The 207,825-nt window shown below is 63.0% G+C and overlaps 18 protein-coding genes across 36 annotated transcripts; 6 read left to right on the plus strand and 12 right to left on the minus strand.

Moving 5' to 3' along the window:
* The first annotated feature begins 370 nt into the window (after window positions 1-370).
* On the plus strand, window positions 371-2,273 carry WBP1 (WW domain binding protein 1). The gene is made up of 4 exons (XM_062632160.1): window positions 371-483; window positions 561-663; window positions 743-904; window positions 1,511-2,273. The coding sequence occupies exons 1-4, from the start codon at window positions 421-423 to the stop codon at window positions 2,071-2,073; spliced, it is 891 nt and encodes a 296-aa protein (XP_062488144.1). The 5' UTR covers window positions 371-420; the 3' UTR covers window positions 2,074-2,273.
* A 72-nt stretch (window positions 2,274-2,345) lies between these two features.
* Window positions 2,346-5,344, minus strand: MOGS (mannosyl-oligosaccharide glucosidase). The gene is made up of 4 exons (XM_062632159.1): window positions 5,144-5,344; window positions 4,850-5,070; window positions 4,208-4,401; window positions 2,346-4,136 (listed from the first exon to the last, which is right to left on the minus strand). The coding sequence occupies exons 1-4, from the start codon at window positions 5,175-5,177 to the stop codon at window positions 2,429-2,431; spliced, it is 2,157 nt and encodes a 718-aa protein (XP_062488143.1). The 5' UTR covers window positions 5,178-5,344; the 3' UTR covers window positions 2,346-2,428.
* A 664-nt stretch (window positions 5,345-6,008) lies between these two features.
* CCDC142 (coiled-coil domain containing 142) lies at window positions 6,009-19,658 on the minus strand. 2 transcript variants are annotated; one of them, XM_062632161.1, is made up of 11 exons: window positions 10,375-10,647; window positions 10,001-10,106; window positions 8,420-9,832; window positions 8,255-8,341; window positions 8,016-8,168; window positions 7,780-7,937; window positions 7,540-7,692; window positions 7,321-7,435; window positions 7,047-7,224; window positions 6,758-6,969; window positions 6,009-6,278 (listed from the first exon to the last, which is right to left on the minus strand). In XM_062632161.1, exons 1-11 carry the CDS (start codon window positions 10,420-10,422, stop codon window positions 6,031-6,033), a joined length of 2,871 nt encoding a protein of 956 aa, XP_062488145.1. In that variant the 5' UTR covers window positions 10,423-10,647; the 3' UTR covers window positions 6,009-6,030. The 2 variants fall into 2 exon arrangements, with proteins under 2 accessions (XP_062488145.1, XP_062488147.1); XM_062632163.1 differs by lacking the exons at window positions 10,001-10,106; window positions 10,375-10,647 and adding an exon at window positions 19,650-19,658 and having other exon boundaries at window positions 8,420-9,828.
* Window positions 10,630-15,364, plus strand: TTC31 (tetratricopeptide repeat domain 31). The gene is made up of 16 exons (XM_062632164.1): window positions 10,630-10,858; window positions 11,112-11,213; window positions 11,300-11,586; window positions 11,679-11,762; window positions 11,857-11,925; window positions 12,472-12,630; window positions 12,703-12,870; window positions 12,950-13,001; window positions 13,123-13,213; window positions 13,281-13,422; window positions 13,647-13,758; window positions 14,100-14,201; window positions 14,314-14,398; window positions 14,484-14,558; window positions 14,749-14,851; window positions 15,065-15,364. Exons 1-16 carry the CDS (start codon window positions 10,657-10,659, stop codon window positions 15,170-15,172), a joined length of 1,941 nt encoding a protein of 646 aa, XP_062488148.1. The 5' UTR covers window positions 10,630-10,656; the 3' UTR covers window positions 15,173-15,364.
* On the minus strand, window positions 16,513-20,279 carry LBX2 (ladybird homeobox 2). The gene is made up of 2 exons (XM_062632165.1): window positions 19,776-20,279; window positions 16,513-17,074 (listed from the first exon to the last, which is right to left on the minus strand). Exons 1-2 carry the CDS (start codon window positions 20,092-20,094, stop codon window positions 16,683-16,685), a joined length of 711 nt encoding a protein of 236 aa, XP_062488149.1. The 5' UTR covers window positions 20,095-20,279; the 3' UTR covers window positions 16,513-16,682.
* Window positions 20,280-30,851: 10,572 nt separating this feature from the next.
* Window positions 30,852-34,409, minus strand: PCGF1 (polycomb group ring finger 1). The gene is made up of 9 exons (XM_062632197.1): window positions 34,095-34,409; window positions 32,788-32,893; window positions 32,546-32,698; window positions 32,095-32,166; window positions 31,891-31,999; window positions 31,687-31,720; window positions 31,500-31,586; window positions 31,157-31,237; window positions 30,852-31,019 (listed from the first exon to the last, which is right to left on the minus strand). Exons 1-9 carry the CDS (start codon window positions 34,188-34,190, stop codon window positions 30,972-30,974), a joined length of 786 nt encoding a protein of 261 aa, XP_062488181.1. The 5' UTR covers window positions 34,191-34,409; the 3' UTR covers window positions 30,852-30,971.
* A 12,030-nt stretch (window positions 34,410-46,439) lies between these two features.
* LOC134170627 (alpha-internexin-like) lies at window positions 46,440-47,817 on the plus strand. Its single transcript, XM_062632168.1, has 3 exons — window positions 46,440-46,928; window positions 47,315-47,439; window positions 47,511-47,817. Exons 1-3 carry the CDS (start codon window positions 46,722-46,724, stop codon window positions 47,560-47,562), a joined length of 384 nt encoding a protein of 127 aa, XP_062488152.1. The 5' UTR covers window positions 46,440-46,721; the 3' UTR covers window positions 47,563-47,817.
* Window positions 47,818-48,568: 751 nt separating this feature from the next.
* On the minus strand, window positions 48,569-51,443 carry LOC134170626 (interleukin-12 subunit beta-like). Its single transcript, XM_062632167.1, has 7 exons — window positions 51,249-51,443; window positions 50,853-50,922; window positions 50,204-50,425; window positions 49,761-49,869; window positions 49,508-49,689; window positions 49,280-49,428; window positions 48,569-48,909 (listed from the first exon to the last, which is right to left on the minus strand). Exons 2-7 carry the CDS (start codon window positions 50,920-50,922, stop codon window positions 48,748-48,750), a joined length of 894 nt encoding a protein of 297 aa, XP_062488151.1. The 5' UTR covers window positions 51,249-51,443; the 3' UTR covers window positions 48,569-48,747.
* A 2,418-nt stretch (window positions 51,444-53,861) lies between these two features.
* DQX1 (DEAQ-box RNA dependent ATPase 1) lies at window positions 53,862-61,493 on the minus strand. Its single transcript, XM_062632166.1, has 12 exons — window positions 61,440-61,493; window positions 60,702-61,013; window positions 58,802-58,995; window positions 58,233-58,608; window positions 57,536-57,775; window positions 56,988-57,087; window positions 56,756-56,914; window positions 56,417-56,608; window positions 56,201-56,326; window positions 54,767-54,957; window positions 54,497-54,687; window positions 53,862-54,411 (listed from the first exon to the last, which is right to left on the minus strand). Exons 2-12 carry the CDS (start codon window positions 60,990-60,992, stop codon window positions 54,213-54,215), a joined length of 2,259 nt encoding a protein of 752 aa, XP_062488150.1. The 5' UTR covers window positions 60,993-61,013; window positions 61,440-61,493; the 3' UTR covers window positions 53,862-54,212.
* Window positions 61,494-63,503: 2,010 nt separating this feature from the next.
* On the plus strand, window positions 63,504-111,885 carry LOC134170628 (dedicator of cytokinesis protein 2-like). 2 transcript variants are annotated; one of them, XM_062632169.1, is made up of 52 exons: window positions 63,504-63,703; window positions 65,393-65,476; window positions 65,554-65,594; window positions 65,782-65,837; window positions 65,909-66,026; window positions 66,094-66,242; window positions 66,521-66,656; window positions 66,760-66,914; window positions 67,176-67,257; window positions 68,099-68,234; window positions 68,583-68,658; window positions 68,791-68,870; window positions 69,150-69,275; window positions 70,078-70,202; window positions 70,919-71,017; window positions 71,337-71,409; window positions 71,673-71,776; window positions 73,871-74,060; window positions 74,791-74,888; window positions 74,986-75,075; window positions 75,479-75,579; window positions 75,767-75,901; window positions 78,953-79,064; window positions 81,325-81,395; window positions 81,666-81,772; window positions 82,923-83,050; window positions 83,654-83,710; window positions 84,679-84,774; window positions 102,821-102,919; window positions 103,189-103,283; window positions 103,633-103,711; window positions 103,807-103,907; window positions 104,084-104,142; window positions 104,527-104,675; window positions 104,871-104,956; window positions 105,340-105,496; window positions 105,721-105,761; window positions 105,890-105,980; window positions 106,051-106,170; window positions 106,772-106,861; window positions 106,961-107,065; window positions 107,607-107,748; window positions 107,977-108,058; window positions 108,156-108,240; window positions 108,425-108,511; window positions 109,451-109,627; window positions 109,710-109,793; window positions 109,878-110,015; window positions 110,244-110,789; window positions 111,040-111,133; window positions 111,515-111,645; window positions 111,714-111,885. In XM_062632169.1, exons 1-52 carry the CDS (start codon window positions 63,661-63,663, stop codon window positions 111,801-111,803), a joined length of 5,796 nt encoding a protein of 1,931 aa, XP_062488153.1. In that variant the 5' UTR covers window positions 63,504-63,660; the 3' UTR covers window positions 111,804-111,885. The 2 variants fall into 2 exon arrangements, with proteins under 2 accessions (XP_062488153.1, XP_062488155.1); XM_062632171.1 differs by having other exon boundaries at window positions 65,930-66,026.
* LOC134170631 (uncharacterized) lies at window positions 86,035-100,920 on the minus strand. The gene is made up of 4 exons (XM_062632182.1): window positions 100,828-100,920; window positions 91,592-93,407; window positions 88,843-88,917; window positions 86,035-86,374 (listed from the first exon to the last, which is right to left on the minus strand). Exons 2-4 carry the CDS (start codon window positions 93,148-93,150, stop codon window positions 86,176-86,178), a joined length of 1,833 nt encoding a protein of 610 aa, XP_062488166.1. The 5' UTR covers window positions 93,151-93,407; window positions 100,828-100,920; the 3' UTR covers window positions 86,035-86,175.
* Window positions 111,886-112,704: 819 nt separating the features above from the next.
* LOC134170636 (BCL2/adenovirus E1B 19 kDa protein-interacting protein 3-like) lies at window positions 112,705-148,537 on the minus strand. 2 transcript variants are annotated; one of them, XM_062632196.1, is made up of 7 exons: window positions 148,523-148,537; window positions 114,519-114,556; window positions 113,899-114,025; window positions 113,689-113,818; window positions 113,501-113,595; window positions 113,277-113,426; window positions 112,705-113,059 (listed from the first exon to the last, which is right to left on the minus strand). In XM_062632196.1, exons 2-7 carry the CDS (start codon window positions 114,538-114,540, stop codon window positions 113,011-113,013), a joined length of 573 nt encoding a protein of 190 aa, XP_062488180.1. In that variant the 5' UTR covers window positions 114,541-114,556; window positions 148,523-148,537; the 3' UTR covers window positions 112,705-113,010. The 2 variants fall into 2 exon arrangements, with proteins under 2 accessions (XP_062488180.1, XP_062488179.1); XM_062632195.1 differs by lacking the exon at window positions 148,523-148,537 and having other exon boundaries at window positions 114,519-114,775.
* AUP1 (AUP1 lipid droplet regulating VLDL assembly factor) lies at window positions 114,920-124,165 on the minus strand. Of its 5 annotated transcripts, XM_062632190.1 has the most exons (12): window positions 124,007-124,165; window positions 123,651-123,788; window positions 123,047-123,197; window positions 121,989-122,176; window positions 121,835-121,907; window positions 119,178-119,251; window positions 118,374-118,440; window positions 117,755-117,860; window positions 117,317-117,460; window positions 116,990-117,153; window positions 116,709-116,797; window positions 114,920-115,025 (listed from the first exon to the last, which is right to left on the minus strand). In XM_062632190.1, the coding sequence occupies exons 1-12, from the start codon at window positions 124,054-124,056 to the stop codon at window positions 114,980-114,982; spliced, it is 1,290 nt and encodes a 429-aa protein (XP_062488174.1). In that variant the 5' UTR covers window positions 124,057-124,165; the 3' UTR covers window positions 114,920-114,979. The 5 variants fall into 5 exon arrangements, with proteins under 5 accessions (XP_062488174.1, XP_062488175.1, XP_062488177.1 ...); XM_062632191.1 differs by lacking the exon at window positions 121,835-121,907 and having other exon boundaries at window positions 119,183-119,251; XM_062632193.1 differs by lacking the exon at window positions 117,317-117,460.
* HTRA2 (HtrA serine peptidase 2) lies at window positions 124,397-130,711 on the plus strand. 2 transcript variants are annotated; one of them, XM_062632188.1, is made up of 8 exons: window positions 124,400-124,789; window positions 125,772-125,976; window positions 126,046-126,240; window positions 126,498-126,530; window positions 126,956-127,064; window positions 127,586-127,655; window positions 129,961-130,056; window positions 130,301-130,711. In XM_062632188.1, exons 1-8 carry the CDS (start codon window positions 124,434-124,436, stop codon window positions 130,464-130,466), a joined length of 1,230 nt encoding a protein of 409 aa, XP_062488172.1. In that variant the 5' UTR covers window positions 124,400-124,433; the 3' UTR covers window positions 130,467-130,711. The 2 variants fall into 2 exon arrangements, with proteins under 2 accessions (XP_062488171.1, XP_062488172.1); XM_062632187.1 differs by having other exon boundaries at window positions 124,397-124,789; window positions 125,772-126,240.
* LOXL3 (lysyl oxidase like 3) lies at window positions 132,378-149,244 on the minus strand. Of its 7 annotated transcripts, none has more exons than XM_062632175.1 (16): window positions 149,148-149,244; window positions 142,408-142,708; window positions 141,587-141,750; window positions 140,956-141,167; window positions 137,649-137,708; window positions 137,238-137,463; window positions 136,358-136,538; window positions 135,966-136,120; window positions 135,041-135,214; window positions 134,745-134,900; window positions 134,342-134,504; window positions 133,797-134,040; window positions 133,405-133,520; window positions 133,144-133,280; window positions 132,675-132,786; window positions 132,378-132,534 (listed from the first exon to the last, which is right to left on the minus strand). In XM_062632175.1, exons 2-16 carry the CDS (start codon window positions 142,694-142,696, stop codon window positions 132,461-132,463), a joined length of 2,463 nt encoding a protein of 820 aa, XP_062488159.1. In that variant the 5' UTR covers window positions 142,697-142,708; window positions 149,148-149,244; the 3' UTR covers window positions 132,378-132,460. The 7 variants fall into 7 exon arrangements, with proteins under 7 accessions (XP_062488159.1, XP_062488158.1, XP_062488162.1 ...); XM_062632174.1 differs by lacking the exon at window positions 149,148-149,244 and adding an exon at window positions 148,663-149,076; XM_062632178.1 differs by lacking the exons at window positions 135,041-135,214; window positions 149,148-149,244 and adding an exon at window positions 148,663-149,076.
* Window positions 149,245-149,503: 259 nt separating this feature from the next.
* LOC134170629 (protein O-GlcNAcase-like) lies at window positions 149,504-166,897 on the minus strand. 3 transcript variants are annotated; one of them, XR_009967328.1, is made up of 17 exons: window positions 161,798-162,321; window positions 159,423-159,520; window positions 158,808-158,938; window positions 158,344-158,515; window positions 157,934-158,032; window positions 157,344-157,628; window positions 156,936-157,064; window positions 154,768-156,122; window positions 154,524-154,698; window positions 154,263-154,319; window positions 153,343-153,428; window positions 153,012-153,116; window positions 151,356-151,447; window positions 150,803-150,995; window positions 150,560-150,731; window positions 150,003-150,243; window positions 149,504-149,903 (listed from the first exon to the last, which is right to left on the minus strand). XR_009967328.1 is itself a non-coding variant. In XM_062632173.1 (17 exons), exons 1-17 carry the CDS (start codon window positions 166,895-166,897, stop codon window positions 150,107-150,109), a joined length of 3,378 nt encoding a protein of 1,125 aa, XP_062488157.1. In that variant the 3' UTR covers window positions 149,504-150,106. The 3 variants fall into 3 exon arrangements, 2 of the variants coding, with proteins under 2 accessions (XP_062488157.1, XP_062488156.1); XM_062632173.1 differs by lacking the exon at window positions 161,798-162,321 and adding exons at window positions 163,568-163,619; window positions 166,858-166,897 and having other exon boundaries at window positions 149,504-150,243; XM_062632172.1 differs by having other exon boundaries at window positions 149,504-150,243.
* Window positions 166,898-168,625: 1,728 nt separating this feature from the next.
* DOK1 (docking protein 1) lies at window positions 168,626-175,338 on the plus strand. Its single transcript, XM_062632183.1, has 5 exons — window positions 168,626-168,758; window positions 169,138-169,431; window positions 171,899-172,010; window positions 172,159-172,331; window positions 173,906-175,338. Exons 1-5 carry the CDS (start codon window positions 168,696-168,698, stop codon window positions 174,989-174,991), a joined length of 1,728 nt encoding a protein of 575 aa, XP_062488167.1. The 5' UTR covers window positions 168,626-168,695; the 3' UTR covers window positions 174,992-175,338.
* A 3,660-nt stretch (window positions 175,339-178,998) lies between these two features.
* On the minus strand, window positions 178,999-203,751 carry M1AP (meiosis 1 associated protein). 3 transcript variants are annotated; one of them, XM_062632185.1, is made up of 10 exons: window positions 203,732-203,751; window positions 197,430-197,722; window positions 193,544-193,726; window positions 188,381-188,558; window positions 184,193-184,366; window positions 183,313-183,463; window positions 181,995-182,136; window positions 181,108-181,314; window positions 180,123-180,278; window positions 178,999-180,039 (listed from the first exon to the last, which is right to left on the minus strand). In XM_062632185.1, exons 2-10 carry the CDS (start codon window positions 197,676-197,678, stop codon window positions 179,899-179,901), a joined length of 1,581 nt encoding a protein of 526 aa, XP_062488169.1. In that variant the 5' UTR covers window positions 197,679-197,722; window positions 203,732-203,751; the 3' UTR covers window positions 178,999-179,898. The 3 variants fall into 3 exon arrangements, with proteins under 3 accessions (XP_062488169.1, XP_062488168.1, XP_062488170.1); XM_062632184.1 differs by lacking the exon at window positions 203,732-203,751 and adding an exon at window positions 198,261-198,474; XM_062632186.1 differs by lacking the exons at window positions 178,999-180,039; window positions 180,123-180,278; window positions 203,732-203,751 and adding exons at window positions 180,291-180,410; window positions 198,261-198,744.
* Between the last annotated feature and the right edge of the window lie 4,074 nt (window positions 203,752-207,825).

Below are 207,825 nucleotides of genomic sequence, written 5' to 3' on the forward strand. Positions count from 1 at the left end.
CCAGTGGGCGGGCCTGTTGGCGAGCCCCAGGGCTGCGCTCCTATTGGCCAGCTCGGTTGTCAGTTACGGCCGAGAGGCGGGGCTCCGCGCGCGGTTGGCGGCGGCGGCCGCCAATCCGGTCAGGGGGCGGGGCTCAGTCCCTTTGTCTCTGTTGTTGGGCGTGACTGTGGGGCAGACGGCTCCCGATTGGCGGAGGCAGGGCGGCGGCGGCGGCGCCGATTGGCTGAGGGCGGCGAGGCGGCGTCCGATTGGTCAGGGTGAGGCGGCTGCGGGCGGGTGCTCGGGCCCGGGCGCGATGGCGGCGGCGGAGGCTGCGGCCCGGGCGGCGGCGGCGGGCGCGATGGCGGCGGCGGGGGGGGGGCGGCGGCGGCGGCGGGCGGCGGGGGCCGGGGCCGGGCCCGGGGGCGGGCTGTGAGCGCCATGGAGCGGCCCGGCGGCGGCGCGGGGGGCTGGGCCGCGCTGCTGGGCCGGCAGCAGCCGCAGGTACCGCGGGGCGCGGCGGGGGGCCGGGGCCGGGGCCGGCGGCGGGGGCCGCCGTGACCGCGCGTCTGTGCCCGCAGGCGCGGGAGCACTGCCCGGGCGTGAACAACCGGCCCTACGTGTGCGAGAGCGGGCACTGCTGCGGGGAGAGCGGCTGCTGCACCTACTACTACGAGCTGTGGTGTGAGTGGGGGCCCGGAGCGGGGCTGGGGGGGGGGCCCGGGGCCCGGCTGACCCCGCTCCGCTCCGCTCCGCCCCGCAGGGTTCTGGTTGCTCTGGACCATCCTGATCCTGCTGAGCTGCTGCTGCGCCTACCGGCACCGCCGCGCCAAGCTGCGCCTGCAGCAGCAGCAGCGGCAGCGCGAGATCAACCTCATCGCCTACCACGGGGCCTGCAGCTACCCCGCCTCCATGATGGACCTCAGTGAGTGACGGGCACCGGCCCCGCAGCACCCCGGATCCTCCACCTGCAGCCCTCTCCCAGACCCCCACCCTCCGCTGCCTCCCTGCAGCCCCCCAGGTCCTCCTCCCTTGTCCTTCCCAATTCCCTGCATCCCCCCGATGCCCTTCTCAGACCTCTCCATCCCCTTTTGGTCCCCTCCATTGTGCCCCCCCAGCCCCCTGTATCCCATCCCACGTCATCCCTCATCCCTCCCCTTCAGCCCTTCCACATCCCCTCTGTGTTCCCCCACATCCACCCTGTGTTCACCCTGCACCCCCTCCACACCCCTTGTCCTTCCCTAGCCCCTCACATCCCTCTTGCATCCCCTCAGTGCACCACATTCTCCTCTCCCCCCATTCCTCCCATGTCCGACCCCAGCCTCCTGCATCCCAGTCCCCACCCCCCCACCTTCCCCTCTTGCATCTCCCCTATGTATCTCCACCAGTCCCCTGCATCCCCCCCTGTGTCCCCGCACCTCTGCCCCAGGGCCCCATTCCAGTTCCACCCCTCCCAGGATCGGTCCCAGCAGCACCCACACCCCGGGGAAGGCCCTGCCCTGACCGGAGCCTCCCCTCTTCCCCCACGCAGGGCTCTTGGCCTCCTTCAAGCTGCCGGCCTACGAGGAGGTCGCGCACGGCCCCAGGTCCCCGCCGCCGCCGTACAGCCCGGTGCTGGTGCCACGCAGCAGCAGCCTCAGCTCCGAGCGCTGCAGCAGCTGCTCCTGCGGCTCGAGCTGTGCCACGTCCCCCAGCAGCACGTCCCTGTCGGCGCCGGCCACAGACGCCACCAGCACCCCCAGTGACGATGCCGGCACCAGCAGCACCGGCACCGTGGGCAGCTGGGAGCCGCCGCAGCTCCACGGCCTCTTCTCCTCCACCACGGACTTGTGTGAGGCGTACGCACAGCCCTGCTCCGACATCGAGGAGGGCGAGGAGGAGGAAGGTGCCGCGCCATGGGACGAGGGCACTGGCACCAGTGGCACTGGGGAGCACTTCCGGCACCGGCGCCTTACTGGGGACTCCGGCATCGAGGTGGGACGGTGCCAGGAGGAGGAGGAAGAGGGTGAAGGCTCCCGTCTGCTGGGCAAGGGTGGCACCACCCCCCCGCCCCCCTGCAGTGATGGCCCCAGCTCCCCAGTGCTACCCATCTGAGCCTGCCCTGGTGCTGCCCCATGGCTCCCCCCGGCACAGGGCAGCGTTCCCGGGGTCTGGACTCTCCTGTGGAGCCCCCGGGGAGGGCCCTCGCCCCATCAGCCCCCCCCAGCACCCACTGAGCCCGAACTGCTGCCCATGGCGGGGGGGGGCCGGTCACGTCCGTACCATTGTGTCGCCATTAAAGAGGTGTGGCAGCACCGCAGCTGTACTGGGAGCACTGGCGAGGCACCACGGGCCGGTTGTGACCCCCAGGAGAGGCACAGACAGGCCACGAGGGGTGGAGGTTTATTGTGGGGGGCACCGCAGCCCCCCGGCACCTGAGACAAGGCAGAGCCGTGCCGTACCGGCAGCACTAATAGTCCTCGGCCATGGCCAGCACAACCAGCGCGGTCCAGCCGGCGAAGGGCCGGCAGCCCTGCCCGCGCCCGGAGCTGTCGCTGTAGTGCTCCCACAGGAAGCCGCTCTCCATGTGCTGCCGGTACACGTTGGTGATGAGGTTGTGGCGCAGCTCCCGGTACAGCTTCGCTGCGCGCTCCCGCTGCGGCCCCTCGGTGCTGGCGTAGCCGTGCAGCGCCCGCAGCGCCAGGTAGTTGATGTTGAGCCAGACGGAGCCGCGCCAGTATGGGGGGTCGTGCTGCGTGTTGCGCCGCAGGTAGAAGGTGCTGTCCCGCGCCAGCGAGCGCAGCCCGAAGGGCGACCAGAGCTGCCTCTCGCTGCGCATGGCGGCCAGCACCGCGGGCAGCCGTGGCGAGTCTGGCCGCAACAGCTGCAGCAGCAACGGGAACAGGCTCACGTAACCCAGGGCATCCACGAACCGCAGCCGCGGCGCCTCCCGCACCTCCCGTACGAGCTGCGGCGCCGCCGGGGGCTGCTCCGGGGCTGCGGGAGCCGGGGGCTGCCAGCGCAGGGCCACGGCCACGCTGTGGTTGCCGTAGTCGGCGAAGGCACCGAGCTCGGGCGCCCAGTGCAGCCGCTCCAGCAGCTCGTTGTCGCTGAGCGCCTCTGCCGTGGCATGGAACGGCTCCGCCGGCTCGCCCAGGCGGTCGGCAAGCGCCGCCAGCACGCGGGCGCCCAGCGCCATCCAGCAGCGCAGGTCCAGGTGCCGCTCGTGCGGGGACGGGTGCGAGGCGCGGGGGTAATCGTCCAGCCCCGACGCCAGCGTCTTGGGGTTGAGGAAGCGCTCGTGCTCGGTGTCGCGCCCGCGCCAGCGGAAGCTCAGCGGCTCCGGCCCGGCCTGCGTGCGGTTCAGCCACGCGTACCAGGCACGCAGGCGCGGGAAGAGGCGCTGCAGGAAGGGCCGCGGCGCCGCCGGCAGCAGCCGCTCCAGCGCCAGCAGCAGCGTCGGGGGGTTCGCGGTCTCACTGCGCTGCAGCACGAACTCGGGGGGCACCTTGGCCCGCGCCTCCTCCCCCAGGATCTGCTCCCGCGGGATCCAGCCCTCGGCGTTCATCAGGTCCAGCCAATGCGCCAGCACCTCGCGGCTCAGCGCCGGGTCCCAGCGCGCCACCAGCAGCTGGTGGAAGCCCTCGTCCCACAGGAAGCCGCGGGGGAAGAAGGAGCGGGAGGGGACGGCGGTGAAGAGCGCGGCCTCGGCGCCGGGCACCGCTCGCTCCCCGGGCGCCGCCTGCACCAGCGAGTGCCCGTGGAAGTATCCGATGCCACCCAGCACCTCGCTGAGCGCCGCCTGCGCAAAGCGCTGCTGCGGCGCCGTGAAGCCCTTCCCCGCCAGCCCGAAGGTGGCCTCGAAGCGCTGCTGGAACGCGGCCTCGTGCCGAGCCAGCGCCGCCGAGAAAGCGGCTCCTGCCAGGGGCGCTGGGGCCGGGGCCGCGCTGCCCGACTCGAACGTCACCTCCACGGCGGCCGGCGGCTCCAGCGTCACCTGGTGCAGCAGCACCCGCCCGCGGGGGGGGTCACCGGGGAGGCCCCCAGACGGGGACAGGGCGAAGAACCGGCGGCGCGGCCGCCCCGGGGTTGAGAACACGGAGCGGGGGCTGAGGCTGCTGCGCACCAGCTCCGTCAGACGGTGCAGCCCCGGGCTGGGCGCCTCCAGCCAGTTGTAACTGGGGATGGGAAGAGGCCGTCAGGGAGCGAGACACAAGGGGGGGGCAGGGGGGACGCGGCGGTGCTGTACCTGGCGTGTTTGGGGTCCTGGGAGCTCGGCACCGTGGGGCGCAGGAAGCTGAGGGTGAAGTGTCCCAGCTCCTCCGTTGTCCCTTTGACCGCAGCCAAACGTGTCCCGTTCTCCAGCTGCGGCTCCAGCGTGCCCTGACCGTCCGTGGCCACGTAGAAGAACAGGGAGAGGAGGGGAGGGGGGGTGGTTGTGTTCTGGGGGGGGGAGATGGGAATTGGGTTGGGAAGGAGCCTGGAAGTGCCGCAGGGACCCCTTCCACTGGAGCAGCTTGCTCCAAGCCCCTGTGTGCAACCTGGCCTTGAACACCGCCAGGGATGGGGCAGCCACAGCTGCTCTGGGCACCCTGTGCCAGCGCCTCAGCACCCTCCTAGGGAAGAGCTTCTGCCTAAGAGCTCAGCTCAGTCTCCCCTCTGGCAGGTTAAAGCCATTCCCCTTGGCCTGTCCCTCCAGGCCCTTGTCCCAAGCCCCTCTCCAGCTTTCCTGCAGCCCCTTCAGGCACTGGAGCTGCTCTCAGGTCTCCCCTTCAGGAGCCTTCTCTTCTCCAGGCTGCCCCAGCCCAACTCTCTCAGCCTGGCTCAGAGCAGAGCTGCTCCAGCCCTCGCAGCAGCTCCATGCTCTCGCAGTCCCCATCCCCATCCTCACCTCCATCTGCGCTGTCACCCTCCAGCTCCAGTCTCCTCCGTGCTCCCCTCCGGGCCTCTTCACGAACTCGGTTCTCAGCAGCACGGCCCCGTCTCTGATCTCCTGCACGCCGAAGCTCTCCCCGTCGTGCATCACCCACCCGTACCGCGAGAGCCCATCGCTCTCCTCGCACGTGTGCCGCAGGCCGCCGCCTCCCTCCTGCTGCTGCAGCCACATCAACCCTGCAATAACGGCGGGTCAGTGCCGCTACCCCGGCGGGCTCGGCCCGTCCGGCTCCCGCCGCCCTCCCGGTACCGGTAACGAGCGCCCTGGGGCTGCGCGTCTTCATGCCGAAGTACACGTTAGGCCGGTACGTGCCCCAGAACAGCCGCGGCGACCGGAGAGCCCCGGTGGAGCCGGGCGGCAGCGCGGGCGGGGCCGGGTGCGGGCTGACGAGGCGGGCGGCCGCGCTCCACCGGCCCCACTGGGCCGCAAACCACAGAGCGGCGGCGGCGGCCGCGACAGCCACGGCGGCCACGGCGAGCGCGGGGCGGCCCCGGCCCAGGCCCAGGCCCCGCCGTTGCTCTCGGGGCTCCCGCTCCCGCCGCGGGCCCCGCGGCCGCTCCCGCGCCCCGTCCCCGCCGCGCCGCCGCCGCTCGCCCGCCATGCTGCGGTCGCGCCGGGAGCGTCATCGCCGAGCGACGGGGACCGCAGTGGCGCCGCCTGGTGGGCGGGCGGATAAACAGCAGGCTAAGGCATCCAAAGCCCCCCACCGCGCACACCCCAGGCATGGAGCCGCTTTACCGCGTCCCCACCGCTGCCCCATGGATGGGGGGCTCTTGGGTACAAGGTTTCGGGGAGCACAAGCTCAGGAGCCCCCCAAGCCCCCACTGCGGGGGGGAGCAGTGGCCGGTAACAGCCCCCGGTCACTGCTTGAGCTGTCCGGTACCGCCCTCGCTCACAAGGTGCTTACGGCCCCTCCGGAGGATGAGGATGCAGAGGGGCAGCCCCCTCGGGTTGTTTGCACCCCCCCCATGGTGTCACCCGGTGCCCCCCTCCACCCTCCAGTGCTCCCCAGTACCACCGGCACCCCTGGATACTCCCTTGTGGTCCCCCGCTGCCCCCAGTACTCCCCAGACCCCCCCTCCTGTCCCGCCGCACCGGGCTCGGACGCAAGGCTCGGGTCTGGTCCCGCTCAGGGTTTATTGCCCGGAGGGGTCGCGGATGCAGGGCAGCCCCGGGACGCGCCACCGGCGAGCGCGGTGCAGCCGCAGCGCCAGCCACTGCTGCTGCCGGCCCGACAGGTAGGACTCGGGGACCCCGGGGCGCGCCGGCCCCGCGGCACCGGCAGGACACGGGGCGGGAGCCACCGGCACCGGAGCCTCCAGCGTGTCCAGGCCCTGCAGGATCCCCGCTGCCGGCTCCGGGGGGTGGGAGCCGTTGTCTGAGCCTGGAGGAGGATGAGGGGATGGAGCTGGGGGGTCCCCGGCACCACGCGCTCCATGGGACCAGCGCGGCCGGGACTGGGATGGACACAGCCCGTGGGGCAGCCAAGGGGAGAGGGACCCATCCCAATCCCCAGCCCATCCTTGTCCCCAACCTCATGTGCCCATCCCCATCCCTTCCCTAACTGCATCCCCTGTCCCCATCCTCATCCCCATCTGATCTCATCTCCTTCCCATCCTCATCCCTATCCCTGTCTCCATCCCATCCTCATCCCCATCCCCACCCTCGTCCCTATCCCATACCCATCCCCAATCTATCTCTATGTCCATCCTCATCTCCACCCATCCCATCCCCGTTCTGTTCCCATCCCCATTGCCATCTCATCCCATCCCCTTTGTAACCCCCATCCCCACCCCTGTCCCCATCCCATCTCCATCCCCATCCCTATCCCATCTCCATCCTTTTTCCCATCCCCAGACCCACAGCAGTGCCTGAGGCTGTTCCACGGCCGCGCTCCGGCTCTGGCCGCGGCTCCGGGCTGCTGCAGGAGGCACAGGATGGCTCCATCCATCTGCTGGAACACGCTCAGGGCCACCAGCTCCCGCCGGGTCTCCGGGGCCAGCCCGGAGCGCTCCGAGGCCACCAGCTCCCGCACCAGCTCGAAGTCCTGCCGGAGCTGCAGCGCTCCCTGCAGGCTGCGGCGCGGCGCGCTCAGCACGGTCCCGGGGCCGGCGGCACCCCCGGTAACCCCCCGGTGCCCCATAGCCTGTACCTGAAGCGGATGCGGTGCTCCAGGATGTGCTCCATCCAGGCTTCCAGGAAGGCCGTGGTGCCCCCGGCCATGGCGGGGGCCTGCGCGTCACGGGGCAGCAGCCGCGCTCCCTGCAGCACCTGCCCCAGCACTGCCTGCGCTGCTGCTGCTGCATATGCACTGGGGCAACTGGGCAGCTCTGGGGCACGGCAACAGCGTCAGGACTGCCTGTGCTGCTGTCTGCACCCTGTGCTGCTGCCTGCAGCCCCTGCCCGCAACGGGGCACCCAACGCACCGGCGCGCAGTGAGATCCTCCAGTGCTTGCCCCTGGGCATGGTCTGGTGGAAGATCTGCGCCGACATCCGCTTGCAGCCGGTGGAGAACATCTTCAGCACGTCCCCTGAGAAGAGCTGGGGCAGAGGAGTGGGAGGTGGGATGCGGTGGCCATAGCATGGCACGGAATGTCCATAGCACAGCACAGAATGGCCATGGTTCAGCTCCCAGAGGTGCATACCTGGATGCTGGTGGCCATGGAACGAATGCGCTGGCAGAGCTGGAGCTCCTGGTTGGACATCACAAGGAGGGGAAGCGGTGGGGAGACATCCCCAGGCTCCGGGAAGGTACCATTCACCAGCAGCACCAGTTTGTCTGTCTCCATCTTCAGCAGCTGGGACACAGGGGAGAGGTGTAGGAAGATGCCAGCCCCACAGCAGCCCCACAGCAGCCCCACAAGCCATCCCCAACCCCCAGGTACCTGCAGGTCCCCCTGGGTGACAAGCAGGAACTGGGGCAGAGCCCAGGCCGCCAGGTACCTGCAGGCTCTGCCGGTCAGCCAGGAGTGGGCAGCCTGCACCGTGGCCAGGCAGCAGCCCAGGACTTGCAGGCGCAGGCACGGGGGCCGGGGAGGAAGGTCTGGGGGGACAGAGGTGGGGATGAGCCGTGGGGCAGGACACCGCGGTGTCCCCGTCCCCCTCCCCGGACCCCACTGACCGGGCGGCGGGCGCAGGCAGCGCAGGGCCAGGGCCAGGGCCGGGTACAGCCGGTGCAGCAGCGTCGCTGTGCGGCTCCGCACAGGGCCCGACGCCGGCACCGCATCCCCGGAGCACTTGTCGGAGAGAGCCGAGCCCAGGGCGCAGGTGAAGTCTGCGGACACACGGGCGGTAGCCCCGTAGCTCCCATCCCGCCTCCCATTCCCGGTGCCTCACACCCCATTCCCGGGACCCCCGTACCTGTGTCCCAGCTCCGGAGCGCGCCGCGGCACAGCAAGCTCAGGCTGAGCCGCCCCAGCTCTTCCCGGCACTCCCGGGGCACAGGAGCTGCGGGGGGACCGGACGGGCTGTCAGGGCCACGAGGAGCAGCCCCCGGTACCGGCCCCCTCCGCCGCCCCCACGTACCGGCGCCGATGGCGCCGCTCAGCTCAAGCGCCGCCGCCGGCAGAGTCCCGCCGGGCAGCAGCTCCGCACCGTGCCCCAGCGCGGCGGCCGCGGCGTCCCAGAACAGCGGCCGGTACCGTGCGAGCAGGGCCTGGGCCGCCGGTACCGATGTCCAGCCGGCCCAGCCCGGCTCTTGGGGCTCCGGGGGCCCCGGTGCCGCCGCCGGTGGCTTCTCCTTGGGCACATGGAGGACGTGGTGCTGGAAGCTGCCGGATGAGGCCACCAGCACCCCCAGGAGGAGGCCCATGAGCTCCTCATCCTCCCTGCACAGCGCCCTCAGTGTCCCGGCCATGCCGGGCTGCTCCTCCCGGTCGCCCGGATCCGTGTCCGCCGCGGAACCGTGCTCCGGCAGCCAAGGCACCTCGGTGTCCTCCCAGCGCACAGGCTCATCCCCACCGGCACCGGCCCGCAGCTGTAGGAAGGGCCGGAGCCGCCCGGCCGCCAGCCAGCCCCGCTCAGCTGCCACAATCTGCAGCACCCGGGACGCTGGGAAGGCGCGGGATGCGGCTTCGGCAGCACCAGGACGGCCGGCGGTGCCGGTGGGAAGGCAGCCAGCGGCGCCCAGCTCCTGCTCTAGGTCACCCACGGCCCGGTTGTAGATGTCCAGGCCCTGGAAGAGGTCGGAGAGCAGCTCCGGGAGGGAAGCGGCGGCACTGCCGGTCCGGGCCAGTGCCCGCAGCCGCGCCTCGGCGAGGTGCTCAGCCAGGCTCAGCGCCTGCTGCGCCAGCAGCACCAGCGCCCGCCGCATGTGCGCCACGGCCTCGCCCCGGTGCAGCACCAGCGCCCGCAGCCACGGGTCCCCGCGCAGCCGCCGCCGCATCGCGCTCCAGTGCCCGGTGTGCACCCGCAGCTCCCGGCACAGCTCCCGCAGCGGCGGCCCCGAGTCCAGCTCCGGTACCGGCTCCTGCAGCAGCGCCAGCAGCCGGCGGAGGAAGCCGGACGCGGCCTGGAGCCGGCGGCTGTAGTCACGGGCGAGGCGGAGGAGGTGGCGCTGCCGCAGCAGCGCGTGCAGGGCCGCGCCGCGCTCGGCCACGCGCGGGTGCACCGGGTGGAACGAGAAGGCCGCGGCGGTGGTGACGGCGTCGGCGGTGTCGGCGTCGCAGGGCGGCGGCCGCACGTGGCCGTGGAAGGTCTCGGTGCGCGGATCCTCGCGGACGCAGAGGCAGCGGCGCAGCCCCGGGAAGCTCCGCTCCAACGGGGTCAGAAGCGCGGAGGCTTCTTCTTCATCCTCGTCCTCATCCTCGTCCTCGCTGCCGGGGCCGCGTCGCCGGGGCCGCGTCGGCAGCAGGCGCCGCAGGCCGGGGCTGACGCAGCCGCGCAGCATCGCCTCGGCCTTCCGCAGGGACCGGGACAGGGGCCCCCGGGAGCTGCTGCCTGCGGGGACCGGGGGTCCACACCTCGGTGCGGGGCAGCCCCCGCTGCGGTCACCCCGGCGAGACCCCCAGCCCCTCTCCCGGACGCTCTGGGGTGCCGCAGCCCTGCTCGCACCGCAGGGACACGTGCATTGCACCCGGCTGTGCCCGCCCCCGGCCCGGCCCTCACCTGGCTCTGGGGGTGCCCCGCGGGGATCCCCGTCCCCCGGCGCGGGCAGGGCCGGCAGCAGCAGCGGGACGAGGCCACCGGGGCCGGCGACATCGCGGACAGGGCCCTGCGGGAGCGCGGGCGGTCAGCGCCGGGAGGGGCGGGGCTAACGCCGAGGGGGGCGTGGCCTGAGAGCTGTTCCCGCCCCTCGCCGTTGGCAGCCGCGGAGTCTCCCCCGTGACCACGCCCCCCGCTAAGACCGCGCCCCCTCCGGGGCCGTTGCCAGGGAGACGCTAAACGCGGCTGGGGCCTGGCCCACGCACCGGGCCCGGGCCCCGCCGGTGCCCCCGGTGATGGGGCTGATCCCGGGGCTCCGCGCCCGCCCAGGGCCTCACCTGCGGGCAGGGCTCCGCGCCGCGCCGCTCACGGCCGCCGTCCTCCATGCTGAGCCATGGCCGGCGGCGGTGGGAGGAAAGCGGCTTAGGCCGCGCCCGCGCTAATCCGGAGGAACGGGCAGGGCTGACCCGGCGGGAGGTCAGCGCCGCGGGGCCGCTCCGGAGCAGCGGGACTCGGCCGGGAACCCGGCTCGAGGGGCGGCGGGGCCGGCGGGAGGGGCCGCGGAGCCGCGGCGCTGCTCGGTACGGGCCTCGCGGGCCGCCGTCCTGCCAGCACCCAGCATGGCGGCAGGGCAGCCCCAGGAGGCGCCGTGCCCTACTTCCGGTCCGCCCAGTGCCCCCCTTCCTGTCCTCCGCCAGCGGCGTGGGGCGATGCGGGAAGCGGGCGGGGAGCGGAGCCCGGGGCTTGGCCCCTCCGGGCGCGGGGCTGCCCCCGCCGCCTGCCCCTGGGGCTGCGCGCTCGGCCCCGGCGGCTGGAGCGGCGGTACGGGGGGGGGGGGTCAGCGGGGCCGGGGTGCGGCGGGGCCGGGGTGCGGCGGGGCCGGGGTGCGTCGGGGCCGGGGTGCCGCGGGGCCGGGGTGCGGCGGGGCCGGGGTCGCGCAGCGGCGGGAGCCGCACCACGGGGTTGGGGGCACGGGGAGGGGGAGGCTCCATCGCGGGAGGAGGAGCCCGCTGCGGCTCCACCCCCGCCGAGTTTCGGTTTCGGTTTACGTTACCCGCGGCTCCGCTCCCCGCAGCCCCGTTCTGCCCCTTCCACTGCCCGCCCGAGCGCCGGGCGCTGCCCGCGGACCTCAGCGCCATGGGCGACGGGACTGGGGCCTGGGACGCACTCGGCCGCGGTGAGTCGGGGGAGCCGCCGGTGCAGGCTGTTGGCGGTCCCGGTGCCCCAGAGCTGCCGCTGACGGCCCCGGTTCTGTCCGCGCAGGTCCCGGCTTCTGGTACTGCCCCGGGCGGCTGGAGGCGTCCAGCGAGGAGGAGGAGGATGAAGAGGAGGATGAGGGGTTGCAGTGGTCTTGGTCGTGGCCGTGGCCCGGTGCGGTTCCCACTGTGGTTCCCGTTGCGGTTCCCAGTGCTGATGGCGACCCCGGCTCCACCTTCTGCGGGCTCCGAAAAGCGTTTTTGGTCCAGGACCCGCTGCGGCCGCCCCCGAGCGCGCTGGAGGCGAAGCTGCCCTGGCTGCCGGCCCCGCAGGACCTCCGGCCCACGGCAGAGGTGAGGGAGCAGCCGGGGCCGCAGCCGGGAGCGGGGCGGGGGCAGCTCCCGGGGCGCTCGGGCACTGGTGGCTCCCGGTGTTTCCTCCCCAGGAAGCGGAGCGGAACGCGCAGGAGCTGGTGGCAGAGGAGGAGCGGGTAAAGAGGAAAGCAGAGAAGAAGAAGCTGAAGAAGAAGGTGGGTGCCCACCGAGGCTGGGCTGTGCTGGAGCGGGGGATCTGTGCCGCCCGGTCACGGCACAGTTATTCCCTGTGTGATTCCCTCTTTCCAGAAGCAGAAAGAGCGGAAGAAACGGGAGAAGCTGGGACAGGAGTCCCAAGCCAAGCAGAAGGCTGAGTCGGTGGGTGCTACGGGGCGCAGTGGGTGCTACGGGGCGCTGTGGGTGCTACGGGGCGCTGTGGGTGCTGCCGGGCGCTGTGGGTGCTACGGGGCACTGTGGGTGCTGCCGGGCGCTGTGGATGCTGCCTGGCGCTGTGGGTGCTGCCTGGCGCTGTGGGTGCTGCCTGGCGCTGTGGGTGCTGCCTGGCGCTGTGGGTGCTGCGGGGTGCTGTGGGTGCTGCGGGGTGCTGTGGGTGCTGCGGGGCGATGTGGGTGCTACGGGGCGCTGTGGGTGCTACGGGGCGCTGTGGGTGCTGCGGGGCGCTGTGGGTGCTGCGGGGTGCTGTGGGTGCTACGGGGCGCTGTGGGTGCTACGGGGCGCTGTGGGTGCTGCGGGGCGCTGTGGGTGCTGCCTGGCGCTGTGGGTGCTGCGGGGTGCTGTGGGTGCTGCGGGGTGCTGTGGGTGCTGCGGGGCGATGTGGGTGTTGCGGGGCGCTGTGGGTGCCTAAAGGTGGGTGCTGTGGAGGGAGGAATAGGCAGAGCCCCGCTGCCACCTCTCTCGTTGCAGACCCCCCCATCCCCGAGCAGCGCTGCAGGCACCAGGCACCCCCAGGGCGGCGATGCTGAGGAGGAAGAGGGGGCTTGGCTCGATCCCAGCCCCGGGGACAGCGCAGCCACCCCGGGAGAGGAGGGGGGAGACCGGGAGGCCCGAGCAGAGGAGATGGAGGTGAGGGCTCCTGTGGGGCTCCCCATGATGGCCCAGGGGCTGCGCCACAGCAGCCTGGGTTCTGCCCCATAGCTGGATCTGGGGCTCTGCCCTCCCCGCCGCTGCCCGCAGGAGGAGCTGGACCTGAGCTGCACGTTCGTGTTCAAAGCGCGGCAGAAAGCGGGTGTGCGGCTCCCGGCGCCCGGCAGGGAGAAGCCGCCCAGGACGGACCCTGAGCGGGGCAGGAGCGCACCGGGGAAGGTGAGTTGGGACCCGGGGGGGGGCCTGGGCAGGGGGGCGCTGCCTGTGCCATGGGCACCCAGCGCTGCCTCCCCCACAGGCCCCCGCGCCCCTGGACACCAGCGCCATGCAGCAGAGCCTGGTGCTCGCAGGTCAGTGCTGGGCTGTGCCCGGGGGCCCCTCCTGCCATGCCTGGGGACGGTGCAGCCGCGGTGTCCCCCTCCCCAGTGTGGCCCCCGGGGGGCTCGGCAGCGGCCGCTCTTGTCCCCACAGGCCAGGGCAACGCGGCGGCGCTGCGAGGCCGTTACCCCGAGGCGGTGCGGGCGTTCACGGCGGCGCTGCAGCTGAACCCCCGCGAGCACCGGTCAGTACCGGGGCCGGGAGCGGGGTCCCAGGGCCGGGCAGCCGTGACCCGAGCCCTGTCCCCGCAGGCTCCTCGGGAACCGCTCCTACTGCTACGAGAAGCTGCAGCGCTACGAGGAGGCGCTGGGGGACGCGGAGCGGGCGCTGGGGCTGCAGCCGCGCTGGGCCAAGGGCCTCTTCCGCAAGGGCAAGGCCCTGCGGGGGCTGCAGGTAACCAGGAGGGGCTGTGGAGTCCAGTGGGGCTGAATGGGGGCTGAAGGGTAGCAGTGGGGCTGGGTTGGGATGCTGCAGGGTGCCACGGGGATGGGTTGGGGGTATCAGTGGGGAGCCAAGGGGTGCCAGCAGGACCTGGCTGAGCGCCGTGTGGGGCAGCCATGGGGCAGGGGCCGGTGCAGGTAGTGGTGGCTCAGGCTCAGCACCTCTCCGTGTGCCAGCGCTACGCTGAGGCTGCCCAGACCTTTGAGGAGCTGCTGCGGCTGCACCACACCGGCACCAGCACTGACACTGATGCAGCTGCGCAGCTGGAGGCCTGCCGGGCCCTGCTGCAGGTGAGCACTGCACCCAGCACCCCCCAACAAAGCCCCGACCCCTAGCATTCCCCCCAGATCTTGTGCTCCTCAACCCACCCTTGGCACCCCCTATTCACCCCCATTCCCAGCGCCCCTAATGCACTCCCAGTACCACCCACCCCATCTGCAGCTCGCTCCCGCCCTAACCCCACCACCCCATCCTTGGACCCCCATGGTACCCTACAACCCATCCCCCAACCCATCCCTGTATCCCACCCCCCCAAACCCACCCCCAGCACCCTTCAGCCCACAGTCTCCCCTGGGCCCCCAGCTGAAGCCCCCCTGGCTCACACCCCGTGGTCTGACCTCCTCTCCCCTGGCAGCAGAGCAGCCTTGGGGGGGTTCCCACATCTCCTCCCTCCCCCATGTCCCCCCTGTCCCCGCTGGAGGCTGCGGAGCCGGCGCTGCCCCTCCGGTCTGGTAAGAGACCCCGGTTTGGTTCAAGGGGGGGGGGAGTGGCAAAGGGCCGTGGTCTCAGGTCTGGGGGGTCTCAGTGGGCCATTGGGGCTGGGTTTGACCCATGGTGTCACAGGGAGCAGCCACGACAAAGCCATGGGCATGAGTGGTTTCATCACCATCGGGAGCTCCAGGATCCAGGCCCAGTGCCAGCCCCCCAGGTACAGCAGAGAATGGGGGGCCCACAGCCCTGGGGCCTGGAACTGAGCCCCAAAGCCCCCCCAGTGACCAGCAGTGCCTCAGCAGGGGCTGCTTCCCGCTCTGGGTGGGCAACGTCACCCCCCGCATCAGCAGGAGCGTGTTGCAGCACTGCTTCGGACAGTGAGCATGGGGCCCCTGTGCCCCCCCCACACCTCCTGTGCTCCCCATGTGCCCCCCCAGACCCCCGTCCCTCTCCCTGTGTCCCCCCAGACCTCTTCTCCCCCCCCCGCCCTGACCCCTTGTGCACCCCCAGACTGGGGGTCCCCGATGCTTCCCTGCGGAGCTGGGGGTCCCTAACGCTGCCCTCCAGGTTCGGGGAGATTCAGTCCATCCGGATGCTGCCTGAGCGCCGCTGCGCCTTCCTCAACTACACCTGCAAGGAGGCGGCCGAAGCGGCCTTTGAGGCCATGAGGGTGAGCGGGGGGGGGGCCGCGACCCCCCCGAGGCTGTTGTGGGGCTGGGCAGGGGCTTGGCCCTACCCTGGGGGTGGTGTGACACTTCCCCCCCTTTCTCTTTACACCCCCCTTTTCATGCCTCTCCTTTTCCTGCACCTCCTTTGTTCTCCCCATTCCTATCCCCCCTTAATCTCCCCTTTTTTATCCTCCCCCCTTCTCATTCCCCCCCAGGACTCCCCGGTGGAAGGCACCCTCCTGGCCCTGCAGCTCAAGCACCCATCTCACGCCACCCCCCGCCCGCGCTGGTACCCACAGCCCTGCCCGGGGGAGCCCCTGTAACCGCCCCCCCCCCCCCCTCAGCTCCCGGTGCCTCCTGCCCGCACCCAGCCTGTGCCTTCTCCCCCCGCGGGCAGCAGGACCGGCCCCCCCGCCACCTCCCGGTACCGGGTGCAGCGGGAGGGGGGGCCGGTCCCCCCCGCCCCCCCCTCAGGGACTTGCCCCCTTTGGGGGTTTTAATAAACCCGAGCCCCAGCGTCGCGTCCGTCCCGGTACCGGGCCCGAGGGGGGGGGGGGGGGGGGGAGGGGATTTAATTACTATGCAAATGAGGCGCGGAGGGGCCGCAATTAATCACTCGTTAGAAGCACTGAAGAGCCGCGGCGGGAGGCGGCCGCGCCGTCAGCCGGAAAATTGGGAGCGGAGGGAAGCGGGCGGGGGGGGGGGGGGGGAGCCACCGAGGCCCCGGTGATGGGCACCAACCCCTCCAGGGATCATGGGGTCCACGGCCAGTGCTGGAGGTCAATGGGGACCTGTGGGGAGGGTGGCGGTTGGGAGGGGCACATGCAGCTATTGTGGGTGCTGTGGGGTAACAGCCCGGAGGCCACGGGGAGGGTGTATGGGGGGGACTCGGTGTCTCAGTGCTGGGGGGGGGGGGGGGAAGGTACTTGGGCAGGTTTAAGCGGGGACAGGGACGTGTTGTGCGGTGATGCAGGCAGGGGATGACATGGGAAAGGGAGGGGGGGTAGGATGGGACCCACGGCGATCTCTCCCCCACCCTCCCCCCGTCCCTGTCAGCCCCGTCCCGCTCCTGTCACATCAAACGCGCTCCCCCGGGACGTTCCCAGGCGTTTCTAGAGGCAGAATCTCATTTCTCGCCTCCCCCCGCGGGCGGCTGCGGTTTGACAATGGCAAAAAGGGGGGGGCTGGGGGGGATCGGGGGTGTTTAGGAGGGATTGGGGGGTCGCTGCCGCCATCCACCCACGGGGCTCCTGGGGGGGCTGCGGGCTGAAGCCGAGACGCGTGTCTGCCCCCACGTACCTCGGGTGCCTTCCCCCTCGCCCGTCCCCGCGGCCTCCGGGCTGCTCCCGCGCAGAGTGACGTCACCGCTCCGCTCGGTGACGTCACCGGGGCGGCATGGACTAGGAAATAGTGTCCCGGTGCCCCGCCCCAACCCGAGGGGACCCCGGTACTGGCGGTAACGGGGCCACGGGGATGGGCGCAACCGAGCCGGGGGGGGACGCCGGTGCCCGGTGTGTGTGTGTCCCCTCACCCCGGTTACGGGTATCCCCCGGTGTCCGCCCGAGCCCTTCCGCGCTCCTTAATAACGTGTGGCCTTTATTCCGATTGTTTATACCGGGGCCGTGTCCGTCCCGCCCCCCCCGAACCCCCCTCCCGCCGGTGCCCCCGGCACGGAGACCTCAGAAAATCAAATTAAAAAGAGAATTAAATGGAAGCAAATGAAAAACGGACCCAAAATTGCACCAAGTCCCGCCGGGACCGGGGGCTCGCTCAGTCTCGGTGCCGGCCCGGGACCCCCCCGGTGTGTGCGTGTGACCCCCCCCCGGTGCCGCTTCAGTCCCCCACGTCGATCTCCTCCTCCGAGAGCTCCGCGGGCGGTGGAGTGGGGCCGGTGCCCGGGGCGGCGGGGGGCAGCGGCGGGTCCGGGATGGCGGCGAGGTGCCGGAGGGCCGCGGGGGGCAGCGCCTGCAGCGAGGCCACGTCCGCCCGCAGCTCCTCCAGGTCCCGCTTGAGCTTGGCGCGGCGGTTCTGGAACCAGGTGATGACCTGGGCCGTGCTGAGCGCCAGCCGCGCCGCCAGCCGGTCCCGGTCCACCGGGGACAGGTACTTCTGCCGCAGGAACCGCTGCTCCAGCTCCCGCAGCTGCTGCGCCGTGAACGCCGTCCGCGACTTGCGACGTTTCTTGCAGGGAGGACGAGACCCCGGAACGGCCAAAGGCTCCCGACCTGCGGGGACAGCGGCACGGTACGGAACGGGAAGGGGAACGGGAACGGCTCCCGAGCTTCGGGTTCAGCGGGTGCGGAATAGAACGGGAACGGGTAGGGCAGCGGGAACGGCACGGCAGCGGGGACGCAGGACCAGCCCGGGAACGGCACAGTACCGACTCCATGCGGCACGGCATAGCGTGGCACCGGCACGGTACGGTACGGCACGGCCCGCCACCGGCAACCGTACCGGCACAAGCACCCGCACGGGCACTGGTGCGGAACAGGCACAGCACGGTACGGTACCGGTAACGGTACCGGCGTATGCAATGGCATCGGCTCCGGGACCGCACCAGCACGGTACGGTGCGGCACGGTACGGTAGTCTCATCGCCGATCTTGTCTCGGCTGTGAAGCGTCGAACCCGGTAAAACCGGCGTCTGCTCCGCCGTTCAAAACAAACCGATACCGGGCCCGCTGCCGGGAGCCGAGAACCGTTCGTCCCGTCCCACAGACCCCGGTCCTGCCGCAGCCGCCGTCGCTCCGTGTCCGGCCGGAGCTCCCGGGGCTCCAGCCCGGTTCCTCCCCCCTGCGGCTCGCCCCGACCCCGGCACCGGATCTGTGAGAGAGCCCGGGCTGCGGGGCCGGAACCGGCAACCGGGAAGAGCCGAGACCGGGAGCGGAGTCGTCAGCACGGATCCGCCCGTTCGGCGGTTTGCAGAAGCCCCGGGGCCGGTGGTTTTCGGCCGCCGCTCTCGGCACTGCCGAGCAGCAGCCCCGAGGCCCCGACCCGGGAGCTCCACTGCCGGTGGAGCAGAGGAGAAATCTCCGATGAGACGCGGATCCGGTGTCCATCCGCGGCATCTGTACCGGTTCCACACCGGCGGCAGGGTCCCGGTGCCTGTCGCCGTGCCGGTGCCGGGCCGTTATAGCCTCCCTAGTGCCGGCGGGACGATCAGCCGCCCGGTAACGTGGCTCCCGAGGCGCGGGCCAGTCTCTGCTTTCCCCATACCGGCTTCAGCTCCCTCCGCCGCGGCGGGGCCCCGGGTCCGCTCTGCCCGTGACCTGTCGGTGGGTCCCGGCCGTTACCGGAGGCCCGTGGTGTCTCGGCGGTGTCCGTGGGTCCGCCGGGGTGATGGGGTTTTGTGTGAGCTCTGATCCCTCCCGTTTTTGTCCATCGCTGCGAGAAGGTATTGGACGTTTTTCGCGTTCATCCCGCAGCCCCGCTCTGCCCGCGGGTAACGGGAGCACCGGAATGACGGGAACCTCGAGCTTTCTGTCTCTTCGTCCAATGGTCCCGGTTCACTACGGCGCCGTTAGCGGCGGCCGGGAAGGCTCCCTTCAAGGCCGCGCTCGGCCCCGCCGTGTCCCTCTGTCCGGGCGGTAACGGGAATTTACCTCCGCTCCCGGAGCCCGGCGCTGCCCGTTTCTCTTCGTCTGTCAGGCCGGTAACGGGTTTTATTTCGTTCCCCGCGGCCGTGTCCTTCTGTCCGTCCGATAACGGCTCTTTTCGTTCACTGCCGCGGCCCCGCTGCCCGGCCGTGTCCGCGCGTTCGTTCCGTAACGAGTTTTTTACCTTATTCCGCTGTCTCATTTCTCTCCGGTTTCCATCCGTGCTACGCCGTTTATTGCGTTCATTACCGGCCGCTGACCCGTGTCCGCCTGTCCGGCCGGTTAACGTTGCTTTGGTTTTCGTTAATCCCGGACCCCCGCTCTGCCCGTATCGGTAACTCCCGCAGCCCGGCAGCGGAGGGGAACTTCATTTTCGTTCACTCCCGGAGGGCGGCTCTGTCCGTGTCCGTCGGTCCGGCCGCGGGACGTCACTTTCGTTAATAACGGGAGCCCGGGTCCATCTGCCCCTGTCCGTCCGGCCCGGGGCGGGTGTGTTTTCGTTAACGGCGGGAGCCCCGCTGGGCCTGTCCGTGTGTCCGTTCTTCTTTGCGAGTTTTCGTTAATCTCGGTCTGCCCGTGTCCGTCTGCCCCTCCCGGTGAGGGGGGTTTCGTTATCGCTGGGGCTGCGCTCCTCCTCCCCGTGTCCGTTTGTCCCTTCGAGGGAGGGTTTGCAGCAGGATCCGTGGGCCGCTCGCCCGGTGGGGCCGATTCTTTCCCTCCGGCTCTTGCCGTACCCGGTGCCCCAAAGGAGGCGCCGACGGTGCCAAGCCGCCCGCGGTCAACGTCCGTGAGCGGGGAGCGGCCTCCTGCTCCCTTGGTAACGGGTTTCTGAGGACGGAGAGGCCCCGGATCCCACCGAGGGTCTGAGAAGTCACCGCCGGCGCCGATAACGGGGTTTTCGCTGACAACGGGCCTGATCCGCAGCTCTGCTCCTGCGCTCGGTCACGGTCACGGTCACGGCTCGGCGGGGCCGGAGGCCGCCGCTTTCCCCGGTGAAGCCCGACCGCCGCCGCAGGACCGATCCACCTCCCATTGCCGCCCCGGAGCCGGGCCAGTGCCCGCGGCCCCCGGTGAAGCTGCCGGGCCGGGTCCTGTCGGTCCATCCGCGACTCTGCGCTCCCGAACCGGGCCCTCGGCCGCGAGGTGCCCCGGGCGGTCTGCGGGCGAGCACCGGCCCCGTCCTGGGGTCTCTCTGCGGACAAAACTTCCCTGGCTCGGGGCGAGGAGGACCCCAGTTCCCCGGCACCTGCCCGGTCCCCGCGTCCGTCCCTGTCGTCGTCCCGTCCCGTCCCGTCCCCCCCCCCAGCCCCGATCTCCCCCGGTCCCGGTACCTTCCGCCGCCTGCAGCAGGCCCAGCTCCAGCCCCTGGAAGGTTTTGCTGGCGAGCTCCTCCAGCGCGCAGAGCGGCGAGGACGGGGCGATGCCGCCGCCGCGGGGCCCCGCAGCCTTCTCCGGGAGCCGGGCGGGGGTAGCGGCGGTCCCGGGGCCGGAGCCGGTACCGGGGGGGCTCCCGCCGCGGGGTCGCCCCAGGATGTCCTCGATGCCGAAGGGGGTCAGCGGCTTGTTGGAGCTGGCGGGCGGCGGGAGCTGGTCCAGGGCGCTCCGCCGGCAACCGTGGGGGGAACCGGCTGCCTCCCGCGCCGAGGTCATGGCGCGTCCCCTCTCCCGACTCAGCACCGCGCCCGCCTCATCCCGCCGCCGCCGTCCCGCAGCGGCCGCAGCCCGCCCCTTCGGCAGGGGCCCGGTAACGGCGGCGGGGAAGGCTCGGTCTCCCGTTACCGGGAGCCTCTCCGCTTATCCCCCACTCCCCTGCCAACCCCCGGTACCGGGAGCAGCTCCGCAACCCCCCCCCCCCGCCCACCACCACTCCCGGTCCCGCAGCCTTAAAGAGCGGGGGCCGGGGCGGCAAATTGGGCACCGGGAGGAGGAGGAGCCACGGACGGGGGATGAGATCGGGGGGGCACCGCTCCCGGGATGCCGCACCTCCCCCTTCCACAGCCATTTCCCACCCAAACGGGGGGGCTTGGGTGCGTTTTGCCCCCCCCCAAATTAAACCCTCAGCGGGGCTTTTACCGTCAGCACTAAATTTATTAGCTCCCCTGCTCTAAAATGCCCCATAAAAGCGCAGGGGCCGCCGCGTCTGGGAGTGATTAAAGCCGCTTAGGGTGGGTTTTGGGTTTCAGAGCGTGGCCGGGCCATAAATTCCCCCCCCTCCCCAATTCCCTACTGCCCCCAAATTCCCGGTACAAATAGCTCCGGGATCCCGAGTGCTCATAAAAAGGCTTGGGATGGCCGCACACGGAGGTGAGACGACACCGGGGTCGTGTTTTCCAGCGGGATGGGGACCGGGAGATGGCGAATCGCCCCCCGAAGGGAGCGATTCCGCGTCCCCCTGTCCCCATCCCGCTCAGTTCTCCCCAAGGGTCTGCTGCTGGGATGCTCCAGGCCTGCCAATGGGACACAGGGGTCAATGCGGTTAATGAGAGCAAATGAACCTGCGTACAATGGGGAGGGGGGGGGGATGGTGCTGGGTTGGGGGGGAGCAGGTGCAGGGGGACCCCCAGGAGGGATTTGGGGTCTTCTCATCTTGCTGACAAAGCAAAACGCGATCCCCGGGGCGGGGAATGTGAGTTCAGACAAATTCAAGCTTGAAATTTCCCAGCAGCCGGAGCAATTAAAAAGAAGCCGGGACGAGGAGGAGGTGGGTTGGGAAGGGGGGTGGGGGGGTGGGAAAGGGGACTCTGGCAGCTTGGGATCCGATTTGGGAGAAGGGTTGCAGGCTGCTCCCGGCCTGCGGCGGCTGCGCCGCTGCATCGCATGCGGCTTTTGTCCTCACCGGAGGGCCGGGGTGTGCCGCCATCTCCCGCTGCGTGACCGGGAATGGGGCATGTCCTAGGGCATGCAGAGGACCTACATGCCCCTAATCCTGGCCCCCAATCCCCCTGCTCATCACCCTGCCCATGGCCACTGCCAATTACCCTTCACCCTGCCCATACTCTGCCCTCACTTCCTGCCCATCACCGTGCCCATCACCCTGCCCTCAGGCCTGCTCCCGGCTCGCTGCCAGGCGGGTGAAGCGTCAGCTTCAGCTGACGGGAACACAGGACGGGAAAAGGCTTTTCACCCCACATCAGGGCGCGGGTGGAAACCAGCCCGAGCCCGCTGGATTCCTGCAGGAACAGCGGAGCTTCCTGCGGGGCAGAGCCCGGTGCTGGCCGGGCGCCCGCGGCCCGAGGGCACACAAATGGGCACCGCTGCTGGTGCGGCACCGGGGAACCGTGATCCCACTCCCACACCTCTGTATCGGGGCCGGGGCCGGCGGCTGCACCGGGGCTGAACCCAATGGAGCCCGTTCCCGGCAGCTGGGCCAGGCCCCGCACCCCGAGCACCCAGCACACACGGGCGTGTGCACGTGTGATGGGTGCGCGTTCACAAGTGTGGGTGCGCGGCTCTGTGCCCCTGTGTCCTGGTGGGTACGTGCACGAGGGCGGGTGCACCCGCGCCTGCTCCACCGCCCCTTCATACCGGTGTCTGGGGCTGCGCTGCCCCCCACCCCCGGACGCCCATCCCCACTCCAGTGGCACCCACAGCTCCCAGCACCGGGTGCTCCCGCTCGTGTGAACCCAGCACTGATGCTCGGGGGCCGCCCGCCGCAGCCGGTGCCGGTGCTGGTGCCGTGATACCGCGATGGGGGGTGTCCCGGAGCCCGGTGACACCCTCGGTTCCAGCGCCGCGCCTCCGCCCCTCATCCCTCATCCATAATGTAAGGGCTCCAGGCTCCAGGCGAGGCGATGCCGGTAACTCGATTAGGGACGCTCCCGGAGCCGCAGTTTGCACATGGAAATTGCTGGCAAATGAATTTTCCTTTAATAAGGGGGTGGCTGGTGCGGGATGGAGGCGGCGGAGCCGAGGCGAGCACCGGGAGCCGCCGCGTCACCGGGGACGGGACCCGGCCAATTATAGGCAATAAATCCCGACCCCGCTCACGGTGCCGGGGCCGCGGGTGGAACCGGGACTAACGGGATTACACCTACCCGGGGAGCGGGATTAATGTGCCGGGAGCCGCGGGATGCCGGGATCCCCCCGGGGCTGTCAGCAAAGCATCAATTCAGTAACACAGCGCCTGTGCCGTGGAGGGGTGGGATGGGATGAGGATAGGATAGGGATGGGCATGGGGATGGAATGGAATGGAGATGGGGATGGAATGGAGATGGGGATGGGAATGGAATGGAGATGGGGATGGAATGGAGATGGGGACGGGAATAGAATGGAGATGGAAATGGGGATGGAATGGAGATGGAGATGGGAATGGAATGGAGATGGAGATGGGGATGGAATGGAGATGGGGATATTGATGGGAAGGGGGATGGGATGGAGATGGTGATGGGGATGGAATGGAGATGGGGATGGGATGGGGTCAGATGTGGGAATGGGATTGGATGGGGATGGGATGGGGACAGGGACCAGTAGTACTGGGGTCTCACTACACACGGGGCCCGGCACACGTCTCCCACATGTGTGTGCAGGTGGGGTCCCACTCGTGTGCAACCCCCCCCAGCAGCCACCCCGGAGACGTGTGTGGGTGCACAGCCATGTTCAACCGTGCCCGGGGGGGGCTCATGGAGCACCCACAGGCCTGTGCGGGAACGCACACACCTCACACGTGTCCCACGTGTCTGTGCTGCACTGGGGCAGAGCTGGAGGGCTCAGGAGACCCCACCGGCCCCGGCCCCATCTGCCGCCCCCCAGGACCAGCCCCCCCCGGCCCGGGGCCTCCAGATGGGCAGGGGCCAAACTCCCACCAAATGGCCGGGGCTGGGGGGGCGGTTGTTGCATTTCAAAGCCTCCGGCTGGAGCAAACGCGCGGCCCCCCCGCGGGGCCGTCACCGGGCCCTGACCCCAGCGCGGTCCCGGAGCAGGCACGGGGACACCCCAGACCCTGCCTCATGGGGACCCTCCCGGTGCTGTCGGGTGCTCGCGGCTGTGGGGGTCTCGTCGATGGCAGCAGGTCGGGGCCGTGGGAGCCGTGGGAACCGTGGTGTGGGGCCGGTGCCCACTGCCGGGAGCTCGCTGGGCACCGGCGCCGTTCCCAGCCCCACGGCAGAGACAACCGGGACGGGGCGGCAGGAGGGCGCTGCTGGAGCCCCTTTCCGCTGTCACTGGGTGCACCCGGGGGGTCTGTCCATGGGCCTCAGCCCGTGTTCCCCCACCGCCCCATGGCCGTGGGGCGCGGGTGCCGGCGCTGTGGTGCGTCCATGCGGGTTCAACAGCGCTGGGGCACTGGGGCTCGGAGGGAAGCAGCTGCTTTGAGCTCGGAGGGACCACTGGGAGCACCGGAGCAACGGGGGGACAAGGGACCCCTCTCCAGAGGACACCGAAAGGCCAGGATGGGTCCTCCATGACACCAAGGGGGGATACCCCATGTGCGCCCCACAGCCCTCGCGATGCCCCACAGCCCTCCCAGTGGCCCATGGCCATTCCAATGACTCACAGCCACTGTGGTGCCCCATGGCCCTCCCAGAGCCCCACGGCCCTTGTGTGTCCCACAGCTGCCAAGTGTCCCACAGTCACCCCGGTGCACCAGAGCCATCCTGGTGCCCCAAGGCCCTCGTGTGCTCCCCAGCCCCTGCCGTGACGCAGCTCTTCAGGGGCTGCACTGGGCCAGGGGGCTCCGTCCTGGCACTTACGGGGCTGCAGAGGGTGAGACTCGGGGTCCATTGGGCTCAGTGGCAGCCCGGGGACACACACACACCCCACACACCCCCCTCCTGCCACCAAAGCGGGGGGGACGCGTCCGTCGCTGCTGGCGCTGCCGTGCGGATCGATGCTGGCGGGGGTCAGCGCTGCCATTAACCCCGCTCCGCCCCGGGGTTAATTAAAAAGAAACGTGCAATGAAACGTGGCGGCGGGGGGGGAACGGGGCACTGCGGGAGCTGTCACACGGGGGGACAGACGGTGGCACCCGTTCCATGGGGCTCAATGTGATGGGGACCCCTTCCACTGGAGCAGCTTGCTCCAAGCCCCTGTGTCCAACCTGGCCTTGAACACTGCCAGGGATGGGGCAGCCACAGCTTCTCTGGGCACCCTGTGCCAGCGCCTCAGCACCGCCATCACTCCATGCATGTGGGTACGGTGCCCGGGGCCGTCCTGGCATGGCGGTGGCCGTGTTGTGGGAGGAAGAGCGCCGTCGCAGAGGAAGCCCCATCCTTCCTCCTCCTCCCGGCCCAGCCCGGCTCTATTCTTAGCCCCGGTCTGTGCCGCATCCTCCCCACCCGGCCGCGCTCCAGCACCGCGCCCAGGGGACCTCGGAGACAGAGAGAGGAGACCCCATGGTAGCGCCTGATCCCACCCTGCAGCCACACCAGTAACACCAGACCAGTGCCACACCAGCTGCCCCACAGACCCCATGGCACGGTATAGGGCAACATGGCACGACATGGCACGGCATGGTGGTGGGGACCCTCCTGGCCATCCGCACCCAGTCCCAGCACTGCTTGGTGTCCCCCAGCCTGTCCCTGTCCCATGGTGCTGCTCAGGGGGGTCTCTGCCCACCCGGAATGGGCTGTGTGGAGGGAGATGGAGCCCCTGGGTTGGTGGTGAGGGCGACGGCACCCAGTTGGGAACAGGGACCCCGTGACGGCATCGCTCCCACCATAGGGATGCTGGGATCCCTCCTGCCCGTGCATCCCGGGATGTGTGTCCATGGGTCTGGGGAGCTGGGAATGGGGCGGGTTTGGGCACTGGGGTCCCCCCGGCGCGGCAGGGGCTGGGCAGGTTCCGCGGTGGCCGCAGGGGTGGGGGTAAACCCGGTGCAGCGGGGCTGTGGCAGGCACGGCGGGGTCAGCGCGGCACAGCCGCATTCCAGCTCCCGCAGCGATCCGGTTACCGGCCGCGGCCCCACGATTAATCTTCCCGGGTGCCCTTTGGAATTCGCCGCCCGGGGCCCCGCGGGGTGCAGGGATCGGGTGGGATGCGGGACAGCGGCCAGCCGGGCACGGGAATGGGATGATGGATGGGGACGGGTGAGATCCCCGTGGCACAGACACCAGCACATGAACTGGGGATGGGGACGGGGATGAGAATGGGATGGGACGGGGATGGGGATGGAGCCACCCCATGGTTCCCCCACCAGCCCCCCCCCTTTCCCCGTCGCTGCACCGGCAGATCCCGGGACCCGGCTGCATTCCGGTGGCCCGGGCACGGTGCCGCGGGTCCGGTGCTGCTGTGCCCGGGCCTCACGAGCTATGAGCCGCCAGACGGGGACGAGGCGTTTCAATAACGCTGCCATTGACTTAGTGACGGAGGGACGGGCAGAGGGGCATCCATCGCCCTTCCCGCTGGGAATGGAGCTCCAGGGACACGCCGGCTCCCATCCCTGGCTGCGGGTGCTGTCGGGTCCCAGCACACCCTGATTCCGGCACTGACGCCGGTACGATGGGAATGGCATTGGCACTGGCACAATGGGAATGGCATCGGCACTGGCACAATGGGAATGGCATCGGCACTGGCACAATGGGAATGGCATTGACGCCGGTACAATGGGAACGGCATCAATGCCAGCACGGCCGCTGCAGAGCCGGCCCCGGGTGTGCGAGGTGCAGCCGGGACCCCCGTGCTGGGGTTGAGCCCGGCGATGCCCTGGCAGGGCTGCAGGAGTCCGGCGTGGTCCCGCTGCTCTGTCCCAGCGGGGGGAGCACCGGCTGGGAGCGGGGACGCCGGCGGCGCGGCGGAGCGTGGGCCAGGAGCTCGTCCTGCCGGGCCCGGAGCCGGCTCCACCGGGAGCGAGCGCTTCCTGCGAGGAAGGTGGGACAAGGAGGGGAAGACAATAAACCCCAGGAAACGCTCGGAATAGCGAAGGTGGCCGATGTGCGGAGCCCGCGGCGGCGGGAGAGCAGCGGAAACGCACTGGGGACCGGGCAGGACCCTGCGGAGTCCAGCACCCATCTGGGGACCGGCCCCGGGATCCTTCTGACCCGGCAGGTCCCTGGTGATGGTCCGGCCGCTGCCCCTCACCGTGGCCGCGGGCGCCTCAGCCTCCAGCGCCGGTGATTTATGGCCGGGAAGCAGCGGCGCAGACGGGTCGAGCCATAAAACCGGGGCAGGAAATGGCCCGACTTCAAAGGCAGCAACAATAGGGGGGCTGGAGCACCCATCCCACGGCACCCACCCCATGGAACCCGCTCCACGGAACCCACCCCATGGTGGAGGCTCTGAGAGCACCCGACTCCTGCAACCCGTGCACCCCACATGTGCATTCCATGTGCACATCCCATGCGCACATCCCATGCACATCTCATGCACATCCTATGCACACATCTCATGCATATCCCATGCACACATCCCACGCACACATCCCATGCACATCTCATGCACATCCTATGCACACATCTCCTGCACATCTCATGCATATCCCATGCACACATCCCACGCACTCATCCCATGCACATCTCATGCACACCCTATGCACACATCTCATGCACATCTCATGCATATCCCATGCACACAGCCCACGCACACATCCCACGCACACATCCCATGCACACAGCCCATGCACACATCCCACGCACACATCCCACGCACACATCCCACGCACATATCCCACGCACACATCCCATGCACACATCTCATGTGCACATCCCACACACACATCCCATGCACATCCCACGCACACATCTCATGCGCACATCCCACACATGCATCCCATGCACATCCCATGCACACATCCCACGCACACATCCCACGTGCACATCCCATGCACACATCCCATGCACACATCCCACGCACACACCCCATGCACATCCCATGCACACATCCCATGCACACATCCCACGCACACATCCCACGCACACATCCCACGCACACACCCCATGCACATCCCATGCACACATCCCATGCACACATCCCATGCACACATCCCACACACACAACCCCATGCACATCCCACGCACACATCCCATTCACACATCCCATGCACATCCCATGCACACATCCCACGCACACATCCCATGCACACATCCCATGCACATCCCACGCACACATCCCACACATGCATCACATGCACATCCCACGCACACATCCCACGCACACATCCCACGCACACATCCCACACATGCATCACATGCACATCCCACGCACACATCCCACGCACACATCCCACACACACATCCCACGCACACATCACATGCACATCCCACGCACACATCCCACGCACACATCCCACACACACATCCCACGCACACATCACATGCACATCCCACGCACACATCCCACGCACACATCCCACGCACACATCCCATGCACACATCCCATGCGCATCCCATGCACATCTCATGCACACATCCCATGCACACATCCCATGCACACATCCCACGCACACATCCCATGCACACATCCCACGCACACATCCCATGCACACATCCCACGCACACATCCCATGCACATCCCACACACACATCCCACACATGCATCACATGCACATCCCACGCACATCCCACGCACACATCCCACGCACACATCCCATGCACACATCCCATGCACACATCCCATGCACACATCCCATGCACACATCCCACGCACACATCCCATGCACATCCCACACACACATCCCACACATGCATCACATGCACATCCCATGCACATCCCATGCACACATCCCACGCACACATCCCATGCACATCCCACGCACACATCCCACGCACACACCCCATGCACATCCCACGCACACATCCCATTCACACATCCCATGCACATCCCACGCACACATCCCATGCGCACCCCATGCACATCCTATGCCCACAGCCAGTGTCCATCCCCCTCCGCCGTGGTCCCAGGCGCGGTGCCGGGTGTTGCGCACGGGGGGGCGGGCTCCCGGTGGAGCATTCCCGGTGCCGGGCACACGCAGGAAGGCCGGGGGGGGACGGGGGCGGCCGCAGGCGCGCACACAAAGGGCCAGAGGAAACGCCGGCGGCCAAGATAAACCTGGGAGGGCTGGCGGGAGCCCTCCCGCCCCGCTCCCACGGCACCGGAGCCCCGCGCTCCCGTCCCGCGGGCAGGGGCAGGGCTGGGCGCTGGTGCCGAGGGCAGGGCCGGGTGCCAGGGCTGCTCCATCGCCAGCCTGGGCGCTCCCAGCTCTCCATGGGCCCCTGTCCCTGGCATGGGGAGCGCCGGGGGGATGCGGGGTCACTGCGCTCGCTGTGTCCGGCGCGGCTTTCCCAGGCTCCACTGGCCACGTCCCGCGGGACCGGACCATCCGCAGGAAGGTTGCCCCATTCCCACCGGTGCCAGCGCCGGTGCCCACATCCGCGGGAAGGCGGCAGGAAACCGGTGCCGGTGGCGCGGGGCCCGGTGGGTGCCGGGGGCTCGTCAGGCGCCGGCGGCGGTTGGAGACCGACAGCGGTGACAGGGACGAAATGGAGTCGGGATTTTCTCATTCGCCGCGTCCCGGCGCGCTCCGCCCGGGGCGATGTCCCCGCCGCGATGTGACAGCTCCTTCCCGCAACACCGCGTGTGCGGCGCCTCTGCCCCGGTGCGCAGCGGAGGCTGGAGCCCGGTGGGTGCCCCGGGGTGCCTGCGGCGGGGGAGGCCCCTCCAGCCCTGCCCCATGGCAGTGGCAGCTCCCGCTGTGCCGCTCCAAGACGCGGTGGTGCCGGGCAGTGGGGACCCCACAGAGGGGACCCCACAGTGGGACCCCCCCAGCCCCCGCGCTGCCCCGTCACCCCGGCAATGGGCTGTGAAGGGGGGGCAGGCGCCGGCCTCTCATTTGTCTCTGTCAGGAGCAGGCGGAAGCCGGTGCCACCGGAGCGTGTCAGAGACGAAGCAGCCGGGGGGGGCTCAGCACCGTCCTGCGGCCCCGTTCCCCCTTTGGCAAGGCCGGTGCCAGCACCGTGCCCCGTGCTCCCTGCACTGCCACAGCCTCAGCCTGCACCAGGACCCGGGACTGGGGGATGCGGCACCCCAAAGAGCATCCTGTACCCCTGTGCTCATTGTGCACCCTCTGAGACCACCCTGCAACCCCTAGACCATCCTGCACCGCCCAAGAGCATCCTGCACCCCCGAGAGCATCCTGAACCCCCCAAGAGCATCCTGCACTCCCTGGGCTCCTCCTGCCCCCCGGGGCACACCCTGTGAACCCGCTGCCCACGGCTGCCTGGGCCTCCTCCGCGCCCCCGGTTCCCCTCTGAACCCCCTATCTCCTCCCGCTCCCCCGCACCCGGGGGCTGCCCCCGGCCCCCCCGAGCCCGCCCCGTCGGGGGCTCATTTGCCAACGTCAGCCCCGCAGTTGGTTTGAATTAGGGGCCGGCGCTGATAAGTGACTGGGGCGCAGGGCTGGGGGGGCCCGGGGGGCTCCCGGCCCCGCTCCCGCTTCCTGCTCCGCCGTCTGGAACCGGCTGCCAGAGCCGCTGCTGAAAGACATGGGGGTGACGGCCCCCTCGTGACCCCCGCATCCTGACATCCTCCCTCCCTCCATCTCCCACTCCGTTCCTCCCTCCCTCCTTCCGTCCCTCCCTCCCTCCATCCATTCCTCCGGCTGTCCAGCAGCCTGGGAGCCCGCACTCCCACCCCGCAACCCCAGGGGCTCCGGTGGGTGCTTGGGACACACGGGGGGCCGATGCGTGCCGATGGGCGCCGAAGGGCCCCACACCCAGGGCTGCCTGGTGGGATCCAGCACTAGGAGCCAGCCCCCGGCCGTGGGGTGCTCATGGGGCTGAGGGGGGGTCACAGCGTCCCCTGCACCCCCTTCCCCGGGACCCCGGGTTTCCGCACGGAGCTTCGCGGGGCTCCGGGCGCGGTGAGGGATGGCCGACAGCTGGGGTAACCGGATCCGACACCGGCGGCACCGGCGCGGGGGTCCCGGGGTCAGCCCCGCTGCACGGCTCGTGTGTCCCCAAGCGAGGGGACCCGGAGGGGCACGGCCCTTGCAACCGGGGCTGGGGGACACGGAGGTGCTTCCCCCCCACACCGCCGGTGTCCCCCGTTCCCTGCTCCATGGCTCAGCCACTGGCACCGGCTCCGGGAGCGGGACCCGCCCCACACCGAGGGCCGGGGGGGGACCCCCACATCGGTCTTCCCCCCCCGGCAGCTGCTGCGGTCCAGCTGGTGCGGTGCTGGCCGCAATTAGCGGCTCACTGGGGACGCGCTGAGCAGCCGGGGGGGGGGCCGGGACCTGTAATGGGACCGTGATGGGGAGGATGTGCCTGCAGCGGGTGTGGGGAGAGGGGAGGGTCTGCACCCCCCGAGCCCCCAGAACAGCTCCCCCCCACTGCTGCATCTGCACCCCAGCACTCCCATAGTGCACCCCATGGCTCAGCAGCAGCTCCCAGAGGTGCGGGGAGGCTCAGCAGGGGTCCCTGCTGCCCCCCAAGAGTGGCCCCCCCGCTCCCCACCCCATCGGAGCAGGGACAAGGGGGGGATTTTTCACAGTTTTATTCCAAAAATAGACTCGAATGAGGGCTGTTAAATTAGGGGGTGCTGTGGGGTGCGGGGGGGGGTGCACAGGGGTGAGCAGCACGGGGCCGTGTCCCCAGCCCCTACCTCCTCTTGTCCTTGATGCTGTAGTGCAGCAGGAGGGGCGCGGGCTGCAAGGCAAAAAGGGGAGTTCAGGGGGGGCCTGAGGCGGGGGGTCCCAAGGACCCCCATGGACACGTCCCTGTCCCACCCCGCTGCTGCCGTGAGCGACGCTCGGCACCGATTCACGGAGCCCCCCCTCTCCCACCTTGCCGAACCAGTGCGAGAGCCAGAGCTGCTTCATGGTCATGTGGTCGGGCAGCGCCGTGTTCTCGAACAGGATCTGCACCTACGGACAGGGAGGCTGGGGGGGGCCGGACCCCCAAACCGCGACCCCCATCCAGGGCCCAGAACACCCGACCTGGAGCCCAGGATACCCCACCCGAAGAGCTGGGAGCGCCCCCCACAAGGCCCATGGCCCCCAACCTGGGACCCCCAACCCAGGCCTGGGGACCTCCACCCTGGGCTCTGAAACCTAAAAACCGGGACCCAAGACCACCAACCCTGTGCCCCCCCCCGGTCATGGCCCACCCCCCAGTGCCCGCACTCACGTGCTGTAGGGGCAGCCCCAGCCGGTGGCACAGGACCCTCCGCAGGTGCCGGATCTGTGCCCGCACCGAGCACCTCACGTACTTGTGCTGTGGGGCACGGTGGGGCTCAGTGGGGGGTGCTGAGGTCCCAGCCCCGCCCCGCCCCCCGGGGAGGAGGCACTGCTGTGGGGCTCAGCCCCCAACTCACCTGCAGCACGGCCTTGCTCTTGTCCTTGCTGGAGCTGCAGAGGAAGAGAAGAGGAGGGGGCTGCAGGGGGTACCCGGTGGCGGGGGTCAGTGGGACCCCTTCAGGACCCCCACCCCACCATGGCCATGGCCACAGCCGTTCCCGGTGCTGCCCCACTGCGGCCCCCCAGGGCCGTGCCCGGTGCTCCCCTCGGCGCCCCCTCACCTCTGCTTCTCCAGACAGAGCGAGACGTGCTCGTCGTACCGGAAGTAGTGCGCCCGCGAGTGGTCGAACGTGCTATAGGGCAGCCCCATGGGGTCGCCCCCCACCGGGTCTGGGGGCAGAGACGGGAGGGCCCGGGGTCAGCCCATGCCCGGTGCCCCCCCGTACCCTCAGTGCAGGGCTGGGACACCCGGTGCCCCCCCGTACCCTCAGTGCAGGGCTGGGACACCCGGTCCAGCCCCCGGGACTGGTAGAACTCCCGGATCCTCTTCTCTTCACCTGCAGGAGAGGCGGGCACTGTGCAGGGACCCCCGGCCCATGTTCCCCCCTACAGACTTGCCTGGGGGGGAGCCCAGAGGTCTCTCCACACCCTGGGGTTCTCTATGGGCCCCCCCCATGGGTTGGGAGCCCCATCACTGCTGTGGGGCAGGGCACAAGGTCCCACACTGTTTGCTGCGCCCCCCCCAACCCTTCCAGCCCCATCCCTGTCCCACCTACACCCCATTCCCACAGCACAATCCCCACTCCTCGTCCCCGCGCTCCCCACACAGCTCCAGGAGCCACCATGGCTGTGGCAGCAGCCGGTTGAAGCCCCCGACCCACAGACAGACCCCCTCCTGAGCCATCCTGTGCCCCCCGTGCCCCCCTCCTCACGCACTCTCCTGCAGGCCGGGCACCAGCTTGTAGACAATGTCCTGCATGACCCGGTCCAGCTTCAGGTTGAGCAGCGGCTGCGTCTCGTGGATCTTGGTGTTGCACATGGGGCAGTACTTGCTGGTCTGCAGGTACTTGACGATGCAGCTCTTGCAGACTGCGTGGGGGGCACGGGGCTCAGTGTGGCTCTGGGGGGCGTCAGTGGGGCACGGGGGGGGGCTGTCCTGTGGGGGACCCCTGACTCACACGTGTGCAGGCACTCGGTGATGGTCGTGGCGTCGATGAAGTACCCGGCGCAGAGGCAGCACACGATGTGCTCGTTCAGCTCCTTCATCTTCACCTTCACCTCCTCCTGCAGGGGCTGTCACTGTCACTAACCCCTGCTTGCCCCATAGAGCCCCTGCCTGCCCCACAGAGCCTGTTCCTGCTCCATGCTCAGTGGCAGCCCCCAGGCACATGGAACCATGGCAGCTCTCCCTAGTGCGGATGGGGGGACCCGCCGGGCTGCGGGGCAGCAGCCCCTGAGCTCAGCCTCACCCCATGCCCCAGCTCAGCCCTGGGCTCACCCCACGGCTCAGCCTCAGGACCCACAGTGGAGCTACCACCGCGATGGGACGGGGGGGCAGTGCTGGGGTGAACACCCGGGTGCAGCTCCCTGACCCACACAGCCGAGCCCCACTGAGTCCCATTGAGCTCCTGCTCAGCCCCACTGAACTCCTGCACAGCCCCACTGACCTCCTGCCCAGACCCACTGAACTCCTGCCCAGCCACACTGAGCTCCTGCCCAGACCCACTGAGCTCCTGCCCAGACCCACTGAACTCCTGCCCAGCCCCACTGAGCTCCTGCCCAGCCCCACTGAGCTCCTGCTCAGCCACACTGAGCTCCTGCCCAGCCCCACTGAACTCCTGCCCAGCCCCACTGAGCTCCTGCCCAGCCCCACTGAGCTCCTGCTCAGCCCCACTGAGCTCCTGCCCAGCCCCACTGAGCTCCTGCCCAGCCCCACTGAACTCCTGCGCAGCCCCACTGAGCTCCTGCCCAGACCCACTGAGCTCCTGCCCAGCCCCATTGAACTCCTGCCCAGCCCCACTGAGCTCCTGCGCAGCCCCACTGAGCTCCTGCCCAGCCCCACTGAGCTCCTGCTCAGCCCCACTGAGCTCCTGCCCAGCCCCACTGAGCTCCTGCCCAGCCCCACTGAACTCCTGCGCAGCCCCACTGAGCTCCTGCCCAGACCCACTAAACTCCTGCGCAGCCCCACTGAGCTCCTGCCCAGCCCCACTGAGCTCCTGCCCAGCCCCACTGAGCTCCTGCCCAGCCCCATTGAGCTCCTGCCCACCCCACAGCTCCCCACAGCGCAGACCCCACGGTCCCTCCAAGGCGGGGCTTCAACCACCTTGGCCCCGCCCCAGCTCCTCGCCCCGCCCCCGGCTCAGCGCATGCGCAGTGTGTCCTCACGGCGCCTGCGCGACCCCGCAGCCCCCGGCTGCCCCTCGCGCATGCGCGGCGCGGTGCCCCCGCTCCCGCCGCCCCGGTGCCCCCCGCCGCCGCCGCTCGCCTCGTTGCGGAGCGGGTCCATCTTGTAGACGGCTTGGAGCTGGTTCCGCAGCCGCATGGCGATCGCCATCGGGCCCCCCTGAGGAGGCGACGCCATCTTGGAGCGTCCCCTCCGCCCCCGCGAGCACTTCCGGGTTCTGCGCCGTGACAGCCGCGCTCGCCGCGGGGCACGCCGGGAGCTGCGCTCACATTAACACCCCCCCCACCCCGTGCTGGCCCCGGGGCACAGCGGGGGGAGCCTGCACCGGGGGCGGGCGGGGCACGAGCCCCGGGCAGGCCCCGGTAACCGAGACCCTGCTCCCGCTGCGGCGGAGGGGCAGCGCGCGTGTTCCCCCCCTCCTCCCGCCCCTGGCCAATAGGAGGGCGCGCTCTGTTGACAGACAGGAGCCTCCGCCAATCAGAGCCAAGCTGAAGGCCGTGGTGTGCGCGGGCCGCCGCCAGGGGGCGGCAAAGCACCTCGAGAGACGGGTGGGGGGCGCCGGGGGGTGCCGGGGGGTGCCGGGGGGTGCCGGGGGGTGCCGGGGTCCCCCCTGCGCTGCGGCCGTGACCCCCCCGCCCCCCCGTTCGGCCCCGGAGCCGTTCGGAACCGCGGGAGCCCCCCCCCGCCACAGTGCGGGGTCCCGGGGGTGCGGGCAGCTCCTCCCCCCCCCCCCGAGCAGGGCTGCGGGGGCACGAGGGGTAACAGGGGTGAGGGGGTGCGGGGTCCCCGACGAGGGGCTGGGGGTCCCCTGGGGTACCGGGATGCCGGGTCCCGGATGGGTATCGGGGTGGTGCTGGGATGCTGGATCCCGGCGGATCCCGGAGTACCGGGGTGCGGAGTGCAGGGGTACCGGGGAGCGCAGGGTGCCGCGGATAGCGGCGAATATCGGGATGCTGCGTACCGGGGGTACCGCCGGGTACCGGGATGCCGGTGCAGGGGGTGCCGGTTCCTGGGCGGTGCCGGGATGCGGGTCCCGGGGGAGCTCTGTGCGCGGGCGGCCGGGGCCTGGAGCCGCGCTAATGGGGTGATGGGATCAGGGCTCTGGAGGGGAAGCGCGGCCCCGCTAATGCAAAGCAGAAGCTGCTCGGGGCTGTAATGGCTCGTTACCGTTAACGGTTATTGCTCCAATCCCAGCGGCAAGTGCCGCCTGGGGAGACGGCGGGGCGGCGGCGGGGGGGAGCGGCCGCCGGCAGCCACCGGGGCGGGAGGGAGGGCTCTGCCTCCCGGGGGCTCCCCGGGACCCGCCGGGCACGTCCCCTCGCACCACCCTCCCACCGGCCGGGCTCTCATCCCCGGGACCCGGCCGTGCTCCCGTCACCGTGCGTGCGGGACCCGGGTGCCTCCGGGAACGGCGCCTGCGAGTGAACCGGCATCGGCCCCGGTACCGCCGTCAGCCCCGGGGATACCGAGAAGCCGCTGCGCATGCACCCCATGGTTTTGGTGCTCCTGATCCCGCTTTCGTTCCTGGTTCAAGCCCCCGTATCCCGGCCCCGTCACCTGAGCTCCTCCAGTCCCAGTCAGACCAGTGCACCCCCGGTCCAGCCGCCCAGTCCATGGCCCTGTGTGGTGCAGTTGGTACCGGCCGAGCCTCGGTGCCCCCCTGGTGCCAGCCCCCGTACCGCCCCTGCACCCACAGCCCCGGGGGTCCCACCGAGGGCAGCGCTCGGCCCCTCCCCGGTGCCGGGCCCCGCGGGCAGGGGCGGGTAGGACCGGCCCTCCCCGGTGTGACCGGGGCAACCCACCCGCCCCTCCGGTGCGGCCCCGCCGCGGGGTGAGGGCCGGGGCCGGTGACCCCGCGCCTGGGGCGGGCCCGGCCCCGCTTGTCCTGCCTGGAGCCGTTCCGGGGAGGGGCGGCGGGGTCACAGCAGGGCCAGCGGTCCCCGGGCACGGCGGCAGCCTCATTGCCAGCACCCCCACCAGTCCCGAGCACCGGCACCGGGCACCCAGCACTGGCACCCAGCCCTAGGTATCCAGCACCCTGCACCAGTACCGAGTACTGGGTGTCCAGCACCGGGCACCCAGCACTGGTACCGAGCATCCAGCACCAGCACCATACCGCTTTGGCCACTGGGAACAGTAAAGCACTGCACCGAGCACCAGCACTGCTCCATATCCATCACCAACACCCACCTGAGCTGGGCACCACCAGCACTGCACTGTATTGCCCACTGGTACCGGGATCAGCACCAGCAGCGCACCGTGCTGCCCGCCGAGCACCAGCGATCTCCTCACAGCCCCCTGCCCAGCCCCTGTGCAAACCCCATTGAGCACCCTCGTACCCGCAGCCGCGGGGCCCCTAGCGCTGTCACCCACAGGGACACCCCCAGGTGCTCCCCCCTTGTGCCCTCTCTCCGGCCAACGCCAGCGGTGCCGGAGCCCTCCCCGGAGCCGCAGCCGGTGCCCCGGGGCCCTGCTCCCCCCCCCAAGCCCCGGCCCTCGCCCGGCAGTGGCTCCATCTCCCCGTCAATAATTAATGCCGGAGCGGCCCCAGCTCCCACATTCGGCTCCATTTCCGCCCGCCGGGGCCTCCGCGGCCGCTGCCGGTAAACGCCAAACGGGGCCTTCCCGGCCAGAGCCTCACCGCGGCCCAGCGGGGCTGGGGCTGAGGCCGGGCGCGCTCAGAACAGCGGTGGGTGCAGGGCAGCGGGCAGAGACCGGGGGCCAGCAGCGGTGGCACGGAACCCCAAACCCCAGCCCGGGGTCCCGATGCCCCAGCGCGGTCACGCTGCACCGCGGCAGAGTCCAGACCCCGTCCCTGAAACCCTGCATCGGGAGCTACTGGAGCTGGGATCCCGTCCTGGTGTCCGCCGGCTGCAGTCCCAGCCCCACACTGGCCCCCCAAGCCAGGTCGCAGCTCCATGGGGGTGCAGGGCTGCGGGGCTGTGGTGACTGCTGCTGCAGTGCTGGTGAGGGCAGGGACTGCGGTGCACCGGGGGTGGTTATGGACTGAACTCCTGCCTAATGCACCCGAGCGCATTTGCAGAATCCAATTACCTGCCCTCGGCCTTTGATAACGAGGTTCTGAGGGACGGCTCCTGTCAACGGCCCCGCGGCAACGGCAGCCACGGCCACCGGCACCCAACAGCACGGGCAGCCCCGGATAGGACCCCCGGGGGAGGTGGGATGGGGATGGAGTACGGGAACGCGTGGTCACGGAGGCTGGAGGACAGGAGAGGATCCCGGGGTTCCTGCCCGTGGATCCGGTGCACAGGGGCCGGAGCTGCCCATCCCTGTCTGCAGCCAAAGGGGATCCATGGCCATGGATGCCCCCAGCTCGCAGAGCCCCCCCACCCGGAGCTCCATCTCCCACCCTCGTGGCCATGCCATCACCCCACTGAAGGCCTTGGGTGTCATTGGAGCTGCCCATGGGTGGCACCCACAGGGCTCACCACAACCTCCCTACATGGGCACCTCTGCCTGTACCCCCCTGCCCCCAGGCCAGCCGGGCTGGCGATGGGTTTGTGCGGGGCTCATACACACAAGGCAGGGGCTTCCCAGACCCCCTCAGGGGCAGCAGCTCGGGGCTGGTGTCACCTTGCAGCCACATGCGCGTCCCCATCGCAGCCAGCTCCTCCTCAACCGCCGATGGCCACCGGGCACCCGGCTGTGGTCCTGGAGGCCCATGGGCTGGCTGATGGGGCAGCATCTCATCATTCCAACCCATCCCAGCCCCATCCCAACCCATTCCAGCCCCATCCCACCCTCATCCCAGCCCATCCCAGCCCCATCGCGGTGGGTGCGGAACGAGCCCACCGGCTGGTGCCCACGTCACCCCACGCACCCGGCGGGTGCCGGCGCCCGCGGCGGGGGGCACCGGGAGCGTTTCATGCGGTTAAGAAGTGTCTGATTGAGGCAGGAGGCGCCAGCAGCTCCCCCGGGAGCCGCAAGCCAAGGACTGGAGGACCAAATGCAGGCCAAAGTAATCCAATCTGGGCCGGCTTCATCTAATTAGCCCAGAATTAACCCAGCAGCCGGAGAGGAGCTGACTGTCCCTACAGTTTGCCAGCGGGTTTGGGGGAAGCGGGAGGAAGAAGGGGACGTCCAGCGCTAATGAGATTACGGGGGGGTGGTGGTGATACGGGCGGGAGCGGGCGGCTCGGCAGCCTCTTGCCGGTGGGAACGTGGGGCCCTGCCAGGCCCCCGCCGCTCGGTGCCACTCGGTGCCGCGCAGGGGCCCGTGGCGATGGCTCCGTGCCCCGCGGGTACGGGGACACCGGCACGGCCGCACGCGGGGACGGGAAGCTCCGCAGCTGCGGTGGCAGCTCCAGGGGGCCGGTGCTGGGGGAGCGGCAGGAGCCCCGGCAGCTCCCGGGGTGGCTGCAGGGACAGGACCCCCACTGCGGACCCCGATGTACCCGCCCGTGGCCGCAGGCAGTGTTGTGGCCGACGCGTGGAGCTCTGTCCCCTCCTTTCGGCTCTGCCATGGGGGTTGTGTCCCCTGTGCCCCCCGGATCCGGCCCCACGGGCAGGAGGGTGACACAAACCAGGTCCCTGGGGCTGAGGGACGAGGAGTGGATTTATGCGGCTGCGCTGGGTGCTCCCAGTCCTCCCAGTCCTCTCCCTCCTGGGGGGAGGTAGGGGCAGGGACCTGCCCTGCCCCCCGCTCTGGGTACACGAGGGGCAGGGGTACTTGGGGGGCAAGAGAAGAGAGGGAAGGAGGAGGTGAGAACGGGGTTCCTGGAAGGGGGGACGCGCAGCACCAGCGCCCTCCCCTCGGGGCTCTCCCCGCCGTGTGCCCGGTGCCGGGGTCGCACCGTGGGTGGGGGGGCGTAGGGGTGAGCCCCCCCGGCACAGCCGGTGTGCGCAGGCAGGAGCCGTCACCTGCCCCCAATCCATCTCCCGGGAGCGGCAGCATTCCAGCCCCCGGGCACGGCAACATCTGCCTCTGCTCCGGGTTTAATTAACCCGCTGCCGCCTCCTCCCGGCGCCCGGAGCCTGGTCCCGCCCGGCCCCGGCGGGCGCTGGGGGCCTGGGCCAGCACCAGCACCGACAGCACCAGCACCGACAGCACCGAGAGCACCAGCAACGACAGCACCGCCAACACCACGAACACCAGCACCAGCACCAGCAGCAGCAGCAGCAGCACCACCGACAGCACCGCCAACACCACGAACACCAGCACCAGCACCAGCAGCAGCAGCACCAACAGCACCACCAACACCAGCACCAACACTAACACCGGTGGCGGAGCCGGCTGTACCCCAGGCCATTGTGAGCCCCTTCGCCGCCGCTCTCTCCAGCCGGGAATGCTGCAGCGGGAGCACGGGGCAGGTTTCTCCCGGCACCTGCTAAGCCAAGAGGAAGAAATGCCGGGAAGCTCCCGGGGCTCAGCCCCGGTCCCGGTGCCGTGGGCCTGGGTTCAGTTTCCCCATCCCTGGTGAGGCTCACGGGACCCGCACACATGGCTCGGGGCTCCCATGGGGGCAGCGGGGAGTGAAATGCCCCGGCATGGAAAAAGGCAGCTCCAAGCCTGGTACCGTGGGATGCCCGGTGGTACCGTGGGATGCCCAGTGATACGGTGGGATGTGGGCACGGCCAGCTCGGCACTGCACAAGCGTCAGGCAGAACAGCCTGGGCCTGGAGAGGCGAACGTGCATGTACATGTGTGTACATGTGTGTACACACGGGTGTTGTGTGTGCCAGCGCAGCTGTGCAGTGCCCTGGTGGATGTGTGTGCATGCACATGGACATCTGTGCAGTGCAGCGTGTCCATGTGAGCCACGCCATGCACATGTGTGTGCCAGAGCCGTGCCATGCACATGTGTGTGCCAGGGCTGTGCCATGCATATGTGTGCGCCAGGGCTGTGCCCCTCTGCAGGGAGTGTTCATGCCGGTGCTGCTGCAACCCCATGCCCGTATCCCCATGCCCCAGGGTCGGTCACCCCACACTGCAGCGGGTCTGGCTCACCCGGTGCCCCCGGTGCAGCAGCTGCAGCTCCCGGTGCCGCTGTGATTTACAGGCGCAGGCCCCGGTAATGTCATTTGCCCCAGACCGGTGGCGCCAGGGTGACCGGGAGCCCACCCCCCCCCGCCGCCCGCTGCCCCGGAGCTGTGACCCCCAGTCCAGGAACCGTCGGCTCCGACCCCCGGGGCCACCCTACAGGCCGGGCCCACGGCTCGCGGCACGGCTGTTGCGGTAGTCACTGTTACCGGGATCCGCAGCCAGGGCTGATCCCGTGCAGAGGGCAGGCGGTGGGGCCACAGCCGGGCCCGGTCCTGCAAGCCAGGTATGAGCTTCCCGATGTGGCCGGTTCGGGCTCCGCGCCCGGCGAGAACGGAGGGTCGAGGTACCGGGGTGCATCACCAGAGAACGGGGGGTCCGTGGGACACAGGGTCGGTGCTACCGGGAACGGCGGTTCCCGGGGAAACGGGATCTATGGCCCGGGAAGAAAAGGTCGGTGGGGCTGGGAAAGGTGGGTTCGTGGGAATCGGGGGCCGCGCTACCGGCAGCGGCGGGTGGGGGGGAAGAAGGATTTGTACTGCCTGACTCCGTGCCCCGGGAGCGACGGGTCGGGGGAACCAGAATCCGTGTTACCGGGGGAGCGGGACTCTACTACAGGGAACGGCGGGAGGGTCCGGGGCGTGGGAACGGCGGCTCGGGGCAAACCCGGGTCCGTGCGCCGGGAACGGCTGTGGAGGGGCTCGGTGGGATCGGGAGCCTGCGCGCCCCGGGAGCGGCGGGCGCGGTGCCGCTCCGTGCGCTCCGAGATCCCGGATAACGGCTCCGTGCTCTCGGGAGAACGCCTGGGGCCGGGCTGGGCTCCCGACGCCGCCGAATCCTCCCGGGGGCACGGAGAGGCTCCGCGCTGCTCCCGGTGCCGCGGCTGCAGCCTCTCCTCCGGGCTCCACGCCGCCCCCTTCGTTGTCCGGTGGCTGCTCCGGAGACTGGAACCGGCCGGAGCGCGGAGGGGCCGGGCCCGCCCTGGGGAACCGGGCGGTTCTCCGGGCGCTCGGGGCCCGACGGTCCCGTCCCGTCGGTCGCGGGACGACGGCGGAGCCGGTGCGCTAGCCCCGAGGGGCGGCGGCGGAGGGGGGCGCGGGCGGGGCGGCCCCCCCTTCCCCCCCCCCCCCCCGGGATGCGCGAGCCCCCGCCCCCCGGGGCCGCGGCTCCGCCAATCACGGGGCGCGGCCGCCAATCAGGGCGCGGGCGCTCGGGATTTTGGCAGGTCCCGATGGAGCGGGGCAGAAAAGCGCGCGCCGCCGGGCCCCTGCCCCGCACCCGGCCCCTGCCCCGGGCCCGCTCCGGCCGCCCCGAGCCCGTCGCCCCCCGCCGCCCCCCGGCCATGCCCGCGCCCCGCCGGCTCTGAGCGCGGCCGGGGCATGGAGGCGGCGGCGCTGGCGCGGGAGGGCGGCGGCCCGGGCCCCCCGCCCCACGAGCCCATCAGCTTCGGGATCGACCAGATCCTCGGTGGCCCCGAGCCCGCGGGCCCGGCCCGGGCGGCGGAGCCCGACTACGGGCTCTACGGCGGCGGTTACGGCCCCGCCTGCTCGCTCGGCTCCTACAACCTCAACATGAGCATGAACGTGAGCGTCAACGTGACCCCCGCGCCCGCCGCGCCGCCCGCCGGGGTCATCCGAGTCCCGGCGCACCGGCCCGCGCCCGCCCCGCCGCCCGCCGCGCCGCCGCCGGTGCCGGGGCTCTCGGGACTCACCTTCCCCTGGATGGAGACGACGCGGCGCATCGCCAAGGACCGGCTCTCAGGTGAGCGCGGCGGGCGGCGATCGACGGCTCCCGACGGCTCCGGCGGTTCCGTCGGCGCGGGGCTGGCACCGGCCGGGGTTCCCTTGCGCTCCGCGGTTCCCGCACCGCGGGGTCCTCGCCCCTCGCCCCTCCCCGCTCCACCGGGCGCCCCATGGGACGCGGCCACCGTCGAGCGAGCGGATCCCGGTGGCTCCGGGCGGACCCGTGAGGTCCCGCCGTGCGCCAGCCTCGGGCTCTGCTCCGTGTCCAGCCGCTTCCCCGGGCCCAGGGAGCACCCGGTGCCGACCCCGTCCTACGGCCACCGGGAGGCTGATAAGAGCCGGAGTGCGGGGGGAGGCTCCTCGGGTGTGGGTACCCGCTGTGGGGCCGCGGAGGGTCCCTGTGGGGCCACGGACACAGGACTTGGTGCTGGTGCTGTGGGAGAGGCTGGATTGGTGGGTGCCGGTGAGGCACTGGGGTGGTGGTGAAGGGGTCCCGGTGCTGCTGATGGGGCCAAGCACCCAGTGCTGGGGCAAGGGTGCTGGTTGGTGCACCCCAGAGGCGAAGGAGAGGGGTGCAGTTGTTGGGATGCTGTGGTTGGAGTGCTGTTGTTGGGATGCCGTGATTGGGATGCTATGGTTGGGGTGCTGCAGTTGGGGTGCCGCGGCTGGGGTGCCTCGGTTGAGGTGTCATAGTTAGCGTGCTGTAGTTGTTGTGCTGTGGTTGGGGTGCTGTGGATGTGGCACTGCAGTTGTGGCACTGTGGTTGGGTGCCCTGGTTGGGATGCTGTGGTCATGGTGCTGTGATTGTGGTGCCATTTCTGGGGGGCCATGGTTGGGGTGCTGTGTTTGGAGTGGTGTGGTTGAGCTGCTGTAGTTGGAGTGCTGTGTTTGGGGTGCTGTGGTTGGGGTTCTGTTGTTGGGGTGCCATGGATGGGGTGCTGTGGTTATGGTGCTGTGGATGCGGTGCTGGGGAGCCCTGGTGTGGCTCCTCTGGCTCATCCCAGCTCCTTCCCAAGATGGCGGCACTGCCACGTCCGCAGCGCACGGCTCCATGTGGGACGAGGCCGGGGCCGGGGGCTCTGGGGCTCTGCGAGGCAGGAGCCAGAGCCTGTGGGGGCCCAGCCCAGCCCCAGCAGAGCCGGTTCCCCCCCCGGCCCTCCCGTCATGGCGGCAGTGACGAGGCGCCAGCCCCGGCTCCCGCCTTGGCGCCGTGGTGGGTGGACGAGGCAGCCCCTCCCGGCGGCCATCACTCGGCACCGGGGCCATGGGGTGGGCCATGGGCTGCTCCCGGCGAGGGGCCCCCAGCCCCTCCGGCTGCACAGCTGCACCTGTGGGTACCGTGGCTGCCCCTGCACCGACGCTGCTGCTTGGAGCATCTCAGGGGGTGCCTGGGCTGCTGTGGGCTCTGCCCCATGTCCCTGTGCCGTGATGGGGACCCATGGTGCCCTCATGGCCCGGCCGTGTGCAGCCCTGCCCATGCGGCGCTGACACTGGCAAAGGCTTCGCCATGGGCTGCGGGAGCTGCAGGAGCTGGAGCTGTGCCACGCTCCCACCTTCCTCCACGATGCTTTCTTGTCCCTGTGCTCCCCGTGGCTCCGGTTGCAACCGGAGCTGGGATGCGGCACAATGGCCTCACCGGCTCACACCATGGCCGTGCGCACACAGCCCCTTCCCCCGGTAGCCGGCAGCTGGTGGTGTCCAGGACGGACACTGCCAGCACATGGCTGGAGACATCGGCCACCTCCTCCTGGCTTCTGGGGCCCTGACCCCTCACCAGCAGGGCTGGGCAGCTCTGGCAGCACCATGGAGTCTCCTCCCGGGCTGTGGCAGGGCTCAGCACCCCGGGAGGGTGGGTTTGTGCTGCCGGGAGCCACACCAGCCCCTCACCGGCTGTGGGATCAGGTCCCACTGGCCCCGGTGCCCTCCTGCCAGGCCAGGGCAGCGATCGCACACGGTCGTGGGATGGGGAGGGGTCCTCCCACCGCATCTGGAGCTGCTCCGAGCATCTCTGGGCCGGGGGGAGCCGGTGGGGACAACGCGGGTTCGCATCCACCCACTCCCTGCCCGGCAGCACCGGCGGCTCCCCCCGGAGCTCCCCATCCCCATGGCCCCGAGCATCCCCCCCACTGCCGGCTGCTTCCGCACCGGGGCCCCTCCCTCACGCCGCTTCCCCGCAGCCGCGCTGGCCCCGTTCGCCGCCACCCGCCGCATCGGGCACCCGTACCAGAACCGGACGCCGCCCAAGCGCAAGAAGCCGCGCACGTCCTTCAGCCGCGGGCAGATCTGCGAGCTGGAGAAGCGCTTCCACCGCCAGAAGTACCTGGCCTCGGCCGAGCGCGCCACCCTGGCCAAGGCCCTGAAGATGACGGACGCTCAGGTCAAGACCTGGTTCCAGAACCGGCGCACCAAGTGGAGGTAACGGGGACAGCACCGGGGCACCAAGGGGAGGTAACGGGGACGGCACCGGGGCACCAAGGGGAGGTAACGGGGACGGCACCGGGGCACCAAGGGGAGGTAACGGGGACGGCACCGGGGCACCAAGGGGAGGTAACGGGGATGGCACCGGAGCAGACGTTGCAGCCACCGTGAGCAGGAGGACGGGTCCCTATCCCTGCTGCATCCCCTGGGCATGGCTGAGGCACGGCCCTGCCAAGGGGAGATGGGGCTGTGGCAGGTGGCTGTGGGGTATTGATGCACAGTGGTGCCAAGGGAGGGATGGGCTGCACAGTAGAGGCTATGGGGCATTGCCACACTGGCACGCAGTGGTGCCGGCAGCAGGATGCACTGCAGTGGGAGGCTGTGTGGCATTACCACAGCAGCACACAGGGGTGCCGAGAGGAACAGGGCTGCAGGGCAGAGTACAGAACAGTGCTGAGGGAAGCTGGGCTGTGGGAGCAGTGGTGGCAGTGGTTGCAGCACTGGTTGCAGTGGTGGTTGTGGCAGTGATTGCGGTCTTGGTTGCAGCAGTGGCTGTGGCAGTGGTTGCAGTCGCGGTTGTGGCAGTGGTTGCAGTGGTGGTTGTGGCAGTGGTTGTGGTGGTGGTTGTGGCAGTGATTGCAGTGGTGGTCGCAGCAGTGGCTGTGGCAGTGGTTGCAGTGGCGGTTGTGGCAGTGGTTGCAGTGGTGGTTGTGGCAGTGGTTGTGGTGGCGGTTGTGGCAGTGATTGCAGTGGTGGTTGCAGCACCAGTTGCAGCAGTGGCTGTGGCAGCGGTTGGAGCACCGATTTCAGCACCGGGTGGCTGTGGCAGCGGTTGCAGTGGTGGTTGTGGCAGTGATTGCAGTGGCCGTTGTGGCAGTGTTTGCAGTGGCGGTTGTGGCAGTGATTGCAGTGGCAGTTGCAGCACCGGTCGCAACGGTGGCTGTGGCTGTGGTTGCAGCACCGGTTGCAGCACCGGGTGGCTGTGGCAGTGGTTGCAGTGCTGGTTGTGGCAGTGATTGCAGTGGCCGTTGCAGCACCGGTCACAACGGTGGCTATGGCAGTGGTTGCAGCACCGGTTGCAGTGGTGGCTGTGGCAGTGGTTGCAGCACCGGTTGCAGTGGTGGCTGTGGCAGTGCCGGATGTGCCATGTGTGCTGGCAGGAGGCAGACGGCGGAGGAGCGCGAGGCAGAGCGCCAGCAGGCCAACCGCCTGATGCTGCACCTCCAGCAAGAGGCCTTCCAGAAGAGCCTGAGCCAGCCGCTGCCCCAGGACCCGCTCTGCATGCACAACTCCTCCCTCTACGCCCTGCAGAACCTGCAGCCCTGGGCCGAGGACAACAAGGTGACGTCCGTCTCAGGGGTGGCCTCCGTGGTGTGAGGACCGGAGGTGGGAGCCAGGGGGCTGAGACTGGTGCCTCCAGCCTGCAGCAGGGATGGGGCTGCTGCTTGCGGACCCCCAACCATTGGCAACCCCAGCCCCACCATGGCCCCCCTGTAACCACCCCACAGCTCCGGTTGGGGAAGGTGCTGCTGTGGTTTGACTCAAGCCTGTCTGGATCCCCGTTGTGGGACCCCCTGGGGAACCCAGGGCTGGGCCCCCCACACCTCTGCAAGCCCCGAACCCCCCCCACCAGAGGCCCCTGTTCCTCGGGGGGTCCCACTCAGGACCTCCTGCCCACCCATCAGCAGCTCTCGTGCCTGGACCAGACTCAGCTCCCCCCAGGGTAGCTGCAGTCCCCATGCCACAGCGATTGGGACCCCCCCATTCTGAGTGCTGGGTCCCCCTCTGCCCTTGCCAGCAGCCGCAGTGGGTCTGTAGCACCTGCACACCTTTGCCTTATCCCGGTTGGAGTTTAGCATCTCTGGATGCTGAACCCGGGCCCATGGCCCCCAGCAGTGGGGCAGACTGATGGACAGGCCTGTGACCCCCGGGTGCTCCCGGTTCCCTGCACCCACCAGCTTGCAGCCCTGGGTCTGGACGTGCCCTCACAGCACCCTGCGATGGACTCGGGGCGGCCAAGGATCGCACCAGCCCCACTTTGGACCTCCTTCGCTCACCCCACACGGCCTGATTGTGGGGAGCCAGGGGCTCTGCTGGGGGCTACCCCCCCCTTCCTCCACCAAATAGCCCCCCCTTCCCCGGGGACCCCCTGAGTGTCACCCACCTTTACCAGGGACCCCCCCTGCCCTGTCCCCCCCCCCCCCAAAGTTTGTCCGGGAGCCCGCCCCCCGCCTGGGGTCAGCTCTTGGTTGATGATGGAGGGGAATGGGGGGGGGGGGGGGCTACAGCCATGACCTTGACCTTAAACTTGACCTTGCCCCCCCCTTACCCCTCGCCGCTGTCCATGGTGCTGCAGCCGCTGCACGGGGCGGGTGGGAGCCCCGGCGGGGGCTGCGAACGGGGGGCAGGCTCCTACCGCCCCCCCCATTGCTACCGGGAGGAGGCGGCCAACCGGAGCCGGTTGCCCCGGGATTGGCTGCGGGTCCGTGACGCGGCCCCGTTTTACCGGGGGTGGAACCGTTTCGGCGCCGCCGCAGAACCGCCGGGATGAGCGCGGCCGAAGGCTGCCCCCGGTACCGGCGGGGGGGCGGCGGGGAGGCGGTGCTGCGGGCCCGTGCTGAGGCCGCCGGTTACCGGAGGCTGCTGCGAGCCCGCGCGGCAGAGGTGGAAGCGCTGCGCGGGGCCGTGGGAGCGCTGCACCGGCGGCTGGAGGGGCTGCGGGACCGGCGGAGCGGGGAGGTCGCCAAGTACCAGGTATGGGGGGGACGGGGGGTGTTGGGGCGCGGGGCCTGGACACCGGAGGGCTGGGGGGGGGGGCGGAATGGGGCTGGGAGGGTACCAGTGGGGCAGAGACCGGGATGGGGCTGGGGAATCGCATGGAGGGGGGGTCGAGTGGGGCTGGGAGCGGGGTGCAGAGATCGGGTCGGGGCCTGGGGTCGGGCCGGGGTTTATGGGTCTGGCTGGGGAGGGGGCCCGGGTCCGGGGTCCCGAGGGGAGGGGGGGCGGGTCCGGGGGTCGAATTGGGGTCTGTGAGGCCGGGGGGGCCGGGACCGGGGGTCGTGTCGGGGTCCGGATCGTGTCGGGGTGCGGGGGGGGTCTCGGGCCGGGGTTCCCGGGCGCTGCTGACGGCTCCGATGCAGGAGCGGGTGGCGGAGCTGGAGCGGGAGATCAGCGAGGCGGAGGCGGAGATGCTCCGGTGCCTGCGGGAGTACCCGGCGCTGCTGCGGCTGCGGATGGCGCTGGAGGCCGAGATCGCCGCGTACCGGTACGCGGGGCGGGGGGGGATAGGGCGGTCGTGGGGGGCGCGGGGCTCAGCCCGGGCCTGTCTCTCTGCAGGGAGATGCTGGAGGGGGAAGAGCTGCGTCTGGGCGGGCTGGGGCCGCCGTGACCGGAGCCCGGGCCCCCGACCCCGGACTTCTGCACCTCAGGGTCCCCCGAGCCCCCACTCGCCCCTCGGGACCTCTCGGGACCCCCGCAGCCCCCGTTCTCCTCCTCCCCCGTGCCGCGGGATCCCTGGGCTCCCGTCCCTTGCCCTGGGCCCCCCAGCCCCCGCGGGGCCGCACATTCACCAGCCTCTCCGGAGCAGCAGCGGGGCTGGGGGGGCCCCGGCCCGTGTCAATAAAGCCCCGTGGCATCACCGGGAGCCGGCCCGTCTGTGAGGGGCCTGCACCCTGGGCACCCCCTGCACTGTTGGGGTCCGAGGGTGCTGCGGCCGTGTCCCATTGGGCTGCTCGGATGTGGGGTCTGACCCCGTCCCACCTGGCTGCAGCCCCTCACCCCGGGCTGGGCACCCCATGGGGTGAGTGGGCCTGTGCCCCAGTGGGAGCTGAGGGCCCCCCAGTGCTGGTAGTGGACCCTGACACACCCCACCATGGCCTCATCCTGTCCTAGCACCCTGCACTGGGACTGTCGCTCAGGCAGGGTCCGGCACCCCAGGACATGGGCATGGGGTCTGCCCCCCAAACGTGCCCTCTTGGTATAGGGCAGCACAGGCTGCCCCTAGGGCTGGGGACATGGCCCCACCCCAGCCCCTAGAAAGGATCTGGGGAGGTAGAAGGGGATGAGGTGTGGGGGAGTCCAGAGTGTCCATGTCCTCCAGCGGGACAAGGTTCTGGGGATCTTTTCTGGCCAGGGATGGGAATGGCCACCTACATGGCCTGGTACACGTGTGCACACGTGTGTTGCATGCCTGCTTTCAGCCATGGGTACTGACCCTATGGGCAAGCCCAGCACTGGTGGGAGCAGGAACCCTCCAGGAGCTGTGGGGCAGCGGGGGCCTGGCACAGGCCTGTGACCCCCATGGAGCAGGGGCCAGCCTGGGCACCTTGAGCACAGGAGCCCTGCTTGGGCCATGGTGCCGGGGCACCCAGCACCCCACACAGAGACCAACGGGGTTTGTGGTGGGAAAGCCAAGGCCAGTCTTTAATAGAGGCAGAAACCCTCTTCCAAGCGGCCAGGAGGTCGGTGATGGGTGCTGGTTGCTGCCACCCTGGGGTGCCCCCACGCCCCCGGGCACACGGAGGTGCAGTGGGGCAGAGGATGGGTGCGAGGTCTCGGGCTGCCCTCGGTGGGCTCAGAGTGCTCGCAGCCGGCGCTGCTGGGCTGCCCCGGTCCCGTGCCAGGGGCTCCAGGGGCTCCAGGCGGGGCTGGTGTAGGGGTCCCGGCAGCTGATGCGCACCCGCTGAGCACCGTCCCGCAGCCATGTCTCCTCCTCGCCCTCCACGTATTTGTCGGCCTGCGAGGGGTCAGGATGTGGCCCCGGCGCCCCGACACCAGGGTGGGGGACACCGGCACGTGCCCGGCCCCAGCGGTGCCACTGCCTGGTGTGGGCAGTGCTGGAGGGAGCAGAGGGGACAGCCGGGGGTGACAACTGATCACCCCAAGGAGAGGAGCAGAGCAGTGGGGAGGGGGCCGTTGCTGAGCCCCTGCAAGTCCCTGTTCCTAACGGCACCCCCGGGTGTAAGGAAGAGCCCAGGCTGCGGTGGGGATGGGCAGGGTGGGAACGGGTAGGACGGGACGGGGGCAGAATGGGCGCAGGAAAGCGAGGACACCGGGGGGCACACGCAGGGATGCGCTGGACAGGCCCCCCCCCCCCCCGCTGTTACCTGGGTGCCATTGGGGAGCTCGTACTGCAGCCGGTAGAGGAGGGCGAAGTAGGACCGGGGGAGCGGCCAGGAGGCCGGGGGGGCCCAGGCCAGGTGGAGATGCTCCCCGCGCCGCTGCACGGCCAGCTCCTGCGGTGGGTCGGGCCGCACTGCGGGCACAGCGGGGCTCAGCACCGGGTGCAGCCACCCCCGAGCCCCCTCCCAGTGCCCCCCCGTGGCCCTGCTCACCGATGTCGCGGATGAAGAAGTGGCTGGAGAAGCTGATGTAGGAGGTGTCCGAGAGCCCCTCCAGCTGCAGCCGCAGCGGGCGCAGCTCCTCGGCGAAGGGGCAGAAGAAGGGGTCCACGAAGCTGGCGTTGAAGCGGCCACGGCGGCGGGACGCGGGCACCCACTCGCCCAGGGAGCCGTCGCTGCAAGGGGGGAACGTGAGGCAGGGGAACAAAGGGGCCGTGGGGGTGGCTGGGGTCCCTGGGACACGCACCTGAGGGTGAGGCGGGCGCGGAACACGGCGGAGCGGGGACCGGCCCAGGAGCAGCAGAAGGAGCCGCGGTAGGACTCAGCCTGGCAGGACACGTTCATCCCCTCCTCGCCTGGCGGGGCCGAGGGGAAGCTCGGGCGCTGCATGGGGCCGGGAGCGCTGCCCGTGCCCCGCCCAGCACTCGCGATTCACGAGCATCTCCTGGTGCCCAGCCTGACCCCAGCTCCCTGCATCCCCCTGCCCCATAGCCCCCGTCACCCCATCGCCCCCATCGCCCCCATCACCCCATCGCCCTCATCACCCCATCATCCCCATCACCCTCATTGCCCTCATCACCCCATCGCTCTCATCACCCCATCACCCCCATCGCTCCCATCGCATTCATCACCCCATCACCCCATATTCCCCATCGCCCCCATCGTGCCCCCCAGCCCAGCCGCACGCACGGGTGCCGCTGACCACCACGTAGATGGAGTCCAGCAGCACACCCCCGGCCCAGCAGCTGTAGTTGCCCGCGGCCGGCAGGTCCAAGCCGAGGATCGTGAGGGTCCGACCCTCGGCCACCAGCTCAGCCATGGGCTCCGGCTCCCCGTTCTGCGTCCAGGTCACGCTCTGCTCTGCAGTGTTGCACTTCACCACCACGTCCCCATTCAGCTTCCCCACCCGAACTGGAGAGGAGAGGCAGAGCCTGGGCTCCGAGGAGGGCCCTGGTGGGGCAGCCCGTCCCCCACGCCACGATGGGGCTGGTGCCCCTTGTCCTGGCACACCGTGTCAGAGGTCCATCAAGGGCCATCCTTCTCCATGGTCCTCATTCTGTCCCATGACCCCATGTCCATCCCCCCCCGCTCCTGCACCCCACATCCATCCCCCGGCCCCATCACGGAGCTCCCACTCCCCAGACCTCCCGTGCCCCCCCTCTAACCCCCACACCAGAAGAGCTGCTCCGACCCAAGCTCGTGTTGCCCCACATCAGAGGGATGTGGAATGTGGGTTCTCCCTGCTCACTTCAGCTGTGTGGGTCCTGCACCACCACCCCACCCTACCCCCCGGTGCCTCCCTTCCGAGCCCCCCCCGTTCCGTCAGGGCAGGACTCACACTTTGGGGGGAAGGCGTTCAGGGAGTCCGCAGGAGCGAGGCACAGCACCAGCCCCACCAGCATCAGCATCTGCGGCGGGGAAGGAGGGAAGGGCAGCCCCATGCTGGGAGGGGCCAGCCGGACCGCAGGAGCCGGTGGAGCTGGGGTGCAGGCAGCAGGACCCCGCGGCCCCGGGCGAGTGGTGCAGTGTGGGACAGCCCCACTGATGGAACACCCCAACCCTTCCCACTGCAGCCCCACTGGGTGCCCCCAAGCAGCGGCTGCATTGTTCCACCCAGGCAGCACCTTCCCTGCTGCCCAAAAGCTTGGGCTGCAGCGGCAGAGCCTCCAGCACCTCCAGCATTACCGGTACCCCCGGTACCCCCAGCACCCCCAGCACCTCGCGCTGTTCTCACCTCTCCCGCGGCGTGCACTGCTCCGGGGTCTCAGCCTGGGCCGGGGGCACACGCGGCCGGTTTATAGGGAGCCAGGACCCCGCGGGGCTCCCCAAGGTGCGGCCAAACCGCAGCCCCGGTTCCCAGAAGAGGAGAAAACCCGCTCCGGGTGGAGCCGCTCCGGGGCCGCTCAGCCCCCAGCCCCCGGCAGGGACTCGCCGCTGGCGCCTGCCGGGGCATCGCGGGGCGTGAGGACGGGTCCGCACCGGCAGCCGCCGGGCGCGGGGACAGCGCTGGCACCGGGTTGGTGCCGGAGCCCCGGGTGGTCCCAGCTCGCACAGGGAACCCCAGGAGCGAGGGTTTGCCCATTGCCCTGTGCCGCATCCACAGCCCAGCCACGGCGGGAGCAGGGCCTGCAGTGTGCGGAAGGGGACACCGAGGTCCAGCAGCGCCTGTCCCGCGGGTCTGGTGCGGAGCAAGGCCCTGGCCGGTGGGGCTGTGATGGGTCCCCAAGGGCAGGAACCGGTCCTTGCAGGGGCTCGGGGTGTCTCACCCCTTCCCTCCCCTCCCACGGCTGCTCCGGTCGCATGGATTATCCCATGGGATGCTGTTCCAGGACAGGGATGTGGGGACAGAGGAAGTCACAGCCCGCAGCCTCCTCTTTCCTGTCCCCACAAGCCTTCTGCCTGCTCCTCCACACGGCTGAGGGATGGGATCTCCACTCCCCACGGCGGGGCACCGGGCACTGGCATGGGGCAAGGGGACGAGACAGCCCCAGTGCGGGGCAGGCACCCCCGGGCAGGGAGGTGTGAGCTGCTCCCGCTGCTCCCGGCCACTCCGGTTCTGTGGTTCCTAGAAGGCGAAGGGGAAGCTCGGGCTCGGAGGAGGCTGCAGGGGAAGGGGTGACCTTCGAGGCACTGCGGCAGGGACAGGGCCACGGAGCCTCCAGGCTCTTTCCATGGAACAGCAAAGTCCGATGTGTGGGCTGCGGGGAGGGAAGGGGGGGCAGGGGGGCTGTTGGGATGCAGCACCTATGGCAGTGGGGGAGTCCGATCCTGGGGCAGGGCTGGAACTCAGCACCCAGAGCACAGCGCTTGTGATGGGGTCCCAGCCCCCAGGCAGCAGCTCAGCCCTTGGCCCTGGACATGGGACCCAGGACAGGAATGGAACGCATGGAGTGCAGGCAGGCCAAGGGCAAGGTCCTGCTCCTGGGTCAGCACAACTCCCACATCGAATAGCCTGGGGGAGAAGGGATGGAGCAGCCTGAAGAGAAGGACCTGGGTGAGGAGGAGCTCGCCATGACCTGGCTTCAGTGAGTGTTTGAGCCCAGAACCCCCCCGTGTGCTGGGTGCACCCCCAGAGCATGAGCAGCAGCTCAGGGAGGGGATCCTGCCCCTCTGCTGTGGGATGGGGAGACCCCCCTGCAGTCCTGATCCAGGCACAAGAGGGACGTGGAGCTGGTGGAGTGAGTGCAGAGGAAGCTGCGGAGCTGCTGTGAGGGCTGGAGCAGCCCTGCCCTGGAGCCAGGCTGAGAGAGCCTGGAGAAGAGAAGGCTGCTGAAGGGGAGACCTCAGAGCAGCTCCAGTGCCTAAAGGGGCTGCAGGAAAGCTGGAGAGGGGCTTTGGACAAGGGCCTGTAGGGACAGGCCAAGGGGAATAGCTTTAACCTGCCAGAGGGGAGACTGAGATGAGCTCTTAGGCAGAAGCTCTTCCCTGTGAGGGTGCTGAGGCACTGGCACAGGGTGCCCAGAGAAGCTGTGGCTGCCCCATCCCTGGCAGTCCTCAAGGCCAGGTTGGACACAGGGGCTTGGAGCAAGCTGCTCCAGTGGAAGGGGTCCCTGCCCGTGGCAGGGGGTTGGAACTGGAGGAGCTTTAAGGTCCCTTCAACACGAGCCAGTCCAATTCAATGATTCTATGACTGCTGGAAAGCTGAAGGGGACCTCGGGAGTGACGTGGGCTCCTTGCTGTGGTGGAGCACCCTCAACTGATCCCAGGGAGCAGGAGCTGGATGCTCACACTGGATGTACACACTGGGTGCACACGTTGGATGCTCATACTGGATGCAGTCACTGGCTGCACATGCTGGATGCTCACACTGGATGCAGTCACTGGCTGCACACTCTGGATACTCACACTGGCTGCAGTCACTGGCTGCACACGCTGGATGCTCACACTGGATGCAGTCACTGGCTGCACACGCTGGATGCTCACACTGGATGCAGTCACTGGCTGCACACGCTGGATGCTCACACTGGATGCAGTCACTGGCTGCACACGCTGGATGCTCATACTGGATGCAGTCACTGGCTGCACATGCTGGATGCTCACACTGGATGCTCACACTGGCTGCACACACTGGCTGCACACTCTGGATGCACACTCTGGATGCAGCCACTGGCTGCGCTCACCGGATGCAGGCACAGGGGGCACCGCCCGCTCCCACCCACCCGCGGCCGCAGCTTCCCCTCCGTTTCTGCAGAAGAGCCTCGCCTGCGGCGGGGAAGCCCCGGGGCAAAGGCCAGGGCTGCCCTCGGCGAGTCAGCGGCCGCGGCGGAGGCGGCGGGCGCAGGGCGCGGGCGCTGCACGGGCAGAAAGCCCCGGCGCGGGCGGCGGGGATGGACGCGAGGCCGGCAGCAAAGGTCGCAGAACTTTATACAGGAGAGACCCACGAGCGGCCCCTGGCGCTGCTCCCCCGGCACGGGGGGCACGGGACGGCCTCAGCCCCACGGCAGCCCCCGGAGAACGCGGGCTGATGGAGTGGGGGGTTCCCTGCGCGACTCCTCGGGGCCGGCGCTCCCCGGCCTGGGCTCTGTCCCGGGGCCGGTCCCGGTGCCCGCGGTGCTGCTGCGGAAGCCGCAGCCCGGCCCGTGCCTCCCGGTGATGGATGGGGTCAGCACCGCGGCTTCCCTCCCGCCGGGAGCTCCCCGCTCCCCGGGGTCCCGGCCAAGCGCAGGCAGCCCCGACGCGGGGCTCCGGCGGCTGCGGCTCACTGCAGCACACACACCTCCTTGTCCTCATCCTCATCCTCATCCTCATCCCCGCCGCCGGGCGCTGCTCCCAGCGCTGTGGGCACCGTCGACGCGTCCTCCCCAGCCGCCACCTCCTCCCGCAGCGCCATGAGCAGGTCGCGGCTCTCGCTGGGCGGGAGGTTGCTCAGGTAGTATTGGGGTGCCAGCGCCACCAGCCTGCGGGACAGGGACAGGGAGTGACCCGGGGGTTCCCAGGGCTCCGCCGCGCTCCGGGGCCAGGCCCTCATCCCCCGGTGCTCACATTTGGGGCTGGATCTCCGAGACCACGCGCAGGCAGTTGTCCTGCGAGATGGTGAACTCGTGGTACAGCACCCACGGGGGCAGGCGCCGGGGGGGCTGCCGCAGCAGGTAGCAGCAGGCGGGGGGCAAGTGGGCCACGTGCTTGTGCGTCAGCATCACATAGTTGCCGGAGCCGTCGATGTCCCGGGCTACCTGCGGAGCGCATGGGATGGGAGCGGGGATGGAATGACCCTCCCCGTCCCGCAGCCGGACCCCACAGCCCCTGTCCCACCTTGAGGAAGTATCCGGAGATGAGGGCTCTCTGGATGTTGCACACATTGGCGTGGGTGCCGAAAGCAGGGGGGGACACGGGCAGCTCGATGCGCTGCATCACCTCCAGCAGCTCCGCACGCACGGTGCCGGCCAGCCGCAGTGCAGCCGCGTTCACCGCGTGCTTGCGGCACCAGCCCTCGTCCGCCTCATCTGCGGGACAGCACCGTGGGGACAGTGAGGACAGCACCACGGGGACAGCAGCATGGGGACAGCGAGGACAGCACCATGGGGACAGCACCGTGGGGACAGCGAGGACAGCACCACGGGGACAGCGAGGACAGCACCATGGGGACAGCACCGTGGGGACAGTGTGGACAGCACCATGGGGACAGCACCGTGGGGACAGCGAGGACAGCACCACGGGGACAGCGAGGACAGCACCATGGGGACAGCACCGTGGGGACAGTGTGGACAGCACCAGGGGGACAGCACCGTGGGGACAGTGTGGACAGCACCACGGGGACAGCAGCATGGGGACAGCACCGTGGGGACAGCGAGGACAGCACCATGGGGACAGCACCGTGGGGACAGCGAGGACAGCACCACGGGGACAGCAGCATGGGGACAGCGAGGACAGCACCATGAAGACAGCACCAATGGGGGCAGTGAGGACAGCACCGTGGGGACAGCACCAATGGGGACAGCGAGGACAGCACCATGAAGACAGCACCAATGGGGGCAGTGAGGACAGCACCGTGGGGACAGCACCAATGGGGGCAGCGAGGACAGCACCATGGGGACAGTGAGGACAGCACCATGGGGACAGCACCAATGGGGGCAGCGAGGACAGCACCATGGGGACAGCACCAATGGGGGCAGCGAGGACAGCACCATGGGGACAGCACCAATGGGGGCAGCGAGGACAGCACCATGGGGACAGCACCAATGGGGGCAGTGAGGACAGCACCATGGGGACAGCACCAATGGGGGCAGTGAGGACAGCACCATGGGGACAGCACCAATGGGGGCAGTGAGGACAGCACCATGGGGACAGCACCAATGGGGACAGTGAGGACAGCACCATGGGGACAGCACCGTGGGGACAGCACCAACAGGGGCAGCGAGGACAGCACTGGGGGGACAGGTTCAGCACCCTGAGGACATGGCTGGGCAAGAAGAGACCCCAGCAGGTGGCCTGGCTGGGCTGGGTGGTCCTGGGCCATGAAGCCAGGAACTGCAGCTCCCACAGGCTGCATCCCCTCAACGCAGAGGGGACAGTGACCAAGCAGAAAAGAGGGCCCTAGGCTGGGACCCTCCCGCAGCTGGGGTGGGCACTGGAGGGGTCACAAATGTGGCTGCAGGGCTTGGTCCCAGAAGGAGCAGGGGACTCAGGATACAAGGGTGAGCCAGGGACACAGGGGGGGAGCTGAGGACACCCCGGCGCCGCACTCACGCTGCTGGAAGGCATTGAAGATGTTGATGAGGGTGAAGTGGTCTCCGTCTGGGTGCAGCAGGGCCCGGCGGTGCATGGCCACGGCCTCCTCCATGTGTGTGGCAGGCGGCAGGAAGCAGGGGGAGGCTGGGACGGAGCAGAGGGAATGTCACCATGGGTCCCCAGCACCGCCCCGGTCAGCGCTGGCCTGGGGAGCTGCAGCCCCCCCCACGGTACCGGTGAGCATGGCGGCCAGGCTGACCATCTCCTCCACGCAGTCGAACTCGCAGGACGCGATGAGCGCCTTGGCCAGCTGAGGATCCAGTGGGAATTCCGACATGATGATCCCCACCTCCGACAGGTTCCCGTCGTCGTCCAGGGCGGCCAAATAATCCAGGTCCTCCAGTGCTTGCATCAGTGATTCGGGCGCTGCGGCGGGGTCGGCGGCTGCAGCACCAGGCAGCCCCCCCGACCTCCTCCTGCACCCACGGGACCCTCCGGCCCCTCGCCAGGACAAGCCGGGCTGCAGGCAGGGTCGTGGCCACGGCTCCGGCCCCCGCCAGCCCCGGGCAGTACCTGGCCGGTCAAGGAAGTCGCACTGGCCCATGTCGGCGATGTCCAGGCGCTTGAGCAGCAGCACGAGGCGGCTGAGGCTGGTCTCGCTGACGTGGGGCGCGGGGCTGGGCGGCAGCCGCTGCTCATAGAAGGACTCTGAGTAGAGGCGCAGGCAGGTGCCTGGGGAGAGGGGCCGTGAGCCTGCGCCGGCAGCGCCGGAGCCCCGCAGGTTTAGGTGCGGTTGAGGTCTCACCTGGGGGGCTGCCGGCAGCTCGCTCCATGCGGGACTGGGCCTGGCTCTTGCTGATGGGCCGCAGGACCTGGGACTCTGCCCGGATGCGCGGGTTGTAGACCTGCAGCACAGGAGAGGTGAGGAGGGACCTGCACAGAGGAGCCCCCCCTGCTCCCCAGCCCCTCCATCCTGTTGGTGCAGCCGCCAAGGCCTGGGGCAGGTCCTGTGCCCTGCACAGCATCCCCCAGCCTGGGTCTGCACTGAGCAGATGACCCAGACCAACGCTTCCATGCTGTTCCCTCCACAGAATCACCATGGCCTGTCCCCACCTGCCACCCCACCCCATCCCATCCCACCCACCCCATCCCACCCACCCCATCCCACCCCACCCCATCCCATCCCACCCCACCCCATCCCATCCCACCCCACCCCATCCCACCCCACCCACACCATCCCACCCCACCCCATCCCACCCCACCCCATCCCACCCCATCCCACCCACCCCATCACACCCCACCCCATCCCACCCCACCCCACCCCATCCCATCCCACCCCATCCCACTTCTCACGCTGCGCAGCTCCAGGCCGGTGTCGATGACGAAGCGGATGCCGCCCATGGAGAAGGAGGCCTCGGCCAGCCCGTGGCTGACGACGACACGGCGCTCGCGGCCGCCCTCCTCCAGCCCCTCGTAAAGCCTCTGCACGGCGCGGCCCACGCCGGGGTGCAGCGGCAGCACCAGCAGCGGGCCCAGCCCTGGGTGCAGCGCGGCCGCCTCGCCCCGCAGGGCACTGCAGGCCTCGGTGATCTCCTGTGATGGGGACAGAGCTGAGCAGGGCCCTGCACCTGCAGGGACCCTTCACAGCAGAGCCCAGCTCCTGCAGCTTAACCCCAGCAGCTCCTGGGTCCCTGGGGCTCCCCACACGCAGCTGAGGGGGGTCACAGAATCCCAGCATGGGTTGGGTTGAAGGGGCCTTAAAGCTCCTCCAGCTCCAACCCCTGCCACGGGCAGGGACCCCTTCCACTGGAGCAGCTTGCTCCAAGCCCCTGTGTCCAACCTGGCCTTGAACACTGCCAGGGATGGGGCAGCCACAGCTTCTCTGGGCACCCTGTGCCAGCGCCTCAGCACCCTCACAGGGAAGAGCTTCTGCCTAAGGGCTCAGCTCAGTCTCCTCTCTGACAGGTTAAAGCCATTCCCCTTGGCCTGTCCCCAGACCCTCCCCTGCCCCGTGTCACAGAGCACCCCCCGCATGCCATGGTGCCCCCACCTGCTCGCTGGCCATGAAGAGCAGGATGTGGCCAGGCTCCTGCCGCCTGTGGATGTCCAGCACTGCCTGGCAGGCAGCGGCGATGCGGCCGCGCGCCGGCGGGTCTCGGTACAGCAGCGCCGGGGGGTCCCCGTGCGCCGGCACCCGCACCACAGGGGGGTCCCCGCAGAAGGCGCGGAGCCGCTCCTCCATGGCCAGCGAGGTGACCACCACCACCTTGAGCGCGGGGCGCTGGCGCAGCACATCCTTGAGCAGCCCCAGCAGCACGTCCGTGGGCACCGTGCGCTCCTGCGCCTCGTCCAGCACCACCACCCCGTACTGCCGCAGCAGCGGGTCCGACGTCATCTCCCGCAGCAGCATCTCATCCGAGCAGTACCTGCCATGGGCCGCCCCGTCAGCGACACCCGGCACACACCGTGTCCCCCCCCACCAGCGGGAGCCCCCCCCCCCCAGCCACCGCCTCCCCCCCCGGAGCTCCCAACCAGGCCAGGCTGGATTAAGGGATTACCCTGCAGCCGGCGCTCAGCAGGATTAGAGCGTGGTGTAACCGGTGCCCCCGGGGCCGGTACCTGAGGATAGTCTCCGTGGTGCAGCAGTCCTCGTGGGGCACGCAGTAGCCCACCTCGTGGCCCAGGTTCAGGTCCATCTCGTCCGCCACGCGCAGGGAGAGGCTGAGGGCGGCCAGGCTGTGGGGCTGGGTGCAGGCCACCACCCCGTGGGCGAACTGCAGGGACAGGGCGTACTCTGCGCACCACTGCGGGATCTGCAGCGGGGAGGAAGCTGCTCAGGGACTGGGACAGCGCAGCCACGGCCCCAAGCACCGGGCTGCTCCTTTCCCATCCTCATCATGGAGCAGCGCCCGCCATGCTCCCAGCCTGGTTTGGGTTGAAGGGACCTTAAAGCTCCTCCAGCTCCAACCCCTGCCACGGGCAGGGACCCCTTCCACTGCAGCAGCTTGCTCCAAGCCCCTGTGTCCAACCTGGCCTTGAGCACTGCCAGGGATGGGGCAGCCACAGCTTCTCCAGGACACCCATTCCAGTACCTCACCCAGGGCAGTCCCCAGGGATCTGGCTGTTGGGGCCTTCCAGGAGCACCCAACAGTCCAGGCAGGACTTTCCCCTCTCTGTTATTGTCACTTCTGCACCCAACAACCTGCAAATGAGCCCCCAAACCTCCTCAACGCATGCCTGCAGCTTTCTGCCACCTTACAGCACGCAATAGCCCCGGCTCTCACATGAAGGACATGGGACAACAGCTCTGCCTCCACCTCCCCAGGGACAACAGGGCTGGGGGCTGCGTGTGGCCAAAGGCACCAGCTCAGCCAGAGCAGAGCCTCCAGGCCCTGTGTGACAGGACTCCAGAGGCATCTGGACAACGTCCTTCAGAACGTGCTTTACTTTGTGGTCAGTGGCAGGCAGTTGGACAAGGGCATGGGTGCAGGACCCACCATGCTCGGCTATAACCAGCATGGATGGAGCTGGAGTGGAGCAATGTGCCTGTCCTGGGCAGTGTCAGTGGCCAGCTCCAGGAGACTCAGACCCTGCAGCAGCTGCAGGTCTAGGGCAGGGGCTCGAGCATCCTCGTATGGGGCCAGAGGGATCACAAAGTGTCCCAGGAAACCCCACGTAAGGGATGGGGCAGGAAGCGCTCAGAAGCAGGCACTGCCCAAGCACCCTCCAGGTGGTGCAGGATGGTCCCAGGGCCATGTAGGTGTCTCCTGGCCATGATAAGGGGGAAGGGACCTGGCCTGTGCATCACCTCTTCCCGTTCTGGGTGGGAATACCATGTCTGAGGGGTGCTGGGGCACCAATATGGATGGAGCCGTGTCCCATGGGCTGCTCAGGGCACGGTGGCACAGCAGGGATGCCCCCAGGGCAGCTCAGCCCCGGGGCCAGCCCAGGCCAGGCCCCGCACAAAGGCTTTAGTCCTGAAATCTGGCACCCTGCGGTTGGCTGGTGCCAGGGGATCACACCCAAGGGAGGAGGTTTGGGCACAGGGCCCTGGAGCCAACACCCACAGCTCCGAGCCTGGTGGCTGCCACGCAGCACCCAGTGCGCACCCAGCCCCGCACCCAGCCCCGCGGCTCCGGCAGCTCCCAGCAGATCCCTCCCCTGGCCAAAGTCTGCCTGATGGCGTCTCCGACGCCGCGCCAGGGCTGTCAACAGAACCAGCTCCGGGAGCACCCCGGCCCTGCAGCTACATCCTGGTCCCGGTGCTGTGCCCTGCTCCCGGCTCGGGCCGAGGCTTTGCCTGGGGCCCCAGTGCCTGCCCTGGCACATCCTGGCACCGCCAGGCTCTGCAGCAGCCGCACACCGGGCTCACCGCGGGGCACGCTGCTGGGCACAGCACCTGTGGGGCCTCGCACCCCCCGTGCCCCCAAGCCAGATGATGCCATGGGGGAAGGAGCACGGGCAGAGCATCCCTGTGCCAGGGTCCCACCTCGCAGCACCACAACACGGCCCTGCTCACCTGGGTGCTCTTGCCGGTGCCAGGGGGCCCAGACACGAGGACGATGCCGCTGTTGCCTTCCAAGTGCTCCATGAAGCTGTACTTGGTGGTCCAGACGGGCAGGTCCCGGCGCTGCCGCAGCAGCTCGTAGTAGCGGGAGGAGAAGGGCAGCCCATCGTAGGGGTTCACCTCCAGGTCGCCACCGCAGCCCAGCGCCGGCTCCTCCTCCTCCTCCTCGTCCTCCTCCTTCTCCAGCGCGGGGCCGGGGCCGTTCCGCCGGGGCGCGGACCCCGGGGCCCCGTTGCCGGCCATGGCGAGGACACGGCGCCGAGGCTGCAGGGGTGGGGAGGTGGAGAGGGGCGGGGACGGGCCGGGGCTGATCCCCACTCGCCCGCGTCCCTCGGAGGAGCCCGGTGCTGCCCACCGGCCCCTTACACCGGGGGAACCTGCGGGGCACAGGGGACCCGGCAGGGCAGGCAGGGAACCCGGCTGGGGTGCGGGGACCAGGGGAACGCAGGTGGGGAACCGCGGCGGGCTCTGTACGGGGACCGGGCCGGGGCGCGGGGCAGCGCGGACCCCTCGGAGGCAGGCGGACAGAACGGCACGGGCCGGGCCGGGGGCACAGCGGTGAGGGACGGACCGGGCGGGGCACAGAGCACCGGGAGCGGACGGGTCGGGGCCGGGTGTCCCGGGTCGCCCCCCCCCGAACCGCGGCTCCGGTTCCGGTTCCGGTTCGGGCCTGTCCCGGCCACCGCTCACCTGTGCGCGCCACCGCCGCCTCGGGCCCAGCCGCGGGAGGCGGTCAGGTGACGGCGCCGCCGTCACGTGGCCCTGCCCGCGGCAGCCAATCAAAGCTCAGGGGCGGAGCCCAACTGCCGGTGGAGGCGCGTCGCGGTGTGTGTGTGATCGGGGTCACCGGAGGGACCCGATGCTGGTGCGATCTCTGCCGGAGCCCGCCCCGAGCCCGCCCCGAGCCCGCCCCGAGCCCTACCGCCAGGCGCGCTCTCCCGCCGCCGCCGTTCCTCCGCCGCGGGCCCGGAGCGCGGCCCGGCCCTGGCTGCGGTGCTCTCCTGGTGCCGCTCCGCGCATCCCGGTGCCTGTGCGGGGCCACCCGGTACCGGGCATCCCAGTGCCGGTCAGAGAGTGCCGGTCCGGTTATCCCAATTCCCGTGTTGGGCATCCCGCTGCCGGTCCGAGCGTCCTGGTGCCGGTGCTGTACAGCCGGTGCCGGGACCCACGCCCAGAGCGGGCGCTCTCCGCTCGCTGTGGCTCCCGGCGTGCGGCGGCGGGGCCAGCAGGTGGAGCTGCCAGACCGGCAACGGCCCGGCCCGGCCACGGAGCTCCCGCCGGCGCGGGGGCAGCTGGCAGAGACCGGGCGGTTCCTTGCGGGTCCCGAGACTTCGGCACCGGAAGCCGCTGGGAGGTGTCCAGGATCCCCGGCTGCCGGCGGGAAGGGATGCTCTGGGCCTGGCTGCCGTTACCGGTTACAGCTCCGCCCCGCTGCCTCTCGCACCGGCCCCAGCCGCAGCTCCCCATGTGCAAGGTCCTGTCCCTGGGTCAGGGCAATCAACAGCACAAACCCACGCGGGGGGATGAAGGGATGGAGCAGCCCTGAGGAGGAGGACTTGGGGGTGTTGGGTGAGGAGCAGCTCCCCATGACCCGGCTTCAGTGAGCGCTTGAGCCCAGACGCCCCCCCCATGTGCTGGGTGCAACCCCAGAGCGTGAGCAGCAGCTCAGGGAGGGGATCCTGCCCCTCTGCTGTGCTCTGGGGAGACCCCCCTGAAGTCCTGATCCAGCTCTGGGGCAGCAGCACAAGAGGGACGTGGAGCTGGTGGAGAGAGTGCAGAGGAAGCTGCGGAGCTGCTGCGAGGGCTGGAGGGGGCTCTGCTCTGGAGCCAGGCTGAGGAGCAGGCTCGGGCTGGGGGGGTCAGCAGGGGGAAGGAGCCTGGCGCTGCCTCAAGGCTCCGATGCAGATGGGAGAGCAGCAGCCAGGCCAGGGCAGGTCCTGGGGGCCGGGGCTCCTGAGGCCGTGCTGGGGGAGAGGGCCCGGCCAGCGCTGGTGCGGGGCGAGCATCCGGTCCCCGTGGCCGGCGGGTGCGCAGCCGGCGGGAGGAAGGAAGTGGCTGATGCTGAACCATTGCTTCACTCCCCATCCCGGTGCTGCCGAGAGCTCAGGGCTCACCGAGCCCTGGGTGCTGCCGTGCACCCCGCCAGCACTTGCACCGTTGAGCCCTGTGCACCGAGGGATGGGAGGGGACATCTTCGAGTGGAAAGGCTGAGGCCATGTCCCAGCAGTGGTCATCCGGAGCGGTGTGGTTGGAGAGGGACTTCTGACAGGGGCCTGGAGGGGCAGGACAAGGGGAATGGCTTTAACCTGCCCGAGGGGAGACTGAGATGAGCTCTTAGGCAGAAGCTCTTCCCTGTGAGGGTGCTGAGGCGCTGGCGCAGGGTGCCCAGAGAAGCCGTGGCTGCCCCATCCCTGGCAGTGTTCAAGGCCAGGTTGGACACAGGGGCTTGGAGCAAGCTGCTCTAGTGGAAGGGGTCCCTGCCCGTGGCAGGGGTTGGGGCTAGAGGAGCTTTAGGGTCCATTCCAACACAGTCTGCGATTCTATGGTCCAAGCCCAGAGATCCCTGTGCTTCCTGTCTGGAGCTGCTCTTGCTCCCTGCTCCAGCCCCGTGTCCTGCTCTGCCGGGCTCTGGCAGCAGTGCTCAGCTGCAGGGTCTCACGATGCAGCAGCATCACCCGAGGCCAGTAGCCCTATCACACCCCGCGGTCAGCCCCGGGGACCCATCAGAGCCCAGGCCCTGGGGGCTCCATCCCCATCACCCAGCATGGTCCGGGGGGGGCCCGGAGCCCCCCCTCTGTGCGCTGAGGAACCGGAGGTTTGCACAAGCCGGTGAGCCCCACGTGACCCGCGAGCAGCGCGGCGGCAGGAGGAACCCACGGCCGCCCCACGCCCGGTCTGCACGGCCCCGGCCATGGCCCCGTGGCTGCCCACCAAGGAGGAGAAGTACGGCGTGGGTGAGTCACGGCACCGCCGTGTCACGGCGTGGCTTGGCTTGAAGGGACCTTAAAGCTCCTCCGGCCCCAACCCCTGCCACGGGCAGGGACCCCCTCCCCTAGAGCAGCTTGCCCCAAGCCCCTGTGTCCAACCTGGCCTTGAACACTGCCAGGCATGGGGCAGCCACAGCTTCCCTGGGCTCCCCGGAGGGATGTGGGGCTGGGCGATGCTGACAGTGACCCCGTGGCCCCACAACCTTGGGCTAAGACACAGCGGGTGATGGTGGTTGTGCGATGGTGACCAGTGCCACGGTGCAGGAAGGGACCGTGTGCCCCTGATGCTGGGGCAAGAATGAACCCCGGGGCCACTGGGGGGCTGTAGAGTGGGTGATGGGGACCCAGGGCACGGGGCTGAGAAGGGTTGGTGATGGCAGCACCCATGTCCCTGGGGCAGGGCTGATGCTGAGTGGGATGGGGAGTTGTGGGGAGCTGTGGGGCTGGTGCTGGTTGGGATGGAAAGCTGTGAGGAGCGGTGAGGCTGTGGGGCTGAGCAGGGCTGGTGTTGGCTGGGATGGGGAGCTGTGGCGGGCTGTGGGGCTGAGCAGGGCTGGTGTTGGCTGCGATGGGGAGCTGCTGGGAGCTGTGGGGCTGAGCGGGGCTGGTGTTGGCTGGGATGGGGAGCTGCAGGGAGCTGTGGGGCTGAGAGAGACTGGGCAGAGCTGTGGGACAGGGGCTTGGCACGGGATCCCTGCAGAGCTCTGGGTTGGGCTCAGCCTGTTGAGGGGCAGAAGCCTCCACCCGAGCGGTGCTCATTGTGTTAAGGCAGTTGCTGGCACACGGATGAGCTGCTCTCAAGGCGGTGTCTGGGGCACCCCGGAGCCACCGCTATAACTTACCCCAGTCCTATGTGAGCACTCGCTCCCCGTGCCCCGCACCGGCCGTGGCAGCCCTGTTCCTGTTCCTGTTCCCGTTTCTGGCCGGGACCGTTCCCGTCCCCCGCCCCTGCGCCCTGCCCATGCTCTGCGGCAGCACCGGAGCCAGCGCTGAGCCCGCGGGGTCCTGGGCAGCGCTGGGGCTGGGTCCCTCTCGTGTCTGCTGGAATCCTGCCCTGGCTGGGCCTGGGGGTGGGAAGGGGCTGGGGCTGGTCCCCGTGAGCACGGCAGGGGGAGGGAGGGGGGGTCCCGTGGCACCTCAGGACTCCGGTGCTCCCGGTGCGCTGTGGCCAGCGCGGGGGTCCCGGCTCCGGGGGTGTCCCAGGATGAGCGGGCCTTGGCCGGGGCTGGGGGTGGGCACAGGGGGGTCGGGTACGGCCGCAGGGTCTGAGCCCGCGGTGCTGCGGCCAAGCCCGCGCTGGCTCCGCCAGGCAGAGCTGTCCCTGTTCCCCCCGCCAGGAAGAGCGGCAGCGCAAGCACAGAGCGGAGGGGGCAGCCCCGCTGCCCCGCTCCTGCTCCTGCTGTCCCTGTGCTGCAGGGACCAGGGTCCCTCCCACCCTGTTCCGTGCCTACCTGGGGGTCTCACCCCGTCTGTGTGGGGTTGGGACCCTGCACCATGTCTGGGGGCTGAGCGATGCTCACTGGGGTGGTGCTACCTCCCATGGGGGGGCTGCCCATGGGATGCCCCAAGGGACACTGTGCACAGGGCCTGGGGGGCTGCGCTGGTGATGGGCGTCCGAGTTGTGGCCCCCCATGGCTCCCTTCCCCTCCTCTGCAGCCGTGTGGAACTTCCCCCGCACGAGCGAGCATCACCTGGAGCTGCACATCGGGGAGACGGTGCACATCCTGCAGGCCTCCGAGGGTAAGGGGCTCCCCAACCCTGCCCCTGCCCTGTGCACCCTGAGCCTCGCTGACACCATCCCCTTCCCTCCCTGGCAGGCTGGTACCGCGGGTACTCGCTCAGGAACCGGGCTGCCTGGGTAGGTGAGGGCTGCTGGGGGGTGCAGGCACGGCGGTGTTTGTGGTGTCCCTGCTGGGGACACGCACCGGGCACCCTGTTGCATGGCCAGGCTGGGACCCTCTGTGGGAACTCCGGTCCTGGTGCAGGGAGCACCCACCGCAGCCCATCTACCACGGGGTGGGTGCTGATGGCTCTGGCTCCCCCAGGGCATCTTCCCGGCCTCGCTCATCCACCTGAAGGGTGCCGTGGTGGAGCGCAGGGGGTAGGTACCGGGCACGGGCACAGGCATGGCTGTGGGTGATGGTGCCCACCTCTGGTGCCGCAGGGCTGCAGGCTCCCTGTGCCCCTCCTTAGGGCAGAGGAGAGCGTGGTCCCCACCGAGATGCCCATGGTGCAGGAGATCACCACCACGCTGCGGGAGTGGGCCACCATCTGGAAGCAGCTCTATGTGGTGAGCAGCGGGGGGATGCGGGGCCTGGGGACACCAGGGCACAGGGGTGACGCGGGTGCTGCCACAGGCAGGGCAGATGGAGCGGTACGGTCGTGTGAGGCAGATGATGTGTGAGCTGATGGAGCGGCGCTCGCAGCTGCTCTCTGGGACGCTGCCCAAGGACGAGCTCCTGCAGCTCAAGAAGGAGGTGACCGGCAAGATCGACTACGGCAACAAGTGAGAGAGGGGATGGGGTGGAGGGGTACTGGGGTCACCCCTCTGCTGCAGTGTCCCCACTGCTCTGTGGTGGCCAGTGAGTGTGCTGGTGGCTGTGCAAGGCACCGAGCCAGAGGCTAGTGCCTGGTGCCACTGGTTCTTGTCCCCTTGCCATGGATCTGCTGCTCGTGGGGACCCATCACCCTCTGTCCTGCACCCTCATCCCCCGTGCCCGTGCATGGGCAGGCGGGTCCCGGTGGGATGCACAGACCCGTGTCCCCCCATCCCGTCCCCCGCAGGATCCTCGGGCTGGATCTGGTGGTGCGGGATGAGGATGAAAACATCCTGGACCCCGACAGGACCAGCGTCATCAGCCTGTTCCAGGCGCACAAGAAGGCTGCGCAGACCGTTACGCAGCGCATCCAGGAGGAGATGGTGAGCTTCTGGCACGCTGCCCCGCGCAGGGCTGTGCCATGGGGCCGTGCCGGGGGCTGTGCCATGGGGCTGTGCCGGGTGCTAACAGCGCGGTGTCCCGCAGAGCCCGCAGCAGAGCCCGCTGGGCTGCGGTGCGCGCCCGGCAGCGTCCCCCTGTCACAGCCTCTACCTCTGCGTGCGCAACTTCGTGTGCAGCATCGGGGAGGAGGCGCAGCTGCTGCTGGCGCTCTACGACCCGGTCCAGCAGCGCCTCGTCAGGTGGGACCCGGCCCCGGCACCCCGCGGGGTCCCCAGCCTGTGCCGAACCCCGGTACCGCTGGGGCAGCCGGTCCCTGTGTGTGGTGCGAGCTGGCAGGGCACGGGCACTGCCTTGCCGAAGGGCTCCAGCCCCTGTCGTGGTGTTTGCTCATGGGCTGGTGCTGGCAGCCTCATCCAGCACAGGAACACTGAGCCCCAGCTCTGCCGTCCCGGTGCCTGGTCCCCTCCATGGGCTCCTCACCCCATCACCTTCCCTCGCAGTGAGAACTATGTGATCCGCTGGGCCAGCACCGGGGTGCCCCAGGACATTGAGCTGCTCAACAACCTCAGGGTCATCTTCACGGTGAGTGCACTCCCCCGGTGCTGGTGCTGCTGCTGGTGCTGCATTCTGTACCATGCACAGGCCCCTTGAGGCTCCACTGCAGCCCACGTCCCCTGCGAGCAGCCGCATCCGTGCTGCTCTCTCTATGCTGCTCTTTTCTCCCATCGTATCTGCACAGACCCCACTCCTGGCACCAGGACGAGGCATTCACCATGAGGCTGCCCTTGCAGCCCCCCTGCCCGGTGGCAGGTTTCTGGGTGTCCTCGCCCCCATCCCCACTCCGTCCCTCTCCGCAGCAGCTCCTGTGCAGCAGGAGGTGCTGAGGCAGCATTTTCCCTGCTGCGGCAGCAGGGCTGGGCTGAGCTGACCCTTGTGAGGGCCGGGGAGGAGCCGTGGATACACAGAGGAGCCAGGAAGGTCTTTGCTAAGAGCAGCAGCAGCAGCAGGTCCAGCTCCCCCGGCTCTGCCGCCTCTGCCCCTGCTTGCTGCTGATGCCGTGACCCCATGTGCTGCAGCGTGACCCTGCCCCATGCTGCAGCCCCTTGGAAGGTTCTCACACAGGGCAGCACCCACAGGACCTGACCCCAATGGGTGCTGGAGCCCGTGGCCACCCCACCAAGCGGAGGGGTCATGTCAGACCTGCTCCCTCCCCAGGCACTGCCTGGCCCAGGGGTGCCCCATGAGGCTGTTGGTCTCCACCAACCCGTTGTCCCCATCCCTTGGGTTTGGGGTGATGCAGTGCACGGACACTGCACCCACTGGTTCATGCCCTGGGTACCCCACAGTCACCTGGTGCCACCCGAGGCACATCCCCACGTGGTGCTGCCCGAGCCAGGCTCACGCAGCCCCTTGTTCCCCGCAGGACCTGGGCAGTAAGGACCTGCAGCGGGAGAGGCTGCTCCTGGTGTGCCAGATCATCCGGGTGGGACGCATGGACCTGCGGGAGAGCCACGGCCGGAAGCTCAGCACCGGCCTCCGCCGCCCCTTCGGCATCTCAGGTGAGGGACTGGGAGAGCCCCAAAGCACTGCCCAACCCAGCACCCTCAGAACCCCCCTTGGCCACCCGGCTCCATGGGGCTCCCAAAGGGTGCTGAGCATTGGCACAGGCTGTCCGGGGCAGGGCTGCAGTCACCATCCCTGTTCACACACCGTGGAGACGAGGCCTCAGTACCATGGGTCAGGGGTGGCCGGTGCTGGTTGGACTGGATGAGCTTAAAGGTCTTTTCCACCCTGGCTGGTTCTATGATTCCACGGAACAACTGCCCCGGGTGCTGCTCCTGGGAGGGTTTTGCATAGAGGGTCACCCACGGCAGCCACCCGGTGCCAGCACCTCTGTGCCACTGCAGTGATGGACATCACGGACATCACCAGGGGGAAGAGCGAGAGCGACGAGGACAAGCAGCACTTCATCCCCGTGCACTTGTGAGTGCCGGGGCAGGGTCAGGGGCCCAGTGGGACTCAGGGTGCTCTGGGTGCTGGTGCCCAGCTGTGGGCAGCAGCGTGTGGGGCACCCGGTGGGGCCCTCCCCAGGTCACCCCTCCCCGATACCCACAGGGCCACTGCTGACAACGATTTTCTTCACAACATGATCAGGAAAGCGGTGGAGGGGAAGGACATCAACCACAAGGGACAAGGTAGAGCCCCCATGTCCCTTACGTCCCCAGTGTCCCCCATGGCCACGCTGCCGGCACAGGGATGCTGACATGGCAGCAGGCACGGGTGTGTGCTTTGGTGCTGGGTGCATCCGGGGCTCCGTGTGTGGATGGTCCAAGCCACTGGGATCCATCACTGGGATCCACCACCTCCCAGTGAGCTGAGGCTGAGCCAGGACCCCATGGGGCTGGTGACGGGGCACGGCTCGGGATGAGCCGGCCCAGGCCCTGGGGCTGATGTCCCCCCTCCGGCCTGCGCAGGGTTCTGGGTGTCGCTGAAGGTGCTGTGGGGGGACGTGGGCCACGTGCGGAAGCAGCACCCGCACCTCGTGGACTGCAGCACGGTGCTGGCGCGCAAGCTGGGCTACCCCGAGGTCATCATGCCAGGCAAGTGGCGGCGGGGGGACCCCGGGGGGGGCCTGGGGTCTCAGCCTGGGCTGTGGGGAGCCCCATTGCAGAGGGACCTGGCCGTGCTGCTGGGGCTGTGCCCCCGGAGCTGCTGGAGTTGCTGGTAACCGTTTGTGGCTTCTATTTGGAACCGAAGGGAAAGGGGGAGGTAATGATGTGGGGTTTGCACAGGGAAACAAATCCCTGTTAAGTACTCGTGTCCTTCGCTGCTCTGGGCTTCCAGCAGCTCCCCGGGGCTCTTTGCAACCCCTGATGTAAAGTTCCCAGCAAAAACATTCGCAGCCCTGCACTGTAGTAAAGAAACGGGATGCAAGTGGGAGAAAGCTCCTTGAGTTGTGCTTGGGGTTGGAGGGGTTTGGTTATGGGCAGGTGCCGTGAGCTGCTTCCAGTTAATGGGAGTCTGCCTGGAGGAGGGCAAGACAGGAGCCACATTTGGATGCTGGGGAGGGACCTTCATCAAGGACTTCAGTAACAGGACCAGGGGTGATGGGTTCAAACCGAAACAGGGGAAGTTCAGGTTGGAGATGGGAGGAAGCTCTCTGCTATGAGGGTGCTGAGGCGCTGGCACAGGGTGCCCAGAGAAGCCGTGGCTGCCCCATCCCTGGCAGTGCTCAAGGCCAGGTTGGACACAGGGGCTTGGAGCAAGCTGCTCCAGTGGAAGGGGTCCCTGCCCATGGCAGGGGTTAGAGCTGGAGGAGCTTTAAGGCCCCTTCAGCCCACCCCATGCTGTGATTCCTGTGTGATCCTGAGTTCCGCGTGGGTTTTGCTGTGGCTGCCCCAGGAGACGTCCGGAACGACATCTACGTGACACTGGTGCAGGGTGAGTTCGACAAGGGCAGCAAGAAGACACAGAAGAACGTGGAGGTGACGGTGTGCGTGTGCGACAAGGAGGGACACGTGCTGCAGGTACTGGCTGGAGCACCAGAGCTGTGCCCATGGCTCTGCCTCGGGCACGGCCAGCGGCCCTTGGTGTATTGGTGCCAGTGCTGGAGCCAGCACGGCCCGGCTGGAGCAGCCCCTTTGGTTACTGGGGCAGCCTCTCCGGTTACCGGAGCCCCTGTAGCTGCCCTTGAGAATAAAGCTCCGTGAAAGCAGTGGGAAGGGATAGACAGGAAATCCTCCTCCTGCCCACGGGGAGAGCCAGAGCCCGCGGCCACCCCGCAGCCCCCGGGGATGGGGTGTCCCAGCTCTCCATCGATGGGAGAGGCAGAGGCAGGAGGAAGGGATCTGGGGGGTTCAGGAGGCTGGGGGAGGCTCAGGCCCTGTTCCCTGCCCCAGGGCTGTTCATTGCCTGTTCTCTCCAGGCTGTTTGCCTTCCATTTCAAACATTATTCCCAGCTGGCCCCTGCAGGACAGGCTGTGGGCTGCTGAGGGTCCCATGGGTGGACCCACCTCCTTCTGCATCCCTGAAAATGCCCTTCCCAGGGCAGCGGAGGTGATGGGATGGGGAAGCCTTTTGCTGCCTTCTGAGCCTCTCTGGGATAGGACAGGGGAAGAATGTCCCTGTGCTGGCTGGTGGGGGGCGAAGGGGCAGCAGTGCTGGGGGGCTCAGGCAGGACTCTGAGATGTGAACAAGGGCTGGGGGGGACACCACGGCCTGACCATGCTCTGCCCCCCCGCAGAACATGATCTACCCCGGCGCAGGGGTCGGGCCGACCAGCGAGTACCGCTCTGTGGTCTACTACCAGCAGCGGCACCAGCGCTGGATGGAGACGGTGAAGGTCTGTCCTGGGGCCGGGGGCAGCAGGACCCGGCTGCTGCGGGGGGTCCCCATCAGGGGTGATTTTCAGGGTCCTCAGCTCAGGGAGCTGCTGCCGGTGTCCCGGGGACCCAGGGCCCCCACGCTGGGTGCTGCATCCCTGATGATGCTCCTGCACCGCCACTGCTCCCCATGGGCCTGTGGCCGTGCACCACCAGCCCTGCACAGCACTGGGGGCTGTTCAGCACCACTGGCTCAACAGGGAGCACGGGGTTCAGGTGGCAGTGAGGGATCTTGCCCAGCTGGGCAGCTCCTCACACAGGCTCCATCTCCTCTCCCAGATTGCTGTTCCCATTGAGGACGTCCACAAAACCCACCTGAGATTCACCTTCCGGCACCGCTCCTCCAGTGACTGTGAGTGTCCCCTTGCTTTGGGAATTCCTGCTTGAGCAAGGCCAGAGGAAGCCACGGAGCTGCTGTGAGAGCAGCTCCAGCGCCTGAAGGGGCTCCAGGAAACCTGGAGAGGGGCTTGGGACAAGGGCCTGTAGGGACTGGGCAAGGGGAATGGCTTTAACCTGCCAGAGGGGAGACTGAGATGAGCTCTTAGGCAGAAGCTCTTCCCTGCCCATGCGGTGCGTCCACCCTTGGGCTCCTCCTCACCCCATTCTATGTCCCAGCCAAGGACAAAAGCGAGCGGATCTTCTCCATGGCCTTCGTGAAGCTGGTACAAGCAGACGGCACCACACTGCACGATGGGGAGCACGACCTGATCCTGTACAAGGTACGGACACACACACAGGGACACAAATCCCCACTGATGTGGGGTTGCTGCAATGGGGCTGTGTCCAGGTCCCTGCTGGAGCCGCTGTGCTGCTGGCACATACCCGACATTCCCCAAAGGGTTCCCAGTCCTTCCCTGCCTCCCTCCCGCCCTTTCTGTCCTCGGCCGGGGCTCCTGCCGCGCTCCCTGCAGAGCCTCTGATCCCTTGGGAACGTCAGGTTCTGTTCAGAGAAAGGTAACATGGATGTAGGTGATGTGGGAGGGGACGTCCGCAGGCGGGTATCTGCTGCACATTGCCTGGCTTCACCAGCGGTGTTCCCTGAGGAACTGCTTGGGTATTCTGGGAGAGCAGAGGGAGAATGTGGGGAAGAAAAACTCAGCATTCGTTTGGAAAACACACTCTGATGCCAGAGCGTGAATGACCCCAGAAGCACTGCCCCCCCCCCCTTCCCAGCCTTGGTGTCCCCCTCCCTTGCCTTGGTGTTCCCCCATCCCGGACTGGGTCTGGGGAGTGGGAGGTCTGAGCTGGTCCCCACGACAAGGCTGAACTCAGAACTCACCGTGTGTGGCACCACCTCAGCCCCTCGCTGGCCGTGGGGCTCCGTCCTCCCCAGGACGGGCCCTTCCCTCCCCAGCCCCTCGCCTGCTCTGGTTTTAGCTCGGGTTTCTCTGCTGTTCCTGGTGATCCAGGTTAGACCCATCTCCCTCCTGAGCCCTGCATCTCCCTGGCGTGAGCAGATCTGTCCCATTGCTGAGCCCCAGCCAGCACTTCCACGAGTTTGATGGAGAAATTCTTCCTCTTCATCACAGCGTTTCCCTCTTGGCATCTTCCTTGCAGCCCCTTCAGGCACTGGGAGCGGCTCCAAGGTCTCCCCAGAGCCTTCTTTCCCCGGGCTCTCAGCCTGGCTCCGGAGCAGCTCAGCACGTGTGAAGCTGTTGTCCTGCCGCTCCTCTCTGCTCTTTCCGGGCCACCTCCCCGCGGTTCTTTAGGTGCTGCCCTGGCTGCAGACCCCGTCCCGTCCCCCCCGCTCCGCGCTGCCGCAGGAGCACCGGCCGCCGCCGGGACCGGCCGCTGCCGTCGGGGTCAGCCCCTGCTCCGCCGCCTCGGTGCTGTCCCGTGGGAGGGCTGGCGCTGCCCTCCGTGACCCGGCGCGTTCAGCAGCGCCCTCAGCCCGGAGCGGGGGAAGCTCCGTCCTCCCTCCCCGCGCTGGCTCCTGCTCTTCCCGGCACCTGCCGGGGCCTGGCCCCGGCGCCCGGAGCCGTTTCCGTGCCTTCAGCCCCTCGGAGCTCCCGATCTCGTTGCGGTCCGTAACGCGCCGGCTTGAGCCGCGCGGGGCTCCAGGAGCAGCCAGCAGCGAACAGCTCCGTGCTCGCCATGCAGGGAGAGCATTCCAGGGAGCATTCCAGAGGCAGGGCTCAGGCAGGGGCGGGGGATGCCCCGTTACCGAGCCGCAGGCGAGCGGGGCAGCAGCAGCCGGTCGGGGCCTCGGGCCATCCACACGTCCCCAGTGAGTCCTCCTGGGTGTGACTTCTTCTTAGTTCTTCAGCTGGAGAGCAGGGACACGAAGAGGTTGTTCTGCCGCCATGGAGAGACCCTGGCTGGCGCTGGTGGCAGGAGCATCCCACGTTGGGATGCTGCTGGTGATGCCGTGGGACCGGCTGGTGTCCAGCTGCGTGTCTGTCCCTGGGGCACGGCTCTGCCATGGGCTTCATTCCCGGCCCCAGGCTCCTCTGTGTCACCAGCTCTTCCTCCTGCCACTTCTTGTGCCCTCCCGGGATGCCACTGGCTGGGATGCAGCATTGCTCTGGTCAGTGGTCCCAGTGGACCATGGGCAGGGAACAGCTCTGTGGGATGCTCTGTTGAGGCTGATGTTGGGTGAGACCCTGTGCTGCCTGCACTGGGCTCTGCCACCCCTTGGGATGGCTCCCACATCCCATCCATGAGGATACCGTCAGTGGGAGCCACCGTTACACGTGTGGCTGTGCCGACCCCCTGCCCTTGTCCGCTCCGCACAGGGACATGACGTGGGGTCAGATCCCATCCCATGGGGCTCCTGTGGGGCTTCCCAGTGTGAGCCGTGCTCTGCCCTGCAGGGGGACAGCAGGAAGCTGGAAGATGCCAGCACGTACCTGGCCCTGCCCTCGGTGCGGAGCCCGTCTGAGCCCAGGCTCCTCTCCAGCTCCTCTTTCCGTGTGAGCAGTGGCACGTCCGGCCTGACCGTGTCTGCCCGGGACAGCTTCCAGATCTCCACAGTCATCTGCTCCACCAAACTGACCCAGAACGGTGAGTCCTGGGTTCGGGACTGCGCTTCCTGGCAGCCGGGAGCCGCCCTGGGATGCTCCCGTTGCACGTGGATGCTGGGAACACAGGCAAAGCTGGGGTGGAGAGCACTGAAGTACCAGCTGAAGTGGCTGGGGACACCCAGGTTTGCTGTGCTGCTCCAGCACGGCTCCTATGGGGTGCTGGGATGGGATGTGCTGCGCTGCAGCTCTGTGTCTCCATTGCTCCAGGCTGTAATTCAGAGGGTTTCTCATTTTCCTTTCCTCATTTTGGTGAGTTCTCTTTGGCTCCTTGGTCTCCCGAGGCCTCCTGCCTCAGCAGCACATCAGTTTTCCGAGGCAGAGGAATGGGAACATCAGGCTCCAGTGTTCCAGGCGTGCTCCTGCCTCAGGGCTGCAGCAGCCGCTGTGGGAAGCTGCAGCTCCTTGGCTGGATGCCCCATCCCTGGTAGTGTTCAAGGCCAGGTTGGACACAGGGGCTTGGAGCAAGCTGCTCCAGTGGAAGGTGTCCCTGCCCGTGGCAGGGGCTGGAGCTGGAGGGGCTTTAAGGTCCTTCCTAACACAAACCAGTCCAGGATTCCCCTGGCCTGGGGCAGCACCGCATCCCCTGGGATGGAGCCTCTCCCCATGTCTCTGGCTGCCCTTGGCACTGAAGGTGGCACTGGGAGCCGGGGGCCGGTCCATCCAGGTCTGGAGCAGGTGAAGCTGTGCTGATGCTCCCGTTCCTCCTGCAGTCAATCTCCTGGGGCTGCTCAAGTGGCGCTCCAAGCCCAGCCTCCTCTCCGAGAACCTCCAGAAGCTGATGTCCGTGGATGGAGGGGAGGTCATCAAGGTACAGCCGGGACCTTCCCCACTCCCCGTGCCGGGATCTGCCCTCCCACCTCCTCCCCTCCCTGCTCCTGTGCTCACAGCCCTCGGGTCTCGCACAGTTCCTGCAGGACACGCTGGATGCCTTGTTCTCCATCATGATGGAGCACTCGGACACGGATGTCTATGACACACTTGTCTTTGACGCACTGGTGAGTGGGACCTGCATCCCCCCGTGGGCTGAGTGTGGCTCTGACCCGCTGACAGTGCAGGATGGGCTTGGGTCAGACGGGCGGGTTTGTGATGGGATCACTGACCTGACCAGTGCTCAGAGCTGTGCATTGCCCCCGGCTCCACCGCAGTGCCCATAGAGCCCGGCTGAGCCAGCACGGGCAGGTCTGTGGCTCTGTGGGACTCTGTCCCTACAGGAGACAACCCCAGGAAGAGGTGTCCTGTGGCCGCTGGGCTCAGGCTCACTTTGGGCTTTCCACCTCGGAGCTCTGCCCATGCTGGCAGTGGGGGGCGGGCAGGGGCTGTGGTGCCCCCAGCAGCCCCTATGTGGGGTCATGTCCCAGCACCCTGCTGCTCCCCCCGAGCCGTGCCCCCTGCCCCCAGGTCTTCATCGTGGGGCTGGTGGCTGACAGGAAGTTCCAGCACTTCAACACCATCCTGGAGACCTACATCCGCCAGCACTTCAGTGCCACGCTCGCGTACAAGTGGGTACCCGGCGGCCGGGGCATGGGGATGGGGCAGCAGGGACAGGGAGGGATGGGGATGGGACAGGGAGAACGGGGAGGGATGGGGATGGAGGGTGGGGAGCACCGGTGGGAGCTGAGCCACGGCCCAGCGGCCATCCCAAAGGCTGCTTGGCTGAGCCCTGGCCACGCGTGTCCCGTCCCACAGGAAGCTGCTGTCGGTGCTGACGCAGTACGTGGAGAGGGTGAGCCGGGGCGAGCCCTGTGACCTGCTCCTGCGCACCTTCAAGGCCTTGGAGTACGTCTTCAAGTTCATTGTCCGCTCTCGGCACCTCTTTGCCCAGTAAGTGCTGGAGCCGCTTCCTCCAGTGCTGGAGCCGCTTCCCCTGGTGCTGGAGCCGCTTCCCCTGGTGCTGGAGCCGCTTCCCCCGGTGCTGGAGCCGCTTCCCCCGGTGCTGGAGCCGCTTCCCCCGGTGCTGGAGCCGCTTCCCCCGGTGCTGAAGCCGCTTCCCCCGGTGCTGGAGCCGCTTCCCCCGGTGCTGGAGCCGCTTCCCCCGGTGCTGGAGCCGCTTCCCCTGGTGCTGGAGCTGCTTCCCCCGGTGCTGGAGCCGCTTCCCCTGGTGCTGGAGCCGCTTCCCCCGGTGCTGGAGCCGCTTCCCCCTGTGCTGGAGCCGCTTCCCCCGGTGCTGGAGCCGCTTCCCCTGGTGCTGGTGCCGCTTCCTCCAGCGCTGGTGCTGCGTGTGCCTGAGCATCATCCCCTGGCAATGGGGCCTGCAGGGGAGGACAGGAGGGGTCTCGGGGTCCCTGTGCCATGGGAGCATCCCTGGTGCCTACCCCAGGCATGTGGGGAAGCCTGGGCAGCAACTGCCTTGTCCTGGCTCAGCACAAGCTCTGCAGGGGGTTGTGAAAGGGGCTTTGGACAAGGGCCTGTAGGGCCAGGCCAAGGGGAACGGCTTTAAGCTGCCCGAGGGGAGACTGAGCTGAGCTCTTAGGCAGAAGCTCTTCCCTGTGAGGGTGCTGAGGCCCTGGCACAGGGTGCCCAGAGAAGCCGTGGCTGCCCCATCCCTGGCAGTGCTCAAGGCCAGGTTGGACAGAGGGGCTTGGAGCAAGCTGCTCTAGTGGAAGGGGTCCCTGCCCATGGCAGGGTCAGAGCTGGAGGAGCTTTAAGCTCCCTGCAGTCCAAACTGGTCTGTGGTTCTGCTATAAGCAGTGTAAGGGGCTGGGAGCCTCGATAGGTCCTTGTCACTGAGAACAAGGTCACAGCTCGCTGCTGGTTTCACTTGTTCCCCGTGGGATGCGGTTCCTGTCTCAGTACGTGATGGCACAACAGGGCTGTGCCCTGCAGGAGGGGCTGAGCCAGGCCGTGCGCTGGGTTCACGCGCGACTGCCCTGTTACCAGAAGCCGCGAGTCACGTTCCTCTTTCATTCCCAGTATGCGGCACCGAAAGCCGAAGTGTCCCCATGGAGCAGTGGGAGGCGCGGGCTCTGCCCGTGGTCGGTGGGAGCAGGGGGGCTGCTCCTGCCCCCGGTCCTGAGCACCGCGCAGAGGGGCTGGGATGCGCTGTGGTCCCACCTGTGCTCTGTGCCCTGCTCATGGGGAGGAGCTGAGGAGGGTCCCGGCCACCCCAGGCCCCTCAGAGCCCCCTTTGCCCCTGCTGTCTCCCCCATCGCACTGGCAGGGGGGTGCAGCTCCTGCTTCCAGGTCTGACAGAGCCCCCTCCCATCACCCTCCTGCCCCATGCAGCCCCTCCCTGGGGGTCCCGCAGGGCCCGGCGGCTGCTCCAGGGCTCTGGGATGCTCCAGCACCCGATGGAGGGATCTCCCTCCTCGTCACACAGAGGAAATCTCCAGCTTGTAGAGCTGCCGGCACAGAAGGTGAATTGGATGGAGCAGCCAACCCTGTGAGTGCGTGCTGGCACAAAGCGCTCCCTGCAGACAGTCAGTGCTTTGATTCATCTTCCCTTTATCTTGGCGATCTCAACCGCAATAAGAGCTCCTCAGATCTTTTAAATGCTTTAAATGCTGCTACAATTTGTACGCATCTGCGATTGAAAGGAATTAGCTGTAATTACAGTAAGCTGCTGCAGATGCTGCGGCTCTGTTTCTGGATGCGCCGCTGGCAGCTCGAGCAGGATGAGGGTGATCGAAGGGAGCTCAGCTGGATCAGGACCTGAGCCCCGGCCTGGGGAAGGGGCTCCCTGGTTCGGGCAGGAGGTTCGGGAGCAGGGGATGCTGCGCTGCACCTCCAGGGACCAGGACCAGGGCAGGCGGGGACTGGTGGAGCCCCCATGCCCATCCCCACATCGGGACCTGTCCTGTGCGCCCCACGGTAACTCCGAGCCCCGCCATGGCTGGGGTAGGGATCTGCAGCTTGGTGACATGCAGTGACACGATCCCCGTTCACTGCTTCCTCCCTCCCAGTTCCTGCGGCCACTTCTGCTTCTGCTGCAGGCGGGGGGGTTTCCTGGAGGTGCTGTTACCCCAGAGTTCACCCCACACATGGGGGTACCCGCAGCCGCATCTCCCCCTCACCACCCTGGTCACTGCTCACTCCCTTGCTCAGCCCCTGTTCCTGCAGCCAAATCCCCCCACGGCTCCAGCACGGACCTGCTCATCCCCCCTCCTGTCCCAGTCCCCCCAAGTGCCCTGCGAGCGCTACCCCTTTGCCCCTGTCCTCCAGGCACCCACTTGTGCAGCCTGGACCCTGCGGCTGCTGAGTGTCCCCAATGACCTCCATGGGGATGTTACTGGGGTCCCCAACAGCTCCTGCCGTGGTCTGGGCTGCAGTGGGGTGTCCTTGGGTGCCACATTGACCCTTCTCTGGCAGAGCAGGTAAATGAGAGGAGGCCACAGAGCTGCTGTGAGGGCTGGAGCAGCTCTGCTCTGAGCCAGGCTGAGAGAGCTGAGCTGGGGCAGCCTGGAGAAGAGAAGGCTCCTGAAGGGGAGACCTGAGAGCCTTCGGGGGGGGAGGGCGCTGGCTCAAGGGCTGGGCCCATTTTCCTGATGGAATCCTCCAACTCACAGCATCCCCATGGCCTCCTCTGGCCTGGCGGCAGCAGCTCCACATCCCTCTTGTGCTGCTGCCCCAGAGCTGGAACTCTGGCACTTCAGGACTGTGAACAAGTCTATTTAAAACCTGAAGAGTCCACGAGTGCGTGTGAGGGGGGTACCTGCAGCAGCAGCCTTTGGTACAGGTCACTGTGCACATAAGTGCTGGTGCCCAGCAGTGCCAGTGCTGGGTCCTGCTGCTGAATGCAGATGTGGAAAGAGTCACCAAGGAGTGTGGCGAATGGGGATCAAAGGTGGTGCTGAGCAGAGCATCGCCTGTCGAGGTGCTCAGCCCCGTCACCACGGTCAGCACAAGCCTGTCCCCATGTGCCTCTGGCTGTTGCAGGCTCTACGAGGGGAAGGAGGCTGCCGAGTTCCAGCGCTCACTGCAGAGGTTCTTCCTGTCCCTGAACCAGCTGATGCAGTCCCCGCTGGAGGGCCCCACGCTGCTCTCCCAGGTACGGGTGCTGGGGGGCTCAGTGCTGGTGCGTGGTGGGTGGATGGTGCCGCAGCCATGGTGACACCGGCTGTGCCCATGCTGGGTGACACCGGCCATGCAGAGCCCCATGTGCAGGGTGCTGATGGGAGCTGCTGCGCCTGCAGGGTCCTGCCCCCCGCCCAGAGGGGAGACACCCCCCCCCCCAGAGGCCCCAGACCTCAAATCCACACTGTGCTGGTGCCTGGGGCTGTGCTGCGCTTCATCACAGCTCGGTGCTGCTGCTGAGCGCCTGGGAGGAGGGTCCTGGGAAGGCTCCTGGTGCTCATCCCTGCATCCCTGCTCTGGAGCTGGCCCAGACCCATCCCTGCCCCGGGGGGCTGGCTCCATGGGGTTCAGGAGGAGCAGGAGCGGTGCCTTGGGCACTGCAGGGTCACTGGGCATGGCCATGGCCTTTACCAGCACCTGGTGCCGAGGTCCCCCCTGTGCCCATGTGATGGTGCTGGGGCTGGAGCCGAGCGGAGAACGCCATGGATCCATGTGTGCTCCATGATGTCAATCAGGGAGAGGAGGCAGGAGCTGGGGCTGGGGTTGGTGTCTCTTTGGTGCTGTGCCAGGGTGAGGATGGTGTCTGGGATGGAGAGAGGCGCATGGGGATCCCATCACACGCAGTGTCCTTGGACAAGCGGCAGCTCCTGTGTTGTATTATTTCATGGCAGCCTCAGTTAATCCCTTATAACCTAAACCAAGCAGTCTTGCAGACCACACAGCAGCCACCCTGCTGGGGAGGAGCAGGACGGTTCCTCCTTACCCCCTCTCCCATCCAAACAGCATCTTGTTCTGATTGCCATCTCAGTGCTGCTGCTCTAGAGACTGCTATGGAAACCGCTGCAGCTCCCACAGCTCCTAGCACCATGATCAGGGCTGCAGGGAACAGATCCTGCAAACGCAGCCCGAGTGGAGCCGTGGTCCAGGCAGAGGTGGTTGGGAAGAGGCATCCCTGCAGCGGCTCCGGTGGGTCAGGGTAGCTGTGGCGGTGGTGATGGCACATTACAGCCATGGGCATGCATGTGCAGCCGGATCCACCAGCCACGTGCCAAAGGGCTGCAGAGGAGGCCGAGGACACTTGGGAGAGGGGAAACCCATGTCTGGGATCCAGCTGTGCCGGGAGCCAACCGAGGTGTGGGGAGACACGGAGATGCTCTGGGGCTGGAGCACCTCTGGTCTGGAGACAGGCTGGGACCTGGCCTTGTTCTGCTGGAACACAGGTGATCGTGCCTGGCACTGGTCAGGGAATTCTCAAAGGTGGGAATTATCAGGAAGGGGCTCAAGAAGACACCGGCAAATGTCCTTTGCCACAGTGTAAGTCCCTGTGTGCATCTGCGCTGGGTGTCCGCGCTTTGGAACCTGCAGTGGAGCTGGAAAGGCCCCAGTGAAGGGCGACGAGTGCACGAGGTGGGGTCCCAATGAGGGCAGGGCAGAGCAGAGCTGGGACATGGAGCTGTGGAATCCCTCTGTCTGGAGAGGGTGGGAGGCGGCGATGGCTGCTCCAAGGGCTGATCCTCGGGGAAAAACCCACCCAGGGTGGTTCAAACATGAAGAGCCTCTGCCTCGGGAGGCAGCTCAGGGGCCTGTGAGCCGGCTCCTTCGGGGGGGATCCGGTGGATCTGCAGGCAGGGAAGCTCCTGCCATGATGCTGAAGTGCAGGAGTGTGTGTGACCGTCCCAGCTGCACCCGGAGACTGGAGGGTCCCTGGCTCCAGGCTGAGGTCCGGAAAGGCTGGAAAGACCAGGGAAGCTGGGGACGAGCAGAAAGTGCATCATTTGTGCTGCTCAGTCACATCGTGGATGTAATGAGGGTGGTTTTAGTGCAGACCAGCTCGGGGTTGGTGTTTGCTGTTCCCAAACCAGGAAAACCCGCTGCAGTGCTGGGGTTACAGCAGCATGGCTGGGCCCTGCACACCCCATATCACCCCGTATCGCACTGCAGGGTATGTGTCCTGGTGTCACCGGGCTGGAGCCGGTTGTTGCGGCTGCCGTGGCAGAGGCGGTGACTGGGTTCAGTGATTTCGGGTGCCGGTGGCTCAGCAGGAGGAACCTGCTCCCCGTGGGATGCCCGCTCCCTGGGGATGGTGCCCGGGCTGCTGCTTTAACCAGAGGGGCTGGATAGGGATGGTTCCGGAGCAGCAGCCGCAGCCTGGGGGGGTCCGGGGTCACCCCCCTGCCCGCAGCATCCAGCCGGCAGAGCGCGGCAGTGCCGGCAGCGCCGCTGTGTCTCTGCAGGGAGCGGCCCTGAAGTTCCTGCCCTCCATTCTTGAGGACGTGTGTGGGATCCTCGACTCCTCCGTGCTGGGGTAGGGTCCTCATCACCCCCGTCACCCCCAACCTGCCGCAGCCGCGCCTGCCCCATCCCCTGTGGTGACCCCGCACCCTGGGAGCTGCCGGCGGGGACGCAGCCTGGTGCCCTTCAGTGCAAACCCTCCTGGGCTCGGGCTGCTCTGCGAGGTGGGGCAGCTCAGCCGTGGAACAGCCTCGTCCCAGCCGCGGCACGGGGACAGCCGGTCCCGGCCCCCGGCGCTCGGGAAAGCCGCCGGCAGCCGCGGGTCCCACACGCTCCTCCGCAGGGCGCTGCTGCGGGACTTCATTGGGAACCTGCCACCGCAGCGGCTGCTGAGGCACAAGCTGCAGTCCCTGAGCGACATCGTCCACAGCAAAGCCTTCCAGTCCTACGGTGAGAGGGGAACCGGGGGGGCGGGTGCTGAGCCTCTGGGAAGGCCATGGAATGGGATGGAATGGGGACGAGTCCCTGCCTCAGTGACCCTCCTCTACCTGCGGTGCCCAGGTGGCTCTGCTGGGAGGGACACAATGCCCAGACCCCCACCGGGTGCACCCAGGGCTATGGAGTGAACCATGGAGCTGCTGCGAAGGCTGGAGCAGCTCTGCTCTGGAGCCAGGCTGGGAGAGCTGGGCTGGGGCAGCCTGGAGAAGGCTCCTGAAGGAGAGACCTCAGAGCAGCTCCAGTGCCTAAAGGGCTGCAGGAAAGCTGGAGGGGGGCTTGGGACAAGGGCCTGTAGGGACAGGCCAAGGCGAATGGCTTTAAGCTGCCAGAGGGGAGACTGAGATGAGCTCTTAGGCAGAAGCTCTTCCCTAGGAGGGTGCAGAGCAGCTGCGGCTGTCCCATCCCTGGCAGTGTTCAAGGCCAGGTTGGACACAGGAGCTTGGAGCAAGCTGCTCTAGGGGAGGGGGTCCCTGCCTGTGGCAGGGGTTGGGGCTGGGTGAGCTTTAAGCTCCTTTCAATACAAACCAGTCTGTGGTTCTGTGATAAACAGTGTAAGGTGCTGGGAGCCTTAATGGTCCCTTGCTGCCTCTGAGGACAAGGTCACAGTCCCAGGGACCTCTGGAGTACAGGGTAGGATGCAGTGGGATGAGCAGGTTTTTCATGGATTCAGCAGCAGAAGCCCTGGTTTGCCCAGCTGCTGCCCGGCTTAAAGTCTCCCAGCTTAAAGTCTCCCAGCTTAAAGAGTCTCCCAGCTGAAGGAGCCTCTGTCTGTCCAATCTGAAGCACCTTCAGCAGAGCAGGGCAGCAGAACCAGGTCCACTGTGGAGCTGAAGCAAACCAGATTGAGGCTTTTTCTGTTGACTTGCCTTTGGCTGTGTATCGGGGCAGCAGATTCCCTCCCTGGAGCTTTCTTGACAGGACTCAATGTTGCTCCAAAACCCACTCCATGGAGGGGGAAGGTGACTGCTCCGTGCAGGGGAGTTGCAGCCCAGTGCAGACGTTGTGCTGGTCCCATCCATCCTGCTGGTCCCTGCCCTGCCCAGTGCTCCCGGTGCTCCTGGTGCTGGCAGCCACCATCCTGGCACCTCCGTGTCGCCCGCAGGTTGCCGGGAGCTGCTGCTGCAGGCGGCCGTGCCGCTGCTGCAGGACCTGGTGGCAAAGGGGGAGGAGGAGGAGGCCTGCATCGAGCTGCTCAGCAGCATCCTGGAGGTGCTGTACGAGGCCCAGAAGGTAAATCCCATCCCCTCGGCTCCTCCTTTCCCTCTCCAGTCATCACCTTGCAGCGACCTGAAAACCCCCTTTGAGAAAGGTTAAGCATGAGCTACTGGCCATGATATGGTTGGGGCTGGTTTTGGTCACCTAAAGTCAAATGGGGCTGTTGGTGGCCACTGTCCCACTGGGAACCTGCCCACGATGGGGGGAAAACCCGTTTGATTTCCACCTCAGGTGCTCTCCAAAGAGCTCCCAAGCAATGGGGGAAGTGCAGAAGGTTCCTCCAAGCCCAGGGCCAGAGGATCAGGCGCTGCAGCACCAACTGTGCCTCTCACTGTCCCTGCCCTGCACACCAGGAGGATGGTGAGGGCAGGGAGAAGGTCCCTGGGCACCACTGCGCTCCAGAGTCAGCAGTGACAGACCTAAATGTGCTCCATGAGCAGGGAGCAGACCATGCCCCAGAGCCCCTGCCCAGTGCCAAAGGGACAAATCCTGCTGCCCCAGGCACGGCGCTGCTGTGGGTGTCTGACCGCCCAGATGTGACCCATCCTCGATGCCTCCCATGGGCCAGGACTGTCTGTGCTGGCACCAGCCCCACATCCAGGGATCTGTTCATTGCAGAGAGCGGAGGAGCTGGAGACGCAACCCGGCACAGGCAAGGAGCGGCATCAGGAGCTGGTGAGTGCTGTGCTTGGCTTCAGTGCTTGACACATGGTGTGAGGTGTCAGGAAGGGTTGATCTGCATCCCACTACAGTGACAAACCCACATGGTCACCCAGAGCCAGAGCTGATGCAGTGATGCTGCAGGGATGCTGCAGTGTGGGACCAGCAGGGCTGGGGCCCACAGGGCTCTGTGCTTACTGGGATCCCCCAGCACCCTGTCCTGCCCTGAGGGGGGTCTGGACCCACACCTTCACCCAGGCCCCATGGACTTGGTGCTGTGTTGTGCACCTTCAGGTGCCTGGGAGAGGAGCGGGTGCTGGAGCACACCCGGGTGCTCGAGGCACATGTATGTGGTTGTGGTCCTGGAGCAGGTCTGGCAGAGCAGGGCCAGGGATGAAGATTGCTTTTGTTAGAACACAGGAAGGATAAGGCAGCACTGGGGGATGCTGGGTTATGTCACTGCAGTGCCAGGCTGATGTACCAGGGTACCAGGGGTGTTCACACCTCAGTAGCCATCCCCCTTGCCCCATGTTTAGATTGGATATAAGGAAGAAGTTCTTTACTGTGAGGGTGGTGAGGCACTGGAATGGGTTGCCCAGGGAGGTTGTGAATGCTCCATCCCTGGTGGTGTTCAAAGCCAGGTTGGACAGAGCCTTGGGTGGCGTGGTTTAGTGTGATGTGTCCCTGCCCATTGCAGGGGGGTTGGAACTTGGTGATCTTAAGGTCCCTTCCAACCCTATTCCATGATTCTATGTTGCCTGGGTGCTCCCTCCACCCCAGGCCTATCTACAGCTACCCGCTGTCTTCCGGAGGCAGCAGTAACTGCCCTGCACACGCGGCCGGTGCCCCCAGCCCCGGGACCGCAGGAGCCGTGTGCCGGTGGCGCGGTTCCCATCAGCCCTGTGCCGATGCCGCCGCCCGTCCGCTCCCTCCCTCCCCGCCCCGCGGCCTCAGGCGCGGCCCCGACGCCCATTCCCTCGCAGGTGCGGGTGAAGCAGCACGTCCGGCTGGTCCTGGAGCGCCTCCTGCACCCCGTCACCCGCAGGGTGATCGTCCTGGACCGGGAGAGCTCCCTGCGGGTGAGTGCCGCGCCCCGGGGCTGCTGCCTGCGCGGGATGGGGCAGCTGCGGAGGGCTCCTGTGCCCAGCGCCGCAGCCCCGGGTCCCGCTGCCTGCGGGGGTGTGGGGGGGTGGACGCGGCAGGATGAGGGAGGGAAGGGGAGCAGCGCCGGGAGCAGCTCTGGAGCGGGGGGGGCATTGGGAGGAGCAGGCAGTGCCCCTTTTGGGAAGCAGAGGAGGGCTTCGGGCTGTGCTCTATAGGAAACAGGCGACTGGAGCCGGTGAACAGTCACAGGTTCATGTGCCAAGATCACACGGGAGGAGCGGGGACACCTCGTGGAGGGGTGGGCAGGTCAGAGCTCTGCTCGGCCCCGGCTTCCAGCACCGACCCAGCACGAAGGAGGGGACCGGAGCTGTGGCCAGGGTGGCTCCACGGGCACCGATGGGACGTGGGGCAGAGCTGCTCCGGGACACGAGGAGCCGCGTCCCGTGCTCCGGGAGCCCGGAGGGAGCGATGGGGTTGGGCAGCAGCGGGGAACCGCCGTGCCGTGGGGAAGCTCCGTGCCGTGGGGAAGCGCTGTGCCGTGGTGAAGGGCTTTGCCGTCGAGAAGTGCAGTGCCGTGGGGAATTGCTGTGCCATGGGGAAGTACCGTGCCATGGGGAAGTACCGTGCCATGGGGAAGTACCGTGCCGTGGGGCAGTGCTGTGCCGCGGAGAAGCGCCGCGCTGTGCTATGCTGTGCTGTGCTGTGTTGTGCTGTGGCCGGGGAGGCGCTGGACGTCCGGAGCAGCATCTCAGCCGTTTGCCTTGAGCCTTGCCGAGCTAAGGCTGCAGTTTGCCATCCTGCTTTGTCCTTGTCCCTGAAGACCCGACTGACGGGGGTGCAGCAGCGGGATGGAAGCTCTTCCCCCACAGCCCACCCTCCCTGCGGGGGGTTGGGAACAGGTCTCACAGGGACCATTGTCCTGGTGCAGCCTCAGTGCCTGTGGTTACTGCGGGCTGCCCGAATACGGGGGGCAGCCCCTGCTCTGGGGCACGGGGATGGGCACCGGGAACACTGTGGCTGTTGGTGGCACTTGGGGAGCCCCAGTCCTGGGGCTGGGTGAGCGCTGCAGGGGAAGAGCCCCGAGCCCCATCCTCATCCTCAGCCCCATCCTCATCCTCACCCAGAACAGAAGCACACAGTGGAGAGGATGTAACAAAAATAGCGTCCCCGTGGGATTTATTGAGTTCCCATCACACACCGGCCCCGGCCCCTTGCCCTGGTGCCACACCAGGTCACACACCCAGTTTACAGACCTGGTTGGTTCCACAGGGGCTTCATTGCTCTGAACCAAGGGTTAGAAATAGAAAAGCTGGTGCTACCAAACCCTGCTGGAGCAGGGGGGGACAGGGCAGGCCTCAGGGCTGGGCCGTGCCCGCTCACAAGAACCAGAAGCATTTCCGCCGGTGTTTCTTGGGGTCCATCTTCATGGGCGGCCTCAGCCCCGGTGATGGCTCCTGGCGCGGTGGCACCGCGGTGCCCACCACAGCCTCCGGGGAGCCGGGGGCCACGTCCCCATCCATATGGCTCAGCACGCGCTGGAAGCGGCCCTCCTGCTGCCGGAAATCGTGCTCCACGCTGCAGGAATGGGGGGAGCAGGGTCAGTGTCCCCGCATGGACATCTCCATGAGCCTGTGCCCCACTGCCACCTCCCTCCCTGCATCCCCCCCATGCTCAGCCCCACGCACGTTGCCAGGGCACGTCCCTGGGAGCCCCACTGCGCTCCCAGGGTTGCTGGGATGCATGGGGTAGGGGGTGCAGGACCCATCCTGCTGCAGCGCTGCTGGCCTGTGGCTGTTGGGAATGGCTGAACCCACGTGAAGGGGCCTCGCACGGGAGCAGCCACTGGTGGGAGCCTGGGGAGCAGAGTGCCCCTAGGGGAGTTTTTATCATGGAACCATGGAATGGTTACAGCTGGAAGGGACCTTAAAGCTCCTCCAGCTCCAACCCCTGCCACGGGCAGGGACACCTTCCACTAGAGCAGCTTGCTCCAAGCCCCTGTGTCCAGACTGGCCTTGGACACTGCCAGGGATGGGGCAGCCACAGCTTCTCTGGGCATTTAGAGTGAAGGAGCTCTGGTGAGGAGATGGAACAGGGACCAGCACAGCCAAGCTCAAGAGAAAGGCAGAGCACAGCCAAGCTCAAGAGAAAGGCAGAGGCAGCGCCAGGCTCTGAGGATGGATGAGGAAGAAGGTGCAGGAGGGCAGCTGAGGGTGGCTGACCCCGAAAGCCGCCCTGTACCAGGTCAGGAGCTGTTTGTCCTGGCAGGAGGGACCTCTGGATGCTCTGGCACAGGAGGTGCCACACATCCAGCAGCAGACCCCAATGCGCAGCAGGACGGCTGCTTGCAATGGGTGACAGGCAGAAGCTGCCTGCAGGACATGGCAGCAGGATGTCCCTTTGCAGAGGCACATGGTGACCCCAGGAACCCTGCCCCAGAACCCCCCGTGTGCTGGGCTGCACCCCGAGAGCATGAGCAGCAGCTCAGGGAGGGGATCCTGCCCCTCTGCTGTGCTCTGGGGAGACCCCCCCCCACAGTCCTGATCCAGCTCTGGGGCATGCGAGGGCTGTGCTGCTGCCCATCAATCCCTGCACTGGGGATGCAAGGAACCAGGTGCCCTGGCTCTGTCTGGGTAGGGGAAGCTGGGGCTGTGCCCCCACTGCAGCCCTGAGGCTTCCTGAGGGTGCCGGAGCCCCCCGGTATTCCCACAGCCTTGCTGGCTGTGGCGCGCTGCTTCCCCATGGGCCGCTGGGATCTCCTGCCAGCACATCCCATGGGATGAGGAGTGCTGCAGGATGTGACGGCTCCGCACATGGGGAGCGTCTGTCACCTCCTGTCACCTCCCCTGCGGGACAGCGGCTGTCCCCAGCTGCTCCCAGCGGGAAGGACGAGTTGTGGCACAGTCCCATGGGGAGGGGGCGGTGCGGAGGACCCCAGCTCCCCAGCACGCAGTGCAGGGCTCATGGCTGCGATGGAGGTGCTTGGCTTGTGAGTACCCCTGGGATGGGACATGGGCAGGCAGGGCTGTACCCCCCCGTGGGTCACCCCTGGGTGCTGCCCCAGCTCCGGGCACCCAATGCCCAGGATTGCTGTGCCTCCACTGCCCACGTCCCACCAGAGCCTCTCCTCGCTCACGGCAGCACAGCCCAGAGCAGCCCCAGCAGGGACTGGCCATCACAGGGGGCCACCTCCGGGGATGTGACATCCTTGCACGGCTCCGCTGTGCGCAGACCAGGCAGGGCCCATTGGCACCCACAGCCCTGTGAGCTGCACCAGGGAAGCTCGTGGTGTAAACAGGAGGAGAACGAGAACTGAGGCAGCACCCGAGGGTGCGCAGGGGCTGCACCCTCACCCGTTCCCCATTGGTAGAATGGCCCTTTTCCAGCGGAGAAGTCTCCCGTGGCCTGACCTAGAGCAGAGCCAAAGCCCCAGCGAGCAGCAGGAACCCCCTGTGTGACCAACAACCAACTGCAGCAACTCCCCTGCCAGCTGCAGCCTGGCAGCTCCCACCCTGGGAACCACCCCATCTCCTGGGAGCGGGAGCTGCAGAGACAAAGGGACCAGGCTCAGAGCAAGCACAAGCAGGGCTCTGCTCTGAAGGAGCTGGCTGCAGCCGTGAGGTGCCCGCACCCACATGGACACAGCCATGTGCCACAGGAACAGATGCTCCCCACGTGCTCCTGCACCTTTTCCCTTTGAGGTCCCTGCAATGGCCTTTGCCAGGGTCAGGACCCGGCTCAGGAGGTCTCCGCTGACCCCACGCAGCCGGGTTTGTGTCCTAGGGTGCTGGAGGTGTTTCTGGCACAAAGGAGGGACAACAGGGAAAGCTGTGCCTGTGTTAGTGCCATGTCCCCTTGGGTGTGGACAGGGTGAGACCCCGCAGCCCCTCACGACCACAGGCACAGAAGATGGGCACAGGCAGGTCCCCTCCCTCCCCAGCAGCGTCCCCCCCGTACGTCTATCCCGGAGCCCCAGCAGGAGCCTGCGGGACGCAGGAGAGCAGGGATGCCCCGGGAATGGGCAGGGAGCCGGGGCGGGCTCGTACCTGTAGATGATGCAGGCGCAGTCCCGGCAGGTGCCGCAGTTGGCGATGTCTTGCCCTGTCCGGTACGAGTGTCGCCTGCGGCAGAGCAGAGGCGCTGTGAGCCCGGAGAGCTGCCCTGCAGCAGCCAGGAGCCGGGACTGGCACCCCTGATCCAGGCTCCTCTCCTCCCTGATCCCGGCTCCTCTCCTCCCTGATCCCGGCTCCTCTCCTCCCTGATCCCGGCTCCTCTCTCCCTGATCCCGGCTCCTCTCCTCCCTGATCCCGGCTCCTCTCTCCCTGATCCCGGCTCCTCTCCTCCCTGATCCCGGCTCCTTTCCTTCCTGATCCCAGCTCCTCTCCTCCCTGATCCCGGCTCATTTCCTCCCTGATCCCAGCTCCTCTCCTCTCTGATCCCGGCTCCTTTCCTCCCTGATCCCAGCTCCTCTCCTCCCTGATCCTGGCTCCTCTCCTCCCTGGATCCCGGCTCCTCTCCTCCCTGATCCTCTCCTCCCTGATCCCGGCTCCTCTCCTCCCTGATCCCGGCTCCTCTCCTCCCTGATTCTGGCTCCTCTCTTCCCTGATCCCGGCTCCTCTCCTCCCTGGATCCCGGCTCCTCTCCTCCTGTGATGCTGGTTAGTGCCAGGCCGAACGAGGTGGTGCCTCAGCAGACATGAGCAGGGCGGAAGCCCTGAATCTTTCACGCTGTGTCTGCCTTTCATCCCCATCCCAGAGCTGTGCTTTGTGCCACAGCCCCCCCAGGTCACTGTGTGTGTCCCACACATGGCACTAGGGCAGGAGCGGGGGCACTGGCAGCAAAGCAGTGCTCTGACAGATGGGCAGAGGCTCATCCGAGCCCACACCACACCCGGGGTTTATATCTTTTTGATGCTTTTGGACTGGAGAAGTATTCACGGAAAGACACAGGACTCAGATGAAGGCAAAGCTCTCTCCTGTGGTGCCCAACTGCTCTGGAGCCAGGCTGAGAGAGCTGGGCTGGGTCAGCCTGGAGAAGAGAAGGCTCCTGAAGGGGAGACCTGAGAGCAGCTCCAGTGCCTAAAGGGGCTGCAGGAAAGCTGGAGAGGGGCTTGGGACAAGCGCCTGTAGGGACAGGCCAAGGGGAATGGCTTTAACCTGCCCGAGGGGAGACTGAGATGAGCTCTGAGGCAGAAGCTCTTCCCTGTGAGGGTGCTGAGGCACTGGCACAGGGTGCCCAGAGAAGCTGTGGCTGCCCCATCCCTGGCAGTGCTCAAGGCCAGGTTGGGCACAGGGGCTTGGAGCAAGCTGCTCTAGTGGAAGGGGTCCCTGCCTGTGGCAGGGTTTAGAGCTGGAGGAGCTTTAAGGCCCCTTCAACCCAAACCAGTCATACTCTGATTCTATGATAAGGTTGCTGTGAAATGCTTTTGGTCACCTCTGCAGGCTCCATCCCCCCTCCTGGGCAGAGCAGGCTGCAGTTTTTTGGGGGACAGTTGAGAATCACCCCCTGTCTCACATTGTAGTCACATTTTCCTGTTAGTCTTCCTCCTGTTCCTTGACCTTGATCATGTTCTCAGCCCTCAGGAACTAGGTCTTAATGCACCAAATTGTTTTACATTGGGGATTTCCCTGTTAGCACATAAATTAGATCATGATTATATATATATACACATGGTGCATAAATATATGGGTGCGTAGGGATATCCAATGCACAGCCTGCACCTCGCCCAGGAGGAGTGAATTGCGGGATAGGGGTTCGGGGTGGGATGCTGCTGGCAGTAGGTGCCAGCAACCTGCTCTAGTGGAAGGTGTCCCTGCCCTTGGCAGGGGGCTGGAGCTGGAGGAGCTTTAAGGCCCCTTCCAATCTACACACTGCTCTTTGCTGCTGTCCCCATGAGGAGTGGGGGACAGGAGCTGCTTGGGCACTGGGTACTTTCACCCCTGGGTGGCCAAATGCCATGGCAGGGACCAGGGATCTCCATCCCCTTGGTCTAAACCACAGCCTGTCCTGGCTGCACGACCTCCCCATGTCCCATCCCATCAGCTCTGCTCTGGGAGGTGGCATCAGGGTGTCTCTGCCTGAGCTCCAGTTACGGCCAGCCCAGGCTTAATCCAGTTCCATGAGCAGATCCTTGTGCTGCCCCGGTGGGATCCAGCTGTCTCAGAACAGGGGGAGTAAGCTCCTGAGGGCTTTTCTGGCCAGGACCAGGTCTGCATGGGGTGAGTGGCTCCTGGCATCTCCTGGGGGGTTGATGGCCCTTGTGGGAGATGAGTTTGGAGGCTCTCAGCTCTGGGCCATCACAGACTTATCTCTAACACCATGGAGCAGGTCCTGTGCAGGGCAGGGTGGGGTGGGGGTGAGGGTGGGGAGCACCTCCCCAGGGCACAGACACATCATCAGCTGATAAATCTGTGCCATGGGTAACTCAAGGATGGGTGAAAGCAGGCTGAGAACAGAGAGTTGCTCCTAGGGCATCTGCCATGGCCAGGCTGAGCCTGCAGGTGGGAAGTGACATCCCGGTTCCCATTCCCAGTGACTGATGGGCACATCAGCTGCTCCAGAGCTGGGCAGGGACACAGCTTCCATTGTCCCCATGGCTGCATCCCTCACCCTATCCCCGGCATGGGCAGAACAAGCCAGAGATGTTGTACCAAGACATGGTGCCACCCGCACGGGGATGGCAGCTCTGAGTGAACACGTGGGAGGTGGCAGCACCCAGTGCTGTGCCAGGACCCCCCTGTCCCCCTTCCGAGCCCTGCAGGGACATCAGGCCCCCCTCCAGCCCTGCGGGCTCACCCGTCCCGCTGCGCCTCCTTCTTCTCCAGGTCCTGGATGACGTCCAGCAGCACACGGATGGTCTGTTGGCTGGTCTCCAGCACCCCTTCCAGGGACTGCAGCTGGGACTGCAGGTCCCCGCGCTCCCCGGGCCCCGCTCCCTGAGCTGTCCGCGCCTCCTCGTCCCCCGCGGGGGGCCCCTTGGTCACCACCACGAGCTGCAGAAGGTCCTGGACGTGGCGCAGCGTCTCTGACTGCTGCGGGGTGAGGCAGGCCCGGGGCAGCTCCGGTGCCCGCCCGGGCGGCTGCGTCCCAAGCGGCGCCCCGTGTCCCTGCGGTGCTGCGGAGCCGGGCCCAGGCTCGTTGCGGATGCCGCGGGGCTCCGGCCGGGGCAGTGCCGCGGAGGCAGAGCGGGGCCAGCCCTGCGCTGGTGACAGGGGGTCTGCAGAGGAGCAGCAGGGCCCCCCCCAGGGCGAGCCGCAGAGCTGGTGCTGGGGGGTCGGAGGAGTGCTCTGAGCTGGCTGGTGGAGGCCGGGGATGCCCGTGGCAGCAATGGTCGACGGGTGGTACGGCTGGGGCTGGGAGTGCCCCTGGGGCAGGGGCCGGGGATGCCCGAGGGGCTGGGGCTGCCCGTGGGGCAGGGGCTGAGGGTTCTCAAGGGGCTGGGGGTGTCCGAGGGACTGGGGCTGCCCATGGGGCAGGTGCTGGGGGTGTCCGAGGGGCAGGGGCTGGGATTGCCCGTGGGGCAAGGGCTGAGGGTGCTGGATGGGCAGGGGCTGGGTGTGTCTGAAAGACTGGGGTTGCCCATGGGGCAGGGGCTGGGGGTGTCCGTGGGGCTGGGGTTGCCCGAGGGTCTGGAGGTGCCCCCGGGGCAGGCTCCACTCTGAGTCGCTCCGGCCAAGTGCCCGCAGCTCGGCGGGCCGGGGCTGGCCGCAGGGCACGGATGCAGGGCGCGGGGTGGTCCCACGGCTCCCCCCGGGGCTCCTGCGGGGCCGGACACAGGCAGTGGGCAGTGGGCAGGCCTCAGGGACACAGCGGGCAGCGGAACACCCGGCCGTGCCCGGGACAGGGGCACCGGAATAGGGAAGGCTGCGGGGCTCCTGAGGGGTGGGCACGGAAACCCCTGGGCACCGGGGGCCAGCCGGAAGCACCGCGGCCCCGGGCACGTCGCAGATGCTCTTGCTACGGGGCTGAGAGGCCGTCAAGGGCTTGTGGAGGCTGGGGGAGGTCTGGATGGCCGTGCTCATGCACGCCCTGCGCGGCATGGGCAGCGTCAGCGAGCCCGGCTGGGCATGGGCCCGGCTCGGCGAGGCACGGAGAGGGGCGGCCGCCGGCTCAGGGGCGTCCCTGGGGGGCGGCGAGGCACGAGGGGTGTCGGGGCTGGGTGCTGCCGAGGGCTCCACGCCGCCCTCCACCAGGTCCTTGAAGCGAACCTGCTGCGTGCGGTTGCGGCGGCGCTTGAGGCGGCTCTCGATGTCGGGCGAGTCGCGGTTGAGCAGCACCGAGCGCACGGTCATGGCTTTGTCCTGGCTGCCCTCGCCCGCGGGCGCCGGGCTGGGCACGGGCTCCCGGCTGACCATGGCTCTGGGCCCCGGGTCCGGCGGCTGCAGCCGGGGCCGGGGGCAGCCTCATCCCGCGCCCGAGAGCCGGGGGGATGCTGCGCGGGAGGCGGGCATCGTGCCCCCAGCCCGGCCCTACGGGCCCCGACCCCCGGCAGCACCGCCCGTGGCCGAGCCCCCGCGCTGCCGGCCCCCCATGTTCGCGCTGCTGTCGCGCCGCTCAGTGCCGAGCTGCCCGCGCCGTCGGGTGCTGAACGTCCCTGCCCATGGCTCCGGACCTGCGGGGACACAGAGGGGTGCGTGAGTCCCCGTCCCAGCGCCGCAGCCCCCCGAGCACCGGAGCATTCCCCGCTGCTGCCGCTGGCCCTGCCCGCTCCCTGCCAGCCCCGTCACCAAACGCGAAGAGACAAGCTTTGATCTCCAGCGCTGCCTCTTCAGCACAAAGAGAAGGAAAAAAGAGAAACCCCTTTAGCATAAACACGTTCCAAGTTCACAGCTCAAATCAAGCAGAAGCGGCTGTTAAAAATAGCTCTGGCTCCGTGGGGCTGGTGCCTCGTGTGCTGGCAGCAGGACGGCAGCGTGGGGCAGGCACAGGGGCAACGTGTGGGATGGACGGACACAGGGTACCCACAGGGCACGAGGCACCAGGGTGTGGGGCACCCAAAGTGTGTGGGACATGGCTGGGGTGGGCACAGCACCCAGCCTGAGTGGGGCAGGACCACACTGGCCACAGGGGACCCGTCATGCATGAGACATGGTTGGAATGGGCATTGGGGACCCGCCGTGCATGAGGACATGTCCCTGGCCATAACCCCACCAGCACCAACCCCTTACTCCTGCCTTGCTCTGCCCCTGCCCACCCGGTCCCTGGCCTCTGCACCGGCTCCTCACACTGCTTCGGAACATGACACTGTGGGGCACACAGCAGAAGCCGTGCCTGCGATGTCCTGGGTGCGGAGGAGGCTAAGGAATGGCTCATTTCGGGAAGCAGCACCAGGAGTGGTGCCAGCCCCAGTGGACAGTGGTGCTGTTTCTCTTGGCCATTCAGTCTCCCAGCGTTCCAGAAACGCCAGAAGTACAAATGAGCACTGCGGGCTCCCTATGGCACAGACTTACCCCTTGTACCACACCATGTCCCGCATCCTGCATTCCGTAACCCCTGCCCCAGCCCACTGCTTGGCACACAATGAGGGAGCCTCGCTGGCTCTGCAGCCCCCCTCTGATGGACACATGGGGTCAGCCCCCCCCCCCCCCCCCCCCCCGCGGCGCCCCTCTCCTCTTGCCTTCCTGCTGTTCCAGAGTGCGCAGTGACCTGGAGTCACCCCGGTACCGACCCAGCTTCCTCCGTGCCGAGCAGCCCGGCTCCCGCACCCCCAGCCCTGCACTAGTCGGGATGCTGCTCCATGCTCCATGCTCCCTCCCGAGCCTGGAGCCGTGCCCAGACACGGGGAGTGTTTGTGAGGCCGGACGCGACGGAGACACGGGAGGGACGGGGCAGCTCGTTAGTATGGGCAGCAACGGGCGCAGGAGGGAGCTGGCGCGGGGATGGAGCCAGCGCTGCCCGCCCTGCTCCCCGCAACCCCGGGGGAGACGTGCCCTGCCCGTGGTGCCTGGCCGTGGATGGGGCCGTGCCAGTACCGGTGCTGCGCGGGGCTCAGTGCTTCCACCCTGGTCTCACATCAGCATTCCCAGCTGCAGCGGGGCAATGCACTGAGTGGCAGAGGGTCCGGCCCGCACGTTTCCAAGCTGGATGAGCCTCCTGAGCATGGATCGGGACCAGCACAATCAGGCTGAGCACTCCCCGGGGGCTGCCAGCGTGTGGCCAGCCTGCTCCAGAGCCTTCCCAACAAGAGCACTGACAGGCACAGGACAGAGGGAGCCAGGAACCTGCTCCAACGTCTGAGCACGGGCGCTCCCAGCAGGGTCCAGGCGCAGCCCCGGAGCCCGCAGCAGGGACCTCAGTGGCAGCAGAGCACATGAGGCTGTGCCATTGCCCACACAGCAAACAGGACGCTGTCAGTCACCCCCTGCCTCCCAAAGAGCACCACCAGGGAGAGCAGGGCTGAGCCACAAGGACAAGGAGAGAGTCTGTAAGTTATCTGTGCACTTAACTCCGTTTGGGAACAGCTCCAAGGATGTCAAACACCAAGAGCCAGGACCCTCCCTCTTGTCCCTGTGGGTGCTTTATGGTACACTGGGATTTGGCACCGCATCCAGGCACTATTTGCCATGTGCTGGAATCTTCAAGCTCTGGAAAGCCCGGCCATAAGACGGCATCAGGGCTCATTATCCCAACCAGTAGCTCCAGTACCCGATGGGCCACCCCATGCTGTAGCTGGGTCTGAGGAAACCGCTCTGCCTGGAAGTACAGCTCCAGGGTCATTCGGATGCACGGAGAGCCATGGGAAGCCCAGGGAACCAGCCCCCAGCCACACCAGCACATTCCAGTTGCCATCTTCAGGAACGTTTACAAGGAAATGGTGCTCTGCACCCCTGGGAAAACTCAGTACTGAGAACATGTGGGGTACCCGCAGCTGAGAGAAGGGCAAGAGAGGAAAAGGGTGAACACAGAGAAGGAGCAGGGAGGGGCGCTGGGCTGGGGGGGGGCAGCCAGAGGAGCCACTTCCTCACAGAGTGCGGCTGGGGCAGCCTGGAAGGGATTTGTTCCCTTCTGTGCCACAGCGGATGCTGCACCTCAGCAGGTTTTTAAGGTCTGAGTGGTTTTCTCCTGTCAGTTCCTATGGGAATGAGCGCGTGAACACGGTGTGACAGCAGGTCACATTAGATGATGTCGAGAGAAAACCAGGCAACACTGCTGCCGTGCAGGAGGTGACAGGAGCATTCAGTGGTGGGCTCCTGGGTTGAGGTGGGTGCTCAGTGCACTTGGGAACAATGTCTCCTCCACTGAGTGAGCCCCGGAGCCATCAGGAGCCACTTCCCATGGTTCCCATGACTCAGCCATGGCCAGCGCCAAACTCCAGCCCTCAGACAGCCCTCGCTGCCTGCAAACCCAAACTCTCCTCGGAGCAATGGGGATGTTCTGAACCACGCAGCAGCCACCCCCAGCCCAGAGCCTGCAGATCCATGAGCCTCCTGCACCACTTCCGATGCTGGGATCTCAAACCTGGTCCTGCATCACCAGCCCGGGCTGTGCCGGTGCACTGGCAGCTCCTACCCACAGCTTCCCCTTGGGAAGCCAATGGCTGGTACTGGCTGAGGGTGGTTTTTGAGAGGCAGGCACCAGATCTGCTGGGGTTTTGTGCCGAGACATCCTGTGAGGGCTGTGGGGTTGGCCTCAGAGGAAGAGCCCTGCTCCTCCTCCTCTGGAGCAGCAAGGCCCAGCCCAGCTCTTCCTCCTGACTCGATGGATGTTGATGTCCTGCAGCACAGACCAGCCAGGGCTGCGGGGCAGGTCCCAGGCAAGATCCAAGGGCAGGGCCATAGGCACTCACAGAGGTTCCGGCTGCCCCCCCCACCATGAACAACCCACCCATCCCTGGCCAGCTTTGCTCCCTTCTCCACCCATCCTCCACCTCCTGGCAGTGGCAGAGGGAGAACCAGGGCAGACAGATAAATCTTCCCCTCAGGACGCAGGAAGCCGAGAGATTTATGAGAGGAAGTCAGATTCTCCTGGAGCTGAGAAGAGCTGATTGCCCGTCACCACTGCGGGTGCAGCGGCTTTCCTGGGATGGAACCTTTGCTCTTCCCCATCTCTGGCAAGGAGAAAGCTGCCACTGACGATGGGCAGGGGCGGCACTGGAGGGCGAGGCGTTTGCTCTCAGCAGAGGCCAAGCAGGAGCCGGGGTCACCACCCCGCACTCAGCAGCAGAGCTTAATCCCGCCTTGGCTTCGGAGCACTCGGCGCGATTGAACTCGTGTTGGAGCAACTGCGGGACTCAAGGACTCGGGGCCTCTCCTCGGGGCAGGTCACAAGCCCCAGATCTGGCTCCTCACTGAGGAAGCTGCTCCATGAAGCCAGCTTATGCCCTGCCCTCGTGGTTCTCTTGGAGGCTCTTCCAGACCCCGGCTGCTCACAAAGCATCACAGACCCCCAGCGTCCTGCAGGCACTGAGTCATGGCCCTTTATATCCGACTGTGCTCATGCCGTAACAGCGCCTGTGCCTGAGCAGCTCAGACCCTGTGCCGAACACATCCCCTCTCCGGCTCCCCCTGGCAGTGCTCACCCCATCCAGCCCTGTTGTGTCCCCAGGGCCAGCTCCTGGTGTCCCCTGGTCCTCGCTCCACTCCTGCTCCACTCGAGCTCCTCCCTCACGTCACTGTCCAAGGCAAGGGAGGTGTTGGCTCTGCTCAGAGAGCCTGGGGCTCCCTGGAAGCACTGGGCAGAGGGCGGCAGGCACAGAGCCCTGCACCCCAGCACCATTGCCCAGGGTCACGGACACACGGGTCCCCCTGCACCCGCTGGCATGAGCTAGGACTCGCTTGCTCCTCTATTTAGGTCACAGGCTGAAGGGCTCTGTGAGAGAATCAGTCACTCGCTGCCATGGGCCCAGGAGGAGGCTCTGGGAGCTGGGACCCCCATCACCCACCCCTGCAGCAGCAGCACCCTGCGGGCACCTCTCCAGGGCTGCTGCATCCTGGGTAATGCCCCGTGGAGGGATCCGTCAGTTAGGGAAGAGCAGCATCCTCCTCCGGGCACACAGAGGTCATCGGCTCTGCTCCCTTTCAACTGCAGCGATGCTGGTGCTGTCAGATGGAGACTTCACATGGTCGGTCAGGAGACACAGTGAAGTGCACAAAGCTTTCAGAAGCCAAATGATTCCTCTTCCATGGATGCTAATACAGCTGTGATGACAGCTCTCACTGCTACCCGCTGGCGTTCCCACCTCTCCCTGCCAGGCAGAGGAGCACCGGCACCACCACTCTAAGTGGGACATGATGAGCTGGGGTGACCTTCCCCTGGGAATGCGGGCAGGCCGTGGCAGGGAGCCCTGGGAGCCGGTACCCAGCAGGAGGCTGTTGCCTTTGAGCCCCAGGGCTCCACCTCGGTGAGTGCCCCTTGCAGTCTGCAGCAGCCGCTGGGGTCCAGCATCCACAGAAGAGACCACGGCAGGAGGATGGAAACACCCTTGTGGGCTGTGTCCTTCCAGAGAACGCGGCGTGGGCTCTGTTAATGTTCCTCATTGTCCTGGAGACCCCTTGTGCTGCAGGACAAGGGAAAATGCTTGACCTGGAGACCCAGCCTGGAGGGCAGCTGGTGCCCAGCAGTGGAGCACATGGGCTCCGCCAGCACCTGCAGCACGGGCTGCTCCTGCAGCGACTGGAGGGTGAGGGAAATAGGACATGGCCCAAACAGTTCTGGCAGAAGGAGACACAGCTCATGGAATCACAGAGTAGAATCAGAATGGTCTGGTTGAAGGAACCTTAAAGCTCCTCCAGTTCCAACCCCCTACCATGGGCAGGAGCACTTTTCACTAGAGCAGCTTGCTCCAAGCCCTGTCCAGCCTGTCCATCACAAGAGCAGCTCCATGCTCTCCTGGGGAGGCACATCCCACCTCTCAGGGGGTGGTGCCCGGGCCCTCATCTGAGCGAGAGGAGCAGCTGCCAGGACAGGAACACGACAGAGCGGGACTCGGTGTGCTCCTGCACGTGCCAGGAATCCCATTGGGAGCCACAAGCTGTCCACAAAGCACATCTATGGAACAAGCTGGAACGGCTTCGCCACCAGGCAGCTCCCAGAGGCAGCTGCACCACCACAGTCAACCCTGTGTGCACCAGTCCTGACTGCAGGGGCTCAGCCCTGGGTGCAGGCAGGGACACCCTGTCCCCCCATCAGCCTGGTCCTTGCCATGGGGCAGCCCCTGTTCCCCTGCCGGCCTGGTGCTGCCCTGGGGAGCCCAGCCACGGTGCTGGCCCGGGCGCAGGAGCCGCTGCAGCTGCAGCCTCCCGACACAGAGCAGGAGAATGTCCTCTCGGAATACAAATTCCTGCCTTCAAGTGGATGTTCAATGCAGGCGCACAGGTCTCCGTGTGCTTCAGACAACGCCACTACCAGGGGAATTCAGGAATTAGAGAGTGCTTTTCCTCACCCTGTGCCTCGGTTTCCCCACCCAAGCAGTTGGGAACACACGGACCATTTCCATAGAGACACAGGACAGACCCTGTCCAAGAGCACTGCTTAGCATGGCAGTAGCATACTTACTACAGACAGGAACAGACCCACTAATTATTTGTGGCCTCTGGATGCTACCATACCATTAAATAATTACAATAATTATAATTCATAGAGAAGATAACCTCAGTCTAAAGGAGCTTCTGTGGTTAAATCCACTCTGAGTGCACAGCAGGGACCAAACGCTTCCCATGGAAAGGAAGCACCGGCAATGGATGATGGGTGCCAGCCTGAGCCCGGCTCTGCCCGGGGGTCACCTCCGCGGCCCCTCTCCTCGGGCAGCACTGGCAGGGAAGGACATGGCCGGGGGCCCCAGCATCCCTTGTCCCCTGGGAGGTGCCAGGTGTGGAGACCACCGTGAGACCTGTCCCCATGCAGGCACACACTGCAAAGCCAGGTCCCTGCAAAGCCGGGTCCTGGTGGTTACTCACACGTGTCCAGCTCATGCTCCTAACAGATGAGCTCCATGAAGACCTTCTCCAGGCTCCTCTACAAGACCCCACAGCTCTAACCGGGTTTTGCATGCGCTCCCATGGGGACAAGAGGGACTGGAGCAGCCCCGAGAGCTTCACCTTCCTGTGTAACCGTCAGCAAACAAGGCTGTGCCTGGCTCCACTGCCAAAGCCCCACCAGCAGCCACCGAGGCCTTGACCACAGAACACGGTGCTGGGAGCTGCTGGGAGCAACATGGGCTGAATCCCTCCAGCGTGAGCAGCCGGCGTCAACGCAGCGTGTGGTACCCAAAGTGACATCCCTGGGATCGTGCGTGTGCGTGTGTCACCCATACAGAGCCCTGGCTGATGGACGTGTCTCCTAACAAGGGGGAGCCGAGCACCAGCAGAGCGAGATCCCACATCTCCTGCATGGAGCTGCCGGGCGAGCGGAGCTGCCACAGCCGAGCAGCAGCGCAGGGACGCGACCCCGGGTGTCCTCACCCCTCTGACACGCGGATCTCAACGCAGATTTACCTCCCTCGGCTGCACCCCACGCCGCTGCCACCAGCACGCTGCAGCCCCCCGGACCCCAACCATGGTGGCCCGCGGGGTGAGGGGTGCCCGGCACGGGGTGTCCGGTACCACCGGCGCCCCGCACTGCCCCGGGGCAGCTCCTGCTCGGGCCGAGGAGGGGGGAACCCAGGAGTGCTGCGACCTCGGTTGCACGGGGCGGCCGAGGCCGCTCGGGGCCGGGCACCGCGCACCGGCGAGGGGGGCGAAACGGGGCACCGCGGATCCATCCCCCTCGCTCCCCGCCAGGCTCCTATCTCCGGCCGCACCGGGCACCGCGCACCCCCGGGCCGCTGCCCGCACCGCCGCGGGGTTCCGGTGTCGGGGCTCCCCGCACTGATCCGCGGTTCCTGGCCCCGGGATCCCCCCCCCCCGGTTCCCGCACCGCGTGGGGTCGCGGTCCCGGCCCCGGTGCCGCCGCCGCGGCTCTCCCGGCTCACCGAGCGGGGCCGCAGGGCCGATGCCCGCCGATGCCCGCCGAGCGCAGCCCGGCCCGGCCCGGCCCGGCCCGCCCCGCTCCGCCGCTCCCAGTCGCCGGGCCCCGCGTCCCAGCCCGCCCCGTACCTGGTGCTCGGCGGCGGCGGCGCTGGTCGGGCAGCAGCGGGTGCCGGGCACGGCGGGGCGGGGCGGAGCCGCGCGGGATCGCCGGTACCGGGGCGGAGCCGCCGGGGAGGAGCGAGGCGGGGCCGGGGGCGGGGCCGGCGGGACGCGGGGGCCGGGATGCCCGGGCGGGGCGGAGCGGCCGGGAGCGCGGTACCGGTATCCTTGTACGTGCCCCGGGCAGCGGGGGCTCCACATCCGCACCTGAGGGCAGGGAAGGGACCGGGCCCCGGGGGGTGCGAGCGCCGTGGCCGGTGCGGTGCTCGGGGCCGAGCACACGGTGGGGCAGAGCCCAGATTCCCTCCGCCATCACCGGTGCAGGCAGCGTGCCCGTGGGCGGTGGGACCCCACTGCGGCGAGTCTCTGTGGGAGAGGAGCCTCCCCCGGGGTAGCAGAGACCCTCTTCCCCAGCTGGGAGCCGGTCTTGCCGGTGGTCCTAGCGGTGTCCCGGGGCTGCACCCCTGCCTGTACACGAGAAATGGACCCCAGAACCTCGGTGAGGTGCAGCAGTGGCTGCACAGCCTGGCTCTGTCAGCAGGAAGCAGCCCCAGCTCCCACCGTGAGGTCCTCCCGAGACCGGGGCTCCGTGGCATCACACACATGGATGCTCAGGGACCATTGGCGGGTTTGTGGCAGCACTTTGCCGGTGTTTAGCTTGCAGTGAGGACATCCCCCACTCCCGAGTGAGTCCTGGAGCAGGCCAGGACTGAGGAGGAGGGAGTGATTCACCTCCAGCTTCGACGGCAAGTTGGACTTGCTGGGGCTTGGGTGCCTCTGCAGGATCCCTGCTGTGCCTGTGCGGGTGCCCTGCATGGAGGTGCTGCTGGCGCTGCTGAGAGCCTTCAGCAGGGAGCCTCAGGTCTGTGCCTGTGCCTCCACCCTCGTGCTCAAGGACTGGGACCTGTTGGGCTTTTATCCATTTGCTTCTCACAAGATAGCTCCCCGCGTATGTCCAGGGCTGTGATGCGGTGCTCCTGTGCTCACCCCTGCCCTTCCCTGGGACCAACCCAGCCCCACTGCCTGTGGGATGCCAGCATCCTGGCCCTGGCAGGGCGGTGATGTTGGCAGTGGCAGCTTTGCTGTGCTGCTGCATGCCCGGGGATGCTCAGACTCCTACAATGCCACTTGAGGGCTCGGAGCTGCTTTGTGCACACACACACACAACGGTGACCCGTGGCTCTGACCTCGGCTTTCAGGCTTCAGCTGCTGCTCAGTGCCCTGAGGAGTTCCCTGTAGCTTTATCCCAGGAGCAAACCTATCACAGACTCATCCACGTTAGAGGCATCGTGAAGAAAACGTTGCTGTAATGAACAGGAGAGGAGCCGCAGTGGGAGCAGCACCTGGGCCTCTGGTTCATGAGAGCAGCTGAGCAGCGTGGGGGTCAGGCATGGGCCCTCTCATCCTGCATTCAGGAATGCTGCTCAGCCGGTGCTGCACCTCCCGACAGAACCGTGAGCACCCAGAGCAGGAGTGGAGTTAATGACTCAATATGGGACCCTTTGCCAGGGGCACTCCAGACACATCAGCCTCCGGAATGGAGCTACTTGTGTTTCAAAAGGCCCTTCCATCCACACAGAGCCTTAAATTGCTTAAACGTTAGAAACTATCCACAGTCAAGGTGCAGCTGGGGACCCTGTCTGCACAAGCAGCACGGCACCGTCCCACCCCTGGAGGCTGTGAGGGGCTGGCAGAGGAAGGGCTGGCTGCAGGAGATGGGGCTCAGTGTGGCAGGAGAGATGTGGAGAGCCAGGGAGGGGGGGACCATGAGGGACCCCCAGGGCAGCCAGGGGTCTGGGGTACAGACCGGCTGGAGGAGTATGGGCAGGCATTCGGAACCCCCCATGGTGCCAACCATCGGATCCCATCCCCAGTACACCCCTTCAGTGGCAGAGAGGGAACCCCACCCCCAGCACACCGATGGGACCCCAGCAGTGTCTGACCAGCTCCTGTCCCACAGAGTCACTATGTGGCCTGCATGGCTGCCATCCTGAGCCAGATGGACATGGAACATTACAGATCTTACATCAAGGCGTTCCCCTCCCGGGCCGAGCTGATGGTGAGTGCTGCCCCATGCAGTGACCCGGGCCCTCCATCACCGGCAACCCCCTGCCTCTCCACCCTATGTCTTGGCTGGGGTGTCCCACTGGTCCCAGTGCCTGTACCTGGGCACCCAGCACTGGTGCCACCCACCCCTGGGTGCTCATCCCTGCTCCATGGAGGTGAAGCTGGTGGGTGGTGAGGCTGCTCCAGCCCCAGCGTCCAGCACAGCATCACCTGGGAGGGTATCGTGGTCGAGCCCAGCTCTTGACATCTCCTTCCCACCAGGATTTCCTCATGGAGACCTTCATCCTCTTCAAGGACCTGATTGGCAAGGCAGTGTACCCGTGCGACTGGATGGTGATGAGCATGGTGCAGAATCGGTGTGGACCCCTGACCCATGGGGGGATGTTGGACCTGGGGTGTCTCTGGGGTACAGGGTACCCAGACACTGGAGCACGGAGCCTAAAGCTCACTCAGCCCCCTCCAAACACCTTCAGCACTCTGGGTCCAGTTCAGGGCAGCTCCAAATGCCTCCTGCTCTGCCCTGGGACAGTGCAGCCCCATTGCAGCCCTATTGGTGGGCTTTGGGGCTCCCGGGGAGTGGGGAGCTGTTGCTGGACACCTGATGGCATCAGTGGGGATGCCACTGGGCAGGACTGGTGCAGCGGCAGCATCGGGCCCTGCCTGTGGCACTGGGACAGGCAGAGCCACTGACCCCAGCACCCACAGGGAGTTCCTGCGCACCATCAACCAGTTTGCCTCCACCTTGACCGAGATGTTCCTGAGCGAGGACAGCTTCGAGCTACAGGTGAGGGCGCTGCTCCAGCCCAGGGCGAGGGGACCCCGTGTGTCCCCAGCTCTGCCCCCACCCCTTGTGCCAGCTCTGCCCTGTCCCCACTGCAGCTTTGGAACAATTACTTCCACTTGGCCGTGGCTTTCCTGACCCAAGACTCGCTGCAGCTCGAGAACTTCTCCCAGGCCAAGCGCAGCAGCATCCTGGCCAAGTGAGTTGCCCTCAGCTCCTCCGGCTGCCCCTGCCCTGCCGCAGCACCGTGGGGCTGGGCTCTGCAGCTCCACTTCAGGCGGCTGCCATGCTGTGGGGCTGGGATTTGGGGTGAGCCGGTTGGGCTGTACTTGGATCACATCCTGCTCGGGGTGCTGACCAAAGCTGTCCTGGCAGGTACGGGGACATGAGAGCCACCATTGGAGCGTCCATTCGGGACATGTGGTACAACCTTGGTGAGCGTGGCATAGCCATGGGGGCTTGGCGAGGGTCTGGTGTCTGGTGGTCACCAGCATGGCCCCTGGAATGGTGCTGGAGGGTGGCATCGGGGGCTGCAGGCATGAGCAGGGTGTGCAAGCCGGCAGGGATGAGGCTTGGCAGGCGTGAGCCTGGAGGATGCTCTGGGATGTGCAGGGTGGGATGCGTGAGCCGGGGGATGCTCTGGGATGGGCTGGGTGGGATGTGTGAGCCTGTGGGATGTGCCATCTGCAACCAGGCAAAGCTGTGGTGCGTGAGCCCCCAGCACTGTGATCAGCTGTGAGCCCTCACTCCCTGCAGGCAGCCTCCCCAATCTGGGTTGGTGTCTGCCTGCAGCATGGCCTTCCCATTCCCAATCCCAGGCCCCCGCAAGATTGAGTTCATCCCGGGCATGGTGGGCCCCATCCTGGAGATGACGCTGGTGCCGGAGCCAGAGCTGCGCAAGGCCACCATCCCCATCTTCTTTGACATGATGCTCTGCGAGTACCAGCTCACCCGCAGCTTTGCCCGGGTGGGTGCCTGGTGCTGGACCCTGCTCCTCACAGGGCAGGGGAACAGGGACCACTCAGTGCAGGGGGGTCCTTGGGGAAGGGGCTGCAGCGGCTGAGCCTGAGGCTGTTGGGAGCCTCCTGCCCCAGTGCTGCAGCTCCACGGCCCCAGCCCTGCCCATCCCAGCTCCCAGCACTGCTCACGTACATCTCTGCAGTTTGAGGATGAGATCCTGCGGCAGTTGGACACTGAGGTGGAGGGCGGCCGCGGGGATGAGCAGTACAAGCAGCTCTTTGAGAGCATGTGAGTGTGCCCCCCTGAGCCTCTGCTGTCCTCCTGCCCCACACTGCCTCAGCCAGCCTGCTCCTCACTGTGCTCTGAGCTGGGGCAGGACTTAAGGGGAGGAAAACTCCTGCCCCGGCATCATCGTGTGCCCTTTGCACACCACTGCTGCCCAGGCAATGCTCCTGCCCCAGCAATGTTCCTGCCCTACCCAGGCCTTGCTCCTGCCCCGTGATGCCCATCACAGATCCCTGTGCCAGGCAGATGAATCTCTCAGCTCTCTCCCTATGAGCACACTTTGCTCTCTGTTCCTGCTGCCCCTCCTGCCCCCTCTCCCCCGCCCCAGCACAAGGAGCGGGGCTGGGGCTGAGCACAGTGCCCCTGTCACCCCCTGCCCTCCCCAGCCTGCTGAGCTGCTGCCAGGCGCACCCCGAGCTGGCCGAGCCCGGGCAGAGCTTCGTGGCACTGGTGACGGGGCTCCTGGAGCGGCTCCTCGACTACCGGGCCGTGAGGAACGACGAGAACAAAACCTACAGCATGAGCTGCACTGTTAACCTGCTGGTGGGCACCTGCCCCGTGCCTCCGCCCCGGGGCTCAGCCCCATGCCCCCCCCGTCCCCTGGCACAGCAGGGATGCGGTGTGCCCGGTGCCAAACCCGGGAGGTACCTGCTGGGAGGCACCTCCGGGTCCGAGCCGATGGGGAGCGGTGGCACATGGCGGGTGGGGGGGGCGGTGGCACCGGCCCCTCCCGGGGCCGCTCAAATGGCCTCGTGCGCTCTTCCCAGAACTTCTACAAGGAGATCGGGCGCCAGGCCATGTACATCAGGTGAGCGCGGCCGGCGGAGGTCCCGGCGCTGCCCCTGCTCGGCCCCGGGGCACGGGCGGGGACGGCGGAGCTGCCGCGGGGCGGGTGCGGGGCTCCGGGTCCGGAGCCCACCCGCGGCCCGCTCGCAGGTACCTGTACAAGCTGCGGGACCTGCACGTCAGCTACGAGAACTACACGGAGGGCGCCTACACGCTGCTGCTGCACGCGCGGCTGCTCAAGGTGGGCACCGGGGCCGCGGGGCCGCGGGGCGGCCGGGGCTCGCCGTGACGGGCTCCGCTGTCCCGGGCAGTGGTCGGACGAGGCGAGCACGGCGCCGGTGCAGGGCGCGCACGGGCCCGCGCTGCGCACCCAGCGCCAGCTCAAGGAGGCGCTTTACAACCAGATCATCCGCTACTTCGACCAGGGCAAGGTGAGCGCGGCCGTGCCGCGGCTGCCTCCTCCCGCTGTCCCCCGCTCCCAGCCTCCAGCCCCATCCCGGCCCAACCTCGCTCCCCACCGCGGTGGTGGGGCTGGAGCTGCCCTGCAGGGAGGCCGGGGTGGGTGGTTCACCCACAGCCACCCAGCTGCTGAGGCTGTGCTTCCCCCTGTGCACCCATCCCACACCATACTGTCCCTTTCCACCCTGTCCCACCCCGTACCACCCCAGCCCGTCCTATCCCACCCCATCCTGTCCCGTCCCGTCCCACCCCATTCTCTTCCATCCTATCTCATCCCATCATGTCCCATCCTGTCCCATCCCATCCAATCCCATCTCATTCCATCCCACCCCACTCTCAGCCCCCAGCCCTCATACTGCCTGGGGCCAGCAGCTGGGACACCCCAGGAGAGGAATTGCTCATGCTGGGGGGCTCAGCGGCTGGAGATGGTGGGAAGCCAAGTCCTCCTGCAGCCACCAGCACCCAGCTGGACCACCAGCCCCCCCCCCCGTCCTCGCTGCAGATGGGGCCGGTCCCTTCTGGAAGCCCCAGTGCCTCCCTGCCCCGGCTCACCCCCAGCTCCATCTCCTACAGATGTGGGAAGAGGCCATCCACATCTGCAAGGAGCTGGCGGAGCAGTACGAGAGCGAGGTCTTTGACTACGAGCTGCTGAGTGACATCCTGGTGAGTGACACCTGCCGAGAGCAGGGGGAGCGGGGGGGCCGCAGCGCTCCTGCCCATGGCCGCTCCCATCCCATCCCCATTCCCACCCCTCTCCTGCAGCAGCAGGAAGCCGGCTTCTATGAGAAGATCCTGAAGGTGCTGCGGCCCAGCCCGGATTACTTTGCCGTGGGCTACTACGGGCAGGGCTTCCCCCCGTTCCTGCGGGTGAGCATCCTGGTGCCATGGCCACAGGAGCTGGGGTCCTGGCCCTGCCCCTTCTCATGCACTCATCTCCATCTCTCCTCTGGCAGGTTAAAGCCATTCCCCTTGGCCTGTCCCTGCAGGCCCTTGTCCAAAGCCCCTCTCCAGGTTCCCTGTAGCCCCGCTGGAGACCATCCTGGTGGCCTTCTCTGGATTCATTCCAACAGCTCCACTCTTTGAATGAGTCCATCCAGCCAATTCCTTATCTACTGAGTGGTCCATCTGTCAAATCCATGTTTCTCCAGCTTAGAGACAGGGGTCCTGTGCAGGACAGTGCCACATGTCTTGTGCAAGGCCAGGATGGTGGTGTCAGCGGCTCTTCCCTTATCCCCCAACACCGTAACCCTGGCACAGAAGGGCAGATTTATCAGGCACACTTTGTCCTTAGTGAAGCTGTGTTGGCTTCACCCATCACCTGCACATGCCTCAATTCCCTTTTCCCCCAGCTGCTGGCCTTGGGCAATGTTTCTCTCAGGAGGGACAAGTTGTCTCCTCCTCCCTGCAGAACAAGGTCTTCATCTATCGGGGCAAGGAGTATGAGCGCCGGGAGGACTTCGAGCTGCAGCTGCTGAGCCCCTTCCCCAGCGCTGAGAGGCTCAAGAGCACGAGTCCCCCTGGGCAGGACATCACTGGCTCCCCAGGACAGTGTATCCTATGAGCAGGGGTGGGCAGGGAGGGATCCTCTGAGCAGGGATGGGCAGGCAGGGATCCTCTGACAGGGATGGGCAGGGAGGGATCCTCCGAGCAGGGATGGGCAGGCAGAGACCCTCCAAGCACGGGCCGGACAGGAGGGCTGGTTCCTGGGCCATTTTCCCCACATGGGTCCCCCACACCGTGTCCCTGCAGTGGTGCTGGTGGCTCCTTCACTCCCGCAGACATCCAGTGTTTCACCGTGCAGCCGGCAGAGGAAGCCAGGGGCCGGTTCAAGGACCGGAGCATCCCAGAGCAGATCACCAAGTGAGTGTCCTGGCATGGAGAGGCTGCTGCTGCCCTGCTCCGCATGGAAAGGGCCAAACAGGGACCTTTCCCACCCTCTGCCCTTCCTGCCCTCCAGTTTCTACAGAGCCAACCACGTCCAGAGGTTCAGCTACTCGCGACCCTTCAAGAAAGGCCCAAAGGACCCAGACAATGAATTTGCAGTGAGTGCAGGGGGCCTGTGAGGAGCTGAGTGTCCACAGAAGGGGGGGGGTTCAAGCAAGACAGGGGGGGTCCCAGACCTGGGATGGGGAGGTGGTGGTTCTGTGCCCATGGGATAGGGAGGAGGGAGTCCCCTGCCCCATGGGGTGTCCCAGGGTGCTGGGCTGACCCCCTCGCTTCCCACAGAACATGTGGATCGAGCGGACAAGCTTCCTGACAGCCTATCCCCTGCCTGGCATCCTCCGCTGGTTCGCGGTGACCTCCACCACCACGGTGAGGGGGTTCGGGGGCAGCAGGAACCTCTGGGGGCATCCCTCCCCCAGACAGCAGCACACAGACCCAGGCAGGGGTGCTGCCCCCCCCTTCCCCTTCTGGGCTCCCCAAGCTCAAGCTGCTCAAACCCGGGTGCAGGAGCAGGTCCTGCCCCTGCCCCAGCAGCCCCTGCCCCAGCAGCCCCTGCTCTCAGTGCAAACCAGATCCAGCCCCCCAGCACTCAAATCCCCAGCTCGCTCCTGTGGCCCTGTGGTGCTTTGAGCACAGAGCCCGGCTGCCACCACTGCCAGGCACTGGGCATGACCCCCTTTGGCATCGCCTTGACCCCCTGCCCCAGGGCTGGGCTTGGGCCGGTGCTGCAGGGAGCCGTGTCCCAGGGCACGTACCCAGGGCTGCTGCTGATCGTGGGCAAGGAGACTCCCTGGCACCCCCCGACTGGTGCTGGTGGCACGGACCCAGCGACAGGCCCTGGTCTGGGCGCTCACCCACTGGGTGCCCATCTCTTCCGTGGGGCGCAGGAGGCCACGTGTGGGAGCAGCAGCAGCACTGGAGGGGTTCCAGCAGCACCATGTGTGGGTTTCACACCTTTCGCAGAGGGAGGTGCCAGAGCCCAGTGGCTCAGGTGCTGTGGGAGGACACGGGAATGCCCCGGCTGGGCCGTCAGTGCTGCGCCGAGCACAGGGGCTGCATGAGAGCTGCCACGTCCAACCCTGGCCTGCAGGACCAGCCCTGCTGCAGCCTCTGCTCCGTGCCGGGACCAGCACTTCCAGTGCCTCCTCCTGAAGCCTTGGCTCAGGGGCAGGAGCTGGTGCCAGGGTCCAAGGGGTGTTGTGGCATGAGAGGAGCAGCCCCGGCGCTGGGGAGGGCCCTCGCTGCCACCCTGCCCAGGCTGGGCAGGTCACGGGGCCAGCGGCTGTGACCTCCCCTCCCCGGGCACAGACCATCATCTCCCCCCTGGAAAACGCCATCGAGACCATGATGAAAACCAACGAGAAGATCATGAGCGAGATCAACCGGCACCAGCAGGACCCCGGCTTGCCCATCAACCCTCTCTCCATGCTGCTCAGCGGCATTGTGGACCCTGCTGTCATGGGGGGCTTCGCCAAGTACGAGATGGTGAGGACACGGTAGCTGTGCTGTCCCCTGCCGGCGTGGGGATGAGCCGGCCCCCCGGCAGCGCTGAGCCAGCTCCTTGCAGGCCTTTTTCCAGGAGTCCTACCTGCGGGAGCACCCCGAGGACGAGGAGAACATCGAGAAGCTGAAGGACCTGATCGCCTGGCAGGTACGGACCTCAGCACCCACCAGCCCCAGTGCCCCAGCCCGGGGGCTCCGCAGTCCCGGTGGCCCTGTCCCTGTCCTCCTGCAGGTGCCGCTGCTGGCGGAGGGGATCCGGCTCCACGGGCAGAAGGTGACAGAGGACCTGCGGCCGTTCCACGAGCGCATGGAGCAGTGCTTCGGGCAGCTGCGGGCCAAGGTGGAGAGCCAGTACGGGCTGCGGGAGATGGTGAGTGCTGAGCGCAGCACCCGCGGGTGACACCGCGCAGGCCAGGTCAGGTCTGGGGCAGCAGGGACCGACCCGTGGGGCTGGAGATGCAGCAGGGCGAGGGGCTCTGTGCATGGGGGACCCTGGGGGGACGACAGCACTGCCGTGGGGTGGCACAACCCCAGGCAGAGCCAGGGCAGGCCCTGGGGGCTCCGCAATCTCCTCCCTCCCTGCTCCCTGTGCTCTCAGGTCTGGTTCGAGGACCAGCGCCCCGGACGCCCCCGGTCCACGGCCTGGGGCCCCGACTGGAACCGGCTGAGCCACTGTGGAGACAGGCAAGTGCCGTGGTGGGAGCACGGCCCCGAGCTCCCCCCGCCCTCACCCCTCCCTGCTGCCCCTGAGCTGTCCTCAGCACCTCAGCCCAGACCAGTGCCCTGCTCCAGGCACATCCCGGGGGTCCCCCACGTGGGTGGCACGGAGCAGAGACACCCCGTATGCAGCCCCCAGGCTCCCCTGGTACCTGAGCTGGTCCTGCTGGCTTGTGCCTGCCAAGCACCCACGGTGGAGATGGTGCTGGGTCTGGCTGGCCCATGCCATAGCCCTGCTCCCCGTCCCCTGCTGCCTGCCCGCCCCTCACCAGCCCCAATGCTCCCCAGCACGGAGACCCCCCCAACCCCAAAACCCACCGAGAGTGAGGAGCGCAGGACCGAGTGCAGGGAAAACCGCTCCAGCACCTTCTTTGGGCACCGGCGGCAGGACCTGTGGCAGTCCATCTCGGAGCTGCCGGAGCCCAAGGTGAGGCTCAGCCCGGCCCCAGCGCCTCCTCTCCTCCCGGCGTCCGCTCATGCTCCCCAGGCCTCCTGCAGCACCAGGGACCCCAGCACGGGTGGGACTCGAGGTGCCGGTGGCAGGAGCAGCAGAGAGGGGGCACAGAGCAGGAGCTCGGGGCTGCAGGCAGGGTCCTGGCGCTCCCCAGCCCCACCAGAGGCTCCTGCGATGCCCCCCCCGTGAGCCCCCGCGGTGCTGAACCTCCCTCTGCACCCAGGACGAGAAGCGGAGACTCTCCCACGTGAGCGAGAGCAGCTCCGCCGGGAAGCAGCCGGGGCCAAGCCGCGCCGGTGCCCAGCTGAGCCCCACAGGTACAGCCCCAGCCCCATAGCCAGGCTCAGGGCTGTGCCCCAGTCCTAGCAGGGCGGGTACGAGCCCCCCCCCAAGCACCCTCAGCGCCCCACAGGACGCTGCAAGCCGGGAGCACCGGGGGTACCAAGAGCACGGGCAGATCCCATGCGGCTCCAGTGCCTCCCACGCAATGCTCCCCGTGGAGCACTCGCTGCTGATCGCAGTCCCGGTGCCGATGGGTCTGGGTGCTGAGCTGAGCTCCACAGCCCCCCTCTCCCGGCTGGGCTCTCGCCCCATCGCGCTGCAGCCCCGCGGACAGGAGCGAGCTGGCCCCAGCAGCCCCCGGCACCCCCACGGGCCCCGCAGGCTCGCCGGTGGATGACCCCCCCCCCCCCCCGCAGGGCCGTCCCCGTCACCCACCGGCTTCGGGGGCCGCGTGAAGAGCGCCAGCAGAGCCCCGCCGCTGCCGCGCAGGATCAGCTCCGCCGTGTACGAGACCTTCCTGGAGCTCAGCGACGCCGCCGGAGGGAAGGTACCCCCCGGCCCGGCCCGCCCCCGGTAACGGCCCCAGCGCCCGGTAACGGCGCCTCCCGCTGGCAGGTGACCCCATCAACCCCGGCGGACGGAAACAAAGGCCCGAAGTCGCCGCCGCTGCCGTCCCCCAGGTTCAAGCGCCTCTCACAGCTCTGAGCCCGAACCCGCAGCAGCCCCATCTGCCAGGGATGGAAAACCTCGCCGTGACCCCGCTCCCGCTGTGCCAACGGCCCTGTTCCTGCCCGCTGGACCCCCACTTGCACCCTGCAGAACCCAGGAGCTCTCTGCGTGCCCCAGTACAGGCCACAGCCACCTTGTGTCCTGCCAGGGCTGGCTCCTGACACCTTCAGGTGTCCCCAGGGCTGGGGCCTCCCTGTCCCCAGACTTTTCCCCACCCCAGTGCTCCAGAGGCCAGAGGCAAGGTTCCTGCTGAGCCCAAGTGGCCGCACACCCACCATGTCCCAGCTGAGCTCTGAGCCACGCAGCCCCTCAGCACCACGCTACACTGGAAAGGATCTTCCTCCCTCCACCCTCAACTGCCTGGGGACCATGGCATGCACAGGACAACCAGCCCCCTGCCAGCATGGGGCCAGCTCTTTCCTCCCACTCACAACACCAGGGGCAGCTCCTGTCCTTTGTCCCTCATCTTCACACCCCATGCCACAGCACCAGAAACAACCCTCTGGCCCAGCCAGGTCTGTGTGCAGCCTGGGCAGTACCAGCTCTCCTGCCACATCTGGATTTGCAGCACCAGCTCTCCTGCCACATCTGGCTTTGCAGTCCCTGGCCACCAGCACTGGGCTCCCCGCTGCCCCAGTCATGGCTAATAAAGCCCTAATGCACCAGCCATACATGCTATAGCAGGGCTGAAAACTGTTTATGAGCCCAGCACTCATCCCTGCATGCATACAGGCCAAGCAGGGGCCCTTTCACAGCCAGGCAACCCCCCCAGCACCCCAACAGGCAGGGAGCTCCTGCAGCCTGAGCCCATAGGAATGCCACAATGCCCTGGGGAGCTTGCCTGCTCACCCGGTGCTGGGCTGTGTGGGTCTGGTGCTGCCGGTGACTCAGTGCTCTTTACTCGCACGCTGTGGTGCAGCTCAGGAGCCATATTTACAGTCTGTGTTAAAAAGGAGGAACATGGACCCGTAACCAAGGGATGGGGGGGCAGGGGCTGCCTGCCCCGGGAGCTGCCATCAGTGCGCTTCTGTCTACATGGGAGAGCGGGATCAGCTCCTGGGCTGGGGCTAAAGAAGGGACAAGGGGAGACGGTGCTTCGTGCCACAGCCAGGAAGCCTGGGAGCAGTTGGGCTGCGCTGATGCCCAGACTCCCCCCACACCGAGCCTCACTGGTTCCAGCTCTTCACAGTGGGTTGGCCGAGGAGGCTGCCAGTCGCTTCCCAATGTAGATCCTGGGTTGGAAAGAGAGACTGTAAGTGACCCCGCAGAGATGCTCGGAGCAGCACCCAAGGAAGACCATTCTACATCCAGGAGTGTTTCCGCAGCCCAGCTCCATGAGGGCAGCCTCCTGGGCTGGGCCAGCCAGGGGCTCCCAGGCTACAGACACAGATCAGTGCAGGGCTTCCCCTGAATGCATCCAAGCCCAGGTCAGGCCCATCAGAAACTCACCCAAGCCCCAGTGTCAGCACGTGGCTGAGCAGCAGCGAGGGGATGAAGAGCAGCAGCAGCTCTGAACTGAACAGTTTCTTCTTTCTCCCCACTGCTCCTCCCTGCAGGCTCCACAGCACTGGCTGCGGGGAGCACACAAAGGCAAACTCCCTGGGAAAAGCGCACAGTTAACGGGGAATGGAGGAGGGCAGAGCACCGCAAGAGGGCACAGGACATGGCCTTACTTTGGAGAGAGATGCTGAGGGTGGCGGGCACAGGCCCAGTTAAGGGATGCTGGCAGGCGCTGTTCCCTCCGCTCAGCTTCATCCGGCACATCCCACTAGGAAGAGGTACAGGACAGGTAAGACCAGGGGCGCAGTGAGCACAGCACAGGACATGGTACAGGGCGCAGAGCACCGTGTAGCTCCCTCACCTGCCGGGGGTGCAGGCAGCCTGGCTGGGGCTGGCTGCAGGGAGGCCGCAGGTCGCTGTCCCCAGGCCGCTCGCTGGCCGAACTCGCTCCATCCTCATCCCAGACTGGGGAGCCCATCAGGAGCAGGGCACTGCAAAGCAACCCCCGGTCACCAGGCCTGTGCCACCCCAAGGCCCCCGGCTCACCCCCTGCTGGGTCCCTGGGACTCACCCGTCGCCGCTCTCGGTCTCCAGCTGTGCCTCCAGCAGCATCCGCTCCACGTCGGCATGGCAGGAGGAGAGCCGCAAGGGCTCGGGCTCAGGGCCCCCGGGGCCGCAGCGCAGCTCCACCCAGGAGCCTGCAGGGGCCGTCAGCCCGGCACCGACCCCAGGCCCACCCGCACCCCGCTCTGACCCCCCGCTGTGCATCGGGCACCACTGCCCAGGGGCCACGGGAGCACCAAGCCCTGCCTCTGACCTGTGTGCCCGCGTCTGCCCAGGGCTGCCCACTGACCCCAGCCACCCTCCCCGGTGCACATCACCCCCCCGGGACTCCCACGGAGCCAGCCCACCCACCCCACACCAGCCTGCCCGTGAGCCCCAGGCTCCTCATCGACCCGGACCCCGGTGCACGTCAGCCCTCCCGGGACCCCCGTTAACCTAAATCCCCCCATGTGCGCGCCAGCCCACCCAGGACCCCCGGACTCCCATTGACCCAGATCCCCCAGGTCCGGACGAGACCCCCCCAGGGCCCGCATTCACCCTTCCCTCCGGTGCCTGCCCGGGACCCTGCCTGACCCAGTACACCCGGCATCCCCCGGCTCCCGCCCCCCCCCCGGTGCCCACACCGACCGTCATCGCCGGTGCACGCCATGGCCCCGCCGCGCTCGGCTCTGCCCGTCACGTGACGCCCCCGAGCCCCCATGTAAATAAAACCACCGGCACCGGCAGCTCCCGTCTTAAAAGGGCACCGGCTCCGTGCGCTGGGGCCCGCGCGGTCGGCACCGGGGCAGCAGCTCCGGCGGAGGTCGGGTCCCCACAGGGCTCGGCGGCAGCACCGCCCCGCGGCCGCAGGTCGCCGGGACCCGCCGCGTTGCCCCTTTAAGCGGCGCCTACGTGCGGCGAGCGAGCGGGCGGCGGCCGCGGCGCGTGAGGGCCCGCACGGAGCCGGGCTGGCCCCGCCCCCTGCCCGGTAACCCCGCCCCCTGCCCGGTGGCCCCGCCCCCCCGCGCCCGCAGAGCCGAGCCGCGCCAGACGCTGCCGCCGTTTATTGCCGCCGCCGCCAGGGGGCGCGCCGAGCCGCGCAGGGCCGGTCAGGGCCCGCCGAGCCGCGCCGCGCCGCTCCGCTCCGCGAACCGCCTGCGGGAGACACCGGCGTCAGCGGCACCGCCCGCGGAGGGCGAGCCCGCAGGGCAGCACCGGGCCCTGGGGTGACACCCCCCAACCGGGGCCAAGGCCGGCCCGGGCCCTCCCCACACCCGGGGCTCCCCACACCGGGCCGTGCCTGTCTGAAGCTTGCCCAGAGCCCAGGAAACCGTGGCCACCCCGGCCGGCGGCAGAACCAGGGCACCACCGGGGACAAGCAGGGAGGTCGCTGGACAGAGGCATGCAGAATGCTCTGGCTGGAGCCAGGACAGGCAGAGCGGACGGAGCAGTGACACTGCGGGACACCCCCTCCTGCGCCCAACCCCGAGCTTCTGCAGAGCACGAACAAAGCACAGCCCAGCCGGGAACAACTGCCTGGCGCTGGGAATGCCGGAGCGGCCGGGGGAGAGCAGCACTCGGGAGCCCTGAGCTGAGCCTGAACCACTGAGTGACGGGGGGCCGCTGTCATCAGGAACTCCAGACACACACACACACCTGCTCAGAGGCTGGGACAGCACATCGGGCCCTTTGGAGTACAGACATGGAGGAGCCCAAGTGCCTTCCCAAACCCCTTCCTCTCTCAGGAGCAGGGATCACTATTCCATAGCCAGCAGGCAGAAGAGCCTCAGGAAAGGATCATGCAGAGCAGCAAGAAGTCAGGTTGGGTATCCACAGGAAAGGACTCCCACCCTCTGTTCTTTGCTGCTGAAAAGATCATGACCAGTGGATCCAGCCCTCAACGTCTCCATGCTCCCATAAGGCCTGGGGTACAACTCTCAGTTCAGTCTACCACTGTCTGTGGCACAGGACTATTCTGAGATGGAAATCCTCTGAACTGCTATCATCTTTCAGAAAAACAGCTGTTGGAACCAAATCCCTGGTGACCAGGAGCTACCCAGAGCCACCTGGGACCAGCCCTCTAGAAATGGGCACTGAAGATTTGCCTTACTTCAGCTTCCAGACATGGGAATTTCCTTCTCTCAGTAGCAGAGAGAAGCTGATCTCAGAGGTCTATGGGATCCCTGAGCCTCTGCAACCTTCTCCTGGCTCTCCTGGAGCACCAGAGTGGTTCTCCCCTTCCCACAGACCCTACCAAGCTCTGTGCACTCTGCAGTCATAGAGCGCTCACTTCTGCTCCTGCAGGGACAGGTGCTGCTCTACAGGGGACCCAGGCAAACTGCCTGAAACTCCTGCATCTCCTCTACACCAGACCCAGCACCAGAACTGGACACTGGTTCCAGGATCTTCCTTATTAAAACCCCACACAGGTGTCAGACTCGCTCCCTGGTCCCTGCACTTCTCCACTGACACTGAGGAACCTGAACTGCACTCTCCCCCTCCTGCCAAACAGCCAACTCCTGTCTGAAATGAGTGCCCACAGCATCAGTTCTCACTGCAGGCCCACAATGGCTTCTATCAGTCAAGTCCCTTGCACCAAAGAACAACTGAGGGTTTTTGCTATGCCTGCCCCTCAGCAGCTTCTGGCAAACAGCTTCAATCACACCTAGTCCCCAAACACAGAAGCCCAGGAATGACAAGGGGATGCAGACAAAGCTCTGCCCAGCCCCTGTCCCTGTGCCAGAGCATGGGAGGACACAAGGCTCGCCCTTGCCTGGAGGTACCTGGGTGCTGCTGGGGGGTGTGGGGGCTCTGCCAGGGCTGGAGCGGGGCTCTTACCTCCTGGCGTAGTCGTAAAGCGCTCGCTTTCGCTCCTGCAGGGACAGGTGCCGCTCCACAGGGGACTTGGCAAACTGCTTTGCAGCTGCCTGGAACACAACGCACAGGAGCCATCAGGACACATCCAGATCCCAGAGCTCCCCAGTGGCTCTGCAGTGCCAGGTCAGCCTTCACTTTACAACGCTCCATCCCCTGAGCCCATGGCTAGTGCAAGACACAGACCATCATGCTCTGGCTATGAGCCATCACACCAGAAGAGACAATGCAACCACCAAAAGTACCTTGGAAGAAGGCTCAGCTGCGGAGCCCTGGATGCCAGAAGCAGCTGGAGCCTGGGAGGTAGCTGGGGCGGGCAGGTCAGTACCAGCCTCCTTACTGTCAGGGAAGAAGGATATTCTCCCCTCCAGCAAGTTGGCAATGGTGGTGTCCACACAGTTGGTTTGGGCTGTAGGAACAAGGAAGATCTGTTACAGGGAGCTGCCATACTGGGACACTCACACCCTTGCTGCCTTTGTGCTCTACAGCACAGCAGGGACAAGGTTTCTGCTCTCAGGTATCACAGTGTGGAAGGTGATGCTGTGTCCCTCCTAATAGCAGGCACGGCTTACCCAGGTCTATCCTGATGACCTCCAGAGGCACGTGAGGCAGCACCTCCTTGACCTGCTGCGCCATCGCCGCGATGCGCCCATCCTCAGGAGCTCCAGCCAGGCCGGACGGCACCCGGCGCCGCGCTGCCAGCGCCTGGCTCGAGGCTGCAACAACAGCATGGCCTCTGAGCTGCTACAGCTCCACTTGCTCTAGTACAAGCTGCCACGGTAAGCAAGCTGGACGTCCTCCACACAACCACCACGTCTGTGCGCAGGAGTGGCAGTGCTCGCCCTGGCAGCCAACTCCAACTTCAGCCCAGAGAACACCCATAGCCCCTGCTCCCAAACACGCCTCCTCCTCTCTCTCCATGCACGAGCAGCCAAGAACAGCCTGAGGCCTCTCCGATGGCAGAGCCCAAGTGGCAGTTCCCTGGTGAGGACATGACCCAGGACACCCACCTGGGGCAAAGGGGAACAGCGATGTGTGTCTCAGCCTCTTCATGTGCTCGGTTCTGTCTGCTGCAGTGAGCCGTGTGGATACCACACCCAGCTCCATGGCCAAGAGCTGCACAGATGCAGAGAAGAGGCACATGTACATGACACACAACACATATGACCCCAGCATTCCCAGCTTGCAGGGGAGTGCAGCACATGTACAGGCCTGAATGGAGCCACAGCGAGGGCAAGAGGACTGGGAACTGATTTCTCCAGAGCCTGCATGGAGTGCATAAAGGACCAGGAGCTGTCAATATCATCCTGCCAAAATAGGCTGACAGGGAGATACAAGATCCTTGGTACAGGAGCTATGAGGCACCCAGCACATAAGGGAAAGGTGGAGAACCAACTGCTTTGTTTGACTTGTGGGATTATGGAAAGGGAGCGAAAGGTCTGAACTCGATGGGCAGAGCCTTGCGAACAGACAGGAAGGAAGGGGGCAGCGAACAGACCATGGAAAAACCATGTCATTGGAAGGGGCAATAAACTGGGGCCAGAGCTCCCATCACCCAAATGGACCCACCCAGGAACACCCCCTGCAGCTCTGCGCCCACCCTCTCCGGTGGGCACTGCTCCATCCTACCTCCTGTACCCGCAGTGCAAAGTCCTCGCTCGGCTCCTCCACGCGCCGGGGGACGGACGGCAGCCACCTAAAGCGGACAACAGCACCGGGCTGGCTGTGGGGGGGGGACCACCCCTGCAGCCCCACCGCAGCTCGCCCCAAGCCTCTCCCCATCTGGTGAGTGTGAAACCCCCACAGAAGCTGAGTGTGAAACCTCAACATAAGCTGCAGAGTTTAGGGAAAGACACGGTTTGGAAAACAAAGCTGCTCATTGAATCTGTTAGCGCTCAAGTGTAACATGCCAAGTATGTCCTAATGAAGTTCCCAGAAAGGCCCCAGATGAGGAGCCACTGCCACTTACATGCAAGTAGAAAACAGATCAGCAGGACTCTTGAATGTGACTCCTTCTGCTGCCTATGAACCCTTATCACACCAAAGCTCTCAGCCTGTCTGGGCTCACCAGGGCCCCAGAGAGGTGTTCAAACCCCCTCTGCAATCCACAAGGGACTGCAGGGAATTACCCATGGGACCTGAGGAACCCTGGGGTGAGTTACAGCGGAGCAGCCAGCTTCAAAATTATACCCAGCGTATTTGACATAAAAGCCCTGGGAGACTCCTCTCCTTCCCCAACTCAATACAGGAACCAGGCCCACTTTGCTTCAGAAGCTGGGCCAGCAACTGGACCTGGCATGGACCAAGTAACAGTAAGCAAAGCCATGCTGAAACCACAGTGAGGGGTGCACCAGCAGTACCAGAAAATCTCCCACTATCACAAGCTCTGTCCACCCCATGCCCTGCCCCAAATGAAAGAGAGAGGGATAGTACCTTACTTGATATACTGTGAAGGGGACAAAGAAGGTCCAGAGCAGCTCTGCAATCCAGGAGGAGTCAGCCACACTCTGGGGAAGAGAGCACAATGAGGCTGCATCCACAAAACAGGAGCTGGGCAGGGCTCCATCGGGATGCTGGTGGGTCTCTGCTCCCAAGGAACAAGGGATGGGACCAGAGGCAACGGCCTCAATATGCACCAAGGGAGATTTAGATGGAGATTAGGAACCACTCCCTCCTGAAAGGCTCATCCAGCACTGGAACAGGCTGCCCAGGGCAGTGGTGGAGGGATTCAAATGATGTGTACACGAGGCCCTTGAGGACATGGTTCAGCAGTGGACGTGGCAGTCCTGGGGTAATGGGTGGACTAAGCATAAAGGTATTTTCCAGCCAAACAGTTCTACGAGTCCAAGACAGGCCCCAGGCCTGGTTTATTCCACAGCCTGGTGAGAGGTGCTGTAAGGAGGAAAGCCCAGAAACCACAACCACTGCAGGTGACTTTATAAAGAAGTCTCATCTCCCAGATGGACAGATCTCAGAAACCTACAGCCAAATCCTCACAGTAATAACCATAGCCACACTCAAGCTCCACTGCCTTCCTGTCATGGCTGAACCCTGGGCAGTAGCTCAGCACCAGCAGCTGGGCAGGATGGAAGGAGGATGGAAGGAATGTGAACCCCAGGGGTTGAGTTCGGAACAGCTCAATAACTAAAGTGTAACGCAAAACTACCACTACTACTATGGGAAATAACAAGGGGAGAGAATATAAAGCTAAGAAAGGAAGGCAAAAGTAAGAATAAACACAAGTGATGCCCAACCCAATTGCTCAGCACCAGCTGACTGATCCCCAGCAACAACTAAACCACCCGTGTGTTACCAGCAGTGTTCCAGCCTGAGCTCCAAGCCCAGCACTGCACCAGGTACCAGGAAGAAGGAAGCTGTCACAGCTGAACCCAGGCCATGTGTGCCACAGAACAATGCCTCCTCCAAGGCTCCAGGTGACCAAAGCTGGGCAAACTTCCTGAACTCCAAGCTCGGTGCTTCGCTCAGCTCAATGTGTCACACAAGTACCTAAGAAAGCTTTCTGCAAGGCACCGACTGAGCCATTCAAAGTGCTGCATCTCCAGCCCAGTCTTCACAAGTTTCTGACGGTTTATAATTGCATAAGGAATCCACCAGGATGAATTAGGGCAGAAAGCCCTGCTCAACCTCTGGAGGCAGCAATCCGAGCCAAGCTATAACCAGTGTCTTCAAACACATCTGCAGCCATGTGCATGCTGTTCTCCCCAGCATTCATGAAGGAAGGGATGCACAGACAACCTATCACATCTCACACAATTCCTTGGAGAAGCCAGAGCCAAAGGACAGGTAAGATGTTCCCCATCAGCAGTCCAGACCAGAACTCTCCCACTCCTCTTGATTAGTCATTCAAAAATGTAGGGTCCTCACTGTTAGAAAACTGCATCTTAACCCACCACTGAACTTGAACAGAAGCAGCATTTAGCCTGAGCACGTGCAGAGCCTGCTGCTGTGTGCTGTCACCCACAGCTAACACCCCTCCACTCCTGCACCCTTTCTCCGGAGTGCAGGCAGCCACCCACAGCACCACCTTTGCTGAGCTGATCCTGCTGAGTTGCTATCTGGATCCTGCCTCATGCTTGTGGCCTCCTTGAACTCCCTCTACTACTGCCCCACTTTCTTGGCTGCAGGGCTGCCAGGGCTCTGCAGAGCGTGTTCCCAGCTCTCACCATCACACCCAGCACCGTTGTGCACCACACAGCACTCACACCACAGGTCCCTGCCACGCACCTGCTGCTGCTGGTGGCTCCCTGGATCAGTGATACAACTTCCTCATCATCCCCCACCCTGAACCTCAGCAGCAGAGGTCTCAGCGCTGTCCCCTGCAGCCAGTGGAAGCACTAAATGACACTGGCAAAGAACTAATCCCCGTCAAGAGCCTCCCTTGAAAAATCCTTGCAATACCTCTAAATCCATCCACTGTGCCTTATCCAAAGTCCATCTACTGCCTTAAGCAGATGGACAATAGAGAACCAACTAAACGTCAGACAAATGTAAAATGTATCTTTTAACCAAGTAGATTCATAAAACACACAATCAGAAATGCAACAAGATCTCCCTCTGTATGCAAGCTAAGAACAGTTTACTGCAGCCTGTTCAGCAGCACCAGCATCAGCAGCATGAACTTTGCCACTTCTCTGAAGCTGATGTTGCATCATGCTCATGTCTGCACTTGGGAGTTCAAGAATGTACCCAGAGAGCGTGGCCAACCTTTGGCACATCAGCCATTCTCCAAGGTGACTGGAGCTACTCTGTCAAGAGACTTTAACAGCAGGGAGCTCACAAAGAGGAGACATGACACAAGGATGCTGCGGTCCCAGAACCCAGATAGCACACTGCTAGGCAGCTGAGCCACTAAAGCACCTCACAAACCTGCCAGTGTGACTACAAGAGTATGGACTTGGTGCAAGTTTCCTGGGAAAGGCACTGGGAAAAGAGCGTTAGCACTGAGGAGCCAGTCCCTGGGTAAGAGGACACGAGGCCAGGCTGCATCTCCCACAGGCTTCAAAGCAGGATTAACGGCACCATCACAGAGCCCAGCTTGCACAGCCCCCCTGCCCTGTGCCCCCACTCACCACAGTGACCAAAGGCCTCAGCACCTGCAGGGCGACAGGCTGCACTACGTCCGACACTGAGAACGGCCAGGAGCTGGAAAGGAGGAATTCCACAGGGAATGACCCCAAAGCCAAACCCAAGCACTCTGTGTCACAGCAGCGGCTGCTCCGGTACCTGAAGTGGAGCAGCCCAGCCCGCCCGTTGGTGGCTGCCTCCTCTGGGAACAGCAGCAGCGGGGGGTTCCCTCTGTGGGATGAATATGCCTTCAAGGAATCCACCAGCTCTGCTCGGCTCCCGCTCACTCCTAGCTCCATGAACCCTCGTGACCAGCAGATGAAACCAGGGGCACTGTTCAGGGCAGGCTGCAAGGGAAAACAAGAGTCAGAGGAACCCTGTCCTGTCATGTCCTCCCCCCAGGCGCTACTTCCCACCAGACAACAGGAAACAACGCTCCTGCTTATCAGCAGAGACCCCTCTTGGGGCAAGGGAACAGCCTGCTGGCTAAAGGCACTACAGCAGAGAGCACGTTACTGCCCGGCCCCAAGTCCTCAGGTGTTTGATTCCTGATCTACAGTTCAGGCTGTACCTTGTCTGCCAGAGAAACAAACTCACCCTGCCCTGGGCAACAACCGTGTTTCCCAGTGCTCTCTCTAGAGGTTCCTGACACACTTGGCAAAGGACACGCTACTCCCAAGAATTACTTTTCTCCAGGTAAGGAGCAAATCCACTGCTGTTCAGGATATAGGACCTACCAACTCACTCACAGGCACGTTTAGAGCCAGCTGACTCAGGAATGCCACACTTAGGGGATTTCACAAGAGCAGAGGGAGTTACACAACCAGCAGCCCAGCAGAACCCCAGCACCACCACCCCACCACACAGCTCCACTCACAGCCAGTGAGGGGGAAACCCAGTGCTGGGGGAATAGCCTCACATCCAGCCCTGCTTCTGAGAGCACCTACCCAAAAGAGATGCAGCTGCTGGGATCTGCCAGTCTCTTTCAATAAAATCAATACCCATTCTAACACTTCCTGCTCCTCCTCACCCTGCTCCAGTTTTTATGCAATGCCCAAGAGCGTGACACTGAACCACAAAGAACTCCAGGCTTGTGGATTGATAAATGAGAACCGAAGGAGACCAGGGCAACACCTGGGTTCTGACAGGGCTCTCTGTGCCCTTCTCCAGGAGAAGGAACCCTCCGGACCCCAGGGAGGCTCCCGCCAGCCGCTCACCGTGTTGCAGGAGGTGAGGAGGTTGATGACGTTGTGGTCGAACTGCGTGACGTGGTTGGCGATGTAGACCCTGACGCCGGCGTCACGCAGCCGGGGGTCGCTCTGCTGCACGCACAGTCCCAGCACCGAGCACATCACCCGCACGATGAACCTGGGGGGAAGCAGCTTCCTCACATCCTGGGGCCTGAGCCATCACTGGCTGCACATCCAGCAAACAGAGGAGACCTGGGAATCCATGTGACTGGACAAAGGACACTGGTTCAAAGGGGGCATGAGGGAACAGGCATCTGGGATGGGAACTGCTGGGGTAAGAGCAGGGGCTGCAGGCTGCCTGCAGAGCTGCTGCTGCAGCATGGAACAGGGGCAGCAACCACCACAGGATCTGCACTGATCCAAGTGCTCTGGATCAATCCTTGGGCACTCAAGAGGCAGCCTCCTGCTCTGGTCTTGGCAGAGAAGGTGCCTTCATGGGTCTGGGAGCAGTTCCAAAAGCTCCTTGTGAACCTCTGCACGAGCCAAGCCCCGCGGCTCAGGACCCCTCCTCCCGGGCGAGGGCAACCCCCGCCCCTCCAGCAGCCCCCGCCGCCCGCCGAGCCGCACGCACCGCCGCAGGACGCTGTCGGGCAGGGCGCAGCTGACCAGGAAGACGTGCACGCCGATGAAAAGACGTAGGACGAGCAGGCAGAGCCCCACGGGCGCGTAGAGCAGCAGGGCCAGGAGCAGGAACCCATCGCTCGGAAACCTGCGGTGCCAAAAGCAGCGGAGCGGCCTGAGCGCGGCGGGACGGGGCCGCGCTGCGCCACCCGCCCCTCCCGGGACATCCCGGTCCTCCCCACAGGGTTCCCTTAGGACACCCCCTCCGCAGCGGGCCTCGCCCCCCCCCGGACACGCCGCCTTCCCACGCGGGCCTCTCCCCGCCGAGCTCCCCGCGAGGCAGCGAGGGGCCGCCGGGGCTCTCACCGGTGCGAGTCGAAGAGCCGCTCGGGGCCCGGCGCCGAGGGAGGCTCCATCCCCGCCGCAGCCGGTACCTCAGGGGCGCTCCACACCCGCCGCCATCTTCCCCCGCGGCCGCCCGCCTGCCCGCGCGGGGCAGCTTGGGAGCCGCGGCGCCTTCCCGGCGTGCACCGCGCCGCACCCCGGTGCCTCTCTCTGTCACCGAGCCCCTTCGGCGCGGGGGGGGAGCAACCGGTGGACCCGGTGAGCCCGATGAGCCCATTAACCCTGCTGAGCTGCTCTCTGCCTTCCGCCACCAACGGCTCCTGGCGCTGCGTGACTACAGCTGCCAGCGTGCCCCGCGGCGCCGCTGCCGCGTCCGTCATCCTTCCGCCTCGGGACTACACGTCCCGGCGTGCCCTGCGGCAGGGCGGCACGTGAGCCCCGCAGCAGCATGGCGGCGCTGGCGCGGTGGGCGCGGGCCGCGCTGCGGCCGGGGGCGGAGCGGTGGTACCGGGCGCTGTGCGGGGCCGCCGCCGTCCCCCCGCTCCCGCCGCCTCCCTCCCCCTCACCTCCGCCCCCCAACTCCTCCGCCGGGGGCCGGGCGCTGGCGGCGGCGCTGGGTGCCGGGACGGCGGCGCTGCTGCTGCTGTGGGCCCGGCAGGGCGAGGGGCACCGGCCCGCTCTGCCCGCGCTGCGCGCCGCCGTGCCCGCGCCGCCGCCCGCCTCGCCCCGCGCCGCCTTCAACTTCATCGCTGACGTGGTGGAGAAGACGGCGCCCGCGCTGGTCTATGTGGAGATCATGGGCAGGTACCGGCTCGTCCCCGCGCAGCCCGGTCCCCGCGGGGGGTCCCTCTTGATCCTGTCCCGGTCCTGCCCCTTCGGGGAGGCTCCGGCCGGTCCTCACCGTGCCCCGCCGGCACAGCCCCGCTCCCGGCTCCCCGCACGGAGCAGCCCGTACCCCAGCCCCGCCCGCGGCCTCCCTGCCTGGTATCCCTTGCAGCCGGAACCGGGCATGGCGCGGGTGGGATCTCACAAGTGGCCCGGGAGGGACCTCTCCGTCCCCTCTGCCCGCTGCCTGCACAGGCAGCCTCAGCACGTGTCCTCTGCTGCAGGGACGCGGTGCCCCTGAGCTGCCGCCCTTGAGTCCTACAGGGCCGTGTGAGCAAAGCTGCCTCTCGGCAGCGGCTCCAGGCTGTCCCGTGGCACAGGATCCCTTTCTCGGGAGCATGACTTCGCTTTTCATAGTCACAGATGGGTTTAGGTTGAAGAGATCAAGCTCAGCGCCAGGCTGGGGTCACCCACAGAGGTCAGGGTGATTGTTGTCTCCCATGGGGACCAGAATCTGCAGTTCTGAGCCTTCCTCTGGCTACCTACAGAACATGTATTCATCACCTCCCAGGTGGTTGTTACCTGCTCCAGGGCAAGGTTCTGTGTGTTCAGGCTACTTCTTTGTGCAGATCACAACCCCTCCTACCTACCTCCTGCTACCCTTTCCCAAAGAGTCCACAAGAGCTCTGCTCTTGTTAGCTTCCCACCATGCTTCCCAGTGGGATTGCACCTTTCCATTTGTGCGTGGACTTCTCATTCTTCCTGCTTGCTCCCCAGTTGCGTGCCTGGTTGTTCACTCTCCACATGGGGAATGAAGGAGTTGCTCCCGTCACGCTGTAGCCCAGGCATCCTCACTATCCCCCACTGCCTCCCAGCCTGGCCCCTGTGTGCCCTCCCTGTAGTCCCCACCAGTCACCTCAGGGTCCCTGCCACCCCTCCCTGACCTGCTCCCACCTTGCAGGCATCCCTTTTCGGGCCGCGAGGTGCCCATCTCCAATGGCTCTGGCTTCCTGGTGTCTCCGGACGGGCTCATTGTGACCAACGCTCACGTGGTGGCGAACCGGCGGCGCGTGCGGGTGAAGCTGGCCAGCGGGGAGCAGTACGATGCCGTGGTGCAGGACGTTGACCAGGTCGCAGACATCGCTACCATCAAGATCAAGCCGAAGGTGCGCATCCTGCTTCTGGAGATGCTCCCTCCGTCCCTCCCACCCGCTCACCGCCCTCCTCTCTTGCAGCACCCGCTGCCCACGCTGCCCCTTGGGCGCTCCTCCGAGGTGCGGCAGGGAGAGTTCGTGGTGGCCATGGGCAGCCCCTTCGCCCTGCAGAACACCATCACCTCCGGCATCGTCAGCTCTGCGCAGCGGGGCAGCCGGGAGCTGGGCCTTGCCGCCTCCGACATGGAATACATCCAGACCGACGCTGCCATCGATGTAAGGGGAGCTCGGAGGGTTGGCACCTCATCCTGCTGCCCTCTTTGGGGAGGGGGGAGCTGGGGAAGGGCTGTGGGTGCCATGAGGTCAGAGGAAGCTGGGAGCACTGGGAGATGCAGGGATTCTGGCCGGTCACCCAGGCCTTGGCTGCGTTCCTCAGCCTGACCCCGCTCTTTGGACGCTGCCTCCCTGCCTTGGGTCCTGCTGTGTGAGGACGTTGCTTTATGGCCTCTTTACTGCTCTCTCCTCTGCTGCAGTTTGGGAACTCCGGGGGCCCCCTCGTCAACTTGGTAAGTTCCTGGGGCAGCCGTGGCTGGGGCAGTGGTGCCGGGTGCCCTCTGCCTTGGTGGGTGCATGTGTGGGTGCTGCAGCTGCTGGGAGGGGGGGACTGTGCATGCATCAGGCTCCTTGAGAGGAGGAGCCGGGGCTCAGCCCTGTGCAGTGCCTGTTTGAGGGAGCCTGAGTCCATGGGACTTTGTGGCACAGCTGAGCCCTGCCTGGTGCATGCGGCTTGGTTGTTGCTGGCAGGGCTCAGGGAAGGGCCGTGCTGGCTGCAGCTTCAGGACTGGTCTCTGCTCAGCTTGGCAGGGCCAGGCAGGCTGCAGAAGCAGGAGGCAGGGAGGGGGTGGGCACACATGCAGCACTCCAGGCTTGCACAGTGGTTGCCCTCTCCACGAGGATGCAGTGGGATAGCGCAGTGCCTGCTCCCCTGCAGGACGGTGAAGTGATTGGGGTGAACACCATGAAGGTGACATCAGGCATCTCCTTTGCCATCCCCTCTGACCGGCTGCGGAAGTTCCTGCAAAAGGAGGAGCACCGCAAAAGTGAGTGGGGAGCCTCATGCTTGGGTCCTGGGGGAGGGAAGAGGGAAGCTCTGGGACCGCTGGGCTCCAGGCACCACCTCTGAGCAGAGCAAGCAGAGCATTGCAGGTAAGAAGATTCTCCCACCTGGCACGAACCTCCCTTTGCCTCTTCCATTGCCTTGTGTGTGCTGATGGAAATGCAGGCGCCAGATTCAGCTGTATTGGAAAGGACAGGCAGTTATGTCAGTGGTGTCAAATGTTGCCTGGCTTTGCTGCTCTGGGATGCCGTCTGACATGCTGACACTGTGCAGGGGTTCTCATGCTGACACTGAAGGGGTATTCTCAGTCCAAAAGCCAACAGCTCAAAGCAGCACAGTTGCAGTAATGTGAAACTCCACCTGGTGAATGCAGCTTAGATCAGGTGTTAGTTGGGCATCAGAATGACCCCACAGCCGCTGTCTGCTGTGGGGTGTGTGGGCTCTATGACAGCCCAGCACTGCTCCCAGTGCATGTGGGTCATTCCATGTCATTTCCTTTGACAGGCTCTTGGTTTGGCAGCACAGAGACAAAGCGCCGCTACATTGGGGTGATGATGCTGACTCTTACACCCAGGTGCGTGTTCTAAGGCTGCTCTTGTTGTGGGGCATGGTGACTGTGATGGGATCTTCCAAACTGGGAGTGCCTGGTGTGGGGAGGGCTGAAGCATTCACGCTGAGATCTCTGTGCTCATGTTGTGTGTAGGCTCCAAGGCTGTGTCAGGGGTCAATGAGAAGCTTGCAGGTTTCTACATGTGTGGCAGAAGCTGTAACTCCCTCCAGGGTAGTTGTGACTCAGAGGAGTTGGATCAGGGCCCTTTGCAGCACAGCAGGAAGGTGAAACCACCAGAAACGTTGTGTAACAGACACACGAGGGGCAGCGGAACATTGTGATCAGAGTTGGGCAAGCGGTACCCTTGGTGAGGGGGGGTCTGCTGGGGATTGTGGTGCAGAAGCACTTCTGTAACATGGGGCTTCCGGAGTGAGCCCTGACCACTGTGGTTGCAGGAGGGGCAGCTGGGGGAGCGGGAGGAAGGCAGGAGAGCAGCTCTGTGAGCACACACAGCGTGGCTGCTGCTGGTGTGATAGGAGGCTCCTGGGTGCTGCCTCTGGAAGGAGCACATCGTGGTGTTAACCGGTACAGCCCTGGCAGGTGGGAAGGGGATAACTTCTTGTGGGTCTGAGACTCTTCACGCTCCTGGCTGTGGCTTGGGGAGGGTCCTGTATTACTGCTGCATCTCAAGGAGCGTTCTGGTCAGCAGAGGGCTGCAGACAAACAGCCTGCTTGGGCAGAGAGAAGGATCACCCCTTGCTTCAGTGGGTGCCCAAGACATGCCTGTGGCCAAACACCCTGAGAGGTGCCCTGCAGGCAGTGGGAGCTGAGCCCTGCTGATGACAGCCCTGCCTGGAGCTCTGCTCAGGGTTGTGGGACAGGAGGGAGCTGCTGCAGCAGCATTCACCTGAATGCTGACGGCAGCACCAGGGATGCATGAGGAGCACGTGTTGGGAGCTCTCCTGGGAGCAGCTCCCCCTCCCAAGGACAGAGGTGCCCGCTCTGGTTCCTTGGCTTCTGCAGCCAGCTCTTGAGAGACCTTTACCTGGGGCTTAGCATGCGCCTTGGCTTGGTGGTTGTAGCATGCTGGGCAGGAGCACCTCTGAGGGCTGCGCTCTGCCCTTCCCAAAGCTCCGGTGGCTTTGGTGTGTTGGTTGGTTTGGGAAGGGCTGCCTACAGCTCTGGGCACCACGAGCAGGGGCTGGGGTCCTGCCTGCAGCTCTGGGCACCACGAGCAGGGGCTGGGGTCCTGCCTGCAGCTCTGGGCACCACGAGCAGGGGCTGGGGTCCTGCCTGCCACACCAGCGGAGGAGAGGGTCGCTGTGAGACGGAGGCAGTGGTGGCTGGGGAACGCTCCGCATTGCTGGATGCTCGGCCGGTGCCCAGTAGATGGTGCTGGTACTCGGCAGAGCCTCTGGCATGTGGGAGCCCAGCTGCGGCCTGGCGCACATGGACCGTTGTCAGAGGCCTGCCCGAGGACACGTGGAGCTCCTGAGGTGGGGGCGGAATGACTCAGTTATGGAGCAGAACACGTGGCGTGGTTGTTCTGTGAGTGCCCAGAGCCGGGACCAGAGCAGGGGGCACAAACTGGAACACATGGGACTACATCTGAGCACAAGGAGCCACTTTGTCACTGTGGGGACAGTGGCAGAAGCCTGGCACAGGCACCTAGAGAGGTCAGAGCGTCACCAACGCTGCAGATGCCCAAAGCTTCCCTGGACACAGTCCTGGGCTGAGCTGGCTTGAGCAGGGCCTGGGGAGGGTGATTCCCAGAGGTTCATTTCCCACCCCAGCCTTGCTGTGATCCTGTGACATCGGAAAGGGGGGTGCAGCTTGCACAGCACAGTGTGAGGAGCAGGGAGGGGTGCACAATTTAAGCCAGCACTGGGGGGGTAGGAGGAACCGGGGGTGTTCAGTCTGTAGGCTCTGGAGGAGAGGAGCAGGTTTACCTCTGCTTGACACCTCTGGCAACAGCAGGGCCCCAGCTTTTGTTCTTGTCCTGCCCCCAAAAGCAGAGCAGTGGAACTGCAGCGGCAGAATGGATCTGACACCAAGGAGGGCACCTGACCTGGGGCTGCTTAGACAGGGACGTGTATGTGACCCGGCTGGCAGCTGCTCTATTAGCTCCATCCCTCCCGGGCACAGTCAGCACTTTGTCCTCTGGGTTTTGGCAGGATGATGGTGTTGGGGTGCTCGTGGGGGTTGCAGCTGTGTGCTTGTGCTTGGCAATGTCAGGGAGGCAGGAGGAGAGGTCCTGTGTAGCTGGGGTGGGGTGAGAGCCCTGCTCTGCCGCCCAGCTCCTTTCCTGATACTGACTTTCCCCCTGCAGCATCCTGGCTGAGCTGAAGCTGCGGGACCCCAGCTTCCCCGACGTCTCCTATGGAGTGCTAATCCACAAGGTGATCATCGGCTCTCCAGCCCATCAGTAAGCGCCCTGTACCTTGGGGGTGGCCTGAGGGAGCAGCTATGTGGGGTGGGATGTATTTAGCTCTGGTTTGCTCCAGGGCAGCAGGACTTGGGGCTGATGTGCAGCAGAAACCAACTGGTGGCCCTTGCCCCGGTTTGGTGTCCCACTGGCTCAGGTACAAGCCTCCTCGTGGTGCCCAGTGCTCTTTGCTCCTGGGAAGCGCCTGCTTCACCCACCGTGTGCTTGTGTCACTGTGCCGCAGGGCCGGGGTGAAGGCAGGTGACGTGGTGCTGGAGATCAACGGGCAGGCGTCACGCCGCGCCGAGGACGTGTATGAGGCGGTGCGGACACAGCAGAGCCTGACCCTGCTGCTGCGGCGCGGCCACGACACGCTGCTGCTGAGCGTCATCCCCGAGGCCACCGAGTAGCGGAGCTGCTGTGTGGGGCAGGACGTGCAGGACTGAGCCGTGTCCATGAGCTGCGCACGGACACGCTGAGACCTTGTGGGGACTGGAGGGCGCCCGGCCCGGTGCTGGGGTGGACTCATGGAGCAGCCCTTCCCTCTGTACTCAAATAAAGCACTTTTATAGGGACCCCCCAATGCTGTGGGGTCTCCTGCCCACAGCATTGCCTGTGGGAGGCTGGGCTGTGGAGGATTCTGCCCTTCCTGTCACATGGAATCCTGGAATGGTTTGGTTTGAAGGGACCTTAAAGCCCCTCTAGTTCCAACCCTGCCACGGGCAGGGACCCCTTCCACTGGAGCAGCTTGCTCCAAGCCCCTGTGTCCAACCTGGCCTTGAGCACTGCCAGGGATGGGGCAGCTACAGCTGCTCTGGGCACCCTGTGCCAGGGCCTCAGCACCCTCCCAGGGAAGAGCTTCTGCCTAAGAGCTCATCTCAGTCTCCCCTCGGGCAGGTTAAAGCCATGGTGAGAGGGGGGGTTTGGGTGCTGGACCCTGCAGTGTCTGGGCAGTTCCTCGCTGGCTGGGGTGCAGGAGGGCTGAGGCTGGGAGCCTGTCCCTGTCTGTCCCTCCCACAGCCCGGTGTGGGTCTGTGCGGCTGCTCAGCTCCCCGCACGTGCAGCCCGGCCCCTGGGGACAGCCGAGGTCTCCCTGTGCTCTGCGGCTGGAGGCCGAGAGCCCTTCCGGGAAGGGGCAGCTCCGGCTGTTCCCCGCGTTCCTGGAACAGCCCCTGCTCCGCTCCCGCCGTGAGGAGCCGCGTCCAGCCCGGTTCTGGCGGGAGGAATGCGCGTGTGGAGCCAGGAGCAGCGCGGGCCGGGGCTCCCTCGCCCAGCCTGGTGTTTGTAGATGAAAGCAGCGCAGCTCCTTGGTGCTGCTGCCCTGGGGAGCGGGCGGCAGCTCAGAGCGGCCCGGGCACAGGACCGGGCTCCCCGTCGGGCTCTCGCCGCTGCGCGCCGGGGAAGAGGAGCCGCCGCGTTCCTGGCAGCGCGGCCACGGCAGCAGCGACCGCAGCTTCCCGCTGCCTGGAGCCAGCGCCGGCTGCATTCCTCATGGATCACAGCCCCCGGCGGGACTTCTGCTCACGAGCATTTGGACTGCATGTGGGGCGAAACCAGCACTTCACCGCCGCCCTGCTGCGCCAGGGTGGCTCCGGCTGCTCCCCCCAGAGCCGTGGGGGCTGCTTCAGGCTGGGGCAGCTGAAGTTAAGGTCCTGCTGGTCTCCTCCTCACCCACACAGGCTTCTTCCAGCAGGCCTGGTACCATCTCCTTGTATCCCAGCAGCTGCCAGTACCGGTGCTGGTGTGGGGCTGGTCCTTGCCCAGCCAGGGCTGTGTGGGCAAGGGGGATCCTTGCTCCATATGGGTACTGGCAGCTCTCATGGGGTGTGCTGTGCCAGCCAGCCCTACGCCGTGCTGAGCCTCCCGGTCCTGCCAGGCTCCTCATCCCCGCCCAGGAAGAGCCGGGAGCCACTGGGAACAACTGACAACTTTATAGAGAAAATAAAGTTACAGCTAAGAGGGGTGTGGGAGCCGCTGCGACCGTGGGGCAGGGGCAGCCACACCACGGCAAGGGGCCGTGGGGCAGGGGCAGCCACACCAGGAGGGGCTCCTGGGGCCGTGCAGGGCTGCAGGTCCCTGCTGGGTCCTGGGGAGGAGCCGGGGCTGAGGGGGAGCAGGGAGGTGCAGCTGCAGTGACAGGGAGCTGGGGGGGACACGGTGGGGTTCGGGACCTCTGTGCCCATGTGCCACGGCCCAGGGGATGTGGGCACAGTCTCTGGGCAGTGGTTGGGTGGTGGCTGCGATGCCGGGTGGGTGCCTGCAGGTCCTGGCAGCCTCGCAGAGCCCAGTGGCTGCGATGCTGGGCTGAGGCCCCGGAGGCCCCAGCAGCATCTCCCCCGGGTGCAGGCTGAGGGCAGGAGGTTTCCCCCCCCGGGGCTCCCCGCGGTGTCTCCCGGGCTGGGCCCTACGAGATCTGGTTGTTGAGCTGCCCCGGGTACTGCTCGAAGCGCTTGTTGGCCTCCTCACTGAGTGCATCACCTGCAGGAGGGGGCAGGAGCTGTCAGCTCCCACGGCAGCCACCCAGAGCCCAACAGCCTCCTCGCTGCCTTGGGGCCTCCCTGCCCAGTCCCCCCTGCTCCCATGTGCCCTGGCCCCCCATGCTGCGTGCTGGCCGTTACCGATGTGGCAGCTGTGCACCCAGATGCGGTGCCCGTCGTACTTGCAGTTGCATTTCATGGCATTGTTGGTGAAGTCGCTCTCTGCCACTTCGAAGTTGGGGTTGATCACAACCTGTGGGGCACCAACAGTGAGGGCGGCAGCCCCCTGCCCCACATCGGGAGGTGCTGCAGCCCCACACCTCATCAGCTCGGCATTCCCAGCCCCCCGGTCCCGGCAGGGTTCGCCTCCTGCTGCAGCGGGATGCGCTGTGGTGGCTGTCACTGAGCACCACGTACCCATGAAGGTTGCTCAGAGCAGGAGCGTGCAGGCTGAAGAGAGCCTGAGCAGCTTCCGCACCTCCTCGTCTCCATGCACAGGGACAGGCAGTGCCCCCCCAGCGCACACCCACCAGCCCCTGTGCACTCCAACCGCTCCGGGAGCGGGGTGGCTGCAGCTCGAGCAGAGCTGGGGTGTGGGGCAGCTCAGCACCTGCAGGATGTAGTTGCCCGGTTTGACATCAGTGATGTCGATCCACTGGCAGTCGATGTCGTGCCGGTACAGGTCCCAGCAGCCCACCGTGATGCCCTGCTCCCCGAAGTTGGCACACTCGTACCGCTTGGCCACGTCTGCAGGGAGAAGAGAACACGGCTTGTCCTCCTCCATTGCCCGCATGGCCCCAGCGTGCACAACGGCTGGGGACAGGGGACACAGGCAGGGATGGTGCCTCAAGGCCCCATCCATGGCACCCACCTTCCTCGCACTCAGTGTCCTCGAGGCAGAAGCTGGCTTTGTGCCCCTCTGCCACCTTGGTGCCATTGGGGGTGAGGATATCGTAGTGGGTGAAGATGTCCATGCTGTGGTAGTGCCTGCAAGAGGGAACCCACAGCGCCGTGGCTGCACCGGCCCTGCCCTGGGAGGGGACGTGGCTGTCCCCAGGCAGGTGGCCCAGGCAAGCGGGGTGTCAGCTGCAGGACACGGCCCCCAGCCCCAGCACTGCACGTGGAGGGTCAGCCCCAAGCCAAAGCAGGCAAAACTGGAGCCTGGGCAGCAGCAGGGGCCTCGGCGGCTGTCACCCTTGCCCGGTGTCACCGTCACCCACCCCACAGCAGCACCGGCACCCCCTGCCCGCGCCGCGCACCCACCGGTGGCACTCGTGCCAGACCCAGGAGTGCCGCCCAGCCTTGGGGCGGAAGTCGGCGCGGCCGTTGTTGTGGATCTGGGAGGAGAAGCGGAGCAGGCGGCGGTGCCCGTAGGGCCAGTTGGCGAGGCGGGCGGAGCTGGAGAGGCAGCTCTCCTCGGCGGCGCAGTACAGCATGTGCAGCGGCCGGTCCTCGATGTACGCCGTCTCCTGCACCAGCGGCGCGTGTAGCAGCAGGTCGGAGGCGGCTGCGGGCAGGCGATGCTCAGGGATGGGGCGGGCACCCACAGCAGGCAGGGCTGGACCGGCCGGGGGGGGGGGGGGGGGAAGTGCACCCTCCTCATCAGCTGCAGCCCCCCCCAGCACCTGCAAACCCCATTGCCCCCAGCCCTGCGACTCACAGACCCTTCATCTGAAGCTCTGGGCTCCGCTGCACCATCACCCCCAGGCCCCATTGCCCACCCCACCACCCCAGACCCCGTTGCCTGCAGACCCCATTGCCCACCCCACCACCACAGAGCCTGTTGCCCGCAGCCCCCCGCCCCTCACTCTCGGAGCAGATGACGCCGGCAGCGAAGCGTGTGCCCGTGTTCCTGCAGTTGACGCTGGAGCCGTGGTGCTGGCAGTGGCTCAGGGACATCTCATGCCCAGCGCACTTCACCCCGCTCAGCACCATCTCCGTCACGTTGCTGGCATCCCAGTACCAGGTCTCCTGGGGAGGGGTGAGGCCGGGTGGCAGGGGCTGGTGCTGTGGGTGCCCCGGCTCACACATGCCCGGGCTGCAGCCAGCACCCACCATGGCACAGCCCTGCCCATGTCCCCAGCCTGCTCATGCAGGTCCCATCCCCTGTCATGGAGGAGCTACATCCCTTTGTCCCCATACATCCCCACCAGGAAGCACTGGTACCTGTGCTCACCAAGGTGTCACTGAGGCCTCCCCGCCGGCACCTACCGTCACCGCATGCAGGGAATAGCCCAGACCGAGCTGGCGACAGGCCACCATCGCCTCCTTGGTGGTCCAGCCCTTGCTGCACACCATGCCCCACTTACTGCCTCGCTTCACCTCCACGCGGCCCTCAAACGGCGTCCTGCCGCCCGAGAGGCGGATCTGCAGGGAAGCCCTGGGGCAGTGAGCAGGGACCCGACCCCATCCCAGTGCATCCCGGCCCATGCTGGTCCCTGTGCCCATCCCGGCGGATCGGTGGTGCTGGCGCACACTGCCCTGGCCAAGCTGGCTCTGGCACCTACTTGTAAGCCATGGTTAGCGAATCCCAGGCCCAGCTGGCGACAGGCCACCATCGCCTCCAGCGTACCCCAGCCTTCGCTGCAGACCAGCCCCCAGCGCGGCTGCTCCCCGGCGCCAGCCCCCACAGCCACCTCCACCCGCCCCTCGAAGCGGCTTCGGCCCCCGCTCAGCCGAATCTGCAGAGAAAGGCAGGGGCAGCATCACCATCATCATCACAAGTGATGCTCCTGCTGCTCTGCTCAGCCCAGCCCAGCTGAGCCCAGCCTAGCCCAGCTCAGCCCAGCAGCTGCAGCACCCTCATGGGCTTTAGGCACATATGAGGTGGCAGCCAGAGCTGAGAGGAGCTGGGCACAGCTTTGCTCAGCCCAGAAATCCTAAAAACCGTCAGATTTGGGGCCAAGAACAGAAGCGCCTCACGGCAGCAGGAAATGGCTCATTTTGGAATGGCATTCGCATTCCAGAATGGCAGAGGTAAGAGAGTTAAATGATGAAAAAGCCCAAGAGGATGAAACGAGGGCCGGGCACATGGAGCCCTTGGCCCCCTCTGCTCGTTTCATCACCACCTGAAAAAACCTCTCCTGGTTCTCCCACAGGGATTTTTTCTGGTGGCTCTGCTGGGTTGGAGCTGGCACGGGGAGAGCAGCAGGAACAGCAGGAGCAGCAGCCCCACACCACCCTGCACACCCCACAGCACATCCTGACCCCCCCTTGGCCTCCCTTCCATCCCTCTCCTCACAGGGGCACCATGGAACTCCCACCCCTGAGCCCCCCAGGGCAGCTCTTGCCTCAGACCTATGGTAATGTGAGGGGTGCCACAGGGTGCCATGGGGTCCAGAGGACGGACGGGCCACCCTGCATTGGGTCCCCCCAGCACCAATACAGAGAGCCCCCGGGCCCTGCGGGCACTGGCAGCCCCATGGTGCTCACCAGGGTCTCGTAGCCCATGTAGGGGACATTGCAGCGGACAGCCACATCCTCCGTGTGCTTGCAGTCCTCCTGCGTGATGTTCTTGAAGGGGCAGCTCCAGAGGGACTTCTCGGTGCCCAGGCACTGCACCTCATTCATGTGGATGGGCCCCGTCCCTGCCGGGGGGGGGGCAGCAGGGCTCAGGGACAGCGCCGCGGGCACAGCCACGGCCCTCCAGCGCCACGGAGAGGCTGCGGGTCCCTGGGGATGCTCCGCATGCGGCTGGCAGCCAGGGACTCGCAGGACGAGCCCTGCTGTGGCCTGTCCCAGTCCCGCAGAGCCTTGTCCCTGGACACGCACCTCACCCACAGGACCGTGAGAGCAGCGCCCGGCCCCTGCAGCCCACACCTCACCTTGGCCCATGCGCGCCCCGGTGAGGGCCTCCTTGGCGCTGCCGAAGCCCAGCTCGCGGCACACCACGCTGGCTGACAGCAGGTTCCAGCGGTCATCACAGATCGTGCCCCACTCACTGCCCTTGAGCACCTCGACGCGGCCCTCCCCGACCTTCGCACCCCCCTTCAGCCGGATCCGTGGCTGCAGGGGATGGAGCCATCACATGATTGACCCATGGAATCAACCAGGGGGGAAGGAGCTTCAGGATCATCCAGTCCAACCGTTCCCAGCCCTGCCAAGGCCACCACTGCCCCATGGCACTGAGGCCTCGTCTCCACAAGGTGTGAACACTTGGAGGGCCGGTGACCGCAGCCTTGCCCTGGGCAGCCTGTTCCAATGCCTGAGCACCCTCTGGGGCAGGAATTGTTCCTCAGCTCCATCTAAACCTGCCCTGGGGCAGCTTGAGGCCGTTTCCTCTTGTCCCATCCCTTGTTCCTTGGGAGCAGAGCCCAGCCCCTCCTGGCTCCATCCTCCTGTCAGGCACTTGTAGGGAGCCATCAGGTCCCCCCTGAGCCTTCTCTTCTCCACACTGAACCCCCCCAGGTCCCTCAGCCGTTCCCCATCACCCGGGTGCTCCAGGCCCTTCACCAGCTCCGTTGCCCTTCTCTGGACCCAGGGGACAGCATGGCTGGTGCAGTGCTGAACGGCACAGTGTGGCACAGCACCGTGCAGCACAGAGGTTGCTGGCCATGACCCTGTGTTGTGCAGAGACAGGACACGGTCCCCGTACCCTACTCCACAGGTTGGTCCCCACGGTTCCCGCACACCCACGGCCCCGCAGTGGGGCAGTGTCAAGCCGGGGGTGGCTGTGGGTGCCCGTCCCCTCTCCACGGGGCTCACCTGGCCCTGCTGCTGCTGCTGCTGCCGCTGCTTCTTCTTGTGGGAGCTGCCGGTGGCGAACTGCGGGCCGGGCACGCAGCTGACGACGGCGGGGCTGCCCGAGCCGCAGGCGGCGGACGCGTTGCCGCGGTAGAACTCGAAGGCGCACATGGAGAGGTGCCCCTCGGTCCCCGCGCACGACACCGAGTGCAGCCGGTAGATGAGCTGCTGCCGCTCTGCGAACAGCCTGCGGAGGGAGAGGGCAGCCCTGAGGCTGGACCGGCGCGGACGGACGGCAGCGGAGCTGTCCCCGGCCCTGGCGCGGTCCCGCTGTGCCCGCGCTGCGCCCGCCCCACATCCCCAGAGACGCGCTCGGCTCTGGAGGGACTGAGCGGCGCTCCTGGCACTCAGGCTCCCGCTGGAGCCATTTACCTCTTCTTGGACCCTACGTCCTCCCTGCGCTTTTGTTTAGGCTGAGATTTGGAGGCCAGCCTGGAAAACAGAACACAACCGTCACGGAGCCCGCAGCCCCGGGCTGTCACCTCCGCAGGGACACAGGGAGCACACCGCGGCCCTGGCTGTCACTGAAACTGGGTCTGCTGCCCCCAGGGAGACTCATGCGCGTCCCCTTTGTGTCACACATAGGTGCAGCAGCATCATCTGCTGCCAGAAACGAGACACAACTGCCCTTCACAGCAATGATGCAGTTTCCTGCCCACATCCCACCAGGAAACTGTGCAGGATGCTGCAACATCCCGTGCTGCTTTGTGACACAGCAGATCAAACACCAGCACCAGCTATCTGATCTGTGGGGTACAAGCGAGGTGTCCCATGTCCTCGTGCAGACCCCAGCCACTGTCACTGCACCCTGCTCCAGGGGAGCAGCACGCGCAGAAGCACAGCACCGAGCAAGCAGCATTGAAACCACAGCTAGCTCTGCCCAGTGCAGGACATGGCGGGACTTGCGACAGGCATGCAAGGGCCCTCTGCCAGCGAGTGAGCTTCCCTACAGGGAGAGGAGGCTGCCCAGGGCACCACACGCTGTCCCTGCACACTCAAATGTTTTGCTTCATTCAGAGAGGAAGAAGCTGAGCAGGACCAAAACCCTGACACCACGAGGAGTAAAGAGCAGACCCCAAACGAGGGCAGGGACTGGTACCCCCAGGACACGGTAAACCCAAGGCTGGCAACTGACCCCACTGGCCGGTGGCAGGTTTGTGGCAGTGAGCCCTAGGACACTGCACGGGGCTGCCAGGAAATGGGGCTCAGCAGTCGGCTGGAGGACATCACCCCCCACTGACACCCATGGGACCACAGTGCGATCCTGCACCCGGCTCTGGCTCCCAGTACAAGGCACCAGGCCTGCAGTGCAGGCGCTGGGGAGAGCCCCTGAGACAGTCGGGGCCGGCGGGGAGCCAGGGGCACGGGGCTGCTTCAGCCTGGGCTGACATGGCCTCAGGAGCTCCAGCAACAGCCAGGAGCTGGGAGCAAGGGGCTGTGATGGAGCCAGAGCCCAGCTCTTCTGGTCAGAGGAGCAAAGAGCATGAGAGAAAAGAGGTGCAACCCGAGGCTCAGGATCAGTGGAAGGAATGGTTTTACCCTATGAGCCCAGAGGTTTTCAAGAGCCATCTGCATGAAGCCCTGGGCTGACCCTCAGCCATCCCTGCTCTGTGCAGGGGGTTGGACCAGGACTCCCTGAGGTCCCTTCCAGCCTGGATTAGCAGGTGACCCCATATATGACTGCAGCTGAAATCAGCCAGCCCTGGCAAACCAGGGTGTGATGTTGAGGAGACAGCTCCTGCTCCAGGCAGAGGAAGGGAGAAGACCCCAGCTCCATGGACTTCGCAAAGCACTGCACCCAGTGCTGCAGGGGAAATACCTCCTCACTTGGAAAGGGGCTGTCAGCACCAAACTATAGAACCCCAGCCTGGTTTTTGGTTGAAGGGACCTTAAAGCTCCTCCAGTTCCAACCCCTGCCACGGGCAGGGACACCTTCCACTAGAGCAGCTTGCTCCAAGCCCCTGTGTCCAACCTGGCCTTGAACACTGCCAGGGATGGGGCAGCCACAGCTGCTCTGCACCCTCCCAGGGAAGAGCTTCTGCCTAAGAGCTCAGCTCAGTCTCCCCTCTGGCAGCTTAAAGCCATTCCCCTTGGCCTGTCCCTACAGGCCCTTGTCCCAAGCCCCTCTCCAGGTTTCTTGGTGGAAGGAAAAGGGCAGCCAGCCTATTCCCTGGGGTTGGTAGGAAGGCAGGAAGAGGGAATGGGCAAAGGTGCAAGAGAACCCGAGCAGATGGAGCACCCAGGACAAGAGCTGCCACATGGGTGCCAGTATTGTGAGCACTGTGGTGCTCATCACCCTGGTGCCCAGCACTTGCTCAGCAGTGCTGCCAGCCCCCCCTGCAAGCAATGGGGGCTGTGCGGCCTTTCCAGATTCCCCACTGCTGCTTTCTGCAGAGGGCAGCCCATGTCCACAGCCCTCCCCATCCGCCGGGAAAAACAGCTCCGCTCCGAGGCCTCCCACACAGGACCCCGCAGCCCTCTGCACCTCCAGGGATCCTGCCAAGGATCCTGACCCTGTGCCAGGGCTCCTGCCTGGTGCACGGGGCGGGTGCTGCAGAGCCTGGGGCTCAGCTGGCCTGGGAGCCAGATCATCCCTCCTGGGGGCTGGGGACCACAGCACCTGCCCAGCGCTGCCCGAGCCCTCGGTCTGCTCCCTCCAGATCCCTTTGTGCCAGGATCCGTCCCGACGGCAGGGACCTGCGTGGCCGCACAGCCCAGCTCTGCCAAGGGCTCGGCAGAGGGGTGCCCCAGCCGTTACCTCCTGCCTGGCCTCAGCCTCCGGCCCCTTGTCATGGCTGCACGCTTCACCCGCCTGCAGGAGCAATTCTGGAGCTGCCTGGTCAGTGCACCACAACGGGCACCACAATGGGCACCACGATGGGCACCACAATGGGCACTTCAGTGGACACCACGATGGGCAGCACGATGGGCACCACAATGGGCACTACAATGGGCACTATAATGGGCACCACAACGGGCACCAGAATGGGCACCATGATGGGCACCACAACTGGCACTATAATGGGCACCACAACGGGCACTATAATGGGCACCACAACTGGCACTACAATGGGCACCACAACGGGCACCACAATGGGCACTATAATGGGCACCACAACGGGCACCACAATGGGCACTACAATGGGCACTATAATGGGCACCACAACGGGCACAACCATGGGCACCACAACTGGCACCAGAATGGGCACCACGATGGGCACCACAACTGGCACTACAATGGGCACCACAACGGGCACCACAATGGGCACTACACTGGACACTATGCTGGGCATCACAATGGGGACCACACTGGGCACCAGAATGGGCACTGCAATGGGCAACACAATGGGCGCTGTGTCCTTGCCCATATCCCTGTAGCTCTTGCTCAGACCATGGTGGTTCTGGAGCATCCCTCCGCAGCTAAACTGCAAACCTCCCCTGTGGACATGGACCCCCATGCTCCACGCTGGAAGAACTGCAGAGGTGCAGCTCTGCCAGGGCACAGACACTGCCCTCTGGGAGCAGCCTCTGCTGCAGTGCATGGGCAGATGGGCAGCCATGGCCCCCAGCTCGGTTAGCGAGTGCCCCTATGGCCAGCTGGCCCCTGCTGTCCCCCAGCACTGCCCCATGTCCCTGGCACTGCCCCCAGCCCCGCGGGCTCCTTGTCAGCCTCACTCACTTGTAGAAGTTCCTGTTGACCTTCTTCTCGGCAGGGAAGCCCAGCATGCCGCAGACCACGCGGCTGTTGTGGCTGCTCCAGCCCTCGTCGCAGATCTGTGCCCAGCCGTCCTTGTAGCGCACCTCCACAATGCCCTCTGTCACCGGGAGCTGCCGCCGGGCGCCGACCACCACCGCCCGCAGCCGCACCTCCTCCACGTGGCTCTGCTCCGTCTGCAGGGCACGGGTCAGCACTGCACCCATCGCCCCAGCCCCTGCCCGGGGCGCACCCGCAGGAGATGGGGTCCCCGGCCCCAGGTGGGGAATGGGGACGGCCAGGTACTGCATCACTGCAGGGCACATCCAATGGCCTTGGATGGCCACGCTCCTGCTCCCACACTGTGCAGCTAGTGTCCCACGTCTCCCTGGGATCACCTCCTGGGAGCGCCCTCTCACCTCAGGATCCTGCATCCACCCCACACCCAGACACCCACCCAGAGGGAACCGGGAACCTGGGCACAGCCAGTGGGACACGGCCCCAGCTCCTCTTGCCTGGCAGCAGACCAGGCATCCCCTGCCCAGAGCTGTGCCACGTCCCCACACCCAGGCTACATCCTCCTGGCTCTGAGGGTCCTGGCCCGCAGCTTCCTCACCTCGATGACATTGGAGTCCTTAAAGCCTGGGATGCGCTCGTCCTTGCAGATGACCCCCGCGTCTTCCTCATGGCTGCAGTCGCTGTTGCCCCAGCCCCGGTGTTTGCAGTCCCCGATGCTCTTCTCACCTCCGGCACAATTCACATTGTCCAGCCAGATCCGCCCTGCCAGGCAGCAGGGCCGGGGTGAGGGGGCCAGGCCCATACAGCATCCCCCGGGAGCAGGGAGGGTGCCCATGGAGCATGGCCAAGGAGTACAGCAGAGCATGGCTGCTGGGGGCTGCTTGGGGCTGCTGGGCTGGGACCATCGCTCCCTCAGCATGAAGCTGAGGCTGGTGAAATGCCCAAAGTAAAGCCCTGAGAGGGGGACCTGCAGATGGGGAGGTTCTGCTTCCCCAGGGGGCTGCTCTGCAGACACAAAGCCCCCGTGGCACACCCCTGGGCTCTGTACAGTGTCTCGCCTGCAGCAGGAACGGCTGTACCTCTGTACCACACAGACCTGGACCTGCACCCTCTGCACCACCCAGCACCATATGCAGCCCTGCAGCTCCAGCGCATGCCTGCAGCCGCCCTGTGCCCTGGGTACATGCACAGCAGCTCAGACGCAGCTCCCCATCCTGCTTTGTGTGTACATACATCTACACATGCACTCATGCATGCACTCACACACTCCTGGGCACTCAGCACACGCAGGACCTGCCTGCCCTTCCCCACCAACAGCTCATGTGAGCCCTGTGGCACACACACAGCCCTGTGGCAGCCGCTCATGTGCAGCCCCAGCCCGTGCAGCACGGGGAACCATGCCCACCGCTCCGCTCTTACCGACTCCTTTGCCGTACTTGGCGCTGTGGGCCCAGCCGGTGGCAGCCACGAAGCCGAGGTGCTGGCACAGCACGTGTGCATTGGCCAGCGTGAAGTCGTCGTCGCAGATGGTGCCCCACTCGTCGTTGTAGAAGAGCTCCACGCGGCCCTCGTTGTGCTTGCGCGGGTACCCAGCCAGGCGCACCCTTAGCGCGGGGCCGGGCGGGCGCGTGGGGCCGGCGCTGCTCACCCACAGCCACACGCTCAGCACCAGCAGCTCCGGTGGTGCCCATGTGCGGCAGCTCCCCATGGCAGCCAGGCTCTGCAGGGGCAGGAGGGGTCGGGGTGCGTGGGATGCACGAGCTGTGTCGCATCACCTGCTGCCCTCATCCCACCTGTGCCGGTTGTAGCCCCCAGCCCGCTCTCACCAGTGCCTCCCTGCACCCCAGAGCTGCTATCGCCCAGGCTCTGCCATCCCCACACCCTGCACTCCTCTCAAATGGCTCCTACCGGAATCCCACCGCGCTGCTGGGTCACATCTCCTGTGCCAAAGGGCCCTGGAGCAGGACCAGCACCCAGGAAAGCCCAGCTGGACCAGCCGGGAGCTGCACCCACCCCATGCGGTGCAGCGCTCCAGCCCAAGCTGCTGCCCACTGCGAGGAGCTGCAGCCGGAGCCTTCCCCGTTCTGCTCTGGGCAGCATTCTCCAGCCCTCCAGTAATGTGTGTGGCTCCCGAAATACCTGAGGGAGGTGTGGTATTCCCGCACCAGTCCAGTGGCAAACAGTAGTGAAAACACTTCTCTGTGAACCTCCTTCAGTTCCCAGTTCCCAGTGCACAATTCCCATTTATCCGTCAGGGACCACTTTAACCCTGCGGATGCTGCTGCAGCATTTCTGCACGGGCAGTGTGAGCCCTCTCCAGGCTGGGCTCTGGGCCCGAGGGCAAAGCTCGAATGCTCACCCAACACTGCCCACACACAGACCTATCTGCCTTCACCACTACAGCCTCACATCACCCTTCCAGATGTCCCTTCTACAGGTGGGAAAGCGACCCCAAACGTGGGAGCCCCTCAGGACAGGACCAGCAGAAATACATCTCCGTGCCCCACATCCCCAACCAAGAGCAGATCCTGCATTCTGCACTCGCAGCCTGTGCTTGTCATTAGACAGTGTTAGAGAGGAGGAAACCTGGCTCACCCACAAGCAGAGGGGGGTCCAGGCTCCAGTGTTTAGTCACAGGATTAGAGAGGAAGGAAAATGATGACAAACCCCACACAAGCTCACAGCTGGGGCTGCACTGCAGAGACCCTTTGCACTGACCCTCCCCAGTGCACTCCCCTGCAAGCTTCCGTCCCTACCCACAGCTCACTGGGACCACCAGGATGTACTGGGGCATCCCCAGGACTGTGGCTGCTCTTGGTGCTGCTGTAGGAGCCTCTTTCCCTGGATTAAGGCTTGTCCCCATGTTGTCCCTTTGTTCCTGGCCCCTCGGCACCCGTGGTGACAGAAAGTCCCTGCAGTGGCTTTGGGAAAGGGTCCTTGTGGAGCAAAGGGGCTGGGAAGCCCCACTCAGACTCCACAGAGACTCCACAAGCAGGAATCAGCCCCATTCCTGCTCTGTTCACTTTTCCAGATGATGGAGGCCGGGTTACCTGGCCTGTAAAGCATGCACCGCTTTGGAGATGCCACCAAGAGCAGTGAGTCCCTTGGGCTGAGTGCCCGGTGCCTGCAGGGATGCTCAGGGAGAGAGGGTGAGAGGTAACAGGGACCAACAACACAGTCCAGGCCAATGGGAGACATTGTGGTGGAAAGCACAAAGCCCCTCAGGGCAACCACGTCAGCCCAGTCATGGGTCTCTCCCCTGTCACAGCCTGGGGCATGGGGACATCACAGTGGAGCCAGCAGCAGGCAGGGACGTGCCCTGTCGCTGGGCTCCCTGCACCTCAGCTGCGTGCACTGGCACTGTGGGAACGTAACAGCAGGAAGCAGATTTGTGGGCAGGCAGCAGGGAAATGCTGTGCTGAACCTTTTAATCAGCTTGTTATGGCAGGCGGAGGAGGAGGGAGCGCAAAGGGCCACCCCAGCCCTGCCAGCAGCTCAGGACACAGGTCCATGGGCTTGCCAGGGGCAGGAATGCTCCATCCACATCTCTGCTCTGTCTGGAAAGCAGCAAAGGGATGAGCTTCCCACGTCACAGAAGTGCTAAAACACTTCTTATTCCACCCCACAGTCACCAAGGGGAGGTCCCCCTGCCCACGTGAAGCATTATAAACCCACAGAGCCCTACCACTGCGTAACACAAATTTGAGCCCTCCCAGTGCTGACTTAAGACCGAGGAAACCACAAGCACAGAAGGACTGAAGCTTCTCCAGCACTCGCACTGAAAGAGGCGACCTCTGCAGATACGCAGCGCAGGCCAGCTCCAGGCTGGGTTGCAGCGTGTCCATGCAGCAGCACAACTGGTGCCAGTCTCCACAGCTCTGCAGAGATGGCCCATGTCAGGAAGCTGGTTTGACCTTTTCTGAGATCACAGGTTTGGTTAATTGGAGTAACTGTGCTGATTCCAGGCTGAGACTGGAATGTGCTCAATTCACCTTGCACCAGCCTTTAATAAATAATTAGCACTCAACAGAACCAGCACACATCTGCTAAGTGGATTAAAACTGGTCACCTGCTGGAACCAAAATGTGGTTTCAGCAGGGGAGTCACCCCTCAGTGAGCTTTCTGGGGAGGATCACATGCTTTCCAAAGCAAAACCATGTCTGGAGGAGGAAAAGGTCCTCTCCTGGTTCAGTCTGCAAAGGCAGAAATGGGCAGGATCATGCAGAACTGTGATGAGGACAGACCTGAACAGCCTGGGAAGATGGCATCATGTAGCCTATAGCCTAGACTGCAAGGAAGATTTAAGCTCGTGCATTTAGGAGCAAAACATGTAGGACCAGAGACCAGAACATGGCACCAGAGATCACAACATGGCTTTGCACAGCAAAGCACCAAGTCCCCATGGAGCCTCAGCTCAGCAACCTCAGCCTCTGTGTTTAAATGCCACCGTGGATTTCTCTTCCTCACAGACCTTCAGTTGCTCTAGAACCTGCCCAGACTTCCGCTTCCATCCCTGCACTAACCCCAGCTTGCTGCCACCCTCAGCACCCCGCTCCTGGTCATGGCTTTCCCCTGCTAAGGCACCAGCATCCCTCATCCCGACTGCTCTTCCCCCGCCCTCGCAGCTCAGCCCGTCCTCACCTCCTCAGCCCGTCCTCACCTCATTTCTCAGTGAAATGCCTGCTGGGGGCACCAGCACTCCCCCTATCCACCCCAGGCGGCTGCCGGGCTAGCAGTGCGTGCTCCCAGGGGCACGGCACAAGCCCTTTCCCTGTTCCTGTACTAGCTCCGAACGTGCTCGGCAGCCACGTCCCGGGCACCTCGGGCTGACAGGGCTCTCCTTGTCCACATCACTTTTTCCAGCGCTTTGCTCTGCTCCCGGCTTCCTGCTTCGCTGCCGCTACTCTCCGGGATGGGGGACGGGGACACCCCAGCCCCGCGGGGCCGTCCCGGGGAGCTGCAGCGGTGCAGATGGGGATGATTCGTGCGCAGCAAATCCCGGTTTCAGGCTGCGGTCCCTTCACTCCAGCTGGAGGGACAGTATCGGGGGACCACAGTCCTGCCGCCTGCCACAAAATCTGTGCCGGGGCTGGGGCTCTGTGCCTGGGGGTCCCTCCACGCTGCAGGGGCTGATCACCCAGCACCAGAGACCCAAGGCGGGGGTTCCCCTTTCCTCCCCACCTCTGGGAAGGGGAGAGGCGCACCCCTTTGCCAGCCTGCACGAGCTATTCCTGCTGAGCACAAGGGCAGCAGCTCCCAGCCCATCGACACATGGGACAGCTGATGGGCTGGCGCTTTCAGAGGAGCAGGAACCTCCTGCACATGCACCCCTGGAGAGGGCGAAAGGCAGAGGTGCAGCCAGCCTGCGCATGGACAGACAGCACATGTGGATGGGGCAGGGGGCCAGGAATTGCCTGGGACAGGGACGGGGTGTTCAAGCATGTCCCCCGGCTGCTGCCGCCGCGCGTCTTGGGCAGGAGCTGGGCACGGTCCTGCCCCGGCATCGGCCGCCCCGCTGCCAGCTCCAGCCCAGTCTCCTCTGGGAGTAGGGCGGCTGCCGGGCTGCGCCGCGCCGAACGTGGCTGCCCTGGCGCTGCAAGTGGAAAGGGCTCAGGAGGACGGGCTGGCCTGGAGCGAACGCTGGGCGTGGGAGCGGGAGAGCAGCTCGGGTCCTCCCCACTGCCCAGGAAACCTCAGGAATGTCCCGGCCGGGCGCGCGCAGGGCCCCAAACCACCTCCTGGCTGCGGAGCTGCTGGTGCTGGAGCATGAGAGCTCTGCTCCCCCGACTGCATCTCGCACGGGGGCTGCCGTTCCCAGACAAAGAGACCTAAGGAAGAGGCAGCTCCTGATGACCGGGGTCCTGGCAAGTAAGCATGTTGGATCTCCATGTGTTAGGGCAGCCAAACATGGGGCATCCCTGTGTACAGGGACAATATCCCAGGCTGCTGCAGCAGGAAGGGCCAGGCTATGGCTGACCCCACAGGAATGTGCTCTCCCAGCCCCAGCCCTGGACACGCGGGGACATGGAGCAGCCCCGAAATTGACAACTGGGAGGACTCAGAAGAGCAGCACAAGCAAGCGAAGACCTGGGAAACCCGCCAGCGCAAGGAGGAAGAAACTCCCTCTGTTTATCCTTCCTTGGGAAGGGTAAGGGGTGACACGGTCACACTCTGCCGAGGCCCGCGCCAGGACATCCCTGAGAGCATGGGGTCATGTCCCCAGCGCTTAGGGCAGGAGAAGGTCTGGTGGGTCCCATGGCTTCAGGCACTGGGCTCCATCCCTCCCTTTCTCCCTAGGGCCTTCGATGCAGAGCCAGGCTCTGGCCCTTGCGTAATCCCAGCTGCCGGGACAGGCCTGGTTCACTCTTCCTGCTTCCCAGCAGCACTGGGATGCTGGGAGTGTGTGTGCATGAGTTGGGGGACCCCCCATAATCCCTGCCTACAGGGATCCCATGGGATCAGAGCTCTGGGGTGAGCAACAGCCAGCAGCTGGAGGGTCACAGGGCCCTGCAGATGAACTGGTCCCAGAGGCACTGGGGAGAAGCCCAGGGCCACCACAGGAGCTTGGCCATCCTGGCAGGTTTCGCGACACCTCCCAGCACCCAGGCAGTGACAGAGATACTGCTGCGGGCAGCACACCCTGGCTCCTGGGACTCTCCAGGGTGTGCAGAGCATGGAGCACACGCGGATGTGCCCTTCCCTGCTGACTCTGGGTCCAGCCTCACTGGGTGTCCTGGTGCCCCCCTGTCCTGCTGTCACCCTCCAACCCAGAGCAGGTCACAGCACAGCTCCCTGCAATTCCCAGCACCACCCAGATTCCCCAGGACACACCACGGTGCTCGGCTCTGCCCAGGGCCCCGTGGCTCTGAAGGGGCAGCCCTGGCAGGAATCAGCTGCAGGCAGGAAGGAAAGACCCTGAGGAATGTGCAGAGGCTGCAGCCATCAGCAGGCGGCGGGGCTGGGGGGTCCCAGGCACCCTGGAGCAGAGAGGCACCAAACTTGGAGCTACTGGGAGATAGGTGACCTGCCTGCTCCTCTGGGGAGCTGCTGGGAAGATTCATGGGCAGCAGCCAAGTGATGATGTCCCCTCAGCCCCGTGCCTCACACCCCTTCATCCGTTCTCTCTTCCAAGGGCTACAGTAAATTCCATCTTCATGGACACCCTGAGCGTGCACCGCCCTTTGCAAACCACAGCTCGGAACAGCCAGCCGAAGCCCGCACGTGGGGATGCAGTGTGGCTGCACAGACCCAATGGGGCACCCCCAAACTGCCGGGTCTGCGGGCGCCTCTTCCCGCATCGCTGCCTGCACTGCCCGCACCCGCACCCGCAGCCTGCCCCGCGGGACACGCGGCATCACACGCTCCCATCTCCCACCGCCGGGCTTCCTGAAGCACGCCCCTGCAGCCCCAGCACAGCACGGCAGCCACTGCCAACGGCCCCCCCGCCGCCGCTCCTGCCCCGCCGGCGGCGGCACAACCACCGCACAGCGGCCCCCGCTCCCGCCCGTCCCCCGCGGCCCCACCGGTCCCAGCTGCCGCCGCGGCCGGGCCCGCCCCGCCGCACCCAGCCCCGCCGCTGACGGGACGTGCCGGGACGGAGCCGGGATGGAGCCGCGCCGGTCCGAGCCACGCTCCCCGCCGGCGCCGCCCCCGCTCGGCTGTCCCATGCGGTACCTCTGGTCCCCGAGGGATGCGCGGCTCCGGCAGCGCCGAGCGACAGCGTCCAGCTGAGCCGAGCCGAGCTCTGCTGATCCGAGCCGAGCCGTGCCGCCCCTCTCCGCCCCGGCCCGCCCCGCGCCGTGCCCAAGTGTCCGGGGCCGGCCCGCGCCAGCGGCCCCGCTGCCGGTACAGCGAAGACGGGCCCCGCGCCCCCGGCCCCGGGATGGGGCCCCCGGCCCTGCTGGGCACGGCGCCAGGCCCGGGACGGAGCCCGGGGGGGGCCTGCCCGCTGCGGGTCCCTCCTCCAGACAGCCCCGCCCGGCCACGGAGCGGCCCCCCGCTGCCGTCCCACCCGCGTAGCCGTGGGCACTGGGACCCAGCCCGGGAGCACCGAGCGCCTGCCCAGCCCCGTACCCACGGCAGCGCGGGGCCGGGCCGGGCTGGACGAGAGCCCCCCCGCTCCAGTCTCTTGGGCACCGCTGCCCCAGCCTCCTCCTCACTTCTGTGGCTGGGGCACGGAAGAGAAAGCGTCAGTGATGGATTGATCCTTCCATCTCTCCCTCCCAACACTCTTCCAGAGGCTGCAGCGGGGTCCCAGGACCCCAGACTGGTTTGGGTTGCAAGGGCCTTAAGCTCATCCAGTCCCAACCACCTGTATGTTGCCAGCGGAGGCCAAGAGCTGGTGAGTGCCTGGAGAGGTGGATGTGGGGGAGCTGCTTCGTTTGAGGTTGCGCAGGACCAGATACAGCGACAGCAGGGGTGAGGCTGACAGCCAGGGCTGGCTGAGGGGTCGGGATGAGGGTGTGATCGGGACATGCTGATACCCTGATTGTTTCGCCCAGGAGACAAACCACGGTGAGAGCCCAGCAAATGCTTTATTGCCACGGACAACGCTTCCCTCAGCCCCCAGGTGGCAGAGATGGAGGCTGCCTCACTGTCCCATACAGGTCGGGAAGATACAGGCAGGAAGATGCTCGATGCCGAGGGCCAGCCCCAGCCCCAGCTACCCAGCTTAGGGCCACATCGGGGATGGAGCGATCTGGACAGCCCAGCCTGCGGGACAGGGACGCTCCTTGCACACTAATGCACTGTGCCACGCTCCCAGACCACCACCCTAAATGCTGGCCAGGTGGCTCCTTCCAGGCCTGGAGGTCTGCAGCCAGCCCAGGGATGTTGCTGGCTCCCCACCAGTGGTGGAGGGCACTCAGCAAGCAGGAACAGCTGGGGGAGAGTGGAGGGGCCCTGATGCCTCTCTCCTGAGATAGCAGAAATGCCTCTGTCGCCTGAGGACTGTCCCCTGCATGAATCCCTGTGACTTCCTGCTCCTCCCCGAGCCATGTCCCCATCGCATGTACCTGCTCTGATCAAGGTGCCCCTCTGCTCCTGCTCCCTGTGTGCGGGACGGGTATCAGCCTGTCTCCGGCACTGCCTCCCCACACCCGCACCCAATGCAGGGTGCTCAGAGGAGACGTCCCAGGAGCCGAGCACCAGGACAACTGTCCCAGGCCACTGGCAGAGCGACGAAGCCCAGCTTGCTGTAGAAGCTCAGCTGCTGCTGGTCGGTGGCACTGACCTGGCAAAACACTCCCCGCGACCCTGGAAGGGAGGTGTGGGGTCAGGCCCCTGGCACCAGGATCCCAGCACTAGAGGCCAGTGACTGGGTCCCCCTCCATAAGAAGGTCAACTTCTGCACTGCCCCTCTGCTCTGCGTGCCTGTGTGATGCCCCAAGGCACAGATCCCTTGGTGCAAGGGGGGGGCATGGTGCCTGGGGCCAGACTGTGTCACTGAGGGGATGGGGAGCCCTGGGGGGGGCACCCCGGTGGGGTGCAGGCAGGGCCAGCTCCCGGCTCCGGGGTGGGCCAGGGAGCAGTGGGGATGGGGTTGGATGAAGGCACACGAGGGGATGCTCACCGTTGGCCCTGAGCGCGCTCAGCAGGCAGAGGGCCAGGCTGTGGCTGGCCCCCACATCCAGCATGCGGGCGGCTGTGCCCAGCTGCACCAGGGAGGGGAACCGCCGCAGCACAGGCAGGGGCACTGTCGCTGGCTCTGTGTGGAAGAAGAGCAGCGCTTCCTCCAGGGCATCCTGCGGGAGACAAGCACCTTGAGGGGCCCCCATCCCAAACCCGCTCACTCCCGCTCCAGCAGCTCCCTCACCTTGCCCAGCGCTGGGGCTCCTGCAGCCAGGTCCCGGGGGTACTTGTGTCGCATGGCCGGCAGCCAGCTGCTGTCTCGCTGCTGCAGGAAGCCTTCAGCGCAGAGCACGCCGGCAGCATAGCCACAGGGACCAGCCTCATCCTCCAGCACAAAGGTGTACTCGGGGCTCAGGCTCAGGAAGCTGCCCAGCAGCCTGCGGCCACAGCAAAGCTGCACTGAGCTGCCACTGGGGCCCAGCCTGCCCTGGGGAGAGCTCAGAGCAGCCAAACTCCTCCCTCCTGCCCAGCGGGACAGCATCCCCCACCCCAGAACATCCCTGAGACCCCCAGGCGAAGCCCCCAGCCAAGGGGAGCCATGGCAGCGGGTCCATCCCCACAACCCATCTGGGCACTGGCACAGGGGTAGCTCTCCCAGGTGAGGCCACTGCCAGCCATGGTGCAGGCAGAGCTGGGCCCTGCTGGGATGCAAGAGGCAACCACATCACACCACAGTCCAGCACCACCCAGCACACGGCATGGCCGGGCTGGGCACGCTCAGAGGGACCATGTCTTACCTGTCACCGAGCAGGTCGGGGTGGGCCACAAGGATCTCTGTGACTTTGGGGTCACAGTCCAGACTCTCCCGGAACATGCGGTAAAGCTCTTCCTGGAAGAGTCAGATCCAGCTCAGCGCTGGCTCTGCCTGCCTGGTCCCTTCCCCACTGCTGCTCCTCTGCTGCCCCACCACAGCCCCCGACAGAGCATCGTGGGCCCTCAGCTTCCCAAGCTGACCAGAGAGAGGGTCCGTGACCAGGGCCCAGCCCTCCAGTGCATCCTGACCCGGGGCAGGTATATGGAGGTACGTGCCTCAGCAGCCAAGGGTGCTGGGTTCTGCGCCCAGCGATGCACAGCGCACCACCTTCTGCTGGCCTCTGAGGCTGCTTATCCCAGCACAGAAACACTTCAGAATGGGAAACTGCCATTCCAGGCAGGCATCCCAGGGGAGCAGCTGATGAAAACGCAGCTCGCCAGGGATGGAACATGCTCACAGCTGCAGCGAAACCAGGACTGGAACTCGAGTCTGCTCAGCGCATGCCCAACATGGGACAACTCAGGACCTCCTATCTCAGCCAGACTCAAGATTGCTGCTGCTCACAGGACCAGTGAAAGGCACATCCCAATAGAAGCACTGCTTCCCCAGGGAAGGGCTGCCCCAGCGCTGTGTGACACAGCAGGACAGTGAGCGTGCTTCCCAGCACCATTCCCACCACGGGCAGTTCAGCTGCACTTTTCCCCTCCGTTTCACTGGACACAGATTCAGGCTGTTGAAGTTCAGCCTGGTCAGATGAAATCTGACAATAGGCAGTGGGGAAGCTCTTGCAGTGGGACGTGCTGAGAGGGGCAGTCTGCTCCTGTGATCTGCTCTCCTGCACTGGCAGCTCCTCCTCTGCTGTTCACAAGAGCTCAGCTGAGCACCGCCGGGTCCTGTGCTTGTGTCCATGACTCTGGATTTGCAGCGATTGCATTTCCTTTCACTGGCAGAAGCAGCAGGGCAAGGGAGCCGGGAGCTGCTGCCAGCTCTGTGCTGCCTAGGGAGCCCAGCACTCTGCTGCACTCGGCAGCAGTTGAAGCGGGATGCCCACCCACCTCCACGTTCTCCCTTTCCCTCACCATGCCATCGAACTGCGGGGATGGAAATGGGGCGAGGGGGCTGGCAGCGCGCTGCTCACAGCTGACAGGGTCTGCTGCCCCACCAACGGGGAATCATCCTCTCAACTGGGTGCGCATCTGAAGAAGGGACTGATTGGGAGCTGCACCTCAACAGGCTCAGGCAGTGCCAGAGCCGCAGGCTGCTGAAGGCTGCAGGCGGTCACCATCCAGACCTGCCCTGCTCTGGATCTTCCCTGGCATCTGCTCGCAGGCACCACTGGAGCTCAGCTCTGGGGGTGCTCTGGAGACCGCTTGAGATTCCTGGCATCCCACGTTGGAGCCAGCTCAAGTGGGGCTCACTCCTGAGCTGGGTCTCCCTGCTCTGCCCTGGCCACAACACCCGCTCTGCATCCTGGGGCCTGCCCTGACCCAGCCCTGCCTGCTTGAAGGTCCCTTCCACCCTCAGAGCCCGAGCTGCAGCTCAGCCCCCCTTGCAGCGAGTGAGCGCGTCTCGCATGGGACACGTGCAGCGCAGGCTCCCGGAGCTGAGCTCTGGCTGCTCCTTGTGCTGCAGCTCCCACCTTGTCCCGGGGCCGCAGCGGGCGCAGAGCGTACAGCCGGCGAGACGGGAAGAGCGGAGGTGGCTGATAGAAGAGGTCAGAGCTGTTCCCCACGGGCAGCAGCGCCTGGAAGAGACAGTGTCGGGGGAGTCCTGGCTCCAAACCTCGCCCTGAGCAGCAGCAGGAGGGTCCCTGTGAGCAGCCTGGACCCTGGGAGCTGCAGACAAGGCGCAGAGGCCCAGGGCAGCTCTGCCTTCCCTTGCAGTAACCCAGTGCCAGGCCAGGAGCAGCAGCTGGGGTCCTGCTTCCCAAGGCTCCTCCAGCCCCCCCCCAGTGATGGGTATCCTCTCACCTGCAGCTCTCCAAAGAGGCCACCGCGCCGTGCCCAGGGCTCAGCGTCCTCCCGCAGCAGGATCGGGGCTGTGATGCTCTGGCACCCTGGAGGCAGCAGGGAACAGACACAGGAGGTGAAGAGAAACCTGCTGGGGTGGGGGGAGCTCAGCCTCCGTCACACAGCACCATCGCAATCTGCACTGATCACTGTGCAGCCCAGGGACCTCGCCATGACTGGGGTGCAGCACAGCCTCCAGAACAGGGCTCGGTGTGGGAATGGGGAATGATCTTGCCTCCATGAACGTGTCAGGTAAAGACAGCTCCTGGGTACCGCTGCCCAGGCAGCCCTGCAGTGCCTGCGGGAGCTCGCCCGGCATGCTGCCCTGTGGAAGCAGCTCGAGGCACATGGCCCCATCCCACAGTGAACTAGAGACCCTCTGAGGTTGTCACCTGGTGACAACTCTTGGTTTGTAAGAGGTCACGAGTGCCACAGAACACCCAGGAACACCTGAATCAGCAGAACAGGGGCTTCCAAAGTGAGGCCCGGGCATCCAAAAGCCAACCTTGCCTATGACACCAAGGACGTTTCTGCTCCCGATAGCCCATGGATCCCTTTTACCAGGAAGGCTGAGAGGTCCTTGGATCCAAAGGGCTGAGGAGCCATGTCCTAGAAATGGGCATTCCTTCAGGACTATGAGAGGCGGTGCAGAGCTGCTCCGATATCTGCCCTGTCCCCAGCAGCAGGGCCCCATGCTGCCTTGGTGTGCAGGGCATGGGGGGTGCCAGCCTCCCCATGGCCATTCTGGCTGCACTGGGCAGGCAGAGCATGGGACAGGGCAGCTCGGTGGTGAGTGCTGCTGCTGCTGCAGAACTTGGGGGGCCCAAGGGCAGCACCAGGGCCCCTCACCAGGAGCAGAGCCAGGCAGCACCGGTACTTACAGCCAAAGCAGCTCCCCCAGGTGTCTGTGGGGCCAGGCTCGCAGAGGAGATGACCATCTGCAAGGAAGAGAGGAGCTGAGCAGGGGACAGGGAACAGGGTCTCCATGGGAGGTGCACCCCAGGAGGGACCCTGGCTGGACACAGGGACCCCGAACCTCTGGGGGAGCCCAGGCACTGTCACCCCTAAGGGGAGCAGTGGAGCACCACAGAACAAGCTCCAGTGCCGCAGTGCCTGGGACCCCGCAGACCCGCAGCACGTACCGAGCCACTGGATGAAGGCGCTGGCGGCCAGCAGCACGTTGCGGATGTCCCAGAGGTAGGGGTGCAGGTCGTAGAGCAGTGCCCGCCCCGCAGCACCCACCAGGCGAGCGTGCAGGCGGCAGGTCTGGGCACAGAGCCGCGTGAAGGACTGCGCTCGGCCACGCCAGCACCGGCCCTGCGGGCACAGCGGGCATCACCACGGCTGTGGCACAGTGCCATGGCAAGCGGCAGCCCCAGCACTCACCGTACTGGCATCGGGTGCCGTGGCAGAGACCCCCACGCTGAGGCTGTTTGCCCGGAGCCACCGAAAGTGCTCCAGCAGACGCTGTGCCAGCGGCCCATGATGATAGGGCAGGTAGAAGAGCTCCACCACCATCTGAACCTCCTCCAGAGTCAGTGGTGCCATGGGGCTGGACCTGGGCTCCTCTGAGGTCAATGGTGCCATGGGGCTGGACCTGGGCTCCTCTGAGGTCAATGGTGCCATGGGGCTGGACCTGGGCTCCTCCAGGGTCAATGGTACTGTGGGACTGGACCTGGGCTCCTCTAGGATCAATGGTACTGTGGGACTGGACCTGGGCTCCTCCGGGGTCAATGGTACCATGGGGATGGACCTGAGCTCCTCTGGGGTCAATGGAGCTGTGGGGCTGGACCTGGGCTCCTCTAGGATCAATGGTGCTGTGGGGCTGGACCTGGGCTCCTCCGGGGTCAATGGCGCTGTGGGGCTGGACCTGGGCTCCTCTAGGGTCACTGGTGCCGTGGGGCTGGACCTGGGCTCCTCTAGGGTCACTGGTGCCATGGGGATGGGCCTGGGCTCCTCTAGGGTCACTGGTGCTGTGGGGCTGGACCTGGGCTCCTCTAGGGTCACTGGTGCTGTGGGGCTGGACCTGGGCTCCTCTAGGGTCACTGGTGCTGTGGGGCTGGACCTGGGCTCCTCTAGGGTCACTGGTGCTGTGGGGCTGGACCTGGGCTCCTCCATGATCAGAAAGGACATGGGGCTGGACCTGGCTTCCTCTGGGATCAGTGCTGTGGGGCCAGGGCTGGCATCAGTCCCATCAATGGGTGATGCTGTGGGGACAGGGCTGGCACCGGTCCCAGGCCCTGGGGGTGTCTGGGCTGTATCAGCCCTAGTGGGCTCAGGCTGGCTGCTGCTGCAGGGCTGGTGGGAGCTGCCAGCCCCCGTCCTGGCATCACCGGTGGGCAGAAGGTTCTGGGCAGCGCTGCTCCCATCGCTGCAGCACGCGGCGGGCCCTGGGCTGGGGGGGGTCTCGGCAGCCGCCGGCGCTCCTGCCGCGGTGGGCACGGCAGGGCCGGGCTCGCGGCTCCCTGTGCTGCCCGCAGTGAGCTGCTCCCTGTCCCCGGCAGGGCTTTGCTGACCACCGGCACGGGCCTTGCTCCCGCTGTCCTGCTCGGGCTCCACGGTCACCTTCCTCCTCCCCTCCCCTGGTGCCGTGCCGCAGGGCTCGGGGCCGTGCTGGTCTGTCCCACCGGGAGCAGCGCCGAGGGGCCGGGGATCAGGCAGGATGTCCCGTCCCGTTGTGCCAGGCTCCAGCTCTGCTCCTCCCTTGAGGCTGACGCTGGCATGTCCCGGGCTCCTTGCTCCTGGCAGAAAGGAGCAGGGGGCACCCACATAGAAGCTGCGGCCGGCGGGGCAGCACCCTGGGGTGGGCACGCTGGGCAGCTCCACCTCTGAGCCCCCAGCATCATGGGCTTTGCATGGCTCTGTGCTCGGGAGCCCAGGCCTTGGGGGTGGTGAGGCCACAGGCTCTGCAGGGGCAAACACTGCACAGCACCGAGCTTGGCCCTCTCATCCAGATGGGATGTGGCACCCGGAGCACCAACCTGCTGCTGCACCAGCCACAGGACCCACAGCACCTACAGCACCCACAACACCCACAGCACCCACAACACCCACAGCACCCACAGCACCCACAGCACCCACAGCACCCACAGCACACGCAACGCCCACAGCGCCCACAGCACCCACAACACCCACAGCGCCCACAGCACCCACAACACCCACAGCACCCACAACACCCGCAGCGCCCACAGCACCCACAACACCCACAGCGCCCACAGCACCCACAACACCCACAGCACCCACAACACCCACAGCGCCCACAGCACCCACAACACCCACAGCACCCACAACACCCACAGCACCCACAGCACCCACAGCACCCACAACACCCACAGCACCCACAGCACCCACAGCACACGCAACGCCCACAGCGCCCACAGCACCCACAACACCCACAGCACCCACAACACCCACAGCACCCACAGCACCCACAACACCCACAGCACCCACAGCACCCAGACACGGGGCTCTGGCACCCACCAACCTCCCAGCAGAGCCGTTCCAGAGGGACTGAGGTATTGGTGGGTGCTGCACGGTGTGAGTTCATCACCTACCTGGCTCCAAGGCTTGCCGGTTTATCTCAGCCACCCAGTCACACAGCGCCAGTTCCAAGGCTTCCTGGGGGCTGTAGCTTCCATCCTGCGGGCCTGGGCTGTCCCCCTGTGCTGCCACAGGCTCCATCCCTAAGGAACTGGAGCTCATCAATCTGGGCAGCCCCACTCTTTGCCTTGCAGAGCTACCCCATGGCATGCTGAGGGCAGGCAGCCCCCTGCAAGGAGATGGCCCCGGAGGGATCCCGAGCCCTGGGATGTGCCCAGCCAGGTGAGCAGCTCACCCAGGCTGACTGCAGGGGAGCCTGCAGGACCATGGCAGAGACCCACGGCTGTGCCCTGACTGCACGAGCTCACTGCCCGTACCGAGACCCCACGTTCAGAGCTGCCTGGGGTGCTGAGACCAGGTACCTGTGTGGTCAGGGTGGGCACAGCTCCCCAGCTCACTCCGAAACCAGCTGCCCAGCGTGTGTATGGGGATGAAGTTGGCCTGGAGCTCGCAGTTGGGGTTGAGGAGCAGCCCGTGGAGCCTGGCCATGAGGCCGGGGGCACGTCCCGTGTAGGGGCCCAGGAAGACACGTCTGCAGTCGTAGTCATTGGCATACAGGTTGTCCCAGATGACGGGCCGGCGCCGCAGGACACCCTCCACCTCCTCCAGCAGCACGGCCGAGAGCTCCTGTGACACCACCTTGGGCCCTGGAGCAGCACAGCACAGGCGTGGGCACGCTCACAGCAGGGACACGCACACAGCTGGGTGCTGAGCAGGGGGGTGAGGGTCGAGTCACCCCTGCTCACCCCCGCAGCCAGGACACCCACAGCCCGAGCCGCTGCCTGCCCGGCCGGGGCTGCACACCCCGCAGCTGGGAGGCTCCGCGATGAGGCTCTTTGTTTGCTGCTGCCTCTCCCGGGAGGGAGCCGGTGCCTGCAGGGTTCACAGACCGGGCTCTCGCTGAGCAGCTGCACGGGGCCACAGAGCGCACATTGCCGGGCTGGGTGCTCACCGGTCCAGATGACACCGATCCCTGGGAGCAGCTCCCGGCCTATGGTCAGCAGGTAGGAGGACTGGCTGGGGCTGGGAGAGCACAGGGAGCTGCAGTACTCTATGGAGAGAGCACAGAGCACCCTCTGAAGGGCAGAGACCGGAGGGCTCAGTGGCAGGGGCTGGGGAGATGTGCTGTGCAGGGGGTGCCGCATCCACGGGTGCTGGAGCACCAGCCTGTCTGCAGCCTTGACCTGCCCTAGTACTGGATCTCCAGGGCTCCCTCAAGAGCATGAGGGCTGCGGGGGGAGCTGTGGGAGCTGTCGGGGCAGTCAGCTCTTAGCACACATGGGTGAAGGCAGCCAAAGGCACCCTGCTCTGCCGAGGGTGCCTCGGCTGGCTGGGCAGCGGGGGCTGCAGGCGGTACCTTACCTGTAGGGCAGAAGAGGAAGACGGGGGGCTGGCCCAGCTCCTGGTACACCTCGTTGGCCACAGAGGCCTGAGCCTGCGCCAGGGAGGGGAAGGCATCTCTGTCAGCTTGGCACATGCAGGGGTCGATGTCGTCGAAGAGCAGTGCAAAGGCCTGGCACCCCATGGCAGCCACCTGCAAGCACGGGCATGGACACGGGCTGCTGTTGGACCCCTGCGCTGCAGCGAGTCCCTGACAACCCCTGTGCCGCTGAGGACAGTGAGGTCTGGGGTACCCGTGGGGATGGTCTGGGCAGAGCCGCCCGTGCCATGGAGCAAACCCCCTGTGCCAGCAGCTCTTTACCCTCCTGGGGACTGGGACTCAGCACCGGCCTGCACTGGCCACCAGCAGCAGCAGCAGCGCAGCCCCACACAGGCACTATGCCCCTCGCCTGAGAGCAGGGGGATGAAGGAATGGCCCACGGTACCTGCCTGAGTTTTTGCTGCAGCAGGAGCCGATCCCCAGAACTTGAAAACACCATGTCCTGGCCAGCAGAGATGGCGAACACAAACTGCACATCCTGCTCTTGGGCAGCCTCGATAAGAGAACGCATGTGGGCTAGGGACAGAGAACGGGCTGTGAGTGGTGGGAGGCGAGGGGTGGAGGGAGATTAGGGGTGGGGAGAGACAAGGGGTGGAGAAAGACAAGGGGTGGAGGGAGAGGAAACCAGTGACTCCAGGAAGGAGTTGAGAGCAGCAGGAGATACAAGAGCATCCAGGGGCAGGAGCCCAGGAGATCGAGTCCCAGTCCCTTGGGACACAGAGGGCTTTCCACAAGGATCTGGGCCCCGGTGTATTTGAGCACATTGTGAGAGACCCACGTGAGGAGCTCCCCATGCTGGGGGTTCCAAGCGATTCCTGATGGGCAGGGGCTGGGAAGGCTCCTTGCGCCGGGCAGGATCTGGGGGTCCCCTTGCGCTTGGGCTCCCTGAAGTGGGCTGAAGCGGTAACCTCAGCCTGCCCCAGCTGAACAGCAGCCCTCGTTTCCCCTGAAGAACCGGAACAGCAGCAGCCCGCTCGCACGGGGCCCGCAGATCCGGTACCTGCCTCATGCTCCGTGTAGGGCTCTCTCCAGAGCAGCCGGTGCTTCAGCTCGTCCTTGGGCGCGTACATGTAGCAGTTCAGCCCCCGGCGCCTCAGCCTGTGCAGCAAGTACCGGGGTCAGCAAGAGCTGCTCCGCACACGGTGCCCCCTCCTGCCCCAGACCTGCCCCGTGTCCTGCAGGCTTCCAGCCCTGCCCGGCTCCGGGAGCCCTGCATGCACGCGTTGGATATGAAGACATAAACCAGTGCTCCCGGTGCTAAAGCCAGCCATTGGTGGTGGTGGTGGTTAGGGACCTCCAGATGAGAAGGTCTTGGGGATCAGGAGGATGCTGCCTCTCTGGAGAGGGGTGAACAACCTTGCTGCGGAAAAGGTGGGTGGGAAGGACCAACTTAACCTGAACAGCCTGTTCCAACTGCTCCACAAAGTCCTGTGGTGACAAAAAGCCCAAGCAATGGAGGAGGGTGAGAGGCTAGCCCAGCCTCCCAGGGGAGGAAGGGGGAGATCCTTGGGGAACACAGAAGAGCAGCTTCTGGTCTGCTGCTCCACACAGCCGATGGCTGCAGGCGGCTCCAGCCCTGCGGTCCTGCTGGGGGGCTCCATCAGGACAAACCAGCCCTGCAGTTTGCAGCAGCTCTGCCAGGGCTTGTGCTGCTGCCCCAGAGCTGGATCAGGACTGCAGGGGGGTTCTCCCCAGAGCACAGCAGGGCGCAGAGGGGGAGAATCCCCTCCCTGAGCTGCTGCTCACGCTCTGGGGGTGCAGCCCAGCACATGGGGGGGTTCTGGGCTCAAGCTCACACTGAAATGGGTCATGGGAGCTGCTCCTCACCCAACACCCCCAAGTCCTTCTCCCCAGGCTGCTCTCAACCCCTGCATCCCGCAGCCTGTGTTGATATTGGGATTGATCTGACCTTGCACTTGACCTTGTTGAACTTCATGAGATTTTCATGATCCTACCTCTCCAGGCTGCCCAGGTCCCTCTGGATCCCATTCCCTCTCTCCAGGAGGTAACTGCACCATTCAGCTTGGTGACCTCTGCAAACTCGCTGAGGGTGCCTGATCCCACTACATCAGTGATGAAGGTATTAAATAGCATTGGTCCCAATATGGACCCCTATGGGACACCACTTGTTACTGGTTTCCATTTGCATCTTGAGCCAGGGACTGCAACTCTTTGGTGCTGCCAACCACCAACTCCTCATCCACGAGCACTGACATGCACTGCTTACACACTGCCCCTTTCTGTGCTTCCTATAGGTTGAATCCTGCACCAGCTTCTTCATTCTCCAAGCCAGGAGGCTCAGGGGCTGGAGGTACCCAGTTACCCTCCTGCCCATCTAACAGCACAGTGTATTTGGACCCGACCTCATGTTCTGCTCCTCCAGGACAGCTCCAGCTCCCGCTTCAGCCCTGCACAAACCCTACAGCTCCCTGCAGGGACCAGCAGGAATCCTCTGGGCACATCTAAACCCCGGCCCCCACTAAGGGGGTCACAGCAGCGCTGATCCAGACATCACAAGGCCAGCCAGAGGAGCCCTTTGGCACTGCAGGAGCGCTGCCAAAGAGCCCCAGAGCTCTTTGAAGCAGGGCGAGTGCTGATGAAGAGCTTGGGCTGGGCAGGCAGCAAAGCAAGACAGGAGTGAACCACGGCCGGATGCTGCAACTGTGCCGTTTGCAGGCAGTGGAGACCAAGTAAGTGGAGAATAAAGGGGGAAACACAGCACTGGGGGTGCTGGGAGATAGCTGTTCAGCTGTGCTTCAGCAAGCAGTATGCTTCTTAATGCAGCCGAGCATAAAGTCCTGCCTAGGTGAAAGAAGACAGAAGGCAGGGTGTCTGAAGTGCCAGCATAAGGAGAGGTCAGTTGAACATGACTGTCCTCAGCAATGTCACTGGGAGCTCAGCAGAAGACAGCCCCAGATGAATCACTGCAGAGTGTGCAGCGGGACGGGAGAGGTTCAGTGGGCCCTGTGCTGGCTGCAGATGCTGCCAGAGCAGTGGCCACAGCATGGGAAGGACACTGATAAACTTGTGTGAGTCAGACAAGAAGCCCCACACACAGACACAGGAGGAAGCCTCTGAGCAAGTCTTGGAGCCCAGTGTGCTCATCTCCCTGGGGAAAACCCTCACACAGGAGTCGGGATATGGAGGGGTGCAGGGAGACCCTTAAGGGGACACATTCCATGAGATGGGAGAGGAAAGGTCTCCAGCTCTCCCAAAGCTGCACTGGTCAGAGCTGAAGGGAAGCAGATCTGAGAGAGATTAGAGCCTGCCTGCTTCAGGAGATCCAGCTGCACTATCACCAGGCCCTTGCTGGCTTCAGAAAGCACAAATCCCTTCCAGAGTCTCCCCAGCAATCTAAGACTCACTGGGAATTACCCAAACGGGGCAGACACCTCCCTGGACAGCTCTGCTGGCACTGGGAAAGCCATCTGAGGTACTCATTTGTTTGTATTTATCCGCCCTAGGAGATGATATTTTCCATTTTCCCACGAGGAGCAGACTGGAAGCGCTCCATAGGCCATGTGGTACAAGTGCCTCAGCTTGTTTCTTTCCAGGGAAGAATACCACTGATGAACACACCACTGACGTTTACAAACACGAGAACATAGATCCCCGTCGGGTACCAGACCAGGCCATCGTCACCAGACGGGCTCATTCCTCGTGTGCTTCCAAACACCACAGAAACCACTGCCCCTTGTTTTCTAAGCTATGTTTTTCTGCACCTCTGCTCCTTCCCTGTGCTTGCAGCTCCCCACTGTCACCAGGGCACTCTCGCAGCATGAGCGGCACATTCCCCATGCAGTGCAAGGCTACCAGTGCCATCATCAGCACAGTGACCAGCACACGGCCCCGCTGTCCCCAGTGCACTGCCCGTGCAGTGACCAGCACACGGCCCCACTCTCCCCAGTGCACTGCCCCTGCAGTGACCAGCACACGGCCCCGATGTCCCCAGTGCACTGCCCGTGCAGTGACCAGCACACGGCCCCACTCTCCCCAGTGCACTGCCCCTGCAGTGACCAGCACACGGCCCCGCTGTCCCCAGTGCACTGCCCCTGCAGTGACCAGCACACAGTCCACATCCTCCTGTCACAGGGACACGTGGTGACACACAGACATACATGGGGACTCACAGGGACACAAGGGCCACCTCCAGCCAGGCAGGAATGGCAGCCTCAGGATAAATTGATGGAGTCACAGTGGAGTGATGTGGGTTTGCTGTGCCCTGTTTCCACAGGGATGACCCTGGCTCCAGGACCGTGGCCCTGGCCAGGGGGAGCTGGTCACTCGCTGCTGGTGGCAGTGGTCACGCGGCGCATCCTGCAGCCAGGCACCCACGGGGGCTGTTGCCACATGGCTCTGCCCAGGCCCACACAGCTCAGAGGGGAGAAGATGAGGGCTCATCCTGCCAGGTCAGCACCGCTGAACACCCCACGTTCACCCTCATATGGCTCGGACTTCCCATTTGCAGCTCCCGCCCCAGCTCCGCAGCCCCCTCCTGCCCCAGCCGACCCTCACCACGATGCAGCAGCACAGAGCAGCTTTGCTGGTGCTTCCCAAGGCACATTCCTGCTCCTCCCCAAACCCTCCCCGGCTGCCATCACTCCTCCCCAGCCCTGCCTCACTTGCAGCTCCCCGTGGGTCTGCACCCTCACTGCAGCACCCGTGCCAGTGATGGGTGCCAGCACACGGGGGCTAGTGCCCACTCAGCCCCTCCCGGACCCCAGACCCTCTTCCCTTGTGGTGCCCAGACCCCAGCCAGGCACATCTGGCTGCAGCTGGGCTGCGGCAGAGCCCCAGCACCATCTGCCGGCAGCACAGCCACGTCTGTCCGGCTGTCCCTGGGCTGTCCCTGGGCTGCCCATCCATCCGCAGCCCCTACACCCAGCCCAGGGCCGGGCAGCTTTTCCCTGGGCTGCATCTCGGGGTGCCAGAGCGCTGGGATGGGATAGGGGACACTGCAGGAGCTGCCCTAGGAGAAGCGTGGGTCCTTTCACCAGCATTGCCCTGGTTTCCCAAAGGCAGGTCAGCCCCAGGAGTCTCCCACCAGCATGTTTTCGTTTGCTCCTGCCTCCACCGTGCTCTGCTTCCACCTTGTCCCTCTGCCACAGGCTAGTACCTTCAGAGAGGAAAATGCAGGGTACTTGCCATTCAAAGAGGAGTTTCCTTTGCTCCATAGACCATGGTCTCCCGTAGAAGCCTGTAAAAGGGGGTGGGGAGAGGGAAAAGCCAAAATGCAGTTGTCAGTAACTGCCTTAGAACAGCCTCTCTCTGTACTATCCCCAAGTGGCTGCTGTTAATCCAGAGATCCCCCCATTGTTCACCGCTGAGCACTTCAAACGTCTGTTACCGAGCTATGATCTTTCTGGGCGCTGGTACTCGAGGAAGCGGATGTAATGTCTGTGCTTCCATCCTTCCCAGAGGGAGACAGCTGGGAAGGATTGCACAGGGTAGCACTTAACCCAGCATGGGGAATCTGCACAGTAAAAGCCAGGCCTAGAGGAGATGGCTGCAGGCTGGCTTGGGTGTGGGGTTCACCGGGGCAGAGCTGTGGTACAGCCACCCCACAGGTTGCTGCCTGCGGATTTTCTCTTTACAGAGACCAGCTCTGCTGCCCTCTGCGTCTCGCTGTGTCTGTGTGAGCTGGGTCAAGCAGAGCATCACTGCTCCTGTGTGTGCTGTACGAGCTGCTCGCCCTGTCTTTAACCACCACACAACTCAAACTGCAGCAAGACCGCACTGATGCAGTTCCCCCACACCCTGCACCCAGGACCCTGCAGCACAGCAGGGTAGGGCCCTGGGGCAGTGTCCCTGGCCCGTGGCAGAGCTGCTCAGCTCAGGGCACACAAACAGCCTGAAGGGCTGCCCGCAGGGGCTGGGGCTGCATGAGACTGTTCAGACACCTTGTCTGTCCCCCACTGGAAAACACCATCCCCCATAAGCTTACACAGGGACAGCCCAGAGAGGGAAAGCACAACGGGGAGCAACCACGCCAGCTGTCTGCTACCAAAGGCACTCAGCAAAGAGCGCCCAGGCTGGCCCAAAGGACATTGCCCTTCCAGAAGGTTCACATCAACAAAACCAAATGCAGGAAATGCAGATCTGGAGTCAGCAAATTCTCAAGTGTTTCTTAAGATTTCCACTTGTGCTGCTGCTTTAGGTGGCTGCTGAGCACCAGTGTGTGACCCAAACTGCAGCACCACAGCAGCGGATGGGCCGCCCTGTGCTCTGCATGGCAGGGAACTGTCTGTGGCTGGACACAGTGAGCAGGGGCACTGCTGGACACGCAGCACCCACTCCCCTGTTGGGAATGCTTTTGAGGAGGGACCCTCCTTATTCCTTCATGAAGGAAGACCTGGGAGGTGCAGAGAATACCCAGTGGAAAGCAAGCCAGTTCACCTGGGGACAGTGGAAGGACAGGCAGGTAACTGGGTTGGAAAGAGGCAGATTTGACAGCTTCAACAAGAGGTTAAGGGGAACCGTTAAGTGGCCCAGAACAGACCTGAACTTCAGCAAAAGAAGAGTCTTCCGTCACTTTGTCTCTGCAAGGTCTGGCAGCTGCAGTGTGAAGTCTCACAGAAGACACCCCTTGAACCGTGATGGCAACGAACCATCAAGGCAGCTTCCCAGTTTCAGATGGGCAGCTTCTAAATCGATCGATACACTTTCTGAGAGTAGCAGATACTCAGGGGAATGAATGCATTCCCAGGACTGAGGGGCACACAAGGGCACATCCCAATGACTCTGCTGGTCTGGGAGAAAGATCCAGCTCCCAGCATCCGGCATGAAGCAGCATTCCCCAGAAAACATCCCATTTCCCCGAGGTTCCTGAGTGCACCGAGACGGGTTGGCCTGCGAGAGGACCCCCATGTCCTGCTCCCTTTGGCGGAAACCCACCCTGAAGCCCCCAACCCCAACCTTGGCCAGTGCTGTGGTTGGTGGTGCCACAGCACACACCGAACATTACCCCCTTTGCAGAGAGATCTACCTGGGTGAACACCTACACGGTGATCCCATCACTTCCCCACCCACCCCCCTGTGGCCACTCAAGGATTCTGCAAACATTTCACCCTGAAAAGGTATTTCCATGATAAATAGATTTTCCACTTCCCAATCCATAGAAACTCCTGCTCGGCCCCAGGAGTCCCTGTACAGCACCTGCCTGCACATGCCTTGCCTGCCCTTGGCTGTGACCTGGCACAAGTCACACATATGCTGCTCACCCCAACACATGTCTTGCTAGCAGCAGCTCTGTGGAAACACCATCCCAGTGCATTCTGCTCAGAAAAGTGACTGAAGCTCTACCAGCAAAAACTCTTTGTATCCGTGGCTGCACCTCCAGAGGGGTGATGCTGGTGCTCTGCTTTGCCAAATGCAGCCGAGCGCTGCTGGGTGATGCTGTGCATTGGGACCTCAGCTCTTCCATGGCCCAGGTCACTACAACCTGCCAATGCCATCACTTGCCAAACTCTGGGATGTCCCTCAGCACTTTCTGCGTAACTATCGGCAAATTCCTGCTGAACACATTGGGAAGCAGACTCAACCATTCCCAGCCCTGCTCCTGTACTGGGTGCAGGTCACACAGAAGCACCAGTCTGTTTTCTGGCTGCTGCTCCCCGTATCCGGGTGCCAGAAGGGAGCAGGGAGCTCTGCATAAGACTCATCACTCCTGGCCTGGCTTGGCCCTACTACAGCTGCCCCTGCCAGGCCCTGTGCTACCGGGATAGGGATGCCGGACCTTCCTCAGTGCCCAGGGACCTCCTCCTCCTGGAGCAGCTCTACTGGCAGCATGTGTCCTTCTCTTTCCCAGGTCAGCTTTCTATGTCGATTCTTGTCTGACATTTCTTTTTACTATCAACTTCCCCATCCCTGCACTTTTTACTTATTTTGCGTTTATTTGCGGGGTGCTTTTTGGTTCCTCCCAGGACAGGCAGTGGCTTCAGCAGTGCACTGTGCTGCCAGGGAAAGCAGAGATCCTTTTGCCCAGTGGGTGCCAGGCCTGGCCCCAGAGCTGCTGTAAAAACAGGAATTGGGCACTGGGAAGCAGGAGGACGGGGCTGACCCATACAGAGAGCCCCGGCTTTTCCTGGCCAGCCCTGGGCATGGCCCAAGCAGTGCTGCACTGCGGGCAGCGGGGGCAGCAGGGGCTCACAGGAGGATGCTGCTGCCGCACACCCAGGGCAGAGAAAAACCCATCGCAGGGAGCTGGGGGCAGAGCCGAGGATCCCCATCGCGGGGCGATGCGGGTCGGCTGTTCGGTGCTGGCTGCAGGGTGCAGCAGTGCTCTGGGAAGAGTCGGGGGTGCTGGTCCTGTACCCTGGGGCAGAGGCCTGGTCCTGTGCTGCCTCCCTACGAGCCCCTCCGGGCCCCGGTTCGCCCCAGATGACTTGGCCAGCCCCTGCAATGCCCGGGTGGGGCCCCGGAGAGACCGGACCTACCTTCCACAACGCCGCAGAGGAAGCGCGGCCGCCCCGCCATAAGCGGGCAGGAGGTGCGGGGGGATGCGGGGAGGGATGTACGGGGAGATGGAGGGATGCGCGGAGGAACAGACGGATGCGCGGAGGGATGCGGTTAGAAGTGGAGGGATGCGCGGAAGAAAAGAGGGATGCACTGAGGAACAGAGGGATGCACTGAGGAACAGAGGGATGCGCGGAGGGAAGGGCGGAGGGAGCGATGGGGGTGCGCGGAGGGACAGCCCCACCGCCTGCCCTCCCCCCGCGGAGACGCGCCCGCCGCAGCGCAAGGGGCGGCCCCGGCGGAGCGGGGCGGGGCGAGTGATCCCGCGTAACCCCCGGGCAAAACGGCCCCGCAGTGGCCCCGGCGGTTCAGCCCGATCCGGAGATCGCCCCGGGAGGAGATGCCGGAGCCACCCCCCCGGTGGGTGCCTGGTCCCGAGCCCAACCCCGTGCTGCACGGGAGGGTTGCAGCAACCACCGCCCACTGGCACCAGGGCCCAGTCCGATGTCCCCGACACCCCGACACCTTGTCCCCCATATCCCCAGATGCCGATTTGCTCCCGGTACCGGCCGAGGGCATTTATTTCTTCCGCCTTTGCAGCTTCCCAAGACCGAATAGCCCCATGTCCTGGAGCTGTTCTGCACCGCTCTGAGCTGTTGACACATCTGGCTCATGATGTCTCTGTCCCAAAGGTTGCGGCTTGCAGAAGTGCTGCCACGTCATTAGTTCCCTGTCCTGCAGGCGCAGAGACCTCTGTGCAGTACCTGCCTACACACAGGCCTGTGTTTGACGTCACTGCATCGGTCTGCTCCTTTCCTGACCACTTTTCCTGTTTGTCAGTTTTGGTGTCAGATGGAGCCGTGCCCTGCAGCACCCCTGAAGCCTTCCCCACCCCAGAGGGTGTCTGGCAACAAGCAGGAGGGTCTTTCATGGAGTGGGGCAGGACAGGTTTTATCCCTCTTATTTCCCAGGTGACCTGCCACGGTGTCACACTGCTCAGATCATTTTAGACATCTACAAAGGCCTCTCCTTGCAGCCCTTCATTCCCTGCAGCACTTGTGTAATTGCCAGTACATGGGGCAAGGACCGTGCTGTCCCGGGGTGCCGGACACCCACCTCCCGGCGTGCTCTGCACGCCCTGGTCACAGGCTGCGGCTCAGTGTCCGTGCTGAGCTTGACCTCAGCTGCCGCCAGAGATGGCAAAGCTGCCAGGTGGGAAGGCCCTGACGCCTGGGGAGGGTGGCAGGGGTAGGGCCAAGGCTCCATCTCCTCCGCAGGCTCCCCAGGAGTGGGACACGTCCTCAACAGGTCTGGAGCCGAGATCTCTCGAGGACACGGCAGAGGGGAGCCGGCAGCAGCAGGAGGCAGCTCCCTCCCCACCCCCGCCAGGGACGGTCGGCCGCTGGCTGTGCTGCCACGGCTCCGTCCCAGTGGAGGTGACTCCGGGTGGGAGGATCCCGCTCCCGGGCTCATCCCGAGCCCATAGCGCTCCGCATGCCTCGGCCGCAGACGGTGCCGTGCAGGGCCGGGTAGCGGGGCTCCGGTAGGGCCAGCCCCGAGCCGAGAGCCGGGGCCGCAGCTGCCGGGTGCACGGGAACCACCCGGGCTCCCGAAGGACCATGCACGGACCCCGCTCGGTACCGGCGGAGCGCTACCGGCGCCCGGCGCGCAGAGCACGTGCACAGCTCGCCCTACGTACGTGCGTACGCACGCACGCACTCCCTCCCCCCCGCCACGTGCGTCCGCAGCGCGTCCCCGCCCCGGCCCGGCGCCGTTGGCGGCGGGCGGAAGCGCGGTCAGCGGCGCGGAGCGGCGCGGGATGGACCCGCCGGCCAAGGAGGGGCCGCTGCTGGTGCAGCACAGCCACAAGTTCGGCACCAAGGTGGGCCCCGCCGCACGTCCCTTCCCCTCCCCGCGGGTCCGGCTGGTGGGGGGATGGCACCGGGGTGCGGTCAGGCCGGGGCCGGGGGAGGTCCCTGCCCTGCTGCCTGCGGTCGCCCCCCTACCGGGCCGAGAGCGCTGCCCGGCGACGGGGGAAGCGGGGCCGGGGCTCTGCGGGCCCCCCGCCCGCTTGGGCCGAGGGGTCCGGCGGCTGCAGCCTCCCCGCCGAGGCTCGGCTCCCGCCGGCGCCGTCTGGGTGCGGTCGGGGCCGCTCGCCGCCGCCGCGGGGCCGCTCCCGGTGAGCTGCCGGCCCGGCCGAGCATCTCTGGCGCCCTCGCTGGCGCCCGGCCTGGGCCCGGTGTGACCCCGCTGCCTTGCAGAAGTGGAAGCGGAGCTGGTTCGTGCTCTACCCGGCCAGCCAACACGGCGTCGCCCGCCTGGAGTTCTTCGACTGCAAAGATCCGGTGCCGCCGGAGCGGCTGGGAACCGGGCGGCTGGACAAGACGGTGGTGCGGCTGGCGGACTGCACCAGCGTGGGGCCCGTGCCCGAGAGCGGCCCCCGCGCCGGCACCGCCGTGTTCCGCCTGGAAACCAGCGACAGGAGCTACCTTTTCGCAGCTGACAAGCAGCAGAGCGAGGAGTGGGTGGCGAAGCTGTGTGAGATCGCCTTCCCGGTGAGCCTCGGGGAGAGCGAGGGGCCCTCAGCCAAGACGGCCCCGGGTGGGGCAGCGAGCCGCGGGCCCCCGGGGGGAGGCAGTGACCCCTTCCTACCCAGCGGGAGGGGGATGGCACTGAAGGGAGAGATGCCCCAGAGCATCCCTGAGTGGTCGCAGGGGTCAGAGCACTGTCGTTGAGGCTCTGGTCCCCTCCCCATAGCTCCCACCATGCCAGGAGGCAGGTGGCTTGCAGGACTCCTCAGCACGCTGTCAGTAATTCTTGCTTGCAGCACCATTCCAGGTGGGGCTTTTCCCTGTCTCGGAGCTTGTCCTCACAGCCCCCCCCCCCCCCCCGGGACCAGCTGGTGATGGCTGAGGAGCATCATTTCCTCTTGTCTCACCCACTGCTGCCTTTCCTGCTGCAGCAGTGACGGAAGCAGAGCCTCAAGAGCATTGCCGGTGCCCAGCTCTGGGACCTGCCTAGCTCTGGGTGTCAGTGGCCAGTGCCCAGCCCTGGGGCTTACTCCCTCCTGCTGCTGGAACCCCCCACCCAGTGCCTATGCCCCAGTTGCAGCTCTGCAGCGTCCCCCTGCAGCCAGGATCAGCAGGGGTGTCCCAGTTTGGACAGCAGTGGCCTTTAAGTGTGGTTGTCCAGACCTCATCCTGCCTGATTCCCTGCTCTCCCTCCTAATAGATGCTTACAGAGCTCTGGGCTGTGCTCTGACCGATTCTGGCTGCGCAGCTCCTGATCCCAGGTTCTTCCCACAAGAGCATAGGTGTTTGCAGGGTAAATGACACCCCGCTGACCGGGTGTCCTGCTGACCAGGCCAAGAGGCACTATGTGGTCTTGGAAATGTCTCCATGTCCATGCCTATGTGCCTGGTACAGGCAGTGCTGCAGCCTTGGTTCTGGAAATGGCCTGAGGCTGAGCTGGGGACACAGCCCATGCCTTCAAAGTGGTGTGGTGTGGGGTGAGGCAGGGGAATGTCTGCTCGGAGCAGGGGTGTGCTTGTGCCGTCCTTCACACAGTGGTGGTCAGTTGTGTGCTTGAGGTCCAGGAGCAAGCAGAGGGCTTAGGAAGTGGTGAGCAGGAGGCTGCAAGGATGGCGTGTGGTCTGGAGAGGCCTGGCCTGGAGCAAGAGGCACAGGAGCCACGTGTGGCCTCTGCAGAAAGCTGAAGGCCCTCAGTTGTGGTTTCTGGTCACCCGCATGGACGGTGTGATTTTGTGTCAGGTTGGCTGTTGCTGCTTGGAGGGTCAGCAGCGTGGGAGCGAGGCCAGAGAGGTTTGGAGTTCAGAATTTCTTGTTCTTTGGAAGACGAAGGAGAGTGCAGCCAAATGAAGCCCTAAAGGGAGCTGGGAGATCAGGCGGCCTTTGAGAACCCAGGCTGGAACCTGCTGCGTTCCATGCTTAGTTGAGCAGGAGCTGCTGCTGTTGGCTCTAAGGACACTGAGTTTTAGCAGTCCCCATTCTGTTTAGGAGCCAAACAAGAGGGCCCAGTGCCTCTTTTTGTGCCTTGTGTCTTGTTAAGAAGCTCATGTGTCAGGTTTTAAACTGAAACAGTGACAGCTTGGCTTCTGCAAGACTTACACTGCTGCAAGCCCATCCCATGTGCCCTTGAGAAACAGCTTCCAGCTCCTGTCCAAGTACAGACCCGTGTGAGACAGTGCAGGATCTGCTGAAGCAGCTCTTGCAGGGCATCTGTGAGCCTCTGGTTTGTGTGGGCCTTCCCTGGAGGAGGATCCTTGCTACCTGGGGGTAGCACTGAGGGTGCATCCCCCACACAGCCCGTAGGGGACCCTGCTGCTGGGACAGGGCTGCTGACAGGGTGCGTGCGAGGCACTTTCAGTTCTGCATGTGTTAAAATAGAAGCACTTGCTTCCCTTCTGCGGGCTGTGCACCGACACTGGCACCACCTCCCTGCCTGACACAGGCCCTTGTGTTACTGGATCATTTCATGAGCTCCCTGCCTTGCTTGTACTGCTGGGAAAGCATGCCTGAGTCCATGCTAGGCTTTGGGCACCAGTGTGCCTGCGCTGGAGCAGAGCTGTTCTCTGCCTCGGCACCGGGGCACCTGCATGGGTGCACCACAGTGGTTGAGGAGCAGCAGGGGATGTGGGCAGAGGACCTCCAGGTGCTGTCCCACAGGAAGCCATGTCTCGCTGCTGGCTTGTGCTGCATGGAGAGGCAGGGTCTGCGGGGCAGGGCTGCCAGGAGACACTGCTGTCCTCTGCACCCTGCCCAGTGCACAGCCCAGGGTCGTGCTGGGAGCCCCATTCATGGCAGCCTGGGGGTGGGCACGCTGTGGTCTCTCGCTCACCCTCGGAAGGGAAGGGCTTGGTGTGGCTGCAGAGTGGCCAAGCTGTGTGGGGCTGGGCTGGCCCCCTGGGGAGTGCAGGGGGGCTGGCAGGGGGCAGTGGCTGCAAGGGGACCCGGGGCCAATGTGGGATGGGGCAGCTGGGGCTGATCTGCTCTCCCTTGCCAGGGGAATGGCCCCAGCCATGCTGGCGTGGCGGCCCAGCGCGGCAGAGAGGGCAGCGGGGAGGCACCAGCCCTGCAGATGGCCGTGAACTCCATCTACTACTCGAGAGACGAAGGTGGGACCTGCCACTGCCTTGACCATGGGCTGCCTTCTGCAGGGCCTCTCCTGCTGCTGCCCTGTCACCAGGGCTTCGCTGGGCCGGCGAGGCCTTGCCTGGGGACGTGGTTTCCTCTGCCCTGCCCTGAGCATCCCTGTCCCCACAGTGAACACCTTCTGGGTGACGGTGCAGCGGACCGAGGCCGCGGAGCGATGCGAGCTGCGCGGTGCCTATGTGCTCAAGGCTGAGCGTGACAGCCTCGTCCTGAAGGACCCACGGACAAATGAAATCCTCTACATCTGGCCCTACCATCTGCTCCGGAGATACGGCCGGGACAAGGTGAGGGGCTGGGGGATGCCGTGTGCTGTTCCCCCATGGGTTTTCCCATTGCAGAGGGTAAGGAGCTGATGTGCCCAAGCAGCCTGTGCCACCTGGGAAGCGGGCTCTGCTGAATGCCAGGACTGCTGCAGCCCTCAGCAGCCACAGCAGAGCCCCCAGGGAGGCCTGTGAGTCTGTCAGTCCTCGGCTCCCACCTGTGTCACCATGCAGAAGCACGGGCTGACAGGATGTGCCCCACTGAGGGCATGGCTGTGCAGAGACCTCTCTTATGTGGTCCTTGACCTGCTCGCGCTGGGGCCATTGCAGCCTCTGCAGCTGGCTTGTCCCCACTTTTCATCCCAGCACTCCCCAGCCCCTGCTGGGGACAGGCAAGTTTTGTGCAGTGCACAAGCTCCCCCCAGCCTCCAGGGACCTCGGCTCCTTGCAGCCCTGGCCCTGCCTCAGGTTTGCTCCATCCGTTCTGTAGAATGGTGGCCAGAGCAGGAGGGGCTCTTTGAGACACCAGTTCCTCTAGATTTGGTCACCTTACGGGCATATTGCTCTTAGCCTGGCTGACCTGTGTAGGACTGTCCCTTCTCCAGTGTCCTCCAGCAGCAGGTCCCCGATCTGTCTTGCTGCTCCCCTGAGCACCAGAGGTACCTGCCATGCTGCATGGGGAGGAAGTGGTCTCCCAGGGCTGTTTCTAGAAGCGCTGCTGTCGGCTGCAGTCTGCTAATGGTGCCTTCTGCAGCACTTTACCAAAACAGAAGTGGAAACAGCCGTGCTTGGGAAGGCGGCTGCTCACCTGCAGGGTCTGTGCCAGGGCAGGACAGGAGTTGCATAGTGTGAGGAGCAGGCAACTGCACCCACAGGTCCCAAGCAGTGATGGCTTGGCTCTTCTTGTGTTTGGCAGCATTGACCTGCAAAAGGAAGTCGGGCCCCAGGGGCTTTTGTAGCAACCCCAGGGACTCCTCCTGCATGTGAGAAAGCAGAGTAATGCTGCTAAGGCAGATGCATTGCTTACTATTGGTAGCCAAGTGCTGCTTCTGGCCGTTCTCTTGCGGAAAGCCATGTTCCACGTCTTGTATCTCGTGCTTGTGGATCACTTCCCTTGTGCCTGACTAGAGCTGACTTTCCAGGCTGCCCATAATAGTTCCCTGTGCTGAACTGTCACTCGTCACCTCGCACCGCTCTGTTCTCGGTGCTACCTGCCTGGTATTTCCTAGACTGTCTGGTGCCAGCTGCTGACCCTGCTGGAGCTGCTCAGGTGAGGCAGGAGATCTCCAGCAGGACCTGCAGCTCCGGCCCTGGGGCATCTTGCACTGATGTCCCCTCAGGTGTGCACACAGCCCCAGCTGCACAGGTTGCTCTGGGCAGTGCTGCACAGTGCTGAGCACAGCTGCTGGCCACAGCACCACCCCCTGGGGAGCTGCCCACTGAGCTGCGGCCTCACTGCAGGGAGCAGAAGGAGCTGGGTGTCCCATGGAGTCTCTCCTGTGGGATGTGCAGGATCAGCGCGGCAGGATGTGCTGCCCACAGGATGTGCTGTGTCAGCAGGTGCTGGGCAGGATGTGACCCTTCCGCTTCCCCTGCAGGTGATGTTCTCCTTCGAAGCTGGCAGGCGCTGCAGCTCTGGCCCAGGGAACTTCACCTTCGAGACCAAGCAGGGCAATGAGATCTTCCAGCTGGTGGAAGCCTCCATCAGGGAGCAGAAAGCGCAGGTGGAGGAGAACCGTCAGAGCTGTGGCTCGCTGGATTCGGACAGCCCCAGCATGGTGCTGATCCAACAGGCCCTGGCCGACTCCCTGAGCCTGGAGGTGCCCACGGAGGGCGATGATGCCCCAGCACCCAAGGGAGGACCGGCCCCCAGGCCCAGTGTGGCGGCAGAGGAGAGAGACGCAGCGTCTCTGCTGAAGGCACGGACCCTGCCAGAGCTCCCTGTGGCACAGGCCAAGCCTGCGGTCCCCAGCACACCCCCCCGCTCCCCACTGCCAAAGGTGCCCCGTGCCCTGCTGCCGGCCGAGGACCCGTGCATTGTGTACTCGGAGCCGCTGGACTCGGTGAAGAGCTTCCGCCCGCGCCCGGACCCGCTGTACTCGGACCCCATCGACAGCAAACCTGCGAGCGGGGCCACGGACGAGGGGAAGCGGCGGCCGCTCTGCCCGGGCCTCTACGAGCAGGTGTGGGCTGAGGTCCACGGGCAGGGCCCTCCGGCGCCCGCACGGGGCGAGCACATCTACGACGAGCCCGAGGGCCGCGCTCCCCGCACGCTGCCCCCGCACGCCTGCATCTATGACGAGGCGCGTCCCACGGGCGAGGCCTGGCGCACCCAGGGCCACGACGGCCGGGCCGGCTACGAGTACCCCTACAGCCCCAGCACCGACGACTACTCGGTACCAGCCTTCCAGGCCAAGGCCAAGGGGCCCAAGCCGGTGCCTGCCCCCAAGCCCCAGGCAGCCTTTATCCCTAAAGGCACCGGGAAGAGCGGGGACCTGGGCAGGCAGCGGGGAAGTGCTGCTTCCGAGAAGGCAGTTGTCAAACCCAGCCTCAACAGCAGCAACAACAACAACGTGGAGGTGCTCTACAGCCAGGTGCTGAAGCCCCAGCACGTGCGCAAGCAGGAGCAGTCTGTGGATGAGGGCAGCTTGTTGCCCGTCTATGAGGACTTAGGAGTGATATAGCAGCTGCTGCACTGTGCCGGACTAGGAGGGACTGGAGGGGCCCCATCTGTGGGCAGTGGTGTCCTCCATGGGCACTGGGGGTGGCCTGAGACCAGGGACTGCTCTGCCTGAGGCTCACCCGTGCTCAGGGGCTGCGTTTCCCTGGAAGCCCTTTCCACAGCAAGAGAGCCATGGCTGGCGCTGCTCTGCTCTGGAGCTGGCTCCATCCCCCTGCGCCTGCTGCTCTGGCTCTGCTCTGGCTCCCTGTCTGGGTGCAGGGCCCCGATGCCCATTGTGGTGCATGAGAGACTTTCCAGAAGTATTTTTATACAAAATAATTTTAATATTAAAGTTTGTATGTCTTGGAATGAAGCGTTTGCCTGTGGCATGTGTGTGCTGTCGGGTACCCAAGATGGGGAGCATCTGTGAACACAGCTGAGCAGTGTTCACACAGTAAAAAGTTCATGTCAGCGCCTGAGCTACTGAGCTAAGAGGAAACCATGGAGGAAAGTGTGTGCTGGGTCCAGCTGTGGTTAGCATGCCCAGATGCCAGGGCTTTAAGGGATAGAGTCAGGTTCACAGGTACCTTTACGGGTTGATGGGAGCAGAAAATGTGATGGTCTCCAAGCATAAGGCTGGGCAGTGCCAGGCTTCAGCTCCTCAGTCCCATTGACTTTAATGGCAAAACCAGTGACCACAGCTGTCTGTGTGTCTGAGGCCAGGGGTTTGGCTGGGATTGCTGTGCCCAGCCTTGGCAGAAACCTATGCAGGGGGAAATCAGGTTGTACTTTTGGTGCTGGTAGTGGTTCTGAGAGATTCTGTGTCCCTTCTGTGGGGCCCACAGACACCCTGGCACTGGTTGTCTCTGAGTCTGGGCTGCTGCTGCCTTGTGCAGGCTTACCAGCCTGTGGATAGAGATGGCAGAACACTGTGTGGACAGGGAGCAATACAGTGCACCTCTGTAGAGAACTGAGCATGGCTTCTGCAGCCCCTGCTCAGACCCAAGGAGCCACACACCATTGGGGAAGTCTGGAGCATCGTGTTCAGGTCCCCCAATTGGTGAGATGATGGCAAGGTGGGGAGCTCTGACTGGGCACTTGTCTGATGCCCATGTTGCGGGGAGGAGGCCTCAGTCCTGTAACAGTACAGCACAGGAGCAATCTGCTGCTGTTCTCCTGTGCTGGGTCATCTTTCCTGCTGGGCTTTTGCTGCAGGAGAAGGGAAAAAGCCTAAGGGGCTTTGGGAATCTGAGGGAGGCTGAGGCAGTTCCTGCCTGGGACAAGAAGTGTGAGCAGCAGCATCTTCTGCTGGTGGCTGGCTGCTGGGTGGCCCTGTGCTGCCGCTCCTGTCCATGGCAGGTCCATGTGCTCATCCCAAGAGCAGTTCTGCCTGCTCCAGAGAAGAGCTCTGGGCATCACATAGCAGGGGCCGGGCCGGTGCCCGTAATCCTTGCTGCTGACTCCAGTGTGAGGCTCCAAGAGCTCAGCGATGACGCCCACTCCCGGGAGCGGAGCCCCGGGGTCTCTCCTGCTCTGTGGTCACTTTATCTCAGTGCTCCAGGTCTGCTCTGTCCCATGGAGCTGAAGGTGTCCAACGTGAGAAGCGGCTGATGCAGCATTCACCAGGGAGGGTGACGGCTGGAAGGCAAATGCTGCAGCCCCGCCAGGCCCCTGCACAGCCCTGCATGCCTCAGCTGCCAGGAAAGGACAGGGATTTTTCCTGCTTCAGAACGGCATCATCTCCAAACAGCCACCTCAGGACTATGGGGTAAATGCAGCACAGGAGGAACACTCCTGCGTTTGGCCCACTTGATTTATGCACCCTGGTGTGCGCAGTGGGGAGGGCTCTTGGTCTTAGCTAATCAGGAGAGAGCCTGTTATTTCTGACTGTGTGGGGACCAGATCTGTCTCTTGCTCAGACAGCTGCCCTATGCTTCACCTTACGACTTTCTGTAAGCAATTGAGGGTGTAATGGATGCTTTGGGAAAGCATGAGAAACAAGGTAAATGCAAACTGAGCCTTTGGCTGGTCACAGACTTCCTGTTGCCACAGCAAGTCTGCATGAACCCTGGCTTTAGGACCAGGAGATGATTTTTCTGGATTCTGCCTAGATTAGGATTTCTTCTGTCTGCCTTCATAGAATCATGGGGTGGTTTGTGTTGGAAGGGACCTTAAAGCTCCTCCAGCTCCAACCCCTGCCATGGGCAGGGACACCTTCCACTGGAGCAGCTTTTGCTCCAAGCCCTGTGTCCAACCTGGCTTTGAACACTGCCACGGATGGGGCAGCCGCAGCTTCTCTGAGCACCCTGTGCCAGCGCCTCAGCACCCTCCCAGGGAAGAGCTTCTACCTAAGAGCTCAGCTCAGTCTCCCCTCTGGCAGGTTAAAGCCATTCTCCTTGGCCTGGCCCTACATCCCTTGTCCCAAGCCCATCTCCAGCTTTCCTGCAGCCCCTTTAGGCACTGGAGCTGCTCTCAGGTCTCCCCTTCAGGAGCCTTCTCTTGTCCAGGCTGACCCAGCCCAGCTCTCTCAGCCTGGCTCACAGCAGAGCTACACCAGCCCCCTGATCATCTTTGTGGCCTCCTCCTTTCCCTTTCCTTTGTGTCACTTCCATTGTCTCCATATAGGTAATTTCATGTGTTGACCAGGGAAGTGCCTCTGCTGCTCTGACAGCCGGGGTGTATCACGGTGGTGTGTGCCATGGCTGGCAGTACAGTGCATGCTCCCTGTGTGCATCCTGGCAGCCAGTCTTGCACCAGGCTTTGTGGAGGTGCTCAGGGGACATGTGGCTCCTGCCCGTTTCATGCAGGGCAGAACTGGCCCTGGAGGGGCAGCTCTGCTCCCTTCTGCCCCGTGCAGGCGCTGTGGGCAGTGCGATGTTAGTCTGACAGCAGGCTCCTCCGCTGAGGCAGCCTGTGTGCTCCCTGCTCCGCTGGAAGCACACACCACAGGTGAGCTGAGCAGTGGCAGGGTACCGGCCTAGAAGCCACAGCAGGGATGAAGCAGCAGCCCCGGTTTCCGCAGGCCAGGTGGCAGTTGGAACCAGGAGAAAATGACCTGGGTGCTGTTCAGAGCCCAGCCAACCTCTTCTCCTTGGGGTTGCCATTCTCTCCTCCCAATTCTGAAAGATACAGCCTCCTATAACTGCTACCTCCTCCCCTTTAGGGCCTCGCATGGTGCAGGCATGAGACCACTGATTTGCCAGGGCTGGCGTTAGGGAAAGCGTGGACCTTCCCTCTGGCTGTCAAGAATTAGTCACAACAACAGCACAGTTATTGCCCTGCTTCACACTGTGGTGACTGGATAGAGGGATTTTCAACAGGGACCCCCAGACAGCCCCAGTTTTGTCATTTCCCCCCCCCTTATATTCCCTTTCCCTCCTCCCAAATTTCCCCTTTAGCAGCTTCCTTCTATCAGGAATAATCACAAGCCCCTGTTTATTTGCCTCTTCCCATCAGCAAGGTGTTGACTCTGGACCCCAGTTTGGTGTTTACGATATGGTTGCCAAAGCAATTTCCACCTGCACCATCAATTCAGTCACTAATGCCCTGTGTTCCCCTCAGTTTCTCTGACTTTGTCATTTCGTTGTCATTGTTCCTGGTCTGTGTGCCCCAGACTGGGCTGTTTGCTTGCACTGCTGCCCTTTGCTATGCTCCTTCCCCACTTCCTCCCACTGTGAGCTTGCTGGGCAGGGGTTGCCCCCAGCTTGCATAGCATAACCTACACACATCCCTGTGCCCACAGGGGCATCTGCCCTGTCCTCAAAGTACCTGCCCTTGACTTCTTACCCCAAGCAGCTGCTTGAGATGCTGCCAGGGCATGGGAAGAGCAGGTCCATGCCGTGGGTGGCCTGCAGGGCCTGTTCTAAGCTGGGATCCCAAGGGAAAGCTGGCTCTGCTCTCCTGCTGTAGCGGTGGCCCCAGCAACATGCTTGCATCATGACCTTGGCCAGCTGTGGCTGTTTCTCGGGCAGCACAGCTCAGTGCTGAGGTTGCTGTGTGCAGAGCACATCGCAAACTGCAGGCACCAGGTGGGTGTTACAGGGGATAACTTTATTTTGAAACAGCTTGTCAGAACAGAGTAGAACACAAAGGGCAGCTGGTGCTGTGCATCCAGGGAGCCCACTGGGCTGCCCTCAGCTCCTGCCCTGCCAGGGGCAGCTGGCCTATGGCTGCACTGAAAACCAGGCTAGGAGCTGTACAGGCACTGGCTGGAAGCTCCAGCAAGCTCTAGAGCAACTCTCCCCATCTTCTGCACACTGCCAAAGTACTGCTGTGTTGGCTTGTGGAACAGCTCCATGGGCACAGATGGGCTATAGGGAGGAGAGCGTCCAAGCAGCCGCTGCTGGGTGCTGTGCTGCAGCTGCACGGAGCAGTCACTGTGTAGGAGCCAGCTTGGCACTTGCTACAAACGCCTTCATGAGCTGGGGCAGTGGGCAGTGAGACCAGTTACGGAAGCAAGGAAATGGGCATCACCATGGGTAGTGCTCTCAGGAGGGCAGAGCTCTGAGCTTTAAGATGGAATTCAAAAGCCCTGTTTTATGCCTGTTCAAACACCCTGTTCCTCCTGCAGGACGAGGGCAGCTTGACGTTCCTGCCTATTTATCTGTCTGACTTCCTCACCGCCCTGAGGCAGCTTTTTTGCACCTGCTGACAGCAATCTGTGGTTTGTGGCCTGTCCCAGCCTAGTCTCAGAAACCCGAAATTGAGGCATGTTGGTGATGTGTGCTGACAGAAATGGGAAATGTGGGGCATTGTGGGGGTAGCTCAATCTCTGGACAGAGGGCCCTGGAGCAGCTTCCTGCTGACTGACCTGGTGACTAACAAAACTGTAACAAGAAGGAGGAACAAACAATGGGAAGTGCTGGTCTGCCCAAGGGCGAGCTTCGAGCCCTGGCTGCCCGGCTGTGGCTGCCGGGAGCAGCACCTGGCTCACTGCAGGAACTCCTCGTACTCTTTGGGGAGCAGGGAGCGCTCACAGGAATCCCTCCTGGCTGCTGCTGGCCTGAACGCTTGGGCAGGAGAAGGAGCCATCAGAAGCGGTGCCACCGTGGCTTTGGCTCTGCTCTGATGCTGCAACACAGGGACAGAACAGGAATGCACACCAGAAGGGCAGAATGGATGCTAGGTAGGCTAGTCAAAAGCAAAGGACATACCTGCTTGGGCTGATGCCGCTCTGGTCGCTGGTCCCTGGGCTGGGCCTGCTGCCTGTGCAGAGGTTTGTACAACGTACTCTTCAGGTATTTGTAGAGGTTGCTTTTTAGGTGCAAGGGGTTATAAGCAACTTCTACTTCCAGGCTGTTCAGGGCACTCTGCTCAGACAGAAGAAAGAGCCTAGTGAGATGTGACAGGTAGGGGCTGCAGGGTTTGCTTTGGGGGGGTGCTGGTTTTAGTGACAGGGACTATTCTCGCATGAAGGACTGTTACAGATGCTCCATGCCACCCTGCAGTGATGAGAGAAGGGATCTTTGGCTGTGCTGCTACCTACATGGACCACTCTTAGATGTGTACAGAACACTGAGGCATGTTCTAACAGCTCTTAGTGGGTTTAAGTATTCCCTTGCAGGATGCAGTCCCATCCTCCCCTGTACCCAGTATCAGCCAATAAGCTGGAGCACGCTTTCTGGGCACTATCCCCCTTAATTCTGTGCTTCATATCGCTGCTTCCCCCTCCCCACAACAGACATGCAACACTGCTCAAAGGACATGTATTTGCTTCCATGAAGAAAGCTGTAGGATGTATCAGCTGCTGGGGAGAAGGTCTGGAGTGCTCCACTGTATTCCAGCTGTCACTAGATGTTCTCACAGCTGTTTCCTCCTCTGCTCATCTGCTAAGACCTATGGTGAGGGCTCTGCCCTTCCTGGGATCACCTGAAGCAGAGGCAGACAACTCAGGATGCACAAGAGGAAATGCATGAGCCTGAATCCATTGGAAGAGACACTTTATGTACTGATTTATCCTATGCCTAAAGCACCTCTCTCTGCAGACTGAGAGCTGTATTCCCCAGCAATGAGGGAAAAAGGTTCATCTTCCAGAGCAGCTGCATGTCCTGTGCATAAAGGCTGATCATTACTCTCATCCCTGCTGGTACAACTGGGATCCTTTCCACGTATGTTTATACAGGGCTATCTGTGACTTACCTCTACTGGGCCATGCACTCTCTCAGGGTGTTCAGGAAGGAGGGCTGGGAAGGCTGATGGCAGCAAGAGCTCTCTGACAGCGATTGCTTTGACAAGGAGAGTGGCAGAGTCAGAAGGGACAATGATGTAGTAGGAATGCACCACAATGTTCCAGTTTGGACCAGTACTCTGTGGCTCACGTCTGGCCAAAAGCATCCACTTCCTTTTCTAAAAGGCAAAAGCCAAACCTGATGTGAATAATGGACAACAGCCACTCCCTCAGCACTTTCACTATAGGGGCTGCTGGGTTCAGGGGCAGCTATGTTCATACACAGCAGAGTAAGAACATTATTCTGCATTATGGGTGAGGACAGTATGGTGGTTGTTTCTAACTGAACGCAAGACAGTTCTTAAGAAAAAAGTCCAGTTTTGCTTTACAACTTGTCAGTAATGGAAAGTCACAGAATCCCAGCCCGGTTTGGGTTGGAAGGGACCTTAAAACTCATCCAGTTACAGCCCCCTGCCACAGGCATGGACACCTTCCACTAGAGCAGGTATCTCCAAGCCTTATCCAACCTGGCCTTGAAAGTCCTCCACATCCCAAGCCCTGGCTGATTATTTTCACAGTTCACAATGCATGTCTAACCCCAACCATGCCTTCTGCACTTCACACTTCCAAATACTGGATTTCTGATGGGATTGAGTCTCTCTAAGGTTTGATGTGCTGTAGCATCTTTCCAGTGGATGAACTGGCTGGAAGGATTTACAAGCCCAACCCTGGCCCATGAGATAAAGCTGCAGCTTTGAAACATTTCTGGTGCAGGTGAGAGAGATCTTACTAGATGTGCACCAACTGTTCCTTTATATGGCAATTCCTGCCCATGAGAAGGCAATTTTCACACACTCACCAGAAGACTATGACACAAAGCATGGAAGCTGTGCTGGTTTATCTCCAGCTCATCCCAGTCTAGCTGCCAGCAGCTTGTGGGCTTGATAATGAAGGGCAGGCCATACAGTACAGACTCACAGACTCCTTCAGATTTCAGAGCCCTGCAATACACAGCTCATGTTAGTGAAGCACAACCAACATGAAATCAGCAAGAAGACTCTACCAGCTGACTAACTCAAGTCTCTATGGCAGTATCAGCTGCAGTGCTGCTACAGGCACTTAATGTCTGTACTGCTGTGGCCTGACACCATGAAACCCTGCTGAAAAATCCAGCTGCAGTGAAATAAGGCTTTCCTGCTGATTTCCAGATTCCCTTACATCCATGTTGACAAAAGTATGCCAAGGAGCAAATTCAGTCTTTGTGCATTTTGTATACAAACCAGGTTGTTAATGTGGCCTCTTGGGCAGTAATTCACCCACGCATTACATGTCTTCCCAGTGATCCTGGTGATCGTGGTTATCCTTCACTTAAACTGGCATGTGCTTTACTGCTCAGAGAGCCAACATCCCACCACAAACACCACTGCACGTTTTGCAATGCCTGACACTGCCTGTCCACAGCACACTTCTGCTTCCTGACAGGGCATTATTAAGTAGCTGCACTGCTTTGGCTGTGGGCCATTCATGCACGGTTTCTGAGAACTCTACAGCTACTGACAGAGTGGGAATCATTTTAAGAACAACTGTATAGCTCAGAAATCACACTAAATGTTTCCTATAAATAAACCTCAGCAAAGACACTACAGAGCATCACTCCACTTGTTATGAGCTCTGCTCACCAGCCACAGGCTGCTGACAGGAAAGGGAATAAATGCTCATGTGAAGTCATAGAGCACTGTGAGGCTCCTCTTGCTTTTTAGTACCAGGCAGCCAGTTAGCTGAGGCTCTGACACCCAATTAATTGCTGGGGCCTCATTAGGTACTGAGAGAACAGCAGAATTGTATAGGGAGCAATGGCTGCAATCTGCAGAACTTCACACTGGAGGGAGAAACTGCTGCACGAATAACATCCATGGTGTTACACTCCTGATGTGCTAGTGCCATGGTGACACTGGTTTTGGTGCTGCACTTGTGCCTGCACGGCTGGGGTATGCTGGTCCATAACCTCCAGAATTACAGGTGTCAAGGGGATCTTAGGTAGGATTTTTGCTCACTAGTACTGGGAGTCCCTCAGTGTTTTATGGTGCTGCTACGAGATGAGATTGCACACAAAGAGTGAAGGCTGCTGTCATACCAGCCTTCCAGTTACCAAGTGCAAAGAGTGTAATAACACTTACTTTACAACCCGGAGTTTGTACAGCACTGTAGCTGGCCAGGCTGCCATCTGACATGGTGAATTCACATCTGCTGCTCTCACGGTGCCATCAGCTGTCCCAGAAAGTAGAGCTGGGTCGAGCAACCTCTCCTGCAAATCGCACTTGAGGCACACTGGGAGAAGGAGATTGGTTTAGATTGCTGTGAATGGCACATGCTCCAAGCACTTAGAAACACTGTCAATGTTTTCCAGGAACAGCAACTACTAAGGGAAGAACAACGCTAAATCCTGTGGCACACAGCAACAGTCAATCCCCATTGTACCTACAAGGGAAAAACTGGGCAGCAAGCTCCAGTTTTGGTGATGGGTGACCAGCCATAGGGGAAGCAGGAGCTTTCCCCAATGCACATGGGTTCAGGGACATATGTTTCCTGCCAGCTTTTCTACCTGTGTTTGTAGAGAAGCCCAGCACACTGATGCCACTAACTCTGGTATAATAGGATATGTGGCTACATACAATTTCTTTGGCCTTCTGCAGACTTCTTTAGTGTGAGAAGATGAAAAAACCTCACTGCAGTGTACCTTGGTTTGTCTTGCTAGCTGTGCATCAAGTATGAAACTCAGTGTTATAATGAAGGAAAAAATCTACCTGCAACAAAATACCTTAACTGCCCGTGCCATTACAACAGCAGCAGCCACAGGACTTGGCAGCAACCTGGCAGTATTCTAAGCAAAAGGCCCCTCAGCCTGAGACAGCAGAACTCCAGCAGCTTTCAGAGGCACCCAGAGACCTTACTGGGGTTTCTAAGCATGAGGGAACATGCCCAGAGCACAGGCCTGGGTAATCTTTAAAGCTGTGGGATTCAGAAGCTCCCTGCAGAGGTGGAGGGAAAATGAAATACTCAGGGTGGTCTTGGGTGCAGCGGCATGGCTGAAGCCTCCTGATGGGAGAAGGAGATGGAGGTGTTCCCTCTCTGTGCTGTAGTCATGTAGCCATGATTTAAACAGCATTTCCAAGCTGATGACATTGTCCTCTATGGTTTGCACATCGATGTCCATTCCCAGGATTGCAATGTCTGCAGGAAAAAAGGTGAAAAAAGCACAAATATTTTCAGCCATAGAAAAGAATATTCTCTTGCACCTCCCACAAAACTGCAGCTCCTTAGTCATAGAATCATAGACTCATAGAATAGTTAAGGTTGGAAAGGACCTTAAGATCATCCAGTTCCAACCCCCTGCCATGGGCAGGGGCACCTCACCCTAAACCGTGCTACCCAAGGCTTCATCCAATCTGGCCTTGAACACTGCCAGGGATGGAGCATTCACAGCCTCCCTGGGCAACCCATTCCAGTGCCTCACCACCCTCACAGGAAAGAATTTCCTCCTTATATCCAATCTAAACTTCCCCTGTTTAAGTTTTAACCCGCTATCCCTTGTCCTATCACTACAGTCCCTAATGAAGAGTCCCTCCCCTAATGAAGAGTCCCTCCCCAGCAGGGATGTCCCCAAACATCATTTGATCTGAAATAGAAAAACATAATCAAACTTGCATTTATTCCAGTGATATTCTAAACACAGAAGATCACAGAAGATCTAAACATAAACACAGTTTTCTCGCTCCTTTATTCTTAACTGTTTTCCTGTGGTATGCTTTTGTATATAGGTATAACTAGTTTTGTTATCAAAGACTTAACCACTGTGTTACAAGCATCAGAGAGCACGGGACTGGTTTTCCCTATCACACTGTGATAGTCATTCTCAAGCAGTACAACATCTCTTGCTAGATTTGCTGAAACAATTTTGGAGCTGTTGCAAGTTTCTTCAGGGAAGCAGTTTGTCCACTAAATGTTTCCGTTCATGTTGTAAGCTGTTCTGCCTCTTCCATTCTGAAAGCAAGTCTTTGTGCTGCTTTTCAAATTGTCATTTAAGAGAAGCATGCTGGGCTGGTAAAACGTAATAATGGCAAAGCTTTGTTTCCCATTCAATCCCTCTATCTTGCAGCATCAGCCACTCTTGGAAATCCTGTATCCTGCATGGATTTGCCAGTAAGTTTATTCTTTTTTCCCGTCTTTTCCTAATCTATTTAGTCTGTGCCATTTTGAAGGTCACTAAATTATTACAGCTTGGTTTAAACACACATATGATGCTCACCACTTCCTAATCCACACTGTAAGCATGTTTGCTAACTATGCTTAAAATTTCCCTTTTGTGTCACCTTAAATAGCATAGCCACACATAGTGAGAGAAATGATCAGCTTGGCTTTGAGGTTTGGAGAGGATGAAACTCAGCGCTACCACTGCATGCAGCAGACTGACTGACGGCACTAACATTATGCCTGAGTAGTTGCCTGGTATTTCCAGTCAGGGATTCTGCCAGCAACAAAACTTGGGTGAATAAAAAATGAATTCTAGTAATAATCAAGAGCTGCAGCCCCTCACTGTCACTCAGTGCACGTCCCTGCTGCCTCCACACTTGGCGGTTGAGGTAAAGGGTGGCTGTTGCTGGTCTGTAACAGACTTCTCACCTCATTTCTTTACCTTAAACCTCCATGTCTTTAGTCTCCAGACACTGTGGGCTTGGCTCAGAAATCTAACAAAACTGCACTCCCATGTTATGAAGGGAACAGAATGAGGCTGTATTCTTGAAGTCTGACAGTATTTAAAAAACAAAACAAATCCTTTTCTTCAGTTGTGTCATGGCCGAGAGAGTTGTCTCCCAGAGGAAATATGCCATGCAGTCTGTTAAAAAGGAAAGATTCATGCATCCAAGTTAACCAGGAAGGAAAGGAGAAACAGCAGACAGACCATTCTGGTCTATTGTACCAAGGTCCAGGCTGGTCATTACAGACAATGAATATATTTATGAAAGATGGGTGAAGCTTGGAAAACAACACGTTCCCGTTGCCCTTATTGAAACAAGGAGTCATGGATATTAAGTGGAGAGAGAAACAAAACCTTGATTTTAAGTCTGTTTTAACAGAAGATTCTGGAGAATGTTTGGCTTAGGGAAGAACATGTAAGGATACTGCAGTGAATGCCCGAAGTCAGACACAGAGGCACTTGGCCCCTTCACACCCAAGAAAGGGGAGAGATACCTCCTACCAACCCTCCTGCCTGACAGGAGGCTGTTTAGAAAGTAATACCCAGAATGGTTGTGTGCGGCCACCCAGCCAATTCTTCATCCACCGTGGGGTTCTGTGCAGCACTGGCTCTATGCCAGTCCTGACAATCGTCCTCACTGGGGAAGCCAGCATTTGCAGCCACCCAAAATACTGCCCTCTCCTGCATGGACATGACCAGAGCTCTTAAAGAACATCTCAGCCTTGGAGCTGGAGGCACCGGTTCTTTCCACAGATGTGTGTCTTGTGGTTTTGGCGTATTAAATGAATTTTAAGTCACATCAAAGTAACAGAAGCTTGATCCTCTTCCACAGGACTCATTGAGCCCCGTGTTAGTGGCAACAGTGCTGGACAGGAAGAGAAGGTGCTTCCTTTCCCCAGCCAGGCACTTCTGCCTGCACTCTCCAAGGCTTCTGCTTTCAAACAGGCAGAGTCCAGAATAACCAGGCATGTCTCACTGAGGGAGCTGCTCCTTCAGGGCAGGAAGCTTTTAGCAGGCAGTAAGAGGGTTGATAAACCTTTGCGTGGTCGCTTATACAGTTCAGTGTTTGAGTTGCAGTTACAGCAGCATTGCAATGTACAGCCTTCTATCACTGAGCTGCTGTGGCATTGGACTTTTGATCACAGCCTGATTGGTTTACTTACAGTCTGCTCAGCACCTTTTGATTTGGAACAAAAAGGCTCAACCCAGGAGCTAACAGCTATTTCTGTTTCTGAATTTCTCATCACTGTAGCTCACATTCTTGCTCTTGAGAACTGTCAGATTAAGGTAGGAGTTTTTCAGATATGTGGCCAGGAAAAACAACATTCAGGGTCTGGGCTGTACTTGCTCTTTCACTAATGAAGCATGTGGCCAGATGTGTGAGGGACAGGGCAAAAGTGAACCTGCAATTCCTGAACATTCCCAGCCTCTGCTCTGCCAGCACAAATTTGCTACTACAACCAGAAAAGAACAGCTAGAGACAGGTAAGCCAACAACAACCAACACTGACTATCACTCAGTAAAAGCTACATTGTCATTGCTAGTAACAGATCTCACACTAACTTTGCAAGGCATCGGGACTCAGGTATTCAAGGTTGTCATCAACTCGTTTTGGGGACTTGCTGTGTGAATCAGAGCTTGGTACCAGCTGTGTCTTGTGAATGGGGAGTTTAAATGTCACCAGTAAAGGCCTCTTAAATGGAGACCTGGATGGAAAAGCAGAGGTTGCAGGGCTACAAAGAACTTATCAGTGTGCAACTACTGGTTTCTAAAGAAGCAAAGCCTCAAGAGCTCAAGAAAAACTGTTCTAAGAACAGAGAAAAGAAGCAGGAGCAGCTAAGAACACTGTTAGTAACAAAGCCCAGCTAATCGACAGAGTATCTGCTTGGTCTGGGAATGTAACTCTATTATGCAATACATAGTCTGGGGGAAAGGACTAAGAGGTAAGAATTGGCTAGGAACCAAACATCTTGTAAAAGGACAAGATCTTGAGTTGGTGAAAGGGGAGGAAGGGGTTGCCTCTGTAGGATCACTGGAGCTGAGAATGTCCTGCCTGCTTCTCTCTGCCCCCACTGCCTGCTTCAAGGATTCTGGTTGCCTCTGTCTGCACCACAGACCTTTTGATCTGCTAGTCAGTTGCTCAAGGTGATGTTCAGCAGTATGTGTGTCTGAGAATGTGTCACCCCACAAAATCCAGGCTCTCTTTAATCCCTCAATAAAGCTGTATTGCACATGAAATCCATTTTGGGCAATACCAAGAAATGCAGTGTCAAGCTACTGTATCAAATCTACACTAATTTTGCTCAAATGTGACAAGGCCCCAGAGAAGTGCTGTGGTTACAAGCTTGCTCCTGTTCCTCCAGGCACAGTAGCTCTGCTTACATGAGCGATACAAAATGGCACAAAGGAAAGCGGGCCAAATGCAAGAACTACTGGCTGCCCTGCTATCTATAGCTGTAACTTTCCTTAGTATCCTGTCTAATACTCACCATTGCTATCAGGCTCTTCTGCTGGCATGTGCTGTTCCACATCCTCAGGCTGCAGAAAATCTCTCTTCAAAACCTCAATTACTTGCATGCTTCGCAGACTCACCAGGTCTACATCTTTTAACTTCTTTTCCAGCTGCTCTGCCATTTCTTGGCTGGACTGGCTTGTCAAAATTGTGATCTGAAACACAAATCAGTGCAAGAGCTACCTCTGCCCAAATGCTGTCTTGATAGGTGATGATGCCTGGTCTGCTCGAACAGCACAGGTCCCACTATGAAGAGAAATCTTGTTAAAATATCTATTCAAAAGCAAATTTAAAAGTATTTTTCTTTAGCCTCCATTTAAGCGAACATGTGCCATTTCGTCCCACTACTGGAAGAAGCTGAAACAATCCAGAACTGTCTTATGTTCTATGCTTTGTGCATAAGGGAATTCAGTCTGTGTACGGGAGACACTTAGTGCCTGAGACTTTCTGAGGGACAGTGCCACTTCCCATTACTACATCAAGTGTAGTTCAGGTAGACTGAATCTGGCCTTCTCACTGAAGGCTGAATGGGAGTTGCTTTTTTTTGTGTATAGGTTGGGGGTTGGGTGAGGGTTTAAGTACATAGTTTATCCTAAAGATGTCTCTTGAGAGCAACAGTAGGTGTGACTGCCACCTTCCAGTTTTGATGTTATACTAAGTAAGTAAATGACTGCAAAGACTTTCTTCATCACTGACAATCAGCATCAGTTTCTAGAAACAGGTCAGGCATGTTTGACCCCAGCTTCTACCCTAAAAGAGCAGTTTGAGAGAGTTTTGAGTTCTAACCTTGCCTGTTACTTAGTGATGGTGAAGTACCAAGTCTTCTCAGCACATCTGCTCATTGCTCCAAAGGACTGATTAATAACTTGAAAGAATAAGGTGTATTTTAGGCAAGGTTGCTAGCAAACAAACACCCTGTAGGGAGCATCTGGGCAAACTTAACAGCAGACCTTCACAAATGAATTCTGCTACAGAGATATTAATGCCAACAAACAGGAGTGACAGCTCAAGAGTAAAGGATTTTTCTTGGGAAGGGGCAGGGAGTATTGCCTTTCAGGGCAGGGAGCAGGGCTGCAGCCTTGGGGCCTGAATGCCCAGATACCAGCAACTGGGGACACTGGGATGCAGGAGCAGCTACTGGGCAGACTGAGTGTCTGAGCCCAGCTGCTGGAGGGATCCACACTGTACATATGAAGATGAATGTGTGCATACTGTGAGGGCGCTGAGGCGCTGGCACAGGGTGCCCAGAGGAGCTGTGGCTGCCCCATCCCTGGCAGTGCTCAAGGCCAGGTTGGACACAGGGGCTTGGAGTAAGCCGCTCTAGTGGAAGGTGTCCCTGCCCGTGGCAGGGGTTGGAAGTATTGACCTAGGAATTAATTAGAAACTAATGAAAATGAGGAACAGGGGCTGTTCTGGAGTTGGGGGTAGCCGAACTGTTTAAAAGATATAATTATCTCTTGCAGAGCTACAGACAGAGCATCTGCTACACTGATGCACCCTGATTCATCAAAACCATGGCTGCATTACATCTGTATCATATCACCTCCAATTTACCCTTTTCACAGCCTGAGTCACACTAGCACATGCCAGACAGAGACCAGGAGAAATATTTTTAACACATACAGAACCTGAGGTAGCTGCTGTGACGTCCCTTCATATTACCACATTTTCTAGATAGAATCCCTTAAGGCCACTATACTTGCTAATCTAACAACAAATGTGCTACTGGTGGCTTGAAAGATGCTTTTCATCCCATTACAGACTGGCCATACTTCCTGCCCTGTACCTGCTGCTGGGACTTTAATGATGCTGGCAGCTTCTTCCTGAAGTCAGGATCTCAGAAGAGTATTTGCAATACTTCTAACGAATACTTGGGTTTTAAATAACAGCCAGTTGTAACAAAGTCTGCCTCCTATGTTCACTAGTCAGGAAGGAATATCCTTGCCTCTCTGTGGTTTAAATGTTAGGAAAAGGCACATTTGCCTAAGGACTACATCTCACTGGCACAAGCAAATTGCTAGAGCTGCCTTCGTATTATAAATATTGGCTATCATTGTCTTGCACTACAGAAACTGTGCTTCTAATATAACTAGCACCTCCTTAAGTGCTTGTGTTTCTGCTGGCTCACACATGAGCATACTTCATCAGCAGCTTCCAGCATGCTCCACTTCTTCATCTGACTGCTGTTCATAGTCCTGTCCTGCTTCTGCCCACTGAGCTCCCTGCAACATGCCCTATGGCTGCTGCCCTTGGCCTTGCCACCACTGCAGTGCCAAGTGGGCTGGTGCCACAGGCAGTGCAGTGCCTCTGTCTTCCTGGCGCAGCTCTGGAGTGGTCTCTCCCACATGGATGGAAGCATGTGGAAAGCTTTTGGATTAACTTGTGCTGCTTTAGAAGTGTAACAGCAAAAAGCAAAAAAGAGTGTTTGACCTTTTGCAAGGGTGAAATACACTTTAGCCTTTCTGAGGTCACCAGCTTTTATTTTTCAACAAAGATCTGAGAATTGTAGGTGCTCTTCTGCTCTTTTCCTGGCTCCCTGGTGATCTGATGGTGCCTATTCACCATTATGTGAAATATCAAGGCCACCCTTAAATCCCATTTAGCACTGTTGAAACACCTTTTGTTGGGATTTGCAGAAGAGTGAATTTCATCCACAGGCTGGATTTCTGCAGCACATGGAACAGGAAGGATCATTAGCTTTGAGAGAAGTCCTTTGTCCTTGAGATTCTCTACAGAACTAACTTCTGAGCTGAAGTTTCCTCAAGATAAGCAAGTATGATTGGTTGCCTTTTGGAAGCACCTTCTCCAGTACCTGTGCTAGAATCAAGTGTACTATAATACTTCAGATCTCTACATTATTTGAATTCTCTCTAGATTTATTTTGGATATTTTTCAAATGAAATAGGATCACTATAAATAGTACCCACTAATGAAGCCACAAAAAAGCTATTCTTAATTTTTCTTTCCCTTTGCTTTACAAGGCATGGCTTCTTGGAAGAAACATTTGATGTCTGTCACTATCAGCTCAAAGGGAAGTAAGGCAGTGGAAATGGGGAATGGAATAGAGTTAGCACAAAGCAACTCGGAGGGAGGACTGGAGCCGTCGAGTGTGACTGGTGTCTGTGGTATTTGCTGTTGTATAGAAATCAGGAAAATGCAAAGTCTCCAGTGTGGATGCTAGTTTGAATGTGGTGAAGGGAAAGGGATCATGTGTTCAGATGTCAGTGAGAGGCTTCTATTGGAGCTCCTCTGCCTGCTGCTCACCTCAGCAAGATCTATTACTGCATGAGATGTTTGCTGGCAGAGATTTCCATGCGTCAATTTAAGTACAGTTTGCTGCATGAAGCTGCTGAAGAACAGCCACATCTTCTGGGTTACAGAGCTCTTGTCCTGCCTAAGAAATCTTTCAAGTTAGAATCTGTGCATGTTTGAGAGTGGGTTTTTGTTTGCTGCTTGTTTGAGTGTTGTGGTTTTGCTGTTGGGTCTGAGGATTTTGTATGTTTGGTTTGGATTTTATTTAATACAAAATTCTGCTACATCATTCTGTGGTTTGGGTATAGGGGAATTCACCATACAGATGTGGGCCAGACTGCTGTTCTAGCTTGGCATCTCTGCAACTGCCCTGAGCATTTTATAAGTGAGGACTTCTCCTCTGGGGTCCTCTTTAGATGAAACTGAGTATATCCAGGACCTTTGCAGTAACAAACCACATGAACTCACTATTTTCTGGTACCAGGAAGAAAACCATTTGGTTATCTATCAAAATGATCAACCAAGTGGCAAGTGGTCAAACTAACTGCAGAAGAGTGGAGGACATCCAATTTTCCAGGCTAAGCCAAATATAGGAGAGCACATACAAGTTGGTAAATAGTCAGAAGAGGGGAAGTTAGTGTTGCACCTGTGTACACTGTTCCTATGAGAAAATCAAGGTAGGTTATACAAATGGTGATCAACACTTTCAAGTAAGTATATTAATACCACAGCCTCTCACTGCAGCACGTGTCTGGCATCCACATGCAATGGGAAGTATAATATAGCTGCATAATCTAGAGGAACAGGATTGCTTAGTGGATATAAACTCTCTATATTCATGGATAACTTAATTTTCAAAGTAGCCATTTCATTCTTTCAACTATACTAGAAGAGGTCCTGGATTTTGTTGTGTTCAAAAAGGTTGGCTTTCAAAAGTGTACTGTTTGTTCCAAGCCCCAGCTTTGAAGTTAAAGCACAAATTGCATTTGAAACAGCTGGAAAAAAGTACCTCAAGGCCTTAAGAAAACACAGAGGCTTCCTGGATAGATACTAGACGTGAGTCTAAATTACAGCTGGGAGAGTCTGCCTAATCAAAGCACAACTCTGGAAGGGTTTAAGGATCTAAATAAAGTAGAAGGACTGGGGAAATTTCACTCCTGGGGGTCTGGATTCCTTTATAGGACTGACAAAACTCCAAAATCAGGTGGACCCTGAGCCTGTGAAGTCTGAAATGGAAGGCAGTTTAGAGCTGATGTTTCCTTATGTCCAGAAGGAAACACCACTTCTGGGTCCCTCCCCTCTTGACAACTGTGCCCTTTCACATCAGTTGATACTACTTAAAAAAAAACCACTTCTTCCTGTGAACCTTGCTCTGCTTTCTGCATCTGCACAAATGTTCTCATGCTTTTAGCAACTTCCCTCCCACTTAGGCAAGTACCCGCACCCAGCTGAGAACACAGCCACTAGTGTGGGCCTTTGGACAAACGTCCTGCTACATCAGTGGAAGGTCCTGATACTGTAACCACAGAATATCACTGTAGGCTGACAGGAAAATCATGTCCATAAGTACTGCGAATGGCTTTGCCTTTGACACAGTTCTGTGAAAGTAATCAAAACAGAACTGGGAAAACCATCCAATCCTAAATGCCTGAAATCAGATGCATTTTTCTAACTGCAAAGTAAGTCAGTCTCCATTAGTGACTCCAACTTGAACCTGTTTGCTTTCCACGAGCATTCTGAGATTGCCCCGTGGGATTTTTCTGGTAGGGCTTATTTTCTTCATGACCCCCTCCCATGGACCTTGATAGCACACAGACAATCGTGAGAATGTGCTGGCTAGCGGCAAGTCTGGTGGACGGCTCCTGCTACCTTCCCAATCTTTTCTTACCTCAACAGAACTGTTTGCTGAGCTTCCTGCTGCTGTGTGTCTGCTGTACTGCTTGAACTGTTGCAATCCATCCTGCACAGCTTGTACCACTCCATTTCCCCCCTGTGGGAAACAGCCTTCTCTTGGTAGCGAACGGAGCTCTGAAATGCAGGCTTGGATTCGTGCAAAGTTTTCTTTCACTTGCTGCAAAAACAATATTCAATGAAACTGAAAGACTGGAAGTGTCAAACTAGCACTATGAAGTCATTTTCCGTAATGTGGAAGGAGGCTTTTGAATTCACAGCCCTGAGTTAAGACTGGGGGCAGGAGCCAAGTCATAAAGCAGGCAACGCAGACAGGAATTAAAACCAGCCTGTTTTTATACTAGTAAAACACACACAATCACTCCTCCAATTTTCACCTGTCTACCCGTTGCCTGCTGCTAGCCAAAGTGTAGTGATTCAGCACGACCCTCTCCTCTGACCCTGCACAGCAGAGAGGCAGAGCTTCAGACAAGTAAGAGGGAGCACTGAGGCAGTGTGGTATCCCCAGGCCATAGTCACCCCTGCCGTATCTGTACTCCTTTACCCACTGAGCTGTAGACCTCTGGAACCTGTGTTCACCCTGCTTTGTTCTCTACAGTGCAAGCAGTGACATCCCAGTATGTCAGTTGTGCTGTGAGGTTCAGCCATCTTTGACAAATGCACCAAGTGGATGCAGCCAGGAGCCTCTTTGAAGTGCTACAGCCGAATTCCCTGCAGTACAGATGCTTCTCCTGCAATCCAGGAGGCTGCTGCAGCTCTCACAGATGTAAACTGGAGCTCTCAGGTCAAGTATTGCTCCTAACCATGACAGAACAGGGCGCAGCGTGGGCTGCAGGCAGCCTCAAGCCCAGTTAAGTACTTGTCATTTGGCACAGCAGAGTTGTATTTTCTCTTGTATATGCACAGGTACTTTACATGTTAACTTAGGTACATCTATGCAAGCTGCAGTTTCAGCTCTGGAATGTACCTGAGACATCAGTTAAACTTCTAAGCACAAACTGTGTTAACTGTTTATGACTGCACCCCTCTTCTGACTTGGTGCATAGCCATAAGGCTCTTCACACATGACCCTGCTCCTTCAGTACAGAACTCCAAGAATTCATCATTTCACACTGTATGTCTGGCAAAACATTTTATTCTACAACACTACACGGCTCCCAGAGAAGAGCTACCAAAAGAGACTGAAGCTGGCCATGAGCTGGCACAGGCACTGTGTTCACTGCCCCGTCTGGCTCCTTCGCCTGTTGGGCCCTCACCCACTTCACCTCCTCAATTTGCTAGTCCCTGTAACTAATGTCTTTCTCCCTTGTTTCCTTTTTAGCCTTTTTTTGTCAGAGAGGGTCTGGGAGTTGTGGGTGGGGGCTGCCCATCCCAAGGGAAAAACAATAGGAACAAGACCCATCATCTGGAGGTGCTCAGAGTCCTTACTCAGTCCCATACCTAAATTTTTGGTGCTTTAGTGGTCTCTTCCCCTCTTGTCACCATCAGTTGTCTTCCACAGTTATTTATTTTCTTCCTGCTTTCCTTTTCTTTGGCATTCCCCTGCTCTTTCCAGGGAAGCTCTTTGGACTTGTCAGTCAGGCCAGTAGGGGAGACCAGCAGGAACAGAGACCACAAACAAGTGCCCAGGAAAAACTAAGAAAAGGATTACCTTTTATCTGACACTTCCCCGTGTATTCTCCCAGTCTCTATTTTCAGCTTTAGGTCTCTCCTGACTTAGTATGATTTGTCTCATAAGAAACCTTTAAGATAGATCTATCTTGGCTTCTCACTGAGAAGTATCAAGTTTTCCTCCAGCTAGATGAGAACATCAGTGTGGTAAACAGCATGCCCTGCTGAGACAAAGGGGCAATTCAGGACTGCAGGAAAAGCAACAGAGCCCTCGGGACAGATCTTTATCAGACAGATGTAAAACTGCTCCTGATTCCAGAAGCTGCAGAGGACCAGATACCATTATTAGTGAAATCAGGTCCACTGAAGAAGATACTCATCTTGCTATACTTTACTGTTCCTAATGGAGAAAGAACAGTTCTGAAAAAGCCTTCAGCAGGTGCCTGAAGCAGAGCTGGCTCACCAGGCAGAGCAGCCAAGCAGAGCTGGGGAAAAAGGAGAAGGGCCTCACACTAGAGCTTGTGCCATCATCCCAGTGTCTCAAGTCTTTGAGTGGGGACTTTGCTTCTTGGACAAGCCCCAGAGAAACACAATATTATGGCAAAAAAAGAGGCCATTACCAGCCATGCATTTTTTAGGTCTCTATACAGTGTTGCTGAGTGCAGTATCAGAACATAGCATCCAAAAAAACAGAGGAGTGTTGGAAATTATTAAGGGCCCATGGAAATGCCTTTCAACTAGACTTAGACTTTGTTCTCTTTCATTTACCAGCTAGAAGACCTGCTAGGAGCCTGCTTCTATTTAGAGGAAGGAAGGAAGGATAAAATACAAGCAGGTTCTTCAGCCCAGCCAAAACAGGAAATAACAAATCCCTGGAAGCTGAAGTCAACAAATGCATATTAGGAACTAGGTGCAAGTTTCACAATGCCAGTGATAAACCACCGGAAGAAATTGCCTCTTGATAACTGCTTGGTTCTCCATCTTGTAATATCTTCACATCAACACTAGATGTCTTTCTAGAGGAAGTGCTCCAATGTTATATGGGTACTTCAATGAAATATGTAATATGCAGGAAGCCAAACAGTGATCTAAAGGTTCTTCTGTCTGTACAAAATGTGATTATCATACAAGGAACTGTTGCTTAAATAGAAAAGCAAGGAAGCAAGACAAGTGTCTATTCTTAAAGCCCCTAATCAGAGTGATTTCACAGTATCTCCAGAAAATGTTACTTTGGTATCCCCTGAAGTTTTCCTTATCACATTATAACCTATTCTACAAACCAAACATCACCATTAACCACTGTCTCTCGCAGATCACATTTGCTAAATTACTATTGACCTCTGTTTTTTCTTCCTAGTTGGCCTCTACCTTTCGTGAGATGTGAAAACTTAACAGAGTTTTTCAAAATGTTCTCACAAGTGGAAGGGTTAATCCTGTGTCTTTACACCAGTGTGCTGTAAATGAGAGTGCTCACCATGGCTGTTTGTAGTAGTGTGAATTCATAGACTCTTGTGAACTTCATGATGCTTTGTAATCCCAGACCTTTATTGTAGAGCTGCTAGTCACTCTCCATCTATATTTATATAGCTGCATATCCCAGACGAGTGAAATGCTTGTTCTTACTGCCTTAGATCTGTGTATTTAAAAGTCATGTAGACATGGCACTTGGGGACATGGTTTAGTGGTGGACTTGGCAGCGTTAGGTTTACAGTTGGACTTGATGAACTTAAGGGTCTTTTCCAGCCTCAATGATCTATTATTCTGCAAGGCTATGATTTCAGGATACTTCTCAATTTTGGCGAAAATATTTTGAATTCTGATCCTTTCCCCTTAAATGACCGGAACCTCTCCCAGGGTGGTAATTTTTGTGTAACCAACAGGTCTATTGACCATTTCACCACCTGAATTATTACAGCTTTAGAGCTGTGTTTGATAATTTTGGTAGAGAAGCAGTTTAGACAGTGCAGAAAACAGCACAGGAAAGGGAGAGGTACAACAGATGCCTTAGAGAGGGGACAGCACAAAACCTAACTTATGCACACGATCAACTTCACAGTCAAAGATACAACACTTCTTTTAAATGTCATTCTTCATAAAAATTCACCTCTTCCATGAAGTCTACAAAACTGCTCTCTGAGAATGACTGATTTTTAGATATACATTTGGAGTAAATCATAACTTTCTTGACTGAACCATAACAATCTGTTGCGTTCATGTTTGTTAAATCCCAACAAGCATCATTTCACACCTACCGTAAAGGGGAGCAGACACTCCTGCTGGCTCTGCACAACGTAGAGGCTCAGCAGGGGCACACGGCAGGGGCCGGTCAAGCTGTGTGCCAAACACAGTGTGTTTTCCAGAGCTTCAGACAGTACAGAACAAGTGTTGGTCCAGGAAGGTGATGTGACATCCACAATGAGAATCCGCGATGGCTGCTGGCAGTGTACTTTAGTAGCAGGAAATGTTCTCCGTGTTTCTGAGAGTAATTTTCTGGAACTCATGGCTTCTGAAGACGTGCGTTAGATGTCCGGTTATCCATCTGCATCTGAACAGGAGAAAAATAACAAATAATAGCAGTGAACAGGGCTCGCATTTTCCCATTCACTTAAAAGCAACCTGAGACATAAGAATTAAGGCTCTTACAGCCTTCTCCAAAAGCAATCATTGCCTATGCTCTAAGATAAACTCACACAAAGACAAGGGGAAATGCATCCATTCAGAAAACAAAATGCATGGCAGATACTCTCTTACAGATGCAACTGGAGTAGCTGAAAGTGTTAACAGCTTAGCCATAGCCCAGGGATGAGCTGTGATACTTCACATGCACAGTGAGTGTGGCTCAGGTGCCTGGCATCAGTCTCCAGCAGAGGAGTGACCTCCAGCAGCAGGTGGACAGCAAGACTTTGAACTCCTACTTCTGCAGTGGCCAGGAGATTATACCCACACACCCTGAGGAGAACACAGCCCTCAGTCCATAAGACCAGCATGAGATAAGTAGCTGTCACAGCCAGAAAAGGCCAGCATGATGCAGCAAGAAAATACTGCACACACAGATTTTACTTTGAGGATGGTGGAGAACTGACTTTTGTCCTTCAAAGGTTCTAACATCTGGGGTTGGCTCTGCTCTGCCAAAAGCCTCAATGAATGCAGTACTACAGCTGCCAGCAGTATCTCACACTGTTCAAGAACATGGGAGTCCTGCAAGCCTGAAAAAATCTGTATGTCAGAAACTAACAGAAAGTATTTTCAGCCGAACACCAGCTTTGATTCCCAGAGCTGGCTGGAGAAGCTGGTGGCACAGAGGTGGCTTGTGCTCCATGTGTCACAGAGCTGGGCCAGGCAATGCAAAGATTCCCTGGAACAGCTCTGTGGTGCTGTCAGCGTTCAGGCAACAGCTTGCCCAGGGACGGAAAGGGAAGATTAGGGGATTAGGGCTCTGCAGTTCCTGGCCCTGTGTGTGTGGGAAGACAGGGGGCTCCTTCTGCAGTGCCCTGCGAGACCACGAGCCCCTTCAGCACATGAGCAGAGTGCATGCATTTTCCTTTCCAGCAACCAGCCCTTCACCCAGCAGCACCACCGCGTCCCTGTGTGCACAAGGCTCAGTTGGTGCTGCGCTGACAGGATTCCCCACAGTCATTAGGAAAATCTGGCTGCTTCTGGGAAAGGGTAAGCAGAGGAGAAGCCAGGGGCAAACAGGAATGTGCTGCTGGGCCTTGGCTACCTCCTGCACTCACCTGTACAGAACAGAGGAAACCACTCAGCCTGAGCCCAGAGCCAACACCTTGTAGCTAGGCACAAAGGTTTAGAGGCAAAGTATTTGCGTGCACTCATCCTCAGCCCCTGCATATGATGTTTGTTCCCCATCCTCCTTCCCTTCAATGCACACATCCTAAGCACAAGAGCCAGCATTTTACTGGTTTGGGTATTTTTTTTTCTCCTTCTTCATGAACAAGGCCCCTGCCTAAAATCTTCTTCACCAAATGCAACCACACCTGCACAAAGCATTCAGGGCTGTTCCTAAGGATATAGAAACACTTTAGAAATGTGTCTTGGTCTTGATATAACAGCAGTGTGTAACCACACAAGTCTACCTGTGCCCAGAAAGTGCTTGTATAACTGCGCGTACCTTCTCAACATGAACTAGAATGAAGTCTTTCTTCCAACAGCTGTGTAAATCCCCAGCAGGCTTGGTAAAAGTCTGAAGTGCCCCTGGGTTTACATAGTTGGGCTCTGCTCAGAACCCAGGCCAGTACGCATTCCTGGAACTCGTCTGGTATGTTCAGCTGCGACAAAGAACTGCTTTATGCTCACCAAGGAGACAAGCCACTGTATTTCCTACTGCCTCCAGCACTTCAGAGTACAGATTTCTGAGAGTCTTGAAAAGAGCAAGAAAAGCATTTCTATTTGACTGAAGTATCACCAGAAAAAAGATCTGAATGGTTTTTAGTGAAGGCAAACCAGGCTCATCAGAGACTGACCTTCTAAACTTGAGGCTACCATTTCACTGGTGAAATGTTGTAACATTTGTTATAACATGTTATAACTGGTGAAAATGTATTGGATGGATGGATGGATGGATGGATGGATGGATGGACAGACATAGATAGATAGATAGATAGATAGATAGATAGATAGATAGATAGACAGATAGATAGATAGATCACACAGATATGTGAAAGTATCTTGCTTTGCATGGTAACCCAATATAATTTCATTGGAAAATGAAAACCTGCCAGCTGCTGCTTTAATCAGTGTCTCTTCTGGAGCTTTACAGTTTAGAGGAGAGTTTACTAAATTACTCCACTGAACCTCGGGAAATGGTTCTCTGTCTATGGGTTTTGTGAGGACACTACTTACCACTGAGCTCTGCAAGCCCCCAGGGCTTTCTTGAGCAAGGAAACAAAACCCATCCAGCAGGCAGAAATCTTGAAAATTTGGGTCTTGGATGTGCATGAGTTTCAGAGAGGAAAATAAGCCTTGATTCTGGAAAAGACACAGTCTTCCCACATTGGGATGAATTCTCTCATTCTTGATGCTGTACAGCACTATGCTTATTTTAAATTGCCTTTAGTAAAACGGATCCCTCACCAGCTGTGCTCTCTAGCGACTGAATTTCATTTCTTTGTAATTGTGGTATCTTAACGAATCTTTGCTTGGCAATATTGCTAAGAGTTATATGCAGTTCTCTGTCCCAACCCTGCTGTACAGGGTGAACTTCTCACCTCTCTCGCAGCCTACACCAGTTACTCTTTGCTGTGATGAGGCTGGGTAACTGGAAAATTCTATGTAACAGTCTAACTGGTTGCTATGATAAACTCACATCTTCATTTAAACCGCAGGTAACTGACAGCGAGCCCAGCCTAAGGGATTACACCATAATTCAGTGTGCATGAATGAAAAGTGTTAGTCCTAGCAGCTGATAAGACATTAGCTTATTGCTCAATAAAACAGAACGTATCAGCTGTCAGAGCTAGTTGCCATTGCTGGTGTACATTCTGCTCAATGCAAGAAGACCTTCTGCAGAACTAAAAAGACAGGGACCGAAGGAAAGCTTTGCCACATTGAGTGACCTGTGAGTGCTGATGACATTCTGCAGTTGCATATTATCCTATGTGCTTAATTTGTTCCCATTATACAAAACCATGAAAGAATATCCAAGTCTGAAAACGTGTAAATGAGAAGCAACACCAGTTACAGGTTAAAGAATACTAAGGATAGTCTCCATCTTCTTTCTAATATAAGAACCAGCAAAATTTGGACCCAACCTCACTCTCAGAAGTAAGACAAATAACCTTACTCACAAAAAGTGAGTAATAAGAATTCCTTACTGGGTAGCTAAACCCAACAGAAGTAGGGAGCAGAGCCAGGAAAACCTTGAGATGCGACAAAAACAAATACAAGCTATTGGCAAGGGAATGCACCCAAATGGTGAACAAAAGGCACAAACAGTGACAGTCAACAGGCTTAAGAACAATAAAAACTTTATAATAAAACCCTGTAAATTATGAAAGAATAAAAGCTACTCCTTAAACACATCAAGAACAGAAAACAATCTCGAAATAGTATAAACCTGCTATTAGCTTCTAAGGGTAAGATTTTCTTGAATGATGCGGAGTATGTGTTCAACAAATATTCTGATCTGCATTCAGAAAAAATGCAGTTAGGCGCAGGAGCAGCAGAGGTAGCAGAAGGTGAGAGCTTGCGTTACCTTCAACTGGGGAAGTCCCTGATCATTGGAGGCACTGAGAGCTCACCCTCTTCCTACACTCCTCCCAAAGCATTTGCTGTGGGCCACAAGTTCATGGAGGAGATGGACCTTAGGTCTTATCCTGTGTCACCATTTTCATGTATTTGTCATTTTGAGTTTCAAACATGCCATTGTCTGATTCAGCTTGGGAAATGTGAATATTCTCACATGGAAAACAGATCAAGCTGCATAAATAAGTGGGTTTACTAGAGAAAAAAAGCAGCATGCCAAGGAGAAGCCTAAGCTGTGAAGCTGTTGTGCAGTGGCCTCTGGTGTACATATTTTTGTCTACCTAGCCTAGACAGGAAGGCATTTATTTAAACAGGTCAGGGTGAACATGGGAATGAAAACAAACAAAAAAATAGCACAAAATCAAGCTAAAGAAAACAAACTTATTCAAGATTCTATATAACAGAAGGTACTGTATGTTCTTCTATACATCAGTGCTATAGTCAATAATAAATAAGTGGCCTTAAGTTTGTGCTTTTATTGACAAATCACTAAATCTTAGTAAGAATAGTCACTTCATCATAGCGTTAAAACCACTCATCATACCCTTTATGTTTTTTTTCCTAAAATCAGAGGAATTTTAACATTAGAGGACTTTAGAAAAAGGCATCTTCTAATTCTGAATCGCTAAAAATGATGCAGCAAATGCCTGCGAATGCTCATCAACCAGCATGTTGACAGACAGAGCAAACCAAGGACAAGCTGATGCATAATGCATGTGGCCAAGTGCCCCTACAGAACATGCAGCCAACTCATAAAACCCATCAAGAACGCTCGGAGGAAAGCGTGTTGTCATGGGAGACTGCTGAGTGATGTGCTGGAGCTCTCAGAATTAAAACTTTTTAGGTATTGTGATATATTTTTTCATGAGATTATATGTATGATTAATGAAGCCTCACAGGGCATATGCTCTATCTCGCCTGGCATCTTGATTAAGAAACTGGAATGATATGAAATCAACATACACATTAGGAGGATAAAACCTGCATAATTCATAAGCCTGAAAACATAACTGTAGACAGGCAATCCTCACTGAGGAAATCGTGAGATACATGCACGGACCAGAGCAGACCAGTTATTCCCTGTAATAATGCCTTACAGACAGGCCCACTTCCCTTTCTTTTTCTCCTACTCCCTGACACAAGGCACCTTGAATGCTTTTCAATGCAATGAAACAGAATGGAGCAAGAAGAACTGCTCTTTCCCTTCCACTGCACCTTGAAATACCCTTTGACCTGATAGTCAGGGCACTTCTCTGAGCAGCAGGGTATCTTATATGAACTCTTCAACCTGAGAACAGCACTGAATGTACACCTCACATGTCCTGGATGTCTTTTCTAGCCATTAGTTCAGTGTACAAAATGATCAGTGGCAATAAGCACATCCGCTTCGGCAGAGAAGTGAAAGCACAATTTAGGTGTTAATGTGTGTTAACAGCAATTCTTGTTAGTCGAGAACAGAATCCCTAGAATACTAATGTACAGCAGCAGCTTAAAAACAGTTCTGTGTGTTTAGATCGCGTGCTACCACCCAAAGCCTTTGTACCCTGGCTATGACCTCTGAGCCTCTAAATGTTCAGTCTCACTGCAGCATTCCCAGAGTTTCACAGTTCCTGTACTGTTTTTCAGAAAGCTTTAGAAAGCCTCACTGTCTGACAGGCCCTGCGGCTGGATGCCCAGGGAACACAGCACACAGCAGCCTGCGGCACTTGTTGGCTGGCCCACAGCTTGACATGGCAAAACCTGCACGCTGGAGCTGCGTGTCCCACCTGGAACACGAGGAAGCGCCGGGGCGGCTGTGGCACTTGCGGCTGTGTCTATAATGAGGCAAGCTGCCCACCGCAGGCCGGGGCTGCTCTGCTGCAGTGCAGACAGAGCAGCTACCAGGTGGCTGTAGATCCTCTCTGCTCTGCCAGTGGGGGTGCCCACCGGAGAAGGGAGCACTGCCGGTTTTCCGGCAGCGTGGCTGGAATGGGGGAGTCCCTGCCTGCGCCATTCCTCCTCCCGAAGCAGAATCACAGAAGCATTTCAGCTGGAAAAGATCAAGTCCAACCCTTAACCTGCCGCTGCCAAGTCCGCCCCTAAACCACGTCCCCAGGCACCGCGTCTACAAGCACCGGTTCTCCCCTCCGGAGGTTCTCTCTCCCTCCCCGCGGACCCTGCCCACAGAGGCCGTGCCGTGGCTCCACACCGGGCTGGGCACGGCCTCGCTGCAGGGGCACTGCCTGTGGCCGTGCTGGGCCAGAAGCAGCCGGTCAGGGTCTGCAGCGCAAGGGGCGCCCGGCAGGGTCCCGGTTACCTGCAGTCCCGGCAGTTGTGCCCGGGCGGGGCGGCCGTTGGCACGGCACCGGCGTGGGCAGTGGTGCTGGGCCGGACGCCGGCCCCTGCACAGGCCTGCGTGGGCTGGGCCTGGGCACGGGGGTTCCGGACAGGCCCCGGGGGGCACTGGCACGTGGAGGCAGCGGGAGGAGGAGGGACAGCGTTCACGTGAGCGGCCGGGGCCCTCCGGTCTCCCGGGTGCTGGCGTTTAACGGGGCCGTGTGTTTGTGAGAAGGGGTTTTAGTGCAAGAGCACGTGATGGGGATGTCGGGCTAAGGTCAGGTATGTAACAGTAGGGTCTCATGGGTCAGAGCAATATCGACTAATGTATAAATTAAACATGGCAGTTAAAGGGTAAAGGTAATCAACTAAAATCAAATAAACATGCCCTGAATTTCTGTTACCCTCTGATACCTCGTCAGCACAACGGGCTGTCTCCTTCCACATCTTTATCACTCATTTGAACACAGCCAGGCTTCTGTAGTCATTGTGGGTGAAGATTACAAATAAGACAATAACCAGAGCAGTAAATAATAATAAATACAGATTGCCTGGGATAGAAACGTCTAGGTCTTATTTGACAAATGGGCGGGTTGCAGCCAATTTGTGGGAAACAAGAAGAGAATTTCGATCAATGTGAAAATTACAGGACATCTTAGAGGGACACAGTTTTTAAAAGCGGCGTCGCTACCCTCTTTCGTAGTTAGGGAGGTTTCAGATCCTAAGTACAGAAGTGCAATGTCTCCGTATTCTAGTGCAGACGATTCTTTAATCTGCCAGACCAAAGAAGAGCAAATCCAATGACTGGAAGCTGAAGCTCGAAAATTATTTAACTTTGAGAATGTTTCTTCAGGGAAAGCATGGCTGGAGTCTCTGAACCGTCAGTAGTCACAGTAATAGTGTGTTTACATGATTATATATATTATACAGTCATTAGCAGGGGTTAATGTCACTGAACACTGTTTAAACACAGAACGAATCCCTAAGAGACTACAGAAAGCTGGGAGTATAAAAGTGATCAATGTTCTGTGTTGTTTGAGCCCACTGTGGAACCTCTGTTAGAGAATTCAGGTCCTTCTGGTCCTACCCTTGTGAACGGGTTACAGTACAATTGGAAAGGCAGTTATGAAAGACGTGTCAGGGTTTCTGAGTAAGGAGAGAGAAAATACATTCTGATTCCATGGTTTTTAGGGAGGAAATGGGGATACACGACAAAGACATTTAAGGCTGGGAGTGGTATTAAGAAAGCAAATAGAAATGCTTACTCACATTTCTCTTAACAAAAGAGGTAGGAAACACTGAATAAAAAATGATCTGGCAGAAATGTAAAACAAAGGGGAAAAAAGCATTTTCTCATAAAGGGCATAATTAAGAGTTCATAGGCAGATGATGGCGTGGAGGCCAAAAACATGAATGAGTTCCAAATGGGTTTGGAATTACTTCACAAAATGAGATTCCGTCTGTGGTTGTTAAACTGAAAGATACAGATAAAACCTTTGCCCTAGAAAAAGTTCCTAATCTGGGGATGTTTCGGAGGCATTATCACCTCTATATGCTCAGTCCTTACACTCCTGCTGTCAGCATCTCCTCCTGACTAAGGCCAGAAGCACCGTACTGGGCAGACAGGGTGTCCTGGGTTCAGCAGTAGCAGTCATTTTTCTGCTTCTTGGTAGCTGGTGCAGTGCAGTGTTTTGACTTTTGGCTTGGGAACAGAGCTGATAACAAGGATGTTTTGGTGTGGCCAAGGACTTTGTGAGCCTCATGCTCTGCCAGGGAGGAGGGGAAGCCAGGAGGAAGCAGAGACAGGACACCTGACCCAAGCTAGCCAAAGAGGTATTCCATACCACAGCACGTCATGCCCAGGAGGTAACTGGGAGTTAGCTGGAAGGGCTGGGAGACTGCGGGGTTGGAGGAGGTATCAGTCAGAGCTTGGTCGGGCTGGGGGGGGGGTGAGTTATCAGTTGGCTGGTGCTGAGGTGCTGTATTCTCTTCCCTTGTTATTTCCTTTATCATTGTTATTATTGGTGGTAGCAGTAGTGATCTGTGTTATACTTTAGTTACTAAACTGTTCTTATCTCAACCCGTGGGAGTTGCATTCTTTTCGATTCTCCTCTCCGTCCCTCTGGGAGTAGGGGGAGAGTGAGTGAACGAGCTCTCTGCCTGGTTTTAAACCACGACACAGGGCCTTAATCTAACCTAGTTCCCCCCAGATAATTTATTATGATAAGCAGTGGGCTCAGAACACCCTTTTGGTTAGTTCAGGTCCAGTGTCCTGTCCATCGCTCTCTGGCTTCTTGTGTCCCTCCTCACTGCAGAGCATGAGACTGAAAAGTTCTTGATCAGGACAAGTGCTACTGAGCAACAGCTAAACATCGGTGCGTTATCAGCATTTCCTCAGACTACAGCCCAAACACAGCCCGGCACCAGCTACTAGGAGGGAAATGAACTCGATCCCACCTGAAACCAGGACAGCTCCCCAGGGAGGCTGTGGATAGGTCCAGACCCATATTCTGCTCCCTCTCCCCATTTTTCCTGGCTAGCACTTGCTGAAGTCAGAGGACTGGTGTGTGCTCCAAGAAACCTGAGGAAAGAGGAGAGGAGGTGGTACGATATGAGGGGCACTGTCTGGTCTACACGAAGAGGGCAAATTGGACTCGGTTCATCATAAAATTGGACTCAGTCCATCATAAAATTCAACAGGCTCCAAGGGGTATGTTACTGCTCTGCAGTAATTGCTCGGAATTTGCATAACTAAATTAAAGGCAATAATAAACATCCGTTTTCTGGAGGATTATGTGAGGCTTGTTAAATAGTCTCTGCACCCCTTTACATACTATACTGGATGTGATTTCACCAGAGAGGGAAAACACAGTGAAAGGCCTCTGAGAGTAGATAGTTCACTGCTGCTGTACATGAAATGCCTCACACATTCTGAATGTATGAGCTTCAGATAATTACTCAAATTGTGCTTCTAAAAATGACTGGAAAATAAAGCAGGCCATCTGGTGGGACAGCTTTGGTGTGTAACATCAGCAAGTTCAACCACTCCCCAGCACTCCCCGCTGACCTGCAAAGCAGCCCCCTAAATGCAAACATCCAGACCTTGCTCCTCAGCCTGAAGTGACAGGACAGAAATCAAGAACTGGGCATTTCCGACACAGGGTTCCCAACAGAAAAGTCCCACCAATACAGATATCCTCACTTACTTACACACCTAAAAGTCCTTCTCTGTAAAGCCTCACTGGACAGCCCTCTCCGCTGACCCACAAACCAGCTCCCTAAGTGCCAATATCCACACCCCGCTCCTAAACCTGACGTGTTAGGGCAGAAACCTGGCGCTGGCCATCAACTACACATGGTGCTCGCTGCAACAGTGCCACCGACACGGCAATCCAGCCTGGCTTAGCATGTAAAACTCCTATCTGTGTATGACCTTGCAAGCTAGCACTCACAGATGCTCCATAAACCAGAACCGTAAGTGAGAAGCTCCAGACTCTCTACTGAAACATAATGCGTGCGCACAAACACACGGAGCTGGTCAGGTTCTACACAGGGTGCCCTCCAGAACGGTGCCACCGATAGGGATATCCTCACTTCCTTACACACCTAAACCTCCACCTGTGTAAAGCCTCCCTGGACAGCCCTCTCCACTGACCCACAAACCAGCTCCCTAAATGCAAACGTCCAAATCCTGGTCCTAAGCCTGAGGCATTAGGATAGAAAGCTGGCGCTGGCCATCAGCTACACGTGGTGCTCTCCGACACAGTGCCACCGACATGGCAATCCACCCTTGCTTAGCCAGGTAAAACTCCTATCTGTGTATGACCCTGCAGAGCAGTGCTCTCAGATACCTCATGAACCAGCTCCATAAGGGTGAATGTCCGGACACTGTGCCTAAACCTAGCGTGTTAGGACAAAAGCAAATAGCTGGTCAGGTTCTACACAGGGCACCCTCCACAGTGGTGCCACCAACAGGGATATCCTCACTTAAACACCTAAAACTACCTCTGGGTAAAGCCTCACTGGAAAGCACCCTCCTGAATCACAATCCAGCTCCCTAAACGCAAATTTGGA

This window comes from Pezoporus occidentalis, unplaced genomic scaffold (assembly GCF_034315485.1).
Source record: "Pezoporus occidentalis ecotype Australia unplaced genomic scaffold, CSIRO_AGI_Poc_V1 ctg386, whole genome shotgun sequence".
Lineage (NCBI taxonomy): Eukaryota > Metazoa > Chordata > Aves > Psittaciformes > Psittacidae > Pezoporus > Pezoporus occidentalis.

Coding starts and splice junctions, on each gene's coding strand:
- DQX1 (XM_062632166.1), bottom strand. CDS start 60,992: ATGGCCGGCAACGGGGCCCCGGGGTCCGCGCCCCGGCGGAACGGCCCC. Junction 58,996..60,701: donor GCACCGGCAAGAGCACCCAG/GTGAGCAGGGCC, acceptor TCCCCGCTGCAG/ATCCCGCAGTGGTGCGCAGA. Junction 54,958..56,200: donor CTTCAATGCCTTCCAGCAGC/GTGAGTGCGGCG, acceptor GCTGTCCCGCAG/ATGAGGCGGACGAGGGCTGG.
- AUP1 (XM_062632190.1), bottom strand. CDS start 124,056: ATGGAGCCTCCCTCGGCGCCGGGCCCCGAGCGGCTCTTCGACTCGCAC. Junction 122,177..123,046: donor TCCTCACCTCCTGCAACACG/GTGAGCGGCTGG, acceptor TTTCCCTTGCAG/CCTGCCCTGAACAGTGCCCC. Junction 117,861..118,373: donor TTGCACTGCGGGTACAGGAG/GTAGGATGGAGC, acceptor GCATCTGTGCAG/CTCTTGGCCATGGAGCTGGG.
- LBX2 (XM_062632165.1), bottom strand. CDS start 20,094: ATGACCTCGGCGCGGGAGGCAGCCGGTTCCCCCCACGGTTGCCGGCGG. Junction 17,075..19,775: donor CCTGCTGCAGGCGGCGGAAG/GTACCGGGACCG, acceptor CTGTCCCCGCAG/GTCGGGAGCCTTTGGCCGTT.
- WBP1 (XM_062632160.1), top strand. CDS start 421: ATGGAGCGGCCCGGCGGCGGCGCGGGGGGCTGGGCCGCGCTGCTGGGC. Junction 484..560: donor TGGGCCGGCAGCAGCCGCAG/GTACCGCGGGGC, acceptor CTGTGCCCGCAG/GCGCGGGAGCACTGCCCGGG. Junction 664..742: donor CTACTACTACGAGCTGTGGT/GTGAGTGGGGGC, acceptor TCCGCCCCGCAG/GGTTCTGGTTGCTCTGGACC.
- HTRA2 (XM_062632187.1), top strand. CDS start 124,434: ATGGCGGCGCTGGCGCGGTGGGCGCGGGCCGCGCTGCGGCCGGGGGCG. Junction 127,065..127,585: donor AAAGGAGGAGCACCGCAAAA/GTGAGTGGGGAG, acceptor TTCCTTTGACAG/GCTCTTGGTTTGGCAGCACA. Junction 127,656..129,960: donor ATGCTGACTCTTACACCCAG/GTGCGTGTTCTA, acceptor TTCCCCCTGCAG/CATCCTGGCTGAGCTGAAGC.
- LOC134170631 (XM_062632182.1), bottom strand. CDS start 93,150: ATGGTCAGCCGGGAGCCCGTGCCCAGCCCGGCGCCCGCGGGCGAGGGC. Junction 88,918..91,591: donor AAGGAGGCGCAGCGGGACGG/GTGAGCCCGCAG, acceptor GCTCTGCCGCAG/GCGACACTCGTACCGGACAG. Junction 86,375..88,842: donor TGCGCCTGCATCATCTACAG/GTACGAGCCCGC, acceptor CCATTCCTGCAG/CGTGGAGCACGATTTCCGGC.
- TTC31 (XM_062632164.1), top strand. CDS start 10,657: ATGGCGGCAGGGCAGCCCCAGGAGGCGCCGTGCCCTACTTCCGGTCCG. Junction 11,214..11,299: donor CTGGGACGCACTCGGCCGCG/GTGAGTCGGGGG, acceptor CTGTCCGCGCAG/GTCCCGGCTTCTGGTACTGC. Junction 13,423..13,646: donor AGGCCCTGCGGGGGCTGCAG/GTAACCAGGAGG, acceptor TCCGTGTGCCAG/CGCTACGCTGAGGCTGCCCA.
- LOC134170628 (XM_062632169.1), top strand. CDS start 63,661: ATGGCCCCGTGGCTGCCCACCAAGGAGGAGAAGTACGGCGTGG. Junction 66,915..67,175: donor GTCCAGCAGCGCCTCGTCAG/GTGGGACCCGGC, acceptor CTTCCCTCGCAG/TGAGAACTATGTGATCCGCT. Junction 106,862..106,960: donor AGCTGCTGAGTGACATCCTG/GTGAGTGACACC, acceptor CCTCTCCTGCAG/CAGCAGGAAGCCGGCTTCTA.
- DOK1 (XM_062632183.1), top strand. CDS start 168,696: ATGGACCCGCCGGCCAAGGAGGGGCCGCTGCTGGTGCAGCACAGCCAC. Junction 169,432..171,898: donor TGTGTGAGATCGCCTTCCCG/GTGAGCCTCGGG, acceptor CTCCCTTGCCAG/GGGAATGGCCCCAGCCATGC. Junction 172,011..172,158: donor CTACTACTCGAGAGACGAAG/GTGGGACCTGCC, acceptor CTGTCCCCACAG/TGAACACCTTCTGGGTGACG.
- LOC134170627 (XM_062632168.1), top strand. CDS start 46,722: ATGAGCGCGGCCGAAGGCTGCCCCCGGTACCGGCGGGGGGGCGGCGGG. Junction 46,929..47,314: donor GGGAGGTCGCCAAGTACCAG/GTATGGGGGGGA, acceptor GCTCCGATGCAG/GAGCGGGTGGCGGAGCTGGA. Junction 47,440..47,510: donor GCCGAGATCGCCGCGTACCG/GTACGCGGGGCG, acceptor GTCTCTCTGCAG/GGAGATGCTGGAGGGGGAAG.
- CCDC142 (XM_062632161.1), bottom strand. CDS start 10,422: ATGGAGGACGGCGGCCGTGAGCGGCGCGGCGCGGAGCCCTGCCCGCAG. Junction 6,970..7,046: donor GAGCACCGCATCCGCTTCAG/GTACAGGCTATG, acceptor GCCGCGCCGCAG/CCTGCAGGGAGCGCTGCAGC. Junction 6,279..6,757: donor GAACAGCCTCAGGCACTGCT/GTGGGTCTGGGG, acceptor ATCCTCCTCCAG/GCTCAGACAACGGCTCCCAC.
- PCGF1 (XM_062632197.1), bottom strand. CDS start 34,190: ATGGCGTCGCCTCCTCAGGGGGGCCCGATGGCGATCGCCATGCGGCTG. Junction 32,000..32,094: donor GTCCCAGCCCTGCACTGAGG/GTACGGGGGGGC, acceptor CTCTGCCCCCAG/ACCCGGTGGGGGGCGACCCC. Junction 31,238..31,499: donor TGGGGCTGCCCCTACAGCAC/GTGAGTGCGGGC, acceptor CCCTGTCCGTAG/GTGCAGATCCTGTTCGAGAA.
- MOGS (XM_062632159.1), bottom strand. CDS start 5,177: ATGAAGACGCGCAGCCCCAGGGCGCTCGTTACCG. Junction 5,071..5,143: donor CCCCAGGGCGCTCGTTACCG/GTACCGGGAGGG, acceptor CCGTTATTGCAG/GGTTGATGTGGCTGCAGCAG. Junction 4,137..4,207: donor CAGGACCCCAAACACGCCAG/GTACAGCACCGC, acceptor TCCCATCCCCAG/TTACAACTGGCTGGAGGCGC.
- LOC134170626 (XM_062632167.1), bottom strand. CDS start 50,922: ATGCTGATGCTGGTGGGGCTGGTGCTGTGCCTCGCTCCTGCGGACTCC. Junction 49,870..50,203: donor CGTGGTGGTCAGCGGCACCC/GTGCGTGCGGCT, acceptor CGGCCCCGCCAG/GCGAGGAGGGGATGAACGTG. Junction 48,910..49,279: donor AGCTCCCCAATGGCACCCAG/GTAACAGCGGGG, acceptor GACCCCTCGCAG/GCCGACAAATACGTGGAGGG.
- LOXL3 (XM_062632175.1), bottom strand. CDS start 142,696: ATGGGGAGCTGCCGCACATGGGCACCACCGGAGCTGCTGGTGCTGAGC. Junction 137,709..140,955: donor GTCAACAGGAACTTCTACAA/GTGAGTGAGGCT, acceptor TCTGTTTTCCAG/GCTGGCCTCCAAATCTCAGC. Junction 133,521..133,796: donor GTCTGGCACGAGTGCCACCG/GTGGGTGCGCGG, acceptor TCCCTCTTGCAG/GCACTACCACAGCATGGACA.
- LOC134170636 (XM_062632195.1), bottom strand. CDS start 114,591: ATGGGGGCTCGGGGGCGTCACGTGACGGGCAGAGCCGAGCGCGGCGGG. Junction 113,819..113,898: donor GAGACCGAGAGCGGCGACGG/GTGAGTCCCAGG, acceptor GTTGCTTTGCAG/TGCCCTGCTCCTGATGGGCT. Junction 113,060..113,276: donor GTGCTGACACTGGGGCTTGG/GTGAGTTTCTGA, acceptor TTTCCAACCCAG/GATCTACATTGGGAAGCGAC.
- M1AP (XM_062632185.1), bottom strand. CDS start 197,678: ATGAGTTCCAGAAAATTACTCTCAGAAACACGGAGAACATTTCCTGCT. Junction 188,559..193,543: donor CAGCAAACAGTTCTGTTGAG/GTAAGAAAAGAT, acceptor TTTGTGTTTCAG/ATCACAATTTTGACAAGCCA. Junction 183,464..184,192: donor TGCACCCAAGACCACCCTGA/GTATTTCATTTT, acceptor TCCTTCTCCCAG/TGTGCCTCAAGTGCGATTTG.
- LOC134170629 (XM_062632173.1), bottom strand. CDS start 166,897: ATGGCGGGGCGGCCGCGCTTCCTCTGCGGCGTTGTGGAAG. Junction 153,117..153,342: donor GCCTCTTTGGAGAGCTGCAG/GTGAGAGGATAC, acceptor TGTCTCTTCCAG/GCGCTGCTGCCCGTGGGGAA. Junction 150,996..151,355: donor CCCGACCTGCTCGGTGACAG/GTAAGACATGGT, acceptor CTGTGGCCGCAG/GCTGCTGGGCAGCTTCCTGA.